The 288,358-nt window shown below is 38.2% G+C and overlaps 9 protein-coding genes and 3 long non-coding RNA genes across 17 annotated transcripts; 7 read left to right on the top strand and 5 right to left on the bottom strand.

Moving 5' to 3' along the window:
* Window positions 1-41,462: 41,462 nt before the first annotated feature.
* LOC114138922 (CCR4-NOT transcription complex subunit 6) lies at window positions 41,463-59,365 on the bottom strand. The gene is made up of 12 exons (XM_028008414.1): window positions 59,258-59,365; window positions 58,092-58,213; window positions 55,659-55,845; window positions 55,353-55,438; window positions 55,147-55,251; window positions 54,913-54,981; window positions 54,282-54,439; window positions 50,939-51,093; window positions 48,684-48,838; window positions 48,239-48,469; window positions 46,396-46,598; window positions 41,463-45,974 (listed from the first exon to the last, which is right to left on the bottom strand). Exons 2-12 carry the CDS (start codon window positions 58,201-58,203, stop codon window positions 45,759-45,761), a joined length of 1,677 nt encoding a protein of 558 aa, XP_027864215.1. The 5' UTR covers window positions 58,204-58,213; window positions 59,258-59,365; the 3' UTR covers window positions 41,463-45,758.
* Window positions 59,366-59,508: 143 nt separating this feature from the next.
* simc1 (SUMO interacting motifs containing 1) lies at window positions 59,509-73,988 on the bottom strand. Of its 2 annotated transcripts, none has more exons than XM_028008412.1 (10): window positions 73,448-73,988; window positions 68,041-69,300; window positions 66,925-67,172; window positions 66,733-66,826; window positions 66,397-66,557; window positions 64,543-64,635; window positions 64,315-64,446; window positions 63,911-64,067; window positions 62,055-62,139; window positions 59,509-59,978 (listed from the first exon to the last, which is right to left on the bottom strand). In XM_028008412.1, exons 1-10 carry the CDS (start codon window positions 73,601-73,603, stop codon window positions 59,767-59,769), a joined length of 2,598 nt encoding a protein of 865 aa, XP_027864213.1. In that variant the 5' UTR covers window positions 73,604-73,988; the 3' UTR covers window positions 59,509-59,766. The 2 variants fall into 2 exon arrangements, with proteins under 2 accessions (XP_027864213.1, XP_027864214.1); XM_028008413.1 differs by lacking the exon at window positions 73,448-73,988 and adding an exon at window positions 73,335-73,407 and having other exon boundaries at window positions 68,041-68,324.
* A 282-nt stretch (window positions 73,989-74,270) lies between these two features.
* Window positions 74,271-74,627, top strand: LOC114139007 (uncharacterized). The gene is made up of 2 exons (XR_003594362.1): window positions 74,271-74,332; window positions 74,506-74,627. It is a non-coding gene; the product is annotated as an uncharacterized LOC114139007 (long non-coding RNA).
* Window positions 74,628-90,966: 16,339 nt separating this feature from the next.
* adra2db (adrenergic, alpha-2D-, receptor b) lies at window positions 90,967-94,139 on the top strand. Its single transcript, XM_028008027.1, has one exon. It carries the CDS (start codon window positions 91,529-91,531, stop codon window positions 92,798-92,800), a length of 1,272 nt encoding a protein of 423 aa, XP_027863828.1. The 5' UTR covers window positions 90,967-91,528; the 3' UTR covers window positions 92,801-94,139.
* Window positions 94,140-125,266: 31,127 nt separating this feature from the next.
* On the top strand, window positions 125,267-134,700 carry LOC114139551 (uncharacterized). The gene is made up of 3 exons (XR_003594471.1): window positions 125,267-125,544; window positions 130,010-130,017; window positions 134,690-134,700. It is a non-coding gene; the product is annotated as an uncharacterized LOC114139551 (long non-coding RNA).
* A 5,112-nt stretch (window positions 134,701-139,812) lies between these two features.
* Window positions 139,813-151,562, bottom strand: slc34a1b (solute carrier family 34 member 1b). The gene is made up of 12 exons (XM_028008199.1): window positions 151,495-151,562; window positions 149,214-149,393; window positions 148,700-148,846; window positions 148,311-148,454; window positions 145,820-145,931; window positions 145,141-145,336; window positions 144,007-144,102; window positions 143,864-143,930; window positions 143,595-143,762; window positions 143,240-143,356; window positions 141,302-141,426; window positions 139,813-141,169 (listed from the first exon to the last, which is right to left on the bottom strand). The coding sequence occupies exons 2-12, from the start codon at window positions 149,389-149,391 to the stop codon at window positions 140,564-140,566; spliced, it is 1,956 nt and encodes a 651-aa protein (XP_027864000.1). The 5' UTR covers window positions 149,392-149,393; window positions 151,495-151,562; the 3' UTR covers window positions 139,813-140,563.
* A 2,192-nt stretch (window positions 151,563-153,754) lies between these two features.
* On the bottom strand, window positions 153,755-176,517 carry rgs14b (regulator of G protein signaling 14b). Of its 4 annotated transcripts, none has more exons than XR_003594418.1 (19): window positions 176,346-176,517; window positions 172,506-172,527; window positions 172,230-172,381; window positions 172,025-172,117; window positions 170,087-170,230; window positions 169,822-169,995; window positions 169,662-169,743; window positions 169,480-169,574; window positions 169,104-169,322; window positions 168,782-168,855; window positions 168,347-168,473; window positions 166,491-166,572; window positions 165,870-165,922; window positions 165,152-165,227; window positions 162,592-164,394; window positions 154,442-154,537; window positions 154,289-154,366; window positions 154,161-154,214; window positions 153,755-154,030 (listed from the first exon to the last, which is right to left on the bottom strand). XR_003594418.1 is itself a non-coding variant. In XM_028009164.1 (15 exons), exons 1-15 carry the CDS (start codon window positions 176,466-176,468, stop codon window positions 164,078-164,080), a joined length of 1,854 nt encoding a protein of 617 aa, XP_027864965.1. In that variant the 5' UTR covers window positions 176,469-176,513; the 3' UTR covers window positions 162,235-164,077. The 4 variants fall into 4 exon arrangements, 1 of the variants encoding a protein (XP_027864965.1); XR_003594417.1 differs by having other exon boundaries at window positions 165,131-165,227; window positions 176,346-176,513; XR_003594419.1 differs by lacking the exon at window positions 176,346-176,517 and adding an exon at window positions 175,627-175,788 and having other exon boundaries at window positions 165,131-165,227.
* Window positions 176,518-183,298: 6,781 nt separating this feature from the next.
* Window positions 183,299-189,093, top strand: arl3l1 (ADP ribosylation factor like GTPase 3, like 1). Its single transcript, XM_028008069.1, has 6 exons — window positions 183,299-183,552; window positions 184,246-184,389; window positions 185,118-185,234; window positions 185,563-185,613; window positions 186,420-186,605; window positions 187,738-189,093. The coding sequence occupies exons 1-6, from the start codon at window positions 183,535-183,537 to the stop codon at window positions 187,783-187,785; spliced, it is 564 nt and encodes a 187-aa protein (XP_027863870.1). The 5' UTR covers window positions 183,299-183,534; the 3' UTR covers window positions 187,786-189,093.
* A 521-nt stretch (window positions 189,094-189,614) lies between these two features.
* Window positions 189,615-191,785, top strand: LOC114138683 (uncharacterized). The gene is made up of 2 exons (XR_003594268.1): window positions 189,615-189,854; window positions 191,102-191,785. It is a non-coding gene; the product is annotated as an uncharacterized LOC114138683 (long non-coding RNA).
* Window positions 191,786-201,980: 10,195 nt separating this feature from the next.
* Window positions 201,981-209,853, top strand: LOC114139345 (myozenin-2). Of its 2 annotated transcripts, none has more exons than XM_028009241.1 (6): window positions 201,981-202,120; window positions 203,024-203,129; window positions 205,113-205,270; window positions 206,866-207,019; window positions 207,562-207,745; window positions 208,467-209,853. In XM_028009241.1, the coding sequence occupies exons 2-6, from the start codon at window positions 203,030-203,032 to the stop codon at window positions 208,648-208,650; spliced, it is 780 nt and encodes a 259-aa protein (XP_027865042.1). In that variant the 5' UTR covers window positions 201,981-202,120; window positions 203,024-203,029; the 3' UTR covers window positions 208,651-209,853. The 2 variants fall into 2 exon arrangements, with proteins under 2 accessions (XP_027865042.1, XP_027865043.1); XM_028009242.1 differs by having other exon boundaries at window positions 201,982-202,120; window positions 206,866-206,947.
* rbm22 (RNA binding motif protein 22) lies at window positions 209,556-217,102 on the bottom strand. The gene is made up of 11 exons (XM_028009240.1): window positions 216,981-217,102; window positions 215,794-215,847; window positions 215,676-215,705; window positions 215,435-215,567; window positions 215,236-215,336; window positions 213,193-213,365; window positions 212,128-212,328; window positions 211,853-212,017; window positions 211,462-211,550; window positions 210,630-210,758; window positions 209,556-210,548 (listed from the first exon to the last, which is right to left on the bottom strand). Exons 1-11 carry the CDS (start codon window positions 217,032-217,034, stop codon window positions 210,394-210,396), a joined length of 1,284 nt encoding a protein of 427 aa, XP_027865041.1. The 5' UTR covers window positions 217,035-217,102; the 3' UTR covers window positions 209,556-210,393.
* Window positions 217,103-217,764: 662 nt separating this feature from the next.
* ndst1a (N-deacetylase/N-sulfotransferase (heparan glucosaminyl) 1a) lies at window positions 217,765-284,717 on the top strand. The gene is made up of 15 exons (XM_028008618.1): window positions 217,765-220,358; window positions 263,116-264,150; window positions 268,439-268,921; window positions 269,619-269,706; window positions 270,051-270,205; window positions 274,956-275,141; window positions 276,209-276,337; window positions 277,050-277,232; window positions 277,639-277,735; window positions 277,956-278,079; window positions 279,380-279,554; window positions 279,671-279,841; window positions 281,082-281,191; window positions 282,726-282,828; window positions 282,916-284,717. Exons 2-15 carry the CDS (start codon window positions 263,605-263,607, stop codon window positions 283,033-283,035), a joined length of 2,670 nt encoding a protein of 889 aa, XP_027864419.1. The 5' UTR covers window positions 217,765-220,358; window positions 263,116-263,604; the 3' UTR covers window positions 283,036-284,717.
* The last annotated feature ends 3,641 nt before the right edge of the window (window positions 284,718-288,358 follow it).

Raw genomic sequence — 288,358 nt, 5'->3', positions numbered from 1 at the left:
AGGAAGAATTCACAGCTAAATAAACGTAGGCCACAAGCCAGGCCAACCCACTTTGCTGGCAGTCAGACATGCACATGATATCACTAACCCACATATGAGCATGCATATATTTTACATGAACTTCACAAATATAGTAGTACACTTAAGCTTATGTGCCTTCCACTTATGCTCAAATGTCACAGTAAGAAATAGTTTATTACTCTCTCTCAAGCTTTCTGATCCCATATGATAAGTGTAATCAATGTACTGCTGATCTTATTTGCATTTCTTTGAGTTGCTTTTTATCTAGTTCTTATCAGGTATGATGGAAAACTTTATTTTCTCTATTTATAGAGAAATAATAATTTCATAATGTGTAGGAATTGGGAGGAAAAAAAGCCATATATAGTTAACTAAAATAACAAACAACAAATACCATAATGGTGGCTATTATTTAATTCCTCTCACCTCCATCAGTGGAAAGAAGCAAGGAGCACCTTTTAATCTTGATGGGTATAACATATCTTCACTTTTCACTCTCCATTTTTGCTTCAGCCAACTTACAACTTAAATGCAGGCCATTTATTTAACAGGATTAGGAGATAAGACTGCTTTCAACTTGACCAGGCCATCATCGCCACATTGAAATCCTCCCTTGCCTCACAGCCGGAGGCAAAAACTCATGCCAACTGCTAATACGGACATCCACACAAAGAAGAGATGGGATCATCTCTGCAGAAAGAGATGATCCCAGCCACTGGGCCTCTAGCCTGGATGATTTATCTCCTTCTCAGCCTGATGCTCAGGGAATGTGGAGAAAGGAGCATGTGGCCAGCACAGTCCATTGCAACATCAAAGCATTGATGTTGATCTCAAACTGGGTCTAATTAGGAAAGCAAAACCAAGGGAATGAAGCATTTTTCACACATACCACAATTCATTCAAGTTTTTTTTTTTTCCTTGCATTACATGAATAGACTGATAAAATCCTTTTTGGGGAGGGGTTTCTTCATCCTTTTAAGTTTTTCTCGTCAGCCCGATGACGGTTTTCATATCAAACTGATCTGGGCATGGTAAACTTGTTGGAAGGTCACACAATGTTCTTTCTATCCCAGATTTGTTAATTCAACTTACAAACCAACGCTCAGTTTTGTTCATAAAATCCAGCTTTAGTTAGTCTTTAGGTAATGATCACAATAATGCTTTGGAGATGCATACATGACAGATTTATCCTAATGGACCAAGACTCAATTTCATCTGAGAATCTCTGGTAAGTAAAGCGGGTTTCCCCCCCCCCCCCCCCCCCATTTTCACTGCAATTACCAGGGAGTTGTTGCCTGTATTGTTGAACCAGCTAATTTTCATGTATTTCTCAACCCATTCTATTTTGTTAAATTACTGTGAAAGGCTTGTTTTCTGTTTATAATTTATGGTAATTAGTGAGGATTCATAGCTTTCAATTTGGTTTCCTATGCAGTTAAAACTGATCCATGTGTTTATGTAACTTTTACAATACATCACAACAAAAAAATATATATGTATATTTGTTCCCTTAGAGAGTTCATTCAGTTTTGCTTTTGTCATCTGTTAATGTGTTAGGTCATAATTAAATTTTATATCAGAAAAAAATAACTAGATTAAATACAGAAGGCATTTTTTTAAATAAACAATTTCATTTAAAGGAGAAAAGCTTTTCAACCTACCTGGTTCTATGTCAAAAAACAATCACTTCCTAAGCTTGATAATCCTGTTTAGCAGCAACATCTATCAAATGTAATCTACATTACTTCTATGTGTTCTCTCTATAAGACAGATCTATGCTGCTGCTTCTGGGAGTGATATCAACAATAACTAAATCCAGCTTGTGCTAAATGTCTTGGACCCAGGAATGTCTTTGCAATGTCAATCAAGCTTGTGTATGTGCTGCTCACCTCTCTGGTGCTTGTCATCATTCAAGCTTAAGATTGCTGGTGCCCAGCTGTGCTAATTGTGGGCAAACAACCTAACCTTACGAGAAAATTGTCAATTTCTCACATTTCACAGCAAGCTCTGGGAAGGCTGCATCGCAGCAGACAAGGAGAAGACATGCAAGATGTGCTTGTTCAAATTTTAAAACTAAGTCCATGTTTTTTTTCCCAAAACTCCCAAATGTAGCTATTAATCAGCATCTCTCACAACCAAAATTACAGCACCAGCCTTATGAGCCGTGCATAGTTTTTGGAGTAGACTCATGGTCGACCTACTGACACACCATTAAATTCTTACCATTTCATTAATGGAAATGTATCATCAAAATACTCCCAAAACACATCTCCATAATACATTCACAAATGATTCTGCGATTATTTTTATGTTTTAAACTGGACCGATAGTGCTAATTAAGCTAGCTCACCTGAATAGCTCAAAGTAAAGAAATACTCTCAGCCTTTTCTGCACCCTGCTGTGTGACATCAAGCGGTTTAGGAACAGATTCCTCACAGTCAGAGGTGGACATTGCCACTATTTAGTCATTTGCCATGTTGTTCAAAAATGCCTTCATGCGTATAATGACCAGAAAGTATGCGGGAACATCTTAATGCGGTTAAACACCTTTTAACATGCAGCGTACATTTAATAGCAGGAGACTGTTGCCGCTTTCTTTGATAAGTTGTTTTGTTTTTTTCTTATTACAATGCAGTTCTCAGATTTTCCATGCAAGGGTGTGACAGAGGACCCAAACGTATGGCAGAAAAGAACAAGATGCTCCATCCCTGACATTATAAAAGATCAAAGAGCTCTAAAAGGTCGCCGTTGCCATATTCTCATTCTCTGCAGTATTGACACTTGGTATTTCTCTGATCTTTTGCTCTAATTAAAAAAAGACAGAAAAACAGTTGCCAAGGCTGCAACTCAAGAGTGTTTGTGAGTTGTGAGAGGGTTGCTGTCTATGTTGTACAATGTCTGTATGTGTGTTTGCATTTCCTTCAATATCGACTCTTAAGAACTCTGACAAGAATCTTTTCTGCTTTTCTTATAATGCTTTGCCAAAGTTTATGCCAAAAAGTCAAAGGGTTTTTGCCAAAAATAAGCAGTGTTAATGAACAACAGTAAAGAAATCTGTGGGACACATTGGTAGAAAGCAGCTTTCTCTAATTTCAGATTTCATCAACAAATCTATGAGGGACAAAAGGTGACTCTTGTGTGCTGCTGGTGAAAAACTCCTTGACTCTATTATTGTTTTCTCAAAAATTGTCCACTGTCCTTTCATAGTGGAAACATTAATGTAAAACATCATTTTTCAACTTCAATTTTACCAGTCGATCAAAATCGTTCAAATGCCCTTGATCACTGATCAAAAGGACTAATATTGAAAATGTACAATTTGTTCCTAGTTCATTAAAAGTAGATTTACAGAACATTCCCAGGATTTTTGGAACAGCATGTTCTTTGATGCACTTTAAGTGAAATCAATACTGTTGATTCAGAAGTATTCAAAGTGCTTCACTTTTTGCACATTTTAAAGAGTTATTTTAAATTGTATTAAATTCAACACATAACTACCTCATTATGACAATTTGGAAAATAAGTATAATCTTTATTTCATGGAACATGGGCATGCAGTTGTATAACAAATTACCATACCGTTTATCATTTATTGTGACACTTTATTATCGTGATATAATTGAATTATTGTCATCACGATAAATTCTGATTAACGATGTTAAAAAACTCCAAAACTGTCCGTATTGTTGGGATTGTTAATTTTACTGTTTTTCTGTTCAATGAGTGTATCAATAAATATCAATACAATTGACAAGATGATTAAATCCAGTTACTGTGAGCAGTTTAGTAATACAAATCACACTTATTTATGTGACTGATGTCCTGAAGCAGCATAAAAATGGGTATGTTTTTCAAGAGCAGTATTTGTGTTTGTGTGGACTGCTGTGTCACGAACTCACAGCTGTACAGCTTGTTAAAAAACAGTAGTATCTCTTATCACTTTTATCACAATAGTACCAAAAAATATTGTGATAAAACTCTATGTTGCCCACTGCTCGTCCAAAGTATGTGTATGACCTAGAATATCGACAGCTGTAGACCATGTGTTGAAATTAAATCCTAAAAACAATGTGTAAATCCATGTTTACGCCACAGAGTACGCTTAAACTACAACATAGTAATGTATAAATGAAGGAAATTACAGGTCAACTCAAGAGCACATCCGTGTTTCTTTTCTCCTCATGTCTGTCAGTGAATTTTCTTCGTCAAGTATTAATCTTAACATCTGTATGCATAACTCTTAAAATTAGGCATCAGCCATTTAAAATGCAAAAAAAAAACAATACAGCTGTTGGAAGCATGACTAATAAACTCCCAGATCCCACTGGTAAAACGAGAGTTCAAATTCAGTTTAGTGTGTACTTCTACTGAAAAAAGAAAAAAAAAAAAACTATCAGTGTGGATCAGGTAAACCTTGTAATCTCACTAGAGCCCCTACAAAATCTGTCTCTAATTCTGCAGGAATTGCTTAAATTCAGGACAACCTCTTCATTACTGCATCTGCACATTGCCAGAGATGCCTCACAGATAATCAGAACCTCCCGGCTTCTTTAGACCAAGTGAAGAGGCAGCAAAAGATAATGAAGACATAAAAACTTAAACGTAGAGCCAATCTAAACATGAAGAAATGGACAGACTTGTGAGCGCTTCAGTATTAATAAGTTCCATAATCATAAATCAGGCAGACAAACTTAACTTGTTTCCCCATCTTACATTATCTTACTTCGTCATTGTAGAGATGACTGTCACAACTGGATCCCAAACAATAATACAACAAATAAAGTGACATTTAAACAAAGTTTTAGTGTTCTGTTAGGTTATGACCTCCATAACAACATAAAAACAAGTACATCTGCCTTAATGTACATCTTTAGACAAATGTCTTCAATTTCTTGTGCCATATGAGCAGTTGGCAAATTGGAGCAAAAACAAAAATCCATAAAGTCAACACACACGGGTCAGTGCTCAGTGAAACATCTGCTTTCTATACACACCATTAGCACATACTGTCGACAGCTGTACAATCTCTACCTTCACTGCTTTTTTTTTTATCCAAATGCATCCAGCAAAGAGAAAACCTTTTCAGAGGTCAGACCTTCAGCTACTGAACCCAAAGCCCATCCTCAACCCCAAATGGCAGACGGTTACATCACTTTACCCATGAATCAACGTGCATAAATAACTCATGATCAGACCGTCTTCCACTTTTACTATTCAGTCTGAACATTTTAACCATGAAATCAGTGTTGTGGTTCATTGGTAAAGTCTGAGTTAATTAACCTTATGTAGAAAACTCATTTCAAGATGTTCTACAGCAGAAAAAAAAAAAAATTGGAGCCACCTTGTTAAATTTTTGAACATCTGAAATTAATACTTGTGCTTTAATATACATTTTATGTTTGAAGCATTAACTTGTCCTCAGAATCTCTTTTGTTTCTCTTTTAGATTACACTGCCAATTTAGCTATTCATCATGGGATTAGTACTTTGGAAAATATCATTTTATAGCCCAGATTTCAATATTGTCAGCTTAGCCTCAACAAAGATGTTGAAAATGAGGGTCAATTTGCCTGTTTGATGTGGTCCAAATAGCCTTTATAATTTAGATATAAATAGCCTTCATGCTTAAAATGATGTGGCCTGTAGAAGAAAACCAAGATTTTAAAGAGCATGTGTGAAATTAACATGAAAACCATCCTGGACATAAAGCGACGCAAGACATCAGTTTCACTAGACTGCATCAGGCCAAACAGCTTTCAACCTCAAACCATCTAAGCATGAGTGATGTATTTTGGTAGAGTTACAGTCAGTTGTGTGTAACTCCAGAGGAATGCAGAAAGTGAAAATAATTAAAGTTTTTTTTTTTTTTTTTAAACCAAACTGAAATGACGGGAAATCCTAAAACCAAAATCCAAAGCTTTGGATAAAGTGTGGGAGGAAAGAAATGGTAAACCCGATACACTGGAGTGCGCATTAAACAAAAAAAAAGTTGGGAATTTGAGGTACAGCCAAGAAAATTATGTATTTTAAGCTCCAAATCCAGGAGTTTATAATCAGTAAGCACAAATAACCACAAAGTTAAACAGCAAAGTAACACTGGGTTAGTCCATCTATCTTGTTAATGAGTAGCAACAACTAAAATATTTCTAACAACTTTCCCAGTTTTATTGTATCATCTCCTCCCAATAACATTTTTCCATTTTATTGTAGATTGCAATGCCTCCCTCACCACTAAACATTGAGTTCAAAAAGTTCATTTACATAACTTGCAAAAATTTGGATCTACTAAAGCAAAATAATGATATTGTTAGGAACTAAGAAAAATACTACCTTTTTTTAAGTTATCTTATATTGTCTCATGTAGAATTGAGATTTTGTTTACCAGTACCCTCTCTGATTTATGTTTAGTGTGTAAAAGACTTTTTTAATAGAGGATTTAAACAATAGAGCAGCTATGCATATTGGTTGGTGTAAATGGATACTACCCTAAATTTGACAAACACACTTTAAATCAGGTAATTGACCATCAAGCTAGGAAATCACTATTTGTACTAATCAGACGCAGTTTATGTAAGACTAATTTAACCAGAATTAAATCAAACAAAGTAAATCAAACTGAGGAAAGAAATTGGCCTCACATTTTGCTTTGAGGCCTGTGTTGGGAGTTTTTTTCATGTGAAATGCCAAATCTGGGTAACAAAAACTACTCAATCAGATCTGAATAAGCATCAATTAGAATATTAGCCATGCTGTTAGGCAGTAATGCCACATTATTGTCATTGGCCGACGTCCATATGCCAATAAGAAATTGGCAGGTGAGAATTAGACAGAGGGTGTGTCCCAGTGAGAGAAGTACTGACTGCCAGATACACCTAATGCTGCTGCCAAATGACCTCTGGTCCTTTCCAGTACTACATATGTCCACCTTCCAGCACTTTCACAAAATAATAGTAATAATAATAATAATAACAAAATCAAAAGATACCATTGTTAACATTATATTACAGTTCTAAATGTCTTTGTACCAACATGGGCAAGTGCATATGACTCCTAGCTAATGAGTCTGTTTGAAAACAATGGAAACTGTTTGTATTCTTCAGGCAAATACACCTCATTCCTAAATGTAATATTTTCCAGCTGTTTTAACATTGACTTAGTGCCGTTACTGACTCATCATGATCCAAGTAGGAAGACTACTTATGCTATGAATTAATGTATGGAAAAGGGGTATGATTATATAAGTTAAACTTTATCATACTCCTTTTCAGACTTACAGTCACCGAATAAGTGGTGGATTTACATGTATTTAAGTAAATTTGATAGTAAGGTATTGTATTTACAGTTAGAAACATCAAACCCTTTTTACATTGTGTATCTGACTGTGTTTAAGGTCTTTGTGATGCTGAAAGATTAACCTTCATCCCAGTTGCAAGTACTTTACAAACTCTGGGGGTTTTTTTCCAGAACTGTCCTGTATTTAGCTCCATCCATCTTCCCATTAACTATGACCAGGTTTCCTGTCTCTGCTGAAGAAAAGCATTCTCTACCCTTAGATTTCATTGGTGTCATCTGGGCGCTGAACAGTATTAGTTTTACATTACACTCAGCTTTTTGGCATTTATCCAGAGCACCTACTATCACATGTTTGCTGTGTTCCTTGCATGTCTTGTTGCAAATTACAAATGAGTTTGTTATGGGTATATTTTAACAATAAATACTCAGGTTACATCACACCAGTAAACTCAGCTTACAAAATTAGCTGGCATCTTAAGGCAAGTGATTGCACATTAATTAATTTAGGGGTATTGAATTAAAGAAGGCTAAATTTAAATGCATACTAAATTAAGAATATACATATATTTAATAGCCATATTGTACCCCATCACATGCATGGATTCACATATTGCCTCTCTTATATATGAGTTGCATGCAGTAACTCTCATCACCACTACACGCTGCACGTTCTATTAATGCAAAAGTAAACAAAATTTGTTGTTCTTCACATAAGCTTTCATGATCATATTGTGGACTAAAACACTGGAGAGTTTAAATTCTTTAAGTTTGTAGGGTTAATGTACCGCAAATTGTGAAAATCCACACATATGTGTATTTTGTGAAAAATTCTCATTTCTCTCTCTTAATCCCTCTTTTTCTTCTACATAAACACACACGCACGCACAGTGCAAATAAATTCCTCCCCTCATTAGTGTTGGCCATTCATTAATTTATTCAGCTGCACACCTTCAGTATTTACCAGTTTCCAGGTGGGTGGCATTCCCTTTAAAATGAAGACTAAAAAAGGAGGAGGGGAGAAGTGGTGGGTTCTTTCTGCAACAGGAAGACCACATAGAAATTTCTGCCAGACAGCGGAAGCTCTTCGTTACAGCTTAAAGAAATTGGTGCTGAAAAATATTCATTAAAATTCAAACACACTCCAAATATGACACAAGCAGAAAGTTATAGGATATTTGACCAACATGTGGTTACAGGGACATAGAAAGTGAACTAGATATTTCTCAGTATTTAGTGACGCCTCATCTTATTAAAATGTATTTTTAACGTGGGTTGTTGGAGATTATAAATGTCTATGCCTGCAATTAATTTATTATGTGAGACCAGCGGTTAATTATCCTGTTAATTCAAGATAACCTAGCTGTTTTTATCTCATCTTTTTTTTTCTCAGTTCGACACGTTTTGTTTTGCACACAGAAATAAGTGCCTCTTTTGTTACGACCTATTAAAAGCTGTTTTAATATTTCACTTACCATTTATGTCTCAACACTTATGTGCAAGCTATCCCACACAAACTAATTCAAAGTTTAGCTCACAGAAAAAAAGAAAAAATATTCATACTCAGGCTGAATTTAAAGTCCAGTTACATTAAAAATATCAGAACTGCTTGTATTTTTCTTTACAAACTCAAACATGTACTTTGGGGCTGTGCATGGTGTAGAGGTGGAATAGGTGTCCCATACACAGAGGCTGTAGTCCAGCAGTCTGGGATTCGATTTCCAACCCCCGATACCTTGCTGTATGTCTTTCTTCCTTTGCGTATTTTCTGTCTGGTGACTAAAGGGGATTAGTACATGACATTAAAATTGTTCCTGTTTGCTGGATGATTTTAGTGAGTTATTTTGGGTTCATTAATAACACTGTGTATCTTTCATTTCACAAAATAAATCATGAGTGGCCCCTGACTTTTTGGAGAATGCACAAAATTTTTGTAACGAGATTGTAGTATTTCAAGATTGATGTTATGGTACCTTCCTATAAGAGGACATCGGCTGTTGAAATTCCCAGCTCATTGTTCTCCTCCTGCTATTAACTTTTCACTTTGGTGAACTACATGTCATGCAGATGTGAAGAACAGTTGTTATACAACTACATATTAGTTACAGAAAGTTTGAATCATCACATATTTTTCAGCTTATGCGATAAATGGTCAAATACATTTCTGGCGCTAGTCCAGATTATTATCTTAATGTTGTTCTCCGTTAGTTCAAGCTCCACAAACTATAAACTAGCCTCTTTAACTTAAAACAAAACTTTAACAATCCTCAAAAACTAACTCTGAAGCATGTTTGTGGACATTGCAGTTTAAACAGTATAGTATTGTGTCCCGTTTTAAAATCACAGGAAAAACAACAAAATCAGACCATGAATCCCTCTCAGCATCTAAAGCATTGTTTTGGGAAAACATGGCCAGCATTTATTGAGGCTGTGATCCTTATGCAGAAATGGTGTTGCTTTCTTTTTATGCTTTACATACACAGATTATATATATATATATTATAAATAAAAGACTCAAACTTGTACACAATAAATACAATGCAAACACACATCTTTGGCCCCGGGGCCATTTTCTGAGGCTGGTCCCAAGGTTATTAGAAGGCCATTTAACTGTTTTGGGAGGGTGATCAAATTTCCAATTTTTCCTGACCTCGCTCTTCACCGCTTCCCCCTGGGCTCTGCTAAAAATGAACCGGCTTGCCACGGTAAAACAGACCCCACCCAGCGGCCAAATTGCCAGAGGCATCTTCGCAGCAGATTTGATCTAATATATGTGGAGCCAAAAGTGCAATAAACAGCGCATCATAGAATGATTGGTTTTATGTCTGTCACCATAAAATAAGTGAGGGGGATTTAGAACCCCTTGCCTCACGCTTAGCAACAGCTGGAGAGACCCTCTGTTTCTTAATTTGAGGTTTAGATGAGTGAACGTGTGAGATGAGTTCATGGTAAATGAAAAATCTCTCGCCCGCATGTTTTGTGTGGAATAGTCTTAGTTTTTATCACCCATCTCCATTCACACTTCTGCCCCTTTTGAAACAGCTGTTGACAAACAAATAACCCTGTAGGAGATGGTGTGAGGAGCAATCTGTAGACAGTGCTCCTAGGAGGTCTTCCTCAGAGATAAATCCATTATACCAACCAGGAAATGTACTGTTTTACAAATGCCAGAGGGAGATGGCTGTCTCTTTCTGTTGTTCTTATTTCACCTTTACATTTGGGCTTTTTGGTTCTGCTGTAGAAAATGCACTCAACTTAGCTGCTTTTTCTCTTGAATATAATACAAAACAAACATTATGCCTGCAACATAAGCACAAAAAATTATTTGATTTATGCAAAGATATATGGAACACGTACAAATATATACCTCCTGTTAGGCCCGCAGTCAAAGTGAGAAAAAAAGACCAAAGTTGGTTTTAGACAATGAAGTTAAGATCTTGTGGAACTTCCTGATCACCGCTGATAAGAATAAGGTGATGGCTAACCATCCAGAGAATGTGGTGATGGACAGACTCACAAAACGCAGTAGTGGCAGACATATTGAATCCAAGCAAAAATATAGAACGCTTGAGAAATACTAAGGGCTCAAGTAGGACAGAGATTTTGGAGAAAGGCAAGTCCTCATTGGCACTTGCCTTTCTGCCTTAATGATGGCGCCTGATTGGAGGAGTTTCCATAGCAGATCTAGCTTCAGAAAAGCACAAACAGTCGAGATACGACTCAGAGCCCTCAAGCTCCCAGGCCTCCCAGACATGAAACTGCCTAGCTGAAAATAGCGAATTAAGTCATATTTATATATTAACATATAACTAAATATGGCATGTTTCTTGATTCATCTAGTTTTATGACATTTTCTCATTATTTATTTCTCTATTATATGACTTCATCTGCAGATTAAATAAAAAAAGTTTCTTGTAAAGGTCTAGCATCATCCGAGAACAATGACTTAAACACAATCCAAGTTTCAAACTGCGCCCATAATTTTCTCTGCAACATTTTATTGTGGGGAGTCGACCTGCGGTCTACTAAGAGGATGACGGCATGTATTAGAGTGGAGCAGAGAATAACTTGTGAGGACCAGCTCACTCACACCACAACGCTCATATTGACAATAGTAGTACCTCATCCAAATAAATCAGGACAAACCAGCTGTTTATGTGTAAGGAGTCACAGGCACATGTGCAGGAATTACATTTGTGCACCAATCCAATAAACACACAAGCCAAAGGATGTGTTCAAATCCACACGAAAAAAATTCTCCGTTTTTTACTTTAATTTTTATATCTGAAGTCTGTTAACCACTAAAAACACTTTGCTGCACTACATTCAGCTTTGCTGGAGGAATTCCATTCATTAGATTGACTATAAATAGGTGTCAATATATCTGCTTCATTGACATTAACCATGTATAAATATTTGATATCATTTAAAAACACATGAAAAATATCAACCCCTTTTTAAGCTTAAGAGAAGCATACATTTATTTCAAAATCTTTGTAATGCGAGATTAAAACTTGGGGGTCAGAAGGCGATTTCTCATTGTAGAGATAATCTCTTGCTGTCATCTAAAGGGATTTTTTGAGTGGACCAAAGTACAGACAACAACTCTGGATAATCATAGAGTGCACATTTAATGAGAAATGGAATAACTTACGAAACTGGTGGCACAGCAGGGAAGATGGAAAATGACGGTGAATTTCAGAAAGAGTCAGTGGGGAACAATACAGTGAGCTTAAATATTGAGGTGGAGGTGACACAGGAACAAGAGGAGCTAATCAGAGGTATGTAAGGGCAGCTGGGGAAGAGACCACACTGAGGGAAATAGGAGATTGAAAGCAGCTGGGAAAGTGAGCAAAGTGGCAGGCTAAGGTAGTGGTGCCCAACCCTGGGACCGCTGTCCTGCATTTTTTGATGTCTCTGTTCCACCAAAACCTGATTCAAATGATTACATGACCTCCTCTGCATACCATAAAGTGCTGTTAAGCCTTTTAATAACCCATTCATTTACATCTAGTGTACAGCAGCAAGTAAACACATTTTGCAGGTCAGTGGTCACTGAGGACTAAGGTTGGGAACCACTGGGCTAAGAGAAGGAGAAAGGGAGACATGAAACCTGCAGAAAGAATCACTGATCTAGGAAAACAGATCTAAAACATAAACTATGAGAATAAATGCATAAATAAATTATAAATAAATTATACTGCCCAGATATAAGTAAATAAGCAACAAGGAAAAAAAAAAACAAACACAAATGAAACCTAAAGTTTCAACACTCGCATATCATGACACTTGCAGGCCTTGTGTAAATTCTTTGCTAGAAAGCAGTTCGCAGTCTAATTGGTCTATCATTTTTACTTTAAGAAGTTACAAGGGCTTCTTGCATATGCTGCCAATGTTAGGGGTGGGGGGGATAAAGTAAAGATAACTATGAATTTGTAATGTTAGATTTTCTTTGAGTTTATCTTGGGTCTATTTGTATGTTAAAATGATCCATCATCTATCCCCCTCTTGTCTTTGCAAAGTGGCTGGTATCCATCTTCAGCAGTCTTTGGGTGAGAGGGAGGGAACACCTCAGACAGGAGGTCAGTTCGTCACAGGGCAACACAGACATATACAGGACAAATAACCATGCATGCACATACATGCAAAAAATTTAACAAATAACCTGACCTAATGGAGAAATTGTATGCGACTTGAACCCAAGATCTTCTTGTTTAAAGGCATCAACAACCGTGCGCCACTGTGCTACCCACTGTTGATATGAGAATCAGACAATGCTTAAAGGAGGAGCTAATTAAAATGCAGTTGTTGTACAAATGTGCAGCTGCCTCAGTTCAGTACGCTGTCAACAGTTGAAGTGAACTTATTCCCAGCACTGAAGCAAACATTGGATCTCGCAGCATCATTTGTGTCACAGATGTAGCTCTCAACCCTTTTAATCAGCATTCCAAAACTTGAATACCCTCCTCTGGCTATTCCATTGCTTAGACTTCGTAATCTGCTCACTCTACCTGGAGCATATCCTCTGAATAGCATGAAATGCAGCTTCCCAGAGGGGGTATTTAGAAACTGAAACAAAAGTCAGAGCTTTTCTATGTTCTGTAAAAACACAAAAAGGGAACAAAAAGAGCTTTCCCAGCAGCACAGAGCACCTTGGTGGTGGTGAACAGTAGTTGGATTTTTCTGTGCCTGTCCTCTCTGCTGCCCAAACTTTATTCTCTCACAAGCCGATTATCTTGTTGCCACAGTGTTCAGAACACTTCTCGGTGTCTCAGCCCGGTGATCAATCAGATGAGGTTCGTTCTTTGGTTTATTGCTTTGTATTTTATGACTAACTTCTAGAAAGTTGGACACAATAAACTTTGAGTCTATATAACTTAGAAACAACTTTGATGATGATAATAATAATAATAATAATAATAATCAGAAAAAAGTCCAGAGATTAAAAGACATTTAAATATATATATATATATATATATACACAGTATATATATATATATATATATATATATATATATATATATATATTGAAGTCTTGTGAAGCTCTTTAGAGTCTTTGAAAGTGACAGCAAAATAAAGTTTTTGAACTTTTAAATTTTACACCATCTTTTCTTCCTCTTGTCGACATTTAATGACGTTTTTTACTGTTGGATATTCCATGTCCATTCAATGATGTCCATTATTTTCACTTACCTCCCATTAATTGACCAGTTCTATGCTGGCCACTTTTAAAATGCTGCAAAATTTTGATACAATTAGTGGCAGACATTTTTTACATTTAGGATATTTTCAACAGTGCTGTTTAAAGCAAAGCGAGTTTCAGAAATACAGGAGTCCAAACAAAAAAATTACCTTGATCTTAGTGTTATTATTTAATTATTTGCTCTATTTAGCAACAACATAACAGGTTGCAAGATTTTCATCTTTCATCAAACATACAATGCTTTTAGTTGCTGCTTTTATTGAGTTAATGTAGCCCAAAGTGCTTCTCCGCCAGAAGAACATTTGCGACTGCTCAGGCCATCACTGATGCTTTCATATGGCTTTAAGAACAAGTTTAGCTTAAGTGGTTACACTAAAATGTAAGTATGAACACATGCACATCTGGTCAGAAAAACTCATTCAACCTAAGACTTAAAGCCATCCACTGTTGTCTTTTACTTGTCAGCTTCTCGTGTAAGTGGACAATTTGGGTGTTTCTTCTCCCTTTAATTAATAAGTGCCCCTGTTATTATCATAGTCACACCCATTGCTTACAGGAAGGAAACAGTACTTCCTTTACAACTTATAAAAAACATGAGTATAGGTGGAGAAAGCACACATCTGACCTGGAGAGAAAGCTGCGGTAAAGTTGCAGCCCTGAGTTTGCAGTCGTTTCACTAAAAGAAGCTTCTGAATGTTATTTGTTTTTAGCACACGCCCTCAGATTTGTTTGCCTTATTTGCATGTGTATGTGTCTGTGTGAAGGGTTGAGACTTGAGTTTAATAGCAACCTTGATGCTGTGCTCACAGAGGCCTCTGAAGTTGCTTCCACTCCATCAAGTCAGTGTGTGGTTGCCTGGCAACCCAGGGTCCGGCGTTCCCGAGCGGCGTTGTTTGTTCCCTGCGAATGATCTGCCGGAGAGAGGGAAGACGGGCAGAGGTGAGGATGAGTGTAGGAAAGACACAAATTGGTAAATGGAAGACGCAGCCTCAGGGGCCCCCCGAATCAATGCCTGAGCAAACAGGCTTTGTCTGTCTCTCTCCGCCAGACGCCATCTTTCCCACTGCTGGATGGTTCTCATCCTCTGTTATCTTCTTTAATCTTATTTTTAGCTTTAAATACGTAAAAGTATTCATCATCAACTAATTTTGGAACATTTTTACTTCAAAATGTTCTTTATTTCCCTTAAATTATTCAAAACCGTGACTCCTCTGTCCTCAGGCTATTGACTTAACAATTCATCTGTCTCCTGCTATGCATTTTCAGCTCTATTTCCCTATTCTGTATGCATTAATACATTTATTAAAAATCTTATAAATGTGGCTTAATACAATGCATACAGAAACACATATTACACAAAAATCTCATTTAACTTGGATTGAGCATATTCTCTTATATCAGCGACTTTTAAAGTTTTTTTTAAGCTGTGGTGACTGTCTTTGCTAGTGTTTCTGTGCTTCACAGGCCTTTACTAAAAATAAACCTCATAATTAACTAAAAGGTAAAAAGACCATTTTGGTATTATAAAACCTTGCTGACATTTATTGACCCATATTTGCCCAGTTTTTACTCTTGTTTTGTGGTTTGCCTTGATCTGATCTAAAATCAAAGGAACTGGGATTTGTAACTGCACATTCTGGCAAACCAGCACAATAAGATTTTTTTTCTTGATATCCAAGTTACTGAGAACTTGGATATCAAGTTCACATTGATATGTCACATTGACATTTCTGCCTTGTCAAGAAATATCTTGCATGTGGATGAAATCTTGCCTAGAAGTGTCCGAAACTTGTGGGCTCATGTGCAACTCACCCAAAACATCTTACTAGTTTGGGGTTTGGGTACACCACAGGTGTCAAACTCCAGTCCTCAAGGGCCGGTGTCCTGCAGTTTTTAGATGTGCCACAGGTACAAAACACTGAAATGAAATGGCTTAATTACCACATCCATGTGTAGATCAGTTATCCAGAGCCTTACTAATGACCTAATTATTCTATTCAGGTGTGGTGCAGCAGAGGCACATCTAACAGTTGCAGGACACCGGCCCTTGAGGACTGGGGTTCGACAATCCTGGGGTACACATTTCATTAAAAGTGGCTTAGTCAAAGGTTTTAAGACTGAGACGCTGCATGTGACTTTAAACAGGTCATTCAATTCTGCAAAGAAGAGTGGCCAGAGTTAAAGTTTTAGTTTGGAAAAAGATTGAATTGACTTTTTGGTTAATAAAATTAACAGTTGCAAACTTCTCAGTTGTAATAAGAAACACAATTTGGGTATTAAGAAAAAGTAATTACCCCATTGGATTGATAAATAAAGAAATTGTAAAATTTCAAGTGATGAAAAGCTTTTTTTGTTGAAATGTTTTCATGAATTGTTTGAACGCTGCATCACCTGCAAGACAGATTTAGGGGACTTTTGAAAATGATCTACTATTCTGTACAGATTGTTGAAGAAATCCTGAAAAATGTTGAAACTTTTTTAAAACAATACATTTTATTATACTGCAAATTTATTTATTTTTATAACATTTCTTCTTTATAGATCCAACTGACTGAACTATGTTTTTCAAGGATTTAAATATGTTTGATTTTAATAAACCTTATGTATATTGCATCTAGTCCAGGAGAACTGGCTCCACAGGCATGCAAGGTTTTATGCCAGTTGCTTCTTATTTTGTTGGAAGTTTTTATTAAATCTTTAATATTTATCCTAAGGTCCCCATACTGTGAGGCTAGCGCACATCATATCTGTCAAACCTTCTTGTGTGGCTTCATAAAGAAATGAAATGGCTTTATATGAGCAATATCTCTCATGCAGTATGAAGTGTGAGAAATCAAGTTGGGCTCTGCTGACTTTCACAAGTCAAACCAAAAATAACTCTGGCTTGACCAAATCATTCCACAAGTCAGGCAAATTAAACAACAATCAAAATAGATTCATTCCCAGTGATTCATTCCATGTGGAAAATGTGTAGTTTTCTTTCGTTATGAGCTCTGTTCCAGCTGTATGACATCAGCGCATGTCTTCATGACTTTGTGAAACCTCAGATTCACCGTTAGGCATGCTGACATTTTGGTAGTCATTATGAAAGCGTTGCACTGTACTCGGCACTCCCCCCCCCTCCCCCTTTAGAATAGAAAGTTAATAGATCCTGACAGATCTTGTTATGCAGTTGTTGAGACAAAATCAATTTGTTAAGACTGGTTCCAGAAGAGTAAGCTTCAAAGCAAACAGTGAGTGCACACTGGAGCGTGAGCGCCTACCTGGCATTTCTGCTTCAGTTCGACTCACATTAGCTCCCAGATGTAACCAGTAGGGGTTGAGAACACACACGCACACACCCATACTAAGCCTCTCAAAGGACACAATGTACTCAACACTATAACCTGCTCTTTTTGTCCTTTTTACTTCTTCCCCCTTCCTTAACCTAATTATATCTGTCCTTTCCATTCCTTCTTTTCACTGCCACTAATGACACGGTGTGATCTCCGCAGAGTCCCAAGCCAGCGAGCTGGGGTCACATATGTTCTATATCATCTACTGAACACTTCCATATGGAAGCTGTGCCACCTATGCCAGGATCCGACACAAACAGAGAGCCCATGCAGGACGTGGGAGAGAAGCATGGCGAGATTGACTGAGGGAATAAACAAGAAAAGAAACACAGAGAAAGACGTGCAGACAGGGGGAAGAGAAAGGGAACGGTAAGGAAATGAAGAAAGGCAAACAGAGAGAAGGAGCAGACGGGAAGATGACAGCCAATTAAAGATAAAACACGGAGAGAGGGAGTGTGATGGAGGAAGAATGCACACCAGATCTATTTTTTTTTCCTCTGTCTGGCTTTGGCAAGAAGAAGTCATAAACAGGAAAGTCTAAACTGAAGAGGTATACTACTGCTTGCCTCAAGCCAGTCTTTTTAGAATGTTTTCCTTTCAGTCGGATATTTAAATCACTGTGTTAAGCCAAAGTTGACATTGTCTGTCCTGAGTATAAATGGTGGTTAACCTGTTGACTTGCACCTTTCATTTTCCCTGAAGCAACTTTAAAGATTTTTATTTTGCAGACACTTGTTGCTCTAGTTTGTTTTAGGTTACTAGGTTATCATTCGTCCAAAGCTCTTTAAAATTTACTGCCAAAGCAGCGCAGTTAACTTGAAGGCTGGGACAAAAAGACTAGGCCGAGTCTTTACTACATCTTTGTTTTCTACTTCTCAGCCATTTTGTCACAGATTTGCCGTATGATCCAATCTTTAACACGCATCAGTTGTCAGACAGCCTCACTTTTGACTAATTTAGAGAAGTTATTTTTTTTCATGCGATGGTTAAAGAGGTGCCCAGGACTTTGTGGCTGTAAAACAAGCCATCAGCCTTCCACTACTATGCTGACAATGCGTGTGCCAAGATCTTTTACTGCGTTTTCTCCATTATGCTACTGTGCTTTTTGGTCAACAGCTATCCAAAAAACATTCTTCTGAAAAGAAATTGTAGATTTTCTTCAGTCTGTCACAAATACAAAACAACCCTTACACCTCTTCCAATTAAGTTTAAGTACCACTCCCGCACAGCTTTAAAGCTGCAGTAGCTCATTTGTTGTTTTTTTTTTCATTTTTACATATTTGTCACTATGTTGTGACAGAGGGTATGATGCTGTGCTAATAGTGACAACTGCTATCTAACGTAATCAGTGGTCATGCTAACTAACCTGTGTATTCACAGCAGGCTCCACGTAGCAGAGAGCAAGAAGGAGAGGTGAGCAACATGTAAACAAGAATGATGGACAGTGCCAAGACATTCCTCCAGGTTGTTTGAGCCTGGGTATAACTCTCCAGATAAAAGTAGCAACAGAGAGAAGGCAGGGGAGCTCCATTTTTGCTTTCACTAACCTCCATGTATATATATACATATACTGTGTATATATATATTAAAAGCTACTTACTTTGTTTGTTACAGCTTCAAAGTAGTTTTAGTTTTTGTCCTTAGCCTTTTAAAACTACTTTAAGTATCAGAGATCAATTTGACCCTGATTTCAAATTATCTAGATGTAGTGAAATTGCTGGAAACACTGATTAGAAACTGACAGTTTACTTTAGAATATATCTAGGTATTTTACAGCAACTAGGCCACATCTGGCCCTTTACAGGAGCCAGACAGACCTAGAAAGATAAATAAACATTTTATGCTATATTACGGCACACCTTACGTAACAGTCACCCATTGGAACATGATGAAATAATGACAAAGCAGTATGGCAGGGGTTTTCCACACAAGTGAAGAGAAAAGTTTTTTAAGTAAGATAAGCTCAAAGAAAGTATTGGAGGGATCAGATTCACTCTAATCATTAATGCGGACTATGTAAATGAGCAACACGTGAAACTAGTAGGATCCAATCAGCTTTATGTTAATACTAGTCATCTATTTAAAAGTGACTGGTTATCAAAAGGAAATGAGTTTCAAAAACCTGGGATAGCAAGATAATTACTCCTTTAACCTAGGATAATGACTGAAATATATTTATAGCGGGTTTGTTGCTTCCATACATAAATGTGCACACCTTTAAACTAATATTCTTTTGAGCCACAACTTCTTCTTGTAATCTCAAGAATAACTAATGCGTTATAAGTGTGACACTGAGTTAATGAGGATGAACAAGAGAGACAAAGAGACAAGTTGCTTGTCATGCAGATGTGTTGAAGATGTGAGAATCCCCCAGTTTTCAACCCATCACACAGGAAAAATAAATAAATAAATAAAATAAAAAATTAAAAAATAGAAAATCAAGCCTTTTAACTCTGGAGTCACACCGACGTTGGATATATAGTACACAAGTGTGATGACAGACTGAGGAGTTGGGACACACAAAACCGTACAGGTATACACCCATCGTTACATTCAAGTAAAACCACAGTGTGTGACTTCTGTATTGCGGTGTTTGCAGCATGACAGAGAAAACTCACAGTCGGAGACAGCAGTGTGTGATAGCTGTTCCTCCAGGGGTGACATATGGTTTAGAGTGCTATAGGGGGGCAGAACAGCTTGTGTATACATTTGTGCATTACAGGAGGTATGCAGTCCCTAACATTGAGAGCATAGTAACAAGATCAACCATTGAAGATAGGACAAATACAATGACAAATACATTGTAAAGTAGTAAGGTTATTCCCATCACTTAGTTACCTATACATTTAGTTTACAATGGGACAACTTCAGGAGGTTGATAACCATATCAAAATGCATTTCATTTCTTTTTTAGAACTGAAGTGACTTGTATTTGGTAAAGTTACACGCTGCATCATCTGATGTCCTGTGAATGCAGCGAAACATTTTCATTCTTATTAAAGTGCAACAATGATCACACGTTACACAATAACAAATGAAATTTTAAATAGCAATATATCCCTGTCACAAAAATCACAATCAGAGGACTGATCCATTTATGTCTTTTAGAACAACTCTCCCCTCAGTTTGAAATCTCTTATTTCAGCTATGTCTGAATTACAGAGGAATAATTCCAATGTAAGCCTAAAAAGTATTCTACCCAAAGTTCAAGTCTCAAGTCTTTGTTAATTGAAATTTTTCAGGTTAGAATCTTGTCATAAAGTTTGCCTGCAACACAACAGTCTTATGGGGAGTGAAATAAGATCAATAAATTTAACTGATGAACATATTTATCTTTTGGAAACAAAGCTAATCATCATGTATAATGTTACTGTGTGAGTTACTTTAAGATGATTAGCTTAGACTTCGTGTTGGTGTCGGATAGATAGCATTCTATCCAAATTTCATATTTTGCAAAGATGTGATTTATTTTGATTTGTTTTGTTTTTTTTAATTTGATCTGTCTTAAGTACTGGAACCTGCAAATAATGTAATATTTTCTCTGTTGTATAATTACATTATTTTCCTAAATTAAATCAGATTAAACAGGGTTTTTGCCTCCTTGAAATTGAGCTATTCTTACTTGAGTGCATTGAAAGCTCAGTGACAAACTGCAAATGTTATGTACTTGATGCAACTGTTCTCCATAGCATCACGTTTACATTTTCTTTCTACATTACCGTTCTTGTTTGGTTGTTTTTATTTTGAGATTTAAGTCGGTCAGTCTGCTCTCCTAATCAGAGACCATATTGGAGCATGTCTGTGTTTGTGTCTGTTCTTGTATGTGGAAGCAGCCAAACATGTGATCCACACACGCTCTCACTCACGCAAGCAAACATGCAAACACAGCATGGACTGCAGATGTACAGAACTTGCAGCAGGCCAACAGACAAATACCAACACGTGTCATGTTCTTTGAATTCTACACTTTCAAATCTCTCTCACTTTCAAACAAACTCAGCCTGCCTTTGAAAATCATGGCTTGTGGTGTATCAGTGGACATATAATGCTAGCAAAGTCTCATATAATGCTAGCAAAGTCTCATTTGAAAACATACCTGTCCTTGAATTCTCGGGTCCTTCACCATGGAAACCAGGGAAAAGCAGGGAGATAGTGTGTGAAGGGGTGTTTGTGCCTGTGTAAGAGCTGGCATAGAGAGAAAAAGCACAAGAGTGTATGCAGGTAAGGAAGTGCTTGCACCTTGCAGTCCTCACTTCATTTTTAACACCTGGCTGTTCTCATTAAATCCAAGTAAAGAGAGATTTTAAATCATGGAAAGATGTACAAGATAAATAGTGTGAAATTTTGGTTAAACAGATGCAAAGAACAAATGGCTTAGCAGAGGTTAAATATTGTGATAAAAAGTTGCAACTTTGCCAACATTAATCACTTTCTCAAGGGACCTTAAATGAACCATGGCAACAACTTGATAGCAAATCAGAAGATCAAGCATCTAAATGAGGAGCTTCGCCTGACCCAGTCCTCAGCAGCTAAAGCAATACAAACGATGTATTTAAAAGTGGCAGTCAGAAGTCCCAGTGAATTTTTAATGATCGCTCTGTTTGAAATTTTGAACAAGCTCTAATTGAGTCATGATTTTTTCATGGAAGCCCCCTGGAATCTTCCAGAACTGCTGATTGTTTCTCCCACATTGAGCAAACATTCAGGAAGCAGAAGGGGGAGAGAGAGGGAGTGAGGCCATGACAGGCAAAATTTCCAACAGTTTCATCCTCGCTTGCTTAAGACTTCATTCAAAAAGGTAATGTTTTGTCTTAATATTAATGCATATAAATTGAGGAGGAAGAATCTCAGACATTGTCTTAGACATTCTGAAAAGACTGGTTAGATAACTTCAGCACGTTGAACTTCACTTCAGATTTTCAGAAGAATAAACATATTTCAAGCACTCCGATAGAAGTCAGATTTGAGACTTAAATTTGTTGCTTATTTCTTGGTTTCTTGTCTAATGTTGTCTGTGAAAATTTACAAAGACAGTAATAGTTAAACCTTTGAGAGTCCCCATTATTAATTGTATAAATCATAAGCAATACAGATTAATGCAGCTAACCAAGTAAAAGAGTACACAACCAGCCAAACTCTGTTTCAAAATAGCATGAACTATATAACTAAAATGTCACAACGTTAAGGTTTTGTGCATTTTGAATGAGATTTTTTTGATTTTTTTGTGTTTCCAAGTAACAATGCTGGTTTTGTCATAGGCCAGATAATCCACCTGTTGCCTTATCCAGCTCCCTATGTGGATTCATCACAATTGCAATAATAATCTGGTACATTTAATTAGGAAAAAAATTCTGAGAATAATGACTCATCCAGAAGAAAGGATAAACGTGTTTTCTTTTTTTATTATTATTATTATTCCATGTGTAAAGAATCATCACAGAAATTGAGGAGATTTATATAGTGTATGTCTCTCCACACCAAAGCAAAACAAGAATGATTGAGTGCTCGGGAAAGTGTAGTTATAGGGTCACAATTCATGGGATTTTGCCACACTTGGTGGCTTCTAATAAAATGATCACCAGGTATTCAAACAGTGTCACAGTGGTGTGTGTTTGTTACCTTTAGATTTGCTTTGTTTTTTAATGTTTCTAGTTATATAGTCAAGTTGCAGCAAAACATGGTAATTCAGACCCCTCTTCACCTGAAGGACTGTCTTTACTAGAGAATGTGGACACAATCATGATCAATTTTAGATTGGCAGACATTTTGTTCCAGAGTGAAGTACTTCTTCAGGTTAAAGCACTCAGCAGTTTGGATTTTCTCCTGAGATGGAACAGGACTAAAATTGCAAGTCTTAATCACCAGTATTATTAATACAGTCTCACTGGCTCAGGATTTATAAATATGGTAAATTGGCTGTACTGATAAATCAAATAATTTCTGCATAAAAGAAGAATCTACTTTAGTTTTTAAGTTCTTAAGAGTTGTAAGGAATCCTTGATTTGCTGTTTTCCCCATCGAATAAATATATCTCGACAAAGGAGCCTATTTATTTTAGCCAGTGGACCATATTTTTCTTCTCTCCAGTTACTACAATATCCTTTTTCATAATTTGAGATTTTCCTCTCTCTCATTAAAGGTTGTATTTTTCTTAATTTTTAGTGGGAAATTATGGAAATTATTTTAAGCCTTTTTGCAGCATTGTTACAATCATTTGCTGCTCATTATTATCTTATGGCACTTCCATTGTTAGTGCACCTTTAAATGCTTGAAACCTATTATGCTTCCTAGAACAAGCTAGGTCAGGTCTGTAGGCTATATAAAACATGGTCATTGCATGCAATAACCAAAATCATTCTCAGATATTGAGATTTCACCCGACCAGTTCTGACCGGAGCTCATTTATGAATGTGTCGTTTTAGCGCTATGTCACAATTATGCAGATAAGCTGCTGTTGGCAAAGCCCTCCCATCTCAGCGTTTAAGTTTGCACCTCAAACACCTGAAAATGGCTACAACAAGCAGATGCACAATGGTACAATCATATCTCTGATCCTGAAGCAGATTCAGAAGCAAAAGTGGAGCCTCCTGATCAACCATCAAGCCACAACCACTGAAGGATGAAACACTGCGGATCTGATGCACATTTATGTCACCATTATTTCAGCACAGATGGGGTTTTTTTTCCACAAATACTACCTTTTTTTAAATGTATATTTAAGATTAGAGGGGAAGCACTTATCTCAACACGCAAAAATAAATACATTCAGATGATATTGGTAATGTCCGACACAAAAACATTGCCATCATGTACAGATTTCTGACGATGATGAACAGTAGGAACAGAACTTTCCTTCAGTTGAAGTATTTAACAAATCTTGCAGTGTACTGTTGGTAGTTTAACTTCAAACTTCAAAACAACTCCTCCTTAAACTGATTTGCCAAAACTACAACTTTCTTTGGCAATATTGCAGGGACATTGTAAGCAAAAATAAAATTAAGCCATGCAGTTCTGTTCTCCATGACTGAGAAAATGCATGGACACAAGCTGTGTCTTGGAGCAGACAACAAAACATTTTTCTTTTCCAGCAATTATTGTACAGCAGTAAAACCAGCAGAACAAATGTAGAGTTGCCTTAAAGTGATGTGGGTGGAGCTCCACTTGAGTTGACTGGTGAAGGGTTAGGGTTAGTAGCTCGGCTAAAAATAAATTGTGGCAACAACTTAATGGTCTCTGAAACTGGTAGTTTAGCAGACACCAGTAGAACATTTACTTATTCCCAAAAAACTGCTGGAGCAGTAGATCCCCATTGGAAGTACAGAAAAATGCATAAAGTGAATTTTGCATAATAGTGAACCTATTAAGATTAACATTCTACATGAAGTTAAAACAGGAGAGCTGTGGGATTTTGAATTGAGCCTTGCTTCAACTATCAACAATAAATCATGCGCTGCTAAAGTCAAGCTCCATCTATTGCTTCCCAGGTTCAGGTGTCCATCCCTTCCCCTCCCCATTCCGCACTTAATTTATATTACAGGTGTAAAGCAGTCTCTGCTCTGCTAAAGGTCTCCTCCAAACCCCTCAGGGCCACAGTTCTCCTTGGCTTGCAATAATTTATGAACAGCGTTGCTAGGTTTTATGAGACAGGAGTGTCAAGTTTGCGATACCTTCATCTATTCTGGACACGTACTCCGACTGTCTAAAATATAGATCAAAGATTGTGCCCAGGGTTTAGATTAAGACAAAGGACTCAAGAAAATTTGATTGGAATTCTTTGTTTGCCTATCCTCGTCTACAAAAGGAAAAATGTGTATGATTGTAGGGTTGTGTGAGATTTTGAAAATGCTACCTCAGAAATAAGACATCAAGCCTGCAGGGTGATCATTAGACCAGGAAAAAGCCATGGACCATCTTTCAGCGCCGTGTGAAGACAAGAAGCTTGACAGAGCTGAGATCTCTCGTCTCTGCCTCTCAATGTCACACCATATCTGCTCCATCCCTGGTGCATTTTCTTTTTGTCTCATCTCATTTTCCTCCTCAAGTCTCCCATCGTTTTTGTCAGGCTGTTTGTCTGCACAGCTCTGCCTTTTTTTTTTTTCCCCCCAGCATCTACAGAACATCCGAAGAAAGCCACATGAGACAACCTGGCACAACGTATGATGCGAGCAGAGGCCACACATCATACAGCCCAGGAAGATATTTGTTCTCTTTCAATACAGAAGGGCAACACCATTACACTGCTTAGGGCTATCCATCACCTTCCACTCTCATCCTGCGCTCAGTAACATTTCTCTTTCAACTTCTTGGAGGTCACAGAGAAAGAGGAACAGACTGAGCCATCTGAGTGTTACCTGGTATTTACACTGGCTACTAGGATTTGCAAGGCTGAGCAGCAATATGATGGAAAAGGCTGCCATTTCTGCAGGAACAGACCAAAGGTCAAACTAATACACTGCTGTCTGAGAACAAACACTCAGGTGTCGCCAAGCACAGGTTAAAGACGTGGCAGGACAGCGAGTACAGGTGCCCTCAGTGGTTGCGCAACAGGAAAAGTTAGTTCAAAGACTCCCCACTGCTTACACAACAGACATTTCAGACCTCTGTGCTGTCTGTAACCGCATTACGCCGCTTCAATGCACCGCTGTAGGAACATGTTCATTTTTAAAAGAATCCGGTGATTGCCTTTACCTTCCAAAGAAAAAGTTTAGAGGTGTACATTTTCAGACAGCAAATAATTATGATGTCCTAGGGACCCTGTTAGCACCTTATATTGCAGGTGTTTTTAGTCCGAGTTGTTTTTGTGTCAGAGAATGCGCCAAAGTTCCAGGAATTAGTCATTTCTATAACCAATCTGGGTTTAAGTTTGATCCACAAATTTATAATTCATAATGCAGCACTACTGATGCTCAGAAAACAGGCTTTTTATAATGATGTACATACACAGGGAACATTTATATCCAAATCTGACCATCATGACAGAATACTAAGATGGAATAGTCTTATATCTTACAGATAATGACACTAAATTCCAAAGAATATAAACCATAACCAAATAAAATGTTTCTGACAATAAGAAGCCTGATTTATTTAGATGCATGTCAGTATATGTCAAAATAATGCAGTTTAAACTAATTTTCTTCAGTATTATCAGTAAATAGAATCTTTCTGCTGGTTTTAAAAAACTCAGTGAGGTGTTCCTGCTTTATTTCAATGCATCTTAATTTAATTTAAAAATGCGATATCCACTTCTAATCAGCTCTTTTTACTATCATACCATAAACTGCATGAAGTGCAAAGAATTTGCCATGTAAAGTAACCTGATTTGTAAATCAACCACAACTGTTTGTAATTTAATCTCAGCATAAATCTAGTCGTTTTGTGAAGAGCTCAGAGATTTACTAGAGAACATTAGGGAATAAAGAGCTTCATGAAGATCAGGGAACACAGCGGACTGGTCAGGGGAAAGGTTTTGGCAGGGCTAGGTTATAAAACAATATGCCAAGCTTTGATCATCTCAAGGAACACTGTTTAGAGGGCTGCACAAGTGCAAACCTAAAAAAGACATGACCCAAACAAACAAGCGGGACAACAAGAACATTAATCAGAGAAGCAGTCACGAAGCCTGTGGTACTTCTGGGGAAGCTGCAGAGACCCCAAGATGTGGCTTGAGTGTCCATTGATAGGAATGTTATTAGTTGTGAGCACCATAAATATGACCTTCATGGAAGAGAGACGAGAACAAAACTATTGATGAAAGGAAGCCATAAGAAAGTGTGTTTGCTGTCATTTAGGGAACAGAGCAAATATGTAAAAGAAGATTAAACCAAAACTCAACTTTTTTTTGTTTTACAAACATGCAAAATACTATGTACAACACTGAACATTAATTTGAATATATTGTTTTCTCATGCAGCATGGTAGTAGCAGAATTACGGATAGGGAAACTAAACGAAAGGCTTGGTGAAAGCTTACCTCAAAAGATATGGAGGATCAGAATATATATCTTTAATTATGTCAGTTTTGGTCCTTCATAGTTTAGATGTATTGAAGCCATGTATAATTAATTTTGTAAAGTTTAAGAAGTAAACTTGCCAAATATGTCTAGTAACTATCAAACAGAATTGATTGTTGATCAATTCTTAATTTCTACTCAACAAATCAGCTCTTTTATGTTTGTAACTCAGTTTAGATTTTTTTCCCCTCTGAAGTAATGTGTCTTGAAAAACTAAAATATTTGCTTGTCACATTGATTTTCAATGAAGTTTTGTCTCAGATCAATGCATGAAGATTAATATAATCTAATTGAGTTTTAACTACATTACAGCTTCATAAATTTCCCACTAAATCCCTGATTTAGCTGTGGCCCATGAAACAAACCTCTCACTGAATGAGCTTGTTGATGCTTAACAAATTGTGGTCATCTTCAAAAGTGCCCTTGAGCAGAGTCAAGGTTGAGCATCTGCCACTTGCCAACAGATGGAAACAGAGGAAGTATACAGATTATTCACACTGTATCACAAATAAGTTTAAGGATTCAATAAAAAGAATTTCATGGCTTAGTGAGGTTAATATTTACTTAAATTGTGTGTAAGCAAGAACTCAGTGCTGCACAATGTGTAACATAATGGTAAAATGTAATAATCAGCAGATGTTCTGAGTTTTATAGAATTGTGTTTCCACAGACAATCCCAGAAGCAGCTGACTAACAAATGGATAAATCTACATTGAGCAACTGAGATCAGCAACGAATCAAAACAATATCATATTCTAGAAAAATGTTGAAGGTAAGAATTACTAATCAATGCTGACATTTGTCTGGTGTCAAAGCCTTTTACCTGCTCTCATGACAATGATGTTTACATGCAATTTCTGCCCCAACACGCAGAGGTGCTTTTCCCAGAAATCTCAGGGGCTCACACACACCAGCTTCACATCATTATTTCTTGTCCTGTTAGCTTTTCTGCTCCTCTTTGTCCCACTTCAGTTCATCATCTCAGCAGACGACTTTGAAATATCAACTTGGGCTCATCATAATGAAAATGTTCTTTGCTTTACTTAAAGTAAAACTTTTGTTTTCCACAGCAACAAAAGTCAAAAGGAGAGAAATTAATTACAGCCCGCATGTTGTCCGTCTATCATGACCAAGGTTTTGATCATTGTTTTAGAACTAAATATCAAACACCAGATCTGGTACACAAGTTACCAGCACAACATCAGAGTCCCAAAGTGAAAAGTTTCAACCTCATCTTTAGAGTATCACAGAGGTTGCTTCAGTCATAAAATTGACATCAAAGCAGGTTAGCTCTACACCGGAAATGCAAATCATACAAAAAACCTAGAACTCCCAAGATTTAAACTGAATGCCTTCCTGCTGTGAGGCAATGGTGATACCCAATACAACCCAAACTCTAACTTGGCTTAATTCAGTTCAGCATTATTTTTTATATACTCAGGGCCAATCCAAGGTATATAGGGACTTTGCAACTACTTATATGGGAGTCAAAAGTCATCTTGAATTTATACAGGACAGGTTGACAAAGTTATGAGAGTTATGATTAAAAACTAATTTAATAATTTAAACTGCTTTGAGAATTTGCTAGATCAAATTACAAATTAATTCAAACACTGGTATTCATCCTCGTTCCTAATGCAAGGTTGTTGTTTTTTTGTTGTTATTTTAACAGCCAAAAATAACCATTCAAATGAAGTAAGCATTATAACCCTACTTTGTAAAATCCAATTATTTTCTGGATAAATCAAAGAATAAAAATTACAAATCTAATTTTTAATTTTGGAACAAAGAAAAACAATTTTATACAAGAAAATAATCATGAATGAAAACAAGTAGCATGCAGCCTAGTGATGAAAAGAAAGCTCCAAGCATGCTGCAAATGAATGAACCAGTAATTATCTGTGCCAGAAATAAAGTATTTTTTTCCACTCTGGTAAGAAGTGATGTAAGTCCGTGGTTTCTAGCTCATTGTTGTAAATTGAGTTGTATCCCAGCTACCAGCTGAAAATACATTTCCTGCTCTGGCAAGGAAACATGGTCAATAGATACTGTTGACTAAACTGATCTCTTGTCCAAAGCAAACCAAAGCCTGCTTTTTTATTATGTAACAAGAAAAAAATGCATATCTGAAGAGCAAAAGTGCTTGTTATAACAAAATGAGCAACAACATGTGAGGACTTTTAATTATCAGAGAGACATTACTAACACAAAGCTGATGGATAGTGGTTAAATAACTCTTCATGACATTTACAACTCAAGTTCAGAAAGAGTCACAAACAAACTTGGGTTCTTTATGATTACAAAATAAAAGAAAATGTTGAGAACAAAACTATGTGTCAAGATGTTATACAGCAAAACTCACTCATCTGTGTCTGTGCACTGGTATACTGGCATGTGAGTTGGCTGGTTCAGACTTTTATTTTGAAGCTCAAACAATGATAATGAATTTTAATACCAATTAAAGTTACCGGTAATAATCATTTAATGTATGAAAGCATGAAATGTAGAAAAGTAACCCAGCATACTGTACATTCAACTAAGTCAGTAGAGTATCTCAGACTAGATTGTTCCCAACACTGCAGCCAATTATTACATAATGATACAAAATATAGGCATGTTTTATTTAAAGTAATTAATCACAGATTATATTTTCCATGTTTCAACTCTTCAAATTTCCCAAAAGTAAAAATGTCAATGTTGATACTCACTTTATAACTTTTACACTTTTCAATTATGGTAAATTGCTGTTTTGATAAATATTCAAACCACACTCAAATACTTTTGTGAAATTTGTTTAAATACAAAAATGTACATTTCTAATTCTTAGTGTCACCAATGTCAGAGCGTTTGACATCTCTTCTATAAAAGGTTTTCGTCTGGGTTGTTCATGTGTAAACACAGAGGCTCTAGAAGTTGTGAGTTTGAAGCCAGACAGGGATCTAAATCACCAGCTCTAACCAGACTGTTTTTTTCCCGTCAAACCTTACTGACCTTTCCAGGACACTCTCAGCGTGGCTCGCAGCTGTTCTTCCAAACTATATCAAGAACATACGTGCTCCAAATGTGTGTGTTTTCAACTGGATCTGGCCTGGTTTGCCCTGCATTGTTGTGCAAGAGCTCATCAGAAATGTTTGCCGTTTACATGTGAGAAAACACAGCAGTGACACACTAACATGGCCATTACTTAGAATGTGCAGTACCTGCGAAAGCCTCCATTGCCCAATAAACAACTGCAGTTAAGAACAGGAATCGAGGAGAACAGCAAAAATGAAACATCCACATAGAAACAGAGCCCCACATTCTTCAACTCCAACATCAGGCTAATGGGGCATTATTATGTTGCCGCGGATGTTATGATAAATGCAAGTTCTGCGGGTGCTGATATTGTTTAGTATTTTACACATGGTGTGTTTAGAGACCCTCACTGTCTAAGCTAATGACACTTTGAACTTGTGAACCTGGAGCGAGGATTAACAGCTGACCTTAGAGCAGCAGAGTCTGGGAAACCATAATTAAGGTTGATTAAAGAACATTCCTGGCTTCTGTTTCTGCATGTTAAGTGAGCTGTGGAGGTAGTAAGAGACCTGTGCCCCTATCAAATGGGCAATTTCAAAGCAGTGCATGAATTATGTGTTCTTATAAAAAAAATAAAAAATACTAAACGGCGCCACTCTGAGGTAACTCAGTGAGTTGGCATGAATTAAGGCAAAAACATATGTGGCTCCAAGCATGCAGGCAGATGTATGTGCACAGGAATGTCTAACACAAACCGAGTTGCTGAAGTTGGGACTTATTGTGCAAGGCAAAATGAACAGAGGAAAAAAACCTGAATTCTTTGGGAAGCCAACCATTCATTACTGCAATTATCCCTATGGCATCCACGGTATAATTAGCTGAAACAGGCAGCAGAGAATCTATAAATACAGGAGACTAAACAACAGTAAACAAAGGGACAACCGCAACCAGAAGCTTCTCACATCAGACTTCAGCCCTCTCCCACAAACCCAAGCAGCAACAGCAGCATCAGCGCTAACGGTGACAGCAATGACAGCAGCAGAAGCTAACTCAGCAATCGGATCCACACAATTAAACTTGGCTTAAACTTACCTTGCTCCAGAGAACTGCTTGCATGGATGAAGTCTGTTTCTATCAAACACACAGAGTGGTTTTCTGATTTTACTTTTGCTGCTGAAGTATCTGTTTAATGTATCTGATTAAATGGAATGCATGCCAGTTTTGAGGTTCTGGCAATTCTACAATCAAAAATTTATGGAAAAAAATGCAAAGCCACCACATCATGCAGACTGCCTCCAGAGATATGCCTAAAATTACCAGGTCCAATTCGTCAAAGTCATAAGGCCTCCTTATCGCCACCGTAATCTTTAGATGCCTCCATAAAATTGCTACCAGATTAAAGTGAAGACTTTGACTAGGGCACTCTGCAATGTGAAAATGTTTTACAGTCAAAAGAAAGATTTTGATAAAATCAAAAGATTTCTTCAAATCCAATTCTCAAAAAGATATAAATAATTTTGGGGTCAATTGTGTAGCAAGCAAGTGTCAGACTTACAAAACAACCTGAGTCACAAAAAACACGTCTAATGGTCCAAGGAGTATTACTTACTTCCTGCACAAATTTGTCAGCACATATTGTGTTTATTGGCAAATGTCTACACATTCTTCAGTCGTAAATTGAGTCCAGCTGCTGGTAATACTCTATCATGACTTAGCTACAATAAGACATATTAACCCAAACAGTCTAATGAGCTATCAAAAATAAAATGGTATCAAGATCTCAAAAATCTAAAGGTCAATCACCTTTCCACCAAGCAATTTCTATCCACAAAAATTAAGCACAAGGTTTCTGTATAACAATAACAGCTTTCTTTCCGACAAACTGATGCGCAACACAATCAAGTTTAATTATCTCAAAAACAGACTTTATGTTATGAATTAAATATTTTTCTTGCTACCATGACACTGTATGACAGTTTAAAAGCAGACATTTTAAATCCGTTGCATTTTATCACTTTCAGAACATTTTCAGTTTACTGAGGCACTCAGATTTGTCAGAGAACTGTACTTATGAATTTTATGAAAACAAAGGAACACAGTCATTGCTAAAGTTGTGGAGAGGTTTAGATTATAAAGTAAGATTTCAAACATTTAGCATCTCAGGATTTCATTCATCATCTGAAAATGAAAATAGCTCAACTGCAAAGTCTGGAGCGGAGAATCATGCTACACTATGACGATTGTGATTTTGTTATTTTTATGTCCCTTTTTGTGTCCTGCATTGGGCTATCACAGATATTGCCCGTATGAAAAAAGTTGAAAAGATATAAATATTCCAGTGAGAATAGCTTCATATTTTCATGTCTTTACACTGCTGGATATAAAGAGGTGATGCAGTCATATGGTAACAATTTGCTGCAAATTAAGATATTCTATCCTGCTACAATGCAAAGTTTCAGAAGGGGGCCTACATTTTAAAACACATTCGTAGACTGGAAGAAATAGTGGTATAACAGAGACTTTACCCATTCCACAGCAGTCCCAAAGAGTCAGAGCCATAGGATAACTTCATCTGCATGTGTTCCTTCCATGCAGGCTTTCATTACCACTATTAACATCTGGTAAAAAAAAAAAAAAAAACTCTTTAATAATCGTCATACATGACCAAATAGAATAATGACAAAAATGCTTTTCCTATTTGACCGCTTATCATTTAATTACAAACAAACCACGGTCACATCATATTGCACCAATTAGACACAAATCAGAGCAGGCAAATCTTATTTACGTTTTCATGAAGTTCATGCTGTGAATTCCTGGCATGACTTCACAGATAAACAGCCTTGTTTTCTCTTTCTGTGGATTATATGTCGATGGCAGAATTGTTGCTGTTCAAAAGGTTGCAGGTTGTGTGCAGTTTGCAAGGAGGTGGGGTTGTTTGGTTACCAAATCCTCCATCTTCATCACATCCGTCTGTTCCACATGTTTTGTCATTCCCTTAATGTTCTCCTGCTAAATGAATTCTGCAGGTCAAGGTTAATTTACTCTTCCCTGCTAACATGAAACTATGAATTTTAAAAGATAACCAAACTGGGTTCTGTCAGATGATTTAGTACTCAGAACACAACTTTTTTTTTTAATAGCTTTAATAGCTAATGAGTGCGAGGAGGACTCATAAGTTTAATTTGGCTAAATTAGCAGAATGGTATACTTTATGTCAGAACTGACAGCTGAAAACATTAACTTCTGCAGCAAAGCTGCCCTGCAAGAAACATGCTTAAGCTGTCAGCTTCGTGCAGACATTTTATGATGCTTTTATTGCCTCTGTCATAAACAGCACATGACTTCAAGAATATATTTAAGAATGTTCATCCAAAATCAGAACAATGAAGCTCAGATGGAAAAATAGCCTAAACATACAGTAACTCTTGAAGTTTATATCACTTCCCATTAAGCAGTAAATTATTCACACACAGCAGTTCACACTAAAGTAGCATCTCCCATTTGAGTTTTAATTGTTTTTAGAGTTCTGATTTGGCGAGGTTAATGACATTACTCTGACAGCTCACGCCTACTCACGATGTCGCGTGGTCGGCTTGGTCTCTGAGAAAATGCCTTCAAACCCACAAACATAAAATGTAAAAGACGATAAAGCAAAACTTCAGAAATTTTCTTTTTTTTTATTAGAATGCATGTTGAAAACAAAGTTTAAGGCATTCCAGGCTTCATTTCACTAAAATTTCTGTTGCTATAGCTAGCTATGTTTAAACTAATGATAATTACAGAGAGAAAGAAAAATATGCAGTATAAAGATAGAGCAATTCCATTGAGTTTCTAGGCGATCTATTATTGGATGAATATGAAACTCGGAAAATAGCAATTTTCTTTTATAAACTGATGAGCCAGTTTTTAATTTACAAGTTACAAGTAGTTTTTAATTTAAATAAATTAATAAAGTATAGTATATCTAATCTGTTGAGGCAGACTTAAGTGAAAAACTTTTTATCCAATTATTTGTTTTTATAAAAATGTTGAAAATCAGTGAACAGAAGCAACAATACATTATTGTCAAATTTGTCAACAGACATCCAAGGTCCTAAAACTCGAAAAGCACATTTGTTTATTTTATGCTTTTATTGTGCAAAATACCCAAGAGGTTGCATTAAGTCCTTTATTTAAATCTTAGTGAAAACGTTTTCCATATTGTAGGTTTACAAGGGGCTAAGTGTCCACCGCCCATACGTTGAATCCACCTATTGCTACCAGATGTGTGTATGTCTGTGTGTGTTTCTGAGCGCCGTGCAGCAGACTGGCAATGCATCCTGGATGTTTCCCACTTCTCATCCATTAATCCCTGGAGATAGTTAGCCTTAGGTCTCACCTGGTGCAGAAAATGGAGGGATGGCACAATTGATTTTATTTATTTTTTTTAAATACAACTTGCAATAGACGTCTCGATCTTTTAAATTTACATAAGAAATTTCCCAGATTTCTAAGAAAATAGAAACACTGATTTATTAAATTTTTTTCTGCAGTCCAAATCTGTATGCAAAGCTTTTTCTGTCCTGGTGGCTGTCAGGTTTTACTTTCTCTTTAATAGCACAAAGCCACACATAAGCATGAACATGTGGTGTCTGCAGAGAGGCAAATCATCAAGTGTTATTCCATCAGCAGTAAAACCTTTTGGTCAGATTGGCTACAGATTGCATCAGTCTCGCTCTTGTAGCACAGAGAGGTCAACTTCACTCGGTGAAAAACCTCAGGAACATTTCCAGCCAAAATCCCTCTGTGTTAGAAATGTCTCTGGCTGGCTCTTCCTAGGCCCAGTTAGACATGCGGAGCTACAGTTTATGTGCTCGTTTTTTGAGCCTTTATTGCTTGAATCCACAGCCATGGAGCCCAAAGTAGTTTAGTGAGGGAGGAATTGGCTAAACATCACACAGGAAACAGGCCTAGTAGTTATCACAGCACACACTCACTACAGAAACACCCCAGCTGGAATTTTGGAGGAATTTACTTTAAAAACAATGGTTGAAGAAGGGAGGAGTGAAAACATCGGATCCAAGAAAAGAAGCAAAAAAAAAAAAAAAGGAGAGATTGCAAGAGAGCGTAAAAATTTATAGTGTCTAAGGCCACGTCAACACCAGACAGACAGCCCGGTAACGCCAAAGGAAGGATCTGGTTTCCTCTTATTTTCTTAAAAAACTGTCAATAAACTGACGCTGGATAACATTTGGCTCGGGGAAAAAATAAGTAAATAAAAATTGGATTTAAAATAAGAAACAGTTCATGGCCTCAGAGGAACAGCTGCTTCTTGGAAAGTTCTTGATGTCGTCTTCCAACTTCCGAGCTCTCATTTAAAGCAGACTAACTCCACAGAATAAAAACAGCGTATTTAAAGCCCCTCTTTTTCCACTTGAGCAAATTCAGGTGAGAACTGCATGCAGTGTCAAAGTCCATTTCAGGGGAATTATGGGAAACCATGAGTTTCTCTGTGTACATGTTCTGTGAAATAAAGTTTCATTGACTTTGTGTAAAGAGCTGAAACCAGAACATATTACTAACAGTTATATTGCTCTGCAGAGCAGTTGCAATCTCATTATGAGTTGGTGTCTCTCCTGTGGGCATCTGGTAAAGGTCTGCTTGCATTTCTTGGATTAGTTTCCTCTCTTCTTCATTGTGCACATCGTCGATGTAGGAGAGATGGTGGCTCACTTCCCTCAAGGTCTGTTCACCGGTACTAATTTCAAGGACGCAGCTGCAATTCTCAAGCATTGGCGTTTATGTGTGCAAAATGTTCTTCTTTGCATTTGAAAGAAAAACACAAAGTGGAAACTGCACAGATCAGAGGTTGATCGAGCAGAGCTCTCACTATAGTCATCTCTTTTATTAAATGGCATCTCTTTACTGATGCGACATGTAAACAGACTGTACAAGTGTTTCCAAAAGGACCCCTGGTTGTATGCCTATTCATAGTATACCAGTCTGAATAAGAGATGCAGTATCAATTTGTGTACTTAGGGTTAGGGTTATATAATTGCTTGAACTGATGAATTTGGCATCTGCAGTCATGTGGACTAGACTTATAAGGATCCAAAGGTCTCTTCCTGATTACAGATTTTCTTTGATTTTCCCATGTGGTCACACAACAAAGCTGCATGTTTGAGATGTTGTCTGTAACATGTAGAGATATTTAGGTCATCCTGACCGATCTAAAACATGGGGGGAAATATCTCTGGTTAGTATCTCAATAAATATTTTATCGCCTTTACTAAAAACATAACATTTGTATAGAACAAGAAGACGGAACAAAATCTATCTTACATATTCACTGATTTTCTTTTTGTTGCAGTGATGCCTTTTATACAGACTGATTAAGGGATATTGAATGTGCTACATATAGTATTGCTATTCTGTAAGATATATGACATATTAAATGTGACGAGTGAAAAGTACAAAGCCTTAAATTGCAATGATAGTTTGTGTAGATGGTCTAAATTCTTTAATAGAGTATATTGATATAAGAACAATTCAATAAAACTGCCAAAACTTTTAAACAAAACCTAAAGCTAAAAGGGGGCTGTCTTGTCACTTTCCAAAAGAAAGACCACAAAAGGTATTGCTTTTATGGTGGGGCATTTTAGGTTGTAGTCACTTTGAAGAAAATGTTGGTATAGAGTTCAGGTCTTGGGTAAGAAAGAGTACAGGAATGGTTCATAGAGAGTTTTTTTTGCTTCGTTGTTGTTCCTCTCATTTCTGAAACTCTCCCTCTAATAAAATAGAGACATTGAACTTTGTTGTGGGCCCATGGCCCTCAGGCTTCGTACATTTACCAAAGAGGCATAATCATTTCCACTCCTGCAATTTTTGTTAAAGAAAAAGAAAAATAACTGGTAAAATTGTTGTAAAAGTATTTTAACGTCTCTCTACAAAACCTCTCAAAATTAAAAGCCCAATGACAATCAATTCATTTCAGTAGCAAAACTTTTATATATGAGCTTCACTCTCTTCTATGTCAATATTATGTTGCATGATATTATAATATTCTAAAATTGGATACAAATTAGACCTCTATATAATGCGGTGGCATCTAAGTTGCATGGTGGAGAGTGTATGATGCTCTGGGACTTGAGGTTTCTTAAAGCAGCTCAGATACCAGATTAGGAGGGCTCTGTGAGCTGTAGGCTTTGTTTATGTGAAGAAAAACCATCGACCAGAACAATATAAAAACTCCAAAGTCTAGAACTTCAGTTTTTGAGGAGATCTGTAATGAAACACTTTAAAAAGAGTTGCATATTTAAGACTATGGCTATCCATCCATCAGCTCTACTTTGAGTTGGGTCATTTCTCCTGCTTTATGAGCGATTTCATTCTTTCGGTCATGCTGCATATCTCATGACCAGGAGTAAGGGGCAGGATGTAAACTGTAAAATCCTGAGCTTTGCCATTTGGCCAGGCTCTTCTTTACCACAAGAGACTGCAACAGCACCCACATTACTGCAGAAAAACTCCAAACACGCCATCATTCACCTGTTCCACCTGACTGATGGCATGTAAAATGGTCCAGTCACACATTAAATTACACAACCACACAGCCTTTGTATCACTTACAAATTTAGATTCACTCGACCAGCATACCAAGAGTTATTATGGATCAAAAACGGAAAGTAAAAAACATTACAGGTGAAAAGCTAAACTTGTAGTAATATACCGAACAAGATCTGGAGGTTTATTTGTTAATTAAGAGCTTCTAAGAGCTCAGCATGATATTTTAACAACATTAGGCTGAGAGTCAGTCATTTTCTGCAAGGAAGCAAAGCACTACTTCACACCACACGATCTAAAGCAAGCAATAGAAAATCTCCTGATAGATCCACCAAATTCACCTGTGCTGAATACAATATACACAGAAAACTGAATTCTACACACTGCAAACATAATTTTTTTATTTTTTTATCTTCGATGTCAAAAAGAGCAGTTTTCATTGAATGGAAGTTTTGAGGTAAGACAGTTCTCATTTTTTGATGAAAACCATCTTTTCAAGTGTTAAAGGTGAAAAGTCCCAACTCTTTCATACCTGTCAATCTGAAAAGGTCAGCTCTGTCAGAGGGCGACGCGCATGCAGACCGGATCCCGCTGCTCGTCTAAAGCTGATCCTCTGGCTCCACCATGCGACCACAAAGAAATCACCCCCAGGCTGCAAAAGATGTAACGTGTTAAATATTTAGCCGAAACTAAAGGGAAACGTCCATTTTCTGTACAGCTCATGAAAAGAAAGAAAGAAAAAAAAATTAAAGGTCTGGCTCGACGTTTAGCTTAGCATTGTACTATTTGACGTCAAGACAACTGGTGGAGTTTATTTGATTTTTTTTTTTTTTTTTTTACAATGAGCATTTTTTTCGTCATATTTTACTCACAAAGTTCGTGCGGTTCGCTTTAGAGGGGCGACATACCTGGTTTTAAACGCTTGAATAAAGGTTACATGAAACATTCAAGTATGTTAGTCTGTTCAAACTACGAACATGTCACCATACACCGATAAGCCATCCTACCTCGCAGGTGAAGCGTTTCAAGATGCACAGGTCCTTGTCCCTGTTCAACACGCCTCATTCAAATGGTTGATTTACCTCCTCGGTGCAGCCAAGTTCTCCACAGTCCTGCTAATTACCTAACTATTTGACACAGGTGTGTTGAAACAGAGACATCTACAACTTGCTCCCACAGCCTGGATTTGAGGATCCCTGGCCTAGTCAAAGTCTTTACTCCAACTGTGTCAAAACTGGAGAATCCAATCTTATTTTACTTCAGCCTTTGATAAAAAGCCCAAAAAAATTAAACCTGTATAGATGTGGGAGAGACATTGTGTCAAAATGAAGCATGTGGAGAGGCATTAGAACCATGACGGACTACAAACACAGCACTCAGCTGACCAGCCGCGACCCCACCCTGCCTGACACCTTAAACAGTTTCTTTGCCCGCTTTGACACGGCGGGCAGCAGAGAAGCCGTACATCTACCCCAACTGGAAGAGCAGCACCAGCCCCTCGTCTTACAGAAGCATCAGGTGACGTCCACCCTGAGGAGGATCAACACCCACAAAGCTCCAGGACCGGACAAGGTGTCAGGCCAGACGCTGAAAACCTGCGCCGACCAGCTGGCAGGAGTGTTTCTGGACATTTTCAATCTGTCCCTGCAGCTTGCCACGGTTCCTGAGTGCCTCAAGTCTTCCACCATCATCCCTGTACCGAAGAAGAGGTCCATCACCAGCCTGAACGATTACCGGCCCGTCGCTCTGACCCCGGTGATCATGAAGTGCTTTGAGAGGATTCTTCTGAGGTACATCAGAGACTTCATCCCCGCAAACCTGGACAGCCTTCAGTTCGCCTACAGAGCGAACCGGTCAACAGAGGATGCTGTCTCCATCACTCTGCACACAGCCCTGACCCATCTGCAGCATCCCAACACCTACGTCAGGATGCTATTTGTAGACTTCAGCTCAGCATTTAATACCGTCATCCCAGACAAGCTGGTGCTGAAGTTACTCGAGGTGGGGCTGCCCGCTTCACTGTGCCACTGGATCAGAGACTTCCTCACCAACAGGCCTCAGGTGGTGAGAATAAGTGGCTCAACATCGTCCCCACTGGTCCTCAACACAGGCACGCCGCAGGGCTGTGTGCTCAGCCCAGCTCTCTTCACCCTGTTTACACACGACTGCGTGGCCATCCACCCCACCAACACAGTCGTGAAGTACGCGGACGACACAACAGTAGTGGGTCTCATTTCAGACAACAACGAGACCCACTACAGAGAGGAGATTCTGCAGCTCACTCAGTGGTGTTCAGCCAACAACTTGGTGCTGAACACAGGGAAGACCAAGGAGGTCATTGTGGATTACAGAAGGTCCAGGAGGACGGCTCACACTCCCCTTCTCATAGATGGAGAAGTGGTGGAACGTGTGGACAACATCAAGTTCCTGGGCCTCCACATCACCTCTGACCTCTCCTGGAACACAAACACCTCCCACCTGGTGAAGAAAGCACAACAAAGGCTCTTCTTCCTCAGGAAACTGAGACGGGCTGGACTTTCCTCACGGCTGCTCGTGAACTTTTACAGGGCGACGATCGAGAGCATCCTCTGCCTCAACATGACTGTGTGGTATGGTAGCTGCACAGCACTGGAGAGGAAACAACTGACACGGGTGGTGAGAACAGCACAAGGCATTGTGGGATGCCCCCTCCCAGACCTGGACTCCATTTACACAGACCGGGTCAAGAAGAGAGCTGGATCCATAGCCATGGATTCCAGCCACCCGGGCCACAGACTGTTTGTGCCGCTGCCATCAGGCAAGCGGTACAGGAATATACGGACTACAACAAATAGACTGAGAAACAGTTTCTTCCCCACAGCCGTCAGAGCCATTACTCCCTGCCGCCCCCCCCCTCCCACACATATCATAACCTCGCAGTCACACATACATATCCCCCACCCCCACACAGCCACACTGTTCTGCACTTTGCACTGTCACATTATCTGTACTTTGCCATAATTGGACCTGCTGCTACTTCTTTGGTGTGGTTGAGTGCCTTTAGTTAATTTAGTTGTATATATTGTTATTATTATTGTGTGTTTGCTTATTTATACTGTATATATTTGACCTTTTGCACGGGAGCTGCAATGGAAATTTCGTTGAATTCTGTTCAATGACAATAAATGCTATCTATCTATCTATCTAAAAGAAACAAAATATAGATTCAGTGGGGTTAACTAGAAATGCACACATTTTAAGATTTTTATTTGTAAAATATTTCCAAAGCCATGTCTTTTTCATTCCACTTAAAAACTAGGCACAAAATTGTGTTGTTTTGTCGAATAAAACCCAACAAAAGGTTTTGGAAATTTAGGTTTCTCACCTGTGGAATCATGAACAAGTTCATTGGGTTTGAGGCCTGATATTTGAGCATCTACTAAAATGCTTAAAAGACTAAAAATGCAACTTAAATGTGTATAATGAATGAAGGTGTAATGCATCCATTGACAAAATGCGCCTTGGAGGAAACAAAATGAGAATGAAAACAGGCAAGACGAGGACAACAGATATAGAATTTATTCCCAATATCCATTGCAAAGAATAGGAGGTGACACAGCTTGAAACAGATAATACAGAATTTATTTTTCAACCAGAAGTAGGAAAATACATAGATAGGTGTAAAGGAAACAAGCAGAACCTGTAGTCAAAAGAAGAAAAAAAAAGTATAATAAAAGAATAAAACTAGTCCAAAGAGAATAAAAAGGACGGCTAAAGGATACAACAGAGAGCATTGTTTACCATTCAGTTGCAGGTTTAAACAGTATGTGTTGATTTGAAAACAGCTGCCTTGATTTCTCATCTGGGTTAATGGACATTCTACAACATTGTGCAAGTGTTCATCTTTTTTTTTTTCCTTTTTTGCTGGTATTTTATGAATGGTAAACAATAGTTGGTCCAGTGCATAAACACAGTGACACAGATCAATATATGTACTCAGCTGACTACAGATAGACAATCCTGATCATTGAACAACTACCACTAAAATTGGCAAGGAGATGAGCAAATATACAAAATGGGTGATAAAAGAGAGAGGAAGAGTGGGGGCAGGGGGGCAAAAGGGTTCAGGTAGGCAAATTTAAGATGCGCAAAACAGTTTTGAAGGATTAAACAGCTACATTTTAAAGATTAAAACAAAATGGCTGAATGTGAAAGTTTCCAGTTATTATTGCCAAGTTTAGCTGATGGAAGGACAAATTAAATGGGATCAGAGAGAAAACGACTTTGCTTTTCTTACAGCCCTAATTTGCATGAAGATGGAGGTTTCTTTGTTTTTTTTTTAAATAAGAGAAATAAAAAGGGTTGATTGGTTTAAGAGTTTCCGCTACAACACAACTGTAGTACAAGCAGCTTTGGTTTGCACTGTTACAAAAAGATGCAGCCAGCAGACAAAATAACACAAAAACACTAAGCTAAATAAGCCTGAACAAATAAAAAGCTTGCAATGTGATGACCCACTAATGACAAATCCAGCTCTAATTTGACAGATCTTTAGAGGAAACAAGAGAAGTAACAAAGAAATAGATTTGTGAATCAATACTATCACTAGCTAGTTTAACAGACTGAACCACTGTAAAGCACAAGATCAGAATGAGGTGGGACTAGAAGTACGGGGGGAAAAAATAATCACATGACCGGTCTAGCGGCATATCATTAGCATTTGCCGTACAAACACGTTTTTTATTCTTTTGTATTTTTTTTTTTAACACCCGTCAAAAAGTATTTGCTAATACTGAACTGCAGCAACTAGTAAGACAGCTCTGCTGCCCTAACCTATGGACACCGGCACTCTCCAGCTAGTGCAGAGACTGCCAAAGTAAAGCTGAAAAGCTAAAAAAAAAAAAAAAAAACATCCGTGTGTCGGGTTTTAACTGATAGTTGCTTCCTTCTTGCGACGCATCTTCGGAAACCTTCGACCTCTCCAATCAACCCATCGAGTCAACGTGTCGTGATTTTGACAGAGGATTTGGTTTGTGGTGGAAGGGATAAGAAAAGTCAAAGAAGGGTAAAAACAATGCAGCAGATCATCATTGTCATTGTATAAATCATGATTTACACAAACACCAAAAATTATGTCTTTTTAGAAAGAAAATAAGAAGTACATCTTTTATTCACACTTTTACAAAAAAAAAAAAAAGGACAAACAAAATAAAGAAGCTACCCTTTAAATCTACTACAATACTAATGCCATTCAGGAAAGAAAAATCAATTTGGGCACATTGATTTTCACCAAAGGAAAGGGAAAAAAACGGGAGGAACAAGAGACAGGGACAAAGTTGACACTTCCCATTTTCTTGCTTATTCGACATAAAAAAGTTCTTGTTGAAGTATAATAAGAGCTGCATTTGAATCGTTTAAGTGCATTTCAAATAATCTCACATTTAACCGATTTCAACTTGTTTTTGAGATGGAACAAATCTGATTAACAGAAACTTGACAGGCTGGCCGTTTTGACAAACAGCAGGAATAAAAAGAACAATGGGCTCTTCCACCCTTTTCAATGCAAAGGAAAGAGGCAGGGGTGGTCCACAAATGGCACTATAGCTGCAATGACAATTGTAGAAAATCTATACAAAAAAAGTGGGGCAAGGGATATTAAAAAAAATTGAGAAGAGTAGCAGAAAAAGTCTGAGGTTGGATGGTTTATGGTGGTGGTGATGGATAAAAGCTCAGGGCTATTTGTGGCCAGGAAGGGAGATAGGAGGGATCAGGTAATCTGGGGGCAAAAAAAAAAAAACAATCTGAGTGAATTTATAAAGACGACCCCGCTCATGTTCCGTACAGTGGAGGAGAGGAGGGTGGGTGGAGAAAGCATACCTGATTACTAGAGAGCTCAATGAATAGGAAGGATATACACATCATCATTACATTGTCACATCTCATAAAAAAAATGAAATAAACATTAACAAAAAAAAAAAAAAAAAGGACATAAAATCTTCACAAATGTCTCAACAGTATTTAAAAATAAAAGGAGAGGAGGCTGCTCGAGCGTTCGTCGCATGTAAATAGTGCAAGACAACATCAACTGCTACAGTGAGTATGGGGCATACGCGCGGGACTTCTCTGTGTTGTGTCGTTTACACTTCGCTTTGGAGCCAGATGAACAGATGCGAATTGGTGCTGCGTGTCATTTCGTCCAAACCGTCGGCAGCAGCCTGGATCGTTGGCTTTGTTAATAGGCAGAAAGCAACAGGTAAAAAAAAAAAAAATTTGACTCTGTCTATTTACATCAAAGCAAATCAGCCAAAACAATACTGATGCGTTACAGTTAATCTCTTGGGAGTGCAAAGAAGTGAGAGCAAACGCGGCGAGCAGCCTCCTCTTACGTCTTTTGTACAAGCTGGTAATATTAATTCATCTCAACATTAACTGGATAAAAATTTAGCCATAGTTTACAATACAATCTTCTTTTTTTTCTTAATCTGACCATAATTTACTCTTCGTACAAAAAAATGCCAGAAAACAGGTCTTTTTGTGGTTCATATACAATCATGTAAAGACTGAGTCTAGGTTTCTATTCTGTACAAACACTCGTGAAAAATCACTGCTTCTATGTGTGAACGTATGGCTGGGGGTGGGGGGAGGAGTCACTACTGGCCTTGGAGACAGTGCTACACATCTGCCTGAAAATTACCTGTGTGTGTGTGTGTGTGTGTGTGTGTGTGTGTGTGTGTGTGTGTGTATGTATGTTCGATCTTGCATGAGTGAAGTTGGAGGTCATCTCCTGATAGAGAGAGGAATGCTGGTTTTACTCTTCAGCCATTTTTCGCTCTCTGGGAAAACGCAAATGACGTCAATGAAAAGGTTTGTGAAAGCCCCCCTACCTCCTGTCGCTTAACCGGTTGACCTAGCTCCCTCGCTCCTTGCTCTAAAAAAGGTGATTCTTGGGCCACATGAGCTTCTAAGCACATGACTAGCATAACAACTATACAAGCAGGGGTGAAACTGTTTGCAAACAGGATGGTAGCTGCTCTCAGTTTCTCACTTTTTCTCCAAACTGCCGATGTCACATAATTCCGCTTCTTATGCACCAGGACCAGGGGTCAGAGGTGTGGACTATCTTGTAGCACCGCAGGAGGCCGTGACCACACAAAAAGGCCTGAGCACCACAGAATGACAGCAGGAAAGATCCCCTCGGATCAGCTGCGGCGCATCCGCTTGCTGGGATGCTTAGCTAGTCATGAAAAGTTGCTTCTACCCGAAGCCCAAATGTGCATATCTTGGAGAGACCGAGAATCTACGCCGGCTGCCCAGAGTACAGATGGATAGCGAGCACGAGCCAAACATGGAGGGACTGAGACAGACATGTCTGCTGTCTTTGCTGGTTTTAGATTTATACAGGGACAGACAGACAGCTCTGCAGCTTCTCAGCTAAATGTCACCCACCCAGCCGCTTTTAAGCTTCCCCATTAAAACCACACAGAGCCTCATGTGATGAATCTGAATGAGCTACCATCCCCTCTAGCCTGAAAGACAGAAAAATAAAAAGTATGCAGGGGTGGGGGTTTGTGAACCAGATGAGAAGAGGGAGTCCAAAACACGTGATACATAAACAGGACTGAACCAAGCAGTTAAAAAAGGACATAAAAAGAAAAAGAAAAAAATCAGAAAGAATAAAAGAAAAATATAGAATATCTATAACATTTTATACGAAATCCCTGTCAGCCAGACCTCACTGTACGAATATTTTACAGGTTGCGTTGTTTTTCGGTCTTCCTCCTCCAGAGGTGGCGGAGGTAAGAGCTGGTAGAGGGGGAAGCTGTGGTCGCAGCTCCCCCTGGTGGCATGGCAGGGTCTCACTACCTGCGTGCAGGCAAGTGCAGCCCATTGACCTGGGAGGGCACATTGGGCAGGAGCAACTCCAGCTGAGCATAGAGGGAGAAGTGGTCAGAGGGGATGTGGGGGTGTGGGCAGCCGCTGACATTGTTCTCTACGAGCCAGTGAGGGTCCAGGGGGCCCAAGATGCCCAACACGTTCAGATGAGGCTTGGAGTAGAAAATATAGTCGATGACACCCTATGAGACAGAAGGATTATGGTGAGCAAATAAAACGCTTTGGGCTGCTCCAGAGTTATATAAATAAACTCACCGCTGGAATTAACATCAATTTGTTTTACTTTTTGTGAGGAATTTCAACCATTTTTTTCCATTTAAAGTGGAGCGCAACTCTAATGAATTTTAAAAACCAGAATGTAGACCCTTCTCTAACCCAAACAGGTTTAAAATTACACATACAGCCTGAAATACAGACAAAAATTGTCATTTCTCAGCAAGATACAAACAAACGCTTTTTGTAGCCACCATCATATTTGTTGCAGCATATTTAATGACTCCTAATGGCAAAAATGGTACCCGATTCTTGGTTTTAAAGAAAAAGGTAAAAGATTAAAGACAAGGGTAAAAAAAGGACAAATTTGTGTTTTATTTATCTAATTACCTTAAAGTCGAAGGTGTAATTGGTGTAAGGCATTAGGCCGTTCTCATAGGCGCTCTTGAGCTTGAAGCCGTGGGTGATCCTGCCATTAGAAGTGCTGTTCTTGCCGTTGCAGTTGAATTTGGTCAGGCTGTCGCTATAGCGAAGCTCCTTGAAATCCTTGTGGGTGCAGTCCACTCCGCCTGTACTCAGGTACTCGACTACACCTGAGGAAAAAACATGACACATAAACTGACACATTTCCCACTGTGCTAGTCTGTTATTTAAATAAAAAATAATAATTTCCATGATAATTTCTTGAATTTTCAATGATCAGGAACTTTTTCTTTTAAATCCAGGATTTTGGGCCGTAAAGTTCAAAGTCCTGGTTTGTTGTTCGTTTGTTTGTGTTTCCAATGACATACAAACTTATATGTTCACGTAAATTATCTCTACTGACTCCTCGGCTCGTCCCTCCTTAAACTACTGCTGCTGTCGTTTCCTGACCTTAGACCTGTACATGTCCTGGATGGAGGGAAAATCAGCCCTGATGATCCACTTTGCTTGTTCTTTTCATCTTGAAAAGAGGAGGTTCCCTATAAGCAGTTTGAGTTGGCTATATTTCGTTTATCTGCATTTCTAATTTCTAACCTAATCTGTCTTAGTCCTGGTTTATGCAGTGTAAATAGAGCAAATGTCCCCAGAAGCCAACTTTATTTTGAAAAGCTTACCACAGTTAAAAGAAAACACAGCTTACCTCTTCCAGAAATACAATACCAAATATATATTCCTTACAAGTTGAGTATCAATTGTTTTGTTTAAAACAGAAAACAATAATGGATTGAATGGAATTATACTAATATAATAATTATATTATATATAATGGAAGTTTTTAAGTCCAGAAAATGTTTCCTTTTAGTTATTCTGCTTCGTCTAACCAGACCTCTAGACTGACTTCTTGCACTGGGGCCTTTTTTTCTTAGGAGCACCAGAAGAAACGGTAGATGCACCCAAATCTTCAACTGCATCAAATTTAACTTCAAAGTTTTATATATATATTTTTTTGTTATTACTGTCCATAAAGGTAATATTGATTCATAAATGATCTAGTTAGTTATCTAGTAAACATAAAGATATGTTTTTGAATCAGAATTGCACAAGACTGGATATCATCAAGATAACATAAATTAAAATTTAAAGGAAGAAACAGAAGAAAATCTAAATGAGTCCAAATGTTTCAACACTCCTGAAAAGCTCATGGACATATCAAACGGAACATCTTGCTACCGTCAAGCCATTTTTAGGTGAAAGAATTATGTCAGACTTAGTAAACTTGGTAAAGAGAAGTTCTTCTGCAATATTGTGGGCAACGTTAAACTTTATTATCATTCCTCCCTGCTGGTCTGCTGCTGCCTGCAGCTTAAAGGGGAAAACATGGGGAGGGCGATGCATGTAATACGTTTTATAGATGCTTTGTGCTTTTTCAGCATTTTAATCCAAAACTGTGTTTATGACTGGTTCATTAACATACAATTTGATAAATTGTGAATGCAGACGTGGGGTTAAGTGCATTCACTCATGGGTGGCACTCACACCCTTGAGAAGGTGCAAGCGCCAGAACACATTTTTAGTGAGCGAGCGTAAAAATTTATAAGCAAGCACCACAAATTATTGCTTGTTGAAATATATACATCAATCTCACTGCGCGCTCTGAAGGGTGGCACAAATACAAAGCCATAATTAGCAGCTACCAGAAAGAAAAGGCAGTTTTTGAATGAAAGCTGTGGGATCTTACGCCGATCAATTAAAACACCCACATCCCCATAATTATAATGGTCATATAAAACTGTTGCTCTCGCCTACTTACCAGAGTCAGGTAAGGAGTTGAGGTCAGCACACAGCACCAGTGGAATGGCATTGGTCTCACCAGAGGTGGACAGCTTGAAGCTGCGTGTTGCCTTGTCCACGATATTCTTCACCTCTGACAGGAACATCATGGTCTGGACCAACTTGACATCCGAGTACTCGGGATCCCAGTGCATGTGGGCGTTTGCCACCAGCAGGAGCTGCTTGTCCAGGCCGTGGAGTGACTTACCAGCTAAAAAGATCAATCATGAGCATATTTACAACATGTTCTTATAACAGAAAATACATTTTTATGCATCATAGGCCTCTTTAAACTACAATAGTTTGAGTTATAGACAAAAGCCACATAAGCATCAATAGTAAAAAGCAAATCTAAGACATAGGAGGTCAAAATAGGCAAGAATTCAAATAATAAAGATGAGGGGGAAAAAAACAAAACTACTCACAAGACATTTCCATCATCTCTTTGCGGACTTCAAGCAATACAGCTACTCCGATGTTGTCCTTGGTCATCACCCTGTTCAGCATCGCCTCTGAGCCCTCGGAGTTAGCCATGGCCAGCTGGTTGAACTCCACTGTATGCTTCTGCACAGCGCTGAATCTAGAGTGAAAGGAAGAAATAAAAATATTTTGAAGGCAATTGGAAGAATAAATGTCTTTAAAACCAAGTACATCTCTTACGGTATGTTGTAAAAGGATGCAATTCAGGTCATTGACAAAGAAAAAATATGAAAATTTCTACTTTGCTTTAAATGGGAGCTCAAAATGATTCATAAGGGCTTTTTTCTCCAAATACTTTTGAACATGTTTTGAAAGGAGAAAAGCCTTTGGTTGGCTCTCAATGGATTAATTACTTCTTAACGTACAAGATTTTTAAAATGTGTCAAGTATCAAAATAAGATATAAATAGAGGTCTGTGTGCTCTTCAAGCTCAGGTATTGGCAGCAGCAGAGTAGAAAAAGACACAGAAACGACTGCTGATGAGCCAGAAAAAATAAATAAATTTAATGATGCTTTTCTTTTTAAAGCTGTTGAATGCTAACACGTTTGTTTAACACCAGAGTTGGGTAGAGAGCCTAAAAATTGTACTGAGGTATGAGTGGCACAGCTGTTTGAAACTTTTTACTCAAGTAAAAGTAAATAGTTTCAATTCAAGAAATTACTCAAGAGGAAAAAAGTATTTGGTATAAGTGCTGCTTAAATTCTGAATAACTGATAAGAACCTCTGACTTAACATTTAAAAATGTCAGACAGACAAACAGCATAAAATTAACGCGCAAACTTTGATATTTTGAAGACAAATTAAATTTTTTTTATACAATTTTGAAGTACTGTGTAGTAAAACTACTCTTACAATTATTTTCTTCCCAAAACTTGCTCAAGTGAATGTAAAGTAATGTAACTGCTCACCTCTGCTGCCCATATGTATGCAGTTAATATGTCGACTTTATGCAGAAGCTCAAATTATTTTTACTTCATCTTGCTTACAAAATTACATTTAATAATTGTGAACTCACTGTGAATGCCTAAATTAATTAACTTTTAACAAGACAAATGCCTAGCGACGCTCCTGCAGGCGCCGTTACTACGCGGTGAGTCTGTCCACTAAACCAGGCTGTTCCAAAGCGGGATGAGCAGGAATCACAAAAATGATCTCTATAAACGATTTCTATAAACATGGCTTAAATTAAAGCTGAGAAAATTGCTGATGTTTGTAAGTATTCTCCCTTGACATAAATCATAAACGGTTTGGTTTCTATCAAGATACGAGAGGACTAAGCAAATTCCTCCATCCTATTTGATGATTATGTTCAAACAATCATTTATTAAAGGTTTAAAAATTACAGCAGCTGCAGAGCGTCACAGCAATGGGACAATAAGCTGCTAAAAAGTTGTAAAACAACTTCAAACCATTTATATTCTGCTTTTCCTTGCTTAGTGTCGGCACGCAAACCCATTGATATGACAACCGCCACAACATCTTTGTTAACCCGCAGAGCAGAGAGTAATATTTTGACTGTTGCTAACTTCCTGCTTTTGAAACTGTCTCAACGTAGTCAGGTTGCATTCAGACAGGTTTTCTATGGTTTTAGGGTCCACTTCAACAGGACCGAGACCTAGGTTTTTAGGTGGATCAGAGTTCGGTTTTTAAGTCCCTTTTGGAATTCAAATTTGCATTCAGACCTCCCCAAAAACTTGGACTTTCTAGACAAACGGATTAGAGTCTGATTCAGGACTCTAATCCTGGGTTGGTCTGAATACACCCTTAATGTTTAACACAAATATTTTCTCCTCTGTAGTTGTGTTGTGACTGTTAATTTCTTCTTTGGTTTAATCATATTTACATTTGGAAGTTTTATGTTGTTTTATTTATTAGCACAAATATAATGAGCTTAATTAGACTTATACTTGTTTTCCCAGATACGGCACCGCAAGTGTATGTAATTCATAACTTGAAAACCTGTTGACATTTCATTCCAAATGGTGTCAGAATGCCAAGACTAAAGGTATAAAAAAAATCATTCAAGTTGAAAAGAAAAATGCAGATTTTTTTTTTCCTTCTCAAAAAGAAAGAAATCTATTGTTCCATAGATTTCTTTAAATATTCTGACAGCCCAAGTTCTGGGCTGAAAAAAGATTGAAGACTTTTTTTCAATCTATATTTCCAGCACCTTACAGGAATAATGTTGGCATTACTTACTTTTCTGTTTTGAAGAAGATTGCACATCCGTCCACATGTTTACGATCCGACTCGGACATCGTTCTAGCTCGTGACTTTGGACTGAAGAGCCCGTCGTATCCCTGCTCTTTCAACTCTGGCAAGAAGAAATTGAAGTACTGCTCCGTTTCCACTTCCTGCAAATTAACAAGATAAAACAAATTGCTAATAGGATGGTGCACATTTCTGAAACACCAAACAAATCCATCTGTTTATTAAATGTTAACTGCAGCATGTTTTACTGAGATATTACTATATATTGAAACATGTTAAAAAATTATTCAACAACTGTCAACAAATGTGAACAATATTTTTGTAGTGAACTAACATTATTTAAGGAAGAAAATTATCTAGCTCTTGCAAAGTGTTACGATGGCAATGGAGCAGAGACACCAATATCTGGGGAAAAATAATTAACAATTTAACATTTAACAATTCTTCAGATTTACTTTGGGACAACAATGTTTTAATTTTACAATATTGTTTTGCTATTTGGAAACAAAAAAAATACTGTATTGTGTTGTACAAACTGTGTATATGCTTCATTGCATAAATGTGAATAACTTTGTAACCCCTTTGTCTATTTAGTGTATTCCAAGTTTGAGCTCCTATATAAAGAAACGGCTAGGCGATTTCTCCCTCTCTTTGTGGTAAATAATTATAATCTCAAATAGATCTCATGTAAGTTTAAACACCTGATTGTGTGTGTTTTATAGTTCTTAGAAAAAGGAACCACAACCTGGGCAACATGACTATGTTAGTTTGTAGATTATTACAATGCGTCCATAATCTGCTGCAGCAGAAACATCACAGGATTGTCTGGAGGTCAAATTCTATTCATTGTAGTTCTAAGCTCTCGCTCTGACCTCAGTTTGATTTCTCCTTTTTCCTTCAGCTTCATGAAATAACTTGTGATACGGGGAAGAATTTGTTACTTATCTTCATAATTACGCTGTAATTACGCTGAAGACAAAATCCTACTAACTAACTAAGATTTAGTTAGTATCAACATAAAATGAAATGCATAAAAACCATATTTAGTAATGACACCAGTAAAAGCTTCTGATTTTTTGATTGCCCATTAAACACATTGTCTCAAACGGAAGCAGAAGACGTTGCTTAAACTAAGGTGGGGAAATTTCACCACCCAAAGAGCATGAACTGTTAAATCTCACTAAACTACACAAAGAAAACGTCAAAAGTGTTTTTTCTTTTATTCTCACTGCAGGGAGAAGAAACAGCAGTCAACGTTAGCTAAAAGGTAGCTGTAGTGTTTAGTAGAGTTGTGCAAAAACACTGATATATAACAACCCTGACTTTGTTGAAGATGATGTGAAAGACTAATGAGGTCACAGAAGATCATTACACTATGATCCAGCTGCTAATGACGTTTCTAAAAGTTACTGATTTGATAGATTTAGCTCACAGACCCTTTTTGTTCATTTCCTGGTAGATGAATGTACAAAGTAATAGGTGCTGTGTGTTTATTTCAGAAATTGTACCTACCTATATTTATGAAATATAACAGATTTTTCTGTGATCGTATACATTAAACCTTAAAAATGAACAGGGTGTAAATTTTTTTCCCATCTTTTACAAGTTCTGTAGCAACAATTCATCTGCCCAGGTCACTGATATGCTCTACTGCCTAAGGCGGTGGTTGGGTGGAGTCCATCCCAGCAGACACAAAGAACAAGAGGAACGGTGCATAAAGGTCCATTACATGAGTCCCACAGAAGTTTATATACTTTTCACAAACTTGAATAGATATTTACAATAAGCAAATATTTGCTTATTTACATTACATTTGCATGTAATAATGTTACATGCAAATGTCTGGACCAGGAAACCAGCTAAAATCTGCACAGAAAGGTCAGAGCCAACCAGCAAACCTGAATGCAGCTTTTTCAAACTCAGAGAACAATATTAAACCCCAGTTGGCATTGGCAGATGGAAACAGAAAACTACACGCAGCATTTACATATCCTAATCAAGTGGCTGCTTATGGAACGTAATTAAGCTATAATTACAATAATTCAAAACCGTCTGGGTACAGAAGAATATGGCTCTTTATAAACCCCAAAGAATCTGAGAAATTTACAGGAGCAGGAACCGTCACCTAACAGAGTGGTGAGGAGTAAAAATCTTTATCCCATGAAAAAAGCCAAAATGTCATCAGAAATCACACAAAGAAAAGTTTTAGTAAAGTGTCTCAAACTGAATGCCAACTTAAATTTTTATGCTGATATTATGTGAAGGCTCATCACTTAACACAATTATTAAACATTGAAATTGCACAATATCATTCAAGTTTACTTTGAAAAACGTTCAATAGTTTTTAGTTAAAAACCTTCACAGTTTTGTAATCAATAAAAATAAAACTCAAACTTTATTCAAACTAATATGATCCACAACAAAAATATGTACTTTCAAACAAAGAAGTTTCAACCAGTGGGTAAAAAGGCATATACTGCCATAGCTACCTTTACTTACAATAAGTAAAATGTTTACTTTCTTTAGATTTCTTAACTTCATTAGAACTCATTACCAACAACAAAGTCACTGTATGAATATCACACTGGAAGACTGGACTGGGCTGGAAATTAGTGGGACACATAAGTGACACTTTAATACTAACGTCAAGCTAGTGCCTGAATGGATCGTCTCTGCTGTCAAAACTGCCTCAACCCTTCATGCCATAAATTCAACGCGTCAGAAATATTCCTCGCATATTTTGATCCGTACCAACATGACAGAATTACAGATCCTGCAGATTTGTTGGCTGAATATTCATAAAACTAATTTCCCATTCCACAACTTAATTTACCGCTCAACATACATAAATTAAACAAAGAACCGCTTGCATTTACAGGAAAAGCTTATTTTTAAGCAGATTGTTTGAACATTAAAACAAAGAAAAGGGTTTTGGGTACATTCATTTTTCGAGTTATTCCAGTCAGGTATTAACCATCAAGCAACACAGCTTTCTAAATAACTGGGTGAAAATCTTTTCTCTCATTCTAACAACAATGATTGATCTATTCATTCCCTACTGTCTAGTTCCATTAAATCCAGAGGGTTATTGTAAAAATATATTTTACAATAGCGAGGTACACTATCTGACTTGTATGTGATGTTTTGCTAAGGGTTTTATTTTGAGCAGCAACTCTTGCATAAGGCACCACATCATGTTAGTGTAATCATATGATGTAGGGGCAAAATTGTATCTTTTCACAAAAAGATGCTTTTAAAACCTTTTTGGTATTAATTTAATGAACAAAACAAACAACTTTCTGAACTTTAAGTATCCTTTATTTTTTCTTACCTGCAAACTGATGATGTCTGCGTTGCAGCCTAGGATTTCCTGCATGATAGATTTCTTCCTGTACTCCCAGTTCAGAGCCCAGGAGGGGCAGTAGCCGTACAGCTGTCGTGTGGCATACTTATCGCACAGCACATTGTAACACATAACTGAGAACAGTGCTATGAAAGGGAAACAGAAACCAAAAGAAATGCACTTAGTTGAACAGAAATGAGTCAAGTCCTCATATGTTGCTGATTTATACAGAAAATAAGAAACCCTCTGTAGCTTTAAATTCTGCCATAAAACAGAGTTGCTCAATTTAGCCAGAAAATGTTAAATATTAGTATGATAATGTCTTACTATAAGGAAATTGAAAAATTGACTTTGTTATTTTGTTTGTTTAAAATGAAATATACAAGTAAAACTCTTAACATTCACTTTGACATTTATATATCAGCCTTATTTTTGTGATACATTTTCAACAGCAACAAACTATCAAGGTTTGTTGCTGTTGAAAATAACCTGATTTTGCGTCAACATGTATAAAATGTAAGAAAGGGGAAAAAACAAAAACAGTAATAAAATGAAACAAAGGAATAAAAACCATTTCTAACATTTGTTTAAAGTTACGGTGTGTGTACATCAGCCTTACTTGCTGGACGTGTTCGGTCTGGTTCCTGGAGCGAGATCCATGACCTGGCTGGTGGCTGTTCTGTTGGTACTGTGGAAAAGAAGAAAAACAGGTCAATATAAAAAAGTTGAAGTGTTTAAATTTTGCTTTTGAATGCATAAATTTGACATATTTTTAATGCACATATCACAGAAGAAAACCAAAAACACACTCCTGGCTCCAGTCTCAGGTTAGCAGAGGATGCTAAGTACTCACTGCGCTTAATAGCCCCTGCCAGATTGTCTAACAAGTAGCTGAGCAGTCTCCGTGTGCCATCAGGTTCCTGATAGAGGCTCATAATTTCTTGTGCAAGTGGGTTTCCTGGAAAGGAAGAGATAATCAGCCTGTATCAAGTACCAAAAAAAACACAACAGGATTTAACGCCTTAAAAAAAAAATAAAAAACTTGTGCAAGCCACTTACCTTTTAACCCCAGTGTCTGTAACTGAAAAAGTTTTCCCAATTCAAACGGGAGAACTCGCAACTGGTTGTTATTTAAAAGCAATTCCCTGCAGAGGACAAATAAGATATGTATATATAAAAAAAATAAACATATTATCTTGGAAACAGTTTACCACACTCCCTGTGTTAAGATTTGGACCAAAACCTTCATACTTCTCAGCATTTATGTAATTAAATAATAAACAGAGTCCAAATGCACAGGCAACTTGTGGTGGCTGCCCTCTTTATCTCTGCACTAATTGCATTATGTAACCTGGCATCACTGACCTGAGAGACACCATGTTGCCGAGCTCTGCCGGCAGGCTCCTGATCTTGTTGGATGAGAGATCCAGGTACACCAGGTTGTGTAGTTTGGCAATGTCTGGCGGGATGCGTGACAGAGAGTTGTCACTGAGGTGCAGGGCAGTGAGGTGGGTGAGAGACCACAGGGCGGTGCTGAGACTCCTTACTCGGCCTGAAGAGAAAACAAAAAGCAAAGACAAAAATGTAAATGCATTTACTGTGTCTTAAATCTTGTTTGGACACAATTATATAAAAGAAAAAAAAAGGAAGAACTTAAACAACTTTATAATTTAAGATTACTATAATAAAAATAATGAAAAAAAAACACTATAAAAATTCTAAGACACTCCACAAAACAAGCAGATCCAAGTTGTGTCTTAGATTAAATTATAAATAACCCACTTCTCATTGTCCTCTTCTGACCTACCAATCAACCTACAAATTGATGTTGGATATTGGCAGATGTGACTCAATCATTATAGAGCACCTAAAAAAATTAAGCAATTATGTTTTTTGCAATGAGGCCATACTTCCACAGTAAATAAGTAATGTTTGCTAAAACAAGCATCTGGACATTTATAACACTAAGATTTTAGTTGAGATCTTTGGGAACACTGTAATGGTCCATGGTGGTATTATCTGCACAAGCAGGTTTTGCAGGTTAAACCTAAAGGCCAGATGCTGGACTTTGAAACATCAAATCAGAAGGATAATACAACATTTGGAGAAATGTTTTTGCTCCCCGGTCTTTAAAAACAGACACATATGCAGTAAAGCTAACTTTTCTGTTTACACACAAACTCAGATTCACACAGAAAAATTGGTTATGAAACACGTTTTTGTAGCGTAACTACCATTATAAATATTTACCATGACAACCCACCTCCCCCAAAATAATAATAAAAAAATCTCCTGAGCAATCTCTTGGTAAGAGTTTTCATCAATATGGAGTTTTGTGTCAGATAAACAACTAGAGCAGATGGCACTCAATACCTCTACAAAAGACCCACAGGCAGACGTTGAAATTTAAATATTTTTCTTATTCTCATAATATGCCACATAATCATTTTTACGACAATAATGCAGCATATGGGAAAGCAAAGACCATCAATCATATAACCAGCAAACAGCCCAGATCTCATTCTCCTTTAGGACTTTTGGTGAAAATCGAAGGTAAAGGGGATTACAAAACTCCATCTGAGAATGCTGGAACATGACTGATGAAAAATCATTTCATCAGTGAATTTCAAGCGTTTATGGTTCAGAACTTGACTTTTTCCCCTAAAGATCAAATGATCACGTTATTTACCTTCTTGATTTAAAAAAATTCTATACTTTTTTTCCAAACTATTAAAAGAGTTTTGTGTTGCATTTATTTTTACAACAATAAATTAAAACTCACTGAACAGCCTCCAGCAGCAACAATTCTGTATTATTTTCATAATGTAAAATAAGCAATAAAATCATAACATTTTATGTTGACATATTAATGGAAAACATTTTAGTATGACAAAGATTTTATACATGTTTTATTGATTACAAAACATGTATAAATAACATCAGTGAGTACATAGCTGGCTTTTGCCCTCTAATGCATTCATCGAGGATTATGGTACCAACTGTGACTTCTACTGAAAAACGTTTTATTGGCTAATTTGGTGTGAAGTTTTGAGATTTCCTGATGATAACAGGAACAAATTCTGTATTTCGCTCATGATTTTTTTTTAAGTTTCGGTTTGGCAAAATTGTGTTCAAATTTACGTAAATGGAAAGGAATGTATTAAAGCAACTTCTGTGTGTGCCAGGTAATGTTTTCAGTTACCTTAATAAGAAAAAATAAAACTGATTTGAGATATTAGTTCATTAATTTGATGGTATTGGACAGATGTTCAATACCATCCATAAATTGACATAATTTAGACAATGTTAGGATCAATTAAACTGTTTACATTGAATACACACTGAATAGCTTTTTGTATATTGCAGAATATTCTGTTGCTTTTGATCAAAAGAAGAAAATATTGTGCAGTAACAAATATGAATTTTATGTTGAAGAATGGGGCTATTACATGTCAGCTCACCTTAGATCCTCTAAAGTAAATGGGACATAAACAATCACATTTTTACTTTTCATATTGTGTGGCTATCAAAATGTTTCATCACACATTCCTGGAATTATGTTGTGTATTTAAAACTTCTTAGTCATAATCCTTTGTTTTGACATAAGTGTTGAAAATACAGCTAAGAAATCAACTGACAAAAAAAATGATTTGCTAATGACAAGAACAATGCATTTAACTGAGAAACAATTAAAACCCTCAGTCTTAAAGGTTGCAGACAGAATAAAGGTTTTCCAGGCGGAAGCATAAAACAATCACAGCAAGACTCTCTGCATTTCCTACAGGAGAAGACACTTACCACTAATTTCCAGCTCAGCCCAGTATGACTTCTTCCCATTTGCTGCCTCCTCGCTAGACATAATTGTGTACATCCGCCTGGGATCCGGCGGGTCATATTTTTCCTTGGGCATTCCTATAACACTACAGAAATCGTGTGTAATAAAGCTGTCAGTGGTAAATATAAAAAGTCCGTCAATATGCAATAAATTGCAAGACATAGCCTATCGTTTTGGCCTGAAACTATAGTTCAGTAACCCCATCTACAGGATGATGTGGCTGTCAATTTTATTATTCAACAAATCTGCAGACAAATGTCAACACTTATTAAAACCGTTCAAAAATGTTGTCAAGATCGTGATCTAGCTGTGCATCAGAAGCAATAATAATAATAAGTAAAACGTGCCACAGATGGCTAGAAAGACTGATTTCTTTGTTGTTACATAAGTTAAAAACGGAACACCTAGAGAATTCATTATAGAATCTTCCCGCCAGATTTAGAAAAACGGCAATTTTACAACAAAACGAGGTTTTGTTCTGGATAAAATAAAAAAGCTCGACAGCTATAAAGCCAAGACAAACAACGCTACTCTCACCGATTGTTCCCCTCGGTGACGCTAACTGATTAGCCTAGCTTAACCTAAATTGGCAGCTATCGGACTACATAACAAAGCCAGATCCCCAACTACCTCGCAGACTAGCAATCTGGTGAAAAGGCCAACTTGAATTAGTATTAAATCTCAGTTACCATAGTCCGAAGCCCTTTCGAAAAACGTCAAAAATAATATGCTGGATAAATTTGAAAATGTAGTGTGCACTTGTTGTTTACATAATGGCAAAGCACTGAATTGCGCATAAACACAAGGCCACGAATACACGCAAAACACCACTTTCGCCGATTTTTCTTTCAAAAACAATAATTGCTAATAAATGAAAGAAGAAGAAAAAAACACCTGCGCTCTTAAAACAGGCCCGAAACGATTAACTTGCAAGCAACTGCGGGCTATTTAGCTTAGCCTGGCTAGCCTACAAGCTAACATCTCAATTATTTGAAGCTGACCGAGTTCCTATTGAAATACTTTGTTACACGAAGGGAGAGCTGTGTACATTAAAGACAAAGATGTTTGACGCGATGAGAAAGAATATCTTTACATGAATACGAATACAACACAGAGGGTTTCATTTTACCTGCAAGAGCATACCAAATCGCGAGGACGACTGCGTGTTCTCTTTTGTTTTCTAGCTACTTCTTCCCCGTTTCCGCTGCTGTATCATGGCGACTGTAAGGATTTTTTTTTCTCTCGCTCGATAACAGCGCTGCATCCTATTGGCTGCCGTCTAGAAGGTCCAACCAGCTGTTGAACCACAATAAATAGAAACCTATGCTTTTAGATTGGTGGACCATTTTGTGATGGATAGACAAACACAGAGATGTGCAATAAATTTACAAATATACCTGAAGGACCACTTTATTCAAAAGCTCTGTGTGAAGGTAGTGTGGCATAAACAGAAAACTGAACTCGTAAATAACTTCCTGATTAACAGAATAAATTAACATTTTAATTTTAAGTAAGTCACAACTTTAAAACAAACAACTGTGCAAATGAACACGCACGCAAAAAATCAATTATAAATTACAATATGCTTCTCAAATCATCTGATGAATAAAACAAGTGAAAGTCTCTTTTCTTTCAAAATCAACACTGACAGACATCTAACAGGTGATCCTGAAGATAAGTTAGGGACTCTTCCACATGAAGAGGTAAGGCTTCACCGATGTCCTCTTGGGATCGGGACAGGAAAGCATTCACTGCTTCTTGAACAGCAGACTTTGACACCATGTCGTCTGGTTTGTAAACTAATGTGGCCTCTTTGCCAATTTGCTCAAAGAGAGAGCTGGTCAGACAGCCTGTAGACGACAGATGACAACGTGTGAGTAGGGAATAAAGTAAAGCAAGAGGTTGAAGGACAGAAGTTGTGAATAAATGATATAGAATTTTAATTTTAGATACAGCTGTTAATCAGCTGTCGGTATATTATGGGAAATACACAGGCAATCAGAACATACATTATTTAGGTAATAGTTTTTGCAAAAATTAACTATTAAATGGAAGTCAGGCTGATTGTTTAGGAAAATGTAATTTGACCGCTTGCTTTCCTGCATCAAGGGCAGAATACCCTGATTAAGTTTTTTATGCTCGATACTGATTTATGGTTGTTTTTTTTTCACCTGCCCATTCCAGTTTTGGCTGATTACGATTTCAAATGAAAAATGTTTTTCTTAAATGTTCTACCAAATGTTAATACCGACATCAACCTAATTTTATGTATCCCCAATTCTTTATTAAGTATACAAATATAAAACAGTAAAATATACTTTTTGACCTAGTCTTTTAAGACTTCTAAATATCTAAAATTAAGTTTGTAAAAAGTAATATTATTTGACTTCTTCAAACTAAGAGCACATAATTGTTTAGTGACCATGACCAGTTGGTTCCTTAATACAATCAATATTCAGAAAAGTGGTAAAATTAGCAGCAAAATAGTAACTTTAGCATATATAAATTAGAGTGCATTCACCAGGAACAAACATTGCAGTTTACATGTGAATATATAACAAACCACTTGGCATTGCAAAATTTTATTACAGATAACTGAGTAAAAAAGTAAAAAACACTAAACAAATGCACATAAAGACCAAGAATAGCTATGTCATAACAATATACCACATGCATACTTCTACAACTTAATTTAATTGCAACTGTAACAGGAAGGAAAATGTGGGCAATAAAGGTGAGAGCAGGAAAAGGAAATACACTGATCAGGTATAACATTGTGATCAACTGGCTAATGGTGTTCTGGTTTTTCTTATGCTGCTATAACAGCAGTGATCTGTCAAGATATGGACTCATTAGACCCATAATGATGTGCTGCGGTATCTGCGCTGACCAAGCGGTCAGCAGCAGATCATTTCAAGTCCTGTAAAATGCAAGATGGGGCTCCGAGGTCGATACTTGTTCGTTCACCACGTCCCACAGATGTTCTATTAGACTGACGTCAGGGGAATTTGTAGTTAAACATGCTCTCATAAAATTGTTACTGAACCATTTATGCTTGGTAGCAGAGGCACATTTTCCTGCTGAAAGTGAGCAAAACAGTAAGTGAATTTAAACACAATAACCCATGATGATCTTGTACGCTGACACCTTTCTATCAGAATCAGCATAAACCTCTCTGGCAATTTGGATCAGACTACAAAGGTAAGTCTTTGTTCTCAGCAGCCAATGATCTGACCATTTGACCACTGTTAGTTCCCTGGAACATTTTTGATTGATACTGACTACTGCAAACTTGGACCAGCATACACAAGCTAGTGTTCTGGAGCTCCTCCAAACTGGCCGTTCATGATCCCCAACCATCATGATCTGGCCCCAGACAAACTCACTCAAATCCATACTCTAAATTTAAGAACAAAATGTCTGCTTCTGCCTATTAGATCCCACAGTCTGATAGGTGTCTCAATTACAACATAATTAGTGTTATATAACACTTCAGAGGTCACATTTGAATGTGTTTAAGTTAACCCAAAAGATCTGACAGATGTTTAATTTTTTGATGTATTTAAATACCAACTCTACTTTTCAGTAATGAAACTGACGTTCCAACAGATCCCTTTTATGTTACAAAAGCATTTGAGAAGACTGTATTATGTTAGAAGGACATACATTTCAAACATTGTTTGAAACACAGTGAACCTGCAGGTTTAAATTCTATTAACACAGACTTTGTACAAATAGATAGTTTAATTATCCAAAATAATACTAGCTAACTTTTGTTTTGGGGAAGAAAACATTTATTTCACCACTCAGAGAAATACTCCTCACCAACACCACAAGTAAAGTTCTTTTTAAATTTATAAGATCTCATACTATACAGTGCAGTATTCTGCAACATTTGCTGTTGAGGCCTTTTTCTACCAGCTCACCTTTCATTGCTTTGCTATAGCTGAGCAGTAACATCCAGAGAAGATGGATCAACTCTTCCCACTTTCGCCAGCGTTCCAAGCCATCCTGGAAAACATATTGATGTTTTAGCTTTATAGAGATTTACTTGTTTTGCCATCTTCATTTGGTTGGTTTTCTCTTTACCCAAATCTAATAACTCAACTCACTCGATAAGACTTACACGTTCTTGTTTGAATCCACGTAGAAAAACATAGCTGAAAAGGCAGTACACCATTTCTTCTGCCCAACTTTTCTCACAATGAACAGTCAGTACAAGTCTGCAACAGTCTGCTCTACTTGGGTGAGTTCGCACGAAAAATAGTTAGTTTGATGGGGATAAGGTGAAACAAACTACACTCAGTTGCTGTCAGACAAATGTTTTGAGTTGTAAATGGAGGCAGTGGGTTTTGTGAACAGATTAGCAACTGAAGTGCAAACACATTGCTGACAACCAATGAGAGGTGATGTTTTTTTACTCTACTTCAGGGGTCTCAAACTCCAGTCCTCGAGGGCCGCAGTCCTGCAATTTTTAGATGTGCCTCTGCTGCACCACACCTGAACAGAATAATTAGGTCATTAAGGCTCTGGAAAACTGATCTACACAAGGAGGAAGTCATTAAGTCATTTCATTCCAGTGTTTTGTACCTGTGGCACATCTAAAAACTGCAGGACTGTGGCCCTCGAGGCCTGGAGTTTGAGACCCCTGCTACTTGTAAACGAACTCAAAACAGGGATATATCATATATTATCCTAGTTTTAGATTGAGCAAAACACACATTAATGATAAACAAAAAAAGGCAAACACCTGCAAAAGTATTAAGAGATATACATTTAAAATAAATAATGAAGGTTTATAAAATTAACAAAACATGTAAACATTTTAAAAGTGAGGTAAAGGACTTTAAAAATGTAAATGTTATAAATTTACAGAATAAAGACAAGTAGTTTTGACAGTGGTTCAGGTAGAGCTTAGTTTTAAGGAATCCACATTTATGGATGAAACATTTTCCAATTAGAGCTAAATTGTTTAACACAATCTTTTTCACCCTAACCAATATATTGCTGTCTGCTAAAATAGAAACAAATATTTTAAGAATAAATCCAATACTAAAACATGTTCAAAAACAAACATCCCTACATAAAAGAATAAATGTTTCTCAACACAAGTACTTCAGAAAACACAGTCAATACTAACCAAATGCAATTTTCATTGGAGAAATTCAGCTGTGAGCTAAATGATATTCCATTAAGTAATTATATTGCATCTCTTTTGTTTTAAGAGGGTATGAAAAGAAAAATGTAGTCTCTCTGAACTCTGGGAATATTCTTTTTTTTCTCTCCCCTCCAGGGGGTCTTTTGTGGACTCTAGTGTCCCTGATATGAAAGTAGGCTGACAGGAAAGGGGAAAGAAGACATGCGGCAAATATCGGCGGTGGGTCCAGGAATCCAACCCGCGACAGCCGCGTCGAGGACTCAAGGCCTCCAAACGTGGGTCACGCCATCCCCTACGTCACCACAGCACGCCCAATATTCTTTATTTCTACCGCCAGCTGGCGTGCTTAAATCTCCCCTCCTAAAGAGTTTCCAAGAGAGTTTAATGTGTTCAGGTGGCTTCAGTTGGTTTCAAAAATCCTGTACTCTGTGATCCCGGCAGCTGCAGTTTTGTGATCTCCAGTCTCTCAATTGTGAAACAGAAATCTCTTAGTGTCTTTTACAAATCTTAGAGCTCTCTGAAAGTTGCATTGTGTGAAATTAAGTTCTACTATTAGTAATGAAATTTGCAAACAGTATTAAGTCATTATGATAACAGAAGAAAATACACAAGCATGATATTCACCGTTGGGTCTGCAGCCAGAGTGCAGTTCTTCAGAAAGTGAAGCAGCAGCTTAAGCGACATGGGAATAGAGACTTTCTCTGGGCATGCATAGTCCAGCAACTGTTCCAACAGCTTACAGCTCAGCAGCTTACTCTGCAGGCTCTCCAACAACAACATCCTGCATATCACCAACAGAAAAGTCTGAAAAACTGGGAACCAGTCCCTGTGCAAGTATGGTTGCAAAACAATTCAGATGATTCAGTGCATTCATCTGCATATTTGAATTAGAACGTATTACTTTTCTGAGCATTCATAATGTAAAAGGAAAATGATGAAATAAAAAAAAAAACTTCTTCGTTTAATTTTAGCATTCCCTGTAGTTATGAATTTATGGTAGTCCTAAGCATTCTTTGCCTGCTTGTCACCTGTGTGCTCTTAGAGGCATGTGGCTGAGAACCATATGGAAGAGCTCATGGGAAAGCTTGGCAGAGTTCAGAGCAGGAGAACGGTCAACCTCCAGGGCCAGAGACAGCATCCTTTGGAAAACGGACACTATTCTGCAGGGGACAAGGTGCAGCCAGAACATAAGTGTGCAGAAAGCTAGAGAAGAGTGAAACAACAACAGGTTTTTATTTAAGGTTTTGTTTTTGTACCTTATTTGCTCATCCTTAATTTTGATTCCTTCTTTGCTGTCTTCATTTTCGGTTGTTTTCATAATGACACAAAACAGCCACTTGATAACATCTCTGTTGAGAAGAAAAAGCCAAAACAGACATTTTAAGATTATCCAAATAAATTTAAAAACCAACACTGCCAATATATATATATATATATATATATATATATAGAAAACACATTTAAAAATGTGGTTGCTTCCTAATCATGCAATTGTCTGTTTTTTTTAAACAAAGTGAAAATAAATTAGATTTGCATCCTTTACTTCCACCGATTTACAGTTTCTCTCACTTGCTCATTCAAATGTATGAATGAGCAACATTCATACATTTGAATGTTGCTCTGTTTTGTACTTTTATGTAGTAATAAAAGTACAAAACAAAAAGGTTTTCAATTTGGAAATTTACATTTAAATTAAACTGAAAATATTGTGAGTGAAGAGTACATTGCATCAAAAGAGAGTTAGATCTTACGCAACGCAGAATCAATAAAGTCTAAAAAGACAACATTAACCCATTGCTTCTCAAGCTCTTTTAATGGGATCCCATTGTAACAAATACACTAGCTGATGCTGGCGTATGTCAGTAAAAATATATGTTCCGGCTGTAATCCAGTGTTGCAATGACCTTGCTCTTTTACTGGCATGATTTATTTCATCTAATTTATGCTTTCTGAGGAGGAAGTTGGGCGATGTAACCAATGGGAACTATTTTAAGTTAGCAATGGTAAAACAAGTTCTCTTAAAACGCTTTTAAAACTGTTACATTTGAAAAAGTTCTAAGATAGACTTTCTACATATTTTTAAGAATAAATTTGGTTTATTTTTTAAGGTGCATTATCCTTTTTTTCATTGGAGAGAGTAAAAGGAAAACTGAACCATAACAACTGTATTAGATATTGGCCATCAGCCAAAATGTAATTTATAGCATTCAAATCACTAGAATTGAATTTCACAGCCCAGGCATTACATTACACCACGTATACTGTAGTTTTCATAAACAGACAACTCTTACTTTCTGGAATTTGATAAAGAGAAGTAAATTGATAAGTAAAACATGTAACACAGATACTATTGCATAATGTCGTGATCATGAGATAAACTCACATTTCCCCAACTCTTTCCGTTTCTCATAATTTATTTTCTGTGAGTTTCCATCCAGTTCCCCATAAATATTGTTACCATATAGAATGTGAATGTATGGCATGGGGAAAATCATATCCAACCAAATATTACATCTAAGCAGTCCTTTGCGATTGTGATATGACAAACCTTATTACTGTGATTTTTTGTGCAGCTCTAAATTTGATGTACAAAAATTATATAAAACTGCATACTGTGTGTGCATGCTTTTAATTTTTCCATTCTGTTGCCTGTACTGGGGAAACAATACTTCTCGAAAGTACTAAAGTACCTGTGCTTGTCTGCGCACATTTCCTCAAAACACTCCCACTTAATCCTGTCTTTTGATGTTTGTGAGACAGCTCAGGAACTCCAAATATGGGCTAAGGAAATATTTTGGTAACTCTACTTGTCTGTTTTCTTTTGCCAATGCATCCAAAGGGAAGCGATGCAGCAAAGTAAATAGATCACATCGTCACAAAGGCTAAGATGATAGACTTACCCTAAGTAAGTACTTGGATGGTTTTATGTTTGGGATGATGGTAATCAGGCTGCAGTAGTTAACACAATGGCTGTAATGTGCCCTCTGGGCAGTTCTTACTGCACCGTAAACATTTCAGCTGCTTAGTTGTGAAAACAGCAGCAGAAGTAGAAATGCTTAAGGCAGAGGCTACTCCTTTGTAAAATGCAGACCTCGGCTTGTTCATCTTACCTGACCCGAGAAAACTGCCGATCACATGACAGAGTTGCCTTTGCAATGGAATGGCTGAGGGAAGATGAAGAGCATCTGGCAGTGAAGTCATCCTCTAAAGTCTGCACACAGTACTCCAAAAGCAGGCAGATAATGTCCCATTGATTTTCCTTTTTGCCATCCTAACAGTGAAAGAAGGCAACAAAAACACCTGCTTATTTTTTACTTCATATTAGAAATATCAACCAAATAGTACAATCTATTTCAACATAAATATGAAATCTGAGATTAATTTATTATAGAATGTTACAAACACTTCTTTTTGCTCTGTGATATTAAGGGACTACACATTCTCACATATTGTTGCTTGCTCTGCTCAAGCTGATTGGACATAACCGAGGTAAGCAACTCCCAATCCCAAGGAACAGAGGATCTATTAGCCCGGTGGTGTCTGGAATACAAAAGCACATTTAAATCAAAGGCTGGGAGTAAAATTCTGACACAAAGCTATGACATGTTTTGAAAAATAATGTTTCTTGTGCCTCTGACCTCTGAGTCCTCATAAGAAGATTATAAGCCTGCAAGCTGAGATGATGGGGACAATGTGGGTCAAGCAGGATACCACGAAGAAGGTGGGTGGTTATATCTTTGGGAGGATAGAAACCAGGCTGCAGTAGGTCAGACAGCAGCTGCAAAGTGCCTTCTGGGTAGTTCTCCTCGATTGTACTATAGACCAGACTCAGGCTCTGACGACACAGCACCTCAGGAGCTTTAGGGCTTACATTATCTTTATCGATCTATGAAAGAAACATTTTAAAAAGAATTACTTTGTTTCATCTTCTTTTTAAGCTACCCTGTCCACTGTGTTTGTGATAAGAAAATAAACTTGCGTCCATTCCGACTGGTGGCAGGTGACAAAGAGAAATGCCATTCTTACAATCAAGGGAATGTTGAGAATAAATAATTCTGTGTTTTCCTTCTATCTCTTTTAGCTAGTTGCTTAGCTAAAGCTAAGCTAAACCTACAAGAAATGACATGTAAGGAAATGCAAATGATAGCTCTGCTTAGAAAAAATGACACACTAGGGAACGCCCTCTTTGGGGCGTAGCTTAGACAGAGGCCAACAAAAGAAGTTACCAACTGTTGCTGGTCGCCATTTGTCTGTTAGCTCTTAGAGGTAGTAGGTCATTTTGGACCAGCTGTATTTTGTTATTAACAAATGGAATTCATGAATTCAACTCTCTGACTCTTCTGTAACCTCATACATCAAGAACTCAGCATGGAGAACGGATAATTCTCCGGCAGGAAGCAAAAAGCCATGCATAAGTTCATCAAAACACTGACGAACTTAAAAAGTATGAATTACAGAAACACTTCAGTTACACTGATCATAAAGGGATTTATTTTGAAACCAATAATTGGCTACTTGAGATTTTATTTAAAGTGCTTCAATATGTGATTTGGTTCCTACTGAATTAATGAACTCAAATTAAAGGTTGTCTTTGTTTTCAACAAAATCATTGTAAGAATATGGTACTGGAATAAAATAAGAAATTATTTTAAAACTTTCTACATCTTTAACAAGCAGCCAACGTATTTGTTTGCATCTGTATAAAGAAGCTGTGAGAGCTACAGAAAATAAAGCATAAACATGGTGTTTCCTACCAGGGCTTGATGGTGTCCAGACATTAATTTCTTAAGAGTGATTGGGCACACATGTCTACGATCCTCTCTACTGGCCTCTCGGAAATTTGTGCAACATCTGCTCTCTTCATTCGTGTCTTCTCTATCACTTTCTCCTTGCCAAGGCAAGGATATCGGACTATCACCTCCGGTATTCTCTTCATAAGTCTGTGACTCCAGCTCCCATTCACACGTCTTTTCAGTAGGAGTGTAGGGAGACCTGGGTGATTGGCAACCTTGGTTTGTATGATTGAGAGGACTGGAACCTGGGTATGAAACAGAGTCAGCTTTAGAACTTTGAGATGAATGAGAGGAAGGATGATCGGAGGGAGATCTTTGTCCAGATTCTGGATATAAATCCAGCTTTTCCAAATTGGAGCAAATAGCTTCTTTTTGTGTTTTATCTTGATATGAAGTTGATGATGGAATCATGTCAGATGAATGAAAGCCATCTAATTTATTTTCTATAGTTTTGTGCTGCTTTAAGTTTGCATCATCATGTCCCGCATTAGGACAGTCAGTTGGAATTTGCAGGTCCTGCGTTGCTTGAGCTTGCAACAGGTTGCTTGTATATTCCTGGGGGTTTTCATGTTCTTTTGTTGTAGATTTCAACATGATAGGAAGACACTTAGGGACAGTAGATTCTGTGAGGGAAACATATAATGTAGAAGAAAATATTTCTGAACTAGTAGCAGATTCTTGTGCTTCAAAGCGATTGTTTGGTTTAAAACAAAGTGACATCTGTGGAGAATCGTTGATTAGCTGAACACAACTGCCTGATGTTTTCAGATTCTTGATATGTGATTCGATAAAAGGCAATTGATCTGGTTCCACATCAGGTGCATCCTGAGAGGGTTGTTTTGCAAGGTTTTGCTTCTGTGGTTGCATCGGAGAATTCAACCGTCTCTGCTTTGGACTTTGGGTGCTACAGTCCTGCTGTAGAGGGAAGATGTGGGAGTGTCCGGAAGAGCTTTCTTGTAGCTTAAAACCTTGGCCATTTAAGACATTATTTTTATTCACAATACTTTGGTTGAACTGACTGTCACCAATTTCAAAGCAGCCCTTTATTTCTGGTTTTGTCACTCTTGTCTCAGTCAAGGCAAGGGAGCTCTTTGTCTCCGGCTTTGTCTCCTTTGTCTCATTTGCAGTCAAGTCTACAACAGGGGAGCCTGGGATGTTAAACCTTGGGCGCAGCTTGAGCTCTGGACAAGCCCATCTTGGATCAGTGAGGTCAATGTAATGCTGAGGAAAAAGAGGGGAAATGTCACCAAAATGAGCAAAATACTTGAAAGTGTGACAGAAAAGAAAGACAAGATGGGCAAATGAAATAACAGATATGTGATAAATATGTACCCCTCTTATATATATAGCCCCTTTTAGTCTCTTCTAAATAAACCCCAGTGTCCAGTGCAGTCACCTATTTGGTAAATCAACCTTATTCCTAGTCCCCTTGAGTCTTTGCATGATATATAGGCACGACTTCCGCCGCAAACCGGAACCGCTATTTGTTTACATATTAGCAACTCGCTAACCGGCTTTCATCTGAGGTTTTAGGCTATAAAATATCTGGGAACACCAGCTATTACAGCTTAAATGTAGTAATATTGTTTTACCGCTACCTACAGCTAATGCGGGGTGGGATGGTGACCTGAAGAAATGACCTCAAATAACCCGCACTATCATATTTAGCTACTTCACTGACTCAGTTGACTCAAATGCGGGTTTTCTTCGGTTGGCTTTTTATCCACACAATGAAACGAGCACACATAAAGCCTTTTGGGTTCTCTTTTAAGGTTTAGAATTTTTAGCCAAACTCTTTTTATTTCCTTATCAGTCGGTAGGTGATGAAAACTACCGCTTTTGTGTTGGGAGCACGTTCAAAACACACTTGCTGCAGCCACAAACTAAACTTGGTCTGATTATTTGAGTGCAGCCACGAACAACACAACAGTTACCTGCACTGAAAGACTTCATGTCTTTCTTCTCAAAACTTGTAACGCTTGTACTGAAAACCTCTCCTCCAGCTCACACTTAGTATCTGCTCGGACATTTCCCACTTCGTCCTCACATCGTGTCTTTATGAAACCTTCAAAATAAAAACGGGAGCTATCTTACTTTAGACCAGGGGTGCCCAAAGTCGGTCCTCGAGGGCCCGGACCGACTTTGGGCACCCCTGCTTTAGACAGAGTGAAAGAATTACATACAAATAAGAGTCTTTGCCACAATCAATGTTAGGGGATAATTAAAACTTTTTAAGATTTATAAAATCTTGGTTAGCCTTCATTGCGTTGGCTGAACCCCGGTATGACACCAACGCACTGTAGGTAATATTAGCTGGCATTTTGCCCGTGGACATAAATACAGTATAGTAATATTCTATTCACAAAACATAAACAGTAATGTGTCCATTTTCCTTGTTAAACGTTATTCCCCGAGATCTCACGTCAATAGTCCGTCAATATGAACAAAATTATCCGGCAGTGCTGAGGTTTCTGCTACAATCGATAGTAGCCACACAGGAACACAGGCTAGAATGAAAGAAACACACTCAAGCACAAGGCTTTCATTCTATTGGCTGAGAGGTCACTAGGCGTCTCTGCCAAAAAGGCAGTTCCATGTTTTGTGAACTAGCAGAGACTAAGTGTGAGCCTGAGGAGAAGTTTTGAGTACAAGTCTTGATAAGAAAGGCATGAAGTCCTCCTTTCAAAATGAGCATGTAAGCAAAAGTATTAGAAGTTTTGAGAACAAAACACCTGAAATCCTGCTCTCAAACTGAAAATGTGCGCTCTTGGATTATAGCAGGAAATTTCCACCAAGCTAGCAGAGAATTTCACAAGTGAAGATTTGCTCCGAGTAGAGGCTGAAGGTGAGCGCCAGGAGAAGTTTGGGAACAATCATTACAAGTTTTGAGAAGAAAGACATGAAGTTCTGCCCTCAAAGTAAAAATGTAAGCAAAAGTATTAAAAGTTTTGAGAACAAAATACATAAAATCCTGCTTTCAGACTGAACATGTGTGCTCTTCGATAATGGCAGAAGAATTCCCCCATGGAATACTGCTACTTCCGGTGGGCGCCGGAAGTAAGACCCATAATCGTTTCCGCAATAAGCCTGCCAGGAATAAGGTGGATAGAGTTCCCACAAAACATGTAGGGACTGGCCACAACAAACATGTGAAAGAAGGAGCTTTAAGGCTTTTGGGGGGAAAAAACAGTATGTGTGGAGGAGCACTAGTACTGTACATCACCCTGAACACACAATGGTGAAACACAGGGGCGCAACTACATACTTTCTGAGGTATATACAAACATGTCATCACCCCCCCCCCCCCACACGACATAAACTTGTACAACTCATCTTTAATTAAAGTATCAATAATATTTTAAAAAGACATTTTAAGACATTTTAAAAAGACACGGGTTGATAGCAGCTCACCACGGCTGCGCAGTGTCCGTCTGGTGACAACAGCGTCAGTTCATGAGGGTTGCGCAAGGGGAGGGTCCTATTTAGGTCCCGCAACGACAATTTAGCTGTCCTTACTATTCCCTGTGTTTTATTTTGGTAATTATTTTTACACTTATTGTTGAGATGTAGGTGTGTCTATCAGACATTTATAGCAATGGGCTCTTTGCACCGCAGCTTCCGCGTTCGGGGAAGGTGAGTTTTACTTTCTTTAAACTTTGTGGCTAACATTGGCTTTAGCTTATGCTAGACATTTTTTTTGTAAAAACATGCTATTTAAGTATCTAAACATTTTTCATCCATTCTAACGGACAATGTTTTTATCTTGTGTTCAAGTATATTACGTGGTTTATTGTCGTTAGTGTCAGAGACCAAGCAACGGGGGATTTTACGGTTCAGGCTTTTTGCTTCTGAAGCCTGAGGAACAACAAGCCCATAGCTTAACAGTAGAGCAGCTCTGGTGTCGGAGTTCTAGTTCAGCTGACTGTTCAGGTTCAAAGTTGTTGCTTTTAGAAAAATATGGCCGTGTTCCTTAAGGTCTCCGTGTTATTTCGCTTTATTAGTTTTGCATGTTTCTTGTGAAGCAGGACGGTGTTTACAGCAGTGTGTACAGGCGGATCAGTAGCTCGGCTGTCTGGCTCTGGTCTGCTCTCTCGTTCCCATAAACTCTCTTTCGGGCTGAATACAGAAGTGATTCCATGGAAATAACACAGGAGGCTCCTTTACCTTCTGCTTTAGGCTGAAGAAGTTGATCCGGAGTGAAGTGAAGGCTGTAAACTTTGCTGTGCGGCGTTAGCTTTAACTGGTAGCGACGAATATTTACAAGCCACCGTCTTCTTAATTCAGGATCGTTTGGAAATCCATAAAACCTTAAAAGCCCATTATATTAGGAAGACAGCAATGTTCATAGTATTGTTTTATTTGCGTCTGAAATACGACTTTGTCTTTTCTAGCTGTCATGGTAACTCAACGCGGAAAAAAGAGAGCCGCATTTGCGCATGCGGTTGTGACGTCAGCGCGGCAGGTGCAAAGAGCCCATACGGAATAAATCCCGTCCTAGATTGGACAACAACAACCACCTGTCATTTTGGGCTAGCTTAAGCTAACCTGAATATTTACAACTCTCTTGTTGATACACTGACATTACTTACCTACTGTCTTTAAACCACTTTGAAAAGCTTTTCTTCGTCTCTCCAACATCTTTCTCCTTCCCCCTCTTACGTGCCGCCCCATCTTTAGCTCCCTGTTGTTGAGTGCATTACTACAATTCCCATTTAAAAGGAAAAAAAAAAAAAAACGCGCCTCGGCACGTTCTCAGGGACTCTGCCCAAGCTACCTGTATGTGACGGGGGTGGCGCCTAATCAGTGCTGTTCCTCTGTTATTGATCATTTCATACACAAACAGCTGTTAAGCACTTAAAATGCTGACTAGAAAAAAAAAAAGTCTGTTTTTGCGCCCCCTCTATGTGTTCCATACAGTGCATACCCACTTTTTGCGCCACTGGTGAAACATGGTGGTAGAAGCTCCATGCTGTGGCATGCTTTTCTGCAATAGGACAGAAAAGCATTCCACAGCATTAATAGGAAGATGGGTGGAATAGAGCTAAATACAGGGGAGATGTAAACTCCTGCACTGTATATAATAAAACAAGCCTGCTAATTCAAACAATGTGCTTCGACAGACAAACGAGTTACAATATGTGCTGTTATGCAAATTTCAGCTTTTAACTTTAGCACTTTGTGACCTAAGACAAAGAAGTACGCACATTTCTTTTTAGAAATTAAGAACATGTATTGCGCTATAGATAAGTTCTTACCCATTGAGCACCGGTGGCGTGTGATTTTTTTTTAAAGCTGCAATATTATGCAATATTAGTTTAAAGGTTCCGCGCCCTAGTTTCTACAGCAACAACTTTCGACGTTAGCTTACCCGGGGGATGTTGACGTTTACAGCTTCGACATCCACTCGAACCTCTGACAGCGGCGGCGGGGGCTTGGACTTAGTGAAGCCACCGTAAGAGCCGACAATCTCCAGATCGGAGTCGTCTGAGCTGAGGGAGATCACTTCTTCCATCTGCCCCGTCATCCAGCGCCTTCACACGGAGCAGAAGGTCTACTAGAGCAGGAGGGCCGCCGCTCACGCAAGCTTCACCTTGTCATGCAGAGCCGCGGTAGCTGGCACTGTCCCGAACAAAGACGATCTATCGTGAATGGGGAAAATGCCCATCACGTTTTTCACAAAACACATGACAACTTCTCTGCCGAGGCGTCAAACTGTTAGCATTTCCTGGTTAGAATTACACGCCACACTCATAATGTTGTCGGCCATGTGTAGCGTTCAAATAAACCACCTCAAAACGTTTGATCAAGCTGTAATCTCACAACAGCAGCAAGAAAATGATAGGTATCGTTTTACCGCTTCCTTGTTTTCCTCCGTCATTTTTTTCCTCTTTATTTGTATGGCGCATCAAATAAAGCTTTGTAGTTGCAGCTACCTCCACCTGCTGTACAGGAATGCAAAGGCATACCCTGCTTTTGTCAGCCTTCCACCCAGTGAAGGTATACATAACACCAGGCCTAGAAACATTATCAATTCATATTTAAGACCTCAAAAATCATTAAATATTTACCCATTAGTAAAATAAAATATCATTGTAAAGGCCAAGGGAGTGCAGTTATTTTTTGTTTAATGTAACCACGCTTTAAATGCTGTAGTTTTATTTTTGTAACGGTAGCTATGGTAACAGAGGGCAGTTCTACCTGAAAAAGTTAACAGCATTCAATGCTGTAAAGTAAGGGAACAAGGTTAATAACGGTGATTGAAGTTTATTTGAATGGTGAAATGACTGTAATTTTCATTCTTCTTGATGAGATAAAAGGATTGAAATAATAAATCATCATTATACCATCAGTTCCTGCCTTCTCAATGGACTGGAAGCTATAACAATTTATTTATTTATTTATTCTTTTTTATTTTTTCTGTGCTAGAATGCCCCCTTCACAAAGGGTGGTGGAAGACAGAGGGAATTCTCAAAGACCAACTTCACTCCACGTCATACATGAAATAACTGCAGCTCCTACAGAAATAAACTACTTAAAGGTGCACAAAAGAGCATTATCTCAGATAATTCCTCCCAGAAGCTCCTAGACATGGTTATAACACTATGCCCCCCAGTATTTTTTCTTATATTGTAAAATTACTGTTATTTCTCAGATTTCTTCTTTTTTTTGTTGCTATTTTTTGTGACTCTGCATGCATCAATTTTTCTGTCACTTTGCTGCTGGTACACATAATTTTCTTCTCTAAGGGACAATACAACATATCCTATTCTCTTCTATTCTATTCTATTCTATTCTGAGTGAATATGTATTCTCATTTGTCACCACTGGATGGCACTCGTGATGTTCAAAAGATGGAGAAAAAACATGTCTGTAGATCTCCATGCATACACATAATGCTCCTAGGCTTTTTGGAAATATTAAGTTTAGAGTAAAACACTTCCTCCATTCTGATTTTCACTTTTTCTTCTGCTTTTAACTTTTCTTAAGCACTTCTGTGAATATACTTCCTTCATTTTTCTCTTCAATTTGTCTCCATGGTAGCTATCTGTTGAGAAAGGACTCTTTTTCTCGCATTTACATATTTCACAAATTAATCGCATTTATGTAATTGTCAGGCAAGTATCAACAAGGTGAACCCCACGATTTAAGCTGTAACTCCTGTGCCCACAAAATTACTGCCGCCTTGGAGGTTTCATGTTTTTTGTTGTTTTTTCTTTTCCTTTTTTTTTTTTTTTTACAAATAGATGATTTAACTGTTATTTGAATTCTATTTCTTCTTATTACATGCATTGTTAAATCCCACTTGGTTTGTCGAAACAATGATTTTGCGAGTCATTCTTGTTTTTTTTTTTCAAAGAAATTTACATTTTGATTTCAGCGTCTCATGTAATTGGATGAAAAGGGTTATTAACCTCAGATGTCTCCAACCATTTCACGCTGTGAGGAAATATCAGGCAGGATGAGTCACTGCCATCAGACACATACAACCCTCCTGACATCCATTCAGCAGTGTGAAGACTTTATTAGGGTGGTTAATACATAAAGGCTGTGTTTATATCTGCATATTGCGTGTGCCTTGGGAATCATCTTTAGGCTTTTTAGCATTACAAAACTGCTGTACAAATTTTGCATCGGAAATTAGCTTAAAATGTAAATTGAGGAAAATTATATTTATTGCAAAGCAGTGTTTTCAGTGGATCAGTTTATTTGGCATGAGAACATAAAGAAAACAAGAAAATTTAAATCCAACATAAATGCAACATTGCTTGATCATTAGAGCTGTGGAGAAAACTGAAATCATCTAACCAAATTGCACTATACCGCACATTTTCTTGTGTTTCTGTGGGTTTAAAGAAATTCACTCAGGCATTGTCTTTCTACATATCTAATACTGTAGCATATAAGTAATTTCATTTCTGCTTGAGCCACACTACTTTCAGAGACCATTCATACTGCATACTGATGCTACAGCTACATATTTTATGCAAATAGTATATAAATGATGAGGCAATCACCTGAGAATAGTGTCCTTTCAAAGGCCGTATATGCACCTCTTTTCAATATTTGTTGTACTTTCGACCTGTGAATCCCTTTTTTACACTGTGTATATCAGGGGTCTCAAACTCCAGTCCTCGAGGGCCGGTGTCTTGCAACTTTTAGATGTTCCTCTGCTGCACCACACCTGAATAGAATAATTAGATCATTAGCAAGGCTCTGGAGAACTGATCTACACAAGGAGGAGGAGATTAAGCCATTTCATTCCAGTATTTTGTACCTGTGGCACTTCTAAAAACTGTAGGACTGCGGCCCTCGAGGACTGGAGTTTGAGACCCCTGGTATACTTTGTGTACTGGTTTTGAAAAATAGAAAGCACAAACACCTGACATGGATATGAAATGGCCGACAGGGCAACGTAGCAGGACGTAACAAGCAGTTGTAAACATCTGCAAACGTGGCAGCATAATAGGTCTCCTGATCAGAAGATTGAAAGGAGGTCAACTACAGACAGAATATCACAATGGATTCTTTTGGAGAGAGATTTGGAGTGTTAACATTTATAATACTATCGTCTGGACTCATGAAGAGTTGGACCAATACATGCTTGGCATACAACAATGGGTACTTGGAGCTGACTGAGAAGCTCAAGCCTTGGCAGTCCAAATTAATATGTTTGTCATTTATAGTAATTTCTGTTATTATATGAGATGAGATGAGCATTTTGTGGGTGTTCAGTTGAGAATTGTTTCTAGTGTCTTTAGGTTTGAGACTTCAGTATCATTTTAACTAATCATTTTTATTGACACATATATCGACCTTGCTGAGCATAATTATTGTCATTCAAGACGTAACAAAGTAAGCCAATTTATTGGATAATATAACCGTTAGCCACTGGACCTGACAATTATTTCTCTTTTTTTCTTGCTAATGCAGCTTTGTGTCACCCACCCTTTCATTCCTTGCTACTTAATAATTATTCAGGAGAAACCAGGGCTCATTGTTTACTCATACCAATATACCTATAGCTTTTTTGTATGCATAACATGGATTTTCAGCCAGTCTCTGTGCTGTCAACTTTGGAAACAGAGGTGTCGCTTCTGCATCAGAAGACATGCTGGTTAGTCCGTGCATGTACACACTATGTTCCTACAAAACCTACCAACACAAAATTCTGGCATATTTCCAGCAAAGAAAACTGGTAAGCAAACAAACATAAAATGCATAAAAATCACATTTCCTCCAAATATCTCATTGTGCTAGAAAAGCAGGTTTTGTTCTCCTGCAGCATCATTTTCAATATATGGTAAAAACTAAACCTTTTAATCACTAGTCTCAAAATATGGTAAAAAATAAAAAATGTCAACATAATTATCTTTGTCCAAAATGATTAAAATTTTATTTATGTGTTCATTTTATTTTATCATATTAATCTGTATTTGTTTTTGGTAAAAGCAATTGCTGTACCAGCCACCGTAGCTCAGGGCCACCGTAGAAAACCTTTAATCTCATGTTGCAATATGACAACATACTTCCATGCAAAAACATTCATGTGACTTCAACAGCAGGGCATCCTGACCTATTTTCTAATGAATTTGGATAATAACTATTTGACCACTTCAGGGCACTTCTGTACTGTATAGACTAAAATTAAACTTTGATATCCACTCGGTAAGGCAATCATTACATTTGAAAAAGATAAATCACATCAGGGTTTCATCATCACTGTCACATAAATGTCATATACATCCAAAGAACTGACATTTCACAAAATGGGTTTAATTTATTCATGTCTAAACCCGTGTAAAACCTGTTCATGGGTACATCTGCATCCATGCTGAGATAAGAGACAGTGTGACAGTAGCTTTACAATCCATTACAATGCTCAGTTTTGCATACATTAGCACACATTGAAGAGGAAATACTTAACAATCATACTGTTTTAGAGGTAAGCAAAGGTATGTTGGTGTTTATCAATGGCTGGCTATATTGTGCATTATTAAGGTTTCATCTGGAAAAAAATAGATTTAGAAATCTTTCTAGAAAAAATCCATGAACAATAAAAAAACAAATTGTTTGGAGGAGACATATCTTGCCTTCTTCTCACAAAATGAAATAAATAGGATGAAATGTGAAATGGCCAAAACATGGCAGAATTATAGAATAAAGTCCTTATAGAGCCTGGTGTTTTTGCAGGTATCCTACACTCAATATGATCTACTCAACTCCTCTTCTCTCCCCTCTTCTGGAGGTCAGGTGTTTTTGAAGATGGTTGCATAATGTAGTATTCATCCTGACATTTCATAGTACCACATTCAACAAACCAATACTCTGGCAATCGGCAAACTGTTAGAAAAACAGTTATTTATCAAACAATGACACTTTTTAAACCTGCAATTAGGACAGAGATAGTTTGAAACAGTCAATCTTTTCTTAACTTTTAAAACAATGAGTAGCAATATCCTGTCAGCCTGTTTTATGTTGCGTTACGTTGAGTTGCATTGCGTAGAGTTGCATTGCAATGAGTTGCGTTGCTTTGCATTGCGCTGAGTTGAGTTGAGTTGAGTTGTGTTCCGTTGTGTTGCGATGAGTTGCGTTGCATTGAGTTGAGTTGTGATGAATTGCGTTGCGTTCAGTTGCATTGCATTGAGTTATGTTATCTGCATTGCACATGTTCATAGTGTTACAACATGGCTTTATCATTTCTAAATTCTGCATCCAACTTGCAATTTTGCAAACCTGCAAACCTAACTACTTAAGACTTTTTAACTTTGAAAGATTTAACAACGACAACAACAAAAAGAATGATCAAGTAAATAATATGGATTTCTATCCAGGGTTATAGTTTCCATTAATGGTGTATCAATCAGACTAGGTGCCCCTTTGTGGTTCGCACAAAAGAGAATATTGCCATGGCTGATGACATTAAAATTTGTGTAGAATTTGAAGCTTGTAATTTACACAAAGTAAAAGGCCATTTTGATGTGCTTACTTGGCACATGCTATCCTATATTGAGATAAGCATGACAAGTTTTATAGCATAATCAAGTGACTATCTTACCTTCAGTTGTTCTAAAAATGCTGTATATATCAAACATTTCAAACACAAAATTTCGCAATATAACACCTTGAAATTGGACCTCAGCCTGACTGTAGCTTCGGGGAGGAGCTTGTCGAAAATGCAACGCTTGGTTATGCCGCTCTTTCTCTGCACCCAGAGAAAGAGTGAGATTAAAGGATTTCTCAAACATGCACGAAAGAATCAAAGCAATACTCCTGATATGTTTTTGATGAGTAACATTATAACATGACGTACAGCTTAAGAAAAAAAAGTCAATTTGACATAAGACTGCCTCATTCAAGAACTGCCTCTGTTTGTATCTAGAGTTGAATAAACTCTAAAGCAGAAAGGGCAGGTTTTACATGAACAGATGAGATGCCCAATTTAATTTAAAGAGGATTACTTTCATTCTTCACAAGATAAAGGGATGAGTAAGTAAGACCAAAAATAGTTTAGAAAGTGTCCGTTCCACACTGGATTAATTGTGCTTGTCCCATCATGTCACAGACAAACCCTAGACACTCTGCAGCATCATTATGCTACCAAAACCCCTCATTCATTATCCCTTCTTTGCATTCCTCTGTTTGTTCAAAACAGAGCAAATTGATGGCCTCCCACTTTGGGCCCACAAAGAGCTTGTTGGACATTGTGAATTTAATGGCCTGAAAACAGCATCGGTTTGCATGAAGCTAGTACATTTTTGTAATAAACCAAAAAAAAGCTCTGGCTTGAATTGGTATACTAAACTGTGTGCTCCCATTTAAGCTAACACATCATGTTGATTGCCTTGTGCATTAATGCTTCAGTTAAGCATTTAAGCTTCATGCATTTAATCAGTCAGTGCTTTGATATGGTTTTTGTATTTCATCAAATTTCTTAAAACCTTTCTGATGCTTGATCAGAGATTATGGTAAGATAAAGTCAAAGAAACAAACAAAAAAAACCACACACACACACAACCTCTACCAAACAGCAAGTATCAAAACAAATCAGATGCCAAAAGACACTGTTGGCTGACAGCTTGATTCCAGAAAGGAGCTTTGTACATGGATGCTCACAGTGCATTCATGGTGTGTCTGGTGAATTATGTGTAGCTGTTGTTTGTTGCCACAGGGCAGCACAAAAAAGGACTGGCAGAGGATCCCAAAAAGCCCCAGCAGATGGTCAGGGATGTGAGAAAAAAAAAACACAAGAGAGATAGTGAGATAGATCTGCAGGTAGAGAAGCAAAGTGAAAAAGCAACTTCCAGAGGCATCCGTTGCCAGCTGTCGTGAAGCAAAGAACACCAGTGATACTATCCAGCTGCCATATTCTCAAATTCCTGTATTGCTACTTGAAGCCCCATCATGCTAGTAAGATCTTTAGGGCATGCTTGCCACACAAATCTAGAAGCATGTCAGTATGACCCATTTTTTTGTGCCTTTGCAGCAGCTCAGCACACCTAACAGGGTTTATTTGAATGGCAGAGCATGCCAGATTGGGAGACAGGAGAGGCTAACCGTGGGCCGAAGCCCAGTGACTCACTCCACAATCTGTGACCTCAGAGGGTGACGAGTGTCATACCAGGATCGTTTACATGACAGTTACGATCAACTAAATGCTATAACGGTAACTCATAGAAACCTGCAATCTATTGTAGTCAAACGTGTAAACAACGTGTAAAGGTAATCCCATCTGTTTTAATTATAATGAAAATATTATAAAGATTTTATGTGATCAATATTGTAGATAAATAGATAAAGAAGTAAAAAAAGTCTAAGTACTCAGTTTTAAAAGATACATAAAAAAATAATTCTTTAGATCTATACTTTAAGAAAATTAGCTCAATTCCATTCAATTCACTTTAATACAGTCCACGTTAGTGTAGTTTAGTTTTCAAATTATCTGCATTAGATTAATTCTGTTGAGTTAATTTTATTTCAATTAGTTGAATTACATTTAGTTCATTGAAACTGATTCAGTTAAGTTTTAGTATTTGAGGTTAAGTTCATTTTGGTTCAGATCACTTCACTTTAATTTAGCTCATTTAAATGCAACTCAACTCAGTCACATGTAGATCAACTTAATTCAATAATTTTTTTAACTGAATAAAATCAAGTCATTTCAATTTAATTCAGTTTGAATTGATTCACGTCATTTCAATTCAACTCAGTTCAATAAAATGCAATTCAAATACAAATACATTTAATTCATTTCATTCGGTTTCAGATTGCTCCAGCTGCAGTAACAGTTATTTCAAGGCCTCTCCAGGACGAAAATACACTGGTACATTTGAAATCTGATCACAAATTCACATATATACCCATATATTTATATCCATAAATATATTATGTATTATGATAGATTTAAATAAAATTGGATCAAACTGAATCATTCCAGTTAAATTCAGTTTAATTTATGTAACTTTATGTAAGCCTTAACTCTATTCTTCAACACATACAGATTAACTTTGAAAAAAGAAAAAAAATTAAATACAGTCCAACTCATTGTACTTGATGAAATGTTGTTTCAAAGACAAATGTGAAAATGAAAAGGAAACTGGAATACAGAGGATGATGCAGAATTAACATGAACTGAGACCAAAGTCCCACTCAGAAATCAGGGCTTCATGGTTGAGTTGGCAGCAGGATTTAAAGAGCAGGCTCGAATACTAAGCAGTCTTTTTAAAGTCAGGCATATAGCAGTCAGAGGACTGTGTAGATTAAAACCTAACAATAGTTGTTTCGAGAGAAATTACTTCACTGTCAAAGCTGTCACTGCTGGACATGGGTCAAAGAAATCTAATTCACAGACTCCGAATGTGCAGAAATTAGACAAATTTCAAACTAAAACGGTTAAAAGTGTGTGACAACGAGTGAACATAATTCACTTTACATTCACGGAACTTAAAAAGCTTACTGAACATTAATTTTAGAATTGATAACACAATTCCCCTCATTTTCTCTTGAATGGAACCAGCATAAGTAAGGGTGAATAAATATTTATAGACCAAGAAAATGAGAAATGCAAACGGTCACTGAAAAACACAGAAGCAATAACCAAAGGAAACAAAAACAAGGCATGCAGCACTTTGAAAAGATATTGAGTCTCTCTTAATGTCATATTTTGCTCAACATTTTGCAAAGTTACACAATACATTTCATACCAGAGGATTTTTAAAGCAGTCAAAAGGTCTCATACCAATTAGCATAGTAAAATACTCACCGCTGTCACATAACAACACCTTAAGATTTATACATTAAAGGCTTTTTACAATAATTTGCTTGAGGTTGTGCAGTTTTTGTTTGAATAAAATTAAAGCCTAGTTATGGAGTAAGGACTTACTTTGGTCTCTGTCTTCTGTCTTTGGTACATACAGCTTTTCTCTTATTGTTGTATATTTTGATATATATGTGAGTGCAGTCATCTGTCATCTGACCTGTAACAAAATTAGGGCTGCACAATTTTTAATCTGAGAATTTGTTGTTGCTCTTCAACAAATCACATTACAACTGTGATATTTCCTGGTCATGTTGCTGGTGGGCATGTTAGTCATCAGCCACTGAGGTATTTTAAGGACATGATTTGTTCCTCTTCTATCCTCTGGTACCTCCAGCTAAAAGTTATCCCTGTCTGTCCTTAAATTGTGACCTGATCTTTTAAAAAGTACAAATTGGATTTTTGTACAAAATAATTCCTTTTTTTACACATTTTAAGATCTTAGCTTGTGGACGAACTTAAAAAAAGGATATAGCTTTAACTGTTTCCTCTGTCTCAAAATCTCTTCATACCCAATTGATCACAGTCAAATCCTTCAAAAGTTGTGCAATTAAATACTACGGTAATTATGTTCCCTCTGATCTTTGGACGTCACAACTCAACTACAATTATTATTTAATACTGACTCATTGCTTTAACTCACAGGTGTCAAACTCCAGTCCTCAAGGGCAGGTGTCCTGCAAGTTTTAGATGTGCCTCTGCTGCACCACACCTGAATAGAATAATTAGGTCATTAGCAAGGCTCTGGAAAACCTATCTACACAAGGAGGAGGTAATTAAGCCATTTCATTTCAGTGTTTTGTACCTGTGTCACATCTAAAAACTGCAGGACAGTGGCCCTTGAGGCCTGGAGTTTGAGACCCCTACTTTAACTCTTCTGTGTCTTCATGGATACGTTGTTAGATATATTTTAAAGGTATCTTGGGGAAAATAATGCAATGGCACATCCTACATAAACTGATCAAACAGCTGGTGCCAAAACAAGACTCGCTTTGCTTCACTCACTTAGATTAGCTTCAGACTACTGTTTGCCTCAATTTCACTAGCATTTAATGAATTAAGGAAAAAAATTACCAACATATTCATATATTTAACTTGTACCTGTACCTCTTACCACACTTAACAACAGATAAGTCAGTCAGCAGCAGCAGCTCTAAACCAAGTCCCTCCTGACCTGCCCTCTCCTAAGTAAAATTAAAGCTGCAGAATGTAACTTTTATAAAAAACAATATTTTTTTACATATTTGTTAAAACTGTCATTATGTTGTGACAGTATGGTATAGAAATAATCTGTGAAAAATGTATTTCATCTGCTTTCTCCCAGTACTATCACCCAACCTTTTACTGCTTGTCATTGTCCAAGACTGTAAATTAGTGCCTCAGTTTGTTTTTTCAGCTGATGAGTCTGATACCTGCAGGCCAAAGATTCATTAATACTGTATACAGTTTTGAGGCTTTAAACCTCAAAAATATATTTATGTATTTGTAAAAATAAGCAAATATCAGGAGAGAAGTACCATAGCCAATTTTTTTGCCCTGTTTGTAACTGCTTTTGGTATTCAAATTTGAAGATGAGACAATTGATTTTTATCATTAATTACATGTGATTGTTAATACATTTATTTTATTTATTTCACAGTCGTCAAATCTGACCTTTGAGGATTTATGAATCTAGTCACACGTTCACATTCCAGTGTAGTTTGGTCCTAGATGTGACAAACATCTGAGGATAATCTTGTTTGTTTGGGGCACAATAAAGGTCGTGTCATGTATTTCTTTTGAACTGCCAAGGCCACTAACAGGGAGAGCAGCAGTGGGAGAAGGCGGGAGATACAGAAGAGCGAGATTACTGAAAAAAGAATCACAGTGTGGCTAACTCACAGATACACAGACTCCTTCCCACTCCAAAAAGTAAACACACAAACGTGAGCCAAGAACCTTCTAAATCAAAAATGCAAATAAAAATATCTTTACAGTGTGTAAGCTGAGCCAGGATGAATTTTGTCAGCTTGATTGCCCTAAAATTGTTTACAATAGCAGATCACCTGAAACCTGAGCTAAGGTTTCCACACACCACCGCAGGTTGTTTATTCCTGGAAACTTACATAAGGCAGCAGTGGGTTCAGTTCACATCCAGCCAAATAGCCTCCTTTGGAAGGAAAAATACAAGACAGGGAGGTGAGAGGATTAAAGCAGCAAAAAGAAAAATACAAATTGTACCAAACAAGGTGCCCTCCCAGAATATCTCTGGTTTATCTACTGACATGTATTGTATTGCAGAATGCAAAGATACTGAAGTAGAGCTCTATGTCAATGACTAAGAAGCTTTGTTTGAGTAGATTAACTAACAGGAACATTTTTTTTTTGCAAAAAAGAATAGGGTATTTCTCAAATCTGTTACATGACACTCTCCTCTCAATTCCCTAAATTGACAATGACAACTTTTTATTATTTAAACTCAGTAAGATTTTTAACGTGACCCTATCTAACTAAAATGGTCATATTCTAATAATTTATTTTTACTTTAATAAAAGCAAACTTGTTGCCTCAAAATATTCTGGTTTTCTTTCAATTTACTGATTAGCATTAACATATAACATATGTTTTAGAATGCACACCTTAAGTTAACTTAAGGTGTAATCATTTAATAGTACCGATAACTAATTTTTTTGTATATCTACAAAAATAGTTTTTGGCTCTTGCTCTTGTAGTGTAGTTTTTTTTACACAAATGTCTACAGAAAGTGAAATAATGCACAAGATAAGGTTACACCTGAACAAACTATATTTTAGAGGGACAGAATTATGGATCTTTGTTTCACAGAGCACCTCTTTCCCAAGACACCCCTGGCTAGTCTCCTTCAGACTAGCCAGCTGCAGGCTGAAGGTATATAAATATAGAGAGAACTTTTATAACAATTGAAGGTAACAGTTACTTTGTTTTGCTATAAAAAGGCACCATGTGCCTGGAAAATGCATAATATTGCCCCTTTAAAAAAACTTGATTTAGCAATTGAACGCCTTGAAATAGGGTCATTGTCTCTTTAAGAAGCTCCTGCTCTTTCCAACACTACACCTTCAGCACATCATCAAATCAACATTTCTATGGTCAACATTTAACAATGCTTTTAGTCGTGGATTTCGCAAACATGCATTAAAGAAGGAAGGCAACAATCCAAGTATGTCTTTAATGAGGGAATAACATTATAACATGATGTAAAACTAAAGAAAATGTATGGTACATAATACTGCCACTTTAAAAGTGCAGAGAAATCTTTTTTAGTCCACAGTGCCATGTCATACTTATTCTTATGCAAAATAATGATATGCTTACACTGCACTGACTTAGGTTTACTCTGATTTGTATTAAAATGCTTTATTACTATAAAGGTACCTGCCAAAAAAATAGCTAGTAAGACTAGTGAATGTGCACTGCTCCAAAAACTCTGGACTGCATTTCAAATCAGGCTCACGTTTGATTAACCAACTACATAGATGAAGCTGTGAGGTCTACTGTCTCACCCTAAATATCTTAAAACTAAATTTTATAATAAATGAAATAGTTGTTTAAAAAAATTAAAACTTTCTACACTCACTTTCTCCGTTTATTACTGCTGCCTGTGCAATGCAGTGTGGGATACCTTGCAGGCCAATCCTCAGTATCACTCAATATACATTATGTCAAATTAACCAAATACATTTTTGAAAGATTTTTACCTCAAAAGGCTGTCAACTTATTTAAATTACATGCTAATTATACCTGAAAAAAAGTTAAATCCACTTAATTACAGTCCATACAACCAAGAATTCACCAGACGTTTGTTAGCTAAACCTTGAAGAAAATGAAGTTTTATTCACTTACAGTTACTCCTGTGCTATAAGGTGAAAGAGAAAACATGCAACCATGGCAGATGATTCTATATAAATAATTGGCTCTTTGACTCCATGGCTCCTACTTCCCATGAAAGGTTGTAAAAATGCAGACCAAACTCATCTAAAATTGACTTAGAGGTTTCCGACTGTTGACTGATGCTGACATTCATTCTGAGACCATCAAAATGTGATTTTCTGTCAAAGGCTGCAAAAACCTTGCAGTCAAGAACATAAAAATATCAGTATTTTTCTTGACTTAATAACAAATTCTCTGGGTAAAATATTTTCCACCAAGAAAATCAAATGTTATAATTTTCTCTATGAAGAAAAAAGTCAACTCTGATCTTATTCCTTTTTCAGTGGTAAACCCTTTCATCTTTTAACATCCACAATCAAGAATAGGAGCGTTTAAAAGAAGATAAAAAAAATACATTTTTATTAATTTTTTTATTATTTTGCTTCTTTGTCAAGCATTGAACGATTCAGTAATTACAACATTCAGTTTTAATTGATGGTTTCATGCATTTAGGGGAACAAATATTCAAACCAATCTGCTCCATTGTCCCAAACTTAATGCATGTTCAATGCTCGGTGGCAACAACTGCTATTAGGTATTTGTGATGACTTGCAGTAAGTCTTTAAAACCGTTGCAGAGTAATTCCGATTCACTCTTTGAGGAATTATTTTACTGTAATTCAGCTACACTGAAGATTTTTTTCAGCATGAAAATGTCCTCTGCACTTTGATTTGATCCAAACTAAGGGAAGCAAACTGATGGCTAAACTTTACCTGGTAGGTAACTGAATTCATGCTTTGAAGCACAGCAGATATGAAGAAGTAATGCAGCCCCAAATCATCACATTACCCAATCCCCTCTTTGACTTTTGTTCTCATGTTCTTTGTCTTAAATGCGGTGTTGGTTTTATGCTAAAGTTCATCTTTTGTCATGTTTCTTCCCCCACATGTTTAACTTACATTATCATGTCAAAAAAATTGTTTTTTTTTTTATTTAAATTGGTCACTTGTGTTGCTAAACTTAATTTGAAGCATTTGAATTTTACCAAATAAAATGACATCTGTAATCTGGGACTTTTTTTTCCCTAAGCACTGTAGATATTTTTGCCAAATAGATGAACATTAAAGTGTAGGAGTAACATTTTTAGCACACAAACATTTTGAAGCAGAGCCTTCTGGTACATTTGCAGTCCGGTCTTTTCTTTTGTCTCTAACAGCATCTGTGGCTGTGAAATTAAAGTGAAAACTTCTGTTATCCTTTCAGTTTTGGGATTTAAGCTGTAATCGTGATTTCAAACCACAACATAAAGTCCAATGAATATGAACTCTTGTAAAATTTATGCAAATACAGTTGCTGCATTGGAGGAATCTTGATTGCTGCTTAAAAATCCAGCCATTAATATATTGCTTATAACCAGCTGTCTGTCATTGGTTGAGAGGGGGACACTCTGGATGGGTCGTCAGCCCATCACAAGGCAGGCTTAAAAATCATCAATGAATATTTGAGCAATATTTGTGGGTTTGTTTCAGGCCTGCATATTGTGTGCACTTGACTCAGTCTGTCTTGTATTGCCAATAAACAGTGTTATCTGCTTCATCAAGTGTCAGCATAACTACATATTTTTTACAACAATTTCTCCCCATACAGGCTGATAAGAAATGTCTACAATTCTTGTTAATGTCCTGCAGACCTGTACACAATGCAACTAGCTCAGCGGTGACCTCAGAAAGTCTGAGAACATATATGTGCAGGAGTCGCTCTGCTTTAAAAGGATGTTCAGGTCGCATACTAATATGCAGCTCTGAGCTAATGAATAATTTCTGAGGGCAGCCATTATCACTAGAACCACATGACTCAAAACATTACCTGCTGGCAGTTGGACAAGTTGTCAAATCACTATGCATATCTAATGATTGATGAGTCGATCTGTTTAAAGCTGATTGAGCGTCTATTTGTGCTGCTTCCGACACTTCTGTGCTGATAATATTTAAAAATGTGATGGTAAATGGATCCGGCATGTGCGTCACACCGAGGTCATGTATGTCTCAAAGGTATCCAACATGCAGCATGGCAAATAGCTCATTAACTTTATCTGCTCAAAAATGGCTGTAGTTTTTATTAAAACATGTTCTTGGATGGTATTTGATTTGTTCTGTACTCACTTCATTCAGTGTGATGTTCTATTTAGCCAAACAAATGCGGGAGTCAAAATCACGGGATGTCAGATGTTGCTGTATTACAAGAAGCAGACTCTGAGAATAAATAAAATGAACTTGTATCTAATTCCTCTCTCATGTTTGAACCTTTTTAGGCCTCATGGTAATTTTCTAGGATGAGATCAGAGGTGATTCTTCATGATGACACGCTAGTTAACACACTTGCTGCTTAGCTTCTCTCTCATGTCTTCTGCCTCTGGACTTTGCACAGTAACTTTGAAGAAAGTTGAAGAGTTTCATTTCTTTGCATATACACCAAAAGAAAATAGACAAAGTGTTTTCTGAGTTCTTTTTGAGAGGTAAACTAGATGTTAATTTATTTCAGGTGTTGAACCATATTTTCAACTGTTTGTATTTGTTCTCGATAAACATGCTGAACCCCTTTGAATAATACCTCATCTACAATAACCATTGTTGTAATGAATACATGTAAAAGGATTTACATCTTTGGAAAACATAAAACATACAAAAGGTGGAACAACTGCGAAGGTAAAATTTGACAATTACCTACAAAAATATCCTATTTCATATGTTTTGTATCATCCCTTCTAGCTCTGAGCTAATTTTCATCTGTAGCTGCCCTTTAAAGCTCAAACAAAGCAATAAAAGAACCCATTTTAATAGCTGGCTATCTTTCATCATATGTGCATAACAACCTGCTTGTTATGACTGCACACAATATCTTGGTTCCTCAGGTAATAAAATAATGGGCAAAAATTATAAAATTGCATTGCTTTAGATGATTCATGTGTTGGAGGACGCTGGTTACCTGAGGCAGCGTTTTTCTGATTTTACAATGGAGATAAACCCTCAAGGCAGGTGTTCACATACTAGTGATACATAGTGACATGAGCCCTTCTTATGACCTTTACACAATTTTTTTGTTGTTTTATTTTCACAGCAAAAAGTAGAGAAAAAAATGGCTTGATAATGTGAATCCGCCTCCTCTTTCACTATAAAATTCCCTGGAACTGCTTTTTAAGGTTTAATCTCACAGCAGCCAATGTTCTTCTTGAGCCTCCACATAACTCACTCTCAAGAGTGAACACAACCGTGCACATATCTGCAAATGTTGGCTTTTATGCAGCTTCAGATGGGTTACAAATCCCAGCCCAATAGCCTCATAGCAGATGCTGTTTATGTTAAAAAATATATACATTCAACTCAAAACTGGTGATCTGCTTGTGTTAGGCAGACTCTTTCTTGTCAGCTGTAATGTTTTTTTTTTCTCTTCTACAGCAATGTTGAATATGGTAATATTTTTTTTTAAGTCCCTGGCAATTTGTATCCAGGCATATATCCCTCTAGCTGTCTGTCCCAGCGGCACACATCTGATATAACTGAGAGCAAACAGATAAAACTGCAACAGGTATAACAGTTGGCTTCAGTGTGGCTGCAGAGAATGACCCCAGATTACACTGCATGAATAATGGAAGAGCGATTGTGCGTATAAACAACAGTGGGCTTCGCCTTGAGACAGAAACCTGAACAACCATTCTCTAAAATTGTAATTGGGATAGAATGTGAGACTAGACGAGTTGGTGACTGAACTGAACCTTCATTTATTTTTTGAAAAGTAATATTTATTTCTTTAAAGTAATTTTTCTAAATCAGTTGTGGAAACAATGAGGACTTTTTAACCACTCTGGTGATTAAAAAGTCACCAGAGTGACTTTTATAGCAAGCTACAGTATATATACTGTATATTATATATATACTGTATATAGCAAGCTCAGCTTCCAAACACTTAGATAGCTGCTTTTATTTTCAGCAGATTAAAGTTTGTCAGTATTTCAGTTTAATTTTATATATATATATATATATATATATATATATATATATATATATATATAAGGGGGGATGTGGGCAGGGTGTGGGCGTGTGGGTGTGGGTGTTTTCTGTATTGACATTTTCAGTCATAATACTTCAAGTTAAAAAAGGCTGTCTCCATTATTCTGATAGTGAAAGATATTTGTTATCAAGTAGGCTAAATAGATAAAGTTGTGTTCATGATGGTCTCGAAAATCTAACCCGTTTATCTACAAATCTACTCATATACGTTGCTGTATACAAGGAATTACGTCTATTTAACTGGTACTAATGCGCAGCAAGAAGTTAAAAACTTGACTTTAAGCATATGAGATGGGATCAGCTTTCCAAAGGGTGCTCTGCTCTGATGAAGGTCACTCATAATCCAGGGTTGGCACATCAATGCAAAATTGTACTTAAAACACAAAAAATTGACGAATAATCAATATAATAGGTAAATTCATGTTTGTTGCAAACTGTTATCTCTTATTCTAAATTCAATTTAATGAAACAGTGTATAGTATATATAGAACTGTCGGGTTGGGGTAGTTCTAAGTTTAGTTGCACAACTAGCAGTACATAAATAAATAAAATAAAATAACAAATACGCCCAGTGAAAACATGAAAAAATACACACAACTTACAATGAGTGTGGTAAACTTTACTTTGTAACTTATACTTTTTTACTTTGCGAAATATTTCAAAAAACAACACCGGGGACAGATGAAACACAACAACCCCAGGAGAAATGGCATGCAGAGAATGTTATCTGCTCTCTCTCTCTCCTTCTTTCCGTGCTTGAGTTTTGAAGATGGGCTGGTACTTGCTGTGATGTCACCCCACTCTTGTGAGAACATTCATTCCACCCGCAGCGTGGCTCGCCAGCTCCTCTCCAAAGAGAAACAGAAGCAGCCAGCGTTACGCAGGGCAATGTGACAACAAGGGAGCGACTTTGTTCACATGTTTTCTTTATGTTCGGGATCGGGTGGAAGTGCTAGAACTGTGTCCACGAACTTTCATGCAAAACATGCTATTTCAGGAAATCGGTGTTGTTTGCAGCTTTGGAGTCTTCTGAATGATGCGCTGCGTTTGTTCTGAACAGGAGCGTTGCGCACAGCGGAGCACCGATCTGTAGCGACGCAGCATAGCGTGCCCAGCCTCAGTTCTTTTAAGAGGGAGAAAATATATCAAAAATGATCCGAAAGAACAGATTTCAGCCAGAATGGATTTGATGGATTTAAATGTGTTGCTGGAAAACGTTTCCAGGGATGGCAACATCACCGACGCACCGCTCTCACTGCCGTACCCGGAGGCAGCCACGGCACTCATCATACTTGTAGTTATTGTTATGATTTCTGTGACTATTGTAGGCAATGTATTAGTTATTGTTGCGGTTTTGACCAGCAGGGCACTCCGTGCGCCACAGAACCTTTTTCTGGTCTCCCTGGCGTCGGCGGACATCCTGGTTGCCACGCTGGTCATCCCGTTCTCTTTAGTCAATGAGGTGATGGGTTATTGGCTCTTTGGAAGTACTTGGTGCGCCTTCTATCTGGCTTTGGACGTGTTGTTTTGCACCTCATCCATCGTGCACCTGTGCGCCATCAGTCTGGACCGCTACTGGTCAGTGACAAAGGCTGTGAGTTACAACCTGAAGCGAACGCCGAAGCGCATCAAGTCCATGATCACTGTGGTGTGGGTGATATCTACCATCATCTCCTTCCCCCCTCTTCTCATGACCAAGCACGACGAGAGGAAGTGCGAGCTGACTGACGAGACCTGGTACATCCTCTCCTCTTGCCTTGTGTCCTTCTTCGCTCCGGGTCTCATCATGATTCTGGTTTACTGTAAGATCTACAAAGTGGCCAAGCAGCGCTCGTCCACCGTGTTTGTGGCCAAGAACGGCTTGGAGAGAGAACCTTCCCAGTCGGAGACCTGCTTCGTCAGGAAGGACCGGTTCGAGGTGGAGAGCCCCAGCAGCCTGAGCTCCGGCAGCCATCAGCAGAGGCAAGGGGAGTTGGACGACATCGACCTGGAAGAGAGCTGTTACTCCTCGGATACCAAGCCCCGCCATCACCGCTTCACCAAGCGCAGAAAGGTGGAGGGGTCGGAATGCTGCCCTCCGCAGAGCTGCCGCCTCTCGTGGGCTTCGGCCCGGGCGTCACAGCCATTCCCGGAGCAGAAGAACCCCGCCGAGCGACAGCAGCTGGGCGCGGCTAACAAGACCAAAGTGGCCCAGATGCGGGAGAAGCGTTTTACCTTCGTGCTGGCGGTGGTGATGGGGGTGTTCGTGCTCTGCTGGTTCCCCTTTTTCTTCACCTACAGCCTCCATGCGATCTGCAGAAACAGCTGCACCATCCCTGACGCACTTTTCAAACTTTTCTTTTGGATTGGCTACTGCAACAGCTCGGTGAACCCCATTATTTACACTATTTTTAATAGAGACTTCAGAAAAGCCTTCAAGAAAATCATATGCAGAACTTCAAAGCGCACATGAAGAGGGGTACTATTTATATTTTGCCTCACTCACTAATTAGTAAAGAGATTTGAAAATGTGTAGAGATGCACCAATCAGGGGTTTTTTTTTAGGCCGATGCCAATTTCTGGTTTTCTTTGAGATTCAACATGCCAGTTCCCTTTTTTTCCCGAAGAGACATGACACATTAAATAATAAAATGTATGTATGGAGATTCATCGACTGGACCTTTTCTGGCCAGCATTGTCATTCTTTTCTTGGAATTTCAGATTTTATTTGGGATCTGACCTGTTGGTTCCAGTTTTTACCAATTCTATTTTTCCACGATTTCCTAAAGAGGGAGCTCATTTACTAATTAAAATAAAAGTGAAATGACATTTATGTAGTATTTTTTTCCCAAAATATTATATCAAAGTTTATGATGTTATGGCTCGTGGTTTATACATTAAAACTAATGTTAGATCTAGATTTTGATATCTTTAATGGAGAGAAAAACACACCAAAATTTCATCATCTGATCTGCGGATAAACGATTCAGCTTTCATAACCGATATCAATGTCCACTCACATGCCATTGCCATATTTGACCAAATCTGATTTATTTTTCTGAAGGAAGTAGTGCAAGTTCTTAGAAAGACTTGGAGCTCTCTCACTCATTAGTATGAGACGTGGAAATGCTACTAAAGCACATATAAATATATTTTTTAAGGTCTAACTTACCAACTACTGTCTTGAATTACTAGTTTTGTCTCTCAGCTTTCCCCCACATAAAATAATAAATATGTAGTAAATTCTGTAAAATAGATATTAGTTTGGAATCCAACAGAAGGAATTACAAACTTTTTCCTATTTATGCATGAAAGCATATGTCCCTAGTATGTCTTAGATATTTTTACACTTGAAAAAAGTGCAAGTACATTTTGTTGGTTGTTGAATTTGTAGATCAAAGGCGGTGAACACTTCTAGTTCTGGTGCGTTTAAAGGAAAAGAAAACATAATTTTCAGTATTTCAAATTCTGATCAACAATTAGAGCCTATTAAGGAAAAACTAGCCTATTGATTGGTGCATCTCTAAAAATGTGTTAGTGTGGCTCATTAGCCCAGAGTACTGCTGCCTCATCGTTTTACTGTAATTACACAGAAAAAAACAGTTCATTGTATTTACTGTCTATGAATAAAATTTATTTGGTGGAGCATATATAATATTTGTTAAAAGCTATTAATCTCATATTTATGCCACTCTTTCTGAGGTATGAGAAATCTTAGGTTGCATAAGAAATCTTGAACACCTCCTTATTTCACCAAGTGGGTTGGAGCAGCACACAGGCAGAACATATTTAAAGTAAAAATGTGAAACTACTGATATGAATTCCAGTACTGACTGTGGGTTCAAAGCAAGTGTTCTGTGTTTTCATAAATACAAGAATAATCTTCACCATCTTTTGCATACAAGCCTGGCAGCTGGCAGGCGAGCTTGAATGTATGTGTGTGGAGGATGATAGGATGGTTTAAAAGGCAGCATTTAAACTTCCCCACGTTGAGGCTAATTTATAAAGGTGCATCTCTTTGTTTGCTTCTGCAAGCCACCTCAGCCAATTCTGCACAGGAAATAGTCAAACTTATGTAAGAGTCTTTTCTCACCCTCTCGCCACGCCGTCACACTGCCTCATGCTTGAACAATGGCCAGATATGAGGCTTGCAAGAGCAAAAATGAAATACAGACATTTTCACATTTGGTTTCCTTGCAGCAGCTTAATATTTGGACAGTAAATATTTAAACAGATTGGGGTCTCATCTCTCCCGTAAAACCTGCTTTCACAATCATGACGGGTGATTGTTTCTTTTACTCTGGAGTAGAATATCTATTTTTTTTAACAGCTACATACTACATACTTCCTATTTCCCATCATATACCATCTTTAGATACAAACAAGCAAAGAAATGACACAAAAAAATGACTCATAATCTACATTTTCATCGGTGTTAAATGATTAATGTTGACATGACAAAGTTCATGAAAAGAGGATGGTGTTTATTTATGTCTAACTTTAAACTTGTCAACACTTTTTTTTAAAAAGTGTGGTCAGTCTCATATATTACTGGCCTCTTGAGTAAAGGCCTGTACTTCTCTGGGAAAGTACTACTTAGTGAGAGGAAGACTGGCCACTTCCATATCTCTACCATTGTCTACACGGCGGTGCTGAGGAAAAATACACTATTTATATCCTACTAGGAATGTCTTCAAAGCTCAATGGCACCTCGCCAAAGACAATCACTCGGTCTTAGGGGTGTCGTGCCTGCAAGGATATTTTTCTTTTTTTTTCGGGTAGTATGCTCATATTCATGAGGTTTTTTTAAATAAAATATCAAGAAAGAAAGAGTGAAGGTGGCTGCACATTTGATATTCTTTTACATTTGAACAAAGATTAAAAAATAAGAGGCCACTGTGACTGCTTTGAGGAAGGAAACCTAATCTCTGAGGGGTTCACAAACTCTTGAAATAAATGAAATGTCTGAGCAGAGCCACACTCGGAAGATGGAGTTAAATTAGAGCCTCCAGATTCCTTCTGTGGAAGAAAGGCAATGTTTAATTGCCTGTAACTTATTGGGACGCTATTGAACGCATGCCGTCACCTAATTTCTCCAGAGGATGTAGTTATCAATTTGTGTTTCATTAACCAAGGTAGAAAATGTTTACATTCATTTGTAATTTTTTCACTAATACACTGATTAGCATCCGTCATGACGGGCAGTTCCCTTGTTGGATCTCACATCCCATTTCAATTGTCTTTTTAATCAGATGCTTCAGTGCAGCAGGAACAAATCGTGTCTCCTCAGACGAAAACCTGTTTTTATCTGGAACCCACGCATGTTGTTTTATTTAGCACAAATTTTATTTCAGGGTAAGTTGTAAAATTGTGTCTTTCCAGGCATAGTTTTCACAGCAGTGGCAGCTGTTCAAATGTGTTTTCCTGTGCGAGCGTGGGTCTTCATGTTACACATGCATGTAGCCAGGGGCGCCGCCAGGAATCTTGGGCCCCATGACAAAAAATGTAATTGGGCCCCCTCCCGCACAGATGCCGTTGCAATTTCGTGAGTCTATTTGACCTATCAAAAGCGTCACGATTTTAAATGCTTGCAACGGCCTTGCTTTCTTTGGTTCCATACTGATACTAGCACAATATTTACTGCTCGTGAATTTTACATGAAATAGTCCGCATACAGTTTGCAAGTAGGTTGCTTAAATGTTTTCTATTAGTTTTAGATTACTGAAATGTCTCTCCCCATGAGCAACCGTCATAGGCAACATGCAAAATATAGATGAACCAATCCAGACTTCTCAAAAAATGATATGTTGTTGCATTTTATTCAAGCTGCAATATATAACTTTAATAAAAAAATATGTTTTCTCCATATTTGTTAAAGCTGTCACCATGTCGTGATAGTTTGTTATGAGAGATAATCTGTGAAAACAATCAATCCCCTCCACCTCCTCCCTGAACTATTGCTGGCTAAAGCAATACAATGTTCTGGCCAAAAACAACCTATCAGAACCAGGAGGAGGGTCTTGGTGCTGTCAATCAACCTCATTCACTCACTGCTAAATGTGTTAATGGTAGAGAAACAACTTATCATTATTGCTAGCTACAATCATAGTACAGAGCAAGGGGAGGGAGGGAGCAGCCACATGAGATTGTGATTGACAGCACTAAAACTCTCCTGCCTCTGATTGGTTGTTTCTAGATAGTACTGGGAGAAAGCAGATGAAATACATTTTTCACAGATCATTTCTATACCATACTGTCCATACCATAATGACAGTTTTAACAAATATGTAAAAAAATATTTTTATAAAAGTTACATACTGCAGCTTTAATTTTACTTGGGAGAGGTCAGGTCAGGAGGGACTTGGTTTAGAGCTGCTGCTGACTGACTCATCTGTTGTTAAGTAAGAGGTACAGGCACAAGTTAAATATACGAATATGTTGGTAATTTTTTTTCCTTCGTTCATAAAATGCTAGTGAAATGGAGGTTTACAGTAGTCTGAAGCTAAGCTAATTATGCTAAATGGTTGATAATTTCACACAGTCTACTCGCGTCTCTTGGAGAAAAACTGGGTTATAAATTGACACTCTTGTTTTGTTTTCTCTCTATTTCTCTATTTTTTTTTTGAAAACCTGACTTTATTATTTTTCTTAGCAGCATTGCAACAGCATTCAGCAGCAGTCAGTGTCTCCCACTGACTGCTGCTGAACACCATCACCGTCAAGCGCTCCAAGCAGGAACGAACCATTTCATGCAGATCCAGGGGAGTTCACGGCAAATATGGATGTCTGCTTTCTGGACTGGGAGGGGCAACATTTGATTTTTACTGCTAAAAACTATTTTAGAAAACACAATATGATTAATTTTACAATTGACAGGGCCCCAGTTTTTTTTATTTATATGAAAAAAATAAATAAATTTCAGAGGGCCCCCTGTTTGACATTGCCAAAATTATGGTACCCCCCTCATATATATTTTCTGCTTTTGTTGATTTTTTTTAATCACTCTTAAGTGTTTCACACCAATGAACCAATGTTAATATAAAACTATCACCAGTTTAAATGCAACATAAATTAAACAGTTTTTTTAGGAGAGAAAAACCAGTTCCAGCCAAAAGGGTACCACACTCTATTAAAATCATGAATTTCTAGTTATTAACCTAATTTTTTGGAAAGCTGAGTTCAAGTGCACATCGAGAATGTGGTTTAAGTTCGACCTGTAGAACCAAGAAACTATAATAGAACCTGCCAGATGAAGCAAGATAAAATACTTAGAAAGCAAAACATTTGGCCTCTTCTAGGAACTTGTAAAAGCAGAAGAGAAACAATGTCACAGACATCTGTTTGCCTCATTGGCCTCAGTTAAGGTCAATGTTCATGATTCAAAAATAGGAAGGCCAATGGATAAAAATGGTATCCATGGGAGAGTTATGAGGTGAAATCCACCATTGATCAAACAGAAAAACAAACAAACAAAAGCTCAGTGATTCCAAGATTTGTTAAACCTCATTTTCATGTTTTGAAAACATTTTGCGAACCAGTGTTAAAAACAAAAATCCTGTTTGACTTGGCATAAAAACAACAAGACATTTTAAAAAGAAAACATCATAACATCAGTCAAAGATGAAGGTGATGTGACGATTTATGGTGATTTATGGCAGAGGTTTTTAGTCCACTCCTCGAGAGCCATGTAGTGTCCTGCAACTTTTAGATGTCTCCCTGGTCCAACACATCTGAACCAAGTGATAATTACTTCCCATCAGTATGCAGGCAATTTCTCCAGAGTCTTGTTAATCATGTTATTATTTGCCACATAGGCACGATGAAGCAGAAGAGTTGCAGGACACCGTACTTGGACTTGAAGTCCCCTAATTTAGAGACCAATTTTGCTGCTTTAGGATCTGGACAAGTTGCCATAATTGATGGGTTGTTTCTGCAGGGCAAGGATCCAAATCTCACCACCATGTCCATCTCTTAATGGCTCAAAAGAAACAAATTAAGGTTTTAGAGTAGCCTAGTCAAAGTATGGATTTAAATTTGACTGGGATGCTGTAGCATCACCTTAAAAATAAATAAATTTGTCAAAATTACAGAATTAAAACAATTCAGCAATTCAACATTTCTGTGTACCTTGATTAATAAAGTCCTCATTTCATAACTGGTTATCTTTGTAACATTTTTTAAAGTACTTTAATAGTCTAATTCATGCAATCACCACAGAGGTTTTCATTTATTAAACTGAATCATTTAGAGTTAGTTTTTTGTTTTATAAGGCTGCAGCGATGTATAACAGAAAGACCTTCAAATGTGTTACTGGTGCTAATATCAGTCAAATCAGAATGAAACAGTACCTGTGCAAAAAGTAAAAGGGTTGGGAAAACTAGATGCATTGACACAGAAGCTGAATAAGCTAAAATGTTGACGTTAATTCTGAAGCTGAAGATGATGAGAAGAAGACCTGACACTTTCCAGAAATCTAGTACATAAAAGCAAAAATATTTGATATGGATATTCATTAACATAACTTTTTCAGAGTAAGAGCCATTTTTTTTTATTTGCTTGTTGTCCTGTACAATTATCAAAATTTGTGTTGTTTGTGTAGAAAGTTCAAAGTTAAACTATACAGTTTACAGGTAGAATCTAAAGAGTGCAACTAGTTGAAGGGTGACAAGATGAGAGAGGAGAATGCAGAAAGAGCAGACTGAAAAATCTGAGGCTATTATTGTATAAAAAGGTTTATCAGATAAATGCTCCAAAAATTGTATTTATACACATTAATTTGCTGTTGTTGGGACTTTCCTAGTTTGCATTCTATGTAATTCTCTCGCTGTATCTATCTACCAACTATATATAAATGCATATATATATATATATTGTAGGTAAGAAAAAGTTTGATAGATGCTGAGGAGGAGTTGAAGCACTTTTGTGTTCTTCGACCTCCCAAACCCTCACTTGAAGGCTCAGTAAGAGCAGCAGGGCCTACTGCTAAGAGCCTAAATGACTGCCAGAGTGCGGTGATGAACTAGAGCTTTTTTTTAAGCTATAGGAGAAGAGAAGTAGAGAGGTATAGAGGTTTAGGGTCAGCCATGTCAGCGAGCCTATTTGCAGTCAGAGCAGTCAGAAAAGAGACAGGTATAAATGTTTCCAGAGAGGTGCAGTGCAGAAGAGACAGACGTAATGATGAAAGAAGTGGCTTCAGCTTCTTGTCGTCTCCTCCATTACTTTGTCAGCCACTGCAGCATCTGTGGGTAATTGCTTTTTTCTGTTGTCTCCAACAAGATAAGGGCTGACAGCGAAACAAGGCCAAAACTGCCGTTTATCCACTGACGCATCTTTAGAAGGAGAGGCGCTTTGTCATTAGTGTAAATCAGCCTGTGTCACGCTGAAGTGGGACTGGAACTGGCTGGTCCAAGGGACTCGGCAACACTGTAAGAAATTACCTCAGGTGATAAAAGGAATCAGGAAAGTGCAGCAATAGGTTTGAAATGACAGATTTAAACCATCTGTAGGGTATCTGTAGGATGGTTTCTTTTGAAACTCATCACTGCATGAGATGTTTTTTAATCAGTTCCTGAAACAGGATGGATGGATGGATGGATGGATGGATGGATGGATGGAATAAATTTACACTCAAAGTAATTTATGTGACCTTACATATTGTTGCTGTTGGGTCCAGTAATTCAAAACAAAATTCAGAAATATGTTAGATATGATCCATTTGGTAAAAAATACAACTCCCATATTGTTCATGAAAGTAAAGATGGGTTTCGGTTCTTTAAATAAACAAACAGAAAAGAACTCTGAGATTTATTATCTCTGAACTTTTGATTTCTGAAAAACTGAAGTGAGGATATTGGATTTATGAAACAGAAAAAAAAAATCCACAACTAAAATGTTCATGAAGTGAATTAAGTAAAATCTCTCATTGTTTATTCCTCACTGAGCCTCATTATTTAAAGTGCAAATTCAAATATGTTTGGACCCTGCCTGCTCACTTATCAGTTTCAGAATGACATTTATAAAATCCATAAAGCAGAATGCCTGTTTACGTCCCTGAGAATCATGTTGTATTTGTGAATACAGTGTACAGAAACAGCAGATTGTGGACAGGTGCTTCTTACTCTGAAGAACTTTAGACCATCTAGATCAGTGGTCCCCAAACTACGGCCCGCGGGCCAGATGCGGCCCGCCTCCACATTTGGTCCGGCCCCCTGAACAATACCAGAGTATTTTCATATATGTGCATTTTTATTTGATAAGTTGGACTTTTGCAATAAAATGTTCCTTAGTAATGAACTTTATTTATTATTAACTATTAGTTAGTAACTATTTTATATATGCATATAATTGACCCTAACCCTTTTTTTTATGTGGAGAACCCAGTGTTATTTGGTTATTATTTATTTCATAAATAGTGTTATTTCCTGACTTTTGTTCTCTGAAGAATCCAGAAAAGGTTATTTGATTGTGCTTTCTGAAAAACAATACATTTTTATGTTTAGCACTCTTACAATCGTCACACTTTTTCTGTTACAAAATGACCCCGGCCCCCCATCAGAGAAGGGACAAGTTATGTGGCCCTCACAGGAGAAAGTTTGGGGACCCCTGATCTAGATCTTTTACTAATGAAACATCTGCAGTTTCAGATGAAACCTTCAAGTCACCAGGAACTTTGTTTGCTCTTAAGGCTTCCAATAACTGTTATTTCACCAAAAGTTAAATAAATGGCTGTGATTGACAAACAAGGATGAGTTTAATGTTGTGTTTTATGTTTTTATGTAAAGAATAAACTCATGGATAGAGCATGCCACTGACTGTCAGGTTGCACTGTGTATATATTTATTTCACAAAGCCATATTCATAGAAAACAGGGTGGAAGTAAATACGTCAAGAAAAGGTGCACGAGTAAACAGATTTGAGATGCTTGTCCAGCAAAATCTATCCAAGAATTTATTGGAACTTTACAATTAGAGGACCGAATCCTACACAAGTGTCTTTTCCTGTGCTAAGGAGAAAAGAGGGATTGAAATGGCCAAAAGTAAGCTATTTAGAGTATTTGAACATTCTAATGGAAAGGTTTCTGGCAGGAAAATGCATGATACAAAAAAGTGAATAAGCACAGAAATAACCGCAGCTGTTTTGTTTCACTGGTTTTAAGTTACAGTCTTTCAATCTTCTGAGAAAATAAACCTTCGGTTCTCACAAACTTCAAGCCACAATCACTAAAATCAGGAGAAGCAGACACCAGAAATATTTTACTCTGCTAATTTGCGAAAGCAGTTCTTGTTTTGGCTTTTATGACAATAAGACTTCAGTACAGTCAACTAGGTTGTACTTAAAAGTTGTAGTCATGAAGTAGTCTACAGGATAAACAGCTGAGAACTGTGACCATTCCTATCGTGATGGAAACAACTAGGTGGCTGCAGAACCACAAAAGAGGAACTATGGGGGATGTGGCTCTTGAATAACAAGAACACAAACTGCATGACATCATGTCTGCTGGGCAAATGGGATTTGAGATAATCTACCCAAACAGATAACCAGTAAAGTCAGTCTGGCAATAAGGAAACACATCTGTATGGCAAAAAGCCCTATAAAAAGGAGGGATGAAAGAGGAAGTATGGGTTGTGTCCTGACAGCAGATCAAGACAAACAAAGAACCCTGCAGATGGAGAAGACGACCATGGCCCTCAGATAAGCTGAAGACTCTACCTTGCAAAAGGATTCAACCCTTAACCCTCAAGACTACAGTTCCAGATCGGACATCTCTTATAAGCTGAGGCTTGAAATGAACACACTCATTTGATTAAACACTTTATTGATCATGGGTGTTGGAGAGTAATCCCAGTTTGATCACGAGTCAGAGGAAGAAAGCTGTGAAGGATTGGATTAAGAAGCTTGGTAAGCTTTGGGTTTAATGAAGGATAATTTTTGGAGCTCCGCAGTAAGGTTCTTACTTACCCAAAACAAGATGTACTTCTCAGACTCTAAAGGCCCCTGTCGGCTTGTAAAATGTTAAAGTTTATATGGCTGATTGACTATTAAAAATAACAAGCAATTACATGTGTAAAAAGTAAAGCGGACAATCAGAGTGAAAGTATGTATTCTAGATGTATAACTATAATAATACTCATGCCTGGGCAATCTTCATAACCTTTGCATACACTAAAGATATTATGATTAAGTATGCAGAAAATGCGCCCTGTTAGACCGATTTAGTTGCCGTTGTATCTGTACATTTCTCCCGACTAGAGAAGACATTTCACTTATTTTTTTTCCATCCCTTGTGTTGATGTAGAAAACATAGTGCATATTTTTGGATCACATTGTCTATTTTTTTTAATACTTATTCTTGTCATCATCTGTAAACACATACATCTGTATTCACCTTCAGCACTTTCCAATGTGTTTATCCATTTCCAGCACTGACTCATATACCATTAGAGGGCATCTATGGCCTGTGATCTATGGGAACTTTTATATTTTAAAACAGGTAATAGACTGATTTTCCTGGTACGCCATTAGGGCATTATACTGGACAGGGGGGGCATGATATAACATTATGGAAGTGTAAAGGTTTTGCGAGAAAAACTTTTCAAACAACCTACTAGTCAATTAAAATAATTTTATTCTACAATTTATGTTATGTTTTTGTGTGTTTCTGTCGCTCTCATTCTTCAATAAGAGATAAGACATAACAAGAAATCATCTGGAATTTTCAGAGGCAGGGAAGATTATTTTGTACTGCTCTCCCATTAAATTAGAGTCTTTAAATGCATCACGTTTCTTGCATCAGTCTTAATGAATAACATGGGTGGCCTCCGATCTTCAGCCTTATGCTTGTCAGGCCTTCAAGTAAAGTAATGGATGGGATTCAGGCAGGGGCAGCATGGATCCACAGCAGGAGGTGATTTCATCATGCTAAAATCTTTTTTATACTCATCAGTTCTTTATTCAGAGTCCTTGCTGAGCCACACACTCAATCAGATACAAATTTAAATTACTTCATTATCTGTTGCCTCTGTTTTTTTTATCTTCTGGATTACAAGAGCCAGTCCTGATGAACATCAGTGAACTTAAAAAAAAAAACAAACAAAAAAAAAACATAAGGCACATATTCAGAAAGAAAAAAATAACTTGACTTTACTATTTTATTTACAGTGTCTAACCATATCTATATAGATATTTTAATTATTGTACTGCAAGTCAAACTTTAAACTTTTCATTTCCTAAGAGCTTCTGATATCTCACTTCAAACAGTCTGATACATTTCATTATGTAAATAAAATGAGCTCTTGGCCTCTTCAGAACAAAACATCCTTCTCAAAGCATTGAACTAATCTTTTAAAAATGTGATGTTTTCATGACATTCCACACTAATGTTTTATGTCAAGCCACCTGCAGCTCAGAAAGTATAATTAATTATCTAATCTCATGATTCACAAATGTTTTTGTTTTGTTCTTTTATGTTTCATTTGGGATCACTTCTCTTCTTTTTCTTGTTCTTTTCCTTTGATTATTCCTTTCCATTTCTGTTAATGTTTCTGTTTGTTATTATTGTTTATTTGTCTGCCATTTTAGCTCATTCATTAGTGTTTAACTTAGTTTGTACATTTAGGTTTAACTTCCTATGTATTCATTGTGTTTGTTAGTCTCTTCTCCTCAGTCCCTTGCTCTACATTCTCTACTCAGCTGTTCTACATTCCCCTGATCAAGCTTACCTACATTCAATGCCTTTTTTGGTCCTAACTCATTAAGCATGACATGTTAAGGTTCAAAGCTGTACATTTATTGTGAATAGTTCTGAATGTTAACCTGCTTTTATCTGGTGACAATATTATATGGGCTTAACATAAGTTTAATATCTCTGCAAATGATGCAGCCAACATGGGACCACTCTGCATTCTGCAACAACTCGACTATGCAGAGAGGTTAAAACAAATTTTATACAGTGGAAGTAAACATCTTGTTGTGAACATAACTAGGAATCTCTGCTTTCGAAGTGCAATGAAAAAAAAACTTGTTGGGAAGCGTAAGAATTCAGGGTTTAGATTGGATTATTGATGAGCAGTAAGCTTGATTGACTCGTGGATATTAATGTTACATGATTTGACTTAATGTCAATAACTGTGTTTACATGTTTATTCTGTTTATTTCAAAGATCACAGGACTTTGCCTGAGCCAAGATTCCTATGCTGCACATTTGCAAAGAAGACTCATGTGATAAAAATATTAAAAAGGGGCTCTCCCACAAGGATTCACTCGTCATGTGAATTTTCTTGTGTTGTGAAGCATTTCGGAATTTTTAATCCTCCTAAAAAAAATGTGAGACCACCTTGTTGCAGTCATCTGGAAACTATTAGTATGCTGAAGAAGTTTCACATATTTCCTAATCCTGAAGATAGGAGTTTTACTTCTTCCAAGCTACAGTAAGAAGAGGATAACAAGCTTTTTCTTCTGTCTTAAAGATTCAAGTTCACACTCCTGCATGCAAAATGTGAGCCAAACACTCTACTGATCAGTATTTCTGCGATGTACAAGGGACAAACAGTTTCTGAGGGTTGTTATTGCGGACAATATTACAATGCACCGCTCAAGACAGAGAGGTGCTTTAAAGTGCTATGGAGCCAGATAGTTCCTCAAGGAAAAAGAGGTAGTTGGTGTACAAATATTGCACTTCAGATTAATCAGATCAACATGAACATTAATGTGAAAGCAAACTAAAATTGCCCCACAACTATTGTGCAAATAAGTGGCTGTTTGCTAATGTCATCTTGGTTACTGATTGGGTTAAAGCATCTGCTTTGTGACACATGCAAACATGTATGTGTATATTAAGGATGTATTGCCATAATCCATGTGTGTCATGTATGACATGATGCAATATCAAAAATGTATTGATCTAGGAATATTATGTTTTAGATTTGAATTGGTTTTTTTGTTGGTTTATTGACATCTGATCTGTATTTTTGGTGAAAAAAAGTCAAAACTATTTATTAAATATTGCTTCCAAATTTGGAGATATTTTGAGTGTGTTTTTGGTTCTTGCATGTGTTTGACAAATTGAAATTTTGCTAAATCAATAATGTTAAAACATACTTGGCACATCAAGTGCTGCTTTGTGTACTGTGCATGGGCTAGAAGCAGCATCGAAAGAGTTGTTTTGAATGCATTTCAGGATTGTACCAGACACAGTTTATTGAAACAATACTTAAGTCAATTAAGTTTAATTGACTTTAATGTCAATTAAAGTTAGATACAACTTGAAAGTGCACTTTACTTTGATCTGTAACATTAATGTGATTTTTAACTTGAAATTCATTTGAATGATTCCTGAGAAATACTTTATGGAATATAGCTATTTTTTATGAATGTTTAGTTGTTTTGGATAGCAGTTTAACCCAGTTTATATGCTAATTTTTGTTTTTATTTATGACCTTATTTAGGTCAGGTTTTTTTCCACCCCCTGTTTCAACCCAGGATGGCGAGCTACCGGATCACCGCAGCTTTGCAGTAGGACTTAATTGAGCCAAACTACTTTATTTTTCCGGACCTATTGCCCTGGATCATGGACTAAAAACAGTCGGATTATTGATTGATGGACCATTAATCACTCTGCCTACAAAAGAACGGACTTGAATAAGAAAAAAAAACTCTTGGGTGTTATCAGGGTTTTTTTTTGTTATTGTTGTTTTCCTGTTGTGTTTATTGTTTATACTCATAGGAAAATATAAATATTATTATTATTATTGAATACCTTCCTAAATATATGCAAAAGTATACGTTTGAATGCAATAACTTAAACTTACTTTCTGTCTGATGGTGTTTTTTTCACACACACACTGGTTCCTCAGCCAAACCTTTCTGACTGCCTATTACCATATTGGCAGTAGTCAGGCGCCTAGCCTTAATTACTGTTACATGCTCACATTATTTCTAATCACTTTGTTCGCCGCCATTGTTACATTTCCAAGAGGATGGTAAAAAGATGTGAATTATTATTCAGCAGGATGGTGCTATTAAGACTTTGGTCAAAGGTTACCAATAATTATTTTACAAAGTATTAATGTTTTATGCGGGTGAAATCAAACTAAGGCTGAATCCACTTCATGGCTGTAAATTTTTATGACTCCTAAACTGCTTCTAAGCTAAAAAAACAGCTTTAGACAGTTGAGCTAATCCGTGTCATTAGAATCTCAGGGGGATATTGAAGATATGTATACGTTGGAGTTTTGATGCATTTTAAAAATAATATAAAGGGCAATTTACATACATATATGGGAAACACTGTGTTAGCCTCTACACATTAATAATAATAATAAATAAAGAACAACTGGCAGTGTGGCTGCCATAAAGCAGGCTACTATTTATTCTGGAGTCAAACTTTGGACTAAATTTGTTGCTTTGTATCTGGTATGCATCTATCTTATCAGTAGATTTAACTCTTGTTTTTAGACGTGGTTTATCCTCAGGTAGCGTAGCACTTTGAAAAATAAATTTTAAAATTGTATTGCAAGTTTTACCATATTTTATTGCAAAATCATGCCAACAAAATGCAGTGCATAATTCAGAAGCTGGGGTGAAATGACAGGTTGCTTTCAAAAAAGATATGTGAAAAGTATTCATCTCTCCTTGCTTTGTAACAACTAAAATAAAATCCAGTCCAACCTGCTGCCTTCAAAGTCACTTGAGTAATTTCTTTTAATAGCTCAGCATGAAACGGAGCATAATTGTGAAGTGGGTAAAAATGATACATTAATATTTTATTCAGGCTTTTTTACTCTAATACCTTGCAGATTAATCAAATTTGGCCAGTGCCCTTCAGCAGTCATCCAATTAGTAAAGAGAGTCCCAATAAATCCAGTAATCTGTTCTGCGAGTAAAAAAAAAAACAGCATCATGAAGACCAAGAAGCACAGGAAATAGAGCAGAGATAAAGTTGTGTAGAAGTTCAAAGCTGACATGGAATAATCTGTTTACAGGTCAACTATTAGTTGTGAACACCTCAAATTTGGACTGCACATCACCCTGAACACATCATCAACATGGTGGAGCACCGAAGTGGCAGCATCCTGCTGGGGAGATTTTCTCAGAGTAGACAGAATACAAATTCACATCATTTATTTTTATATTTTCCACCTTGAATGTTATAGATTTATTAATATATACTTTTTCAGTTTTAAAAAAAATAAATTAAAACAGATCTAGAACAGTGTAGAAAAATGCACAATTTGTCTTCTGCTTCATGGATCTTTGCATTTTTTTGATTGGACTGTAATTTTCCATCCAGTTTAACCTGGAAACTATCATCTTAGCTCTAAATTAAAAAAATTGCTTTTATTTACCAACCTCCTGAGTGATCTACATTTATTTTAAAAATACGGCTTTGTTGTAAAGCCTCCACTATAATGGAAAACTGTTGATAATAAAAGGAACTGCAAAAACTAATGTATTTGCAGGAAATGGAACAAGATGTGGGAAAAGGCTAGGAGAGAGTCACACAGGTCATAACCTCAATTTCTGTGACCGTGATCTGAATGCAGCCTTAATGAGGCCCAACTCTGTAACACAAATCCCTCTGTATAGGGCTTGTAATGTAGCTATTTAATGCTTCAGCTTTAATCATGTTTATAGAATTATAAGAATAAGATTTGAACAGCCGAAAAATCTCAGCTATATCTCTTATTTTAAGGGCATAAACTCACACGGGTCCACAATTTTGACTTTCTCACTGGCTTGCGACATGTCCGTAACTAGCTCTGTTCAGGCAAATGGAGTTGATTTCTTTTTCATTCTGACATGTTTTTTTTTCTTCTTATCCTCAACTGTGAACTGTTTTGGATCATGCATGGGCCTGGCCTCCCATGCACCCGCAAAGATGTGTTTCAAACTATGGCTGCATGGGGAGTATAGAAGACCACTTTGCGACAACAGGAAGTTTTAACTCAAAATGAGACGCTGATTGAATGCAATTGCCAAAGAGAAAACCGCTGTGTGGGATTGAGGCCCCCTCACTGGGTCACAATTCCTCTGTTGCATCAAAAAAAACAGCAGAGGGAAAAATGCAGGGCTAATGAAACATAAACTGATGGCACCCAGAGGAAATAGTCCTGCAGAGAGAATATAAACTATGCAAACAAGTAGTTTGTTTTCCCTCCTACTGACCCCTTTCTGACTGCATTTCTTTGCGTCTCACTGCAGCCATCGCTTTACAAAATTGAGTTTGGCTCAGAGTATTCATTTTTGCTTTATCGGCACCGTCACAAGGAATTTATTGCATGGATGAAAACAGAGGATGACAATTATTCATTTCTGGATTTTATGCAGCATTTTTATCTCACATCTTAAGATTTACTTCATCATTAATAGTTCTTTGAGTTAAAATATTTTCATAAAAGCAGACATATTGAGAAAATGGGCTCTCATCTAAGTTTTAGGATATAAGTAACAAAATTTTTTATTCATACTTTAGTTGAAAGGTTGATAGCATGGTGATAACAGAGGAATTTAAACTCTGGTGTAGGGTTTAAGATTTATTATCATGCACTTGTAGATCTCTCTAGCTATTACTTCAAAATAAGTAGTGCTTCAGTTTTATAAATTAAAATTATGTGATGAATTAAAGAATTATGCAGTGAATTCCCATAGGGTAAAACCACTCTAATATATAGATATCTTGGAAAGTATTGAAGGTTTATTTGAAAGGTGCTTCCATTTTCTTAGTCTTTCTTTGATTATTTTATGGCTGCATTCTAGATATGTTGCATCAACTTCATTGTCTTTCCTTCTGCAAATGCAAGTTCAATGCAAAAGGGCAAGCAGCAGTCCTAGTTCATCTATCTTTATTATCCTGTGAGTTTGGAGTTATAGAGTTCTGCTTGAGTTATTTTAATGAAAACTGACTCCTCAACTGAATCTTGAATAATGGTGTGTCATTAATGGCCGAATACATTAATGACACAAGGTTTCCAGATCCTTTCAACTTTTCCTTATTTTCTTGTGAGTCAGACATGTCTTAGAATAGATGGTATTGGATACAAGGCAGTACAATGTTCTCAACAGCAGTAAAGCAGAAAATGGGTTTTTGAAGTACTTAGTTATTGGCAAAAATACCCAAACGTCTGCTCTTTTGAAACAGCAAGGATATGGCGGTCAAAGATACTGGTTAAAATACCACTATCAGTGTCTAACTGGGCAGACTGGGGGATGACCTAAAAATATTAAGTCTCCACTGCACAGGAATGGGGATAAAATACATTTGAATTTGGCATTGATTTGACATTTTTTAATAATTGAGAGTAAATTAGCTGTGTTGTTGACTAACTGTATGGGCTAATTTTATGATATAGGTTCAGAATGTGGTCAGGGATGGAAAAATTCATTTCTAGAGCCCATATATCATTTATTCTTAGCTGGGCTGTTAATCCATTATAGAATTTTTTTTTTTTCTGGAGGTCAGTCTACCCCAAGCAAAAATGGGGGAAAGATTTTTTTTTATCACTTTTTCTAATTAAAGATGCATCTCCAAACAGTGCAACAGGCATACTATAACATGTCCAAGCTTCAAATAGACATGTTCGTAGATGTGAAATTATCTTAACAGACGCACAAAGAAACAAGAAACATAACTGCTAATGGTTACTTCAAAAATAGAGCTCACTATACATCTAAGTGAACTGGTGAAGCTAAAAATAACACCAGATAGTTAAAACTGTCCTCCAAAACATGAGCCATCTGCTTTGTTCAATATGAAGAAAATGCATTGAAAGAATATGCAACCCCTTTCATCTGTGGTAAGTCAGTGGGAAGTGTGGAAATGATCTTCACAAGTCTGCTGCTCATGTTGCAACTAATTCATAGCCATATTAAAGGAAAGGAAATTGTGTTTCTTTTTTCAGAAGGATATCAATTAAGTAATAATTTCTTCATTACACGCAGAAGATCAAGCAGTACTTGGGAGATGAGCACCTGTCACATCCTTTGATGGCCAGCAGGAGGCCTAAGAATCAGTGTGTTTTCTCACTCAGCAATTTCTGATTGAGAAATTAGTTTTATTTTCTAATAAAACTAAACTTTTATTAGGAAAAAAGAATGCTCAGTTTCCTTGGTGACCAACAGTTTTACTGGCTGATGGTTGGATTTAATATTTCTATCTCTGGTACGCACCACAGCATAAACTCTGGTTTACAGAACCAGAGTTTACTTCTTCTGGTTCATCAGTTCCTTCAAACATAGTTCACAGATAAAATATTTAAAATTTTTAGTCATGTTAACAGCATGACCGTTGTAAAACCTAGGAAAAAACATCACTGTAGAAGCATTTTTAAAATAATAATTTATGGGATTTTTTTAGTGAATCTGTATTGATATATACCTGTTTTATTTTCCTGTTTGCATGCTTAAATTTTGTGTTATGAACATCGGTAAGGATCCCCTTTGATTTTTGACCCATACTGATTATTAGCTACATCATCTTTCATAAATCCACAGTCTCCACAGTAGTGGTTCATAAATAACATATCCCCGTCTTAAAAGTATTTGAAGCAAATCAGACAATGGTTGTTCATGTTGAAGGGTGCCTTGTAAAAATCCCAGAGGAACAGTGCCTGGCACTGGTTTACTGAAGCAAAAAAGAAAGACATTCTAGATGAGCCGTATTGCCTCCTCTGCTACTACACATATATGCACAATTATATTTGAGGCCCATGTCAGATGGTATCACTGATGTTTCTTCAGGCTCAGCTCTTTGGGTGTTTATGATTTTCGATTAGAAGACTGAGTAGGCGTCTTTTAACCTCACATGCCCTGACGCCTCAGGCGGATAGCGCACATGCTTGCCCAAAAGTCAGTGCACTGGTGCAGCCTATAAGAATTAGAAATAGTGGGAAATCAGGAGGGAGACAGGGCACATCTGTTAACATCTGTTTATGCTTGTAATGAATGTGTTCTACTTTCTCAAGAGTTTATAAAAGATGATGAACCAGTTAAAGTCCCTGATGTGCCAAATCGGGATCTACATGATGACTTATTCGTTTTATTTGTGCTCGAGAGTTTGGCTAGCACAGCTCCTAAATGTGTAGCAGTTACACATTTATGTTGTGTATGCCTTATGCATGGGGATCCCTTTGCTATGAAACTGAGTAATCAAATCCAGCAACTAGTTCCATGTGAAGAAGTGTTTATTTAGCCTCTCAAGGGTAACATGAGCAGTTATTTTCATTTAATGTAGACAAACTCCCTAAAGTAATAGCCTGAGGGGCTTGCCAAATTCATTTATTATCATTGTAAAACATGCAGAATACATGTGTAAACAAGAAGCGAGGGAAAACAGTTGAGGTCAGATCAAAGTAAAGGGTGCAAGTTTCCATAAGGGGATCTCCGCTGCACATTTTCCAGTATGCGGCATCCAAAAGGAGTAGTTGAAATGTTTTTGCTTTATGTAGGTTCTTCTAAGCTGTGAAAGCAATCAGTGTTTTACCTGCATTGTGTTGAGGGTCACATAGAAAAGAGGATCTCTGCAGTCATAAAATGAGAGCAATTTATGAAAAAAATTCAACTGCTGACACTTGTGTATTAGATAGTTGTATATGGTCATTAAAACTAATGTTAATGTATGTTGGTTCACTGTGTGTTACTAATACAAGGATCATATTAAGCTTCCGTCCAATGATAAGTAAAGGGATGCTAAAAAGAAATTAAAAATCTTGTTGCTTATCAAAGAAAATTCATTTTTTCACTTTATTTGCATGTTTTTTCATATCGGACAATGTTTTTAATTTAGAGGGATCAGAATTCAGTGGAAAAATTCATAGATTCATACAGTAACAGCATATTCACCTTATATCCAATTCCTACTGTTCAAAGAGGCCCAACCAGATGATTTAATGGCTTGTTTTTCATTACTATTTAGATGTCTTTATCCGGGTGGGTTTGTCTGACCTTTAGATGATATAGCCTCATTAAAATGATCCATTTTAATTTGTTAAAGAACTGGCCCTATGCGGTCAAATGTTTATGCTTGTGGGGGTGTTTTCCAAAATTATGACCTTTAATTATCGCATCCCTACTGTACCAGCATTCATTTTTGCCCTCTTCTTCTTCTTCTTCTTTTTCTTCCTCTTCTTCTTCTTTCACACCTCTGTCACGAGTTGAAGCTAGTAGTTGGCATCAATTTTGCACCCTTCACAAAAACAAATACATATTCATATAAACCAAACGTTTTGAGTAAAAAATGTGCTGCGTTGATGAGCATGTGGCTCTATTTACACTCAACATTACTATTTACAGTGGTTCTCATCCTTTGGCTGCTATAAGCCGACTTCCTGTCACACATCAGCCAGCTCTTTACTGGTGGAGGTGAGGATTCGTGTCACTCCAGCTTATTACAGGAATGGGTCCCTGGTGCTGCGTATATGAATTATGCAGCAGTTGGATGGCTTAGAGAACAATGCCTGACAATGACAGCGCTGGAGAAATTTGTGACATTTTATCCCCCAGTGCCTGCATTCAACACAAAATCCACCAACCAGGATTTGGTAACGGCTCTGGGAGCTCATCCATGCCAAATTCTGCTTCAGATATAAGTGAAAGGGTAGTCTAAATGGTAGTTGTCTTTATTTATTTATTTATTTATTTATTTATTTATTTATTTATTTATGACAAGAGTGAGTTTGCATTCTGCAATATTAAGATAAATGTAAAGATGATGGGGAGAAAAATTCTGGGCAGAAGTTGTAATAATGCTTCATCATTACAACTGATGAAACTTAATGCTTTACTTGATCTATTCAGTTTTGGATTTAGTGACGGAAATCCAAAACTGACCTGCATCATTAGGAATGCAGGTCTTAATAAAAGTAAAGTTGTTTATATGGATTATTTTATCCAGGTTTCTGCTTTCTACAAACTGAAAATGCTACATTTATATCTGACATTATTCTGAATGATAAATTATGCATTTTAAAATGCTCACTGAAGATTAACAGGAGACAAAAAAACTTAATGAAGTTTTAGTCATTAAAGAGAGCCAACATGGGTTATGCATGTCAGTAGAGCTCATGCTAACATGCATTTAGCTCCAATTGGTCTTATCCAGTACAAAATATTGCACCTGTAACCCTAACATTTTTAATAACTGGTTTTTAAATCTTCACTAGTTTTAGCTTCTATCAGTTTTTCAGTTTTGAGAAATAAACTCACAGAAGCCCCTAATCGATGTCCATATGTAGAATCTTTTAGTTTATGGTAATAATCAAGGTTTAAATTTTAAAAGCTGCTAGTTCAGGCGAGTGAAACGAGGTGAAAGTAATCAGCACAGATCCAGAGTTTCCCTCTCACTCCAATTGTACCTTTTCATGGTCACACAGCAGCAGGGGTGGGCGTGCGGGTGTGTATGCGTGTGTGTGTGTGTGTGTGGATAAGGGGGAAGAAAGTATCTTGGTTTCCATTGGGGTTAAAGAGAAGGTCTGAAAAGAGGCCAGCTGAAACAAGGAAGCAAATTCGCAGGACTCCCAGCAGTTTTGGGGCTTTCTGCTGCTCAGCCAATTATGGTTAATTTCAGTGAAAGTTTGTCCATGGGGATGTTGGATTGAATCTTTATAATGACCTACCTGAGAACCAGCATGACTTACTTTTAGTCATGATTTTTAATGGTCCTCATTTAATAGGAAGGGTATTTATGCTTTGGGTGGACATATCCAAAGTTATTTAAATTTCTTCACAAGACCATGAGGCAGGTCTGGACATGTACCTCAACATAGCTGTGTACATTCAATACTTAGTTGGGCAAATGAGAGAATGACACTAGTGGAGATTCATATTCCAACCATAACATGCTAAACCAAACTCATATACAGTACATATCTCACAAAATGTCAACTATCAAAAGACCATCTTTCCTTTCTGCCGACTTTCCTCAGGATGTCCATATTTTTACATTTTTACTTTATTTACACTCCTATGTGGGGATTGCTGTGAATGCCATAATTTATCAAGGCTGAAGCAAGATAAAATATCCTCGTGTAGGAAAGCTGATTGGCAGAGGATGAGGAGGAGGACAGGTATGTGTGTGAATTTGTACATTTGTGTCATATTTTTAGGTTGAGTGTGAGTCAGATGTTGTTATTAGAATAATATTTTTCTGAGTCCAATCTGACACCAAGAAAGAGGGACAAATATTTTTACTTTCCCACATGGCACCATGTTACAATATATTTTTAAAAATGTAATAATTCAGAAAATGTTTATGTTCATTATTACATTAGAAAACCCACATACTAAGTATATTTAAATGGTAGGAGAGTCTAAAACTTCAAGTCCAACTAATGTAAACATCAGGTTCGGTGGTTTGGTGAAAGTATTATTGGATAAAGTGATATTCTATAAAAGAGTAAAGTAAAGCCTCTGCTCTGCGTTGGGTCGCCTCTGCACTCCAGAATCACAGAATAAAACACTCAAGATCTAAACGCCTACATGCTGAGGAATGGTACAAAGAGCTTAATGGGATTTGTTAAGTTACTTGTAGGATTTATGAGTTCCATTTTGATAACTGCATGTTAACCATTAACAAGTAACCAGTAAGGCTAAAGCCAGTAATTACCAACATGATGCCTAACAATAGAAAGAAACATGATCCATTTGTTCTCTGTCAGAAACACTGAGTATATAAAAAATATGTATTAATATTATTTAAAGGTCTTGGGCATAGTTCTTTAGATTCTCCTTCTAGAAAGCAGAATCCATTCAAATCCAATCATCCATATGAAGTAATCCCAGATCATCACATTATAATGAACTGACCTTGTCACAAGCTTACAAGGTCAGCTTGTTCACCAGCATGAACAAGCTGACCTTTACTTGGGTAAGCAATACCTGTGTTTTGCTTCAACTTGTGCTCTGGGTTTTTTTTTTATGACTTGACACATTGATGTGCACTTAGTTATTTCAGTCAGCACTCCCATTCTGTTCAATGTTTTATCCATTTATAAATGATAACCTTGCAGTTTACCACAGTCCCAAAGACTTGGAAATAGCTTTGCAAACCTTTCCAGACTGATAAATAATATCAGTCGTTTTTCATCTATTCTTTATTTTCTTTAGAGTGGAGCTTGGTGTGTTGCCTTTAGAGATATTCTCACCCCTTTGAAGTTTTCAGACAGGTTTTCTTTAAGTAATTCATTAATTCTAAAATATGTCCAAATAAAATGCTTTATTACCCTTTCAAACAGGCAGAGAGATTTGAATACCTTTTTTATAAAAATAAAAATGACATCACCATCTACACATTATTTTTGTATTTACTCAGGTGAACTTTGTTTGATATTAAAATAGTTTAGTAACATAAAGCATTTAAATACAAAAACAGCTAAAACAGAAGATATCTGTAAATCAGGTGTTTAGCTGTTAACTACACTATCCAAGTATATTCACAGGTTGATATATTTATAATTTCTTACCCTGCAAGATTAAAGTAAAAATTAAACACATTAAGATGATCATGATGTACATATTTTGATAGTGCTTCTCCAAAAATGCTGTAACCGGTTGGACTGAATATTGTTTGGCTAAGATAAAAAAAAACAACTTTACTTAGATCTACGTATAAACTAATGCGTCTGGCTATGCAGCCTGAACTGCACTGAACTGTGGTAGTGATTATTCAGTAGCAAATAATAATTACTTACAAATGAAAAAATTAAGCAGTTGAAAATTTGTTCCCCTTAGTTTGTAAGCTTGTTACTGGGATCGGCCTCCTACTGTAGGTGAAGCTTAAACACGGTGGATTGGCACGTTCTTGGCGCCAGGTTGTAGAGCATATTCTAGTCATTTTTCAAAGAAGTAAGAACAGAGCTACGCAAATATAGCTGTAATATTTCTCACTGTCATGAACAAGCTTTCATCCATAATGACTGCAGTGTTACGTATGGATGTAATGGAACTGGGTGACTCTTGATTCACGCAGTGAGGAAGCTTATCAGGGAGGACGGAGTTGCATTCCAATTAAATCTCCAGCCTCAAGTGGCGAGAGTCTCTTTACAAGCTCCCTTCTGCGCTGCATCAAAACAAAGCACATCATTTTACCAAGGAGGTCCCAGAGAAATAAAAAGAAATCTAATCTTTGATGAGACTTTACTTTACTTGAAAAAGTTCAGACTTACAGTAATTAAAATGCAGCATATGAAGCATCTTAACACAAAACCATGCAAAGATCCACATATAACCATCAAAACAACAGAACCTCTGTACCTTTGGGTTCAGCTCAACTCCTATACATTCCCAGTTCCATCAACATCATCACCTAGAAAACTAATTTGGAGTTGAAAAAAAGCAGGTGAATTGTGTTTATTGCCACTTTCTCCCAGATAGCAACTTCTTAAGCTTTTTATCTTTGAACTGTTGCTCTTTCATAACAATGCAGCTCTAGCCTCTGGTTTGATTGGGTTCTGATATCAATTGTCTTTATCAGGAGTTATGTGCAAGCTTAAAGCAAGCATTACCAAAGAGATGTCTTTTTGTTTTGTCCTTGTAACACTGAAAATGAGGCAGTTTCAGTGTTTCAAGCCATAGACCAGACCATCCTTGCTTCTTATTTCAACAGTGATTTGTAAAAGTTGGACAGTTTTAGCTCTAAACCTGCAAATAAATATAAATTTAATCTTAAAAATGACACGTGAAATTGGCGCCAGTTCTTCAAGTCTGATTACCATCACCCAAACCCCATCGCATACATCTTTTTTTGGTTTTACTACATGATAATCCTCTTGTTTTTCTGCTTGTTCACTAGGGAAAACCCATTTAGGGGATGTGCTATAAATATTTTCATTCAACAAAAAACGTTTTTATTTTTCTTGAATGGCAAATCATTACATTACTTCAAGAGGAGATGGATTTCATGCATTCCCGTTTGCCATTATTATGCTTACTGTGGAGTCATTGCCCCTTTGTTTTGTCTGTTTTTGCTTTTTTTTTTGGGCCATAATTGAATGTTTGAAATCATCAAACAAATTGTAATACCGGACAAAGCATCTAAATAATTTCAAATTGCAGTTTTTAAATGACAAGTTGGTTTGTTTAAGGAGCAATGTCACAGCATACAATCAGAGCAATAATCCGTAAGTATGAAATGGTGGTGAAATAAAGGTGGGACTTTAACTTTTCAAAAAGTCTTAATGAATGTTCAGGACTTTTTGAAAAAAAATAATTAAAGCTCAGATTTATTAAATTGCTACACTACAATTTCTTAGATGATGTAAAATACTTCAGTGTGATAAGACATTTTTTTCACAACATTGTAACTCCTGCTTAATTTCATGTTTGGCATCAAACAGATTTTGATTTAAACATAATTCTGTTAGTTTTGAATGGTTTCTCCGATTATTTTTTTTTTCCCAAATTAAAAGTATGAAACTATTTGTTGCCCTACAATTCATCTGTTATTTTGCTATGGAAACTCAATTCTCGCTGAGTTAATCAAGGAAAGAGAAGTTGTAAACCTTTGACAGTTCATTAACAAATGAACAAATTATTAATAATAATTTCAAAAACAAAATCAGCTTTTATATGTGAAAACTTCTGCCTACTCAACTGCTCAATAAAGGAGAGAAAAGTCTATAAACAGACTTCATCCCACAAGTTGTTTTTCTGCCAGTGCTCATCTGAAGTCAGGCCAAGTGAAGATATTCACATACACTCAGAGATACTCGCACTTAATCTCAATCTATTAAGCAAGTGTTCATTCCTCATTGGAAATCTAGCCAGGTATGTCCTTCATCTATTGCTTGCCGCACACAGCTGGGCCACAGTGCAGGAGGAAAGTGTCAATTAAAATAGATTCGGCTTGCTCATTGTGCTTCATCCCACACAGGCAGAGGAAGGTAGAGATGGGGGGATTAGCAGGCCATTTGCGAAGGAGAGGAGAGATTGTGAGTATAGTTGAAAACAATCAGTTATTTAGTGAGGCAATAAGCAGATGTATCAGCGAAGGCAGCTCTTTAGTCTGTAGTTTCACACAAGATTGTGTGGAGGGTTGCAGATTGAAACTGACTCCCAGTGGGATCTTCAGTGGCAACATCCCATCCCCGCTCCTCTTCTCATTTCCACTTTCTTCACCACATTCAAACCACTGCATGGGTTTGTAAGACATTATTATTACTGCTAGTTTCGACACCCACACTGTTAATCTCCAATTAATAATGTGGGTAGCTGCCTGCACTCATGATTGAAACAAAGCTTTCTCAATGGCTTTTACAGTTGTTATCCTGATAATAATTAAACTTTTACACATTTTGTTACAGAAAATGGAGGATTTTGAAGTACTTTAATGAAGCACTTTAATGAAGCACAAGTCAGTAGCATGTAGTGAGGTTGACTGGTGAGACATTGGCTCCACAGGAGCTGGAAATAAAAATGTATAAAGTTCTTGGGGACTATTTATCTTCACACCATTTTGTCACAAAACCAAAACTGAAGAATTATTTTGGAAGGGATCAAAGTAGCTTTCGTTCCTGTGTCCCTAATGAGTTAATTGTAGAAAAAGCTGTTTGCAGCCTTGTGAGAGTGGGAAGTCACTGTGGCTCTTCCATGGGGTTAAAGTGGAAGTTAAAACACCCATCATGCAGTAATTCTGCTACTAAGTAGGAAGGTGATCGAGCAAATTCAATCTAATCCAGAGAAGTTTGCGGATGAAGTTTATGATGAAGTGGAAAAATGTGAATCACACTGACAGACACAGTGTTCATCTGGTTAAAAGGACCTTAAATGTGGGCCCTTCTTATTTCCTTTTAAAAAACATCTTGAGTGAGCAGATGGCTCTAAGAGTAGCTACTAATCTGTCAGCTAGATCAACACTCAAAAGATCACATGCATACAATTTAAATTAGATTTTGGCCGAAAACATAAACCTGTCAATTTTCTAACTTTATTTTTTCAACCTATTGGAAGGTCATGTTAAATTTTTCATGACATGCAAAGACACAACAGAGTTTCCATTGAGAATTATTAACTAAAATGTTAATAGTTAAATGAAATGTGCCTGCTGTCACCCCAGCTGTTGGAGAAACATTAATACTAGTTATATAATTTTCTTTAGACAAGCATAAAAAAGCAATTTCCATCAAGAGAAAAATATTTCAGTCCAGGCTGGAAAACATCCTCTCTTGTGACATCTGGATCTGTCTCTTTTTTTTTTTTTTTTTTTTTTGGCTAAATGTATTAAACTCCCCGTCAAGCCAAGAGCTGCCAAATATCTGTCAACAACAGGAACAGAGGGACCCAAAAACAGCATCTGAACATATCTGCCTCCATCTGCCTGTTTGCATATCTGCACTGGAAATCGCAGACAGTAGCAGCAGTTGCAACCTGTCTTCATTTGCAAATAGGACGGTAGGCAGCATCCCAATCAGATTGTGACTGATATGGATTTTAGTTATGATCTTTGTGTTATTTCACGTTCCAAAACACAAACTAAATTCTTCTTTCTGACTAGCAAAACCTTTTCTCATTAAGTATCTTGTTTTTTGTTCTTCTTTCTACATATTTCTAAACATTCCTCTTTTTGGAGTTTAACTCACACACATTGTCTTTTTTTTTAAATTCTTTTAGAGCCACTGTTTTCTTTGAATTTAGATGAAGTGAGTGAGATAAGCAGACACATCCACTTGACCTTTAAAGATCAAACGCCTGTGGTCTGGCCTCTGATCCGTTTGAACGAAGAGCGCTCTCTTCTCACAGGCACTGGATGATATAACAGCACTTGAGCAGTAGAGAAAAAAAATCACTTTAGTAAGGCCTGAGCATTTACACTTCAACATATGAAGTACTGGAATCTCAATCATAATTTTATCACTGCTCAGAACTAAATCAGTTAAGAGGAGTCTGATTATAACACTCCACATGTAGTTTAAAGGGGAACACTGATTGAACACACCAATTATTATAGATGAGTTTTAGAACTGTAGAAACTCAAAGCAGTTTTTGATTTATTTTGTTACCTGCAGCAGAATTGACTGAAGGTAATAACCTCAGAATAATAACACAGCAAGGGAAGCGGTGTGTGGAATAGTGATCATTTTTCTTCCAATTGCGCTCTTTGCAACCTCTTTATTTGACCTAAAACAAGAAAATATACTGCTATGAAAAAGAATGAGATGCAATAAAAACAGTGAGGCAACAATAAAACGGTAACAGTGCATTTACTGAACAGCCACAAAGGACAAATACACTCTAGCAAGAGACATAAATCAAAGAAGGAGAGATAATAAAATGGGAAACTGTGTGAGGATTATTAGGTTTGGTGAGAAAGTGATGAAAGATTTCAAATGTTATATCTTGAACTAAAAGAATCCTGTTTTAAAGGATTTATCATTACATTACAAAACAGATCTCTTGTGTAACCTCCATTGTGGGTTGCCAAAGACCAAGTGTGAGGCATCAGGAAGAACACAATGAATCTATTTAGCCTGAATCAGGGCCACACACACCTCTAATAAAATAAATTGCATGTTCTTCGGAAATTCGACATGTTGTCTTTCTCGTTTTGAGCCGATTCAAGCTTTCACTGCATGTTTTGTGAAGTTCTTCTGTTTCCACAATCTAAATATGACTTCATGTTTATTGTGTCAAAGAAGCCTGGTGTTTCTGCCAGAAGGTGACGCTTAGCAAAGATTTGTGAGAAATGGTTCAGGTTATATAATTGCTAAGATAAAGCCAGAACTATGTTGTTGTTTTTTTTACTCAAAGGCAGGTGAGAGGATTGTGAGGATTTATTCTGACCACTGAAAAATGTGGGAATATGTGTAATATTTCCCAACATGGATGGAAGTTCGAGTGGCCTCTCAAAAAATACTGTGCAAAACTATGTGTGTGGATTATGTGCTGAAAAGCACATAATATCACAAAGGGAATGAAACATGAAGACCAACAAAACTAATAAACATAATGTTTCTGCAGAGAGGTTATGAGTTAGTAGAATGTTGCCTGTGTTAGAAAACTGTTTTGATGACCTCAGATTAGATGAACAGTTTTAGACTTTTATGACAGACTAAAAAGTAGTCAGACCATAACATATTTCTACCGTCTACAATCAATACTGTCTCAAAATTTGAACCACTGTGAACGTGATTTTTTTTTAAAGGTTTAGAATGTAATCAGATTTGGATTAGATGGTTTAATACATGGAAATTATAACCACACATTCACACACATTAGTAAAGTACTCATATCATCTGATCATAACATTAAAATCTACTGGGATTTTAGCAATAAACCAATAAAAATAGTGAGCAATTATATAGAAAAGTTTAAGGAAAATGAATGATGACTTGGTATTTAGCTGTCTTTATTCTGATAATAAATAAAATTCAGGGCAGCCATTGCCCTGGGGAGTCAACTAATCACTAACCAACGTTGATCTGAGTGAAATTTGAACTCAAAATAAATAAATGTTAAGGATTTTCATGTAAGTCACTGTTTGCTATCTGACTAAACAATTAAATCTTAAGAACTTTGTTTTCAATCAGTGCACGAAGAGATATGTTTAATCTAATCTCTTATAAAAATGCCATCAACTGGTTCCAAAAACCTTCCGTCAAAATACAATCCAGGTGTTAGAAGTTTGGTAATTAGCTGGGAGATGTTGAATTAGATTATTTTATTAATTCCTTTTTTCTCTATGTTCTTGAAAAAATAAGTCATGTAATTTCTCTGCTTGTGGGGCATAAACAACGTCCTGAACAACCTATTCGCCTTAATCTGGTTTCAAAGATTAGGTATGGATGTATCTCATAACTTTAAATGGACTCCAAAGTAAAACAATGTGAGGAGTACCGGTAATTAAGTCATCTTTCTGAAGTCCCCAGGGTTTGTTTTCCACACTCATCCGTACAGCTTGTTCAACAGTAGAATACAATGTTCCACTTAATGTTATCTTGTCCTTCAGGCAGTATGAGTAGTATATTCAGAGCAGCTCATAAGAAGGGAAAAAACAAGCAGATTTTGCTTGTAAATAGAATAAAATACACATATCTCTTTTTATGGTAACAATTAGTAACTGTCTTTACTAATTTAAGATAATTTCAATTTCTCTTTAAATACAATTTGAATCAAATATATGTATTAAACATGTTCTTTTTTCTATCCTTGCTGTAAGTGGTCAAGAACTATAAATATTATGAGCAGAGGTGATGCCACGTCCATGACAGAGCAGTAAAATAGGGCTTCACCACTATTTAAAACAAAAACATCTTCTATTCAAAATCCAACATATTTCAGTCTAATCTTAGTGACAAAATATCTAGTACAACTCAACCCTAACTGAACTTATGTTTAATTATAAAGAAAATGTGATTTATTGGATTTTCCAACAAGTGTGAAGTGGATGTTGCATGTTGTTGGAGAAAATGCTTTAAACTGTTAGGACCAATTGCAATGAAGTGATCGTTTATACAGAACTGAGGTATAAACAAATGCACTGTCTGCGAGCCAATGAATAATTTGATGGACCATATCAATCAATCAAATTTTATTTGTATAGCACATTTCAGCAGCAAGACATTTCAAAGTGCTTTACATCATTACAAACACAGAAACACAATGCAATATAGAATCAATAATCAAAACAAAGCATTAAGTCAAGTTCCATCCATAAATTTGTAATTGATTACATTTCAAATACAATTTTGTCACGGAATTTAAGCGCCTGTTCTCGCAGGACTCCGTCGTCCTTTTTTTCAACGGGTATTCGTCGGGCCCCGTCTCCCTGAACAGGAAGGCACCAGGCTCCGTCCACCTAACCACGGAATTTTGCGCGAGGACTCCGCCGTCCTCCACGGATTTCGTGCAATATTTTTACCCGTTAGAGTCTAGAATTGACAGGGTTTTCTGTGCGCGCAGTGACCCTCAGTCACTCGCCATTTTTCCAGTCCCCAATCCTATGTAATGTTTAGTTACCCATGATCTTATTGCATCTTTTGACCCTGCATGTAATGCATTTTTTATCCCGTTCCCCATCTTTATGATTTTGTCACGGAATTTAAGCGCCTGTTCTCGCAGGACTCCGTCGTCCTTTTTTGCAACGGGTATTCGTCGGGCCCCGTCTCCCTGAACAGGAAGGCACCAGGCTCCGTCCACCTAACCACGGAATTTTGCGCGAGGACTCCGCCGTCCTCCACGGATTTCGTGCAATATTTTACCTGTTAGAGTCTAGAATTGACAGGGTTTTCTGTGCGCGCAGTGACCCTCAGTCACTCGCCATTTTTAAATTTGTAATTGATTACAATTCAAATACAGTTCTAAACAGGTGGGTTTTTAGTTGAGATTTAAAAGAAGTCAGTGTTTCAGCTGTTTTACAGTTTTCTGGAAGTTTGTTCCAAATTTGTGGTGCATAGATGCTGAAAGCTGCTTCTCCTCGTTTGGTTCTGGTTCTGGGGATGCAGAGCAGACCAGAACCGGAAGACCTGAGAGGTCTGGAAGGTTGATACAATAAAAGCAGATCTTTAATGTATTGTGGTGCTGAGCCGTTCAGTGATTTATAAACTAACAACAGTATTTTAAAGTCTATTCTTTGAGCTACAGGGAGCCAGTGGAGGGACTTTAAAACTGGTGTTATGTGCTCTATCTTCCTGGTTTTAGTGAGAACGCGAGCAGCAGCATTCTGGATCAGCTGCAGCTGTTTGATTGATTTGTTGGACAGACCTGTGAAGACGCTGTTGCAATAATCAATACGACTGAAGATGAACGCGTGGATGAGTTTCTCTAGATCTGGCTGAGACATTAGTCCTGTAATTCTGGAAATATTCTTCAGGTGATAGAAGGCCGACTTTGTAACTGTCTTTATGTGGCTCTGGAGGCTCAGGTCAGAGTCCATCACTACTCCCAGGTTTCGGGCCTGATCGCTGGTTTTCAGTTGTAATAACTGAAGCTGTGCAACAGTAGAATACAATGTTCCAGACCATATGCTCTGATAACACTCATTGTGTTCACCAAATTTCTTTGTCAGAGAAATAAAGGTTGGATGGGATTGAAGTTTACCCAGCTGAGAAAAGATGCACGCTTCACTCTACAGTAAGACTATCCTACACTTCAGAGAAAACAACTGAGAGCAGTGAAATAGTAATGCATTCAAAAGATTCAAAACATCAAGTGCTTTTTATACAATGCTGACAAGTTTTGTTGAAAAGGTTTCTGGGAAAGTTAAATTGCAGACAGAGCGCTTATTCTTTCACGGTCTTTTCTTTTTTGCTGTTCCTTACAGTAAGACAGTTTTTTTCTGGAGAGGCAGAAACTGAAGCATGAGTCTGATGAAAGTGTAATCAAAAAGATTTGATTGTGTTGGTCTTTAAACATTTCCTCCGAAACTGTAAGTAGTTTTGCACCCAAGTAAGATGTTTTAAGTTAGACATTTTGAAATCCTGTTTCCTGGGTTGCTTTATATATCATTTACCCTTTCGCTTGACTCTTCAGTGAGGACTTCTCCCCAGATAACTGAGATTAATCTGACCTTTACAACAGGTTGAGGTGTGTTTCCTCTACAGAAATATTTCTCAGTTAACAAGATAGCTTAGATAAGATAAAATAAACTTTAAATGTATGGGTTATAGTCACTGGCTCCTGCATTATCCAAAGACCTTAACAATCATATTACATTCACACTTAAAATCCATTCTATAATAAATCAACACACACACAGCAATAGAGCTACCCTAGGGCAGAGTTTCTTGATGATAATTTACTTTAATGTTAAATTATCCAGCAAGAATAATTGGTACATCATATGAAACCCAGTGAAAAATCTGTTTTGCACCGTTTACATTCAAATACATTTATAAAATAAGCTAAACTTTGTGGAAATATCTCAATTCTGTAATGTTAAAAGCAGAATCAGCCAGAACAAGAGGATGGTTAACCAAAAAGTTTTATTACAAAAGTAAATGGTGTAGAAGGGTGTGGTCACACTAGTGGGTCAGGGACAAGGAATCCACAGGGGTCAGGAGTCCAGGAGCCGGGGGGGTGAATGGGCAAAGGGAGATCTGTGGGGGTCTCAGGGGACAAACAGACGACAGGGACAAAATCCACCAACCAGAGGCTGAGTCGTGAAACGGTCCAGGGTCAAGCACGGGAGGGTCTCAGGCAATGAAAATCCAGAATCCAGAAGGCAGGAGGCAGGGTCAGAGACAGGCAGGGTTCAGCAACAGGACTTTCAACAGCAGAAGGATTAGGCAAAAATCTGTGGTCAAAAACAGGCAGGATCAGAAACCAGAAAACACTTTGAAACATGAGACAAGTCTTGAAAGCTGTGACAGTGGCAACAGACGATCTCACGCTGAGCTGGTGATGAGCAGCTGTTTAAATAGGGCCCAGCTCAGTGCAGGTGAGGGCAATGAGCAATCAGCACAGCCGAGGCAGAGCTGAAGGGCTGGAATCATGACAAATTCAACCATGTATTTTTCCTTTCGGTGCACACCAAAGTCATTTCTGGAAACTAAACTGGATGTGATGAAAAAAAAATTTATAAATAAATATAAATGTAAGCAATTATAGGTCCCCAGGATTTTTTGTTGTTGACCAATTTGAAAATTGGAAAAACAGTCATGTAGCTGCTCCCATGCTGCCATCTGCTTGATGAGTGTGTCCTTCAGGCTTTAGCTACTACAAATATGTGAATGTATCAAAATTTCTTGGACTTTAAAGGCAATTCTTTTGCAGAGTGTAACCTCTGTAGAATAATAAAAAATCTAAGTGCAGGGTTATAATGTCAACTGGAGATCTTTCTGTTGTCATCTGATGTGCTAAAATGACAAGTAGCCAGGAGAAAAATACATATTTAAATCATATAAGTACTGTGAGAGAGTCATTGTTTATAGATTTATTGCTCACATAATGTGAGCAATAAATCTTTTTTCTGTTGACACTCCTCAACTGAACAAGATATTGAGATTTTGGTAGTTTGTTTAAAATCCTTTCCAATTAAATATATTTACATAGTGCAGACATTTACAATACTTAATGTATTTTAAAAGACAGAAAGTATTTCAAAAGATACTTAAAGTATCGTTTTCATGTAACCAACATGAGACTATGCCCCCTCCTACTTTTAATAGTTTTACAAAGCAGCAACGCTTCTGCAATGGAAGACAGGTTTTAATTGGATTCATTGCATTCAGTTTGAAAATAGTACAAAAAGATTTTAGCCATAATGAGCACGACTCTGATGTTCAGGTTCCTGGAAAATAAAACTGTTGTTTAAAGTTATTTGAAACTGGGACATTTGGTGGTTAAAGTATCCCATTCGCTAATTGGTGATAAAAAAAACAAAAAACAAACAAACAAATTATCAGTATTTCTACATGTTTGGAAGAATTGTCCTCCACAAAATCTCACATCTTAGTCATAGTTTAATTTTATTTTAGGTTTTTTATGATCATTTATTATAATTATGATTCATTATTACAATTGACTATCCATCCATCCATTTTCTACCACCCTTAGTGGGGTCGGGAGGTGCTGGTGTGTATCTCCAGCTAACGTTCCAGGCGAGAGGCGGGCTCACCCTGGACAGGTTGGCAGTCTGTCACAGATAATTAACTATTAATTTAATATTAATATAGTTATATTGGTGGTGTAGTTCTTTCTTTTTGTTTTCAGACTTTTTCTTTTGTAAATAGAGAATCTAAACCACATATAAAAGGCTCGATGCTGCAGTAAAGATAAGCTTTGTGGCTTAGCTGTATTTGCTGTTTGCCTACTGCAATCACCTTAAGTCTTTTTCATGCCGACTCACTGCTGTTTGGCCTCAGACAGAACACCAGAAGCAGATTTTATATTTTATATTGTGTGTGTTTATTTGTGTTTCCTGCATATATGGTGGTCTAGAACTGACCAATTACCCGAGATGTTCTGAGTTTCCTGGAAAATGCAAAGCAAAACAAACAAGCAAAAATGTAACTTTTGACATGAGAAATATCATTTTAGTTTAGGTTATAGTTTCTGCCTCAAGGAGAATCTGGTGGTAAATCATTACTGTGACTTTGCTGCTTTGTAATATTGTCATAAACAAAGACATTCTTATTTCTAAGGTAATAATATTGGCTGCCTTTGCCCAAAGAAGTTCATGAATCTTGTTCTGTCAGCAGTTAGAAATCACTGATGGCATCTTTGTGATGAATTGCCCTTCTGTTTCGCCATCAGGTAGCCTTTTTGTGGATTCTCACTGCAATGAAACAGTCGTCATCAACCTGCAAGCTTCCTCGCAGATTTTCAGATAGTGAGCTGCTATACTGACACCTGGGCTCAATCAGACATTATTACCTTCATAACTGAGAGTTGGCTGGGTAAATGTGGAATACTGTCTGATGCCGTCGATCCAGACAATGCACTGAGGCAAGGTTTTATGGCTTAGTTGGCTGTGTTGAAGTGAAAGTCTGAGTTTTCTGTATCACAAAGGAGAATCTCTTTGAGCCTGGCTAGATCACCAGGGAAACACAGGATGAACTCTTAACCTGCCTTGTGGCGGGTTAGGAGTTCACTCTCTTTTTAAATTGTCTGGAAGAAGATAAAATAGATGCTTTTAGACAGGTGAATAAGCTCCTATCAACACACAACAAATAAAACAATGAATATAAAAGCTTTTTTGTTTGTTAATTAAATGAGAGATTATAAAACTTCAATTTAAACATAATTTCAATCACCAATGTAATTAAAAGATCTTTTTTTTATGATCTGTTGCTCTGATATAACTTACACCTTGCATGATTTTACTTGTCCTTATCTACTTCTTTGAACTAGCTGTCATTCTCAAACAAATGTTTAGACAAATAAACCTGACTGATTCTCAAAATCTGCAGTATGTCAGAGTAAATTGGACTAATAAATAGAGTAGGCTGTGTTTTTTACACCATCTCCAGATCGGACAAGAATTCCCAAAACCTGTTTTTGTTTGATCCGTGGATCCTCAGATAAGACAACATTGAGTTATTCCATTGAGTTGCTGTAAATGTTGTCGTTCCCTGACCTCTTCCTCCACTTTCTCTTCCCCTTGTCAAGCAATCTATTGCACATTTAATTGAATAAAATCAATTATGGAACCGGCAAGATTTCATCCCCCCGCTATTGTGGCATAAATCTGCTCTGACAAAGTAAGGCAACAGGACTGAACATCCATCCTGCCTCAGCTGGGATAGACTGGGGCATTAAAACTAATGTTTTTTCTATTTTTTTTAATCCTGAATTAACAAGTGATCTAAACTTTATAAAGGAAAAAGAAATCAAACGCTTGCTGAGAAAAATAAAACGTTAGCATTTTTATTTTTATTTAATTTAACCTTTATTTTCCTAGGATAAAAACTACATCAAGATTAAAAACCTCTGTTTTTAGGGGACCTATTTACGAGTTCTTCCAACAAACATTTTTCTTCAGCATTTCTACTTTCTCCTGAATGTATCTGTTGTATTTTAAACATCTCTTTCCACTCATTACGGACAGGGAAAATGAAGTGAAGTGTCTAGTTTAATTGCTTTTTTTAAAAAAAATATTGGTGATATTTACACACTTTGAACAGAAAGATTAATATGAACAAGCCCGGTTCGTACTTATTTTTTATATTTCAGAAATGCATATTTCAGTTAAACTGTATATTATTTATTTCCATAATTTGTCTAAATAAACTGATTCATACAGGTTATGCCCATAAGTTCAAAGATGTTGCCAAGGGAAAGAAAACAAGAGCCAGTGTGCATGAAATACTGTTTAAAACCAGCACACCTGTAAGGATTTAATAAGTATGTTGATTTGGACCCAATGCTTAGGCCATTAAAATTATCCTTTAGTTTTTCCCAGTTTCATCTTATTCTTAAAATGCTTTTTATGAGGCTAGGTGAGAATGCTGATTTGAGGTTTCTTTGAATATTTAATCAAAGTGTTACAGAGTCACAGTGAATGGTTGAAACTATCCAGGCTTGGATGAAACAAGTTATTTATTAAATCATTAAGGAAGGCACCTCAGCAGTAGGAAGATCAAGGAGAATCCAACTTATTGACAAAGGACATTAAATTGGAGGAATCGATAAGAAACCTCCAGGAAGAGAGACAAGGAACTGGAAGGAAAAATATAAATAAGAAGAAAATGGACTGCTTGGCACAAAGGCAGTTAGTAATAACATAACCAGTTCATCTTCAAGAAGTATAAATAAAACAGGATATAAACAGGATTTAGTAAAATAAGAAAACAACTAAAAATATCACAATGACATCAGGTCAGTTTTCCTCTGTGTTAATATCTGTCTGCTAATGTGGTCATTCTTCGCTCAGGTTCAAGTTTATCAAACTCAAAACTCACTGCGATGTGCATGTTCAGAAACACCAAATAATGTCACAGCATTTATCACCTTTGCCCTTGTTTATTTATTTACTTTGAGAAATTTTGATTCACAAGCGAAGCTGGCAGAAACTCAGACTGAACTTTCCGAGGGAAGCAGAGGTGAAATCCACCTTTCGTGTCTCCTGTGTGTCCTCTCTAGAAGACATTAACTGTGTTTCTCGTGTAAACAGTGGATAGACCTTGGAAACACAGTCGGCCTTGTGGACTGTGCTGTGTGTAATTTGTTCCCAACCAGCAGGAAGTGTGAGCAAGAGCAGGATATAGAAGAAACCTTTCATTAAAACACAGATACCAACTTATCCTTTCTTTAAAATGAGTTTTAGATGTGAAATCCAGCTGATCTGGATCCAGCTGGAACAAATATGCATTTGAAGAAGACCGCTTCCTTTTTTTTGTCTGTGCTTCATTGAGTCTAAACAGTGTATTTTTTTTTATTCAAGCAGTAACTTTACATGAATAAATGTAACATATCACAGTCTGAGCTAATAATTGGGAAAGTCTCGCATTGATTCATGTAAGATATGATTAATTTAGCTGAGTGTGTGTACTAAGTTGACAGTAGTGCATGCTTGCCTCTTTCTCTGTTTTCTGGCCCAGTAATGGTCTAGCTGAATGTCTAGAATATGTCCCATTTCTCATGCATTGACAGAGTCTAGCCCAGATCCAGCTCAGCTATCATGATGGGATATGATACCTGAAGGTTCTGGATGAGACAATTACCCAGGTGGGATAATCTCTTTTAACAGCAGCTATCTGTCTCCAACTATATGCAAGTGAGCAATCCAGTACAGAGATTTGATTTCTATTCAGTTTACTTTTCCTTTTAATGCAACTAATCCAGAACGTAGCTCCATGAATAATATTGCAAATGTATAACAGACTCAATGAAATTCAATGGGAATGTTCAACTTAATCCACAAGATTTGAGCCTGCAGAACAAGTACAGTGCTGTGAAAGAGGTTGATGTTTTGTTGTCACTTTTTTGTCACACTGAAATGTATCAGATTGCCAAATGAATTTTAATGTCAGACATTAAACCCCCTAAACCTAATGCTTGGTTGGACAACTTGTGTAGAAACAAAGCAGCCCCAGACAATCCACACAACCGCCACCATGTCTGACTGCTGGTCTTTTGAAGTCTTCATTACATGCTGTTTAGTCCAGTATCTTTCTTTTTGTTAAATCTTGAACACTGACCCTAACCGAGACGAGTGAAGCTTGCAGTGCATTAGCTGATGATCATGTTTCTTTATGTCCTCTGAGTTATTCATGCCTTCTTGGAGTGATGTTGGTAGGCCAGCCATCCAATGGAAGGTTCATCAGTGTTTGATGTTTCCTCCATCTGTGAATAAAAGCTCTTACTGCGGTTCCCTGGAGTCCTAAAGTCACAGAAATGGCTTTGTAACCTTTTTCAGACTGATGGATGTCAGAGACTTTGTTTTTCATCTCATCTCCACTGACAAGAATTCAATTATGTTCGACTTGAGTGGTAATCAGATTCTCCTGGCCTCGTGGTTCTGGTTGTTCTGTTATCTGCTCTCTCTCACTGCTGCATTCTGGCAAAGCACTTTTAGATTCTCACTTTTCTTTTCCATGAGAGAAACCTTCAGAGTTTCATGCCCGCCTTTCGACCAGATCAACCTGCAGTAATCTTTAGAAACTGCTTCTGTGCGTGTCTCCCTCTGTACTGGAGCTCCTGGTAAAGTCCAAGTGCAACTTGGTCTTCCACCCACACTATCATCTCTACTGATGCTACAGAATAATTTACCAGATATCTGGAAAAGTACTTATCTAAGCCCAGGACAGCCTCCTTAAAAATGTAGCTTCCAACTCACCTTCTCATAGATGCTCTCCTCCTCTTGGAAATCCTGCTGGATCACTGCTCAAATCTCAGCTTCAGAAGGGACATTTCTGTGTTCACTGCTGCAACATAAAGTTATTATTAACACTGAAACCACTTCGAGGAGTGTTTCACTTATTTATTTCTACACAAAACTGGTTAAATCCTGACAGTTATATATTACACCAAACCATTGGATGTTTAGAAAATTGTTGTTTTTAAAAAAAATCTTTTTCTGTTTTCAGTAAATACGTAATCTGTCTGGTACAAGTCAGTTTATGTTCAGATTCATCAAATTATTCAGAACCAGACATGCCTTAGGAAAATGGAAACAAGACTGTTTTAATTGTCGCCAAACATTAGAATCATTTTTCTCTTTCCCCCATTTAAAAATGTATCAGAAATTTCATTCATTTCAATAGAGAATATCATAGAGTCAATTCAGATATATTTGCAGGGATTTTTTGTTGTTATTGCTATTAACTCATAATCAGTCAAGATGTTGCTTTCCTGGTTTTGCTTTATTGACACACAATGTTTGTGCACTATTGAACTTGTGCAAACCAATACAGAGGTTAATGCAACATATCAACCCCTAAGATGGGATTCATTGGGGATCCAAGTTGTCTAAATTATTTTCCAACACAGCACAAATTGAGTGCGACCTTAAGGTTACCATAATCCACACTCGATGCACACACTCACGTACTTCTATGATTTATCACACATTACTGTTGCTACATTTTTTTTGCTTTTAGTCTAAGGTTGAATGGTGTGATATGATGGTCACAAATGGACGTAAATGAGGATGATAACGCTGCACCATTTCCTGTGTAAACCGAGAACTAATGACACAATTTGTAAATGTGGTAAAAAAGGAGTGAGATATCACTGCATTTCCTGGCATTCAGCAAAAACGTAAACAGCCTTAACATCCAGCCTACTCACAACAACAGCTGCAACACAGATGGCATTAAAGTGTGTGATTCAAATCAACCACCCACCATGCCCTGCAGGTAGAGAGACAGCTTCATTCCCACAACTCCATATTTATCACTCGCTTTCTTTCAACTTGGAGATGTAGAAGCAAAGGTCTCTGGTGATTCTGTTTTTTGGTGCTAGTTATTATCAAAAGCTTGTTTGGGTGTGGTGTGCAGGGAAATCTGTGTCGGTGCAATGAGTCACTTTATTCATGTAAGTGGCTCAGACTCGATGATTTCTGTACTACAGAAGCAGTGAGGGATTTGTTTCCTCCATCAACAATAAATTTCTTCGAACTCCTGTCATGCTATTCCTAAATCCAGTTCAGTAAAGGGTTTACTTAAAAAAAAAACAGTAATGGACAAAAGTATTTTTAGATAGCCTGTAAGTGGACACATGTTTGTGTCCACTGACATGTTGCAGGACAATACTTCAACTTAAGTCGGTCAAATTGAAAAACTCCTGATAGGAATGTTGGAGCTCACCTGCAAGGTTTAGTTTTGCCTTACAAAACTAAAAAAGTTGGCATGTGAACGCTCTGGGATTTCTGCAAGGATAACAGCCAGATTCATGTGTGGACTACCCACTGTCCCCACATGCTCCTGAGGAGCAAACAAGCCAGTCGCTCAATGCAACCAGGTGGGTTTGGTTTCATAGAAACGTATGTTAGCAGTCAGAGACTGCAATGAATTAGAACTGGGATCAAGTTTGATTTTATTCATTTTCTCTTTTTGTATGTTTCCCTCCATAGTCTGTGGACAAATACTGACTTTATAGATAAACCTAAGTTGTTATTATTTCAGTCTTTGCATGACAAAACTGAACTTGAACTATTTTTAGTTGCTAGATGAATGTCTAAGTTATTATTTTTTCACTTAACTTGGTCTTTAGCTGTATCCTTTTTCCTTTGAGGACATTTAAAACCATAGAACCATTTCTTGTTTTTTTGAGCCTTTACAGGACAACAACTGCTTTGACTCCTGTTTTTCCTGGAGAAAAATATTTATGCTAAATATTGCAAAGTTCTGGGGAGAATAGATTTTAGCCCACTGTTTTCTGCACAATTGTTTTAATTCAATCATTTAATTTCAGTCATTTTATTTTGTGTTTTCTTATGCAGAGCAGAATTCATGATTCCATCAGTTGTAGCAAAGTCAGACCTGAAGCAGCAAAGCAGCCCAGACCATCACACTACTACCATCGTGTTTAAATAGTTCCCTAAGTTTTGGTGATGATAAGATTTTTTCTGGCAGATCTGGGATGAGTCTTTCTGAGTTTCTCCGTAGATGTAATTTTTTCCCAGCCTCTTTCTCACTGTTGAATCATGAACACCAACCTTTACTAAAGAAAGTGAACACCGCAGTGACTTATATGGTGTTATGGGTTCAACTGTGTAACCCCCTCGATGCACTCTTAAAGTAATTTTGTTCAGCCTTCCACTCAGGTTCATCACTATGCCATGTAATCTCCATTTGTGGATAATGGCTCTTACTGATGTTCACTGGAGCCCCAGCCTCACAAATGACTTTGCAAACATTTCCCAGGCTGATAGATTTCAATGACTTTGTTTCTCATCTATTCTTCCATTTCTTTAGGCTGGAGCATGATGTCTTGCTTTTTGAGATCTGTAATAATCAGGCCTTGGTGTGGCTTTCGTAATTAAACTGGAAAACATTTAAAAAGGTCATTTTAAGCAAACTTACGAAGGTCAAAGTTAATTTATGATCAAACTAGTGAGACCTACTTGTATGATTTTGTTCCCTTGATGATTGCTTTTCATATTTAGTCAAATATTAAGACTTGATAGTAAAATTATTTTCATGAATTGAAATATTTAGGTGTGGCAAAATTGTTTGTGCGTGTGCGCGCGTGTGTGTTGCTCTGTGATGTGCCAGGTGTGGCCCATCTGTTGTGCACCAACCGGTGCAGCTAGACACCAGCACTGGGCAACAACTACACACCGACGTTTTTGTTTTCCTTGACTCTTTGTGAAAGAGGCAGGGCAAAACAGAAGCAGAAAGGAACTGAAAAACAGCTCCACCTTTGCAGATTTCTAGCTCAGAAATCCATAGTAAACATGCAACTGGCTGGTCCATTCTGTCATTAATTCAACATCTCAACTTTGTGGATAAAGTTTCAAAGTATAGTTTTTTCTTTCCCACTATTTTTAGTTAAGCATCTGTGTTGGTGGATGTCAGGGCTCCTCGTTCAAAAGGGAAAATTAACAACCAACTCTGTACTTATGATGTTTTGATATGAATATTAAATTGTTGAAAGTGTTTTCAAAAGGTGGTTTTAATCTATTTTACAACTTCAACATATCTCAAAGAACTTAGACAGTCGTAAGAAAATGTTACATTTGGTGAAGCTACGTTTTCTGGTGCAGGTAAATTTAGTTCATACTGCTCTGAAAAGAAGCACAAACAGTTAAAAACCGTTTATTCTGTATTCTTTATTTATATATTACAAACTACTTCTTATTTATAGCTATAATTTCATATTTAACTACTTTTTGAAGTGATTTACCTTATGAGAACGTTCCAGTCTTAATGAATAATTTCTGAACTCACAATGAGCTGCATAGTATGACCTTCCTTCAAACTCAGGTCTGTGCTTTTCCACATTTATGCACAGAAAAAAATGAACAACTCTCACAATAATGACTTTATTTAAAACGTTAAAGTGGTGATTAAGTTCCCATGCATGGGTTTGATTTAAATTCAGGACTACCTCTGACACTTATTATTCCCAGCAGCAGAGGACAGGAGAGGTGACCCTAACTGCAGTATGACACGTTCTCCTGCATTCTTCATGTCTCTCTCAGGCTCTAGCTGTTTAGGTAACTCTCTGCCACATTTTAAAAGGCTTTTAGTCGCTCTTCCATGGTCAGTGAGGTCTGATTCTCTGTTAGTATGTGTAGGCATGAAGATCAAAATTGTGAAAAGCTAAGAGACTAAGCTGCATCTCATTCAGATGCAGCTTCACGATTCAATTTAGCATGGCCACACCTCAGTTATTAGGAAAATCAACTAATTTAGAACAATGTAGAGGATAAACCAACTGTTTTAGTTGCATATTTGATCCATGATAGTCATAAAACATCACATTTTTACCATCATTATTGGAAGTCAAACCTGCCTGAAATTAGATAATCCAGAGAGATTTTACTGCATATTCCCATTTTAATGGTAGATGGACCCAAAATATTTCACTATAGAGCTTTTCTGTTTCAGTAATAGCTTCTTTGGATGATCATTTAGATTAAGAATCTTGCCGTCTCTCTGAGAATGTGCTCAAAAGCTAGCACAGCAAGAAATAGCTGTGGATAGAATATTGCTGAATCAGTCCCTGGGTAGTGAACATGAAAATGCTTCCCATGCAAAATCTGTTGGCATTGGTGTTGAAAGGGTTTAAAAAAATTTGTATGTGAAGAATGTGGCTTTACTGAAACCTTGTTCAAATCAGACTGGGCTCAAATAGCAGGGGAAAGAATGGTTACTATTTATGGGGGGAAAGAAACTGATGAGATTGCACACGCTAATGCTCAGAGACGGAGGCTGGATGTGACAGATTACAGGCTCACAGGAGGCACAACGACATCTGTAAAAAAAAAAAATTAACATTTCCATCTATTCAAAGAAACTGTTGCATTTAATAAGTGAGGATAAAATGTAAAAAAGTAATATCAATTAGCTAAAAATAGTTTCTAGGCATTTCAGTCATTGGGACTCATTCATTGTTTAGTCATTGTTGTATTTATCGGTATATCAGTATTTATTACTTTCCCCACAGGAGAAAAAATATAAATCCAGAGACGATCACGCTACAGCATTGACAAAAGAGTAAAAATAAATTGTATAAACATCTGTGTAAAACAAGCAGACTAAATGACAAACAATCAAGTCCAACTACATTTTATATTTATCTGAATAATGGCCTGAGGATCACAGTTTTATCCATCTGTAGCCATCTGGATAACTTTCCAGATGGTAGGAGCTCAAATTCACCATCAAAAATATGACTTCGAAAGCAGAGAATAGAATGATCCACTGGAAAAATGTAAAGAGGAAACAAAATCAACCTAAAGATGGATCCATGAGGAACTCCAAGACTAAGAGGGGCTGCTGAAGAGAAATTGACCATTCAAACACAGTAGGAGATACTAGGTAATAGAAAGTGAATCACTGAATGATAACACACTTTCCCTCAACCAGATCTCAGAGATGACATATTAGGATGGTGTGACCAACCTTCTCAAAAACCTGCTGTGAGATCCAACAAAATCTCAGCTGCAGATGTGCCACTGTTTGAGGACAGGAAACGGTTGCTGCAGGTTTGTATTAAAGCAGTTGCTGCACTGACAGGTACGGTTGCCACACAATATCTCCATAATGATATCATACTTAAAAAATACAGATGTGTGCATGAACATTTTTCTTACTGATTTTAGAAAAATGGCAGCTTAGAGACTGACACAATTTTTTTGATCAGTATAACGTTTGTGTTGTTCTGTATTATCCTTTTAGTGTAGGGCCAATGATTACTAGCTGGCTGTGCACAGCGCAATTATTATAATGAGGTCCCAAAAACACAACCATCTTCCTTGAGATAAAAATGATGTAAAAGTCCACAACATGGACATTATTTTGTTTGTTTTGTAAATTTAGATAATTTTATGTCATAAAATTGAGCTCTTTTTCTATATATTTTCTGCTTTCATTTGCCATATTAATAATCTTCTAACTGCTGCAGGTGTGACACTAAACATTCATATGTATTTTACACAACTCATTGAACGTCATTTCAGAGTAAAATATGAAGATAATTAAGCTTTCATAAAAAGACGCACGGAAGTAGAAGGAAAAATCTGATATGAAGATGCTTAATAAAACAGTCATCGATCTTCCAACTTTAATTTGCAGCCAGCATGACAAGACAAACTGAAGCACTTAGAGAGGTGAAAAGACTCACAAAAAGAAAAAAATTATGTTTATGTAGGTAGATGTTATCAGTTTAGGTTTTTTTATGTATTTCCCTAATTTTTGCTGAGTCATTTATTAGTCAAAACTAAAAGTGAGTTTGACTCAGGTCTGTCATTATTTTACAGGCTATTCCTGAGCTGCTGAAATTCAAGTGACTAGTGATATGAGAATCTTGCTGCAGCAGCGTATTTCTATCCTGCAGATGATGCTCTGGGATGGGATTCTGCTGCATATGCAATCCTAATGGTGATCAGTTCCTACTCTAAAATAGAATGTGGTGCATTCGATATCAACAGCAGCAAGCCTGTGTCGTTCAGTGATAAACCGCTCGACACAACTTGAACTTGCCTCCTTTTTTCATTTGCTCACAGTACAACAAACTGAATTGCTTTTAATGTGAATTTCAGGCGAACAATGACGAGCATTACTGTGAAGTGGGAGACAATTTTCAGAATTCTATCCAAGCGAATATCAGGTGAGCTTATGCTGAAATTAAATCACACCACAGTGGATGTTGTTTTCCAGGTACAATTGGTCACACTAAATTTTATTAAAGGGCATCTACACTTATTAATCATCCACGTTTTTGTGTTGTCTCCAACTCATAACCCAAAAAACACATTTAAGTTTGTGGTTGCATTTTTGGCAAACTGTGAAAAAGGCGTATGAATACTTTTGCAAGGTGCTATACCTTAAATGACAATTTCTTAACATTCCTAGTGTTGAAACATTAAAAAACATGTTTGAAGAAAATTTGTATATCTTTTAGCCTTTTCAGTGTTCATAAAGACCGTGCAATGTTGATGATCAGATTGCTATAAATAAAAATTGCATGCTTTCAACTATTGCCTGCATTATTTATTTATGTATTCTAGCTTTGAAAGAAAAATGCTTTTGAAATCAAATTTTCTCTCTGGTCAGTGTTTTTTTTTTTTCTTGTGAAATGGTTTACTATGAAAATTTCAATAGATCAATATAAATATTTCATCAACCTCTTGCTAGAACTGCGCATCACTAATATCTGGACATTGTCATCGAATTTTCACACAGACAATTTGGTCGCCAGTAGTAAAGCAACACCTGTCTGTGGGAAATGATTTGCGTCAACATTAACATTTTGCTGTACAATTAGTGTTTGTCACTGGACCAGTTGGACCAGCTTCACGGCTGAAGAGTCACTGCAAACTAGAGTTGTCGACTTTTCTGAAACACATGATCAATTGTTAGTCTGCAAACAAGAACAAAGCACAAATTCACACATTCTGCAGCACCTCCCAAATGAAATGTGCACACCCACCCACTTAGTGAGCACACACACAAGCGCACGCAGACACAGACTGCACAGGACACACAGACAGGTCGCTGCAGACATCATTCATGTGAAGATACTCTTCAGTTCCTTTTAGCAGCTGTGTAAATTCATTCACCCAGAAATAACCTCAGATGCAGAACAAATTTTAACAGGCAGCTTACATCATAGCAGCCTTTCATATGCTCTATATTATGGTGATTGAACCTAGATTTTTTCCTCGACAGATCTATAGATGAACTGCTGTAGATAAAAATTAACTAGGAGAAAAATTACAGAACGATTCAGAACCCTTATGATTAAAATAACTTGTGAACATCACTCACCCAAAAGGAAAACAGAAAAATAAATTACATATTTGTTAACTGCAATATGTTGATGTTTAACTGCAATAATAAAAAACATGGCATAATGGCGTGCACACTTAACATTTAACATATTCACTACAGTTCACTACAGCGACTGATACATCTCAGTTCCCTGATCCCCACTTAGTTGGTTTCACACCACTTATTTCAGCTTGTTTGCTCATTCCAATGCTTACTGGTGCAGTATTTCTCAGTTTCTTTACCTCGGTGAGTAAATCAGGAGGCACAGGTGCTAATACGTTGAAGCCCTCAGCTGTACGTCTTCTAGCATCTGTTTTTCTTTCTGAGTCCATCTGATGATTTTTCTCAAGCTTTATCTGGAGATCGTTTGATAAAAATTGAATTTCCAGTATGTGTATTTGGTAGTGGCACCAGTTGAGCAAGCAGCCCAGGCATGGAACATGAAGATCTTTTTTGCAGCCGTCCCTAATTTGCATCCTGGCCTCATCACCCTGTGATGGATGTCACTTCTGTCTCTTTGAACTTTTAACTTGCATGTCTCTCACCTCTCACATGAAATCCTTAGAGGCTGCTAACTTCTTGGAAAAATAGTGTTCCTTTGCTTTTGTGTACTCATTTAGAAGAAATCTTTGTAACATTTCAGGTCTATTTAAAAAATAAAATTGCAAAAATATTGTTAATTTAAAGTTGTGTTTTATTTGATCATGAAAACTGACAGTGCCTAGGTACTCAGTTCTTTATTGAGAAATTTTGACATTTCTATGTCTAATCTTAAATTATCTCTGAAAAAAATTGCTATAATTAAAAGGTAAACAATTAGCATGTTTTACTCATTTGTTTCACCAAAAGATAAACAAAATGTGTTTTCTTCAGGGGGAAAAAGTTAGGACACTATACCCCCTATTAGTAAGTGTCACCCCCTACAGGAAGTGAGAAGAATTGCACACCAGTTCTTCAACAAATAAATAAAATCTGTAAACATTTTACAGATTTTTGTCATATTGTGATTATTAATTAATATTTTGATGGCTTTAATCCTCTTAAACATGTTGAGAAAGCATAGAAAAAGCAGCTTTAGCATCTGTCTAAATAACAGTTTAATGTGGTTGAAAAGATTCCTCTTGATGTCTAAATGTGGCTGAAAAATTTGTTAGCTAAATTTAGATTGAACACAATGGGCTATGAGAGCCTAATATTCTTGACAGCTTTATGATTGAAGTGGACATTTAAACATAATAATCTGCATTTGAATAGATTGAAGACTACACCTTTTAAATAAATCACAGCTGAAACAAGCTGAGGCAAGATAACATTTCATATTGACTATTGTTTGACTTCAGAAAAAAGAAAGCTTCTTTTGTTTCTCTTGGTTAGTTACAAATTTCAGATTTTCAAAGGACAGTACAAAATGCAGTTTGTTGTTAGTCCAACTACAGTGGGGTACTGTTGCACCTCTCCAAGCCTTTTAATTTAAAAACCGGCACACCTGGTCTGATCTCTTCCAAGCAGTCCAGAACCGGGTTATTGTAAGCCAGCTGTTCTTTCTTCTGGGACGAAGCGGACTCTTCCTGCGTTCTGACAGACACTGTGTGCGGTGAGATTGGGTCTTCATCCTCTGTCTCTTGGTTCTGACCTGCCTTGCAAGTGAAACTGCAGCAGACAGTTGCCTTCACTATCAAGCGGTCAAGAGGTTTGAGAGAATGCATCCACTTGGGCAGGAAGTCCCAGGTTTGGAGTTTGGTGGGCAGATGCCGGGGACTGTGAGCCTGCATCATATTTACTACAGCAATGAAGAGAGTGATACCCAAAAAAGGACCCCCAACTCCAGCCATCACCTGCCAGCCAGCCAGGGAAAGGCCCAACACGAGGGATGGAAGGAGCAGGAAACACAAGAGAAGGTAGAGGATGGCAAACCAGCGGTATTTGGCCGTGCGTTCCCCCAGAACATAAGCCATCCTGATGGGCAGACGCATGAATGGAACAGGATACCACAGCAGGATGCCAAAAACATTGAAGAGGAGGTGACACAAAGCAATCTAGGAACAAAGGCAAACAGTTGAAAAGCAAGGACCAGACATTTCCTCTTTCTTCACATACATGTAAAACAAAATCCTACCATCGTAACATTTTTGTTTTGTTTAGTCGTCTCTAATAAAACAGAAGCAAACCTGAATGGAAGCTACTATTTTGTTCCCAGGACTGGCCAGAGCTGCAAGTAAGGCGGTGGCAGTGGTGCCGATGTTGGAGCCCAGTGTGAGCGGATAGGCCCGCTCCAGACTGATGACACCAATTCCTAGCAGATAGAATAATAAAACATGTTGTGGAAAGACAGAAAAATAAAATAGCCGAAATTGTGTCAGTGATGTCTCATTGCTCTTCATTTGCGGTTTGGTTTTATTACATAATTCTGCATCGTGTTAAGACAGTGATTTCACTGGGAGCCAGAGCTGAAATCCAATATGCAGGACAAGCAGAAATCTGTTTTTGTATTAAAAGCTGTTTTTGCCTTTTCATTTTAAGCTTAGTTAATTACCTCTGTTGGATGTGGGGATTATTCTGATCTCTTATTTATCACTATGTAGCAGGCTGATGACTCAGTCGTCACCGATTTGATATTCTTCCTTTAGCCGTCCACAGACTGTGCTGGTGATGAAAGGTCCTCGTAAAAACTTCATAAGACTCTGTCAGTGGATGTATGCAGTCATATATGTTTATATTTATCTACGAATCAAACATAAAATAAAAAAATCTGATATTTTCTTCCTTAAAAATAACTAAATATTTCATAAGTAGCAAATACAATACACCTGTATGTTGGCACTTTATTTATTTTGTAGTAAATGTCCTTTTAGAGGCCATGGTGTTAAAATTTATATATGTACAGGAAGCTATGGCCTTGGAAGCAAAAGCTCAGTTTATGGGCTGTCTTGTTTTAGTATATACTTCAAATCCGAATTACTTTAGGAACCTCTGTGCCTTTATGTTGCTGATGTTCTACCTATTTAATCTTTTAATAGCTCAAACATGTGCTATGTTGTTTTTGTCTCTTACAGGAGAGACTCAAAAACTGCTCAGAAAGTTATATGAGTATAGGTTCTTTAATTAATTGATGTATTTTTGCAAGTTTTAAAGAAAATACTGAGTAGGAAAATAAGATGTATTTAAAAAAAAAAATAATAATAATAATAAAGATAGAGATTAAAAAGATATAATAATCTTGACTCCAGGTCCAATCCAGCCCTGTTTGTAAGTGTGAACAATTTTAGTCAAAAACAGCTTCACCTCGGGGGCAGGGTAGCTCCAGTTTTGAGGTCTACGTGGGAGGAATATGAAAACATATCATATGCTCTAATATCTTATGGGTTAGGAGCACATATGCAGCAGGGCAAAGGAAAAAACAGAGGAGCATGAAGAATAAGAAGGAAAAACATATATTTCTGACAGATTTAGCCTCATAGAAACAGTTTTTTGCTGTTTGAGTGGGAAAATTAGTGTTTATGTCAGTGGTTCATAATATAAAATGTGTGGTGTGGGTCTCGGTTTGCTTAGCTCTTTAGAAAGTAATTAGGAGTTTGGTGTAGATGCGATGATATTCCAGCCCTGCCTTCTAAAAAAGCCTACTTAGGTGCTCTCTCATTTCTTTTTTGTTGCATCACATGGAGATTTGTTGCATTTCTTATCTCATGCTCCAAATTCATTTTCACTAAATTTCCACTAAATTATAAAATCATATAATTTTGATTGTGCTTTATGTAATCGCAGCAAAAAAAACCCTGTTTTCTTGCAAAAGGTTTTTGATTATTAGCCTTTCTGTCGTTTCTTTTCGCATTTATTCATTTCTGATTCATGATGTGCAGATGTCTCACTTTAAGTCCTGCGTTGCTAAGCACATCTCACGTCCGTTTCCATAATTTCTATCATTTTACATTCCCAGTAAATTTATGCAAAAGTAACCTCGGGGGTTTGAGAGTGACTTCAGTTCTTGAACTGAAATAGACTTTGCGTTTTCTTTTATTTGTAATGCAAAGTCGTTCCAGTTCACGAAAGAAGATACAATAATTTGATGTCCCCTTGATAAGAGCATGAAAATAAAGCACGATACTCACCAACTAGAGGAGTCATAGCCGAGGTGAAAACCGAGCTGCTCTGGACGACAAACGTAACCCCAGCGCCTACAAACATGGCGATGTACCCCGCCAGCCATCCAAATGGATATGGCAGGTCTGGTCAGAGAAAAGTGGGAGAAATTAAAAGCACCAAAAATTACAACCATCAAAAGAGTCTTTTAGAGGATTAATTACACTCAAACCTGCCTGTAAGTTAACATGGCCTATTGATCAACAAACTGGAATAAAAACCCCAATTTACCATGTGTCCTTAGAAAAATGTCATTGTTTTTTCCAGGATTGTTAATAACAGCATGAATATAGCAACATATGAAGGCCTGCAGAGTGAGCTCACCTGTATTAATGACTTTATGGATGACCTTTGCCATTTGACCTTGAAGCAGAGAATTGAGCAGTTTGACCAGAAGCAGCAGACATGTGCAGAGGACGGCCAGAGAGGCTGCTAGGAGAATCAGCCCCACTGTGAGGTCTGACAGTTCTGTAGATGCAAACAAATATCGGCCTGCAAAGAGACAGATCCCACAAGCTGTTTTATTGCACTGAATTTTATTTTTTTTTACATTAAAGAAATAATAATGTGTCACAGCAAAACTGCAAACCCACACTTGACATGTGTTGAGGATAAGTCAGAACCGAGACCACAGTCTTCAGCACTTTTATTGCCAGCAGACTACAGAAAGAAAGATGGAGCGTTATGAAAGCCACATTTAAACCACAGAGTGTATGTGTATCAAACTAGCTATTACCAAGACTGTGTCATCCCGGCACCACTGTTTCACCAGGCTCCGGTTCCTCATGACCTCATTTCCCATGGCGATCCCTGTGATCACACATTTGTCCAGCTGATGGGAAAAGGATACATTTTTTCAGCACATTTCAGGGCAGTAAGGTTAAAGAATGAAAAAATATTTTTTATAACATCTACTGTCAGTATGAGTTCATGTTGCTGTCAATGAAAACGTTGATGTGTCTGCTATGTAAGTATTACCATCTTTTTGGGGAAACAGTTTTCCTCTTTGGGAATATCCAGAAATTAATTCATAAATTTGGAATTTGTATGTTAGTTTGGGATACTAAATATTGATCTAACAAAGTCCAATCTTGACAGAAAAGATTGGTTTTTTTTATTATTTAAATGGTTATTTGGTACTTTTTAAAAAATAAGAGCAAATTCCTGTCTGGAAAACTTGTTACAGTCATATTTTATCACTTGTGAATTGATTGGCAAAGTGTGTTGGAAATTGGAGTTTAAACACAGAAAAGATAAAAAAATCAGAATAAACCAGATATTGGGATAATGGGTTTATTTGTATTTCTAAGGGTTTGTATCTCACTGGAGCAGATAAATATAAAGTCCATCCTTCTATTCTCTGTTTGCTGGCTGGTTTGAATAAAGCATGACCCCTTTAGTCTGGATTTCTGTTTTTATATTCCATGTATTTGCAGAAAAACAGGGGAGAACTCAGGTACATTTCATTTGAAATTTTGGCATAGAAAATTTGGTATAAACCTTCAAGCCAAATTGTCATCTGGCAATGAATGACGTGTTAAAAGGTTTTTTGTTAGTAATGTGTAATGCTGTAGCGAGATAAAACAATGACAATCATTTTACCAAAGAAAGATGTCATTAATAATCACTTCTCTGCGCTCCATTTCTCTGGTGATCTATTGCAGCTACCCCTGAGTGAAGAGCATCCTGGTGCTTATTTGTGAGCATCAGGATGTTCCCTACTTTTGTCCTCTTAATATCTCAACACTTTTTGGCCAAAAAACAACAACAAGAAAACACTCAACTAATGAAGGATGACGTGGCACCATCTGTTTATTGAGCGGGTTATTGGACAGGATATTTGCAAACACGACCAAGCAAAGGTTTTTACCTGTATAATGAGCTTGGTGACTGGCTCAGTGATGACCTTCAGTAGCTCAGGTGCTTCCTCCCCAGGCTGCAGTCTGAAGACACTGACCAGCCACTGGGACAGATGGGTAATGACCCCGCTCGCCACCTCCAAGGGCAACAGCACCAGCACCGACAGCCAGTTGAAGCAGTCGTGGACTGTTGCTCCGGCGAAGGCCCTGCCGAGGGTCGCAGTCATTAACTCTGTTCACCAAGGTCACTCAGCATCAGGCTGATCATCTACTTTGAACAATAGCTTGTTAATCAGATTTTTACAGTTGCAGTTTTCTAGATATGAGTGATTTGATGAGCATGTCTGTTTTGACTGTGACGTTGTTTATTGCAAAATGTTGGCATAAATAATTATTTAATCATGCAGATAAAATAATGCGCCATCTGTTCAGTATGTTATCATTTCATAGCAGATTTTTGCCGGGGTAGAATTAGACTGGATGCGTGCCATTATTGTCACTTTCACACTGAAATAGAGCTTATAAAGCAGCAAGCAGCTGCCAGTGCTTCCTCTTCCACCTCCTCTGCTTTCATCCGGGCAGTTTTCCTCTTTATGCCCCCCATATAATAATTACTCGTCTTTTTCAGTTTTCTCTTCCCTGCTCCTGTGTCTCCTTCATTCTTCGACTCACTACTGTTTGCTCACTCACCGTTGAAACTCGTTTCTTTCTGCGGCCTGCATCATGGCTACGATGGTGTTTGTGACAGAGGTTCCGATATTTGTGCCCATGATAACTGGAACGGCCAACTTTACTTTCAACACTGCGAGAGAGGAGAGACAGAATAGAGGTGTTTTCACAGTCTGCATCAAGGTCATTACTATGCAGCACCGCACACATACAAATGGAGCTGTTTTGCCGTGAAACGTCCAAGTTATCAAGAAGAGCCATTTATGGCAGCAATAATTGCGACACATGACCTTCTCCTTTAATGGTGATGAGAGATGGCTGTGATTTCCAAGTGAGAGGAGGCAGCTTTACAGGAGAGGTTAATGTGGAGAGCATCTTTAATGGGGAGAACAGAGAGGACATACATCATGCAGGCAAACATCCTTACCTTCCTCTAAGTTTGGTAATTATCAGAAATCTTATTTTATTTATTTATTTTATCTTTTAAAAGGAGCAGAGAGCCAACTTCTGTAGCATGATTTCACTGGTTTTTACAGACTCAATGTGGAGCCTGAGAGCAAGAAATCCTGGACTGAATGAAAGAGAGAAAACTCACAGTTGGGATAGTGTGACTTGACATCATGCAGAGCCACTTTTTCACATTCTCTCACCTTGTAACCACAAGCAACATATCATTTGGGGACTGGTAGACCAACACAAAATAGTATGTTTTTATGATGCAGTAGAAAAACTATACATTTAGTATTTTTTTCAAAGGCTTTTAATAATAAAATTGAGGCACGCAGTATTGATGCAATACATTTTGCTATATTTACATCAGAAGTTTTTGTTTATATCTCTGCACCGTTGCACTTCTACTCAAATGCTTGGTTGGAGGCATCAGTGAGCAACAGTTTTCAGATTTTTAAACTGATTTAGGTCTGAACTTTAACTAGGCCATTATAACATATGAATAGTCATGAATATGCCTTGTTGCAAATCACTCCAGCTGCAAGTTAAATCTACGCCCTGGTCATTTGTAACCTCCAGCAGGTTTACTTCCAGGATGGTCAGCATGACGCTGCCTCCAGGGTATTTCACAGTTGAAATGATGTGTTCAGGAAGATGTTCTGTTAATTTTGGTGAACATCCTTCAAAACGTCCTGAAATCCTTGGTCTTTATCTTCATTCTCACTGACAAACTTTTACCTGGTCTTCATGTTTTTCATAGAAAGCAGAATTTTATTCCTCCCACTTGTCTTCTGTTGTATCATTGTTATCATACAGGAGTGCACATCCAGCTACTATGTTCAACAGCAGAGAGCCTGCTGGAGGTCCTGTTATGACATTTTATGGATTTTGGAGACTTTTAGTATTTGGCCATTTTCTTTCAGGGTGGATTTGCTTTGACAGCCAAACCCATGTATTTTGACAGCTGTAAACTATTTTCTAAACAGAGGGATGACTGATTTCAAATCCTTTAGAGACATCTTTAAACCCCTTTTACTTTGCTATTCACTTTCACTTCAATAGCCAAGAAAATACAAAACTAAATATCTGAGAATTACAAAAGGTTAACCTCATTTGTTATTATAGAAGGTTTTAAAGCCATTCTGTTTTTTTATTGTGTATTTACATTGCTTCCTCAGCATTGCTAGAATTAATTTTAAATATTCATTATGTCCAAACTTGCAAGAAAAACACATAACTATAAATGTTACATAAACATATGTTTACTGGTAGAAATTAGTTTTTACGGTCAGACCGATTCTCACACCTTATTTTTTTCTCTGAGTTTTAATACACAAACTAGTGATTTATTTTCTCTGTATGAGGTTACTGGATTTGTTACCACATATTTCTTGGTGTGAACCTAGGTACATAAACATACATTTTGGTACAGGTACACAGTCAGTGGTTTTACACTCACATAGCTTAAACTCAGACAACACTAATTTGGTCAAAGCTAATCAAAGCTTAATAAAGGTGCTAATAGTGTTCATAAATAGAGATTTACTTGCCAGTTTATGTCCTCAATTATTTTCCAAGATAGAAAATGTAATTGGCTCTGTATCTGCTTAACACCTACTTGTACCACTGCATTCATATAAATGTGCACAGAATCCAATCTACCTCTTTTACCTCATACATATTTTAATCCCGGCTGATTTCGTTGAATTAATCTAGATTCCATTATCTATGCCAATAGCAAATCAAAAACCATAATGCCGTGTCGCCTGCAGTCAGTTGGGTTTCAAAGCCAATTTCTGAAAAGCTCTATTGTCGAAAATGTACAAAGGGAGTTTTCAATTCCCAGGGTTCTTTGCTGTCTGAATATTGGTCCATTTATTGTAATATGTATGCATGCAAAGTATTTGCCTGGAGATAAGTACACAATGCAGTAAACACACAAAATATATACCAGGCTGGTTATCTTTCTCTGTTCCTTCCATTTCAAAATCGTACTTACAGTTTAAACCAGCTCATCTTCCAACACACAAACATTTACACAGGTTTTCATGCGCCTACTCACATCCTGAGGCCACCAGACTGACAACAATGGAAGTGGAGGTGGATGAGCTCTGGACGAGGACGGTGACCAGGATCCCCACCACCAGTCCTGCCACAGGGTTGGACAGCACGACATTGTCCTGGAAAATGTCCCCTGCCACTTTACCTGGTTAAATATCCCACCCACGTACACAGAGGGAAAAATACAAACACAGACAAAACACAAAATTGATTACTCTGAGGAATGACAACACTCACACTGCTTATTTCCTCTTCTTCAAGAAGGTCACCAGATGATGGCTTGGCAGTAAATGATACAGTAGGACGGTGAATTGTCCCTCACTGAGTCACTCTTTTGTCACACATCAGCTAGCTGAGTCACACTCAGCCCGCAGTGAGGGTTATACTTACCCCCTGCTAACTGGAAGGCAGAGCTCAACGTGTCCAACGAGCAAATGAAGAAGAAGAGGAGGATGAAAAGGAGAGGGATCTTTGATAGATTGATAAGACGCTGCTTGATCTTGCCTGGACTCACAGCTGTAGTGTGCGGAGAGTTTTCTGTTGGAAACAAAGACCAAGGGAAAGGTTTAGACTTGCATCAGGGCATAAATAGCTTAAGACTGACCTATTTTCCCCATAAGAAAAAACAGAAAAATAGCAAGTTTCAAGCTAGCGGATCTCCTTTTCATGTGAAATCTGGCTTCTGAATATAAAAATTTCGTACTTGTATGAGAACAAAGCTATCAAATGTACAGCATACACAGCGAAGCACCTGCTGAGTTAAAGGGGAGCCAGAAAATCCCATTGGCATTTTTGCCTCTTTCTTGTAGATGTTTCTTATCTACAAGAATTCCCCTTTCTAAGGAAATCAAGCCAGCTGCCACACCAAGAGATGAAAGTGTTCATCTCCTCTTGATGCCTATACCTTTTTCTGTGTGTACACTGCCTGTATTTATTGACAGTACAGTAGAGAAGCGATTGGGACGTTCATTGTAGCACTCAGAGCTGCCAGTGAGGTCAAGAGTGGATCCGATGCCAGACTCCCTGTCCTCCTCCAGTGAGAGTTTGGGCTGGGAGGAAAGCTGAACCACATTCATCTTCATGCCTGAGAGAACACGGGGTTCACATTTAGGTTCCTAGTGGGGACATTAAAGCTTTTCAAAATACGTACCAATCAGAATCATATACACACTGACTATGAACATGGATGTTGTCTTGAATTTAGAGGGTTTTTTTATTTGAACTATTCTTTTTTTCTCCGAAGGAAAGTAAACAAATTGCATTTCAAGTGATTTTTGAGAACAATAATTGGGTACATAGGTTTTATTTTTTTTATTATTTTTTTTCAATCCAGACATGGTCAAAATTAAACATACATCCTTAAATACAGAAAATAATTTGCATCTTGATGACACACTTTTTGCAGTCATGAAAGTAAATCTGATAAATAACTAAAGCCAAAAATCCCTTCCACCATGAAAGTATATTATGGCCTTCTTGTCCATGATGAGTGTATGTCACACTGTAAAAGGCTGAATGTTTCCACAGTAAGTGAGACCTGTGCCCCATCCACAGGGCTCTGCAGCTGAGGAGGGAGAAAACATGTGGCACTCTGAGTTCTGTGTAAAGACGCTCAAGTAATTAAAATCACAGGATGGCACCACTGTAGAGGAAACAGATAAGAGTGAATGTGTTTATCAGCCACCTGCAGCAGTAACAAGAAATCAGTGGAGACCAGCATTTCTTGTATATGAGCCCATCTCTCACAGAGGCGCCGAGACCGGCAGCAGACAAGCAATTACAAAAGAACAAAAGCCACCCACATTGTTTCTAAGTGGCACCTTTTCTTGATTTGAGGTCAGATTGAGTGCCACACCTCCTGGCAAATGAAAGCGTTTTCAGAATCAGTGAGAAAACATCGTTATCAGTGTAACTTGTCCCCCGTTTCTACTTTCTCAAAGGCACCCTTCACCTCTCAAAGGGCTACGACTGCCTTTAAAGAATTTTCTATTTTAAGCATAGAGTGCCTACTTTTCCCTTTTTGCATATCAGCTGTATTTTACAGCCTTCAAGGCAGAAAAGAATGTGTCCCTTAAAAGCAAAGAGGATGGAAGTAATTACAGCATGCAAAATCACAGTAATTACAGTCACTGCATCATTAGCATTGTATGCAACATCTTCCAGTAGTTCCTAATGGGTGGAGAGGTCTTGTTAGCATATGTACATGTATGTGGGAGTGGGTGAAGCAGCTTCTACAGATCACAGCTAAATAGTCTCTGGTCATATTTTGTGCTGGTAAATGCACACTGAATGCTATCTGAGTGTTGCTGGTTCTCTGGCAGTTCGCCACTCAATCTTTTTCATCGGTTGGCAAATTTTTCTTTAAATCTTGTCCGAGAAAAGCATCGAAATTTCAAAAGTCTTCCTGCAGCAGGGATGCTACAGATTTGCTTGTTGAAAGACAAATAATGAGGTACGACAAGTTTTAGGCCCATACAAGTATTGTTATAAAACCTAACAATTTATGTCCAATCTGAACTGATGGGACATGAGTTGTAAAACTGTCAGCAGCAACAAAAAGCATCATATGAACACTGTATCACAACTTTGCTTCTTCTGGACCTTGGACAACCACACATCTTGCTCTGAACCAGAAAGTCCTAAAGAAGAATGTCTGGTCATCGCTCACTGACCTCGAGTTCACGCACACTTGGATTATTCTGCAAGACAATGATTAAAAGCAGCCCAGCAAATCCACCTTTGAATGGTTTCAAAAAAGGAACAAGTTGTCTTGTCTAACTCTGAACTAAAGTTCAAATAAGATGTTGTGTCATTGCCTTAAATAGACCATCATTCCACGCTCTAGAGGGCCTTAATTCCTCCTCGATGATAAAGAACTTATTGCTGATTATTCCAAATGTTTGATGGCACAATAAGTTATTATTTATAACTTCAATTAAATTTTCACATAGGCCCAGATTGGTCTGAGTAGACATTTCCCTTAGTAAGTGAAATCATTTGAAAACCTCATTTGCGTTTGGATTAAAATCTGCACATTTAAGTGCAACCAAAACAGCAAAAACAAGGAATATGTAAGAAAGCAAACCTATTCTTTCACACTGCTCCACATGAGAAAAATATAGGTAAATCAAACTTGACACAAATATCATATTTATTGATATTGTTTCTGAAGTACAGCCTCTTACCTGGTGTCAAACAGCGTCTGTGTGAGACCTGCAAAGCAAAGCATCAAGATGGGGAGTAAATCATCTTTAAATACGCTCTCAGACCTGAAAGTGTTGAGAGGGGCACCTGCTCCTTTGGTGATTAACTTGAGACAACACTGTTAATCAATATCGCAAAGAGATAAGTTAATGATGCATTAGTTAAAAGGGTATGTAGTGCACTCGGTAATGATTGATCCTCTCTCAGACGGTGTAATTTTCACTTGATTTGGTGCCAGATAAGGGGATTTAAAGATGAAGCTGCCAGTTTGATTTGATCCAACATGAAAACACTGAGAGAAATCTGACACCTAGTGGTGACTCTGGAGGAATGCCGCTGACTGGTTTGGTCCTCATGTTCTCACGCAGCCGTTTTCATCCTGCTGTGGAACATAGCAAAGATTGGAGACGGTGTATTAGCTGACTATTTCTTTTTCAAGATAAGCCAGTGAAAGTAATTCAAATTTTTGGAGAGTAATCTGCTCTCAGCTGGTGCAGGTATTCCCCTCAACCTCGGGCGCTTAAGTTTAAGTATGTTTTGATTGGACAAGAGCTATCAGGGGAATTTTTTGACAGCCTCACACACAGAGACACACATTTACCCTTACACTCCACTGCTCACACATGATGTTCTTCTCAGAAACAGAGTTGGCCTGTGTAACAGGGTGATATAATTATTAATAATTAGTTCAGCTTGAGTTTTTTCCTGTCAGCAGTTCTCCTAACCAGATCTGGCGAACCTGCTGACCTCATGCCTGCATCCACAAACCCAGTGGAGCAGAATTCAATAACACCCTCAGCAACACTTTTACTTGCCAAATGATGATGATGAGAGCTGGGACAGAAAGGAAGGAGACGCAGAGGCAAGCTCTGTTGTTGGTGTTTTTCAGTCATTTGTTGACTACAGAGGTGAAATCCTTCAGATTTGATAACGCTGCAGGCAGAGAAAGAGTGAAACACGGATATCCACTCACATGCAGTCACTTCTAAACCCACACACCCAGCTAAAGCTGTGGAACAGCTCTGAGGCCCTTTGCTTAGAAAGCCCTCCATACTGCAGTTAATCCCCTCCAAATGCAGAAGTCGTTGAGAGGATGCTGCCACCTGTCATCCTGGGGATAAACAAACCGAAGTGACGGTGTCTTCATCCTGCCATTCTGCAGGTCAGCCATCAGTCCAGCCCGGCTCTTCTTCAGCTGTGGTCTAAGCTCACTCTAAGGACGGCCAGATAAGGCTTTAGCAAAGCACACATCCCCTTTTTTTTGTCTGCAGAGGAGTGATTTGCTGTGTACTTTGCAGCATAACAAGACATGACATTGCTTTGGCTAATAATTCATTGTGGATTGAGAAAGTTAAACACTTTGCTCAAGTGCTTCATTTGTTTTTTCATCCTGAAAAATAACTCAAGTTTAATAACAAATGAGACCCATTAATCAGAAGCAATACTGTGCAAAAGTTTTGCTCTAAACTGTTAACATCTGCATTGCATAATAAGCAGGGCTTACTGTAATATTTTAAGTATTCTTAATCAAAATTTATCTTATAACTATACAATGTTTCAACAAATAAAAATCTAAAAAGTCTTGCATCCGTTTTTATCGAGCCCCTCTTCTTTAATGCCCTTAAATAGAACCCATCATAATTATTTGTCTTCAGAAATCATGTAATTTCAATTTAAAGTAAAGGTTGAAACAAGAATAGGTGATAAAATTCTATCTTGTCATAGACTTTCAATAGGATTTGAGCCTGGGCTTTGACTGGGCCATTCTAGCACAATAAATTAGTCCATTGTAGTTCTGGCTTCATGTTCAGAGTCGCTGTTCCACCTTCTCATAACCAATTGTTTTGAATAAAAGAATTCCCACACCATATTTCATGTGAGGATGGTGCTTTCATGGTAAAGTGAGGTGTTGGTTTTCTGACACATAAGGAATTTTGCTTTCTAAAAAGTTCGGCTCTGGACTCCTCTGTTGAGAATCCCTTCTTCCATGTTTTTCTTGTCCCATGTATGGCCTTCCCTTCATCTTATTTGCAGATTTTCCAGCTGATGAAATACCACTTTTATTTATACACAAAAAGTTCACTGTTCTTGCCCAGCCCCCATAATACTGCACCAAGAGTTTTATCATATCATGTCTGGAAAAGCGGCTTTAAGAAAAAAGGTTGAGTCCCTAAATTGCTACATTCAAATGTATTTGTACCCTGCAAGACTTGTTGCAGTGAATAAAAACAGAAAAAATCATTTATCCAACAACATCACTGTACTTTTACTACACATATATTTCAGTCACAGCACAATGACACAACTTCATCAGATGTAGACTTCCGATAAGGTTGATTCAGCCTGAAATTCACAGCTTGAGTAGATTCTAGCCATCTATGATCATAAATATTAAGCATTTTCTTTGTTGACATATGTACATTTTATATGCGCAACTTTGTGGCTCAATGTTGATGCCATTTGTCACTTCAACTCTTCTGTGGAGGACGAAGGCGTGTCAGAGCCATCGAGACACTCCTGCAAAACCAACAAAACCAACGCCTTATCAGAATAAATGTTAATTACCATTGCAGTGGTAATTAAACCACTATAAAGGTAAACATAAAAGAGCAAGTGAACAATTACCAAATAGGAAAACAAAACCTACCTTCACTTTTTCCAGATCAGGCCTGCCTGGCAGTGACTTTTGTGAGGAAAATGCCTGTTAAAGAAGATAAAAAAGTGAGATCAGCTCTAACCAGAGAACAAACGTTAATGCGTCCAGCTGCTGCTCACCTTCCTGGACTGCTGCATCTCCTCTGTGGATTTAGACCTGTTCTTCATGTGCTTCTGAGGAGAGGTAGAGGTGGGACACTATAAAGAGGAAGGATCTGGTTAAGACCAGGTTGGAATAACAAAATGCTGTGAGAGTCAATTGTTTTTACACACCTCATTTGTCTTCTGCTCCATGGCCAAGTGGAGATTTTCCAGGTCAGTGCTAAAGAGTGGCCTTGTGCTTTCGAATATTCTTGGACAACAGTAAAGCTGGAAAAAAGACAAATACATTTTTTAAATCTATTTATTTCATTTTATTTGCTTAATTTACTGCAAAAAGTGATTAAATGCTCAATCAAAAGATCTATAAGCAAGACGCTGAGTGTGTAGTTGCAGGCTCTTGCCACCTGATGGTCTTTCTGACTCAGTTTTTTATTGTCACACTCATTTTAATCACTGAAGCATTACCAAGTGAATTATTTCTGTTGTTTTTATGCTCACAGTCACGATGGGAAGCAAACAGTTTTTGCCTATATTCTTAATTTCACTTCAATTTTGTAAGTAAAATTAATGCACACTTTATTATTCATTGATGTATGTTTTCAATTTAAAAAGACATCTTGTATTATTCCAAGTCCCCCGATGTTTTTTGAGCGATGCTTGTAGCTTATAGTATGTGAAATGTATAAACAGCAGCACTTGAAAACACAGATGAAAATTTAAGGTCTAACCCAAATGCTGCTTTTGAAGTGCATGGAAATCTTCATTTTGAGAGGGCACAATCACCATCCTGACTACAGCAAATAATTAAATTCATACATTTTATATACTAATCCAGCCTTTTCAGGACAGCGAACTTTCACATTCTGCACAGGAACAGTAAACAACATGCAGAGGCTGCAGTTCCTCTTGATGTTTCAGCAGGGAATGCCGACCTTGATGATAAAAGCCCAACTTCGCATGGAAGCTTCACAGATGTATAAATTATATAATGTAAACCTTTACACTCAGATGACATGATTCATCATTTCCAGGGCTCTCCATAACTACTTGCACAAGTTAAGATGTGTAAAAAGAAAAGAAAGAAAAAACTCAAAACAAATTTGTTTTGCAGGAGCAAAATCTGACAGAAAAATCAAACATTTATTTGAAGCATATGAGTGAAAGATCTGTTAAGCAAAAACAATTTTTAATAAAAACTGAAATGTCTACAGATAGGAAGGGGAGGTTTGTGGAGATGATCGTCTCTTTCAGCTTGTAGAAACTTTTCACAAAGCTTGAACAACGTTCCCTCCCAAATCACTGGAAAATCTCGTCTCCAGCATGTCTGAACACATTTCTTCTTTAAGTAATCATCAAAAGCCTTGGAGCGGCTCACTAACTAGGCCCTTTTCCTGACACTTTTATTACTGCTTTGGATGTTTGATCACTTTGTTAACAGCCTGTTTGAGTTTAAATGTTTTCAATAAATTGCCCGATATGTTCTTTTGTCTCTTGCTCCTCTTTCTTCTACTTTTTAAAATTATTTCATCAACATAAGATACAAAGAACTAGACATCCAAGCCCCATATTGTTTTCTCAGTAAATATACTGCTGCTTGTTGTTTTTGCCCAGAGGCTCAGAATGAATTAGTTTTTCCAACAACACGACAGAAGACCAGGTGGAGCAGAACCTGAAAGTCCATGGTACCAAGGCAACGGAACCATCTGACCACATTTAGTTTACTAATCACTCTTTTAAAAAGTTTCAAACCGTCTTGTTCAGTAAGATTTTTCTTGGGAATCATTGATTTGCATCTTTTAAGACCCATTAGTTTTTCATTGTGTGCTACATTATCTTTTTTTTTTTTTTTTTTTTTTTACCATTATGACACTTTTGTTTTTATTTATAGCTACAGTGATTTGTGACAAATTTCTCAGTGAACAATATGCAATAATAAATGTGTTGCTTAACTTATTTTTGCATTCTGAAGTTGTACTCAGAACCGGTTTTCTACCCAGCAGCATGAATTGCAGACACTTGTAAATGTTTCCCTTAGTTTGAAGATTTTCCTCTGTTGCTTATAATGATTCTTTGTTTTATGCCAGATGTGCATCAAGTGTTTGTTAAAAAATAATAATTTAAAAATCAACCTTAGTCTCATAACCGAACCACATCGGTCCAGTAAAAGCTTCAGCAGCATTTAGTATCATCCCCAAGTGTCTAATTGGCATGTTGGATCTGGGGACTTGGTGAACCTAAGATCGCCCTCCTAGCTGGAACTCTCTCCAAACGTTTGGAGATTTGCTTTTTTCCATCTTTACAATCTACTGCCTGTGCATAGTGGACAGAGAAACATGAATCCTGGTTCCATCTTGTTTGTCACACTTCCAGTTTTTTAAATTATTTTTCTGACTGAAGTTATGGGCAAGTTTATCCATGCAAAAAATGTTTTCTTGCATTAGGTCCTGACTTATAAAGATCAACACATTTGTATCACTTAAAATAGATGTTTTCTTGTCTTTCTTATTTTGAAAGTTGGCTAAGAGAATTCTGCCATGTCACATTTATAAGCCAAAATTATTAATTGCTAATTAAAATTTCCTGGAGACTGACAGGTTATAAACAATTAATTGCAAAAATACCTTAGTCTTTTTTTTTTTATCAAATAATTGTCAGTGTTGAGTGAGATTGTTTCCCAGGTTCTGAATTTACTCGGGTTAAAATTAGCATTTTTCTTTAATTGCTTTTACTACAGCAATTAAATATGAATTGGCTTTAAAGCTTTAAAAAAATCTCAGGGGTTTTAACAATTGTAATAAATTTCTGTAATAATTCAGACAGCTTAAAACTTAGTTTTAATGGATTTGTGTCATTTTGGGGGGGAAATCCTTCCACTTTTATTTTTTGATTCACTTTTAGCTTAATGACAATCTTATTTAATAAGTTCAGACATTACTACTTGTATGTTTTTCTGTGAGCTCGTGAATGCTAATAAACCATCTGCAAACATTACACCATCACAGTTAGATTTTTGAACTGTTGAGCAGATTAAAAGGTTTTTGAAGGAGAACATTTAAAAGAGTTAACACACTGCACAAAAACAAGCTGAACAGTGGCTGTAACAACTTAAAGGCAGAATACTTAGCACAGTAATTCGTTCCAAAGTTACAGAGGAGAGAAGGTAATGAATGGATCAATCACACATTCAACTTTCCAATTGTATCTGTAGAAGAAAGTTTAAAATAATGCTCACATTTAGTTTAATTACCTCATTAAGAACCTGTAATCATTATGCAAGACATTATGCAAATAGAGAATAGAAATTCTTGAGAGGCAGATTATAATGATTTTATTTGCTTTGGAGACATTTGAAAGGAGGAGAGGTTTTCTAAAGGGGGGGGGGGGAAAGAACATTCACTCATGCACACCAATGCAGCACAAACAATGAGTCCCAGAAAAGCCAAAATCTACAGTGAATACAAAGCAACAGTCACAGCCAGAGGCACAGCTGGCGTCAGGAGCCCTGCTGCCAAGGGACTAAACACCTTGGGGTTTAGGTCATGGTGTGAGAGACGGTTTCTTTATTTAAAAAAAACAAAATAACAGACTGACAGTTTCTGTTGTCTCTGTCAGTTCTCGTACAGTCCATCCAAGATGCATGGGTGAAATGTTATTGGCAGGTCTGAGTTCACATTTGAAGATGTGGTTTATTGCAGCCGTCTACAGCATATAGATCTGTTTTACAGATAAAAAACACACAAAAAAAACTGTCAAAGTAAAAAAATAAACTTCCAGTAAGTCGGTATTTCTAGCACTTTTCATTACAACTTAGGACCAATATTAGCAGATGAGGGCTGCACAGTGGCGCAGTTGGTAGCACTGTTGCCTTGCAGCAAGAAGGTCCTGGGTTCGATTCCCGGCCGGGGTCTTTCTGCATGGAGTTTGCATGTTCTCCCTGTGTATGCGTGGGTTCTCTCCGGGTACTCCGGCTTCCTCCCACAGTCCAAAAACATGACTGTTAGGTTAATTGGTCTATCTAAATTCTCCCTAGGTGTGAGTGTGTGTGTGAATGGTTGTTTGTCCTGTATGTCTCTGTGTTGCCCTGCGACAGACTGGCGACCTGTCCAGGGCGTACCCCGCCTCTCGCCCGGAACGTAGCTGGAGATGGGCACCAGCAACCCTCCCGACCCCATTAGGGACAAGGGTGAACAGACAATGGATGGATGGATGGATTAGCAGATGAAGAATAGCTTCTAAGCTCAGGTTCTCTGCAAAGCTGCTTCGGTGAAAAAAAGCAAACACTTTAGCATTCCTAGAAAGTACAAATAATGCCTTTTTCATCAAAGCAAACTACTAAGTTTTATGAGAAATGAGCCCAACTTGTGCTCACATTTAAATCAGTCATTTATTAGGTGCATAAGGTTTTACAGAATAGATGCATCTCTTTAAGTGAGACCTCATAAGAACATTATTGGAATAAAAGGAAAGGATTTGACTAAAACAAAACTATCACCCTGATGCTCTTTTCAGGAGCTCATAAAAAATGAATGGCTACTGAGCGACAGGAGTTCCTTCACCCACTGTGACGACTGACGTCAGTGGTCACAGCCGGTTAACATTCGATGCTGCAGGGAACCCCAACACAAAAGCATTCTTGAAGTGGAATAGATACGGACTGGACCTGCCTGCTATCTAAAACATGCCAACACAAGTGACCCAGTGGAGTGCTCTGACTCTTTTTTCATACAGGCTTCAGTTAGCACACCCAGGGGTAAGGAACCAGCAGCTGAGCTCTGCACACTTCCTCTAAATGTGCATTACGGGGCTTTGAAGGAGGCAGAGGAGAATAATTTCAACCTTGATGGAAGGGGAGGCATTCAGTAAGTCCTAAGTGCTGTCTCTGGCCAGCTCACTCAGGGAGATGACCTAAATAAAAACGATTTGTTGGCTTGTTTCACTTTCTGTTTGTCTCAATAAAGAAATTATCCATTGTATGTAAAGCAAACCTACACAGAGGTGAAACTGAGGGAAGGAAAGTTCTATTTTCTTAAAGAAATACAGAAACATGTTACTGATGAAAGCATTTGAGCAAAGTGCAAACATTTAATAATCTCTGTTAGCTTATGAAGGGTTAAAAATTCAATCAATGCTCTGCAAAAGTAAATAAGCGTCTAATAATGTTACATTATAGACATACTGATTATAGATATTATGTTAGACTTTTATGTGACAACAAAAATCAGAGCATACTTTTGAAGTGGAAAGAAGAAATTACACTCTTGTTGAAGATTTGTTGTAGTTATGGTCTAAAACAATTTATTTCTATTGTGCCCCAATTATTCTGATTACTCTAGAAAGAAAATCCCCTTTACAAGTCACCTAATCCACCATCTAGTTCTGTGTGAAGTACCACAAGTTTCATGTATCATATATTTTAAACCAATTGAATATTTAAAGTGGCAACACAAAAGTGCAATTGGTAGCAACGGTGCTTTGCAGCTTTAAGGTAAGGAGTTTGAATCTCAGGTCTTTCTGCATGGAGTTTGCATGTTCTCCTCTTGCATGTTCTCCTCTTGCATACATGGGTTCTGTCTCTCAAGGCACATCCCTTAGCTTCATTGGTGTGTGTGGAGGGATGTGTTTGTGTCACTCTAGCATGTACCCTGGCTCCTGTCTGATGAAGGAGACCCTACAAGGACAAGAGAGTATAGACAATGGCTGGAAGGAATTTTTACAGCTTGCCCTTTGATAAAAATGCTTTACAAGTTTTACACAGAAGCTTTGTGACAAGCTGCAGATGAACTGTGAGAATATGGAAACGTTATTGCCTCTAAGAGCCAAATATCTGAAATCAAACATCACTTTGATGTATTGCACTCTACTGTCCAAGACAAACTCAGAAAGCTTGATGCTATCTTTGTCCTTGGAGCATCTTTTCTGAGAATTAATCAGAAACAGTTTTTCTCAGTCAAGAAATGTTTCCAAAATTTGACTTCTGCTTTCAAAAGCTGAAGATGATCATCAATGCCTCTTTATGACTGTGTTGCAACAACCTCTTTAAGTGACTGAAAAGAAGGATCGTAACCATCTCCAGTGACTACAGAATGCAGCTGCAAGACTTTTTTGAGGAGAGACTCTCTTCTCAAAAAAGAGAGACAGCCCATTAGTCCAATTTTACTCTTCTCACATTGGCTATCAATATATTTTAGAACTTATTTTATACTCTTAGTTCTCAGTTTTAGAGTGAATCTATAGCTAATATCTCTTGCTTTTTAGAGCTCCACACCTCCTCTCAATCCGAGATGTTCTGGGAAGAGGATCTTAGTGGTTCCACACATATTTTGAGACAAGAGGAGATAAATCTTGTAGAGCGGTGGCTCCAAGGTTGTGGAATGAATTGCATTCATCTTTCTGCCTGTGAAGAAGCAGCTAAAGACTAATTTATTCAGACTGGCTTTTAAGCAGATTGGAGCTGTATCCTTTTCCTGTTTTTGTGTATGCTGATTTACATTTGCACCCTTCTGTTTTATTTTCCTTGTCATGTTTTCCTTGCTTTTTATTGTTATTATTGTTATTTTAAGGATGCTATGCTAACTACTATTCTGTGATGGCATCAAAGGTTTATTTTCCACAGCTTGTGGGTTACTGTTCAATCCATCATAAAATAAAAAGAGTATGGCACAAATGGCATCCAAGTCATTACCGTCGACCTTTACTGACGAGGTGTTCAAGGAAAGCGTTAATTAGAGAAGCAGCCAGGAGCAGCTCGACGTCAGAGAATGTATTAACAGGATATTTTGGAAAATGGCAAGACACGCAGCCACAAAGAGAACAGCAAACAAACAAGGTCAATAAGACTGAAACATTCAAAACTTTGTGTTGAAAAACTACTGCACATCACCTTGAACACACCATTCCCACAGTGAAAGATGGTGGTGACGACATCATGCTGTAAAGATGCTCTTGAGCAGAGATATTGTTGGTGGGGATGGAATGATGGAAGGGTTTAGATTAAAATATATGTTGAGAAAAAAAAACATTTCAATTTGAGCTTGAAATATCTCAGAAAAGAATTAAAATGTAAAGTGTTTTTATGCTGAGCCCATGTATCCTTTTCCTCCCACTTCAAAATTCTGCACAGGGTTGTTTCATTACATAAAATCCCAATAGTCTGCTTTGAATTTTATGGTCTTGACAGGTAAAATTTGGAAATGTTCAGAGAGTGAACATTTCTTTAGTGGCACCAAATGTTAGAAAACAGCAGGCTTTCTGGTTAAACACTTCCTCCTACCAAAACCACTTCTTCAAAGACGCTTTGAGGAAGATAAAACTAAAAACAAAGTAGAAGCTTTAAGACTCTTAATAAAATACTCATAGGATGGAAACCTAATCTGTTCCAGAAATATTGTCCTATTTTTTAAAAGAGTAAGGTCAGCAGTATTTAACTCAATGGCCACGAATTAAAATACAAAAGGAAGAGGTTGAGCTTAAAATGCATGATTAGCTTCCTGTAGTCATAAAACTATATTATAGCTCCTGACGGCTTTGGAGTAGCTTTGCCTTAAATAATTTTTCTTAAATAAAGAGTCTCCCAACATGCAACCTTCTTCATACCCAACCAGCTAGAGTTCATTTTATTAATCAAAAATAAGCTTTAGATGAAATTATCAAGACAAAGAGCTCCTAACCTCAGTCTGACATTATTACTTCACAACGAACAGAGATGAACGAGCTCCAAGGTCAGAAGGTGGCCAGTAATTCTGATAACATTGGAGTTGTGAGAAGATAGAAACTGAGAGTAACTAGACATCTGTTTTCCCACGTTCAGGTGAACACTCAGCACCCTGACCTCACACCCCAACAGGATGAATTTAGTCAGTCGCCCAGCACAGCTGCTCCCTGTCCGACTAACAGCTGGGCCACGTGTCTTTCACCCGAGAACTGCTAAAAAGAACGTGAAATCATTTTAAATCAGTCAGGCATCTGTCACTAAGCGCAGAATAGATTTATTTTCTTTGAAAACCCTTACGCATCCATCATTAATATTTTTAAGTATTGACAGTTTTAAATTCAATCAAATAAAGCATGCAATAAACTCCATCCAAATGAAGCAGTGAAAAAAAAAAAAAGGAAAAGAAATGACAAACCTTGAGGTTCATCAGACAGGATAAATGCATTTCATCAAGCCCAGTTATGTGCTGTCTGACAGACAGGCAAGAAGGATGAAAGATGGGAGTGACAAGGACAAACAAACACACTCTGCAAAAGCTTTAAAAATCCTGTTATAAATTAATAAATATAAAAAAAATAAAACATTCTGGGGAAAAACTCAAAACGCTCACCTCCTTTTCTCCCCCTTTGTCTTCTTTCCTCTCAGCAGCACAGCAGACGTGCAGTAGAGTAGATGGCACTCCTCATCCCAGAGCTGTGACGCTGTGTGTGAGAGAACACCCCTCTCTGCCCATTCATAGCTCCACCGACGCACCACTCACGCACGACTAGACGTGCAAACACACAAACACGCAAATGCCAGGTGTGCTATGGTGTCTGAACACTTTGCACATTAATGTAGTGCCGTTCATTTTCTCGAGCTTAATTGCAACCATAACAATTGCATGTAATGGTCTAAACAAGCATGTTAGATGGGATGCATTCCAAAACCACGTGCTGCCACATACTATGAAATATATACACTGCTGACGTCATCCAGGGGGATGAGATCATCCATGAGTCATCTAATAGGTTTTGTAACTCGCATAATGCCTAGCCATCACAGAAAAATGGCAAACCCACATCCAGCAACAAGTCTTGGGAAATAAAAAGCAGTTCATTCGCTACAAACTTATCCAAGGAACCAATCATAACTCTGCAAAGATCATCATCACTGACGTTACATGTAGGAGGAAGTTTTCCTTTATCAGGATAAACCAAAAAAAAAAAAAAATGGATATATAAAAAGAGTTTGCAGGTACTCAGATGGATCAGTCTTGTATTGTTGAGCATGACTCATCCAGTCACTCCACTGAGCTCGAGTCATCTTACAGCACGCTGAATGTATAATTTAAACCAAATCACGAACCAGTTCTTTCAGGCAGAAACCGACCTCGGATTTATTGAAAAATATAACGCCTTTCATAGCAAACAAATTAACAGAGTCGGTTGAAAGTTTTGCTAGGTAACATAACACTGAATCTGTCACCCTTTAACTTTAGGAATCCCGAAATGCAATTGGAAGTGGCAGGGAACGAGGCATGACCAGAGCTTCACAAAGTGCCTTCACAACAAACCATGCAAAACATGCATTACAAATAAACAAGTGCCCACACAAGAAAACACATATTTCAAGTAATAAAAGCTAATCTTCATAAAATATTTAGACATCATAAGACACAGACATGCAAGGCACGTTTAACAGGGCTACTCAGAACAGTCCATGCTTCCTCTGCAGACATACACGTAAGCTTTAGAGTCGACTGCAGGTTCGAGGGTGAATTAATCTGTACAACATGTTTCAGGGTGCAATTTTAAGGTCAAACGTTTTATGCATTTATGGGTACAGTATAGATTCGTAGCAAACATTCTCCAGGGAAGATCTGTAGTGTTTTAAAAATTACACAAATGTTTGCCAGAATGTTTTCACCCATCTACACTTGCCTTCAAAAGCCCATTTGATCAAAGGCTGAGGCCAAAGAAAATACTGCCAAGTGTGAGCTTATTCATTAAAGAAAGTGCATCTGGACCAACAACTATCTTTTTACATAAATCAGATCACATTTCTGTTAGATATGCAATGGGTTTTAAGACTTTGTCTTTCCACACAATTCTGCGTCAAACTGTTGTTTCCCTCAAGTCTTTAGATTCAGATTTAGGAGCATCAGAACTTTCCTCAGATTTATTGGCTGGAGCTGGAGCTGGAGCCGAAGCTGGAGCCGGAGCTGGAGCTGGAGCCAGAACATCTGCATTGTCCCCTGACTCTGTTTTGGAGTCGGTAGTGGAAGAGCTGGTTACACTTGAATCGTCTGTATTCTGTCCCTGGTCTGAAGAAAGCTGCAGGAATGAAGGGATCTCTAGTTGTTCTTTGGTCAGAAGGCCTCGCTGGTCATCTACTCTGCAGCACTGAGCTCTGGTCAGCATGTCCAGAAATCCTGATTCAAATCAAGACAATCGTGTTAATTTTGCAGGTTATTTTTCAAATGCAAACAGTGTTGAGCAATGGCATCAGAATCATCACTTGGTAAGATGTAAGTGATGCAAGTGGCAAAGCACTCTGCAAAAGTATTCTATTGATAGCTTAGGTGATGGAGAAACATAAGATAGTGCAAGATTTTGAATTGGGGAAAAATTCATTCAAAAATATTTTACAAATAAAAATCCAAAGTGTGCAAAATTGTATTTGCCTTCTAAAATGGCCGCTTTAATTACAGCGGCGACACTTTTGAGAAGAGATTTTTTTTATGCTACGCATCACCTCAACACATCATCCATACAGTAAAAAGCTGGTAGAGAAACCAGCTCTACCAGCAGGAATCATTAATTCCAGAAAAAAGATGGGATGTACTGCACACCACACCTTTCTTATTTCTAGTTGCACTAGATTTTGACAAAACATAATTTGCCTTCAGCTTTAAAATGTGCTCTACTTCATGTCAATCAATGTTTTTAGCTGTAATGAGAATTAAAACTTCTGTAATCCACTTTTACAATTTATTTTCAATGGATCTAATCTTGACCTGACTTTGATTTATTGCTTTAATAAAGGCAGTAAAAATCACTAGCATAACACACTTGTCTATAAATGAGCTCCAGTGATCCAGGTGTGAAATCCTCTAACAGCATGTGGTGTAATACCCAGCTACACCAGACACTGGTGAGGTGCCCTACCGTCCATGTCGCGGTTCTTACTGGGTCTCTGCTGCGTCCGGACTCTGTCGGTCTGAGTCGATGATCGAGGCTCCAGGCCTCCACTCCCTGATCCCGCCTGAGGACAAAAACGGATCCCAGAGACATGATGCACCTTTTACATATAGAGAAATTTATATCAAAGAAGAATACACAAGCATCACATTTACATCACTCATTTGTTGTTTTTATTTAAAAAATAAAAACAACAAATGAACATCTGAACAAGATGTGACCGAGATTTACAATTAAGGGTGTGGTTCCATGAAAACAGTTTTAGAACATGCTGATATGTACGGTCTCACTAAATATTATAAAACAACTAAGGCTTTGTGTGTGGTGGACAGAAAGATCTGGGTTCTTGTCTACTTTTAATTATCAGTGAGGAAGACGATAAGGGATTGTATTTTTTATTTATTGTTTTAAAGCTCGCCGTTAGTGAACTGCTGAACAGCATTGTGGGTCTCCAAACAACAGTTTGTGTTGCTTAGAGACAGCTTGACCCATATTTACTGGGATGTTCAATAATTATGGAGGAAACAAATAATTTGATCCATCAGTCAGCAGCCATGGTTCCTAAAACTAATCAGAACTTTTACCCACAACAAAGTAATAATCTGAAGTGGAGGACAGAAAGTGATTTAGCCTTCTAATTCACAAAAAAGTGAAATGCATTAAAGCTCTGATAAAATGGTAATAATTACATTAATGGCAGTCTGACCTGTGCAGTAGGAGAAGAACTCCCTCCTCTGGGAATAATGGTCTGCTCTTTACCTATTTTCACAGAAAGATAAAAAATTTGTAAAACCACTTTGACGTAAAATCTCTTTGCTCTCCCTGAAGCGCAGGGAAAGGAGCTGAAGCACAGACCGCGGCTCTGATGTGATGTTGGGAAATGAGATGAGAAAACTGAAAATGACACAGCGTTAAACAAACCAAATTCACTGCGACACATCAAACCCATAGAAAAGGAGAGCAGAGAAAAATCTCAGCAAGTAGTCAGACTAAAGAGAAAGGGGACATGTATAAAGGGATTTAGAGAAACCAGGACAGTAAATTACTCTAATATATTCAGAGAGTGAGAGGCATAAAAAAACAGAGAAATATAAGAAAAATAAAGAATCACAAGTTAGAGGAAAGAACATAACATGATGTGTGTTACCAATAACATATGGAGACCAGTGTTTAATTATCACTTTGAAATACGGTTCCTCGACTACACAGGCTTGTTTTCTTTACTGTTTTTCAGAAAGCTGAGAAGCGTACCCTTTAAATTATTGGAAAAGGTCAATTTTGAAGCAAAATGATTGGATTTTCAAAAAGTAAAGTCCAGCATGTTTACCTTTGGCTCTTTCCAACCGCAGCGTCTTATTGGCTAGTCTGAACACAGAGCAGTTCAGGTTCACAGGCTCGTCACTTCCAACCTGAAACAGACAGCAAAAAAGAAAGAGATCCTGTTGAACCGACAGCCAGTACTAGCAACCTGAACTCAACATATGCAGTCATAGTCAGTAAATTAGAATATCAATGAAAGGTGGAGTCCTTTCAGAAACTCAATTCATTAAATAGAAGATACTTAAGCAGATAATTACATTTTGAAATCTAGATTTTTTTTTAAGTTAGGGTGACTAAAGATGTGACTTTAATCATCCTAACTAAATGGCTGAGGATACCGCATTTAAAATTAGAATATTACACGAGACAAAAAAATAAATAAAAATATTTGGAAACGCAGGAATATGGACTAATAAAAATAAATTACCTGTAAATTTGTTAAAATTCTAAATAAATAATTTCTAAAATACACAAAATAAAATTGTATTATGAATTAAAACTAGAATTCAGTTTTAACTCTAGGAATTAAAACTGAAAAAATATTTTAAAAAATATAATTTATTTCAAGATTTATTCAGTTATTTGTTTCATTTTTTATTTACTCATTTCATAATGGTGTTTTAGTTAGTGACACTTATTTTGTAAAGCTACTTCATGGACTTATTTCTTAGCTCCGTTTTTATTTCAGGCTCTTTCTATTTCACATTCTTATAGTTAAACCAGGGGCCGGACTTTGCTCAGGCTCAGGTCAGAGTGAAGAGAGTTGAGAGGCAGTGAACTTCACCGTAACTGAATGAGAATAAAAATTTCTCCTTCCGTTACTGCACTGCTCACCAAAATAGAAGTGGGTCTTTTTGACAAGATAGTTGGAGAGAAATATGTTCATCGACTGACTATATAAATCTTTACTGTATGAGCTAAAATTAGAGCTTGAGACTTTGGCGTTATTACTTCTGTTTTGGTTTCCCATGGCGCTAAAAATTTATGCCCGAGTTCAATGTACAATGAATGACACTCGGTCAGTCTTTGGGAAAATGTTGGCTGCTTTGTGACTTGATTAATGAATCAGTAAAGGGGGTAAATTTGACAAAAACATCTCAATGAAGGGACAGTCATTACAAAAATGTCTCTTTGCATCTTATCAAAAAATACTCTCTTTTGAGATCTGAAGTAAGACAGACATGAAATATGTTGAACAATTATTTGTCACCAAAAAAAAAAAACAGTTTTAAAGAAATACATTATTGTAAATGTTCCTTTGACATTTAAGTTTATTATTTACTTCAAGCTGGACTCTACTGAAAGAGCAGACTAAACTCATACATTTGTCAGAGCCAGGACTGCGTAATATTAGAGGAATTGCGATACCGTTTCTGAAAATTGTGATGACAATATTTATTACAATTAATCAAAATTTTCCAAGCTTTTTTCTTTGTCTTTTCACATATATAATGTTCCTACCTCTCCACAAGTGTTTGCCTTTTCACCACTATAATTGTACACCCAGTGGGACCAGTAAGGGCAATTTATCACATATTCATACTTAGTATGAAATTTTAAGTAGTATATACTACCAAATATTGTAGAGTATTGCAAAGCACTGCTTGTATTTCAGTGGCAGTTATGACTCAATAAAAGTAAAAAATGCAAGTATATTTGGCATAAGTGTAAATTATGTTCTGACAACTGAAGAGGAAACTGTGTACCGCTAATTCTAGCAGGTATCTATTCATGGCAAATTCTTTTATAACATTTAAAGGTTTAAAAAATATAAAACTAATTGGTGAGACTGTTAAGCATAAGTAACCATTCCTAATAAAAGACTGGTTTATATATATTAAGGTGTCAGACATAACCTCTTACCATGGTTACCGCTGTCTCTTGCGGCTTTAGATGGTGCTTTTGCATCACTGAACAGAGGGCGTCCTGCAGTGTTTTACTGGACTTCACCATGATTCCCACTGTTTTACCAGTAAAGGCATTCTCCAACCTGGGACATGATTGCATTTTCAAAAATAACCCACACAAATCCTACTGAAAACAATGCTGATAGATAAAATGAATGTCAACACCTAATGACCTCTTCACATGAAGCGGAAATTTGACCTAATTTGGTCATGTGTTTGAGGAAACCCAACTAGAAGGCAGATGATGTGTCCCAACAACATCAGGATTTCCCCCAAATATGGTGAGATGTGACATGTTGTGGTGGTAGTGTAGTGGGTGTGAAAGTCTGCTAATGGTGACTAAAACGGCAGACAAAAAAAGAATAAAAAGGAAGTGACTAAGATGACTCACGCAAATGTCACCCTGAGCTCAAGAGAGACCTGTTGATCTCTCAGCACGGAGCAGTCCTGGTCCAGTGACAAGGGCTACCAAAGAGAGAGAGAACAGTACACGAGACAGGGAGAAATGCCAGTGATTTATTTTTTTTTTAAACAACAGCATCAGTTTCAACAAAAGGTTTCGGAAACGAAAGGCCGAGATGAGACCTAGAGGATGTTGGAACAGGAAGAGGTTAATCGTCTCATGTTACCAAACATGGTTAAAGATTGGCACTGCAGCCGGTAGCTTTATCTGAAACAGCAAGTGCTGCAGCACACAGAGGAGAAGCTCTCACCTTGTCCTTGCCATGAAGGTAAATCATCACGTCTTTTAATGGGAAGCCCCTTTTCTCACACAGGCTGGCCAGCATGTCCTTGATGGGCTGCCCATTACGTGTAGGGGCCAGGGAGGCGCTGCCGTCGGGCAGGTAGACACAGCAGTAACCCCCCTCCACCCCCATACGGCTCCCGATGCCAGCAGCCTGATCGCGGGAGGTGGGACCCGGCCGACCGTTCTACACAACAGATGAAGAGCAAAAAGAGAATATTTAGACGGATCTCCCAGCTTCAGGTCTACATTTTATTATTGTGTTCGTTTAACCATAATCTTACATAATTAATAATTTATATGATCTGCAACATGCCCAGAATGTTTGTCACAAATGTACTGACCTCCATCTGTCTGCAGAGGGAGCCAAGCTCCACACTGCTGGTTGATTTGATCGACATATTTGACTGCTTCAGAGGACCTGAGCCGTTTGATGCATCTATAGTCAAGACAAAAAGAGAAAAACTCAAAATACGGAATTTAAAAAACAAAAAAAAGAAACGATTTGACATATGACCACTACTACCTCCCCAGGATCCTCTTTTCTGTCGCTGTTTCTCTGAGACACTAGTACCACTTGGTAGACTATTGGAGTCGGACTTCCTGTTCTGTTTGACAGATTTATAAAGATAAATCAAGGTTTAAACGGAATAATGGGTTGTTGCCTTGATCTTTATGTTATTCACCTTCTTGTCACTTGTGGGGCTCTTGTTGGCCATGTCGTCCCATGACCCCATGCGGACGGGCTCTGTCGAGAGCTGAGGTAGATGTTTACCTTCTACACTTGCCAAGCTGCATCGCTGATAGAGAGGAGAGCGCACAAAGCGCCGGTAGCTGTCCATCTTCATCAATTTAAAAATCTGATACGAGAGAAGCAGTAGAGCTGAACACAGAGTTAAGCAATAAATACATGTACCAGTGATTATATGGGAGAGTAAACATTCTGCTAACCTGAGCCTGAGCTTTGTTAAACATGTCAGGAGTGGGTTTCTCCAGATCCTTCTCCTCTGTCTTGGCAGTGTCATCGATGTTCACACTGTAGGGAGCGCTGTCAGACAGGTAAGTGCCATAGATGGAGCGAGCTGCTGCTTTCAACTATAAAGAACAGATAAACCACAATGATCCATTGATTACACAATGGAGATTACACACACCATTTCTCACTTACTGTATTCAAGCTGTTGAATATGAAAATAAATGTCTATGCAACATGTTTTCTACTTTGTCAAATACAGGAAAACCAAACATTTTCAGTGGTTTTACCTGGTAGAGAAACAGTAGAGCTTAATCAACTGCACAGAAAATGTCATTTTCAAAGTTTTCACAAATAAAAATCTGAAAACAAGCATGACGTGCATTTGTAGGACGCTTTCTTTACTTTAATATCCCGAAGGATCTGTCAGTCTAACCAGTTACCTTCAGAAGTAATTAGTAATTAATATACAGTGCAGCTGTGCATAATGTAACCTGTGTATAAACAGAGATGTTCTGTGAAGGCCTCAGAGGTTTGTTTATGTATTATGAATGTTAGGGCACACACCAGTTCAGGGAGACGTTGTGGAGAAGTATTAAGAATATTAATTGCAGAAACAAACCCATGATAAGGTCTGTTTGTCATTTCTCACAAACTATATATAGGACACAATAAACATGAGGAGGAAGGTTGGATGGTCAAATGAGATCAAAAGCTCAATTTTGGTCTCATCCTCTGGTCATGGCACCATCTTACTGTGGGGATGCTTTTCTTTAGCAGTGGCAGAAACTGGAAGGGTGGATGAGGAGGTGGGCAGAGCTAAATGAAGGACTGGTGGAGGTTCAACTTCCAGCAGGATAACAACCCTCAACATTTAGCCATGTGTACACCTGAGTCCAGTCCTCGAGAACTACCATTTTGCAATGCATCACTTATCCCTGAATCAAATGAATGACGTACTACCAGGCCTCTGTGGTATCCAGCTATTTGACATTTGATTCAGGTGAGTTGGAGAAGAGATTCATCTAAAAATTGCTGAGTTGTAGATCTAGAGGACTGGATTTGTGCATTCCTGACCTAAATGATGTAGCAAATTTCTAAAAAAGATGTTTACTATCTATCTTTGCTATATTTGACAAATCATGACCATTGTTTTGTGAGACGAATGGAAGAATAGATTGCTCTCTGGATGTGAAAAGTTGGTAAAAACACTTTAAAATTGCATGCAGCTGTAAGTAAAGTGAAATGTGATCATGTAAAGTATTTACATGATCACATTTAAAGTAAAGTGTAAAGTATTTACATGATCACAGGGGCACTGAATACAACAAACACACACTTCAGATTTTTTGGTATGTATTTTTTTAACCCAATCGTTTTTTTCCCATGGCAGTAATTATAGATTACTTGAAAACAGTCAATCACACAAAAACTGAATAAAAATCATTAGTTTTGGTTGTCAATCGACAAGGTTAGAAAAAATACTTAAGGGCTACAACTATTTTTGCAAGACACTGCAACGGCCAAAGGCTATTTCCCCTTGTTAATTTTAAAATTAACCACCAAAACTTTAAAGGTGAAAGACGAGGCTTCTATAAATAAGATGTGTTTTACTAAGAGGCTTAAGCTTCCACAAAAGCAAAAACTTATGATTTTGCTTACCAATTCATTAAATGCATTTCTCCTTGTGAGTTGGTTTTATCTGATTAATCCCTCTTAAACCTGAACAATTCTTTTCCAACATTGAAATACACACTCAGCGTTATCTATGTGATTTTCTTTATTGCTGTGGAGGCTCTGCTTTAACCAAGTAGTTTTATTAAAGTGAAAGTAAAACATACATATTAGAAAACAGAGCGGTACACACTAAAAGAAATGAGTCAAATAAGTACAGGAGTTAAAGAGTGGCACCATACCTGATCCAAAGATGTGGCTGGAATCTTCCTGAACTTTTCACATTCTTGCCAGAATAAAATGTTCTCTGCACTCACTTCGGACTTTAAAAAGGCCTGTAGAGAAGCGAGCAAGAAACATGAACAAACATGCCTAGCTTAGCAGGAACACCTTCAACAAAACACCAGTGAACAGCCCGAGCGTTAATATCCAAATAGTCTGTCTCACCGTAAAGTAACAGACCCCATGGGGGTCTTCCAACAGCTTCTCAAAAGAGACGGCCCAGCTCAGCACACTGTTGGCGGAGTTGACGTCCCCTCCTGGGGTCCCTGGAAGGCTGGAGCTGCTGCCTCCGCAGCCCCGCGCAGTCATGTTCAGCTCTAAAAGCACAAGCACACCTACTTTATGAGAGCTAAACAGAAAGCTGGAGCTTGACGCTTAATCAGATCTTCTCATGCTCAAACATGTTGAGATATGTAAAAGGTTGGTCATGTGCATGCTTACCTCCATCTGACACTGCCTGACTCTGGGAACAAATAGAGAAGTAAGTCAGGAGACTTCATAAAGCAAACAAAATGTAGGAAAGAATATGTTACTGCAAATCAACCCGTCTTAGACTTACAGTCTGTTCAAAAACAATTTCTGAAACAAGCCTTTAAAAAATGTGGCTCCAATTACAATTATGCTTATTGTCTAGCTTAGACAAAAATTAACATTTCTGCAACACCTAGAAAGTGAATTCAACCACATACAATAGACACATTTACAAAAGGAAATGTGAACAACAGCTGCATGTTTTTCAGCATGTTCTGTCAGTGTAGCGCAATCAGCCAGGACAGTTTTCACAGGAAGTGGTTGCAACACTGATGACAACAGCTCTCATTCAGCTTTCAGAGCACACAAAAAATTCATATCTTGCAAAAGTTCTCCCACAGTAGCTGACAGACAAGAGTTTTGTGAAACTAGAATCAAGAAAACAAAGATTTGGCTAAGAAATTACTTTTCAATTTTATAAAATGGTATTTCTATTAAAAAAAAAAAGAGAGATGAGGTGAATTTGTGAGAGGCATTTATGTTTTCCTGTCTGGGTTTCCTAATGTGGGGGCTCTGTTTCCTCCCACAATCTACACATTTAGAGGCTGGTAAATTAAAATTACTCAGAGGTGCGAATGTAGCCATGTCTACTCGTCTGTACATGATATCACTAACAAATTTTAAAAAAAAAAAACAACTTCCTTACCGACTATAAAGGTTGATGTTCTAATTTATAAATACACTGATATAATTACCATATATTATATCTCACTCTCAGTTCCCCATCATCGTTTGCTAGTAGTCTAAGCTAAAAATCTTAAACTGTACAATCAAGAAAAAAAAATTCTGTTTGTAGTTTTTTAACATTTGCTTCAGTTTCTTATATCTTCCATTCACTTTAATTTTTAGTCTTAGATTTACACCGAGCAGCCACTTTTGTAAAAACACCTTGGTAGTTACAAACTAGACCCCCTTTTAGACATTTAAAATGTCTTAATTCTTCAAGAAAATAATTCTCCATGACTCTCAGATGAGATGTCATGGTGGTGAATAGATTTCAAATTACTCCTCTGAGAATTTGCTTAATCTTGAAATTATAGCATCATGCAAATGCTGGAGATTCCACACCAGCTTGAGATCATTTTTGTGTCATTTTGCATTTCATGAAAGTAGACATCATAAGACACCTACACTGTGGTAATGAAGGGATGTACTTCCCCAGCAAAATGATGCTAATGCTGTGCTATTAGCATCAATGACACTTGTCCTAAAACATTCAAAGCTCTGACCCCATCATCTGAATGTTGCAACCAAAACAGACCCTTGCTGAACCAGGTTTTTCAATATGCTATTCTTTAGTTTTGATGAGCTTGTGTATGTTGCCGCCTGAGTTATCTGTCCTTAGCTGCCAGGAGTGTCTGCTGCTGTACATCATCTGTTCCAAGGTTTGATGTGTTGTATGTTCAGACCTGGTACTCAATATACGTTGATTGTAACGAACGGTGATGTGAGCTACAACTCCCAATATTCTTGTCATCCAAAAAATAATTACATAGTAGACATTTTCTCCTTTTTCTGACCAGTGTGTGGGTAAAAAAAAATCTCATATATCAGCAGTTTATAAAATTCTAGAAATTCATTGTCACCTAAATCCATCCACTAACCAACAGGCTCATCCTTGTGGGATTGCGAGATGTGCTGGTCCCTATTTCCAGCAGTCAACGAGCGAGAAGCGAGGCACACCATAGTCAGGTCACCAGTCCATTGAAGGGCAACACAGAGTCAAACAACCATGCACACACACACACATTCACATCTAAGGAAAATTCAGAGAGACCACAGTCATGCTTTTGGACTGTGGGAGCAAGCTGGAGTACCCGGAGCGATGCAGAAAGAACTGTTGTAAATGTTTCATTTATACAGTGGTCACATAAAATGACCACAGTGTATTTTTTCCTTAAAAAGACATTTTTAACCATTAGTGTAACTGTAGCTTAGCAGCCTTAGTTCATGATGAATGAAGCTGGTTGGACACGGTTGTGTTTAATTTGAATCATTATCAATCATTGTCCTGATAGTAAAAGATTAAGCTAGGTGTGGGAGGATTTCCTTAAATTACAGCATTGTGTATTTTGTCTGTATCCGCTGTTGTTTTTATTTAAAACAAAAAGCAGCTTTTTATATTAGTCTAAATTAAGTCTCTTGTTAATAAATAAAAGGCTAGGAAAAGCAGAAGGGTTGAAACCAGTTTCAATCCAATGAATTTAACAGGACATATTGCATGCAAGATGTGATATAAATCACTTTTTGTGTCAAAGATCAAATTACCAATAGAACTAATCACAATGTGTCTGAGCTATTAAACTGCTTTTAAGAGCATTTTTCAACAGTAATATGCTGACTTTTGCTACAACTGCACTCCTCATTGACTTCCCCATTTAAATTGTTGTCCTTTTTTGTCTGTTTGATCTGAAAAGCCATCAGTCGTGGCAGAAGGAAGTCAAAAAGAAAAGTCAAACAAACGTCAACAAATTAAATCAAATAAAGTGACATTATCTGGCTTACACACCTCGTGTTTTCTGTACTCAAGCAGAAAAGGGACTGTAAACATAGAAGGTAGTTGCCAAATTATAAAGGAAATTCTTACATTTAATGCTAAGCAGTAATTTGTGCTAAACATCCAAGACATTCGAGGGCATCTCCAAAAAGACATTTAAGAGCTGAGCCATTTCAGGAAATGGAGAGTGAATTCAAGCCAACTCAGCCTACACAGGACAGATTGGACCACATGCATGACTCGCTTTATGCTTCTGGCTCATAAACACCGGCCTGTCTTCAGCGGCAACCAACTGTGGCCACACAGCCTGACCGGTGCTGGCTTTGCAGGGAAGGGTAGTCAGGCAACACAAGCCATCATGGGACAGCTGTTCATCAACCCGCTAAATGTCGACTGACACTGGTATCAGGAAGTACTAAAATGAAGGCTAGCACTTAAACCGATAAAACCTACAAACACAAAAAGAACTAGGCACAGATCAAATCTACAGAAACCTGTTCAAACCTAAAAAAAAAAAGAGTTGTACAGGCTTACCATGTGGGCAAGAGGAATCCCTAGAGAATTGCAGTTCTTCGCCATTATAGCCTGGATACCAGATTTAAAAAAACACCAAAAACCTCTGTCCTCTCCGTCAAAGGGATACAGCGAAGTGCTCCACCCAAACTTGATGAGCACTCTTCACAACAAACACTCAGACATCACTTGGGTCTTCCTGTCACTTCCTGCCTGGAAGGGAAGTCTCGCCATAGCAACAAGCCGCAGAAGAGGAAGTATGGTTACTATGATCAAACTGTTCTCAACCTACATCTTGAGAAACTCTGTGATGTGGGCTCATACGCAGACTCACTATGCTTTTAGTGCAGTTCAGCTGCTGTGCACTTTGAGATGCATGCAGCTGAGTTTTAGTTTTGACGCACGTCACAGTTATAGTTCCCCCGCAAGGCCGTTGTGTGTTTTTGGGAAATATTTCACTTCGAAAAGTCTGCATACAATGTAAATACAAACAACTGTATACAAGCAAATGATCCCAGTTAAAATGAAAATATGTAGTTTATATTATCCAGGTATATTTTTATCCAAATATCAAATTCGTTTTAGAATAAGAGACCCTAGAACATTGAAGTGGTCAAATTTCACCTGTTTTCTGGGTTCTTCTAATAAAGTTAAACGCATGTAAGGAAAGTTCATAATGACTACAAATAATGCTGAGGCGATTTGATCAATATATATGGGGACACCTGTAATTAACTCACCTTTCTCCCCTCTCTGTTACAACAAACTAAAATACGCAATTTCTTGTACGTCCTGTGTTGCTTCAGAGAAACGCATTTTGCCAGGCGAGAAAACTTGTGAAAAAGTCCACTGAGAGCCACCATGTTTAGTGAGAGGAAGAGGAAAATGTTTAACGAAACCACAAAGATGACAACGTCCAACACCTATTCTCAAGAGCGCAACAAAACCACGCAGGTGGCACTGGCTACTATTAATTAATGGCGGCCAATTTAGTCTGGCACTCAGAGAACAGTTTATTTATTTTTCTTTCTACAACATTAGAGTCGATGCTGTAAATATGTGGCACTAGAAGATAACTTATGTTCAATTGTGCTTAAATTTCAGCAGTATCTGTTCTTATATCTGAAACCTGGAAAATGAATGTGACTCATTTGGTCCCAACTGAGTCACATTTGGGATCATGCAAATCTGCCATAACAACTAAGGAAAGAACTGGAATGAAACTTCAAAATATAACTGGACACAACACAATTACTCTCAAAGATTCTCAGTGACACAAAATGAAATGCTAACACAATAAACCCAAAAACAACATGGGTAGTAAGAAAAGTTCTGGCTGCTAACCTTTTCCCTATGCAGTGTGTCAGAACTAACTCCCAAATGGGGCACTTAGATCACTGTAATGAGTGAAATGAGCAGGATTAAAGGTCCCTCATAAGCAGCTAAAATGATTGTAATTAACAGAAAGCTATTTCAAAGCTTGTTGAGGCCTGTGCTGTCTCAATTTACTTCGTAAAGACTGACAGCAGCTCTTGATGTAGTTATTCCTTAACCCCACTCATTATTTCAGCACTTCATTGTTCCCTGTTGCAGTATGGAAGATGATCACAAAATCTGACATAGAAAAGTTTCTTTTTAACCAGCTTAGCTGTAGAAAGAAGTAAAGCATCACACTTTCGCAAAAACATGTTCCCTCTTTTCTGTGCTTCCTTATATTGTGGGCTTTTTGCTGGTGAAAAGACATGAATTGTGCTGGTGTCTGACACGAGTTGTCACTTGAGTAGATTTTTGCTTTCATTTTAAAATGTCAGAGCACCTAAAACTAAAGAGGAAATGGCAGCAGAGTGCAGCATGTATTCAACATGATTTTCATCAGATGGACCAAAGTGTGGCGATGTGGCTCGCATGCAAATTGCAACACACAAAGAAATGTCTGTTAGTTTCTGTGTGGTCACCTTCTCTGTGTGTTGTTTCTTTAAAACAATCTGGTGCTTAAATTGTATTTCAGTGAACTTTTGCTTCATTTCCACTCTTTTGAAGCTGTCTCTGTCTCTATTGTGCATTCTTAAAAGAGCTCCTTAAAAGAACCCATCCACTCAAAGAAGTAACAAGGAAACAAAAGATAATCTACAGCACTCTCTAGTGGCCACTTTATGAATAGATATCTCACTATGAAGACCAAGTATGTCTCTATTGAATGTGTGTACTTAAAATTAAGTTATCTTTTGTCAATGCTTTTATTTCTAAGTAAGAGTATCCTTGATGTGAGTCTCTTTGTATGCTATGTGCTCAAGGGAACAGGCTTTTGCATAAAAAACTTTTTTTTTCTGATAACTGGCTGTGCTTAAGTACTCCTTTGTGAGTGCATGTCTCACTTGACCTCACATTTGCCAACGTTTTTTTTTGTGAAAAAAATATACCATATGAAATGTGAAATATTTGAACAAATTTGCATTAATCTGCACCCATCCTGCGATGGCTGGCTGTCATCTCCACCTTCGAAACAGATAAACAGTGGCAGTGTTTGTGATGCCAAGTTCCAGGGACGAAATAATTTGCATCCCTATCTGTGTTTATAATATGTTTTCCAAGCTTTTTCTATTGCAGAGACCTTTAGGCTAAGCAAAGCAGAGCCGGTCAATGCATGGGTCTGTGCCTTGAGCAACAGAGCAGGTAAAATCAAGACATTTAAGCCTTATAATAATGTAATCTTGGGCAATATTTAATTGTTTATGTCAATGTATCATAAGTATAACATTTATTAGATGTTCTTTGCACTTAAGTCTTAAATTGATCACTTTTGGTTGACAGAGAATGATCAGAACAGGGAGAGAGCTTTTGTTTGGACTTTTTCTGGGTAAAAACTTATAATATTTGGTTATTCACTATTTTGGCAGTCTGGGTACCAAGTATTTCTATTTGATTCTGCTTAATCTCCTTTGTATTCTATTTTTTTGTAGTTTGTGTCTTCTCTTCCTCTCTTGCTGGGGAATGTAATATCACAAAAGGTAAAAATAAAAGTTACTTATGGCCATGATTTCATCAAAATGTGACAGAAGTGTTCTAAATGAGTGTTTTTCATTTGTTATTTCTCTGTAGATTGCTGTGAGGAGAAACTTAACATCACTGAGTGTTCTAATGGTATATCCACTCTTTCTTATTTGTTTATTTTAAGATAAGAGCTGGAAATTTTACATATGATTAGAAATGCTGTAGTTTTAACGTCACAAGTTCAGTAAAGTCAGAGGTCAGCACAAACGTGGTAAACACAGGAGGCTCAAAATATTAACTAAAAATGTGTAACTGTTGATATTCCTTATAAATATTGAGCACATAGACAAAGAATGAGCTGAATACGTTGGGATAGTAACTTTCTAGATCTTACTATAAACTGCTAATCAGAAGGAATATCATTAACATCCAGAAGTAAGCCACACAGTATACCTATCTCTTACAGATCACTGTAAGTTATAAACTTTTCAGATCCTCCAAGACTATCACTACTAAACTCTGTTTCTTCCCAACAGCCTTCAATGCACACGTCAATAGTTCTTTAACCTCCATAAAAGAGGGTGATGACGTAACTCTAGAATGCACCCACAACATCCCTGCTCTGAACCTGAGCTATAAATGGTTCCAGGACAACAAACATATTGATGGCAATAACAAAACAAATCTTTTGAAAAAAGTCCTTTCAAGCAAAAATGGCAAATACAAATGCTTTGTGAATACCTCATGTGGCCACTGTGAATCCGATGAATTTGATTTCAAAGTACAAAGTAAGTAAATGTCATGATTCTACAATGGCTCTCAATTTTATTTTTTTTTATTTTTTTAGAAAAACAAGGTGAAAGGTTTTAACTTTTGATATTTTTCTTGTTTTTGTTCCCTGTGACTCTCCATGTGCTATCATTCAGTCGACTCAATCTTGATCATAATTGTCTGTGGGGTTTCAGCTTTGGCTCTTGTCTTAATAATGGGGGTGGCTATGAAGATTAAGCTGGAAATGGACAAGGGTAAGAGCTTTATTTGGATTGTTTAAGTATTTAAATCTCTTTTTTCTTTTTAAAATGTTAGACTGACTGAAGGAGCTGTAGTCTTATTTAAAGAAACATGGATGTAGTCAGCAGTTGCTTAGTATAACTGCACAAAGACTAAAACATGGGTAAACACTCCCTCTATGCAAACATAGTAAAATTCCCAGAGGCTTGCTAACAAAGATGTTTTAATAAATTTCCCATGGATGGTGTGTCTTGGATTTACAGAGCAGTGTGGATTCATATGACTACAGCCATGCAAATCTGAAAACAACCCCGTACACTCTGAAATAATTTAAAACTTTATCTAAAATAAATTTATTGTGCTGGCCAGCAGAGACTAAATTAGGTGAACTTTGAATATTGCACAAAAATTGATACAAATTTAGATGTTAACCAATTAGCAACATCAGTGGTTAAATAATGAATAATACTTTTAAAAACAGACATGAATAATGTTACTGATGATGCTGTTATTGCTACACGGACCTCTTAAACTGATCTACAACATGTTCCTCTTTTTTTTTTACAATTCATTCTGGTCCATAACAGAATTTCAAATATAGTTTTAGAATGGAAAACCACAGCTGAGAGTTGTTCAGACTGACCACTACAAGAGTGGCAAGAGTTTCTATTATGATCCAGTGTTGACCCGGTTCATCGTTAGCAAGAACTAATTCTTAACGTAGTTCATCCAGGTTAAAATACACACATCGTAAAAATCACAAACTAGCTCTTGTTTATTTGTCATATTTTGTCTGATGTGTTGAAAAAATGTAGGTAGATTATGACATCATTAAGAAATAAGCAAATGGATTATCCCACTGCCTCACACCTATTTTATTCTGTCTTATTTTCTTTGCGCACCTCAACATTATTTTATAATTGTTAAATGTTCAAAATGGCTGACATCACGCCCAAAAATAGAGATATAGCCATATTCCACCAATTTAAAATAATACCGATGCTGCTTTGGAAAGCTAAGGTAAACAAGCAAAGTTGATGGGGGTTTTTTCATGACCTGGAACATTTGACCAAAGATTTTCTTTTTATGCTTCAGATTATTTATTTTACTGTTAATGTTGCCTTTTTATTACATTTTGATTGCATTTAAATAAAATACCTGCTAGTTATTTTAAGCCATACCTCAGACTCCTTAAAACATTCCCTGTAAACGTTATTTCTCGATGCACAGTGTTTCATCTGTGTTATTTTTCATCATTATCAGTTGGTGAGCAAACATGTTTTTATCAAAAGCAGCGTGAGAAGATTTATGACATTTTGAAGTTAACACTCATTTGTCTTTTCGCCTAGAGCTTCATTGTAAGATAAGGGCTTCAATCAGATTTGCACATGTTTTAAACATTAAACTGGAACAAGACCAAACAAACTAGATATGATGTGACAGTCTGATGCTTTTGAAGGTCTGGTTGATTAATTCCTTTAGTTTTGGTCTCACTTAGCTTTGCTGTTTCCTCCCTTTGTGAGTGTTTGTATTTATTTAGAAGAGATGGCTATTGTAATGATGTTTGCAGATCTTGAAGCTACATATTATGAACTTACTCAGTGCTTATTAATCAGTGTTACCCTATGCCTATTGGCAGCTCAACACAAGGAGAGGATGAAGCAGAGGGCAGCGCAGAGGGCACAAGATGCACAGAATGCTGGTCCAATCCCATTTCCCCGAGGATACTGAAGAAAATGGCCTATTGCGCATAACTGTGATGGATTCTAAGCTTCCTGTCATAATGTACTTCTACTATTTCCTTATGTAAATAAAACGTCTCCAGTTTCAGTTTGTGTCACTGTTGGCACCTAAGAAATTCAAAGTTGAAGAACACATCAGGTTTTTTTTTAGGTTTTTTTCAGATTATATATTTCTGAAGAGGTTTCTGTCAACATTCCCACTAAATGTTTGCAAAAATCCCAGTAATAAACTAAAATTTGGTTTACAATGTTAATGTGAATTAAAATAGCATAGAGTTCAAATATTGAATGCAAGAGTTGCAAATATAAACAAAAAGCTAAAAATCTAACTGAAATCTGTCAAAAATAAATTTTGATCTGTGTAACGTAATATCAACTGGTTTAGTCCAAAAAAGGTGTCTCATTATCATGGTATGCCCCACAGGGAACCATGTCACTGAGAGTAATAACAGGCTCTCAATACCTTCACAATGTCATAGTTGCAAAACATTCTGATGTCTTTTGTTAGACACACTTCTGAACTTCTGATAGTTTCAGTCAGTACTGTTGTGGTCATAATCTAGATGTGGGAATATCTTTTCACCATAACCTGGCCCCAACCAGTTGATCTTGCAACGTTTCTCTTCAGACAAGAGAATCACAATAATGTTTTCAAAGTTGTTGTGTTTTTTTCTCAAAGCATACAATTAGTTCACTCAACCACAGTGATGTGGATGTGAACTAACTGTGCAAAAATCCACTGCTGAAGAAAATGTATCTCGTTTAAATCTTGTTTAAAGTTATCAGTAGAAGATTTGGACAAACCAGTAAACTACAGAAAAAATAACACATCAAAAATGTTATACCATCAGTGATGTTTGGAGGTGAAAGCATCATGTTGTGGGGTTATTTATTTTTCAGTAAATGGTACTGTCAGACTTCTACCTGAAGGGAGGACAACTGGAGAAACGTAATCAAACATTTATGACAAAAATTCGTTGCCATATACAAAGTGATGAAGACAATAATCCCAAATACTCTGCAAAGGAAACAGCGTATTGGCGAGTTGTCTGCAAAATGTTCAAGATTTGAGTACAGCTTGTGTGGAAAAAATGGACAAAATAAATCCTGACTTATACATCCCAACTAGTCTGTTTTTTTCAGTACAGTTTACATCTTGAAACCATCATTGCTAAAAAAGTAAAAATGATGGATAATAATTGTGTTTAACTAAGATAGTTCAATATTTGTAACATCCTTCCACTGTTCCAATATATATTTTGATCTCTGCGGGTTACATGGGGTTTTTTTATCATACTTTTGTGGGCCCATTTGAAACACATAAAAAGTGATGTGTTAAATACTTATTTTCCCCCACTGTATGAATATTTTTCATGATGTAACGCTGCTTCCACATTGCCCTCTTTGGTTGAGGAAAACGAGTCTAGAAATGTTTTAATCCAAATACAGGATAGAGATTCCCACTAATCCTCCTGGATGCTCTATTCACAGAAGCACACTCTACACAGAGCAGCTTAACAGTGGCTAGCCTGTAATGGATATATTGAACAATAAATCCATCCAGTCCCCCTCTAAAAGGCAACCATATGAGGAATCAGACTAATGACAGCAAAAACAGTCTCCTGGTTCAACGCTCCGATTTAACCCTTTAATATTTACATGTTAACCTTGTCCACACTAAGACCACAGAGTGTCTTGCATTAACAGCAGTCATATGGGTGATATTTTTTTTCCAATCTGTGTATGTGAATGGGTTGGGAAGATCTGTTCATTTAGCTGCCTCCTACAGCAGGTGGCAAACGGATAATCCAGGTAAAGCCACTGCAAAGTGGAGAGGGAGGGATGGACCAAGGTGCGGGGGAAGGGAGGACGATGGAGCGGCCTTTGCATGGACGGCTAGGGCTAATTCTGGCCTCCTAATCCTAGTCCCCATCCACCCTCCCCCTCTTCCTGCTCACAGTGGCACTAAGGAGCTGTTGACGCCCAGGTAGACATTATCACTTAAACACATAACACTTAACCTAGACAAGTTTTCAGAGAAGGGGAGAGGGTAAAAAAAGCAGTATTTGCAGGTTAATTATCTGGATAGATACTCTGCGTGATCTGGATTGCTTACACACCTGTGTGAGTGTCACTGGAGAATGTAGCTGCAGCCTGTTAGCCAGGCCACAGGACACACACCAACATGGGAGAAGCTCAGAAGGTAGGTGATCTGGTCTGCCAGAGCAGGACATAGAAAGTCAAATGTGAGCTTATATGTATTTGCTTCTTTAGGTTGGTTATAACTCGTAGAAGATGAATCATTCAGGATATTAAATTTTTTCTCACTCTGTGTTATTCTCAGTCAGAATGGATTATCCAAATTCCTCAAGTTGTGTCAGTTCAACACCAATTATACCGTTACATTTGTCTCTTTTGTGTGGAGTAAATCCCACAAGAGTCATTATACGCATCACTTACAATCAAATGTTGAACTCTTGGTGCAAATTTTCAGCAATGTGGTGGTCCTGCTACACCACATAAACTGTTGTGCAACCTTTCAGACTGATCACATTAAACAAGGTTCTATTATATGAATGGAGCGTCTGATGCCAGCGCTTTTCTAAATGTAGCATCAGATTAATTTTTCTCAGAATGGGAGTTGGGGAGAGTGGTAGTCACAACGAAACCATGAACATGAGTTGGAAGAAATCAGAGAGAGGTCAGAGAGGGTTTATCAGTTTACTGATAGAAGTCATGTTTGTTTTCTCATTAGCTGTTCAAGCAGTTTCTGCTCCTTGACTCCCATTACAAGCAGAAAAAAGATGCGTTGTTGTGTTTCAGGTGTAAACACAGTTCACTCCCTGCCATATTTTTTCTGTTTGACCTCCTGACCCTGACACTCACCACCTTGCAGGGCTTACTCTCTGTCATAGAGAAACTGAAAGGATCCACAGAGCAGGAGGTCAGGATAGTGCTGCTGGGTTTGGACAACGCAGGCAAGACAACACTGTTGAAAAGCCTTGCCTCAGAAGACGTGAACACCATCACACCAACGCAGGTACGAAGAAATGATTCTGAGCTAATGACATGCAGACTGCATGGCCTGCTTTCTTAAAATAGTCAGACTTTTTTGTGTATGTAGTAAAAGTATGACATGGATGTCATCTTCCCATCCTTTAAATAACCTTTCATAAGAACATAAACCATGTTCTGATTTGTATCTCCCCAGCACGCTTTCTTGCAAGATATACAAGACCGACGCCGAGTTCTCTTTTTTTTTTTTTTCCTATCGTCTCGCTCTGATGCAATTATCTAATCTCTAATGTCATTATCTGATGCCCTTATCTGACTCTTCCAAGAAAATATTTGATGTACTGCCAGGTCCTCGACCAGTGTGACAGCTCTTCAGGCAGGGAGGATGTCATCCAGTAAGATGTGGAGACAGTGGCCGTAGAAGTAAATCAGACTTGACACATCAGCCCATACTCCTGGTTTGATCCTTCTGGTCTTATCCTCAGATTTTCTCCTCGGCTGCCCCTCGGGATAACGTTGTTATACAACTTTGCCAAGTGAAACTCGGGCGAGATGTTATGAAAATCAGCTGCGGATTAACTGTGTCTTTCTAAAGCACACGTCACTCTCTCACCGATGCATAACATGTTTGCAGCTAAGAACGACAAAGAAAAGAATACTTTATTTGTGATGTATTTTAGGAGGCTTCCGCTCCGCTTTGCATATATTTTGAGTTATAGGTTGTGACACACTGCTCCCTGTGGTTTCTTCCAGGGCTTCAACATAAAAAGCGTGGCCTCTCATGGCATGAAACTCAATGTTTGGGACATTGGAGGACAGAGGAAGATCAGACCATTTTGGAAGAAGTATCTGGAAAACACAGACCTCTTGGTGAGCAATGTTGATTTAACTCAACCTATTCTTACGTTTCCAACACCAAACAGTTTGTACATAATTACTTACAAAGGATCATGATGTCCAAATGAAAAAGAGTGTGTGCTTTGTTCCTGTGTGATATTATGATTTATGGTAAAGCTAGCAGTTTTGTAGATATTTACCATGAAAGGGAAATCCACCAGCAGTTGCAGATTGAAATGTTTCAACAATGAATGCCGCATATAACACATTCTAGTTTCTTAGAGACTGCATATTTTTGACAATAAAATTCATGGTGATACTATTAAGAGAAAAGACAACTTTTTATGTTTTCTTTTTTTAGATTTATGTTATTGACAGCGCAGACAAGAAGAGGTTTGAGGAGACGGGATTGGTGAGCTTGGAAATTCCTTTTGATTCCCACCCCTCAAAAAAGAAGCATCACAGTGTTTTAAGATATCATGTTTGACTTTTTATGTGTATTTAAAATTCCTTGTTGATTTTCAAGCAGTTTCTGCAAAACCCGAGTAAAATAATCATTTCAGTTTGCTTAGTGAGTTGCCCACTTTTTAATTGAAATCTTGAGAAACCTGAAATACAGGAAAGAATATCAACACAACAATAATACATGTATTGTCTTGTCTTAATGATTAATGTCCTCCTAATTTATTGATAAGAATGATGAGGAATTAAAATAAAAATAAAACATCTAAGGTTTACTGTTAGAAAACTGCAGCAAAATTGTTCATTGTGAGATCTTGCTACTACACTGAATGGCGAAAGGTGGAAGATGCTGCTATCGTAATTACACTGACTTGAAAGAATCTTTTGGGTTGTTTTGAACTCTTAAAACTTACAATGACAGAACGATTTCAGAAAGCAATATTTCAGTCATTCTCTGACTACAATACTATGTCATGTCTGATTATATAAAATTAACTTGTCATTTTCATGCATACTCTGTTTTGTTTGCTGTCTTATAATACAAATCCTGACTAATCCATCATTGAAAACTGTATATTAGTTCTGGCAATTATTTACCAGGATGAAAGCTAGCATAGCTCTCATCCCTAACCAAGGAACTGAAGATCGTTATCTGTGTTTAATTTACCACTTTGGGATTGGTGATATACTTTAAGTATTCTACCTCATACATTTTATTTAGACAGTCTGCATGACTCACAAAAGCTGTTTGTGCAGGAGCTGTCTGAGCTGATCGATGAAGAAAATTTAAAGGGTGTTCCAGTGCTCGTCTTCGCTAATAAGCAAGATCTGGAGACAGCGTCACCAGCTAGTGAGATTGCTGAGGGGCTCAACCTGCACACATACCGGGACCGCGAGTGGCAAATTCAGGCCTGCTCGGCTGTTTCTGGGGAGGGAGTTCAGGTAAGGATCAACAGTTGCTTATTTAGTTATTTTGGTCACATTACAACCACAAACGTCTCTTATCTCATCAGGATTTTATGGGACATAAAGTAAAAAAACATAAAGAAGTGAATATTTGTGAAGTGGAATTAAAATAGTATATGGTTTTCATGATTGCCCACAAATTCAAATCAGGGTTAGGTTACAAATCAATATCAATAGCATTGAACATACTACTGAGTTTTTTTCAACCTATCATATGAAAAAGTGAAGAATATCTGCGAAAGCACAAACACATGAAATATCACCTAAACCCACAGACTGGATAGGAAGGACATTAATTAGAGAAACATTTAGGGAAGAGTGGCAAGAGCACTCAATTGACTGTAAGTCATGTACAGTATAGAAGAATAAAGTGTTGTGCTCAGATGAGACCAAAGCAGAACTTTTTGACGTGGAACACGGAGGAGGGTGCATCATAATGCGGGGATACTTCTGCAGAGATTTTTAGAGGATAACAGGGCAACTCTAGAAAAAACCCTGATACTGGAAAATGAGATGAAGCTTTCCCTTCTAGTAACAGCAATTTTAAACTGTTAGGATTAAAGCATACCCATTACATCAAACTTTAGACTTCAGTGATATTAGAAGTTTGTGATTAGACATGAACCTCTATGTTGACAACAGTTTTCTGTCACATCTGACAGCAAATGTTAATTTGCAAAGCATAATGAGCAAAAATATATCTATCTGTAGATGTGAAAAGCTGGTTAACCCATTCCTAAAAAGATGTTTAGCTGATCGCAGCAACAGATGGTTCTGCAAAGCATTGACTAAAACAAGAATGAAATCAAATATATGCCACAGTTTTCCGATATCTTTTTGTAAAACAATTCTGTTTGGAAAACTGTTTTATTTTCCTTCTAGATCCCAATTTTGAACTACTTTCTATTGGGCAGCTATATAATATCCATGCAAGATATATCAAAGTTTGCGGTTGCGATGTTGCAAAATGTATGAAAGTTTTACTGGTATGACTACTTTTGCGAATAATTTTAGAATAAGTATCTACTGAAAAATCAGGACAACTCTGTTTAGACACTTGCATAAAAATAATTTGTACACACAATTACTGTCTTAATTTTACCAACAGGACGGCATGAACTGGATTTGCAACAACATTGTGAACAAGAAGAAGTGAAGACCAATCCCAAAATTACACTGACCAGTATGAATCAGAGCATCAGCATCACAGAATGTGATTTATATCTTTCACTTCATTTAATTATGATGCATTCAGCTGACTTCATAGATTGGAATAACTATGTTTTTATGAATTTTTATTTTTATGAATGTTTTACAAAGGTAGTCAATATAAAGAAGTACCTAGTTCTCATTAGTATCAGTATTTTAAGAATTAACATTGTTTTGAAATGAAACATTTTGGCTTCATCCCAAAAGATTCTGTGGAATCTGTCTGCTTTCCTTAATGTTGCAATTACCAAGGAAAGTGTGTAGCATTGCAGTAGCAGTTTTTGTGTGGATGTGTGTAATGTGCACATTTTGACAATAAAATTAATTATTTCTGTTGTGTTGTTACTTGTTTACAGATAAAATCCGTCCCTATATAATCAAAGTGTCTTTACATTTCACATAGCACAATACGGAGACAGGAGGTACAATCCCGTTAAAAAACACTGTCACTGATGGACAGAAACTGCATTGATGTCAATGTACATACTTCATTGTGAGACAATTACAAGCTAATCTGACAAGTGCTAACATTTTGCTATGAGATGGAGACAATCTGAGCAACAAGACTTGCAGAAAAGACAGTTTAAAATTACACACTTACATGGCATAGCAAACAAGATATCAAATCTTAATGGCATAGCAGAGCAAACAGTGCAGGAAATTACACACAGAGCGAGACTGGGTAATTTCGGCATAGGCTCTTTTCCATGAAACGTTTTATATGTTAATTTTGAAACTATTATGTCGCAGCACCATTTCTGTCTGTCATCATCTGTTTTCACCGAGAGTTTGCCACATGACACCTCTCACTTCTAGCTGTGAATGCCGTTTGTTCCTCAAGCGTAAATGCAAATCCTCAAACAAAATCTGAGCAACTGGGAGGGAGAAAACCTGTTTTTACGTTCTTTGTAAGATGGGGTCAGACCATTGATTTTTTTTTTTTTCAGAGCTCTGTCTTTGTCAGCTGTCTCTTCTGGGAGGATAGCTGTCAGAGACCCTCCAGGCATTAGGGCCTACACACTCCTGTGATTATTCCTCATGTTGTGTTTTGTTTGACTGACCTTGGTGTGTGCCCAAATCCTTCATTCATGCTCCCTTTTTTTGGTTCTTCCTAACTGCATTTGGATGTAATGGATCCTTTGTTTCTATTGTGTAAAGCTGCAATTAACCACCTGAAACCACTCTGAAATTAACAGCTAGCGGGGTCCATTCTGTGCTTTTACCCATTAAATTGTGCTAATGAATACTTTTATAATTTTTTGTTGTTGTTATTGCTTGAATCTTTTGATGTAGAGCTTCAGGTTTCTCAATAGATGTTCACGAATTTAATGATTTTCTTCTTGCAGATTTTAATCTGAGGCAAGACTGAACATTTTCAGTCCTCAGTTGCCTTTGAGCACCCTCTGGTACTTCACCGGGGGGTTCCGCACCAATTACAAGTTGTGAAAAATGGATCATTATGGTAGTTTGAAGGAGGCAGACAGCGAAGGCACTGGGGGAGGGGAGGTAAGCTGGTATTTTGCAATGTGCATTGAGAATTTTTTTTAGACTAACAGGTGGCTGCACCAAAGGGTCTGAATAATCTCTTAGCCACCAAGGAATCTGTTTGCTCTTATCCTGGACCTTCTGGTTAGGCAAAGCTTTAATTCCTGACAGTGTCAATAAATTATAGGCTTCACTGAAGACCACATTGTTTTAGCTTCCACTTTGTTTGTGCTTTAACTATACTCCTCTTTCTTTTGTTAAAAGTTATACGTATATAAATCACGAACAAAAGCATGTTGAAGGGATGTGATGTCACTGTAATACAGGCGGCCCCTAAGTCCGCGTTGCCATGGCAGCCCTCCCTATTATTCATGGTCCTCCAGCCACCTCTCATCTCTCCATTGCTCTCCAGCCCTCCCTCTCGTTTTTTCCTTCATTTATGATACTTCCCGACCTGTGCTCACCAAAAGAAAACCTCAAATCCTGTAACGGAAAGATTGAGTACGGCAGTACGGCTTCTGAACGCAACAGGTAAGCCCAAGAGACAAAGTCAGTGCAGTGTTTTATGCAATGAATAGAAAATGTTCTTAAATGAATAGTGTCACGTGTTAAGCTTAACTTTGTAAAATATGTCAAAGAGCTAAGGGGGTATAAAATTGCTTTATGCAGATTATCAGCACTTTAACATGCTTCACTTAATACCAAATTTAATGTTAATGTTTTGCTTGAAGCTGCATATTCAAGCAAATATGCTTGAATATTTGCTTGAATATTCAAGCAAATACCTTTACTCTTCACACACCTTTTCTCTGGTGTGTGAAGGATCAAGCAACTGAGCAAAAGCTACACAAGTGGCGACAGAAATTACTGTCCACTTAGCTACCAGCTAAGCAATAAAGCAATAAAGCTCAGCTAGCTTTAACCAGAAGTTAGAAAAGTGTCAGCTCAAAAGTGTTGAGTCATTTCTTCATACATCATGGTGTCGTTTATAATGATTGACACAAATACTGTTTTGTGGCAATTATTACTTGGATTATTGTTGTAACTGTGACACAATATAACTAGTGCAAGTATTTAAACTTTGTATTTAAAGGCAATAAAAAGTAACTACAATTCTGTACAACCATCAAAAGACTGTGTGCATATCATTGTTCATAATTTGGTGTTCAAAGTGGCCTTTATTATTCCAAATTAAACGAATACCCTTCTGTAGCAACCAGACTCTTCACTGTCCTGTCCACTTTATTTAAAAGACCAGATTTTATTATTTAAAGTAGATAAAAGAGACTCTTAATTCATCCAATCTTTCTCGATGTTTGTCTCTGAAAATATTGAAAGTTTTTCTTACGTTTCAGACTGCATTGTTTTGTTTGTACAAAAACGATCTGCAGCTGCGCTGGACTAAAGCACTACATAAAGAATGATAATCATTGGTTAACACTGTCCATAATTAAGTTTGGTGCAATAGTGAATTAAATGCCTTTTTCCCAATAAATAATCTTCTTTTCCTCCTTTGTGAATGCAGTTTTTTAACTTCCTTAAGAGGTCAATAATTAATCTTCAGCTGAATTAACCTTATTGATAATCAATGTGATTGACTGGGTTTTGGACAGACAGTGAGACTGGTTGGTGTCTGGATATTAAAGAACCTGGTGGTTGCTACAGTCCACACTCCACTGAGTTACTTTCTAATGTGCCTGTGTGAAAGTGACTTCAGGTAATCGAGCCTTGATTCTGCTCATGTGGTAAACTGAATTATGTGTGTTTTCCTCCTTAAGGTATCATCTACAGTAAGCCTGCCGAGCCTACAAAGGAAGCAACCCTTCTCATCATGTCATCTGTGAAGTCGTGGTTTCCCAGTTTCAATGCTACCCCAACAGCGTTGAGCCTCATGACCCCAACCACACTCCTCCCTGAGGAAAGGCACCACATGGAAATACAGACCATTGTGATTATTGTCATTTTCTGTGTTGTCTGCTTCCTTCTCCTGCTGGCCTTCTTTTATGCCTCCTGCTTCCACTTTTCCATCGGCTCATCTCGGAAGGAGTCACGGTCGGCTAACGGATGCAGCCTAGAGCCAGAGGACACCACATATAGGCACAGCTCATTTGAAATCCAGTCAGTACAAAACGTAGTCTGACTGATAAGAACAGTAAACGTAATAACTATAAGCTTTCTTGTCATTTTGACTATAAGCTACACCAAAGAAAAACTTTGAGACAACTGAAAGGCACTGGTTTGATGTATTATAGAGCTGAAAGAAAATTACACACAAAAAATTGTGAAAATTTTCAATTAAATTAACATCACTTTGTCCCTGTGTACATATACAACATTTATCTAATATTAATCTATAGCTGAATATAAAAATGCAAAATAAAAGATATAAATCATATGAAAATGTAAACATGAGTGAATTGTGTTGTTGAGGATCAAGAAAAATAAATGCATCTATACAGAGATTCATTTCAGCCTCCAATATCCTCAGTGAAGTGACAAATGATTTCCTCTTATGAGTGGATGAGCTTTTGAATACATATGAAAGATAAGCAACAGAGATGGAGAGGAGAAATTCATAATGGTGAAATGATAGCATCCACAAGGTGCAACAGAGCAAACAATAACATATTATTTGTGCTGTGCAGCTACATTACAGGGATATATAAGGAAAATGTAATAAATATTACCTAAAGAAAAAAATGTGTAAAAAAAAATTGATTCATGTATCTAGATACAACCCTTTAAGAAAATAAATTATATAGGAATAAGTCCAAGTATCATAAAGCCCAGTGTTGCAGCAAAAAAGGTCAACGATTCTTTAAAAAGTTCACGTTGCTTTCATCACGATTCTGCAAATTGCCTTCATACTGTCTGGCAGTTTTTCAGGGTAAATTGTTTTTTCCCATATAAATTGAAGCCAATCACACAACAGCTGCTCATAAATGGTTTGACCCATTTGACCAAACAATTTCCGAGGGTTGAGGCTGGGATACAGAGTTGGCCGTGACAAAGCTAAGGGCACGCCATCACTCTCTTTCATTGCTAAGTGGGTTTCTCCTGTCCTTGGTGATTGTTGAGGTCCATTTTAATCAAGCAATATATGTTTAAAAATTACTTCCTAAAGATTTTTTGTGACACTGCAGGATGTGAAACTTCATCAATTTTGCTTGAAGTGATTCACCTACAATACATTCACTGTTTATTCCACACACTATAGCTCGCAGATTATAAAGTAGTTATTTATCTGTTGAGTTGAATCTGATGTTAAACATCACCAACCTTTTCTGTGAGGAGGTCGTTTGATGTTCGGTTCAAAAAGTTGCTTTTTTTTTTTTTTACCCATGAAGCTGTAGTCGAATGCCCTGAAGCCCTGTTCTAGTTTTCAGCTGAGTTTCTCCAGGTCCCCTTGAGTGGACTTTCATCCAGGCCTCCTCTAGGCATATCTGCACTGCTTTTACAGAAACTATGTTAAGTCATAGGTGTTTTATTAATATAAACAGTCTGGAGAGGAAAAATTTACCATCTATTACCCAGACTAGATGAGGAAGTTTACCCTTTCTAGGAGGTTTCTCTGGGCTTCACACCATACAACATTTTAAACTGTATATATAAGGTGATCTAAGTGAAAGACAAAGTGCTGTGAAAAGGTATATGCCCTCTTACATATTTAACACTTTTTTTGATGGGTGTGCATAAGACTGACATGATTGTCATAAACATGACAACATCTGTCGTGAACATGAAAGAGTCTTTATGAATGTCTATGAAAATTGTCATGAAGTGTCATTCGGTAAATAATGACACTTTTAATGCAAAGTGGCTTTAAAAGTTGCATTAGAATTCCATAGAAAGTGCCAACTTTGCATGATTTTGTAAATAATGACAATTTAATGCAACGTTGGCACTTTTAGTAGACTTTTTGTTTCTTTTTTCACGTAGATGTTTGTGAACATCTACGTGAAGCCAGCTGTTGTGAGTTAAAGCATAATAAGCTCATGATGAAATTGGTACTCAAAGCAGCAATCACCAGATCCTGTCATGGAGACTGTCCAAATTTTGGTGGGATTTGTGGAAGCAAAAGATGCAAAGATGTGTCATCTTGCCACATTAATTTGTCAAGAGTAACAATAAAAGTTAACTGTAATTCTAGCAATGTGGACATGCTACAAGACTATTTTTCTACCCCTATGAAAAAAGATTTCTTTTACATTAAACTCTGCTTCAAGTTTCTTCAAAAAATGGAATAAATTCTCAATTTTTGATACGATATGTTTCTCTTTACTGGTGTCTTTCTCAGACAGAGGGAACCTCAAGCAATCAGAGATTTTAAAAAGTTGGTATTAGGTCAAATGAGATTGCTTGCAGCTCAGGGATATCTCACTTGTAGCAATCATGTGATGGTAGGACCTTGGAAAAAGATATTATTGATGATCAAGGTTTAGAGACTGAAAATAATTTGGACAATATTTTTACTTCTGTTCCTCACAAACCACATAACATGCAGTGCATATAAATAAATACACAAACTTACATGCAAAATGCGGTGTTCGCTTTTCTATTCCCTGATGACAGATGGATCACTCAAGTGTTTTCTAAGATTGGCACCTGCAATCAGCTACCTCCAACACCTTCGGGAGTCGCTTTGCTGTTATCGCTGAATGTACAGTCACAGGCAGAGTCAGGCCTGCTGATAAAATGTCACATTGACAACCAAGCTGCTCACACAAGCAAAGAATTTTAAGTGCACAGGGCCAAAAGATATCTAAATATTGATTATAAAGATTAGGTTAGATTCTGTCTGCAGATATGAAAAAAAACAACATAAAGTCTGAGTCATGGAATCATCCTGAAAATGTTGTGTGATGCAAAAATGTTACTAGTAAGGAGAAATATGCACTAATGTCCATGTTTTAAATGTGTCCAAGTACACTTAGGATTTAATGTGTGTTGTCCCACAAAATGCTCTGTGTTTAACTAATTAATTAGGTTCCTTGATAGAAACTGAAAATGGTTGTGTCATGAAGTGCGGTAGAGAGATGGTGAGGCAGATGCAGAGGACCCAGGCTGGTGTGAAGGAGAATGATGATTTTAATGATGAAGTCACAGATACAAAGTCCAAAGTCCAGGCAGCACAGAACGAGCAGAAGGCCAATAACTTACGACTGGTAGCAACTGGTAGAGCCAAAAGACAACAACAGCAGACAAGACAACTAGACTAGGCTGGATGGCAAGACAGATTAGACATGACAAGGAACAAGTAACACAGGTGGGATTAAATACACAGGGAGACAATCAGGAGAAACAAGGGACAATTGGGGTGGACAGGACAACATGGAGACTCAATTAACTGAAAATGACACAAAAACCTAAATTAACACAGAGAAAAAAACTGAACCTTACAGGTTGTACTTTTAACAGAAATCATTAGTATCCCAGTAGCAAAGCAAAAAATATCTGTAAAAATGAAAGAATCTGCATACAAAATAAAGCAAATATATAAAAATATCACTCATGTTAAACAAATAATACAAAATCTTGAGTCAGATCATTGATTGTAGTCATAAAGGCATGAATCAATATCTTCAATGATGGTGATTAATCATGGCTCTTTTTCAAGGATGTACTGCCTTCCTTGGGAGTGCTGCTGAGCAAAATGTTCATCGGAATAAGATCAGGTCTGTCACAACTATTCACATTAGAAACACATCTCACTAAATTAGAATTTCATCAAAAAGTCAAATTATTTCATCAATATAGTTAAAAAAGACAAACGTAAATTCACTAAACGGGGAGACATTCAAAGCTTTTATCTTAGCAAATGTTGATGCTTGTGGCTATGCTCATAAAAATGCAAACATTCCACTTCTCACAAAGTTAGAATATAGCCACAAACCAATAAAAATTCATTTTAATACATAAATTGTATGTTATGGTCTTACACAGTCATGGGGAAGACTGCCGACTTCTCAGTTGTCTTGCAGACAGTCACTCACTCCCCCACAAAGAGAGCATTTCATTTCATTTTTAAAACTTGCTCAACTCACGGTTTATTTATTTATTTATTTATTTATTTATTTATTTTTCTTATGCTCATCTCGTTGTGATCCTCCAGTGCTGTTTCTTTTTAATAAGGACAAAGATACAACGCAAAACATTTAGATGATCAGATGATGTATATACCTTTGGCACTGTATGCAAAATTAGCAGATACAAACAACAAAAGTGTCATCACGGGAACTACACTCCTGTCTTCACAACAGACATGCCTTGTCTATGATCTGGCTTCCTGTTAGAATTAATTTGGGCCAATTAAAGTCAACCATAAGGGGGGGGGGACGATGTGCCTTTAATATTTTAGGCAAGAAAACTTGAGTCCAATGAAGACGAAATGAGAAGAATGTTAGAAATTGTAACTTTGATCCAGATTATCTATTATTAATGACTGCAGACTTTTGAAACAAAATCTTCAAGAACACTGCACAATAGATATACTTAAAAAACAAGCCAAGGAACTTGGTTTGGAAAAAATTGCAGCAAGAGTATGAAAAAAGCACAGAATGCAATTCAGACCGCACAAGCGTTGACAGAGAGTCCTCCTTTGCATGACTTTTTATCCAATTTCACAGAAATCATCCTGGACTGGACTTTAACCAGATCTTTACATCTTTCATTTCAACAGTTATGTTATTTACCCAGAATGAATGGTGAAACAACAAATCATTAACTTGGATCTACAGGATTTTGGACTGCAAACAACCACAGACACACATGGCATAAAAAGCTAATCTAGACTGAATGGGCTGATCAGACATCAGAAACTGCACACAACGTGTGGACACGCAGTTTACCCACTTTTCTTTTTACGTCTCTCCTGAAGCCATGTATGAGCAGGTTATTGATGTTCAGGCTGGTCTTTAATACATCAGAGAGCTTAGACCCTACTGTCTCACATGAGAGAGCACAACAAGATAAATCGATCACAAAAAACTCAATTTTATAAAAAAAGAATAAGGCAAGTAGAAATCTAATATAACAACAGAAGCTCTGCCCACAGCATGTAATGTATAAAAAGACAGGTATGGCTGGCTGCATCCCGTTTGGTGAGCTGCAGCATCGATAATGTAAAAAAAAAAATGCATGTCGCTGTTAACATTTCTGTAGCCTGGTCCATAACAACCTTCAGAGCTGCAGAGATTTTTGCTTGCATGAGAAAATGTTTTCAAAGAGGAAGGAGATGTTTTGGTAATGTACTCTGAGGAAAACACTCTCACTTGCAAATGGGTTCCCATTAGGCTCACAAGAGCTGCACTGTTTGATTACAAGCTAATTAGCAGCTCATTTCATGCATGGTAAGTGCTGCTAGAATGGGCCCCTGATTTGATTCACTGCCCGGACTTTTATTTCCCTGCTCCTAATTCACTTTAGCTCTTGCTGCATTTTTAGAATGTTTTACTTTTCAGCCATAGCCTTTTTAATAAAGATCTATATCACTATAGTGTTTGTGTGTGTGCGCGCAGGGGTGTATGCGTGTGTGTTCATGGGGACCGCTCATACACAGTTGTTTCCAAGAAGATGATGGGTTCCCACTCTGGTATGTTTCTCATTTGTCCTTTTCGTTTGAAGCCGTGGCTCCACTCGATCCAGCTCTTCTAGATTAGGAGCTTTAATTTTATTAGGACCAAGCGAATGGAAACAGGACAATACTTTATGAAGCGTGCTTTTTAGATTTTAGCAGGTCATAATAATTGGATTGTGTTAATAGAACCTTCGTAGAGGATCTAGCTTTTTAAAATGAATGAACTGTGCTCAGTAGCTGGGAGCAGCTGCTCATTGGGATAGTTTAGTATAAAAAAATATTTAAATAGCTGGACAGGCTAAATCAAACTGTAATAAATATCGTTACTGCATCTGAAACTTCCCAAGCAAATGTATTCAATGAATTAAAAAAAGAGTTTGATCAATTTTGGGATGCGGTTGATTCTCATAATGAATATGAAGCATGTAAAATGAGGATCAAGTGTTTAAGATGGGTTAAGTAAGATACTGAGTATAGAGAACACAGATATGCGATCAGTTTTGCCGAAATTCATTTCTACACATTGCTGGAAAAAGAGATCCAGCTACCTGTTATAGCCCCACACAAGCACACCCAAAATTATCAAGCGCACCCAGTGGAATACTATCATTCTATTGGCTGGAACGGTTGCTAGGCGACGGTACTCCTTGATCCGGGAAAGAGCAGAAAATGCTTTGCAACCGAGCAGTGAGGTTTGCGAGTGCAGATTTAATCCGTGCAGAGAGAAAGTTTGCGCACAAGGAGAAAATCTGAGGGAGAACAGAGAATATTTGAAAGAAAGCAGATGCTTGTAGTCCAACAAACATTATAAGTTTTGAGAGCAGAGATGAAATCCTACGTTCAAACTGAAAAGGTAAGTACAATTTCCACCATAAATATGGGGTCGAATTGCGTCGAATCTATGTCATTAAGAATTAAATTAACTCTAAATGTAAAAGAGAATCAAAACCCAACAACAGCAGAAACACGGCAGATAAGTTAATCTTAAGGCTTTCATAGACATCTTTGCCAGGGATGCCAATAGTCATGTGCTGCAGAACCTTTGACCATCTAATCTCCAGGGGTCAAGGTTAGAGAACCATAACAATTTTCACTTAGTGAGAATGTTCCCCAGCAGATAAACATAGAGTCAACTGGATCCTTCAACCCAGGAGGGTAACCAGTTTGAATGGTCGGTAAAAATAAAAATCTGGAGGGAAACAAAACTGAACTGTCTCCTCCTATGACAGCAACTCCATATCATCTTGTTTGGAAGAAAAAATCTTTTAGCTCCTCATCAAATATTTTTTAAAATGCATTTATATACATACTTTCTTTATGGTTTCTTCTCTTCCTGCACACTTCTCATGTTAAATTAATTCTCAAAAGAGTAGAAACAAGGAGCCCTTTTGCAGAATCACCTGCTGTACAACCATTCGACGTTTTTTTTCATATCGACTTCTTTTTAATGTATGTAGCACACGTTTAGAAAGCACTGAATATTTTCAACCTTATGGATCATTTTATAAGCAAACTTTCCTTTTAACCTGAGGAATCCGATTCAGCAGGAGTTCATTAGCTCATTGCAGAGTCTCTCTCGCGGCTGTCTTCGTGTTGCTGGAAATCAAACAGTTTTTGTACACCTGCAGAGGAAAACACTTTGAAAACCAGGTTCTTTCATTGAAAGAGTAAAATGAAAGTTAAGACGTTGCCGTGCCATACCGGGTTGTAGACACACATCAAAGAGATTCATATTCCATGCATGTACATTATATAATTTCTCATTGTGAACGTTTACCTGGTAGGTACCTAATCTCTCTGACAAGCATGCAGACATCATCTCTGTGTGACTCCTTGATGAGACTCTCACACAGCAGTTCGCACATCATTCGGCTCTAAATTGAAGCTCAAACTGAGCACCGTCAAGCCGACTCCCCATCTGATTGACTTCCAGCCGTTCTCCCAAAGGCAGTGAGGAAAAGTTCAGAGTATGATGACTTCTTCAGTGTTGCAAATAAATTTTAATGAGTTTAGCTCTCAATGCGAAGAGATAAAAGGCCCACTTAATTTTTCAGCTTTTGCTCTCTCCTGCTCTCAAAGCAGCCAATAAGGTCTTATCTCATGGCCAGCAGGGCAAATCCTTTTAAAGGTGGTCTTATTGCAGACGCTTCAGTCTCATTGTTCTTGTGTCAGATGTCGGTGCCCGGTGGCTTTTCACTGCTCTCTGTGGGACATGAACAGAGAGTCCTATTCCTTTTCTATATGCTTATTCTCTGACATCAAACACATTGGCTTTCTCCACTAAATGCTGTATGTGTTTGGGTTTTTCTTTTTCTGGTACAGAGATAAACTGAAAAGCATAAGCTCTTTATTCTTTTTGTGAATAGATGTCATGCTAAATAGATGCAAATTTATTCAGGAACAAACTCCGTTTTATTTATTTTATCCTCTTGTGACAAAACATTGTAAATTCTCATCTCTTACAATTATGGCCATATTTAGATGTCAGCCAAGAAAAGACCGATCCTTCACAGAGCCTTGCTGAAGTATTCTGTGTGAATTTTTTCTCGTTGTCTCATTACAACCTCAACTGTCAGTGGATTTTATTTGCAACTTATGTGATTGAACAAAACAAAAAAAGGTGGAAGGAGAATAATTTTCTTGTTATTTTCTATCCGTTCACCCAACAGCTCCATTGTCTAAACTCACAGGCCCAGGCAGGTTGCAGGGGGGCTGGTGCCTCTCTCCAGAGAGATGGGGAGCCAGACCCAAACCCATAGACACACATAAATATGTTTACCCATAAGGTGATTTTATTTTGAGGTTTTCATATTAAATTTGGGGTTGAATAAAACCCAAGATATAGATTGTATTTGCAAAAAATACCTAAACCTGACTCATTTACCATCTATTTTACAATGGTGCTGCTTTCTGTTGGTCTATCACATAACATTCCAATAGAAGGCACTATGAAATCCACAATCTCCTCTCAGCCGGTGATTTTTTGGTGCTGTCTCCGCAGTTCTTCCAAACATCTACCTTGAGTTTCTGCCAATTACGTTCCAAGAGCTATGTTGGCTCCAGTGTCAACAAAGTGCCTTTTTATAGCGTGCAGTGCGTTGGTCAAGCTACATCTGTGTTAGAGGCTGTCAGTAAGCTGCCCCTCATCCGGGGAAATAAGGAGCCTCCTCTGTCATATTTAGCATGACTGGCATGGGAATGTCCATAAAGCCGGCACTCATCGCCGTCAGTAAAGATCATCTTGGTTATTCCATGCTTCACTGAGGCCCCATGCAATATCTGCCAAGAATGTGATCATAAATATTTTAGTTTATAAATACAGAAGGAAATATTTTTTGAAGCAACTCATCCTATTTTGTTTAATTGTTACTTTGTGTTAGTATTGGCAATTATTAAGCCTTAATAAAATCATAATTGAAGATTTAACCTCTTACACCCTCAGGGGGTATGAATAAATTTCTGCCTGACAAAAACACACAAAAGTAAATCACTTATAGCCTCACAGCTATTAGATTTAAAGAATAGTGGCAAGCCAGACATCAAAGCTAATTTCTTAATAGCATGCATCGCTTGTACAATTTATAATGGAATCAGTGATTTTGTTCAAAACAGCTCTTTTTAGTGTTGATTTATTCCCCTGTTAGTCAAAACTAAAGCCAAACTTTAAAAATAGAAAAACTGTGTGGGATTATATCACTACAATAAAATGTTAATTTATTTTAAGGCTTCACATATTTATCAGGAATGGGAATGAAATTTTTATGTGCCCAATTTATGACGCCTGAGGTTGGTGACACAAATGTTTTCAATTACAATTTTATGAAATACTTAGCTTTGTAGAGCCTTATAAATGCATTGGAACCCACACAGTGGTTGGAAGAATATGTGTTTTATTTTCCTCTGATTATTCCCTCAGTTGCCCTGCGACAGACTGGCGACCTGTCCAGGGTGTACCCCGCCTCTCGCCCGGAACGTAGCTGGAGATGGGCACCAGCAACCCTCCCGACCCCATTAGGGACAAGGGTGAACAGAAAATGGATGGATGGATGGATGGATATTCCCTCAGTGTCCTTCTCAGGAGTCATTTTCTCAAACATTGAAAATTCAACAGTGATTTGTCGTGAACACAATAACTCCATGTGTCACAAACTGCTAAACAATGAGCCTGAATAAGCTGAAGAGGAAATGACTGATTCAGTTTGATCACAAAGGCAGAGCTGCACAGAAGCTGAAATGTTCTTTCTCAAAATGCTTTCTCTACTAAACAATTCTCCTTAATAAACCATTAAAGAGCAGCCGCCTCTCGGCCTCATTTGTGCATCAGCAGATGAATATTTGTGACTAAGGATGACTTAACGTTTACTTTCCGAGGCCAGGAAGCTTCCCACTGGGAGATAGAGGTAGGCGAGGAAAAAATCAATTTCCAATCTCAGCAGAGATAAAGACAAAGTTTTTTTTTTCCCCCACAAGGCTTCTGCTGAGTTCAGGGAATCAATTTGTGAGAAAATACAAAGTGATAAAAAAAAAAAACCTCACTTGAATTTAAACAAGGCAACCAAATGTAAAAGTCATTACTTAAAAGGTGAAGCTAAAGCAAATTTGGAGGTAATCTGCATTTGTTACATGGTGGCCTGTTTTGCTGCTTCACACCCACTGAACAACTGAAAGCTTTGTAATCCCAATAACTCAGGGTAGGAAAGGTCAGAAAATGGAGGACCAACCTGCTGCTTAGTTCAACTTCTGGTTCTAAACAAGAAAACACAGCAATGATGATGATAGCTACCTCATCAATTTCAAAGGTCCCTCCACAAAAATACTTGTGTGTTTGTTTGCAGCTATGTTTGCAGTGGGTATGCTAGATGCTTGGCCTTCCTTTGATAGTCTCTGGACAACTGCTGCAAACTCACACAAGCACGCGCGCAGAGGAGATCCAGTTTTTACAATCAAAGCAGCCCGAGGTCAGGATGTAAATCTTTGCACTTGCCCCCACCCTCTAATCACCTTTTTATAACCCCACAAAAAACACCCCCTCATTTTGTCCTTACTGCCTTAGCTCTCTGCTAAAATAAACCCAGTGAGGTAAGTGCCGGAGGCATCCTGAGATGAGTTTTATACAGTCTGTTCCTTCAGGGTTGAGGAGTGTCCGAGTTGAGAGGAGAAGCATCCCAGATCCGTAGTGGGACGAGGAACAAAACCAGAAGAAAACGAGAAGGAAACACAGGTAAGGCTGGAAATAAAGACTTTCTAATCATTTATACGCTTTGACATGAGACACGATTAGACTTAACAGAGTGTACTGTAGCAAAAGACACTATATGTAATTTTTGACGCGATCTGATCAGAGAGATGATAGCTAACAACATGCATAAGTCATTAAATAAAATTAAAACTGATATACAACTTCCTACCTGAGGCATGTTTTTGGCTCCAACAAAAATGTAATTCTTCTTGAAACTGTTAAAACGATTTGCTCTATTACTCAGTATTTATGTAACATAAATCCCATTTTAAAAATTTTAGTTTGCTCAAATTATGTGTCAAGGTATCAAATAAACTGTTACCTGAGCATATACAGAGCATGTTTTTGTAAGAGAAGGAGGACATAACTTAAGGGGCTACTCAAACTTAAGGATTCGTAATATATTCACAACAGGAAGGCGCTTTTGTATTTCAATTCATGGTGTAAAATCATGGAACAAGTTAAATGAGGAGTTAGAACAAAGCCAAAATTTAATGCAATTTAAAAGGAAATATAAGGAAGTTATTTTCACAAGATATAGAAATATGTGTGAGAATTAGTATCAATGTGTATATATGTAAATTGAGGCATAAGAGTGTGTGTGGGTATGGATGTACAGCATATTTAGATATGTAAACCCAGATAAAATGGAAAATTAATTAACCTATGTTTATTTTTTATTTGATTTAATAATGAGGGTCCATCTGAAAATATAGTATGAGTTTATGGAGTAGGAGTTCATAAGTTTCTTACCTCTTCCTTCTCCTTGCCGAGCATTTTAAGATTATCGTGGTACAAAAATATGTCTTTTGCATTCTTTGTTCATGTGTGTAATTTTATACTTTTATCATGTTCGAAATAAACAAATGAATAACTTTTATATAGCTGATCATGATTAAGGGAAAACCATTGGAGATACATTCCGGAGTGGATGGCTTGACCAGGCAGAGGATGTTGCAAGCTAAAGCTCTGTCTCAGGAGGCCAGAGGAGGTAAGAACTTAAAGGAGCGACACAAGGGGTTTATGTTCACCGTTGGGTTTTGGGACAATATGGCCAGGAGGGCAGCAGAAGCACACAAACACAAAGAAGTCCTCTCTCTGTTGCAGCTCAAACAACTTTTTAAGACCTTATGTCCACATCAGGTCAGTAGGAATATTTTATGTTATGCAGTTTAAAAACTTTCCAAACTGAGGATACATGGCTGTAAACCACAGCTGGCTAAGATGATGTTGCTACTGGAGCTTAATTAATGGAAAATTACTTATTTTTTATAGAGACTGAACTGCCTATGGTCATCGTCGATTCAAAAGTTTAAAAAAAAAATAAACATACATAAACTCGTCTGTCTCTGTCCTGAAGATTACTTTTTGTAAATCTAAAAAGCCAAAGCTGAACAGGTCAACACTTTCAATGCACATAACAAGGGACTTGAACCACAGCTGCCTGTCAGCACATGTAACAACTTTACACTAAAAAGGCCACTATTTATTTAACTTTTGTTCTGCCAGACATAAAGTGAGATCACAGGTGGGTGTGTCAGGTGTAACTGAACCAAACATCAAAGTGTGTAGCTTGTTTTCTTGGAAACAAGTGGACACTGATACTCTGAAATCCTTGGAGTGGTAATGTGTGGATAGTCAGCTGGAACTATCCCAGCTGGCTGTTTGCTACTCCCGTCCCGTCCGCTTGTAAAGCCTTGAAAATTATTCTCCTAAACTCAGCAAAACGTGACTCCCACTGCTGAATTATACACAGGCTGATCAAAGGCAGCTCCTCTAGGGTGGCATGGGCCCAGACTTCTCCCAACACTTATCATGTGCGAGTAAAAAGGACCATCTGCTCTGACACAAGTATTTCATCCAAAGATCCTATTTATATGCCCAGTTTCCCATTTAACTCTGGAGCACAACAAACATTACACACCACTTGACATCATCTCGAGGCTATTTCAGGCCATCCATCATGCCGCAATACAACCTAAGAAGGGACCCCCTGAGCAAAAACTGCATGGATACTTAGTGACGGCACACATGCTTTAGCTTTTAAATATCAGTCCAGCTCAGCTGTTTCATGTTGACAGATGCAAGAAGAGCACTTGGGACTTCATGACTTGCCAAGTGTCTTTTTTTTTTTCCTTTCTGCGTTCCTTCTTTGTAAATTGTTGGAGTTAAAGCGGATTCAATTTTTAAACTTAAATTTGGAAGTACTGGTGATACGAGAAAAGTCTGACTTTTTCAAAGCTTTAAATGATTTCAGACAGCAGAAAAATGTAAGATAAGCAACACCCTCCAAGAAAGGATAAGCAAGAAATATACTATTCAAATGGCTTATTGAGTAGTAAAAAATCTGTGTTCTGAGAACAAAATAGAGAGAATCTTCAACATATGAGTGAATAAATAAATAATGATACAAAAACAATATGAATGAAAAGAAATGAACAGGATTTCTACATATCTATTACTGTATAATGACTAGAAGTAAAACACTGAAGGAATCTGGAGGCACAAATAGAGCATGAATTAACTTAAAACCATTAGTTTTCAACCCCATAACAAATAATGCATTACAATAATCATATGGACAAAAGATTAATGGGAAAACTCTTTATAAAAGGCAACAATAAAGACATAGATTTACATTAACTACCATAGATTTAATTTTAAAAAGCACATGTTCACCTTAGCCAAAGAATTAATTCTGATGCATGAGAGATGAATGAACCATTAGATGAAGTTTAAAATATACCATGCTTGTTGTTACGAGTTACATGCCCACTTACTGTTTGGGTTAAGTGTTGGTTTAGGGGAAAACACATTACAGATTACTTGTAGATCTTATAAGCTCTTGCAAAAGATTGAACATGATCGTTTCTATTTATTTGTGGTAACCTAAAAGCTACAAATAAATGAATGTATGCATTTCACTCACAGAATGAGTCAGTGAATCACTTGCTACTGTGTTCCCTTCTGACAGGTCTGAACCTGGGGAAGAAGATCAGTGTACCAAAAGACGTGATGATGGAAGAGCTGAACCTTTCCTCCAATCGAGGCTCTCGCATGTTTCAGGAGAGACAGAGGAGAGCCGAGAAGTTTACATTAGAGAACGTTGCCAATGGACCTTATAATCCCAATGTAAGAAATAGAAAAGAACAGACACATTGTAAAATGCTAAAGTATTCTTTCTTCCCTGAGAGTTTATGTGATAAACTACACAAAGAGCATTAGTATTGTGATTTGAGAGAAAAATAACACATAGTTTTCATTCTTTTTGCTCAAAATAAACAATTTTAAGAGTTTGTTGTTCACTCCATAAAACTGGTCTTTATGCGAGAGAAGACTAAAGAAGACTAAAATAATGGATAAAATATTTATTTTATTTACACAGAAAAAAATCTACTAAATATATAAAATAGGAATAATAGTCAAACATAAAATAAAACTTTCTTATTCAGTTTGAAAAGGAGCAGGGAGAAGCCAATGCTTGCTAAATCCTATCCTTATCTGAGTCATCCAGTATAAATGATGTATTTACGGCAAGAATATCTCAGTATTTTCCACATTATTTACACTTACATTTGTCCTTCATTTCACCATTATCCAGTCTACACTATCCACAAATGAACCTATACTATTAATTCCTTTTTATATAAACTACATCTTCTGCACACTGACAGATTGCCATCTAAAATCTAGCTCTGCCCTTGACTAGTAACCTGCCTCAGTGTAAGGTATAAATAATTGCCTTGCCATTATTTCAAAAATCGTTTTTATATTTTTTGGTAGATTTCTTGTTCTATACGCTATGTGACAGGTTCTGAATTTGACATGAATTTCGAAATTCACCTGTATCCCACCTCATAAACTATCTGTTTGGCTTTTTTGTTCAAAGTGGATGATGTGTTTCTCCAAATCTCCACACATTTAAAGTTAAGTATGATGAAACCAATGAACAATAGAATAGAGCTGATGCGTGGCTCAGAAAAAAACCATTATTCCTTTCTCAGCTTGTAGCACGCTATGTCAGGACACAGCAAGCTCCAGTACTCTGGTCAAATTAGCCCAAAATTAAACATTGTGGTCAAAATGCTATTTATGGTAGAAAACTAAGTCTGTCCATCACCCCCACCATGGTGATGGCTACGTCATACTGTGGGTATTTTCTGTCACAGCAGGGACAGTGAAGCTGATCAGAGTTGATGGGAAATGGGTGGAAGCAAGAGGCTGCAAATGATTTAAGGTAGAGGTTCGCCTGAAAATGATTAGATCAAAGCTTAGTCATGTGTTAGTTTAGTCCAGTCAAGTCCGGACATAAATCCAATAGAGAATCTGTAATGAGACTGCACAAATGAATTTCAAGCTGATCTTTAGAAGTGTGGCATGCATTGGAGTGAAAACCATGTGTCATTTTCCTTTTACTTCACAATTGCAAACTACTTTGTATTGCTTTATCCCACGAGGCTCTAAATGTTGTTTGGTAGCTTATTATTAAAGCAGATTTTTTTTAGCTATGTTCCAATCAAATATTCAAATAATGAAAAACATACAAATATACATTACACTCAGTAGACATACTGTGTTCCTGAGATGAAACATTTGATAAGTTTTCCCACATTGTTGTCTCAACCAGAGTAGCATCACTGTTACAGCCAAAGTATAAAGCCGGTCTTGTATTGCCATTTGAGGATTAGATACATTTACAGGAACCTTAATAAGTGTGTATCCTGTAGGCTCATCTTGAACTCAGTCCCCCCCTGCAGTCAGTCTCCGTGCCGCAGGGAGGAAAAGAGAACCAGGCTTTCTCCATCCCCGGTAAGCACAGCCTGGTCATGAACCTTCAGAAGACTGTAGCAAAGAAGGGCAATCCCAATGTCCTGGCTCCAGGTAAATGGTAATACACTGCAAAGAAAGGGCTACCACAAGCTCAGACTGGCTTTCAGCATTGCCAGCGCTTGAGGAATGCATGGACACAGTTGCACCATGATATGCCAGAACTCACCTTTCCAATCGCACTCCCAGCACATTAATTTGTTTTATTCTAATCAGAGCCAGGGGAGCTGGCAGTTTGTGGAAAGCAATTATCTTGTGAGCATCTTTGCTGAGGGCTGTTGTATATTTGGCCTGGCAGAAAGCACTGCTTCCAGTCTGACTGATGAGCAACTAAGCTCTGTTTATTATCAGGGATTCACACTGAGATCTCATTACTGTCACTCCTATTGCTGACAGGAGTGACATCAGAGAGATTTGTATGTAAATTTTTATCCCTATGCGCTTCGAAACAGCATGTTATTTTTATTCAGAGGGTGGGGGTTGAATTTAATTTAACAGTTTCTCAACTGGAAAGTATTGAAAATTACTCAAACACGTCCTTAACTTTACTTTGGGTTGGATCCTGTTTATTGCTATCATGTTTTTTTCTTGGCCAGGCTACTCTGGGCCCCTAAAGGAAATTCCACATGAGAAGTTCAACACGACGGTAATCCCCAAATCCTACTGCTCCCCATGGAGGGAAGCTTTGGGAGGCAGCGAAGAGCTTCTGAATACGCTCAACACCCAGCTGCCACAACCCCCACAAAGACTACAGCCTGCTAACTACAGGTGCTTCAACAGGTAAATCCTTTCCTCCATCACCTGATAGGTCTCTGCAAGTGAATCAAACACATAAGTTTTTAAGCATGGACGCTGAGGCCCGTCTATCTCCAAATAGACCCACAGATGACCTAACCAAAGAGATCCATTATCATTTGTTCCCCCGGCTCCGGTCCATGTTTCCACAAGTTGAAAATGAATCCAGTGTCTGGCTTTCAGCTCCTTGGACTGTGGCAGCATGATGGTTATTTTCATCTCTGGGCCTTGACAGATGATCCACAGGAAGGAGGGGAGAGGGGTCTGCAAGCTTTCATGACCCAATAAGACATATAGCACACGAAAAGGGAGTCATCTTTCACATGACAGAGCAAGACAGAGCAAATGTGAAGCCAAGGCAGATGGGGAGATGAGGCCGGCAGGCGAGACAAACTGAAAGAAACGCTGTCAGTCAAACTGATTCAGTCCGCCTGTAAGGAACTGCACCCCCTGTGGAGAGATCCTCTTACATCCTTAAGATTATTATGAAATTACAGCATCTTAAAGCTGAACTCTAATCGTCGGGAAGAGAGGTTGAGTTCAAGGCGCACCCAATTTTAATGGTGTTAAACCCTGGTGGGTTTAAAAAAAAATAAAAACCTTGTTTGAAGCAGTGCATATCATGTGTCATGCAAAAGATTTTCCCTGTTACATCAAGGAGAGTTACTTGATATAACCCTCTTTCTTTCCCCCACTCATATTACAGAACTCCGATGCCATTTGGCGGCACAATGGCCAGCAAGAGAGTCATCCCAGTTATTGGCTTTGAGGCCGTGGAGCCCCAGAAGCTTCCCGGCGTCGCCCTAGACCGTATGTGTAGACGGCCAAACTTCAACAGAGCGCCAAGAGGATGGGGAATAGACTACAGCCCTGAATCTAATGAGCTATGAGAGAGACTTTATGAGATAAAACCTGAAGCACAAACCCTCTCTCTTTGAAACGGTCCCTCTGTTGATTGCAACAATCGAAAGGAGAAGTTGGAAAAAAAAAATAAGACTCCAGCATAATAGTGGTTTGCTACTAATGAGTGTTGTGAGCATACAGAGGCAGGCGATTATGGGCTGAGTCACAGGCTCACAATGCCTTGCAGAAGTATTCACCTCCATTAGCGATAGGTTGAAAACTAAATCCCAAGTTTTTGTACGTCCAACAAACTCTGATCAACCCACCTTCTGAAAATGTAAGAGGTGATCTATCAAGACACGGCCGTCTGCCTAACCCAACAGGCTATAAGAGAGAAGTACGATTCAGGGAAGCAGCAAGGAGTCTCATAGTAACTCTGGAAGTGCTGCAGAGGTGATGGGTCAGGTGAAAGAAACTATCCACAGTTTAGGTCATGAGCTGCACATCTGGCCTTTAAGGAAGACCAGCAGGAAGGGGAGCTAAAGTAGCCAAGTAAGAATAAATAAGAAACTTGTGGAAGACCATGCTCTGGTCAGATCAGGCATGGGATATTTTTTCACCTACAGTCAAAAAGCTATTTTTGGTGGAAACCTAACCACCAATCCCATGCTGAGACAAAGCTATTTTTATCTGGGATATAGAAACCGGATAGATCCTAAATATTTAGCTTTAATGGTTTAGATTAATGCGTATTCATGTGTTTATAACAGTCCAGTCAACGCTCGGGCCTGAATCTAGTTGACACTCTGTGGTAAAATTTGAATATTGCCATCTGCAGATAGTTTCCAGCTACTGTGACTGTGCTACAAGGAGTAGGCAAAGTATCAATATCAAGATGTGCAAAGCTAGTTTCTGTCATTGCAGTACAAGGTGGTCGATCAGAAACACATGCTCCATTTTTTAGATTTTATTTGTAAAAAGAGTTTAAAACCATTTATCAACTTCCTTCCATCTCACACATATGAAGTGTTGTGACGGTGTATAAAAATTGCATTACAATAAAGTTCATGGTTGTAACAAAATGTAAACATGTTCAACAGAAATGAATACTTTTGCAAGGTACTGTAAGAAGTGATCCCAACATATTTTAACTCATCAAAACCCATCTGTCCTCTCGTTTTTACTTTGTGAATTTAATTCTGTGAATACAGTCATAAACAACATGTAGTAATAAATGTACGAGAAGATAATTATTGACAAGGGTGTCATTTTAATGAGAAGTGAAAATATATAAAGAAAATTTTACAATAAAATCAATATGATGTTCAAAATTGAGATGGTGTCCAATAAAAAAAATAACTCAAACTAAATGAAAATGAACAGGTTTAACAATGCTTCTCAGTATTCAACTCCAGGTGAAAAGAAGCAAAATGAGACAGAAACAAATTTACTCCAAAGACTAAGTTCTTATATGTACAATGGTTCCATGTGGTCCTGGTCATATCGGCCTCATGCCCAGAGGCTGTTTTAACAGTTTGCTATTAGTTATTATTCCCTAGTACGACCAAAGTCATCGAGTTAAACTCTGACTGTCACTTCTGATGGCACAGAATTCATTTGCAACTCTGTAGGTTGTATTAACTGGAGATTACTAATTCCTGGGCAGCGTGTTTTTTCTGGAAGCAGTCCTCTGGCCCATAGAAGCCTTGAACATGCACGCAACCAACCAGGTTTGACATGAGAAAGCCAGAGAAATCTAATCACAGCCTAACGTCACTCTACTCTCGCAGCTATTCGGTGTGGCGTGCGCCGTGTGCCGAGTGGGCACCCATGCGCTGGGGATCCTGGGACGGGTAATGGATTGTACCAGGGGGTCTCATTGTCATAGGAGGGGGGACAGGTGGGGCCATGGGACCCATGGGGTGAAACATCGGAGGGCCATAACCTGAAGAAGAATAAACAATTTACCATCTTAGGCATCTGCATTCACTCTGCATCAGTAACACAATTCATGGACTCTTTCTACCTGGTGGAGGGGGGTTTATGCCTGGAGGTGGCGGTAAAGCAATGTTCATGATGGCAGGTGAGGAGCTTGGATCTAGGTTGAAGTAGTTTGCTGGAGCCTCTTCATCGAGAGCTGGTGGTGGAGGAAGTGCTGATAGAAAGAGGGGAAACAAAGCCTCTTTGTATTAGGACTGTAACTAACGATTACTTCAGTAATTGAGTATTAATGATTAATCTGGAAAGAAAATTGCCACATTTTGTACAATATTAGAAATGTATTAAGAGATCCAAATAAACAAACTCTTTATTTAAACAAGATGCCCAGAATGCCGTAATACAGCCTTCCACAAGTGTATGCTAGATCATTTGTAGCAAAGGATGCATCTGAAGCTAAATAAATACTATTAAACCATTAACCTGTGAAAATTCCAGCCCTTTCTGCTTGATTTATTAATACAGTGAAAGGCAAATCTAATGATTATTTTTGGATTAAGTTAATCTCAATGGAAAAAATGATTAAGATTATTTTTTTTATTTTTTTTTTTTTTGCAGAATTTGAACCAGATAAAGCAAAACTTGTGCCACTTGAGTTCTGGGTAGAACATATTTACAGACAAAGTTTTTTTTTATTTTTTTTAATCTTAATTACAAAATGTGCATATTTTTGTAGTTTTGACTTAATTACTGCTCTGAGTATGTTGCTTTTTCAGCAAATGGCCTTTTTAGAGTTTGTATACTTTAATGATTCATTTATTACTAAATTAGTGGAAGATTACTTAAATAATCGACTCATCACAATTAATCATTTAAATCTTATATATATGTATTCAAATTCTTCCGGTGGCTGCACTCACCTCCAGGCAGGCCAGGTACAGGATCCAGTCTGGTTCCCATTTCACTCACTCCCTCCTTCACGCCATCTTTTCCTCTGGCTGCCTGAGACCTAAAGGGTCACACCATCTGCATTAGATGCCCTTTTATTAAATACAGTGTACCAGCTGAAAGCAGCATTCGCCATAGACAATCTTTGTCTCCAGCCAACTCTCACTGCATCAGTAATAGTCACCTTTTAACAGCCCTGTAGTTACCAATTTACTGACACTTGTAACAGCAATGCTGGGATTAGCTCAGGCTGCTACACTCATTCTCCTTGAAAAGCACCTGGCATTTAACAAGCACATTATAGCACATCCCTCAAAGTGGCTCTGCTTGGTGCAGCTGCACGGGAGTTCAGAAGCGACTTACCTTCCCCACTTGACAGTGAGTCTCCGTCCATTAATGATTAGTTTGTTAAAGGACTTTTCTGCAGCCATCTCTGCTGCCTGCCGAGTGGCGAATTGGATAAAGGCGCACTGCTGCCTTTGGACTATAGTAATGGTGCGAATTTCTCCAAATTGGTAGAAGTGACCCCTGTAGTGATAAAGAAACAGTTTGCTTAACAAAAGACAATGTAACCTAAAGACTATGAATATAAAATTCACTATTTGAAGTTGCAACAGCGCTTGCAATAAAATACTCACTTGAGATCTCCGTCTGTTACTGTATCTCCCAGGCCGCCTATGTAAAGAGTGCTAATGGACTTGTCCTCTGGTGGGTCCAGTCGGGGCATAGTTGAAGCCCGCTTCAACAACTTGTCAGCAACTGGGTCATTGATGCCGTAGTAACGATCTTTAATGTTCTGGTCAGCCAGAGGGTCATCAGGATCTGTAGGCTTCTCGTGCCTGCAGGTAAAAAAATGAAAAAGAAAAAAGAATGTACCACAAAGATAGAAAATAAATGTCAGACTGAACACTACACACAACAAAAAAACATTTCTATTGAACCTTTTCTACAATGCTAACACAACAAAAAAGATTGGAAACAAAACAGGACACACACTGCTCAAATGAGTGATCAAGTTAAAAATAAAACGAAAAAATAAAATTGACAAAAATTACTTAAAAATGATAATGTAGATGATAGAAGTAGTGTACTTATGTATGCTGATAATTTTATAAGTGAACATGGTTGAACATAATCAACTATAAAAAGACCAACAAAAAATGTGCGTAGCAATATTATAAAGTGAAAATATAGAAATAAGTTATTTGTATAACAAAATAAATAAAAAAAACTAGTTTCAAATTGACTAAGAATTACAGATCTAAAGAAAAAAAGTTAAAAAAATAAATGCATGTTATTTTATTCAGAAAAACTACAATGCTTCAATCCATTCTTTTGTCTTCAGGAAGGACATTCAACAAATGGTAAACAGATGTCTCTCTGTCTGTTTTAGTTTGGACTTTTGAAATATTTAAAAACATGCTACCTGAAGAAAAGATTGTTCTGAAGGGCTCATGCAGTAAAAAAAAATCTGAAAAACAAGATAAACTAGCTAGGACTACTGAGAGCTTTGTAAACAAGCAAACAGACTTTAAAACCTTCAACTTACCAAGTAGCAAGAGTAGAGACTTTAAAATAGGTTTCATTTATGACAATTCTACCATTCTTTGTGATTGTAGTTAATCACAAAGAAAGCCTAATTGACTACTCAAAATAGTCAAAAAAAACCCCCAAAAAACATAAGATTTAGCCATAAAGCCCACCTGTAGGGACACTCTTCTCCTCTCTTACACTCCCCCTTCACCCAGAAGGAGCAAATGTGAGGCCGGTTCCTCTTGTAATACGGCGTAGTTCGGGCCAATTTGAGCAACATATCACTGGAGCTTGGAGCCTTACCAAGCTGGCCTACTGGTCGAGTGCCATCAGAACTGGCTATCTGTAAACACATATTTAAACAGAATCAATCACTGAAAACTGAAAAGTCAGCAAAACAAATGACAAATTGTAAAATAAAGCAATTTTGACAAATTATATTAACAGAAAAATCATTATGGAACAGACTCCAAAGTGTTTCTGATAGCTTGGAAGGAAATTATGAAAAATTCTGACACTGATACTACATGGTAAACTACACTGCTCAAAAAAATAAAGGGAACACTTAAACAACACAATATAACTCCAAGTAAATCAAACTTCTGTGAAATCAAACTGTCCACTTAGGAAGCAACACTGATTGACAATCAAATTCACCTGCTGTTGTGCAAATGGAATAGACAACAGGTGGAAATTATTGACAATTAGCAAGACACACTCAATGAAGGAGTGGTTCTGCAGTTGGGACCAAAGACCACTTCTCAGTACCTATGCTGTCTGGCTGATGTTTTGGTCAGTTTTGAATGTTGGTGGTGCTTTCACACTCGTGGTAGCATGAGACGGACTCCACAACCCACACAAGTGGCTCAGGTAGTGCAGCTCATCCAGGATGGCACATCAATGCGAGCTGTGGCAAGAAGGTTTGCTGTGTCTGTCAGTGTAGTGTCCAGAGGCTGGAGGCGCTACCAGGAGACAGGCCAGTACACCAGGAGACGTGGAGGAGGCCGTAGGAGGGCAACAACCCAGCAGCAGGACCGCTACCTCCGCCTTTGTGCAAGAAGGAACAGGAGGAGCACTGCCAGAGCCCTGCAAAATGACCTCCAGCAGGCCACAAATGTGCATGTGTCTGCACAAACGGTTAGAGACCGACTCCATGAGGATGGTATGAGGGCCCGACGTCCACAGATGGGGGTTGTGCTCACAGCCCAACACCGTGCAGGACGCTTGGCATTTGCCAGAGAACACCAGGATTGGCAAATTCGCCACTGGCGCCTTGTGCTCTTCACAGATGAAAGCAGGTTCACACTGAGCACATGTGACAGACGTGACAGAGTCTGGAGACGCGGTGGAGAGCGGTCTGCTGCCTGCAACATCCTTCAGCATGACCAGTTTGGCAGTGGGTCAGTAATGGTGTGGGGTGGCATTTCTTTGAAGGGCCGCACAGCCCTCCATGTGCTCACCAGAGGTAGCCTGACCGCCATTAGGTACCGAGATGAGATCCTCAGACCCCTTGTGAGACCATATGCTGGTGCGGTTGGCCCTGGGTTCCTCCTAATGCAGGACAATGCTAGACCTCATGTGGCTGGAGTGTGTCAGCAGTTCCTGCAAGATGAAGGCATTGAAGCTATGGACTGGCCAGCCCGTTCCCCAGACCTGAATCCGATTGAGCACATCTGGGACATCATGTCTCGCTCCATCCACCAACGTCACGTTGCACCACAGACTGTCCAGGAGTTGGCGGATGCTTTAGTCCAGGTCTGGGAGGAGATCCCTCAGGAGACCATCCGCCACCTCATCAGGAGCATGCCCAGGCGTTGTAGGGAGGTCATACAGGCACGTGGAGGCCACACACAATACTGAGCCTCATTTTGACTTGTTTTAAGGACATTACATTAAAGTTGGATCAGCGTGTAGTGTTATTTCACTTTAATTTTGTGTGTGGCTCCAAATCCAAGCCTCCATTGGTTAATAAATTTGATTTCCATTGATGATTTTTGTGTGATTTTGTTGTCAGCACATTCAACTTTGTACAGAACAAAGTATTCAATGAGAATATTTCTTTCATTCAGATCTAGGATGTGTTATTTGAGTGTTCCCTTTATTTTTTTGAGCAGTGTATATACAAAAATTAGGAGAAAATAACTATTTTGCTTAATTATAGTTACTGCATTTATAAAAACTTGTTTTAAAGAGCAGTTATTTTGCAAGGCTACCTCTCTCTCCATGTTCTGTGTGTAGTACTCTTTGTTCACATCAGACCTGGGAATCTCATCTTTAACAGTGAGGCCAGTGTCTCTGACCTGGATAGGCAAACCTGCCAGCCACAAGATAAAACAGAAGGGTTACAACCAACTTATGTTGCGTAAAACATGTCACACTGGTCAAACTTAGAGCAGATAATCAAAGACTCACCATACTCCAGGTCAAGAAGGCATGTCTGACAAACGTTCTTCATTTTACTGCAGGTCTGACAGACCTCCGTCTTCTTAAAACGCATCCGTGAGCCTGGGCACCATCTGAACACGGTGAAGGGCCGAGCACAGATCTGACGGTCGAAGATGAAAACCTCAGGCATGTTCTTACAATCCAAATGTTGGTTTATGAAAATGTCTCATTACATAGTGTAACACAAGGTCAGAGTTGCAAAACATACCTTGCATTCTTTTCCATATTTCTCCTTGGTCTGTAAAAATGAAGCACGAACATGTTTACACCTCTAGAGCTATAAGCATGAGTTAAATTAGCACAACATCCAGAACATAAAATCTTACCATACGGATGTAAGGATTTTCCCCTAAACATGTCTGGCACAGAATTGGGAAATCCTGTAACAGAAAAATCACAATGGATCTTCTTTGTGCAAGAAAACAACCACATTTTGTATCTTTATCTCTACTATGGACCAGGATTCTGTCTTTAGCAAAGCTAGAATTAATGTGTACGTTTCACCAGTTGATTTATTCATATTTTGTAAATACTCTTGAGCTCACTTTTTGCTTCAGTATTGAGGCATATTCAAATGTATGAACAGAACGAGTCCTGATTCAAGCTCTCTCCCACTTTGCCATCTGTTGAAGGATGCAGTTTCAGTCAAAGTGCTTGCAGCTGAACATGACTAGGATTTAATCCATCCATTTCACACCATCAGTCAAACATCTAAATATAAGCGGCTCTAGTGATATAAAACGTCGACTACATATTCTAAGGTTACACCCTCAATAGTCTGGTGTTTTAAAAAACTAAGATGTCAAACACCTGGTCGCTAAAAACAACGTATTTACTGCTGTATCAAGTACTGCAACAAGCGGGGAGCAGGGTATTGTTGTGTTTTATGCCATAAACTAGCTTTAACAAACTTAAACTCGAGATCTTGCTTAGCTGCTTTATCTGAAAAGTTGGTGCTAATACCAAACTGTTAGCATAGGTATTTCCCTCTGAGGGCCACGCGGATATTATATTTACATTTCTAAGTTAAAATTATGAATTCATCTGACTAAATTGTAATACCACTGCAAAGTTGTGAGGTCAGTATTTTAAATACAAATTCTGAATGTAAGATTTTACCGGATTGCGACTATTTTAGACCTGTCAGCCTCCTAGCGCTAACCTTTTTAGCTTAAGTAGCTAGCTACAATACAGCCCGTGTTCATATGAAATCCCGAGATATTTCTTTAGAGATCGATCTGGGAAGTTATTGCTTTGCTTGTTTATCACTGAGATAATGGACTCGTTTTCATCTCTATTCAGTTAACATTCACATAGCAGCCAACGGCGACATACAGATAGATGCTAAACACGATAGCAGCCACGCTACAATAGCTAGCCGACAATGGCTAGCGGAAACTACTACTCAAACCGAGGTGGTTTTAAGATCTACTAAGTGTTGAGTTTTGGCTGCTACATATTTCATTCATTCATATTCACTGTTGTAGAAAAACATGACACTGATTGGACATACCGCGTCTTCCCAGTTCTGTCTGTTGTAGGTGTTAGAGCCTAGGGAGGTCGCCATTTTGGAAAGTGTAAGCCAAACGTCACAGCTAACCAGCTCAAAGCTAAAGAAATCACAGCCGCAGTACCTGACATTGCCTTCAGGTGTCGCTCTGGTTCCAAAATAACTGTACAAATATGGCTATTTGAAACGTTGAATTAAAATCACATTACATGTCAGTTTTTATAAGCACGAATTTATGAACATTATCCATTGTTATAAAAATGTAATACAAATAGGAAAAATTACTAATTCTAATAATTTTTCCAATCTGTCTGTCTACATATTTGTATCTTGAAAGAGAGAGAATGAATGAGTGAGAGAAAAACCTCATGGGACATTGTCAGAGCAGTGTGTTCATAGGAGCTTCTTTTTTTAATTAGATTTCTCTTTTTTCTGATAGTGTACAACAATGCAGCAGAACTAACAGAGACAAATGACAAGCTGTCCATTGGTGGCAAGTTATATAAGCTAAGTTTAGATATTAAAGAGAAATCGGGCTAGTTTTAAATGATTTTCTCAACTTATGGTTTAGCACTCACATATTAAGGTCTTAATAAACAATTTATTGGTATACTTTGTTGTATTAGTCAAATAAACATTTCAAGACAAACACAAATAACTAAAATATAACATGACAGAAGTAATTCACGTTGACACAACAGTTTACTTAGACCAAGAATGTGAAAGATTGTGATTACATTATTTTTCAGTTGCAATATCACAGGTATATATTTTATGTAATTTATTGGGTTACTGTTAGGTAAATACAGGAGAAACACATTTAGCAAAGTCAAAACTAACATCCTATTGTACAATTTTACATATAATTTGAGGCTTCTTTTTCCTTTCATTCAGCATGCAACTACTGATTCAACTTTCATGCAAGTGATAGACAAGAGGAAGAGATGGATTCACAGATCCCTCAGAGGTAATGTCATCTATTTTTAATTTATCCATCCACTTGCCATTGATCCATCCACCTGGTTTAATTCAGGTCAGAGTGTCTTTATTGTGTAAACCTCAGATTAGAGGGGCAAATGATGTCAAAGATTACAGCCGCAGGGCATTAAATCCTGGAAGTTTACTTAAGTTTAGAGGAAGGTTGTTGAGTCAAAGGGCAGCAATTATTAGATACAAACCCAGGGAGCTGTCAAAGTCTTCTCTCTGTCAAAATAGTCTGCAAAAGAGACTTGACAACTGTCGGTTTTACTGTAAGAACACTATAATGACACAGAATAAATAGAAAAACAATTTCGGTCTCATTTTATCATGGCACCAAAATAAAAGTCCTGGGAATCGCCTTCTCCAAAAGCCATGTGATGCTCTCCAAAGTGTCATGTGACATGGATGAGACAGCCAGAGCTGTTTTCAAGGAAGACTTTGTCTGGGACTTAATCTCTTAATAATGAAAAACACACACCTCTTTAGTCACAAGGTTTGTTGTTTAGGTATGTTAGAACCTTGTGTTCATTTTTTTTTTTAAGTGAGGTTTATTTGTATAACACATTTCAGCAATAGGCCTTTATCTATAAAAACATTAGACCATGTACAAACAACAAAAAAAAAACATTACATTACAGTAGCAAAATAAGGAAGAGCAATAAATAAGTAGATGCTATTTAAAGGAACTCAGAGTTCAGCAATTTTGCAGTTTTCTTTAAGTTTGTTCCAGAATATTATAGCATAAAGCCTAAATGCTGCTTCTTTGTCTATAGATCTGATTCTGGGGATGCAAAGTAGACTTGACTCAGAAGGCCTGAGTGATCTGGAATGTCGATATAATGACAACAGGTCTTTAATGTATTTTGGTCATAAGCCATTCAGTGAATTTAAAGTATATTTTCTGAGCTACAGGGAGCCAGTGTAAGGACCTTAGAACCGGGGCAGTGTTCTGGATCAGCTGCAGCTGTCCCATCGACTTCTCAGGCAGACTTATGAAGACACAGAGTTTGGGCCTGTTCAGTAGTAGCTGCAATAACTGCAACTATGCACTGACTCTTGCTTGTTCCTCTTTATGTCCCAAAATAATCATGACAGTTTTGTTTCTGCCCAGCTGAAAGTTGCTATGACTTGAAGAAAAAAAATATATATATCTTTTTCCTTTTTCGAATCATATAATATTTTCCGTCATTGTTTCTAATGATGAATTCATATTCTGCAGTCATGAACATGAACTTTCAGCTGAATAAAAGCACTGTTCATTGTAATTAAATGACATTCTAACTCTATGAAAATGGACCAAAACCCACTTTTTGAAGTGGTCTCGGTCCGCTTCCAAATACACACTGAACCATCTACAGGAAAAATAAAACTATGGTAAAAAGGAGCCCTTCAGTGTTGCTAGCACTACCACTGCATGACCTGGTTGTGCTGAAATCGTACCTCATCCTTGGTTTTCTGCTTAGCGATGCTGCTGCCAGCGTGTTGTGGGTCAGGACACGCAGAGCATCTCGTCTCATTCAGCTAGCAGAACACATTTGCTGGCACTGTTCCAACATTAGATATATCACATTGCAAATCCTGCACTCAACGAGCTGCTCTTGACATTCAAAATGCCATTGCAGTTGTAATTACGGCACAAATGTGGACAACAGAAATTCAGACAATAGGACTTTCAGAGTTTGTTTTTTCCAGGAATGTGCTCTCTCCCGCACCCGTCATTTCTGTCCCGAAGAAGCAATGGTCGTCACCCCGCATGGCTTTGTTTACGAATTATAGTCTGCTTGCAAAAAAGTACATTGTGAAAACAAAACAAACAAAAACAACAACAACAACAACAAAAAAAAACAGATATAAAGTTACATCGATAAACTAGATTTATGAAAATTTTACTGACATACAAAGTATTGGTAGCCCCCTTTGAAACTTTCTGGTGGCGCCCCTGACTTAGTCTGTATATTAACGCACTTTCAAGAGAAACACAAATGTAAACAAAAAACAAAACGTTGGGGGTAATTCCAGCATTCATTTGCGACGAATGCTTTCCCACAATAGTAGGACACACAGCACGTCCAGGCCCCAATAATCTGAGCAGTGACGAGGAGCGGATGCAGATAAGCCCAGTGCTCCTGAGGACTTCAGTGTGCTTGCATGCGCGTATGAAAGGAAATATGTGCCGCGCTGGCGCCTCCTGAAGACAGTTATGGGCTACTGCCGGTGCTCAGAGCTGCAGAAAGAGAGGGGCTTTCTCACATTTCTCGATCTCTCCCGGCCGAGACCGCCACTGTGCCGCTTCCACAACACAGCCGACAGCGAGCCGAAGCGACGACCTGCTCCCAGCGTGCTCTAAAGCCGTATTCAACCAAGCCAGCTCCCGCCCGGAGTAAAATCTACTTAAACAAGGTGAGTACATCGACGCACAAGGCGAGCCCGATCGGGGTTGCTCCTGTTTGGCTGCTACAGCACGGAGAAGCTCCGTCGCTCCGTCTCAGAGGCCGGGGCTCGTGTCTGGCGCAGACGGAGATGAGGCCAGCTTTTTTCGGCCCGACTCTCCCGGCTGCAAACACAAAGCCCCGGCGGCACGGTGGAGGCTCGGCGCGGCTTTCCGTTTGCCTCGTCGGGCAGCGTGATCCGGTGGAAGCTAGCGTTATTGTTGACGCTTTCGTCGGGTCGAAGTGTCTGTGCCCCGGGATAGAGCTGCGCGTCCGGCTGCTGTGCTCTGTGATTTATCGTCGGAATTCCTTTATGGAGTCGAGTCCCCGTAGTGCAGCCCGGGCAAAGCAAAGCGACACCCGAGCAACTTGTTTTTGTAACTTTGTTGCAGCCTGGACGTGTACAGCGTTATCTGCTCGACTCAAGTTAGGGCTAGGAATCCGAGACATAGTGTAACCATATAGGTGGAGAAACTGCTTTGTGTTCATATTAACACCCAGTTAGCCTGCAAATGAAAGAGGTGGACAAAAGATTAGAAAAGGAATGCAATGAGTGCTGTAACTTTCCATTAGGCTCACTTATCAACTGTGATAACAGAAGGGATGTTGGCTGCATTTTTAACAGGGTCTTATGTCAGAGCACAATATTTAATTCAAAGGATTATCATAACTCCCAAATAATACCAAGATCATGCAATCCAACACTTCAAGATAATCATTCATTTCTAGTATTGCCTTTCAAATCAGTGTTTGCTTGTTTTGAGTTGTAGAACAGCACCGTTTATAAATCAATTGTTTTTTTTCTACTTCTACAAGGAGAAAAAAATATCCCGTAGATTATGTGACATATGAGATGGTAGTTTTGGATCCAACCACCAATTGTTGAATTATAATATTGGCACCATTAGAGTATCAATCTTTCTTGTTTTTATCACACACAAAAAATAAATAAATAGACAGACATTGAGGTATTGTTGGTGGTGGATGTGTTTATTGACTAAAAATAGTTTAGTCAATAAAGTTTTTAATGGATTTAATGAAAGTGAAAAAGAAACATGATTAGAGCTAAAATGTGCTCACATATCAAATTAGTTTTTTTTTTCTTTTTTGTGGAGATGCGTTGATTCGAGTTTCCCGGTCGATACCATATATAGATTTTTTTTTTAAACTGTGACAAATAAATGGGAGAAGAATGTGCTGCAGATTTTTTGATTGAGAAAGTTTCCGATCCCACAGAAAAGGAAGGAATTACAAGCATGAGAGCATGTGTCTCTAATCTTTATCTGGTCTCGGCTGCATCAGGCCACACGGGGTTGATTAATGTATTCATTAACCAAAAATGCCTCCAGTTGTTAGTTTTGATGCATTTAATAAATAGGAAGCCAAATATCAGATTTTTCAGAACCTGATTTATTGGCCATGATTGTGTGGGGGGGGGAAACACAAGGAATTTCTGATTTCAATTTCATGTGCTCACAGTACACAGACATTAGTTATAAATACATACACTAAAAATCTAAAAGAAAAAGCAGACTGATTGGTGTATCTCTAATTTCTATTAGTAAAAGAATGAACAAACTATCCGATTACTCCTGGAATAACATGTCGATTACAGCGTACCCACCAACTCTGTGCTGCTGAATAATCTTATAGATGAATTATGAACTTTGAGAACTTTTACACATTTATTACTTAGGATTATAATTATTGAGATTGAGTTTCAGTTAAATTCCCTGTATATGAGCAAGGCAAAATCAGACATAAATGCTGTTTATAGAACATGATTCCCCTGCATGAGTTTTTCTTTTTCTTTTTTTTTGAAAGTAGTGTTGTTTCTCAAAAAAAAAACCAAAAAACAAATCCAGTTTTAATATGTTTATTGCAATCTCTTTCCGTCTGTGTCTCTACAGGTTGATAAATACCTGCTGTATGGCTTTTTTGGGGTCTAAAGTAGGAGCAAATGTTTGCCTCCACCTAGAGCTGCATTTGTTAAACACTACAAACACTTGACTCTGCTCTGTAGGAGGAAAAAAAAGGGCCGTCCAGACCTGCTTGAAATCTTTTGCCTTGGGGGTGTATGCGCATGCAAACGCGCGCACCCAAGTGAGTAAGAGATTACTGAAGAAGAATGACTCGCGCTCAAAATGTATTTGGCAAAGTCACAAGGACTTTTCCCTGCGTTTTCGCCTTCAGCAGGAGAGCAAATTCTTGCAACCACGACGTGCTCGTCCCTCTGGTTTCAAAAGATTTATTATTTGATCAGTGTTTCACATTATTGTTATCCTCCAGCCATGTGTCGTATATCACATGCTCCTCCCTGTATTTGTTAGTGTTGGGGCTGGAGGGGATTGAGCGGGATGGAGAGGGGGGCGCATGTGGGCTTATTCCATTTGGAGATTACTGTCATTCGTTTGTCAAATTTGCAGAGAGCCGAATCTCAAGTTGTGGTCTGTTTATTCGTGCCAACTGTTTGTCTGGTCGTTCTAAACCTCCATCTGACTGCTCCCGCTGGCTGCCAAGCATGCTGTGGTCTGGCGCTATTAGTTGATGAAGGCTGCCACTGCCGCTGCTGCAAGCATTCGATCATATATCGGCATGTTTTTTACTTGGATAGACCCGCGATGTGATGCAATTGAGTTGCACCGTCTTACCTAAACATACAGGCTGTCAGACTTTGTAGGCATGACAAGAAATTGATGTTTTGTTGCTGCTGAAAGGGAAGCAGAATAAAAAAAAAATGTCTGTCATTGTTATCTCCACATCAGGATGTCAGTTTAATCGCGTGCAGGTGCAATAATTCTACCATCACATTTAATGCTAAGCAGAGTAATTGTTGGGAGCTACAGGGCCCACAACATGCCAGCTCTTGTATTTTTCCATGTCACTGCCCCTTGTAGGCACTCTCAGTGTGTGGGGAGCAGACCTCTCTACAGAGTGTGGCTAAAGCCAGGCATCTATCCAAAACTTGAACCCCCTCCTTCGTCTTCTCTGCTGGGTATAAGTGCAGCTTTGTGCCTCGCTACTCCTCTCCGATGGGTCTTATTCATATACTACTACAACACTTCTTGCTCTGCTAGATAGTAGTATCTACAACTGGAAGCTCTCCCAAAATATCCCGCTGTTTGACAGACAAACTTAGATGTTTCCTCATTAAAAATCAAACTCTTGGATTAATCTACCAGAATGCAAGAGGCAGGCTGTAATATTGTTCCCTGTGAAGCAGCTTGTATTTCAGTTCCTGAGCATGGGCTTAACAGTCGTGAGGGGTGCAGAGGAGTAAATACATTTCAAACAGCTCAGCAAAACCCAGTATTAGCCAATGATCCGATAGCATCTGTAATCCTCAGGAAAACCTGGAGAGTTGTCTTTTTTTTTTTTTTTTTTGAATGGTGCTAGTCTCCACTAGACAGTTGGCAGGCTCTAAGGGGGGTGTCCACACGTGTGACCGGCTGGCCAGGCTAACGGCGAGGCTGAACGCCGCAGTATGCGGGCAGATCAGATTACTGAACGATTAGCTGTGGCCTCCTATCCGTGGCCCAGGGAAATGATTTTCCACTGTCATAATTCCCTAGACTGAATTACGCAGGCCAGTGACTCACAGATACTCCATACTATGGGCCGGAGTACAGCGTGGCATAACTGTTGCTCTCTGGAGAAGGGGAGATATGCTCTGCCATTGTTGCACCAGAGAGCAAAGTAGTTTTCAGTCATTGTGAGCTTCCTTCAGCAGATGAGCAAAGGGTACATTTTAGAGCCGGAGCAACTAATAACAACTTTAAGTAAAAATGCAATTATGATATTATATTGATATTTACACAAAGGTATAAAACAGGAATGTATCATATTGTGTGATTAAATTTTATTGAAACATGAAGTCTACAATTATTCATATTGTTAATCAGAGATGCACTGTTCAGAATCCTGTTGCCATTTTCTGATGAGCTGGTTTCTCGTGAAGCTTTGACCTGCTGTTACAGATCTTAGCCGATTCTAGAGCTGTAAGAACATTTGCATTTAGAATATATTTTTTCCGTAGCCTTCGTGCTGTGAGTGCTCATTAATTATTTGCGTTAGCAGCAAAGGCATTCTCACACTGTGTGTGTGTATTGCTGAAATATGATTTATTATTACAGTGGTTGCTGAGTTGACTTGTTAAACTGGCTTTGGCATCTAATCGTTGTGATTATTTCAGTTTTGATTGCTAGATCAACAATCTCTGTGTGTAGATGCTGGAGGACGCAGCTCCTTAACTGGAAATCCAGCATTCTTCATGACAGTAGTTAAAAAGTCAAAAGAATAAAACAACAAAGCAACTTTGCTGTACTTAGGCCTGTCACAATGCTAATTTTGCTGGACAATAAATTGTCCCAGAAGTTATTGTGATAAATAGTAATGTTGTTATTTTGAGATCAATTTCAAGTAACGTAATGGTAATGGCATGTTAATGCATGTACGCCCTGTCAAAGGTCAATACAGTTTAATTTCTAATGAAAATTTAACATTGGAACTGGAAGATATTTTAAACATCCAAAATGAATAAACAAAACAACACATAAAATGGATACTGAAATATCTGTAAATAAACATGGACTAGTTGAGATCAATGCACCAGACTTAATCTTTTTGTCATCCAGTCTTTGATAGAGAGACACTCAAGATAAACAGTCATGCAAATGGAAATTATTGAGCTGGTTTTAATTTATCATTTGATCAGTTGAATTATTGCTTATTGTGACAGACTTAGCTGTACTCTCCTTAGCCTTCCTGTTATCTGCTCGAAAGTCATGCTTGCTCTCATTCTCTCAAAGCTTGTATAAACTAAACTTCTCATCATGTCGTAGAAAATGAAGTTTAGTTTCATTTTAAAGAGCTTCTTCTTCCAAACTTGCATTTCTTTTTCTCCCCCTGCCAGCTAACCGGCAGTGCGCAGCAACATCCGGGAAAGCAACAACAATGTGGTACTTCATGGTGAAAACTCTGGCCACTCCACCAGTTTTTGTGGCATCATATTAAAGGGACTTGTAAATCAAATGAAAGGCATAGTATAATGTTGTAGCAGCTTTGCCATAACGTTAAGGATGGAGATGAAGAACGGGGGGAAAAAAAGCATGACAACTGGGTGATGAGGCAGATTAAATCTAGCTGCCCTGTGGTGTCATTTTGGTGAATGGAAGCAAGACAGAAAGAGGTGTGGATTTTGACAGGCTAGCTGTTGGAGATGGGACCATGTTTCCAAGGTGCATATCCCCTCCCTGAGGCAGGAATCTGATACATTCCATGGGCTCCTGTATCCAGACCAATAATGGTGACCGGGGTGTAGCGTTTCATCAGGTGCCACATGACTGGAGCTTAAGTGCTGGGAAAGTAAGCACTATGTCATGGGGCTCACAGTTGGCCAGCTCTGGTTGCTTCAGAGATCAGGAAATGTGCCAGGAGAAGTTATGTGAGATACGGATTAATGTTTGTCAGAAGAGGATCTGGTGAATACAGCAGCTCAGCTTATCGCATCCATTCCCCCTCAGCATTGTTAGGTGCATTATGTCACCCATTAAGGTGCGCTATTTTCAATATTTCTTTACCGCATTAGCCTCCATTTTGTTGTAATGAGGCCCTTAGTGGCAGCCACATTGATCAGTATTTCTCCAGCCAGTGATGTCAGGTGAATAACAAAAAGAAGCCACATCACTGCACTTTATAGCTTCACCTGGTTTTATGTCACCATTTCACATATAATTCTGTGCTTCGAGCAGAGTTTTCTTTGCTCTCAAGCTCTTGAGCTAAAGGCTATTTTTACAGCGAGACAGGAAAAAAAAAGAAGAAAAAAAACGCCCCATTTTATTTAGCGGTCAAAAAAACAAGCTGTCGGGTGTTAATGGACTTCACCTCAGCCATTCCAACAGACCCTCGGGCTACTGCGCGTTCATGAGCTCGGCTAGGGAGCTCTCGGCTGTGAGCCCTGTTAATGAAGCCATTTTCAGAGATGGAGAGATGCGGTAATGGGAACACACCACTCCACTGCAGGATATTCTAACCCCGTCCTCATCGTAAGTACCATCATTCAATGAATCCGATTAGATTCTTTTTTTTTTTTTCCTTTGTCCTTCTAGCTGTTTGGAAGGGTCCTTTTTTCAGACGCAGAGTCGGGAGATGTTTATCTGAGAGATGCTTGAATAAAGATTTCCCTAGCTTTTATTTTGGCGAGCATTATACAAGTCGCATATTGGGTGCAGATTTTCCACTTTGTGGGAAAGGAAGCTTTGATAATGTAGTTGTAGCAGTGGATGAGCAAATATTTTCCACCACTGCGTGTTGGACTTGAACCTCATATTATCAGACCTAAAGTTCAGTGAACTGAACATGGGGAGAAGATCGGTGGAGGGGCCTTTCTGTGTTTATGCAGTTGTCTGGTGGCCTCGGCCGAGTGCAAATACCACACATATGTTCTTACCCAGCTTCAAACTGTGTGCAACCTTTCCTGTCCACGCCTCAAGCTGAATGCAGTGTTATTCCAAATAGGATGCTGGAAAAGCTCACACTAAAAAAATGCGATCCTGCACACACGAGAATCAAAGTTTAAAAACAAGTGAGTTTTAACTAAACTAAAGTAATCTGGATGTAGTTTTTAATCTTATTAATGTTGATCCACCGATCAGCTGGAAAACAGTTGAAGTTGTTAATCATTGTTATGGCTCTTGTTTGATTGCAGAAAATACAAGAATTAGAGATGCACTGAGAAATGGGCTGGTGACTGAAAGCATATAATTTTTCAGGTTCTTTTTTCCAATTGGCGAATAAACCATTCACTTTCTGGTCCTGGCAACACTCTTCATTGTGGAACATATTACTGGGAGGAAAAAGACTCATTGTTAGTTGACTCTGTCTTAGGTGTTTTAAAATAAAACCGTATGTAAAAAGAAACTATTTTAGAACATGTCAAGATATTCAGGGCATAGAGAGCAAGACCTTCCATAGATAACATCAAGGCTGATATAGATATAGCAAAGTTGTTCTGTTTGTGACTTTTGAGGGTTTTTCTTTTTAGTTGAGTTTTTAAGCTGTCTGTTGTGAAAACTGCATGGTTTGAAAATGTTGGCAGGTTTTTGAAATCTCAGAAGAATCTACATTCTCTAACGGATACATGTAAAAAGTGCAATTTTAATTATTCTAGCCATGCATGCTACGCAGATTGCTAAGATAAGATGACTAACAGTGTCAAATGTAAATAATTTTGTCTTCTTTGAAAAGCATATCTGTAAAACCTGGGAGGCAAGGCGTTTGAAAGTGCAGTAATGTCCTTATAATTTTACATCTGTGCACCCTTTAATGCTTTCAGTGTCCCGGACAATTAGTTCATGAGCCATTCCTCTTCTGTTAAAAAAAAGAGTTTCTCACATGTTCAATGAGCAACTGGCCATAAAAGTGATCAAAGGCACACTGTGGAGTATGTGATAAAATATTTACAATGCTTTTATTTTACATGGTACTTTGAATAAAATCAGTAACGAACAATGTGTTGTGTCCAAGGTTGGACTTCATCAGGTTCTTTATCCGCTGCGGCGTACACTCCTGCTCTGTTACACCTTAAGGCTTACTAGAGAATTAACCCTTCAACAAATGTCACATTTGATTACGGTCTGGAGGGGGAAAAAAACAAATAAAAAACCCCCCAGAAAATCAGAAAAGGGAACAGAAATAAAAATGAAAACTTTCCTCACACAGGTTTGGTGAAGTCAGCTCTGTTCTTGATAAAAAATAAATAACCACTTATGGCAGGAAGGCTTAACTTGAATTTTAGTATAAAAAATATGTATATTGGCCAGGAACAGCCAGTTTTATGATTGGTGCAGTTTTAATATATTTGTGGTAGTTATTTTTTGCTTTATAATGTTTTTTTTTAGGTTGATCTAAAGATGTGAAATACATGTTTTATTTAAAGGGGAAAAAAATCTGGTTCACTGTAACTGGACTGTTCATTGTAGAGTATACCAATGGATTTTTTTAGATGAAATATTTTCTAGTAAAGAGGAAATAAATCTTGTGACATGCTCTATATTTAGAGATTCTCTAATAGAGACATGAAAAAAATGGTGTCCCAATATGCCACAAAAAATGAAAGCTGCAAAAAATACAGTTTCTGTGGAAATTCAACTTTTATGGCTTAATCAATGAAGAAAATGTATAAAGAACTACCAGCACATCTTATTACGGTATCCTTGTTTACATGTCTTTATCAATAAGCAAAATAGATTATTTTCTTAATAACTTGTAATGAGGCAGGTCTTTGAACTAAACTCTTGTATTGTATTCTTGTACACCAAGAAGTGCTTTATTACACAGTTTTAACCTCTGTGATTTTAATGAATTGGGTCAAACATTGTTCTTAGGGATTACATAGCAACACAAAATGCAGCTGCTGAATGTAACTTTTTGTTATAGTCTTCAATAGCCTCAAAGGCACACTGTGGAGTATGTGATAAAAGGATGCATTTCAGTGTTTGTAAAGTTATTGGATTCCAAGAACTGTACCTGGTTTAGTGAGAAGCGAGAGTGTGACCAGTCTTCCTATTTTGCAGTTTTGCATTGTTTGACTCTTTATCCCGAGGCTTTAAAGAGCTCTCCGATATGAACGGATGCTGCTTTGGTGGAAATTGACGCTCAGTGTTTACCTGGCAGTTAGTTCGCAGTGATACTCAGAAGAAAGCCAGGAGCGGACGCCTACGCAAAGGTCAAGCAGGGGTTTCGGATTTCCTTTGTTAGCCTGCGATGACAGAAACTGATTGTCTGCAGGACAACTGCGCTTGTTTAAAAACATGCATGTCTCTGACCTCACTCAGTTTCTCATCTGCGAGTGTTTTTACGGTCCCACCAGGGCTGTAAATATGTAGCTGAATTTCTCTCACTCACCCTTTCTTCCCCTCTCTCTTGCCTCTTTGGGCCAAAGCACCAGCTAGCTGGTTGATGTCCAGTCGGCTGTCGTTTCTGAGCGAGGTTGGTTTGTGAACAGTGGGAGTCATCCTGGGATATAAATGGATATTAATACATATGAAGAGCTCAGCCTTCAATCTAACCTAATTGTTGTGTTGCAAAGATAAGTGCTTAGCCAGAGATATGGATCATCTCCATTTTAGATTAGTGTATTTCATGAGCAAATGGACCTAAGCTGATGACTTACCCGCTTTCTAGCTTGAGTTGCTGGGGTGGAAAGAAGTGCAGACCCCAGGATCGAGGTTCTGGCAGCTTGAAGCGCACCCCTCCAGTGATCCGCAACAATGCTGTCTCATCCAGCCTGGGTGGTACTGGTGTGTGTGTGTGTGCTAATGTTTGTGCAGTGCTTGCCCCTGTCTCTGCGGGACAGGTGCTGGCAACCTGGAGGTCAGTACAGGGACAGATGGGGCAGAAGAAAGACTGGAGATTTTGAAAGACAACAGCAGGATGAATGAAAGTTGCTTTGCCAGGTTTCGAACACTTTTATTCAGAGGGGCAGCTACAAGTGGGGTCTGTCGTGACAGTCGGGTAGTCCGACAGCCGGCTGAAAGAACCCAACAGCAGAACCTTCCTGTCCTTACAGAGGAGTTCTTAGGCCGTGCAAAGCTTAACCAGAGGAACTTCAGTGAGCAGTACAAGCCTGCAAATACAAACAGCAGTCTACCCCCTCTGTGAAGTGTTAAGTGGCCGGATATAAGCTGTGAATGGAACACAGGTGTCTGGACCAGGCTGTGTGAGCCCAGCCAAAGGTCTGTGTTTGTTTTCTCTTGGTAATGACCCCCCAACTCTCAGCTGCAGCCCAACCTGGGCTTATTGGATCTCAATGGGCTGAGGTGAAGCTGTGGAAGTGATTCAGAGATCGGATAAACTAATTCATTCTGTAATCCCACAACCTAACTCTGTGGCTATTTGAGGTGAGTAATTATTAGATTGTTTATTGTTACAGGGGGGAAAAATAACTTTTGTGATTACATTTTTACCAGTTTAGATGGTTTTCATTCAAGTTTAAGAACAATGAGAAAGTAGCTACGGGTGACGCAGTTGCAACAAAAAAAGTTGAGTTCTTTCTGCATGGAACTTGCATGTTCTCCCCTGTACATGTGTTGGTTCTCTCCAGATTCCACACACAGTCCAAAAACACTACTGTTGGGGACCGCGCCTCTGACCCAATGACCACTGCAGATAGACACCAGCAAATGTTCAGCTCTGTTCTTAATCCTGACACTGAAATTCATGTTAATATTCCACAACACATTGCTAAAGCGATAGCATTTTTTTTCTTTTAACATTCCTCTTTCTTTTCTTCCTTTATTCTGCTTTGCTGCTCATCTACCACAGTAAAGCAGCCTTTTGAAGTCGGAAAGACTGTGGCTTTACTGTTTTAGTTCTCCGAGTGCTTGTGTGACAGGTAGTGAAAAGCTAGAGGCGAGTAATGGGACTCGAATATAATCCACGACTGTCTCTATAGTCAACGCCCTTGCTTCTTTCTTTTCTCCCCAACAGAGGCCTCTGTGCTGCCGTCCATCCACTAAGCTCCTCTTTGTCAACTAACAGCCTGAAGGTGCGCTGTGGGGTTTGAAGAACCAACAGAGCTCCATCCTGCGCCTCCCCCCCTGGGAGAGCAACAGGGTGAAGTAATGGCTTGTTAACCCCCCAGCTACCTCTCAGTTTGATCGTTGCATTGTGAGGAGTGGCAACTGTCCTCCACGCTGATGTGATTGTTTGAACAACCCCATGGCCTCCCCAGATGGCTGGGCCTCAGAGCCGGTTTATGATAACCACGCAGTTAATATCTGGCCTACATAACTCTCCTCCTACCTACTTACCCCCCACTCCTCTTAAACTCCGCTCTCATTTCTCCCAGCCACCCTCTGCGCCATTGTTTCCAAATGCCCCTGTTTTTATTTCCCTATTTCGCTCAACTTTTTCTTTCTTTTAAATTCCAGAATCTATTTCTTTTCGGGCCCCCAGGCATAGTGGGTGATAGCTAGAGACAGTGTAGCAAATTAAATTTCGTCTCACCCCCCTCCCTATTTTCTTTCACTCCCTATGGACTTTGGCACGATGGATCAGTGGAAGGAGAATGGGAGTGTGCAAAGATAGAGGAAAAAGCCCATTTCCACTGCATTACTGTCTCATTCCTCAGGGTCTAGAGTCGAGCTACACCAACACTTCTATTGCTTTTCTCTCCCTCTTTAATTTTCCTTTACTAGCTCTATCTCGCTGCTGCTGTTCTTCACACGGGGCCCTAACCTGAAGGTCTCTGCGCACTCGCTACCACTGCCAACACACAGTCTGACCCACTTTATTAGTTTGGCTCTAGTGAATCATTAATCGAGGTTATCTAACTGTTCCTGTAATGATTCTGCAGCGACTCCCGTGTCAGCCGCTCTGTGTTCTTAACCAATCAAGCCGTACCCCGGCATGCTTCCCCCTCTACACATTTGTACTCCATCATAATATCTCGCAGGAAAAAGGGGGAAAAAAAGCATTGTTCCTCATGCTAGACTATATGTTTAATAGGTGTGCCATGCACTGTAATATGTCATTGTGTCAGAACACAATACGAGGACTAAGTGCCCTGAATGCAAATTAATCTTGCGGGATGGCAGCGGCTGAATGGAGTGTGGTTTTTGGGGGCGATGAGGAGAGAGAGAAGGGAGGGACAGAAGGAGGGCTAATAGTGGTGACAGGGAAGCGAGAAAGAGAAAAGAGCATGTGAGGAGGAGGAGGAGGTAGGTGGAGGAAGGAGGGTGATGTGTGGGATGTAGTCATGCCAGGCCCATTCATCATGCAGTGCCTGCTGGGATGCGCTGGGGTCAGTCCCGCACAACACAATTACAGCCTGTTCTGGTGTGTTGTGCTCGGCACCGCTGTGTTCTCACTGTGTTCTGTTGCCTTTGTCAGGGATTTTTCTCTTCTAACTCTCTTGTTTCCCCCATTTGCATGTTTTCTTCTCTGCTCCACTTTGTTTGCGACCATTATTCTACCTTCTCAAGTTTTTCTGAGCTCAAGTTATCGCTGAAGCATGTCTTTGAAATAAACGTCTCAATTAGCTGCACGTTTGTTTTTTCTCTTCAGTGTTCCTCATGCTCCACTTTCTTCTCGAAGAAAGTTAGTTTTTCTTTTGGCTCATGTACTTCCTGCAACTTGCACCATGCAACGCTTGGTCCTCTTTGATCCACAACCACAACCTTGTGATTTATGCATTACACGGGCTCTGGTTATGGAGGTTTGAGATGCTTGAAAGCATGTTGTTTATCCTTCCTCCCTGACAATCCTCCACAAATCCACAGATGTTTCCAGGAGGCTGTACATGTCTGTTGTGCGCTTTAATGTTAGTTGACAGCATATCGCGATCATGAGGATGTCTTTCCTTTCCCCTCCATGTCTGTTATGAGAGCAGTGAAAGGGTTTTCTCCTGGTGGTAGCCTTCCGGTGGTCTGGAGGTCTGAATGAAAACATCCCTGAGAGGTCCAAGAGAGAAAATGAAAATCTTGAAGGCTGTTTTACACATCTTTGTTAACGCTGTGTGGAGCAGAACTTTGTTTTACTGCACTGTCAGTCTTCGTTTGCTGAAAACAAAAGCAGAAAAGAGCACAGACTTGGTGTGACAGGTAGATCATCTGGCTGTGTTTTTTTAAGCATGTCTGTACATAATTGGTTATATAATACAGTAGCATTCATTCAGTTTTTTTTATTATTCATGACTTGTTAGTTTTGAATGCTTGTTGTAGCCTCAGCTTAAAGATTTCAGGTCAATTATTTTTCCACTGATGCTCTTTTAATCCCCAATACTGTTTCCCAATTGTCCTACAGTGACGTTTGCTCCGGCTTAGTATCGCACAAACAAAACAAGTCAATGCTAGAAAATTCTAGACCAATATAAACGTACGCATTTTTTTTAGACTGATTTTCCCATCACACATCCTGTAAAGCTCCGACCCCCTGATAATGATTTTTAACAAATTCAATCATTCAATCTTTCAACTTTCTTGACAATTTGAGAATGTAACTGCTAAAACAATGAGATGTTTTTGCAGATAAAACAATGTTCCTCCTAACAGCCTAAGGTTACAGAGCCGTCTCTGCATCACTGAAAATCTACTGCTACACTAAAACCCTCCAGGTTGTGGAACAGAGGGATCTGTGCAAATAAAACTCAGTAAAGAGAATTCTAGTAAATCTCCTTTTTCTCATAAACATACTTTTTTTCCCATAAACATAGACCAATTCCTACAAGTGTTGTTCATAGTAACGTGTGTTTAAAACAATATTTGAACGGAAGAAAAGCTCAGATTTTTACAGGAGCATGAAGAACTCTTTTTGTGGTAAATTATTATTTTTGCTAGAAGCAGAAGAGACATCCTATCTTGTGCGAGAGCAGTCAGTGTTACACATGTCTTCAATTTATCATGATTTCATTTTTATTTCAAAATAAAGATGCAATGATTATAAGACAGATGGTTTAAGCTGTCTCTAGCATCTTATAGTACTAGCATTGTGTATTTCATAGAAAATGTGCCCTGTGTCCTCCATTACTGGTAGATTTCATGAAGCCTTCTAACATTTCCACATCCAGCATGTCCCATTGGACTCCATCACAGCTGTCTGTATCAGCGTGTAGCATGTGAACTGCATTTCAGGGTGCACGTCCCATCACCACACTCTGCTGAGGTTTTGCACAAAACTTCTATGATGTTTGTTGAACAGCTGTAGGGATGAAACTGTTCACAACATACCTTGGATCCTGTTTGGATTCTCAGCCTTATGTGTAATTGAATTGCCATGAAATTACAAAATCCTCACTCTGGAGATGTGTTCACTGTCTTAGAAGAAACAGCCAGGTTTTGCTATAAAGTTGAGCAGTGTGAAGATTGTATTTTGTTTTTGGTGTTTTTTCAGGCATTTGATACAGAGCATAAACTGTGGTTCAGCTGTGCCTTTTTTTCTTTCTTTTTTTTAAAAATAAAAGACAAAAGTACCCAAAATTTCCAGTGGTGCAGTCAGTCTCAGAAATGCATTGGGTGGTGGCTTGGCAGATGAGAACTAATAGGAAGCCCTAAGATTGAAAGAATGGCAAAATAGGGCCAAAATATGCAAGGCAACTGAGCATCTGGAAGCAATTTGAAACTATGGATTGTTTTCAGCGGGATCCGTATCAAACTACATTATTGCCTCTCATTTCTGACTCTTTTAGGTTTTGTCCTACTCCTTCAAACATCGGAAAGTCTTCAACTCTTTAGACTATTACTTATTTTAATTGGAAAATTAATAAAATGCCAATCATTGAGTCTTAGTCGTAGTTAAACTTTATTGGGTCATAGACTTGGCTGTACTCAATTTTCTATAAGCTGCTGAATCTTCCTAAAGTACTCCAGCAATCTAAGGTATTCAATAACTCCCTGGAGAGCCGTTGATTGTTACATTAAAGATGCACCACATGCTTCCCCAACCCCCCACTCAAATTCCATCAGAGAACATGTTGATCTAAGCAAACGATAAAAAGGTAAAGGCTTGGTTTTGAGATTCATGATATTGGAGTAAAAGGCTTCCTGTTCGATATTGACCTACCAGTGCATTAGACTTATCAGATGCCAGCTGGGGTCACAGCTGGTGGCAAACTTTCCAGCTACTGATCCAATCCAGAGATGGTTTTGTAGCAGAAGTGGAGAGAAGCTGGTGGTGAAACACAATTCATTATTTTCATTTCTTCTGTGTAATTTGCCACTTCTGCCACATTTTGTATTTTATTTTTTTTTACATTTTGCTAACATATTCAGGTTTTTGCTTGCACTGTAATCCTTTAATTTTAGACCTCTGATGGTAAGTTTGTAATGGTGATTAAAAACCCCATTGTGATGAAGAATTAGGCTTGCACAATTTACTAAGGTTCTGTTATTAAAATTACTTTAAAGGGATAGACTAGAAATATTGATGTGAAGCTATGTGAAGTAACCATTGCCCATTTCCTCGCCTTTTAGTAAAAATAGGTGAGTTTGTAGAAAAGTAAAGAAATGATCAGAACAGTAGGCTTTTTAGCCAAATGGACTCCCTGTCTAAGCTGTTTTGCCAGCTTATAGGAACTAACCACAAATGCTTTGGAAAAAGACTGTTCGTAAGCTGGAAGCTGTTTCCTGAGCCCCAATCATCTGATTGTTAGTCTGTTTGGATAATTACCAAAGAACTATGAGACTATGCCTCCTATGCTCAGCAAGAATGACAGCCTGGCACAAAATTTAAATTTTTACCCTGTTCGACTTGAAAGAATTTGGATATGGAGAATGTCTTTTTGACTTTCATATCCTTGATTGAGGCAAGACATGACAGAACATGCTCTCAACCTACAGTTTGTGCTCTTGTATCAAGAAACTGCGTTTTTGTGAAGACAAAACCAGTGAGTGTAAAACCAGTTGTTAAGGTGGACTGATGAGTTGCAGCTAATTATGTAGATTCATACAGCCAGCAGCGAAATATTGTGCCATAGTGCCGACCTTGTGTGGTTGAAAAAGTAGACAAACTTAGCTGTAAATGTTTAATATTCAATAATACTGAAGTTTACCTCGCAAATTGGAATAATTTCACATTGAGTAGGTTTAAATGCCTAAAATTACCTAGCTAGGTAGCACCTAGTCTTCCTCTGCTCTGAAGACTTGTTTATTTGACTAATTTAACTATAGCTCAGTGTTACTCAATTCCAGTCCTCACGCCCCCTGCCTGCATGTTTTAGGTGTTTTCCTTTTGCCACACACCTGGATTGTATCTGTGGGTGATTATTAGGCTTCTGCAGTACTTGATGGTCATGCAATGGTCGTACAGATTGATTAACAAAAGTGGTACACTTTTTTTTTAAAATTATTATTCCTCTATCCTTTAAATATCCAATAAACAAACTGATTTTTTTCCAATTAATTGACTAGTATAAATACAAGCATTAGTAGTCCCTTTTGAAGACTTCAAGCACTAAAAAGAAACAAACAAAAAAAAACAAACAAGTGCGAGTACTAAAAGATTGACTTTTAAAAATAACACATTGACAATAAAACCAATGTTAGGATTGGCTATTTTTTTTTTTGTAACAGTTAAAAGCATGCATTTCTGTTCCGATGTCATTCATATTCTTGTTGTTTAGGACGCATCTAGAGAGGTAGACAGTTTTTTCCCCCCCCAAATCTCTAGGCCCCCATAAGTGCATTCAGTCCTAACCCTCACACTCTTACTTGCTCAACCTTTCAATCAGCTGTTCTGGAATAGAGGCACATATAAAACATGCAGAGCAGAGGGGCCTGAGGACTGGAATTGAGAAGCACTGCAGATAGCCTAACTGTGACATGATGTCTTTCTATTACAAGTAAGGGATCTATCTCTGACTAAAGACGTCATAGAAACTATTCAAACAATCTGATTGTTTAGATACCAGGAAATAGTCGTGCAATGGCAGCTAAGTAGACTAACTGGGGAGCCAACATGTTGGTGACTATACTTAACCATTACTAACTGGAGTCTCATCTTTCGATGATAGGCTGATACCTGAAAAAGTAACACACCTTCACAGAAGGAATAGGTTCATAGTGAATTTTGACCAGGAAGTTAACACAAATTTATCATAATTATAACTTGGTTGCTTAAGGCTAATAACAAATTTGATGCAATTTTTAAAGACTGTACATAAAGCACTAACGTTGCATTGTTGTTACACCCTAACTGAACTCTATTATTGTCCAAACCTACTGGATGGAAAAACTTTTCGTTTATGGTGGTAGACATTATGATGCCACTGAGGTCAAATCACTGGTAAACAAAGCCAAACATTGTCTGCGTCTGACATTAACAGGTCATTCTGCTCCTTTTTGTAACCCCTGCAGTCAACAATAAGCCCAGCGATATTGTATTATCTAGGACAAGCTCTGCCTAGGTTCCATAGTAACTGGTTTGCTAAGTACACCTGCTCAGGCTCCTCCCAAATCTGCACACACAGCGTCCCGTCTGTCATTTTCTTGTCTTTTTGCGAGCCCTAATGAAGCTCTTGAGATGTGATGACGTGCCTCACATTTCTCTCCATGTCTAATTGTGATGATTTGGAAGCTGATTTTTTTGTGCGATGGTGGCTCACCTTCTACATTTGAGGAAACAAGAGTTTGTGATGGATAGAACCCAAATAAGAGGTGACTGGGATTGTTGTCTTCGAACGTATGGTTGGGGTGTGGTGATATCTTTGAAAAAATACTGTGAAAGAAATTACTTTTTTTTCTTCATGTACAATTTTTGTAAAGTGGTACAGAAAGTAATTTCAGATTCTAGTCTCGAATGTGCCATGTGCTTAATCAAACCATCCACTTCTGACAGAAAACACAATGGAAAATGCCAGCATTCATTACCACCCTACATGCTCCCTTCTCAGCAAATAATCATTCTGAATAGTCTGAAATTAAACTTCAGCTCATTACTTTATAATTCCTTTTTTATTATTATTTCAACTTCCTCCAAAAGAAAGCTGTTTTTGGGCTTTCACTGATCTCCAGTGCTCTGGTTCACAGTTCAGCTAAAAACAAAAGCTCCAACCCTTGCTTCTGGAAATTTCTTGGCAATGAATTAATGATAAAGGTTTTAAAGGCAACACCATTAGAGAAGCTGTTAGCAGTGGGCGGGCTGCTTCTTCATTGCATTTTGCAGAGCAGGTAATTTGATGTGCCAAAAAAGTGAAATGCATTGCACTCACTCTACGTCCTCTCATTTTCTTCTTTCTCCTTCCCTCTGGCTACCAGTAACAGTAATATTAACCTCATCACCGCTTCACTGTCCTCACATGACCTGAATGTCATTTCATATGAGAAGTGGTCAAATGTTTTACTGCTCAGGGTCTTCAGCCTCACTGGAGTTCTTAATGCATTATGGCTCCATTACTCGAGGGCAGGTGGATCAAATAATATATTCATATAGTGTTGCGAGCTGTCACACCCCACTTGGGTTGAAAAGTACTGTGTCAGCAGAATTTTCTGCAGAGTAACACCCTGATGGACTTTTTTTTCAAAGTCAGCCCTAAGGCTTGTTTGATTTTATTTCAGATTCCACTCCATTGCCAGTGACATCCACACCACTCATCCCAAACGCTGACCGCCATCAGCACACACAGTTCCCATGCTCATCCATCTGACAGAGCCATCCTGACGGCCTGCGCTCATCTCTGTCGCCGAGTGGAGCGCAGATTTGTCACCTGAGGGATAAACTGTATGATGGAAACTTGTATCCTCTGTGGTATGCGGGAGATGCTTAGGCCCCACGTTGCCTCGTCTGACGGCTCCTGTGCAGACAATAAACCCGAAGCATGTCTCTGTTACTGGAGGAGTTATGTGGCTGGGAAGGATGCTTACTGTTCGCACAGAGCTTTTTATACCTCTTTAAATCTAAATTTGGTTTCTGGTGGTTCGCTAACAGTGGCAGTTTAATGTCACTGTATGTAAATGTGTTTGCATATACAATTATCTAATTTTAATCCAGAGCTTCTATCTCCTGTGGAAAAAAAAAGGGGGGGAGGGGGGGCTCATCTTCAAACTCTTGCATTTTTTTTAAGACGCTGGTTAGTGGTCATGGTTTTAATGACTATGGCAGCTTGTCTGAGGTCAGCCTCTTTGTAATGTTTATGGCTGGGTGTCAGTTTTTTTCCCCTCACTCCCTGAAACTCTAGGCTTGAATTTCTTCAGCGCAGAATCCAGTCGAGTGCATTGCAGTTGACACAAAACATCATATAAATATACATTCTGTTCGTTGTGCCAGCATTTTCTTTGGCCAGTATCCACAACGGGGGATCTGCCAATAAGTGTCACTTATGATCGCACAGATGTAGATACAATTATGTTAGTCAGATTTACAAACTAACCACAAAGTAGTTACATCATGTGCACAGTCAGACAGGCTGCAGCCTACCAGCCAAAGTCTACTGGCAGCATTAGCCCCCAGACAGAGAAAAGACGGTCAATATATGCTTTTACAGTAGGTTTTATGAGCCAGTAAATTGTTTACCTTCATGCATCTACAGCTCAGATCAGGTATTAAGTATAACCAGGGGCGCCGCCAGGAATCTTGGGCCCCCTGACAAAAAAATTAAATTAGGCCCCCCCACACAGCTGCTGTTACAATTTTTTGAGTCTATCTGACCTATCAAAAGCGTCACAATTTTATAGGTTTGCAACTGCCTTGCTTTCTTTGGTCCAATACTGATATTAGCACAATATTTACTGCTAATGAGTTTTACATCCAACAGTCCACATACAGTATGCAAGTACAGTAGGTTGCTTAAATTGTTTCTATTTTTAGCCTACTCACATGTCTCTCCCCACGAGTAACAGTCAAAAGCAACGTGCAAAGTACACATAAAGAAATCCAGACTTCTCAAAAAATGCTATGTAGTTGCATTTTATTCAACTACATAGCAGTAGTTGAATAAAACTACTAAATAAAACTTTAATAAAACTTATTAAAGTTTTATTATAACTTTAATAAAAATATGTTTTCTCCATATTTGTTAAAGCTGTCACCATGTCGTGAAGGTTTGTTATGAGACAGATAATCTGTGAAAACTATCAATCTTCTCCACCTCCTCCCTGAATTACTATTGCTAGGTAAAGTAATGCAACATTCTGGCCAAAACAACCAATCAGAACCAGGAGGAGGGTCTTAGTGCTGTCAATCAACTTCATTCACTCACTGCTAAATGTGCTAATGGTGGAGAAACAACATATCATTTCAGGAAAAATGTTTATCTGCTGTCAGCTATGCTAACTAGACTAAGCATTTACAACAGGCTATGCTAGCTGCAGCATAGCACAGAGCAAGGGGGAGGAAGGATGAGCAGCCACATGAGATTGTGATTGACAGCACTAAAACTCTCTTGCCACTGATAGGTTGTTTCTAGCACTTTGAGAAAGCAGGGGAAATAGATTTTTCACAGATTATCTCTCATACCATACTGTCACAACATAATGACAGTTTTAACAAATATGTGAAAAATATATATATGTTTTTATAAAAGTTATATACTGCAGCTTTAATTTCACTTAGGAGAGGGCAGGTCAGGAGAGATTAGAGTTGCTGCTGACTGACTCATCTGTTGTTAAGTGGTAAAAGGTACAAGGGACAAGTTAAATATATGAATATCTTGGTAATTTTTTTCCTTAATTCATTAAATGCTAGTGAAATGGAGGCAATCAGTAGCTAAGCTAATTATGCTAAATGGTTGATAATCTCACAGTCTACCCCTGTCTCTTGGAGAAAAACTGGGCTATAAATTGACACTCTTGTCTTTTTCTCTCTCTCCCTCTCTCTATTTTTTTTTTTTGAAAACTTGACTTTATTATTTTTCTGAGCAGCATAGTAACAGCCACAGTCGTTTGCGTCTTCCACTGACTGCTGCTGAACACTGTCAAGCGCTCCAAGCAGGAACAAACCATTTCATGAAGATTCAGGGGGTTAAGTGCAAATATGGACGTGTGTTTTTTGATCTGGGAGTGGGAACATTAATTTTTTACTGCAAAAAAGAATCTTTGAAAATACAATATGATTAATTTTATAATTGACAGGGCCTCAATTTTTTTATTTCTATGAACAAAAAATAAATTAATTAATTGTGGAGGGCCCCCTGTTGGTCAGGGGCCCTTAGAATTGTCATAACTTTTCTCCCCTATAGTGCGTCCCTGAGTATAACCTTTCCTGAAGCATGCAGATTTACTGTCACTGAACAATAATCTGCAACTGCAGGTGTGGTTGAAAGCCAAACAATCACTGAAATGCAGCTGGGGGGGTCAACTACAAATCCCCATTGTTTTTATTTTATAAATTGATTACCGTAATTTCTCAAAAATCACAAACTGTGTTTTAAAGAATCTGCTATGAAAAAAATTAATTCCAGTTTGAGTTATACATAATTTATTTCTCATAATCTGTTTCTAAGGAGCTGGATCTGGCACATATCTGCCAGAGAAAAAACAAAGAAAATGTCTTAATCTTTTCAATTAGTTCTTAAATGAGCAGATTTATAGGTTGCAAGTCAGAATTTCTATATATGGTAATAAAGTTGCAAATGTTTTGTTTTTTTTAAAAATTTGTAAGATATGTCCTGGAATTGAGTCTAAAACGCTTTGGTTTTTAGTGGAACGTGTTTGCCTGCCTTTGCATCACAGTCTGACCAGTATGTTGCACTTCTGTCTGTGTAGGTCATGATGATCTTCAATTTGCAGTTTTATCAAACACTGTGGCAGTGAAAGTCTTGCTCCTCATTTAGAACAAATCCCTGTGACAAGACGTACATACTTATCTTGAACTCTCCGCCCAACTGTTGCTTACTGTTGGAATTACAGGACAGTAAGCACAGTTGACGATAAGGTGACACTGGCACGCATACGGTCCATGCTACTGGTCACACTGCAAAGGCATGTGCTCATTACAAATTAGAGATCTGTTGTTTATATTAAGAGCAAAACCAAAAATTAATAAACGTACAACTTGTCTTGTACAAGCTATTTGCCAGTTAAAATTGGTGTTAAATGGGTTTTTTTCTTGCTACATTTTGTGTTATTTTGTGTCTTGACAGACTTCAACGTTTAGGTGAATTCAATAAAGCTGATTCTGATTTTGTTAAACTGGTAAAGGTAGTTCTTCTGCAAAACGGCATGTATTACAAATCTGCTCTGATGCATTAAGAATCAAAATAAACTCCACATTTTTATTTTTAGTTTACGTACAATTTAAACTTCCCACTATTTATCTCCAAAAAACGAAGATGACTTTATAACTGACTGGTCTTTTTGTCTTCTTTCTCATAATTTATCTGAATTACAGGATTTTATTTTTAATTCCAGCGAAACATTTGCAATCACAAACATCACCAGAAAAGAAAACTTTGTTGTGTCTGACTCAAAGAATCACTACATCTTTTTTATTATGAAAACTGCTAACTTAAATAAAATTAGATAGATTTCTAGGTTGTCCTGTTAAAGCTCCAGAAGAGGCTCCGAATTGTTATCAGTTGTACGGAAATTAGCTCATCAACAAGTAGTTGGCATTTCCTGTAAGATGGTCTCATTGTCTTATGTGTCATCAACTGGAAGAGAGCAATCAGTAAAACCTCAGAGGGAACAGTCTGGTTGTAGATTCTGGCAAAAGTCAGAACTTCCTATCGGATATCTCAGTTCACAAACTTCACAAATAATCAAACGGCCCAATTCTATTTATCGGACAAAGTTTCCTCTAGACAATTTTGTCTGAACACAACATTCTCCTGGTACACTCAGTTCTAACAGCATTTATTCCGGCCATAATGCTAAGATATGGAGGCGTAATCACCTCAGCATGTTAAAAGTTAGTCTTCACTTTACATAAATTATGTAAAATAAAGTGTTTTTTTCTGTTGCTTTGAATATATTTGTATTCAGATTTTAGAACTAAACGTGTCATTGATGGCTCACAGCTTAATATAAAAATGTATAGAAAAAACACATTTTTGGAAAAATAATTGATACAGTATTTTATCTCCTGCTGTGGTACTAACATTAGAAGTCTACCAGTAAAACATTTTAACATTAGCATAATTTTACTAATTGTGTCAAGTTATGTTGTTTGGTTTGCACTTCAAACCAAAAATAGGTTTGTAATAAGTTCCTCCTGAACTTCTGCTATAATAATATTACTACTGAAACTGTTGATGACTTGGATGTGAATACTTTGCAGTCTCTTAGAAATTTCAGGGATTGCCATTAATTTACTTTAATTACCATAATGCAATCAACTTACCTGCCCTTCTTGTTCATGACCTTTTAAATTAAAAGATGTTAAAAAGAGAAAAATGAATTGGAGAAATGATTCTTAAAATTTATTTAGGAATTTCAGGAGTTAAGATTTAGTCAGTGTCATGCAACGACACTCATTATTCATACATAAAGAAATCCGACATGTTAAACAACAAGCTTGATAATACTTTAGGTTTGCAAGCTGGCTTTGAGTGCATGAAAATTGCTTTTTTTAAGTTTGATTCCATATTTAAATGCTTCATCTTTCAGAAACAGTGAACATGGCAAGACATTCTCAGTAAATAAATGAACTCTGACTAATTTGTTGAGTCTCACTGGAGTGCAAAATACAATTAAGATGAGTGAAATGTCAGAGCAAGGCATTCATGGTACAGTTTTTAGAGTACTTATCTTCTTCTGGGAGAAGGAGTGACAGTTAGATAAATGGTGAGACGCAAGATCTCTCCAGCCACTCTGCGCAAGCAAAGTGTCACATATGGACAGTGAACATCACCCTGTCACTTCTCTCCACCTTTCCGCAGCCTCGGCCTTTCAGCAGATATGACTGTGACATTGCCTCCACCAACCTCCATCTCAGCTCTCCGCTCTCATCAGCTGCTCAGCTTTAATTAGATGAGGATGATTTCAATAAAGTTACTGCCGTCCTCACTCCCATTAGTTATATTAACAGTCGGATTCCAGCTTCTGGAGTCTCCGATCCGCCGCGTTTCACCGGGGGGGCGATCCTGCTCTTTTCATGGATCTGTGTAACCTAGTTACTGAGGCCCAGCAGGGGAGGCCAATCAATTAATGAACAAAAGGAGCCCGCTCAGTGAGCAGCAGCACAAGTCTGGATCTATAAACAGGGCGCTCCCAAAACATGGTTGCTGTCAATTCAGTGCTCATCTGATGGATGTTGTTTTGCTTTGTTATTTTCCCTGTGTGGGTGTGAGGCACTGTTTCACTAGTGTCTAATAAAACTGGAGAATATATGTTACTTGAGTGCAGTGCAAAAATGAGATAAATGTAGCTCTGCTCAGTTATGTAAAGAAATTAGAATCGCAATTATATTGATTAGTATTGAAATTGTTGCCCAGAATGGTTACACATGGAACTTAGAAAAAAACACACAAAAAAAACAGTCAGTTGTCTTATATACTGTATTTAAGCATGTTATGCAAAATTATACAAAATAAGGTTATTTTGATGCATAAAATTAAAAAAATATATAATAAACAGTAAATCAACTGTGCATGCATGTATTAAGTAATTGCTGGAGAAGAACATTATACTTGTTGATCATTATAGAGTAACCTTACAGACCCTTTTTTACTAGTACCTCTACAGCACAGCTCGACTTGACTCAACTTTATCTCTTCATGGTTCGAGTGGTTTTTCATTACAATTGAGTAACAACACTAGCAGGTGGGGTCATGATATAGTGGGCGGCAGCTGACTCTGACAAGTAGCGCAACTTAACCTGTACGCGACACAAGCGCAGCACAACAATGGCGACTTGGAAGCTATGTTGAACCGTCTGTGGCTTTTTGTCCGACTCAAAACAGAAGAGAGCCAGAAAAGACTCAGAAGTACAGGAAAGTGTGAGTGGCACTTATGGCAATACCACCGACTCCACCCCCCAGACAATCGGTGACCAACAGCTTCTGACGTGTTCAGCCCATCTTGACTTAACTTAACCTTGAAATAGGTTCTCAAAAGAGGGTGGTACCTTGTAATGGTACCACATAGTATTTTCTAGTGGGAAACCTTTACAACCAAGTGGAGTCAAGTCGATCCACGCTGAGTAGGCACTATTTCGTTTCTTTCTTTTTTTCTGCAGACAATCCTTTAGTAGCATAGATTTGGAAAGAATCACTGTGGATAAACCTCCAAGCTTCTTATTTCAAATTGATCCTGAATATAATGCGAGCATATGTTTTGCCTCTTATGCTATTTGTATGGAAAGCCAGTCTGCAGTCTGACTCTTTTTGTTGTTTTTCATAATTAGATAAAATTACAAACAATTGAATTTGTCCATTTCATATTAGTGATAACTGCTGATGGTATTGCTGAAAGTACAGGCTCCCTTCCTGCTGTATGCAGAGTCTAAATCTTTTCCAATAATTTTTTAAAAGAATTTTCAAAAGACTCCCAACATCCATATCTCCACGCCTGACTGAGACCTTTCCAACAGACTCCATGCTGTGAAGCCCAGGGTGCTTCTAATAAAACACTGACTTGAAGAGTTGAATGTTTATGTAATCTTATTTAACATTCACATATTTTATTTTGTAAAAATCAGTAATTACTTTGGTATTAAAACTTTTCATTTTGTCACAAAAGACAAACTTTGTTGATCATGGTTGATTTGTAAAAATAATAAAAATAGTAAAACATCTAAAGTAGTAAATACTTTGCAGAGACACTGTAACTTTCCGTCTTCTTAACTCAGTAACTACATCAAAGGTGTTTTCACAAATATGAAATCAATGGTTATTTGAGTTAAAGCTGAATATCAAGTTGTTCCAAACACCATCAAATTTCTCTGAGCTACATCTTTACTCTAAACTACAGGAAAATTAAGTAAACTTTCAGCAGGTTTAATTGTTTTTATTTTTTATTTCTGTTAACATGTTAGCTGTTAGGTTAGAGATAGGGAGTTAAGCTAAAGAAACAGATATGTGTTCACAGGTTAAATGTCTATATTAAGAAATTGCCTGAGGGCAACAAGCTCATTTTGATGGGCACCTCTCTTTTGTGTGTTATCCACCTGTGCTTGCATGTTATCTTTCACCACTTTCTCATCTTTTCTTTTTCTCAATACCTCTTTTCATACCAGTGAGGCACATTTTTTTCCCCTTTGCAGCTCACCTCTCTACCCCCCATCCTTCAGGTCCACCCCATATTCTGTGCTATCTTTTGTCTCTCTAGCCTCCTGGTCTCTTTATCATCTCCTTTCTTAATCCGGCTTTTGTCCCCAGCGTCCCCCTGTCCTTGGAGTTTCCAGCTCTGTCTCCTAGTGTGTGAGATCAGGGAACAAGCTGTTGTAACAAGCTGCTGAATAATGTAAGCTCAGGCTATAGGCCAGAGTTTCAGTTAACCCTTTGATCTCTGATCACACGATGGGTAAGGTAGACGCGTCATAGACGAAGCCAGACAGCAGAGGAAAGCTGCCCGGAGGACTTTTTGCTTCCTCCTGTTGGTACCAAGAGGCTAAAGTTTCCCCATCCGGTCTCTTTGTCGACGCCTTTGTAAGCAAGAACGCGCCGAGTTTCCCCATCCTTTGTTATTCTAACACTGATGTATAATTAAAGGGTTAGAAAAGGCCAGGCTAAATAATTTATACCACTGCAAAGAGGCTGTGGCTTTCTGAACTTTATTCTACTATGTATTTTTACTTGTAGAGCAGATTAAAAAAAAATCACTAGTTTGATTTCTTTTTTGTATGGTCAACACTGATTTAATATGGTGAAAGAATGATAATGTTATTCTTTCATTATCTTTTGTAAAGGATCATATTTCATCATTTTTATAACCTATTCCTTTCCAATTTGGTCAGGTCACAACAATAAGAAATGGAAACGTAATAGCTGAAAACTGCCTAAACATGAAGATTGGCATCACTGGTTTAGCCCCGTGGGCTTAATGCGAGGTCTCTAGCTCCAACATGAGCTCATGTAATGAAGTCTTGGCAATTGGTCCAATGAGTGGGAGGAAGTAGTATCCTGGACATCTAATATTAATTCTGTTTAGAGGCTCATGGCATGGAAAGTACAGGAACATTAGCCATTATTGTTGTTAAAGTAATGTTTTCTCAACAGTACAGTTAGTTTGCTAAGAGGCTAATACAGCATGTCTGTTCAGCACCAGATGACAGAGTTGCTATGTAAGTAGCCTGGCTAATTAACTAGCTAGTATAAGCAGGCTATCAGTTTTATTCTATAAAGAGCAGAATAACAAAAAAGGACAATATTCTGTGCCAAGAGCTCTAATAAAAACTTACAGCGGAATCACTCTAGTTAGTATTTTCCTTGAATTTTACAATAGACTAAATTGTCGTCATTTATATCATACACACTTCTTGTTTTGTTTGATGGTTGGCTACAAAGACATTTTGCAGTTCAAAAAGGTCATTTGAAATTATTCTTCTGCGTTGTAGAACACTAGAATTCAACTTATTATTCATTTGGTCCATTCTCACAATATTTATAGATTCCATGGCTTCAAAATGTTGACCATTTTATTCTAAGATTTTAGTGTTTTGCAGTAAATCTTTAACTTTATTGGAGCTGTACACTGGTTTGTATCAATGAGCTGATCGAATTATGCCTTTCTAGTCACAAAAGACCCCAGCTAGCTCATAAGGCCTCATTAACTCTTTGTAATCAATACAGATCCCCCTCTCCTTAAGTGCTCCTAGTTAGCTTTCAAGCCTCATGTCCCGAGGCTAGGGTGTATTGATCTGTCGCTCTGATTGGAAGTTTCCCCTGAAGAGGTGAAGGATGACATTGGGACAGAAGATGTCTTGGCAAGATTGGAGACTTCAGGACTGGATCGGCTTTCTTCCTCTCACCCCCCACCCCACTTCTGTCACCACACCTGTTACAGCCAGGAGGATGGAAAAAAAAGTGTCACAAATCTGTCTGCCTGTGCAAGTCTGTGTGTGTGTGACAGAGTGGAAATGGCTGTTTGTGTGCTTACAAGAGCGAACGGCTGAGAGGCGTATCAAATGAGAAATGTGTTACATGGGGTTTATGGTGACGGCTTGCGCCTCGGCGCTTTGACTCAGGAGGCTTCCAGTCCCGTCATGGATGGCTAAGAGGAGACGGATTTCAGATTTTACAAGGCTAACCCGCGAATTAACCGTCTGCTTTAGCTATCAGGTGGTAGGACCCAAAACCATCCGCACGCACATGCTCGCACACATACGTTTGTGGCTCTCCACACATGAGAGCACATATACATACAAGCCATTAAACTGTCAGGGATGATGTGTGTCTGTGCGATGCTGCTCTGCAGCATTTAATCCATAACTCTGACAGGCTGCTTCCCAGCCTTGAATGGGCTGGGAAGTGGATTGCTGTCTCTCCACACTTAAATGCAAGAAGTTTTGCCTCTTTCGTTCCCTGATTTTACCATTTTGGCTCCAAAGCGTATAAGGCCAATACGTACACCAAGCATGCAGCCTGGTGAGAAGTTTGACCATTTGCACAGCCTCCAGCTAACACCCCCCTTCTGTAAACTGATACATGTGTATGGTGTCACAGTTGGATACACAGCAGCTGTAGAGGCGGCAATGAAGAGGGGAAATGGGAATAGCCAGCACAATAGACAGAGCCCAGATAGACCTGTCAGCTCTGTGACACCCACGCATACCTCACACTCTGGTCCCAGAGCGGCAGCACAGGAAGGGAAAGCAGGGCGGCTGGGCTCAGGTAAAGAGCTTCGGAGAGTGCCGGTGGTAAAGTTTAAAATAAAACTATGAAACAGAAAAAGGTGGGCTGAGGCAGAGCTGTTTATTTCAGGGAAGCTTGAAGGACCTATGGGAGAGGGATTTGGAGACCTGCCATAAACAATCTCTTCAATTATTCAGCGTCTTTTAGCTTTTTGTTGTTTATTGTTTCCTGCAGATTTTAAGGAGATGTCCCCTTAAAGTTTCATATTTAGTTCTAGATCTGATGGACTTGAAAGACTGATGTAAAAACAGATTTGTCTGTGAGTCTGGACCTTCATCCTCTTTTACAATCCTCGCCATAAACACCAAAGTTGCTGGTCTCTGCCTCGTTCAGTTCACTGTTGTAGTGTAAACACTGACTAATTATTGTACCTCTTACTGAGCTTGCCTTCTCAAATTTAAAAGTAAGCTAAAGTTAGGGGTTCTTTGGTACATTTGAAAATACTTATGCTTGGGAAGGCAAAAAACATTGCCTTCACCGGCAATATCTTTTGACACATATTTTCTTCAAACGCTGACCTTAGTTTAAAAAGGATTACTATGGTAATGCTTTCCATATCAACATTTTACCAGAACAGTTATTGTTTTTGTAAGTGGTTATGGTCTATATATCACGTAAAATGTGCACTGAATGCTGGGGAAATTATAGCATACTTTAGCTGTGTGTCCCAATGATTTTTTTAAAGAAATTATTTTTAGTTTTGTTGTGCCTTTAAGAATTGGCATTAAGCTGATGCAGACTCAAAGATTGATAATTAATTGAATTTGCAAATCAGAATAAACTACGTAACCTTAAAGGACAGAAAAATAACTCACTACATTTCTTAACTATAGGACCTTACTTACTTGGCGCTATGGCAAAAAGATGATACAAAGTCCGGACAACATTGCACCTAACATTTAGGTATAATTTGTTTTCACATCTGTAACACATTGCAGAAGTTGTGAGCTAAAATAAGTTTCTTCTGTTTTTCTCTGTTCCCCATTTCAGTTCTCTGATTTAAAAAATAAATGTATCTGCTCCTAATGAGGCTGTAAAATGATTTAAATCTAATCTGTGTTGCAACTAAGCTGCACACCACAGACCTTCACCTTGTCTTTGTTTAATCACCACAGATTAAACCCAAAATGTCTAAGAAATACTCTCAAAACCGTAGGAAAGTAAAAAAAATAAATTGGTAAAACCATAAAATTAACTCTTTTGCTACAGGTAGACTACTTTCTGACTTAATCATTCAATGGTTGTGTGACCAATGATAGCATTTAGTGACACAGCCAGTAAATACAAATTTTGAATCTAGTTCTCATCTCCCAACAGATTGGTGAATCATCCAGGCAGCACTTATTAAATGCTCAGTCCAGAAACCCTGTCGACTTTTGGCCTCTTCATTGCAGAGGTAATCAGGTTTTGATGACGGCCTTCTGTAAGACAGATGCTCCTCTCACTTACTGGAAAAAAGGTATAATTTAGATATTTTCTGTGCCGCTCTTCCATAAATGAACAAAAAAGCATCAGATATTGTTTTTCAGTTATTTGTGAGCTTATTTTTAGCATGCAAAATCATTTCTGAATACACTCTGTGATCTTGGAAAATTATTGTGATGACACTCTGGCCCATGCTGTTATTATTTTTTGTTATGTTTTGCTAGTTTCTGGTTACAGTATTAGCATAGAAAATAACAGATTTAGCGGAAAGTTGAAAAGTGAAGCTGTACGGTTACCTGTAGTTTGTGAGATGGCAGAAAATCTTCTCTTATGGCCAATCTTCAAAAATACACATGATTATTTGTGGGATTCATTACTGGACCTACAACTGGGATTGTAATGGTGTTACTGCAGTAGGCCGATGATGATACTGGTCCTTCCTCTGCACTTGAATTGTTTTTATGCATGTAGTGTCTTTGCTCTGTTTACCTCAGGCGGGGGGGCTGTGTCAAGTGTGTGCTGTTTATGTAGAGCACACTGTGGATAAATTTGCACTTTCATTCGGTTATCTCTTGTTCTTGATTGTGCTTTGAAAGCGAGCCGATGATTGGGAGGAGTGTGCTTTTCATGCTGGAGGAAAACTCCTTATCTGCTTGATCTTGCAAGCAAAAATATGGGCGGCCCAACAGAATATCATTTCTTGTGTCAGCTTTTCTTCCACGCCGGGATGTTCTCATGGGAACGTATTTCTGCTGCGCGAATCAGACGGATCAGTGCGGGCCGTTTCTTATCTGGACATGAAAGCGCGGGAGATGGAAGAGGTAGGCGAGAAAGGGAAAAGGAGAGGAAGGGCTCCCCTGGGTATGATGGTACCTGAATTTTGCGCAGCAGCCTCTTGAATCTAACTCATCATCATTTCATGAGCACGTATTATACTTATCTATTTTGCAAGGCAGGATTTGCCTGCATTTCTGCTGTTGTCCATCAGACTGATTGAACAGATTAGACAGTTATATTGTTTATATCGCCCCAGCAGCCTTTGTTGCAGCTTGCCTGAGGGTTTTTATAATTAGTTTAATCGTTTTCAGCTATTTCTCTTGCTTCTAACAGCTGCATTTCTGGTTCAAATGAGGGCTGCAAATTGGCTACTGAAGCAAATGTAAGAGTTGCTCTCAAACTATGCAGAGCTCTGCACTGGTTAATCCTTGCAGGGATGCACCTATCTTAACTTTTTTCACCAATTTCCATTATCTGGTCATTGCCAAGCTTTGATCTGCCGATACAGATTCTGATTTCCCTTAAAGCTCCCTTCAGATTTTATTTGTATGGGATATCAGATGTCATCTCAAGGCATCTTACAAGACAAACTGATGCAATTTTATATACAGAAATATACGACCAATCATATATTCTGTATTTAATTAAATACATTCCAGTTTGATCCTAGTTACAATACAATTCAGTCAAGTCAAGTTCAGTTTGTTATGCCAGAAGTGTTTGATTTTGAAGCAATACTTTCTCCTTAGGGAGCATGTGGTGACAGTGAAAAGAAATAACTTCTTTTTAGCAGGAAAAAACCTCCAGCAGAACCTGGCTCAGTGTGAGAGACCACCCGCTGCCAACAACTGGGGGTCACAGAAGCACTGATCTATGTCGAAGAAAAGGTACACAGGGTTAAAAGAGGCAGTAGCTGCTTTAGTGGCTTCCTTTAGAAAAGAAACACAGCTAGCAGATGAGATCTGAGCCAGTAGTACAATCTATAGGGTGAAAATGAGTCATTTAGTTGCAGCAGTAGCTCCTACAGTGACTTTATTAAGGAGAGAGAACTACTGCAAGAAGATGCAACGTTGTTGTACAATTTGGTTTATATTCTTTCGAAAGTGATTTAACCCTCCCACAGTCCTATGAGGGGTTGAGTGGATTCCACGTGAGCGTTTTACCCTGTGTGCGGTCCTTTTGAGCTCACATTTACCCTGCATTTGCTTTTATGGGTTTTTTGGTTGTAGAGGCTTCGGGAACTGACATGTTGACGGGGGAAACCCCCATTACTTCCCCGTTGTTTGACCGTGATATCTGCCGCTCTCTTCCTGAGTATCACGTTAATACTGCAAGAGAGTAAACCAGTCTTTAGCATCACATATTATTTATTAGTTCAGCTAGTCTTACCTTTCTGTATGTATTCCTCAGAAAAAATAGATCCTTATTTTAATTTAGAGATTTCCAAAAGACTGCCAGCCTTTTCAAATCCCAAAAGTTTCATACCAGATGGTTAAGGCTCAAAAGGATCACACAGCAACTTTGCTGCAGTACGCAAAGCCTTGCTGTTATCTCCTACAAATCCTGCTCTCTCTCATAGCCTGGACAAACAGCAAAATGACTTAACATGTTAAAGATCATAGTTTCATTTCTTTAGCTTTTGTACATCTCTGTGCTTCATCTGACTTCATTTTAAATATCACACCGGAACTAAAATTAACAGTAACAGTAACTCCTTCAGTAACAGCACACCCACATAGAAGAATGTTGTTACCATTACCCATTAACTCTTAATGCATTCACTGATTAGGATAAAATAAACTTTTGGAGTTCCTACCCAGCATGTCACTGGTTTGTGCTGATTCTGGTCTTTTTCCAATGTCTCTGTATATCTTTACACAATCCAACTAAACTGCCATTTGGTTTGAGTGACTGCATAAAACTACTCTAACAAGTACTGTTCTTTGCCATTGGCCCCTCCACCCAGATCCCAAAACCCCTCCAAACGCCTACGCCAGCGCTCTCATTCACAGACAGACACGCCTTATCCGCGACCAGTTTGACTTTCACCTCTGAGTGATGTTTATTATCTACATGAGGAGGGGACCCATTATGATTCCTCTGTCCCAGTGGAGTCATTGTACTGCCCGCCATGCTCTCTTGTCCTTCAGTAGTGTCCTGAGATGACAGTGGATAAACAATGGGAGCAAACAGTCACTCCCTCCAGCATTGATCTGGCTCTCCCTCACCCCCCCTTGTCCCTGCTTTCACCAGCAACGCCACATTGATTCCACCTACGCTCAATTTATATGAAAGCAACCCCCTACTTCCACGCACACACTTGGACTTCTTTTTTCCCCCCCTTTTTACCAAGACTGACAAAAATGATAAATGACTAGCCCATTCGTCCTGCTGCCACCACCTCCCTCTGCCTGATGCCGGCTGTCCGAGTCACTACAAACCTATTCGAGTCTCTTAGAAATCCAGTTGAGTGAGCAGCATTTTCTTTCCTCTCAGGGAAGAGTCTGAGGGGCCGCCCTGTAATTTTCAACACAAATAATGTCGCTGCCATAATTTCATCCCCGCAGGACATCCATATTCATGATGTCTAACACTTTAAAGAAAAAGACAAATGAAGGAAATGATAATGTATTTCACTGTAGGGGTCACTCATTCTGTGGCTGCTGCCTAATGGTGCGCAGTGTCACTCAAAGATGAAGTCATGTGCACCGTCTCCAAAGCGAGGTCAATTATTTCCGTCCATTTGGCTGAATCGGTTCGTTCTTTTGTTGCGCCGTCATTATCTGCATGATTTGTCCACTGTGTAATCAAATGAATTAAACTGTTGTTAATTTAGACATCACCCTGCATAAAACAATGGTGTGACTGTCCATCTCCCGATGATTTTTACTGCACACATGCAGTGTCCCCATGTCTGTAAATGGGCCACAGAGGGCCTATAAATAGAGAGACTGTTGCTGCTAGCAGACAGCATGAGAATACGCAAATGTTAAATGCAGCCATCGGCCATTTTCTGATGTCGAGGTTTACAAGAGTTAAGAAAAAAAAAATCTTTTAGTCATCCTGCTCTTACTGCTTTGTTCTTTTTTAGTTGAAGATTGACCAAAATCAAAATGAGCAGATCAAACCTCAAAGAAAACAATCAGTAGGGATCGGTCAAGAAACGATTGATTGTTGCAGCTTTGCTTCTAATGCCACAGGAAACATTGGATTAACTGGGGTTTTCCCCAGCTGTTGATTACGTAGAGTAGTGCTGTAGTCCTCCACCTGCTGCTGTGAAAGACCTCTACATGTCTCCCTCCGTTAGAAGAAAGACAAACTTAACTGTTTGGCACAATTTCTAAACCTGCTTATTATATTTCTTAAAAGGCAGTACAGCAACCTGCAAAGTTTAGTGTTATTAAGTCTTTCTTGTTAAAATTAGAATGAATATGAAATATTCAGCAAATAATTGGCTGAAGATCAGTGACTGGCAGGGTAAATGCCACAAAATCATGAGTGCTTTTTTTTCAGCAATGTCTTGTTTTTGTTGTTGTTGTTGTTTTCTGATGGATTCAGAAATCCTACCTCTACCAGTATCATCCAGGATGTTGTACTTTGTTTCTCTGCTCAAAAATCCCACTATCAGCCACCAGTATATACTTTGATGCACTTTTCTGAGTTTAAAATATCAAATAAAGTTTATGGACATATGAGTTGATGATGGGATGATCCTGTAATTTTTAAATTGGTTGCTGGTGAACTGACTAAAAAAAAAAGACTCCTTTACTTTTTCTTGTATAGGAATTTTGTTGCTGAAGAAAAAAAACACTTGAAATTATTGGTTGAGTTTTGAAACATCCTTGCAACAAATTTACATTTAAGCATTAGGTTTGTAGCAAACAGGGATTATGTTTTTTATGTTTTGAATAAAAGTAATTGGATTCAGCTGTATGTTTTTGTTTTAGATTTCTGTCCTTATACCACACAGGCCATAATGGACAAAATATACAAAACTTTTAAGATGCTGGAACTCAAAAATGTTTCATCACATCACTTCTAAGGTTTAAAATCATTTTAATGAGATACCAGAAGAAGAGCCAGAGTGACTGGTGTTTTTGTCCTTTACTCAAAGTTATCGTACTGTGAGAATTTCACACTGACCATTTAATAGAACTGCATGTTTCTGCATGTGGAACGGGGTATTGATGAAGTTGCTGCTTCTGCTCTGCTCTCCAGTCTTTCTCCCTCCCATGCTCTCCCGTGGCTCCTAATACTCATCCGTGCTGCTTTTCCCACTCTGAAATAATTCGTTCTCCACTTCCCAATGCCCTCTGATCCTTCTGTTCGGATACCACCTGCTTGAGATTTAAAGAAGACGGCAGGTTAGGGAGCCTATTCGGGATTAAAATAGCTCAGCAGTGCCATGTATATTTTATGTCCTGCCCTCCCTGTTTTTATTCATCTTGGCCCTAATCAGCCTCACATGATATGAATGTGTAGTCAAACCATTACGCCTGAGCCTGCTCTAGCTATCTTTCCTGAGGACGATATCTATGTTGATGGATTGTGGCATGAACCCTTTAATGAAAGTCTAAAGCTAGGATCTTGCTCTGCCCTTTGCAGAAATTACAGAACAGTTGCAGTGCAAAGAAATGTCTCTAATTGCCATTGGACGCAGTTCTGCTGTCTTCCCATTCTCTTCATTATTGCTATTAGGAGAAGATTGCTCTCCGTTGTCTGTGTTTGAAGATGATTCTTTCACTCTTTGTCCCATTATTGTGTCAAAGAATAACATTGCAATCATTTCAATTACGACAGTGCTGGGATCGCGCTCTTCAAGTAGGGCCTTGAGATGTAATTGGAGGGGCTTTGGCAAATAGAAAGGCATTTTTCCCCCCTCCTCCTCATGTGAAATTGCCTCTGTCCTGGGGACAGTAAATTGAGTTGCTGAAAAATGATGTGATAATTCTGCCACATGGCTCAGTTGGGCAAATTGTCTGAAAGTCACTTTCTCGAGAATTAGAAGGCAAAACAACATTTCCCTCCCGAGTCTCCTGTCCTTCACGCAGCAGCATGAAATGAATTGATGAGACAGAGAGAGAGGGAAGTGTCGCTGTAAATGTTTGGAGCTGAAATGAAGCCGCCTGCTTGTGCATTCAGATCGGGTGGGAGGCAGAAGCCGGAGTGAAGACACGGTGCCTCTTTTCCTCACTATTTCATAGCCTAAGCCTTTAATCACGGCAACCACAATGGGTGCATAAAATGGAATTCAAATTTCAGATTGATTGATTTTATATTGGTGATTGCCAAGGCTGGCTTAAGAGGGGAGGAAAAGAATAAAAAAGGGAACATGACGGTGGCTTTTAAATGTACCCTCTTTAAGAAGACTAACTCTTGCTCCCTTCCTGCGCTTGTTTGTCGTCTTAGATGTGCTTCAAAAGAAAAAATGAAAATTCGTGCTTTTTGAAGTTTAATCTCCCGCAAGACAGGGTAAGAGTCTGAATGCAAATGAAAAATGTACTTCGGCTTTGCTTTTTTTGCTGCTTTTGATGGAAGCTCAGCGGTTTTAGGAGTTGTGGACTGTCGGCATCACAAAAATATAAGTTTGTCGTTTCACGTCTCATGAATGAGCAGAGCGCAGAAAGAATTTAAAACAATCGAGAGAATTAAAAACTTGTTTTCAGGAAAGGTCTGGTAGGAGATTGAGGAGTAAAAAAATATTTTAATTTCATAGTATTAAAATAAAAAATGGAAGATGTCCACCAATATTTAATGACTTTTTTATTCGTAGAAAAATACTTTTTTTTATTTTTTATTGTTGTGTAGCAATAAGCCTGTTACTGCTAATAATTTAAAGTCAGACTGGTTTTTGCACCCAGAGAATTTTTTTTGTGCAACTTTAATTAATTTGATTGTTATAATTAAAGGTTTTCTGCCCCAATGAGTAACAGGCTACTTTTTATAAGAAGACGTGCCAGCTCTTGTAGCTTGTTGCTAATGTATTTTTTTCTTTTCCAGTCTGTCATGAAAAGATAACCTGTGGGGCTCTTTTGATAGCCAAGCCATGCCAGTCTGCATTTTTTGTTGCTGCTGCTGTTGTTCTTTGCTGTAGAAAGAATTATTTTTTCTTCTTCTTTCTTAATGAGAGAAAACGTTCAGTCGTTATAGATAGCTGATTGACGAGTCACTGCAAAACATGAGGAAAAGGGATGCGCTATGTCTTGACTGACTGGAGAAAACCATGCTCTGCCTCTGTTATCACGTTAAAATACAGTTTATACATCAAAACCGGTGTGACTTAATAGTTTTGTATTTTCAATATTTATAAATTAAACTATGATTTCTCAGGACTTTGAAAATAAACACCAGCCCATGCCTAGTTTTTTCAATCTGCGCCCTTCAAGTCATCTTCCACACTAGCAGAGCTAGCATAAGAACATTTAGCACTGTTTGCAGTGTCAACATTAACAGGATTACAGATTAGGGATTACATCTGCTTCTTTCTTTTCCATTTAACCTTGTCCTTTGCCCCGTTGAAACATTTCAATGGTCAAACTAAACTCATTACCATCTTTTTTTTTTTTCTTAAAGCCCTAAGCGTTTGAACAAATTCTCAGGAATAAACAAACACGCAGACCTTCAACTAATGAGTCTCCCAGGTCTGTCTCTTTTGCAGTTGAGCCACTTTGGTACATCCACATCAATACACAGAGACAGAAAAGTGATAACGGCAGCAGCAGCCTTTTGATGAGTGTCCTATGGATTACTGCCCCCTTTCTGTGCCGTTTCCATCCGTCTGATCACGATGCATCTCCAGAGTTTCCATGGAGAACGTGTGGTTGCCAAGGCCTGTGGTGGCTGATCACAGAGGGTCATCGTTTATTTCTGTCAGTCAGCAGCAAGGGGAACAGATTGGCAAGGAGAGATGACAGAAAGGAGAGGCTGGGGGAGGGGCGAAGGCACTGCCGGATCCTGAGGGGGCAGTGAGGGTCCGGCTCTCCTTTAGAAGTTTATTTGTCCAGGGGATCACCAACATGTAGTCTGATGGTGTTAATGTACTGACTCTCCTCGCAAATCCCCGTGCCACTTAGTCTTATTCACACTTTAAACAAAGTGCAGCAGCAGTGCAGAGGTGGGAGGGAGGTGAAGTAGGGAGCAGGACGCACGAGGAGGCTACATATGGCCAACTGCTGCGTTGTTTATTCCAAGAGTTGTTACAGCTGAGGAGCAGCCTCAGTCTCCCTGCTCCTCTTCATCTCTCATTAATCTAACAGTATGGTTCTGGCCCACTGCCCGTGCTTTTGAGCGAGCAGGTTTGAAGTGACCACCCACTTCGAAGAAAAGCATTATTCCGTCTTCTCGTCCGTCACCTGCTATTGTTTATTCTCTCTGCGTTTCTCAGCTGCCATAAAATAATGAGGGGAACATTTGAATTTTTCAGATTGATGGTCACCCTCAGGGGTCATTCTTCTTCTTTATTTCCTCCCCTAAATTAGATTTTCCGTCTTTTAGCTCGCTGTTTTTCATTCTCTGTCCTTTACTGTTTTCCTTCCTGTCATCTCGTGGTTCTCCCCCGCCCCCTCTCTCGCCAGCCCTCCTGCCAGACTTCTAGTCCACGTGTGCAATTACATAGCTCACATTCAGTCAGGGCTCTTTCCATCACAGAGAATGAAAAGGTTTGTTAACACGCGCGTTCCTCTTCCTCTTCTTCTTTATGCATGAGTTAAGACTGAGTTTCTTTGGCAGTCTGAAACACTCCGTTGTGTTGAAACCTTTTGGCTGGTTCTTGCCTTCCCAATATGTCTGCCGGCTATACCTCTCATTGGCTTCTGCAAAAAAAACCATGAAATATTCATGCTCCTCTTTTCTCCTCTCTCTCCGTTCGTGAATCAATTATTTTGTAGAACAGGGATCTCAGACTTTCACGTGGCTTCTCCAAAGGTACCTGCGGAGGGTAAAGTGGAAGACGCATTAGGTGAGATGGGCATGCAGACATTTGAGATCCATTAGCCATTATTTTGTGCAGTTGATCCAATATTCTCATCATGTCCTAAAGTATCCTGCTCTCTATTTAGCCTTCCTAATATCACTGCCTCGCACTCTGGGCCTTGAGGTTTCCATTAATTTATCCCCGCGGCTCTCACCCTCCCGTCTCATGCCATCACCCTCCATCTCTCACACCGTCTTCGTCCTTTTCTTTCAGCTGCACATCACTTTCTGAAGGTCAACATCGGGAGGCAGTCATGTCTGCTGTGAACTGGGCAAGAAGCGAGGCATCGGCTCTCTGCGTGTGTTTTGTCACCATTAAGTCTGCTCCCAAGTCATGTCAGCAGGGTCATTAGAGTCGCAGTGGAGCTTATTGGGTCCCTGCGGACATCGGCCAAAGATGGCACATCTTGAGCCTGATTACTCATGATCAAAATATAAATAAATTAGAGACTTTTTCCTAATCAACCTAGACAGGAAATGAAGAAACTACTTAAAAAAAGAAGAAAAAATATATGTGTTTTCCTGTTTCATTAAATAATTAGACATAATATGTTTATAAATGTCTTTGTGGACAAATAATTGATTTTTAAAGAAAGAGTTTCAGGTTACTGTTAAAGCTTGTGCATTTGCTGTAGCTTATCCTCTATCATAGACATTGATCTCCAGCTTGTTGCAAAAAGCAATATATCCCTCACTTCCATACTATAAATTAGTAAAACAAACACAAAACTACTAATTGATATACAAACATCAGATGTCGGAGGAAGGGTTTCTGAACTGTCCTCAGAATAGACAATGTTAAATAGGATTTTTTGTGTATTCTGTTTTAATGGGCGATGTAAAAAGAGTTTTTTTAAATTATTATTATTCTGTTGTGTACTTTTAAAAATGTTAGTTTGCTGAAAGCTGATGATGGTCTTTAACAAGTCAAGGGCTGATTGTCAGTATCAGACAATGACAAGGTTTCAAACAGTTATGATTTTGAAATGTGTAATATTTTTTATCATATATTTTCTAAAGTTTAAAGTCCTTAAATTGTAATACCAGTGGAAGTGACCAGAGTTTTCCCTCTAAGGAGCATGAAGCAGGACAGCTTTCCGCGATGGTTGTTGAGCACTGCTTTTCAGCAGGCTGAAAGGAGGCTGGTGCGTTTCCTTGTACTCAAAAGAATACAAAGAAATGTGGGTTGCACCTCCCTCTCTTCCATAACTTAATTATTATGACTTGCAACATAAAAGAGTACCATTCATCGGTAATATTATGACAAAAGTTGATTTTAAAGTTACACTTGCAAAGCTGTGAGTTCTCAGTCTGTCCAGTAGCTGACTAGCGAAGTAATCAGAACAACTAAATTACTAAAGTTGTCACTTTGTAAAATGCAAACATCTGAAAAACATAGGCTATGTTGCCTTTTTTGTAAAACTTTGAGCTCCTGATATCAATTGCTTCTTGAAAATATAGTACAAGATTCGAGAAGACTAATCTTTCTCTATATATTCCAGAAAATGCAGATCCTGACGTTGACTGTGATTTCCCATAAAGGTGCCAACATTTCCAAAGCCAACATGTTCCATGACAGACAGATTTAGAGCATCAGATGATGAAATAGAGCCGCATTGCTTTACTCTTTTCTGTTATCTACTGAAATCGTGTATCTATCACAACATGATTGGTCCACAGACATGCGTAGATGTATTGAACATATGGCTTTCTTTAAAATTTTCATTTATTCTACAACATCATTTTAGACCATTGCTAAAAGTGGTTAGTCTAGTAGTAGTCTTTTTCTCTCAGTAAAAGTGCCCACACCACACCAAAGAGTGTTGTCAATGTTGTTTTATTGTCATACCACCTTGATAACCTTGATATAGTTCCTCAAACATGTTATACATTTTCTGTTTTAAAATTTTCATGGAAATACTGTGAAACTGGTATTTTTACCTAAGGTTAAATCTGAAAGCAACCCGTGCTTGTTTGCTACTCTCTCTCATTTTTGCAGCTGTGTGAGTTTGGTTTCCTTTAAGTAGATTCAAGCCCTCTTGCCGCAGAGGTCTGAAGAAACCCCTCCTCGGCTTCTGTGTCATGTGAAGTTGTCACTCTCGCGTGGCCGTCTGCTTCGCTGTTTCCAGCAGGAGTCACTTCCTGCGGCTAATCATACTTTGATATGCTGTGGCACGAACCTCGACTGCCTTAGAAATGAACAAACAAGGCGCCCTGGGAGATCTCTAGGCGACCGGAGCTGTTGGTTTTTGTCTGTTGCACCATGATACGTCCTCTGTACACCTACCTATTTTTTTTTTCTTTTCACGGCCTTTCTCTTTACATTAGTCTCTGTATCTCTGTGAAGAGGAAAGTTGGACACCAGTCAGAGAAACAGAAGTGTGATTTCTGCCTTTCCACTCGCAGCGAGATTTAATGCGTCTTGTTAATCTTAGCTGGAAGCATGGAGGCTGTAGAGAAATGCCAGAATGAGTCTCAACTGCATTAGACGTATACAACCGTTTTCTCTTCGCATGTCCTGCTGCGTCTGCTTGAATTATTATTTTGGTAATCAATAGAATATCCTTAAAGAGTTGTGCAAACTTCTATGCTTAATGTTATTCACCTTTAATTAAACCAGAATGCCATCATTGCATCCTTTTTATGTCCATTTGTGTCGGTCGAGATGAGTTTTGGTGGTCAGTGTTTATTGCCTTGGAGTTAAGAAGGATGCGACTCTAATGTGGTGTTGAGGGTTTTATAAAGAGGAGGCGTTGCACCACAATAGCTCTCCAACTTAATGGTCAGAGGATTTTCTATGCAAAGGTAATGATGCTCCGTCTCGTTTCTCCCACCAGCACTCTAAATGGACAAAAGATGTTTTTCTAAGTGCCGAGCTTTACACTGTTCTCACGCCGCATCCTGGGTCTTTCACACTTGGCTTGATAGAGATAGTCTAAAAAGGCTGAGGTATTATGTTCGGTCTGCAGAGAGTATGGAAATGTATATCGAGTGTGCTGAAGGATTTTGCTACAAAGGAGAGGGTCTGATTTCTGCCAGGTCTGTCTGTCACTGTTTTCCACGCCTCTGCGCTCGGATTGCTACCCCTCCTTCGGCTTGTTTTTTTGTGGTGCTGGTTCTGTGTGGGGTTTTTAGGGCTTGATGGCTTCACTCGTGTGCTGTCTCACGTTTTCACTGGATTGAACTGTGAACAAGCTCGTGCTGGATCTCTCTTTCTCTACTTCCTCCTATGAATTGTGTTGTGTCTGTAAGACCTGGAATATTTGCTTTATTTGTGTGTTTAGGGTTGGAGGCACACAGGCTGCATCGCCTTGCAGGATTCTGTAGTAAAAGTGGAGGAGCTGCAGGGAACCTCAGCTCAGGTGGAAATAAATGGCAACAGGACAACTATTAATGGTGAACTCCACAAATCTGTCTTTTATGGAGGAGTGGCTAGAAGAAAAATAGTCATGTTTGTGATTGGTCACACACCATCTGCCATTGAAACATGGTGGTGGCAGCATCATGCTGTGAAGATGCTTTTCTCCACTTGTGTACCTCCTTCAGTAACTTTTCTTTCTTTTATCCTTCCTTGTGTTTACTGCCTTTCTTCCTTCTGTCCCACATTCTCTATCTCGTCTTTAATGCCTTCATTTGTTCTTTTTCTCCGTTTCTAGCTTCATTTTTACTTTCTATCCTTTTTTGTGTCTTGTCTTCCTTCATTCACATTTTGCTTTGTCCTTAAGGTCTTGTCCTTCCCTCCGCCCTGCCTTCCATCCTCACTAGTGTCAATTCTTCTTTTCGATTTGTCCTTCATTCTCTCCTACATTATGTCCCTCCACCCATTCATCCCTGTGTCCTTCCTTTTTGTTTCTTCTTTCTTTGCTTTCTTCATTCCTTCCTCATAACTTTCTGTCACTATGTCTCTGTTTTTTTTTCTTTTGCAGGTTTCATATGTAAAGTGAAACCCTTACATAGAATTTCACAGCAAACTTCAGTGTTTATACTATAAAATTAGTTAAATTGACTGAAGAGGGATCAGATTTCTTTAAAAAACAAATGTGTAGGAACCGTGATTGAAGTACATTGGTTGTTGTCGTGACGAGACAAAAAGAGAGAAGCTGTAGGGGTGTAAATACTTTAGGTGTGTGTGTGTGTAGGGTGAATCTGGCAGCTGTTTCTTTGAGTAGGATTACTTCGGAGTGAACTTTCTGATAATACACACGCATCTCCCACACGCCATCAAACCCACACAGCAGCCAAATGCAGCCTGCTGTTTGTTCTATAGGAGCTGGTATCGTGCTGCTGGATTTCAACTGAACTTTTTTCTCTTTTTCTTTTGTTTTTTTCCTAGGAGTGGAGTGTACCCTGAGGGAACGATGCTGCTCTGATGACCTGCTCGGCCTCGGCTTCCTCTAGAGATTATTCTCCAGTCAGAAGAGCGGGGCAAATTGTCGGCAGGATATGGTTGGAGGATTCACGTGATGGATAGGTGATGGACTCCTCCACCACCAGTCTCCCCCGGTGACTCGCCCTCTTCTGCAGCTCGCGCTCCGGCACGAGTGTGTACCGGCGGTCCACGAACCCTCCACTTCTTTGCCATGGTGACATAAGCGGCACTGCAACATGAAGGAGCGCCAACGTGACCGTCTTGTTTCCTTTCCCAGTAGCTGCTCTCGCTGCTACCTCCATGCTTAGCTCTGTAACAATCCGGACTCTGCTGTGAGAAATTTCTGCCTGTCTCTTTGTTTCTCTTTTTTTTGTTTTCTTTGCCTGCGCTGAGTGGAACTGTCCCCTTGGCGTGTTGCTGGGCCGGTGGGGCGGAGCAGTGCGGCGAGAGACGATGCTGGGATGCGTGACACGCCTCCGTCGGCTGGTCCGCCTCCTTCCCCTGCAGACCTCCCTGCTCATCCTCTTCCTATTCTGCACCGTCAGCGTCTTCATCTTCTCCTACTTCCTCTATGGCGTCAAGCGAGAACCAGAGCCTTCGGCGGTGGGCTTGTCCGGCCCCGACGGAGCCTCCGCAGACTCGGACTACCCAAGGGTGGTTCCGTCCCGGCTGCTGCCCGTGCGGAGCGTCCCGGGAGGGTCTGGGGTGGACCTCGGAGGGACCAGGACAGATCCTGTGGTTCTGGTGTTTGTGGAAAGCCAATATTCTCAACTGGGGCAGGAGATCGTGGCCATCCTGGAGTCCGGCCGGTTCAAGTACCGGACTGAGATCTCTCCTGGGAAGGGGGACATGCCCACCCTGACGGACAAGGAGAGGGGGCGTTTCACGCTGGTGATTTATGAAAACATTCTCAAGTATGTGAACTTGGACGCTTGGAACCGAGAGCTGCTGGATAAATACTGTGTGGAGTACGGAGTGGGCATCATCGGCTTCTTCAAGGTTAGGACAACACCACACTCCCTGTGCCTCTCTCACCTCCCTTCCCCCTCTCCCTTACACCTTCTGCCCTGTCCATCTGGCTCCCACCATCTCTAAGGAGATGGGATTTACAGAGTTGGAAAGACCTGCCTTGTTCAATATCACTCAGTTGCTTTGCTCTATCTTGCGTTTCTCTTCTGGTTTCTTTATATCTGTTTCTTTCTCTTTTTGCAATCTGGCCTCCTTTGCTCCTCTCCAGCAGTCTGTTAATTCTTGTTTTCTGCACTTTGTCTTTGTAGTGTCTCTTGCCTTTCTCTCCTCTATTTATGTCTCAGTCTATAACTCTTATTCCCGCGTTCTTGCTCTCTGAGTTATCCCCAGAGGCCTCTGTTTGCCTGAGGCCATCTTTCAGGTCTTATGGTTTTAATCACCCTATCTGAAGCATGGAGAGAATATAGAAGTGTGGAGGCATGGATGGAGATGTTTGGGGGGCGGCAGATGAAAGTTAGCCTGGTGGGATTTTACTGCCAGTTGAGAAAGAACAAGGATGTGCATCTTAATGTATCTGTCACATAAAAGATGTGCTTTCTGAATTGTTTGCACAGAAACATTTCCCGTCACATTTCTAAATTTATATATATATATATATATATATATATATATATATATATACAGTACAGACCAAAGGTTTGGACACACCTTCTAATTCAATGGGTTTTCTTTATTTTCATGACTATTTATAAGGCAAGAAATCCCACTTATTAACCTGACATGGCACACCTATGAAGTGAAAACCATTTCAGGTGACTACCTCTTGAAGCTCATCAAGAAAATGCAGAATGCAGTCTTATTCACAACCCGTCAAATAAAGTGTTACCAAAATTTTTTTATTTATGTATGTTGAAACCATTAAATCAAATTTAGCAGCATTGATCATCTCAATAAACAAGTGTTACATTTATGTATCTGTGGTCTGTGTTAAAATATTAGCATTTATGGCCCTCGAAGCTCTGGGGGCTTGATGGCGCCGCTGACTTAATTTGGATTAAAATAATTCATTTTAATTGGATTTTTTGATGTGTTGTTTTTAAGACTAGTAGACAGTTTAACCCACATTTGACAGAAATGCCAACTATACCCATTAGATTGCATGTGGCTTGTTTTAAACAAGCCCTCTTGTCTTCACGCTTTCTTCTAGCCGCCAGACTTTCTTCTAATCTTTTGAAGTTGTTTTGATCAATATTTCTCCAGGCTTTCTGAAAGTCTGTCTTTTTTCTCATTTCTACTTTTTTTTTAGACACTTCCCTCTGACCTATGAGTCATTCATGCATAAAAAGTCTTCTGAACTGAAAAGGGTGTCATCAGCACAGAACAGACAACTTGACAACCAGCAGTCTATCACACAGACAAAAACCAATCTCAATTCTTTAGATTAATCCATAAAAGTACCACAGTTTGGCAGAAAAGATGTGTGGAGCCCCTTCTCCGGTTTTTGATCTGAATTCTTGTATTTTAGTGGGATTTTCTACGTGAGAGACCATCCACAATGTAGTGGATGATTGTGAAGTAGAAGGGAAATAACACAGTTTTAAAAAGTTTGACAGCTCTGACCATTCTTGGCCAAAGCTTGGTAAGATTAGATGCAGAGCATCCGTAAACATCTATAAATAAGAAGACTAGTGTTGAAAATATTTTCCTCTGCTCTTTCCGCTGCCATAGTTATTTATGTTAGGAGCAGAGGTGACGTCAAGCTGCATGGGAAGGAGAGAAGTTATTGTCAAATAGGGTTTCACAAAAATAAAAAGCTTAAATAATTAGAAATATGACAAATTTCAACTCTTGAACTGTATTCAGGTTTTTTTTTATATTATTCCTATGTTTAATCTATCTGTCATTGGATTTCACTGGTTTGTTTCACATGGAGGTTGTACATCTTTAATTCTGTGTACTGTAATACTGTAAGCATTTTCAAATCCAATTTCATAGAAAGATTGAGAGCCGACCAAGCTGACAATTGTCAGATACCGTCAACCGATTTCTCTGTGCATCTCTAGATATAATATTTCTGAAATGCTGAGCTGAAAACGTGGCTTTCAATAGATGGTCATCTGAAACACTGGGTCCTGTTTCAGGTCTCTGCTGGATTGTTTTTCTGTTTATTAAGTACAGGGCTACCAGATATTGATATCAGACATATTTTCTGATACCAATCTGAAACCTGTTAGATTAGACACCTAATCCTATTTGAATACTAAATTAAAGTTAATCAAATTGGAATGTTTACTATTTTTTAAAAGTGTTTCAAAGTTTTGCACAGGGTTATTTTTGCATTCCCTCTTGGATCAGGTTCCCCTCTGCCTGCTCACAGTTATGCTGAACATTTCTGTTGTTAAGTTTTGGCTTTCATTTATCTTTCATAGGAATCTGCTATGCTTCAGGAGCCTCCTGTTGAGGCACAGGCATCGTCTCTGTTCAAGGTGTCAGACTTGAGCTGTAAAACTAAGTGAAGGCTCATTGCCTTTGTTGCTTTACTTCAGTTGTGCAAAACACCTCTACTCTTTTTGTTGTTTCAAAATCATTTGTTAAAGTTGTTACTTTTCAACCGTTTCAATCTGCAAATATATATGAATTGAAAAGATACTGTTTGAAAGAGAATCACTTTTGGTCAAATGTCAACATCAAGATTAAGACAGTGATTTCAGCACTGATTTTCATATTTAGTGTCACTTCAACCTATGAGGGTCTAATCTACACATCTTGGTAGATAAACAACAGTAACTTTTAGCTTCATCCTACACACCATGTAGTGTGTGGAGGTTCTGGCTGTGCCTTGCTAACGTAGTAATACTTAAATCTTTACACATTCGGTCACTTTACAACTGAATGCAAAGCAGTGTGACCAACGCACAGCAGTGTGATTGTGAAATAGAAATTTGGACAGCTTTTTATTATTATTAAGCTTCAGCTAGTCAAATAGCTGAAGCTTAGTAATATTATTTGTTTGGGACAATCAACTTTCTAGTCCTTTTAGAAATTCTCAAATTGATTTACATCTGGACTTTAACTGAACCATTCTAACAGATGAATTTGTTTAAAGCTAAACATATTCAGGTTGTGCGTTTTGTTGTTATCCTGCTGGAAGACGAACCTTCGGCCCGGTTGTAGGTGTTTTGCAGCCCCAGCAGAGATCATCCAGCATTGATAGTTGGCTCCATCCATCTTCCTATTAACTCTGACTAGCCTCTCTGTCTCTGTCACCACCACCATGTTTCATCATGACAATGGTATATTCAGGGTAATGTGCAGGGTTGGTTTCCATCGCCTTCATGGCTTCTTCTCTGATTATTGCTCTTCTTGCCCATCCTGTCGACAAACCCCCAAGACCTCCACAGAACAGCTGTATTCATACTGAGGTTAAATCACACACAATTGAACTCAGTTTATTGGGTGACTTTCTGAAAGCTTTGACCGGTTTCGCTGGATTTTATTCAGAATTATCAGCGCAAACGAGGATGAAAATAAACGCATCACCAAGTATGTTTGCATATCAACCCTGTCATGATAGCAAATTCTGCTGTTTGCTAAATTGTTCCAGAAATTATTGTGATAAAAAATAACATTGTTGTTTTGAGACTATTTCCAAGTAATATATTGATGATTGCATAATGTTGCAAGTTTGCCCTCTCAACGACAAATAAACGTTTAATTTAGTGAAGAACACTGGATATTTACAATATCCAAATGAATGCACAACTAAATACAATAGATAAAACAGAAATAAAAACACTAAATAAAATGGATTGTGATGTCGGCAATCCCGATAGCTCTTAAAGACGTTAACTATCAGAACAGAAATGTTCGAGCTCGTTTTAATTTATCATGATTTAAAGACTTGATATGAAGTCTTTAAAAACCATCTATCCTTTTCCTTATGTACGACTTTGTTTTGAGTTATCAAATGAAATCTGAATAAAATGTATTTTTTAGTTATGTGATGAGATATTGACACATTGAAGGGCTGAGAGTCTTTACATGACACACTGCAAGTAGCACAAAGGGCGAACGTAAAGAAAAGACAACAATCAGAGAATGATTTGTTTGTTACTAATGCGTCACTCTGAGAGCAGTGGGAGCTTTTTCATTGTAACACAGCAGATTGAGTGTTAGCAGGTTGGAGCAGCTTAATGCCTTCACCCTTGAGTAGGCCTGACACGCCTTATTTCACACACGCAACTAAAGAAAATAGGGAGTTATTTGCAATATGTAATTAATTGTTGTCATTTCTGTCTTGTCTCTCTGTGTCAATCAGGCCAATGAAAACAGTCTGCTGAGTGCGCAACTCAAAGGCTTCCCCCTCTTTCTTCACTCCAACTTGGGTTTGAAGGACTGCACGGTCAACCCCAAGTCGCCGCTCCTCTTAATCACCCGGGCGGGCCAGACGCTGCCCGGTCCCCTGCCGGGGGACGACTGGACCGTGTTCCAGTCCAACCACTCCACCTACGAGCCCGTGCTGATGGCGAAGACCCAGTCGGCCGAGAGCGTGGCGTCACTGGGACAGAACGCGGCCTTGCTGCCCTCGGTGGTGCAGGACCTGGGGCTTCACGATGGCATCCAGAGGGTCCTGTTTGGCAATAATTTGAATTTTTGGCTGCACAAGCTGGTGTTTGTGGACGCCGTGGCTTTTTTAACTGGGAAGAGGCTCTCGCTGTCCCTGGAACGCTACATTCTGGTGGATATAGATGACATTTTTGTGGGCAAGGAAGGCACCCGCATGAAGGTGCCTGATGTAAAGGTGAGTTGCAAAACAAGCCTCGCTTATCTTCTCATCTGGCTGTGTTTTCAACAGCACTTTGCTATGATTCAAAAATAAAATGGCCTCACACAAAGGATGTCCTATCCTCTGCCAGTCACACAGAAACCCCTTCTTCTCTCTCCTCTTTTCGTTTTTGAATGGATCCATCCCAGCAGGCTGCTCAAAGCTGACAGGCCCCGCCGCTCGCGCTGTCACAAAACCTCTGCGACGATGAATATTTCAGGGGCTCGAAGGCATACAAAGAATGTCGAAAAGCTTCTTGCTTTCGTCCCCTCAGAGCAGAAAAGCCTCCCCTCGCATGCAGAGACGGCGGGTGGAAGGGGAAAAAAAAAGTTACGGTGGAGGCTTCAAGGCCTGCACCTCCGCAAGGTTTTAGGAACGAATCCCACTCCCCGACAAGATTGAGAAGTTTGAAAGCGGGGTGGCGGAGGGGGTCGTGTTGCCTCATCCAGCATTTAGATCAAATGAAACAAACACCCGAATCAGAGGGAAGCGAAATATCAAACAGAATGGGGGAGCGGAGAGGCGGCAGCTGGGAGTGGATGTTGGATGTTTACCGAGAGAAACTTGCAGAATTAAAGATATATGTGGGCACGCGTTGCTCATTAACGTACTCATGCGCCAGTTTGAGCTCATCATCTGTTGACTCATTCTTCTTCCCCTCCCACCGTTTCAGGCCCTGCTGGAGACGCAGAGGGAGCTGCGCACCCATGTGCCCAACTTCACCTTCAATCTGGGCTTCTCAGGGAAATTCTTCCATGCTGGTAAGATGCTAGTTAGCTCATGCAGAGCCAGAAAACTTCCTAAACTGAAACACTTTTTTAAGGCTTTTTCTGCTGTTACTCTTTGCTGTCCTTTAACCTTTGATTTATTTTCTTGCTGTTGCTCATCCTTCACTCTAATACGTGAACGTCTCTTCCTTTTGCTTCACTGACTTTCATTTCCTCCCTTTTTCCATCGCTGCTCCCACTTTACCTTTGTCTCAACTCGTCTTGCTTTATTTTTATCTCTTCAATTTCCTCCTAAATCCCCTTTTCCTGCCGACCCCTTTGGCTTGTTTCAATCTCTTGTCTTCCTCCCCCGCCCCCCGACTCTCTGACCCACTCAGGATCGGATGAGGAGGACCTGGGAGATGACCTGCTGCTGTCCCATGTGAAGGATTTCTGGTGGTTTCCTCACATGTGGAGCCACATGCAGCCCCATTTATTCCACAACCAGTCGGTGCTGGCCGAGCAGATGTTGCTCAACAAGAAATTTGCCATGGTGAGTCATGATGGGGGAGAGAATGAGGGGAGAGGGCAAAGGTCACAGCTTTGACTGAAGGCTGTGAATCAGAGGCATCCTTGTTTATCCCTTTGTGCTGGAAGTTTCTTTGATTTTTGTTTAAATGAAAAGCAAATCTGTTCCAGTTGAGTTTTAGCTATATCAGTCACTGTGAGAGGAAGTATGATTTTAATTGTAACTATTATCCTACTAGTTTGTCCATCAAACAAACCAAAAAACATGTACAAAACTTCTCATTTATCTAATTCATTAGTAACATTCTTGTGTGGTCTTAAAAAGTACTTACATTTATGCATCTCATTTTTATCACATAAAAGGTCTTAAATACAGCAAGATTTTCAATAATAGGTTGTAGAATTATATTTATTATCATTTTAAATTTGTACAATCATTCCTTCAAACTTTTGCTTTATCTGTACTTCATTTTTGTTATTTGAGAATTGCACCGAAAACTTTAATTTAGTTAGTTTCAAGTAGTTTTGGCTGAATAATTCAGCCGTTTCATGTTGCAACAAAACTCCAGAACTAATTCAGCCTTTGAAATTGTAGTTTTTATGTTTGTTTAGGGAACTAATATAAAATTAACAATTCTGTTTTTGTTTCCTAATGTTACATAGTATTTATTTATTAATTCTTATATTATAATAATACATTTTTAAGTTAACACAAATTTTTGTTGTTTGTAAATTCTTGTAGATCTTAAGTTGAAATCATGAGGAACAAAGTTTATACTTACGAAAATATCTGAGTCTCAAATTTAACTAAGTGAAATTTGCTCACACCCTGTCTTTTTTCTGTGTATGCTGACTCTTAGAACCTTAATATTTTCAACAAAGAACAAGTGTGGATTATTCTCTCATTAATGGACTGTGAATAATAGTAGCTTTGGATAATTTAGCCTTCAACTGGCTGTAAAGATCCAACCTCAAAGTTTAAGAGTTCATTACCAAGGGGCAAATCTTTGAAAATACCAGGGGGGAAACATGCAAGATGCAGTTAAGAAAGTTACTAATCATTTAGACATGCAGTTGTAAAACAAAATATAAATAAAACCATATAAATGTTTTTACTCCTCTCTTATTATTTTAGTGGTTTTCAAGAGATATGGGTCTCATTTCCTGTCAAAAACAATTTGTTTGTTAATCAAAAATGCCACGGGCATGACCTTAACTGTAGGTTTACCTAAGATTAAATGGTCAAAGCTTATGTTTTTACTGTCTGAGGCAAATAAACAACAAATGTTGGTTTCATTTTCTGCAGCTGAAACATTTCCTTATTCAACTTGATTTTTGCAGCACTGTTTTTCGTAGTTAGGCACAACCTGATTAAAAACAGATGCAGAATTGAGAAGGAAAATGCAACATTTTGTGGTGGAGAACATCAGCTTCTAATATAACAAACATCTATTATTATGTACATGGTCTTCTTTTTTCTGACATCCATGGATCCATGGCAATTAAGAAATACTACACCCTCTTTTATTTGCAGAGCTTATGCACTCAAATTTTTTCCAAGGTCTATATGTATTTAAATTTAACCTCATTGCTGCAAAAATACACACCAGATTCCACACTGTTGTTATTTATTAACCTGAAATGAAGAGAAATTGGAAAAAGTGTTATGTGAAAACTGAGTGCAATGTTGCTACTTTCATTGGATTTAAAGGGGAAAGTAGCTGCCTGGTGCTGCTATTCAGATGTAGAAGATTAGATGATCATCGGTAGCTTGTGGCCGTCTCTTTACAACCAGGAAGTTTGGCTGTTTGTTGCTGTGAAACATGAATGTTTGCCCCGCATAACATCAAGCAGGAAATATACTAACCGTGACTTTAAGGTGAGTTCACATTGTCCAAACATTGACCTTGAGAAAGGAAATCTTTTGTTGGAAAATAACTAAGACTGCGCAAAGGAAAAGTATTAAACTGGATATGATGAATTCAGTTTTCATGGACATTTATTTGTTAATTGTCATTATAAAATTTTTCCACCTTTATGAGCTTCTCATCTGCTAAAGATTCACACTTTTTTTTGAAGAGTCCAGCCCTAATAATAATAATGGTAGATTTAACATCCGCGACTTGACGTTCTAGAAAGTTTCCGAGGCAATTCCACTGCTCATATTCTCTTGCATTTTCCATGTTGAGAAACACTTGTTGCCTATTTACAGGGAAATGACAGAAACGGTTTCAACTGAAAACAATTTCAAGTCAGTCTTTTCAGTAGAAACATTATTCATAAATGAAAAACATCCAAGGTAGCTGCTAAGTTTTAGCAAATTCACCCAAAGGTCACACTGTGCAATGCTCAGAAAAATTGCAACACACTTTGGAGCACTTCCGCAGACTCAGTAGGCCTCAGTTAACGAGTTAAACGTTGCAGTTTTTCACCGGGGTGTTAGTAAAAGACCAAACAAGTTTGACTTGTTGGCTTGAGTGTTGCCAGGAAAAAGTCTCTTGTCTCTCAAAACAAAATGGCAGCATGACTTGTGTTTATGAAGCTGCATCTGAATAAACCACACGACTTCCAGATATAAACAGGAACATGAAAGGTAGCTTGGCATGGGTAGAGAACTGAACACGGATCTTTAGCACAAACTTCCAGCCATCTGTCCAGGTTGGTGGTGGAGGGTTGATGATTTGGGTTTGTTTTGCAGCTACAGGAGCTGGGCACATGGATCTCATTATGCGTGAACTTCTCTGTATGCTGTAGCCCTAACCCTCTGGCCAAGCTTTTGAGATTTCTTGATTGACTGATCAGTCTTCCACTCCTCCTTGTTCTCATTGTCACTCGCATCTTTGAGTTGAGGTCTGGGAAAGCAGTGGTTCAGTGATTTACAGTTTTCTCCTTATCAAATAACTTTAAACAGTTAAATATGCATGTATTTTTCTCTGTAAGCCTAAAGTCATAATTTTAAAGTCGTGTTTCCACACTCCAGTATAAGTGTGGGTAACTTTATTAAACAATTGGGGATTTATCTGATTAAAACTCAGAAATGCTGTTACTTGTCTTCTTAATCCTCAGCAGAAAAAAGAAAATCCCAGAACAAACTTCCAAGTTCATTTGTTCTGAATAAATTCTGTCTGCACACGCAGCAGTTTCAACCCGCGATCCACTTTACTGCTTTTCTGTGATAGCTTTCAAACATGAAAAAGTAAAGAAGGAAATGTGGGTGTGAGCATTAAATATAAAGCTTAAGCTAAAGCCTTAAATATCACAATATTCCTAATACTTGATGTTAAACTATATTTAGGTAATTCTTAAATCTGTATAGTTTTTTTTCTTTGCTGACATTGTTCTAGTTTTCTAATATGGTGGTGGGGCTCATCTGTTGTATCATTTGAAGCTCTTTGCGAGGAATACAGCATTTATAAAACTGATACTGGGAAACAATGAAGAATTTATCTTTCAATGCAAACAAATTGTACACCTTGAACTGACCTATTATATGTTTTAACTGTCTATTTACTCAAGCTTGACTTGAAGATAAAGATTTTATTACCAAGCTGGTTGGCTGTTTAATGAAATATATTGGTGTCAAATTTAGCTGTAAAAACTCTTAAGTCTCATGCTGAAAAACCCCCAATGTGTGCTGAGACTGAAATTGAGCATATTAAGTAAATAACTTAATTTTTAGTCATAAAGTTGCTGCATTTAAAGTTTTGCTGCATTTCTGAAATTGTTCTTGCCTGTTTCTTAATAAAGATGACAAACTCATTCACCTCTTCTTAACAAGCTCCTGATTTGGTTAAAAGTAGAAATTCAAGGCAGCTGTGTTTTACTAAAGTAGCCAGTTTACACGAGTTTCTCTTGTATAGTTATTTTTTAATGTCTTGGGAAAGCTCTTAAATTCCTTCATTCTTGGACGGCAACACACAAGTACAACTAAAGTGAAAAGCACGAATATTGTAAACCCTCCACATTCCAGCTGAATCTTTTTCTTTACTCTTCTTTCAGACAGGGTCGTGTCATCTCACATCACTCATTTTCTAATAATTAGTATTAGTATTACTGACTCTTTGTTGAAGGCAACATGAAGTGAATGAATACTTGATTTTCTTACATTACCTCTCTTTCTTACTGATGATGTCCAAATAAGCGTTTTGGTTATCTTCACTCAGAGGACGTTCTCTGAATTACACGCCTCAATGTGTTTCTCTGAACGTCTCATGCATGTTTAGGTGGCGCATATCCAGCTGATGATTAAATGTCTGCCGTTTTCTTCAGAGAAAAATACGAGTTTCTAATTTTAACTCGGACATGGATGTTCAGGGTTCTTACACAGTCTGGAAAAGTCTGGAAATAGATGAAAATGTTTTTCGGATCTAAATAAGCATAAAAGGAGAACGTGGCGAGAGAAAAAAATATGCGTATCTCTACAGTTTGTTCCTCATCTATGTCTATTTGTTTTATCCATTTCTCTATTCATCCATCTGTCTGCCAGTTATCTAACCATCGATCCTCAGTCCTTCTGTTTCTGTCCCTTCTGTCTATACAACCATCACTACCTGCCAATTTATCCCATGGGTTTGTCTGGGTATCTATCCGTACCTCAGTCAATTTTGTGTTTAAAGCCTGCCCACAATCGAAATATCTGCAGTGAATTCAAATATAACTTTTGTATTCCTGTTTTTAAAATGTATTATCTGTGAAAATCTAAGTCTATGTACGACTCTAGATGCATCATGTACCCTATCACCTGCCCTCACCTACTCATGCAATTTCTTCCTCAGGAGCATGGGATTCCCACGAACATGGGCTACGCAGTGGCCCCTCACCACTCTGGGGTCTATCCTGTACACATGCAGCTGTATGATGCCTGGAAGAAAGTTTGGGGCATCAAAGTGACCAGCACTGAGGAGTACCCTCACCTAAAACCCGCTCGCTTCCGACGGGGATTCATCCACAGCGGCATCAGCGTAAGACCACTTTAACGCTAGTAGCCATCTTTGAAACACCATTATGTTTGTGAGCATCTATATTTTCAAGTGCACCTCCTATTATATTTATATTTTGTTGCAATATAATATATTACACTCCGTTACAGTCACCTACTCAGTGTGTCCCCAATATCGACAAGTTTTAAGCCAAATAAAAGCTGTAGTGTTTTGCTTTTCTCTTGCATTTCTCCGTCATCTGTGTCTCTATTTTAACCATCATTTAATACGCTAGTAGATGAATAAGAAAACATCTCAACTGGATTGTTTTCTGTTTCAGACCTCCCCATTTGAACTTTTTGTTCCTCATTTTCTTGAAAATCTCAAGTTGATTGGCAGAATTGTGTTTTATTTTACCTAAAAGCAACAAACGTCCCCTAAAGAGGCAGTCCATCCATCTGTGTTGTTGGGTTTTGCCTCCTTCCACCGAGAAGGAGATAATAACGTGGTCAAAAGATCCAGCACTGCATGAGACACCGGCAGGCAGGCCTCGGCAGCAGAAAGAAGACTGACATCAGAAAGCAAGTGTCTGGAAAAAGTGAAATGTCAACAGCCGACTAAAAAGATCAGGCTTAGTTGGTTTTTGAATAATTTGGTAAATAAGGTAAAATGGATTTGAATGTATTCAAGAGGTTCAGAAGAAAAGATATCTATTTCTTCCCAAGTTGACCTTCAGTGCTGATAAGCCTCAGTCCATTCTCTTTGTTGCGCCTGTGTTCGGTCGGCCCAGGTGGTCTCAGAACTCCCTTCCCGTCCTTGAGATATAACAGCCTGAATGGACAGCGTTCACCACGGACTGATGATTGATATTCGGCTCCCCAGACACCCCTCACTGTACATGCATTTCCATGAATTACCATATAGACTCAGAGTGAACCGGAGGTTTGCTTTGGCTTGATGAGCTGAATAATAACAACATTATTGTGAACAAACAATGTGTGTGGGGGTAAACCGCCCGGAGGAGCGGCGGCTCGGCGGAGAGCCGGTGTCGCGTTTGCGTCAGTGCCTCCAACTTTTGTTGTGATCCTCTCCGTGTGCTCTCATCGCAGGTGTTGCCCCGGCAGACTTGTGGTCTTTTCACACACACCATCTTCTACAAAGACTACCCAGGCAGCCCAAACGAACTGGACAAGCTCATCAATGGGGGGGAACTCTTCCTCACTGTTCTGCTGAACCCTGTGAGTCAGCCGCTCTCCCACACAGAGCATTTGCCTTTGTCTTGCGCACTTTGAAGCCCATTTAGATGCTGGTGCAAATTGAAATTTAAACAGAGTGCGGGAAAATGACTCAGATATATTTTCATTTCACTCCAACAAAGAACGCTTTTAAAAGAGCCGGGACGCAATGGTGCAAATACCTCCTATTCTTCACATACTTTTGTTTGAGATTGCAGAAAAAGGTCACAGAAAATGGTCTGCAGCCATCTCTGCATAGGCTGCAGACCATTTTATTCACATTACCGTGACCTTCCCCAAACAAAAACGGCACGGGTTGTTTTTGCAGTGGTTTTATTATTGTTTGATCCTAATTACTCTGAGTCGGCTCATCTCTTAATAGGTTGCACAAAACTGCTGCGCTTTTATCTTTTAGCAAAAGGACAGTGCTTTAATGTTGTTCATTCATTATTGATTGATGTGCTTGGTTTTACTTGATTTAATGAATCTAGGCCTAAGCTTACTGTAATATGAATAAAAGCACAAATTCTCTTTTAAGAAAGTGAACTCCTGAAATCTTGGGCATTTTCAACAGATGATTTGAACAGTTTAATCAGCTAGTTGCACATTTTAATCAAGGCAAGTTTGTGGTGAAAAGCAGCCACTGTTTCTCTCATTTCCTTGTCCTTTCTTCTGTTTCAGTAAACTTCTCTCTGCTTGGTATTTCCATTCGCAGATCAGTATTTTCATGACCCATCTATCCAACTATGGGAACGACCGTCTTGGTCTGTACACCTTCAAAAGCTTGGTGATGTTTGTGAAGACGTGGACCAACCTGAAGATGCAGACTCTGCCGCCTATCCAGTTGGCTCAGAAATACTTCAGCCTGTTTCCATCTGAGAGAGATCCCCTCTGGCAGGTGAGGTCATGGTTTTACACCACCTTTATTTTTTTTTCCATCACCTATTAGCCTGGAACCGTCTCCACAGTTCCAGGCTCCACGGTTCCAGGCTAATAGGATTCCTTGAATATTCTCAACAAATTATGTACTTAAAGTCAGGTCTTTGTAGAAATCTGTGCAGTTGATTGATTATATAGGTTTTACATTTTAAAACAAAGAGAGAGAGAGAATTAAAGTGTGAAAAAGTAAAGAATCTGGGTATAAGAAATATGTAGAAGCCCTGTACATTGTTTTTCTGTGGGTGCAGATGGATGTCATCATCATCATTTAACTCATCTGCATTTTCCTTTGATTTCTACACATTAAAGTGAAGTTTAATTAATCCCACTTACAGCATTGTATGTGTGTTTTTGTGTGACTAAAGGATCCTTGTGAGGATAAAAGACACAAGGACATCTGGTCCAAAGAGAAAACATGTGACCGCTTCCCAAAGCTGCTTGTCATTGGGCCTCAGAAGACAGGTGAGTCACAGCTCTACAGCGCCCTCTGCAGGCCAAGTTAGAAATTATAATACTAAGAGTTTGTCGCTCAGAGCAGACCTCTTACTCTGAATTATAGCTCTATTTTTATCCTTTAGTTACTACATTTTGGATTATAAATGATGCTGTTTGGTGGAGTATATTTATTAGGACATTGCCATAAAAGTTTTTTTTTGGTTTTTTATCTCTTCCCTTCCTCCAGGGACAACAGCACTTTACCTATTTCTTGGCATGCATCCTGACTTGACCAGCAACTATCCCAGCAAGGAGACGTTTGAGGAGATCCAGTTCTTCAATGGACACAACTATCACAGAGGCATTGACTGGTGAGACATGTGATCAGATGTTTCGTCTCCGACCTCCACCTGTTGCCTCCACTCACTTTTTGTAGCTAATGCCGAGTTGGTTAAAATTATGCTCGCTTTAGAAGCGTCTGGTTTGTCTGCTTAACTTGTTTAACAGACAAGTTAGATTGATTTATTTAAGTATCATAAACAATTAAAGTGTTTCATTTTGGTCGATGTCGATCATTATTTATTAGCTTTTTGCTTTAAGTGTCTCAAATAGTGCCAAACTGGTGGCATGACTGCAACTCTTGTTTTCACAGTTTTCACTCTATGCCGTTGTTTTTTCTTTTTAAGCAGTTATAAGGCATGCTGGAGAAACCTTAAACTGCTGCTGCGCAAGTTACTCAACAGGTTGTTGCTAGGTAACCAAAGAGTGACTGGGTTAGTTTAACCTTTCTTACCTGGCAATGAGAAGTTGAGTGGCTAAAATATCCCCCAGAATGCTTTGCTTTGTGGTTCTGGATCGGAGTTCAATGAAATTATTGAAAATTCTATCAAATGTATTATCTATTAATACTGATCACGTGTCTGTATGTATGTATACATTGTTATTGGTTTATTGTCCAGCCCTGCTACAGGCAGATTATCATAATGGGAGCAATTGTCTTGAAATATTGTTTTAGTCTTTGACTTGGTCTGTAGAAAGTCTCAGTCTTCTCTTGGTATGATCTAGTCTTTATTTCTACTACATCTTGGGTTATGTGGTCTTGACTACAACACCAGGCTACTGGACAGTAAACACCAGTAGCCTGGTGTTTACTTAGGTGTATGAAATAAATGCATCAACACTGCAAATTATCACTTGGTGTAGAAAATTCACTCTGGAGCTCAAGCAAGTTGGATTCTGTGCCTCTCCATTCTTCCTCCACACTCTGGGACCTTTAGTTGTATTTAAAGGATAAAGGGGATTTTGGACCACTGAGCAGCAGTTCAGTCCTTTTTCTCTTTAGCCAGATAAGACACTTCTGACGCTGTCTGCTCAGGACAGCTTAGAATGGCAGGTCTGCAAATCTATAACCTTTTTTTATTGAGACCAACATTTCTACAAAACAAGTGGATTTATTCAAGTTTTATTTATGTTTAGCGTTAATGTCTTTCAAGTTGGATAAATATAAGGCATTGTATTTTCAAAGGCATTAAAAAAATACAACAGTGATTTGTTTTATTGCTAATGGCTTTGCATAACACAACACGATGTTGGCTGTTTTTCCACCAAGAGCCACTTTATCAGAAGTTATGGCTGCTACAAATCCTTTGCTTTGTGTTTGTTGCTTGCTAGGTACATGGAGTACTTCCCTCTGCCCTCCAACACTAGTTCAGACTACTACTTTGAGAAGAGTGCCAACTACTTTGACTCTGAGGTGGCTGCTCAGAGGGCTGCTGCTCTTCTGCCTAAAGCTAAGATCATCACCATCCTCATCAACCCAGCGGACAGAGCTTACTCCTGGTACCAGGTCTGTCATGGTCCTCACACCTGCAGCCAACCACTACATCTTTCACAATGAACGCCATCACAGTCAGGAAGTCTTTTTTTTGTTTTGTTACTGAAACCTGAGTCGCTCTCCCACAGCACCAAAGGGCCCATGACGACCCGGTGGCGCTGAAGTACTCCTTCAATGAAGTCATCACTGCAGCCCGCGACGCTCCAATCAAACTACGGATTCTCCAGAATCGATGCCTGGTGCCGGGTTGGTACGCTGTCCACCTGGAGCGCTGGCTGAATCACTATCATTCCAGCCAGGTAGTTTGTTTTCCAGTTACAAAGTGGTGATCGGTGTGTAATCAGCGAGCAAACACAAGACGACGAGTTTCCTTAGATACTGAAGTATTTATTAAGATTCCCTGCAGGGAGTGGGCAGTGAGGGGGATTATTCTCGCCTTTGGATTCCTTGAAGAGAGTATTCTAAATCCAGCTGACCTCAGTGGATGAGAACTGACCTTTACGAACACTCGCAGAGGAAAATTTAACCTTTAGCACTCCAGTCTGTCTCGATTCACAAGCTGTACGAGCAAGCAGTGATTAGCTGTGGGTTCAGTGTTACAAAGCAAGATTCTTAGTAATACCGTGTTCTCTTTAAATTAAATGAACCACGTTACGTTCTCAGTTCAAGCAGCCTGATTTCTGCTTTCAAAGCTAAGCCCTTGACAATATGTGCACAGGATAGAAGTTTATACTGGCAGAATGTGTCCATCTTCAAACACACTGGTGGTTTTAAAAGCTTTTGGGGGTTTCTGTTTCTCACTCTCTCACAAAAGTATGCAAAAAAAAAGAAAAAATACACACGCAAAAAAAAACCACCCCAGAGGAGAGAGAGCGATTGAAGGCAGAAATGTCATAGACAATTGGGGAAAATCCATGTTTTTTTAATAATATTTCTTGGCAAGAAATTAGCAATTAAAATTTTAAAACCAGGATGGTCAGCCATTGAACATCTGGAGGACAGACTGCTCAAATAAATTTGTGAATCAGTGATTTATATTTCAAGACCTATACCACAGAAATAATCAATAATGCAGTGGTGGGAGATATTGACTACTTGTTATTTTACTCCCCAATGGGTTTTATTGATTCATTTACCAGGGCTTGCACAAGTTCCAGGGGATTTCTGTCAGCAGTTTCCACAGTTCAACAAAGATAGATGTGAAGACCTTACAACTGCAGTTTGGCTACCTGATGAGCTGGTTCTATAGGCAAAACTCTAAAACAATTTATAGACAAACTTACAGTTACTGTATTTAGTCCAAGAGCTAATATCTGTCCTACATTTACTACTTGTTGCTCTCTCTCATTAATTGTTGACCCCTGTTTAAGGATTGCTTCCGACCTGAGGGCTTTAGGGGAATTGGTCTGAATTTAATTATAAAAAAGTAGTTAAAAAAGGGGGGAAGAAGATCATGTGGGCGTAACTTTTTTTCTTATGTTGCACTGTTGTATGCACAGCTGTCCCTCTTCTAATACTTAGCTTCCTGTCTCCCTCCAGTTGTTGGTTTTGGATGGACAGATACTGAAGACAGAGCCTGCCTCAGTCATGGATAAAATCCAGAAGTTTCTTGGCCTCCCCAACGTCATCAACTACCACAAGATCTTAGCGTAAGTTTCCCCTCTTTCGCTTCAGATGCTTTTCTTTTCAAATGCCAAGATTACAACCTAGTTTGCTTCTTCATAGTGTGTTTTTTAGACCCCCAAATTTTTTTTTCTTTAACTAGAGATGCTATGATCCAAATTTCGAATCTCTGCTTTTTCTAAATCTCTGACCCGCCCTCAGCAATTTTAGCTAATTTTTGATTTCTCTTTTTAGGTCTGTAGCTAATGCAAGTTTGTGTTTAGTAATTAATTGTATATATATTTTTATGTTAACATGTTTAAAATAAAATATAAATAAAACTAGATATTTTTTTTTAACTTATTTTACAGTTTTATTGTCTTTTGAGAGATACCCATCTAGGTTCCTGTCAGAATCAAACTACCATGAAATGTCTATCTGCCTGCGGTATACACAGTAAAATGTATTACAGCATAACACACTATACTGTGTGAAAGAACAGTTGCTTTTGAAACAAAATCAAAATAATTGCAAAGTAGACATTTTAGACCATCTTTACCATCTTGTATCAACATGGCTGGAATTACATGTTTATCTTCAAAGAATGTAGATCCTTAACTCTGACATTTCCAAATCTGTTATTATTCTGAAAAGAGTCTTAAATCTTTAAAGGTTTAAACAGATGTTGTTGTTTTGCTTTCTCTCACAGCCCAATTAAACCACAGATGTGTTAAAATGTGACAGGAATGTCCTTATCTCCTTTAAAAAACTTCCTACAGCTTTATGCTTCCTCAGTCAACATCTCACATATACTCGAGATATCTAACTTCTTCACTCAGTAACAGCGTCCACATTGAAGAATGTTTGTCAGCCTGATCATTTGATCCGAGCAGAATGGTTTACTGTAAAAGCGTTTGAGTCTTGAGTGTGTAGCATTCATCTAAATCACTTAAACCTATAACCTATTTATAAGGGTAACTGGCCTTTTCTGATTTTATTAGGCACAAGATTACCTTCACAGCAAAAGCCTCATTAACTCTTTACTCTTTTTTTATCTTGCACCCACTGACTATGATTAGGCAAAAAGAGCAATTGTGATGTTCACCTTTTATTGAAAAACAGTCGGACATGTGGAGTGGAAAACCTGCTTTATCTTCCTCAGTTTCATTTATGTCATTTAAAATATTTCCGTTGCATGGATGACAAAAATTTTGCATCTACTGTATGTTTAACTTTGTTTTGCAATAGTTTCTGTAGTCGTGTATTGGATTTTACTTTTATCTTTATTTAGCATAGCAATATAATATGAGACAACTGTATCGAAGTTTCACAATTAAAACACAAAGAAAAAATAATGAGAAATAGATAGCATGATCAAAGTTTTTACAACAAACAGTTACATGTAATCGAATCATTCTGAGATGCTCTTAATTTGAGTTTGATGCTCCTTTTTTTCCTTATTTTTTTGGACTCACTACACTTGAATAGAGTTTGATTTGATTTGTTTGAAACCTGAAAGTTGTACCTCAAACTTGAGGTCAGATTTTGACGTTCAGGATTTTCTGTGTCCATCATGTGTAGATTTGACCCCAAGAAAGGCTTCTGGTGTCAGTTGTTAGAGGGAGGAAAGACCAAGTGTCTGGGAAAGAGTAAAGGACGCAGGTACCCTGACATGGACCCTGAGGTAGGATCCTCTCCTAGAAAGAGCTGTTATAATAAAAGTCAGCTTGCTGTGAGTTGCCTACATTTAGTTCCATCTTGTTTCTTTCAGTCCCAGGAGTTCCTCAGGGAGTACTACCGTGACCACAACATTGAGCTGTCTAAGCTGCTCTACAGGATGGGTCAGCCGCTACCCAGCTGGCTCAGAGAGGAGCTGGTCCACACCAGGTAGCAGCACCGCTGCAGGGGAAAACCACAGCTCCACGTTCTGAAACACGGCTCCACCCTGCAGGGCTCACCGATCTGAAAGAGACCTGAAAGATTGGAGCTCGGGCCTTGAGATAAACCGAACAAGAACCCGAAGCTTAACTCTGATCTTCTTAGTGGAGAGCAGACTGGCTTCAGGGCTGCCCTGAAACTGTGTCCTGAGGATTTCAGTAAGGAAAGACTCGGTGGTGCACAGTGGAGTGGGGGGTCCTCCGGTGTTCGATAATCCCGGTCCCATTGATTGACGTGTCATCACATAAACTTTGTTGCCCGAGACTGAAAAAGGAAACACAAATGAACTCTGAGCAGTTTTACCTGTCAGTTCTGTAAACGGGCAACAAATGTAAACACTATCACATGTCCTCTGTGATAAGGCGTGATGTTTGGAGCGGAGTAGGACAGTATTGTCTCAACAAACGGCAGCATGTTGGACGTGTCCAGTCGAACTACTTTTGATAGGAGTATATGAGCAGTAAGTGAGGACGTGAGGAGTCCTGACTCAGGCTGCATCTTGTAGCCTTCCTCAACAGGCCTTGGTAGAATCTAGTTATTGCATTTACAAGTGCCAGGACAGAATCTTCAACAAACTATCAACCCCTTGGATATCTGAGGGATCCTTCTTTTTTTCTCTTTTGTTTCAATCAGCTCCTGTTTTGTTTTCTTCTGTCTGACTTAACGTTTCTGTAGTGCTGATGGAAATGCATATTTTGTTAGAATGTACCAAAACTAAACCTGTTAGAGGTGTTGTTCCCACCCAAGCGGGATGAGCAGCGCTGTTGTCGGCCCGGCCTGCAGCGTGGTGACCCCCGAGCCGGCCGGGGCGGGAACAGGACGGACGGACGGACACAGAAAGCACAATGGCACTCGAACGAGCGTCGACCCTGATCATACAGGTTAACTGGAAAGCACACAGAGTTCATGGCTCCTACTACAATCTGTGAAGATCATAAGCTAGCTACTGTATGCATGGTCCTACAGATTCAGATTGTGTACAGAAGAAAAAAAAGTGCATTTCAAATGTTATCAGCGTTTTTATTTGTTAAAATTGTATATTTTTTTGTGTTTTATGTTTAATTTCATTTACAAGCGAGTATAGACCTGGGAAGAATAGAAAAACAAAAAAACTGACAAATTGTACGCCAGGTGTTTTCATACGGATGTTTGGGTGTAGGTCAAGGTGTTACCATTGCAACTAGGTGTTCATCGGTAACAAAAAGCTGCTTTTACTGCAATAGTTTTGTACGTTGTTCGGATGTAATTACAACGCACACGACGGTTTGTCATTTCCTGACTTTGTAATGTACATAAAACCCTTCGGTAGACCTAAATTATTGAATGTGTTTGGGTTTTACTCTCCCATCAGCCTGTTGTTGTAGCGTTTATAAACGTCAGTGCTGCGCTGAGGGGGAGTTTGGATCCTTTCATCATGCAGAAGTGTTTCCTCTCACGTCCTCTCACTGCCAACTGTTGTACAAAAGTGCAGAGTTTCTCCATATATAAAGTATTAAACACATAACAGCAACGATGGTACTAATCTCCTGGACTGTATGATACAGATTTGTAATTGTTGTCAATAATTTTTACAGTGTAACTAATATTGTCGGTGCTTTTTAATTTGCAAATAAAACACCACTGTATTTTTCATTAGTTGGATCTTTGTTGCCTCGTTTCCTTATGCGAGTTTCTGCACTTAGGCTTGGAAATACAGAGCCGCCCACATTCACTGGCATGCCCTGTAAAGATCTGTAAAAAAACCTCGGAATAACTGTAAAAAGTCAGAAATATCCAGCATTTATGTAGAATATTTTATTTAGCCGGAGAAAATCTTGCAAACATTTTAATATCCCTTGAGCAAGTTGTTGAATTGCCACCACAAGGTGTATTTTAATGATATTTTTTGTCATAAGCCTATGACAAAAAAGGTAATTATACAGCATTGTATAATTGTGAAGCGGATGGTAAATATATATTTAAAAAAAGTGGCATGTATGTAGCCCCCCTGAGTAAAGAACCACGTTAGCTGCAATTAAATTAAATCGTGTGCACAATTATTAGCCAAGTCTTATTTTTGATTTTAATAATCACCAGTTACAGTGCTCTCAGTTGAAGCTTAATTTTTTTTTTTTTACATATTTGCTGAAGCTGCCGCTAGGTTACGGCAGTATTAAATGAGTAAGATAATCAGTGAAAAAACTGAGTTCCTCCCCTCTGTGGTCCTCCTGCCTTCTGGGGAAATGCACAACTTGGTCAGAAACAACCAATCAGAGCCAGAAGGAGAGTTTTAGTGCTGTCAATCGCCTTTGTGTATGTGCTGCTCACACCCTCACCCTTGCTCTCTGCTATGCTAATTCCTCACAACACATCCAGCCAGGGAATGCTCAGGATATAAATTCAAGATATAAATTTCTGAGAATTCATATCTTTGAACTACATAGTACAGGCTCTCAGGATTTGGTCTGGGTTCTTTTTGCATTAATTTCTGCATCAAGGTACTGGTGTGGAGATGATCAACCTGTAGCTCTGCTGAGCTGTTAGAGAAGCCCAGGTTTGTTTAACAGTGGCCTTCGGCTCGTCCTGATTATTGGGTCCAGAGTGATTTTTCTTCTTTTTTTCATGGATTCTGTGCCTCGCCACTCTTCATCCTGACATTGCAACCTTGATTTCCAAATGAAATACAAACTTGACCTTCAGCTGAAATCAAAATTTTGAACTACTGAGCTGCAGTTTTTTATCTACAATTTTTTATTTTCATAGTACCAATAAGACATTTTTGAGATCTCTGGGTCCAGAGATCCAGTAGTGTAGCAGCTTTAGTCCATCTCTGGCATGTATCTGTGTGTGGTGGCTCTTTATGTACTGGCTCCAGATCCAAACAAAGGCTTGTGAATTTCTTCTAAATCAGTCAATGGGCTTTGCTGACATTTAAGCCTGCTAGTTTTGCATTTTTCCCTCCACTTAATTTTGCATTAAAAAGAATGAAGCAGCTCTTTGAAGAGTTAGCTTTTTGAGAAGTTAACCTTTATGGTTCACCCTCCACAAGTAGTGCGAGTCATAAAGATGGTAATGAGCATGCAAAGTTCAAATTCAAAGAGTGACTTTAAAGGGGGATTGTTTGCCAGAGCTCAGCAATTGTCCAAATTAGAACTTTTTCAATATGGAGATCAATGTAGTTCATAAATCAGATGTTATTCAACAATTTTGGGGCATTTTCCTGCTAACAATTATGTGTCAGAGTAAACCATAACATCTTGATAAGTTGAAATATTCCATGAATCACTACGAGTACGAGACAAAAAACCCCACAAATGGTGGAATTCGAAATTAGCACTAAATCTCAGTTCATGCCACGTTTCGCTTGCTCACAGCAGAAATAACAGAAAAAGACGCAACAAACTAAAACTGGCAACACATCAGAGGATGAGAGTAAAGGATTGTGAACATGAAAAGTATTTAAAATCATTTTTCAAATGCATTTTTAACATCTGATGCTGCCTAAAGAGTGGATCCCCTCACAGAGATTTATAAACTATTTATTTCCAGTTGGATGAGAATCAATCCAACTAGTGTAAAGTAGAGCCTTGACTCTACTTTACACTAGTATTTATTAAAAACTGGAATTTTATTTTGGTAAACGGATTCAATAACAGATGTGACAGATGTATTATCTTAGATGTCATGACATATGAAGTTAAAGCAGGCAGGGCAGGCACGACTGCACATGGGGGAAGATATTTCTTGTCTCTTGACAGCCGGTTTAAAGGAAATGTAGTTTATCTTTTGTTTTCAGTTCCAGCTCAGATAACTTTAAGAAGTAGACCCAACTCATTTCCTCAAAATCACACAAGAGACGTCAACACCAGACAACACAAATTAGCGTCTTATATTCTGACGTTTTTCTATCGGCTCACAACAGTAAATGCACTGCAGGAAGTTCACACTCTGCAAGTTTGATTCCTTTTTTAGGGAAAAACCCAAAAGCAGGCAAAAGCAGAACAGTGACATGAAAACATTTAGTTAACCAGGAAGTCCCTGTACATACGTTCACTTTTTGAAAGAGATCCGTCACAAACAGCTTCACGCAACACAAAATAAATCTGCAATACTGTGCAAAACGTTTAAACCACCACTGATTTCGTTCTTCTTTGCTTCCAAGAGTAAAGTATTTATGTAATCCTTTAGAGGGGTCTGCATGACTGGTTCTGATTTTCTGAAAGTCTTCCATAATTTTCAGTAGATTTTTCCTGCTTTTTCACTCATTTTTTTCTAATGATGCATTTATATTATGCAGATCTTTTTTCTTGAAAGTACAAAAGAAGGCAAGTGAAGAACAAAAAAAAATTTGATAAATAAAAATTAATTTCTGTAAAAATAAATTTACAGAATGCAAGTAGTTTCTGAAAGCTTTATGAAGTTAAAATATAAAAATGAGGCTAAGATGTGACACAGGAAATGTGAGGGTTTGTTGGAACTTATTTACAAATAATCTCAAAATTATTTGGAAGAATTAGGCTGAAGTAATCTATTAATGTTCCCAAAATGTTTCTTCTGATTGGAAGAATATTAGAGTTTTGGAGAGAGCCATGTTCTCTGAAACCAGAACATGGATTTGGTAATGACCCAACTTAACCACCTTCCAGCTGCATGCTGAAAAACCAGTGCTAATTGTTCTAGTATTTCAGTAACAAAGTAACTAATGCTGGCAATAAGTTAAACACAGCATATAGTTTCGCATTTTATGTCTTTAAACACTTAGAATACAGTACATATGATCAATTTAGTAAGATACAAACAATCAGAGGTGCACTAAGCAGCTTGTTTCTGCACCTTAGACTAAGTTTTAATAGCATTCATAATTTAATTTTTAGGTTGGGATTGGTGAGAACTATCCAACTTTCCCACATAGAAATCAGATGATATTCATGTTTACTGGACCCTGACAATCTTGCAGAATTTTAATAGAAAGTGGAAGTTTGTTTTTTATTTGTTTATGTCAGAAACTGTTGGGAAAAGTTTATAAGTTTATAAGAAAAACTTTAAAGCAGCTTGCGATAGTCTAAGAAAGTGTATGAAAACCACTTCAAAAGATTAATAGAAAGTCTGGCTGCGTGCAAGTATAAAGATATCAAGAGTGACTGTGGACTTGTACACATAGTTTTAGTTTCCAACAATTGCGTTTCTAATATAGAGCACTAGTTTTGATAGCAAAGTGCCATAGTTGTTATGATATTACAGGCGTAGTTTAAGTTTTTTATTTGCTCTTTGCTTCCTTTTCTTTTGAACATTCAGAA

This window comes from Xiphophorus couchianus, chromosome 23 (assembly GCF_001444195.1).
Source record: "Xiphophorus couchianus chromosome 23, X_couchianus-1.0, whole genome shotgun sequence".
NCBI lineage: Eukaryota > Metazoa > Chordata > Actinopteri > Cyprinodontiformes > Poeciliidae > Xiphophorus > Xiphophorus couchianus.
This window is presented reverse-complemented; position numbering and strand designations above follow the sequence as displayed.

What these genes read in the sequence shown, in the direction of transcription:
- LOC114138922 (XM_028008414.1), bottom strand. Translation starts at nt 58,203, where the DNA reads ATGCCCAAGGAAAAATATGACCCGCCGGATCCCAGGCGGATGTACACA. An exon ending in ACAGACACTGGGGTTAAAAG is followed by an intron (nt 55,252 to 55,352) that starts GTAAGTGGCTTG and finishes CTTCCTTTCCAG; the next exon opens with GAAACCCACTTGCACAAGAA. An exon ending in GGCAGGGGCTATTAAGCGCA is followed by an intron (nt 54,982 to 55,146) that starts GTGAGTACTTAG and finishes TCTTTTCCACAG; the next exon opens with TACCAACAGAACAGCCACCA.
- simc1 (XM_028008412.1), bottom strand. Translation starts at nt 73,603, where the DNA reads ATGACGGGGCAGATGGAAGAAGTGATCTCCCTCAGCTCAGACGACTCC. An exon ending in ATGCCTCTAAGAGCACACAG is followed by an intron (nt 64,068 to 64,314) that starts GTGACAAGCAGG and finishes GGTGATATGCAG; the next exon opens with GATGTTGTTGTTGGAGAGCC. An exon ending in CTCTGGCTGCAGACCCAACG is followed by an intron (nt 62,140 to 63,910) that starts GTGAATATCATG and finishes TATGTTTTCCAG; the next exon opens with GATGGCTTGGAACGCTGGCG.
- adra2db (XM_028008027.1), top strand. Translation starts at nt 91,529, where the DNA reads ATGGATTTGATGGATTTAAATGTGTTGCTGGAAAACGTTTCCAGGGAT.
- slc34a1b (XM_028008199.1), bottom strand. Translation starts at nt 149,391, where the DNA reads ATGAAGATGAATGTGGTTCAGCTTTCCTCCCAGCCCAAACTCTCACTG. An exon ending in TGCCTTCCAGTTAGCAGGGG is followed by an intron (nt 148,455 to 148,699) that starts GTAAGTATAACC and finishes ATATTTAACCAG; the next exon opens with GTAAAGTGGCAGGGGACATT. An exon ending in ATCCTCAACACATGTCAAGT is followed by an intron (nt 143,763 to 143,863) that starts GTGGGTTTGCAG and finishes GTCTCTTTGCAG; the next exon opens with GCCGATATTTGTTTGCATCT.
- rgs14b (XM_028009164.1), bottom strand. Translation starts at nt 176,468, where the DNA reads ATGGTGGCTCTCAGTGGACTTTTTCACAAGTTTTCTCGCCTGGCAAAA. An exon ending in GTAACAGAGAGGGGAGAAAG is followed by an intron (nt 172,528 to 176,345) that starts GTGAGTTAATTA and finishes ATTTGTTCCCAG; the next exon opens with AGTCAGGCAGTGTCAGATGG. An exon ending in GAAAAGAGGATCCTGGGGAG is followed by an intron (nt 169,575 to 169,661) that starts GTAGTAGTGGTC and finishes TCTTGACTATAG; the next exon opens with ATGCATCAAACGGCTCAGGT.
- arl3l1 (XM_028008069.1), top strand. An exon ending in TGGAAAACACAGACCTCTTG is followed by an intron (nt 185,235 to 185,562) that starts GTGAGCAATGTT and finishes TTCTTTTTTTAG; the next exon opens with ATTTATGTTATTGACAGCGC. An exon ending in TTTCTGGGGAGGGAGTTCAG is followed by an intron (nt 186,606 to 187,737) that starts GTAAGGATCAAC and finishes TTTTACCAACAG; the next exon opens with GACGGCATGAACTGGATTTG.
- LOC114139345 (XM_028009241.1), top strand. Translation starts at nt 203,030, where the DNA reads ATGATTAAGGGAAAACCATTGGAGATACATTCCGGAGTGGATGGCTTG. An exon ending in GTCTCAGGAGGCCAGAGGAG is followed by an intron (nt 203,130 to 205,112) that starts GTAAGAACTTAA and finishes CCCTTCTGACAG; the next exon opens with GTCTGAACCTGGGGAAGAAG. An exon ending in TCCCAATGTCCTGGCTCCAG is followed by an intron (nt 207,020 to 207,561) that starts GTAAATGGTAAT and finishes TTTCTTGGCCAG; the next exon opens with GCTACTCTGGGCCCCTAAAG.
- rbm22 (XM_028009240.1), bottom strand. Translation starts at nt 217,034, where the DNA reads ATGGCGACCTCCCTAGGCTCTAACACCTACAACAGACAGAACTGGGAA. An exon ending in CCTTCTTGACCTGGAGTATG is followed by an intron (nt 215,337 to 215,434) that starts GTGAGTCTTTGA and finishes TGTGGCTGGCAG; the next exon opens with GTTTGCCTATCCAGGTCAGA. An exon ending in GGAGAAGAGTGTCCCTACAG is followed by an intron (nt 212,329 to 213,192) that starts GTGGGCTTTATG and finishes TTTTACCTGCAG; the next exon opens with GCACGAGAAGCCTACAGATC.
- ndst1a (XM_028008618.1), top strand. Translation starts at nt 263,605, where the DNA reads ATGCTGGGATGCGTGACACGCCTCCGTCGGCTGGTCCGCCTCCTTCCC. An exon ending in GCATCATCGGCTTCTTCAAG is followed by an intron (nt 264,151 to 268,438) that starts GTTAGGACAACA and finishes TGTGTCAATCAG; the next exon opens with GCCAATGAAAACAGTCTGCT. An exon ending in AGAGAGATCCCCTCTGGCAG is followed by an intron (nt 277,233 to 277,638) that starts GTGAGGTCATGG and finishes GTGTGACTAAAG; the next exon opens with GATCCTTGTGAGGATAAAAG.